At 40.9% G+C, this 284575-nt stretch overlaps 20 protein-coding genes and 1 non-coding gene across 24 annotated transcripts in view; 12 read left to right on the top strand and 9 right to left on the bottom strand.

Moving 5' to 3' along the window:
- Nucleotides 1-772: 772 nt before the first annotated feature.
- On the top strand, nt 773-6134 carry cacng5b (calcium channel, voltage-dependent, gamma subunit 5b). Of its 2 annotated transcripts, XM_085352399.1 has the most exons (6): nt 782-977; nt 1464-1472; nt 2822-2941; nt 3622-3762; nt 3846-3991; nt 5874-6134. In XM_085352399.1, exons 1-6 carry the CDS (start codon nt 782-784, stop codon nt 6132-6134), a joined length of 873 nt encoding a protein of 290 aa, XP_085208525.1. The 2 variants fall into 2 exon arrangements, with proteins under 2 accessions (XP_085208526.1, XP_085208525.1); XM_085352400.1 differs by lacking the exon at nt 1464-1472 and having other exon boundaries at nt 773-977; nt 2855-2941.
- Nucleotides 6135-10358: 4224 nt separating this feature from the next.
- Nucleotides 10359-52191, bottom strand: cyth3b (cytohesin 3b). The gene is made up of 13 exons (XM_085351600.1): nt 51876-52191; nt 27464-27546; nt 27012-27076; nt 25462-25528; nt 25243-25361; nt 24734-24814; nt 23132-23244; nt 22166-22314; nt 21538-21649; nt 18094-18170; nt 15367-15438; nt 15062-15216; nt 10359-12593 (listed from the first exon to the last, which is right to left on the bottom strand). Exons 1-13 carry the CDS (start codon nt 51892-51894, stop codon nt 12521-12523), a joined length of 1185 nt encoding a protein of 394 aa, XP_085207726.1. The 5' UTR covers nt 51895-52191; the 3' UTR covers nt 10359-12520.
- Nucleotides 52192-65708: 13517 nt separating this feature from the next.
- On the bottom strand, nt 65709-68892 carry smim10l3 (small integral membrane protein 10 like 3). The gene is made up of 2 exons (XM_085352401.1): nt 68551-68892; nt 65709-66213 (listed from the first exon to the last, which is right to left on the bottom strand). The coding sequence occupies exons 1-2, from the start codon at nt 68728-68730 to the stop codon at nt 66193-66195; spliced, it is 201 nt and encodes a 66-aa protein (XP_085208527.1). The 5' UTR covers nt 68731-68892; the 3' UTR covers nt 65709-66192.
- A 1446-nt stretch (nt 68893-70338) lies between these two features.
- LOC146633662 (ras-related C3 botulinum toxin substrate 1-like) lies at nt 70339-80156 on the top strand. The gene is made up of 6 exons (XM_085351601.1): nt 70339-70651; nt 71669-71740; nt 72261-72378; nt 72619-72681; nt 78192-78351; nt 78448-80156. The coding sequence occupies exons 1-6, from the start codon at nt 70617-70619 to the stop codon at nt 78576-78578; spliced, it is 579 nt and encodes a 192-aa protein (XP_085207727.1). The 5' UTR covers nt 70339-70616; the 3' UTR covers nt 78579-80156.
- A 10024-nt stretch (nt 80157-90180) lies between these two features.
- On the top strand, nt 90181-93537 carry LOC146633663 (ras-related C3 botulinum toxin substrate 1-like). The gene is made up of 6 exons (XM_085352402.1): nt 90181-90215; nt 91053-91124; nt 91380-91497; nt 91991-92053; nt 93140-93299; nt 93407-93537. The coding sequence occupies exons 1-6, from the start codon at nt 90181-90183 to the stop codon at nt 93535-93537; spliced, it is 579 nt and encodes a 192-aa protein (XP_085208528.1).
- Nucleotides 93538-95371: 1834 nt separating this feature from the next.
- On the top strand, nt 95372-99574 carry LOC146633664 (ras-related C3 botulinum toxin substrate 1-like). Of its 2 annotated transcripts, none has more exons than XM_085352403.1 (6): nt 95372-95406; nt 96661-96732; nt 97155-97272; nt 97547-97609; nt 99170-99350; nt 99444-99574. In XM_085352403.1, exons 1-6 carry the CDS (start codon nt 95372-95374, stop codon nt 99572-99574), a joined length of 600 nt encoding a protein of 199 aa, XP_085208529.1. The 2 variants fall into 2 exon arrangements, with proteins under 2 accessions (XP_085208529.1, XP_085208530.1); XM_085352404.1 differs by having other exon boundaries at nt 99170-99338.
- Nucleotides 99575-103965: 4391 nt separating this feature from the next.
- Nucleotides 103966-106959, bottom strand: LOC146633665 (winged helix repair factor 1-like). The gene is made up of 7 exons (XM_085352405.1): nt 106849-106959; nt 106431-106526; nt 106201-106343; nt 105874-106109; nt 105463-105560; nt 105224-105371; nt 103966-104408 (listed from the first exon to the last, which is right to left on the bottom strand). Exons 2-7 carry the CDS (start codon nt 106522-106524, stop codon nt 104363-104365), a joined length of 765 nt encoding a protein of 254 aa, XP_085208531.1. The 5' UTR covers nt 106525-106526; nt 106849-106959; the 3' UTR covers nt 103966-104362.
- A 113-nt stretch (nt 106960-107072) lies between these two features.
- Nucleotides 107073-111202, top strand: dxo (decapping exoribonuclease). The gene is made up of 7 exons (XM_085352406.1): nt 107073-107269; nt 108046-108505; nt 108663-108889; nt 109997-110216; nt 110298-110433; nt 110522-110616; nt 110693-111202. Exons 2-7 carry the CDS (start codon nt 108048-108050, stop codon nt 110832-110834), a joined length of 1278 nt encoding a protein of 425 aa, XP_085208532.1. The 5' UTR covers nt 107073-107269; nt 108046-108047; the 3' UTR covers nt 110835-111202.
- A 1975-nt stretch (nt 111203-113177) lies between these two features.
- Nucleotides 113178-117065, bottom strand: slc25a17l (solute carrier family 25 member 17-like). Its single transcript, XM_085352407.1, has 9 exons — nt 116794-117065; nt 116561-116621; nt 116117-116183; nt 115705-115859; nt 115332-115448; nt 115094-115239; nt 114830-114925; nt 114087-114172; nt 113178-113979 (listed from the first exon to the last, which is right to left on the bottom strand). Exons 1-9 carry the CDS (start codon nt 116866-116868, stop codon nt 113832-113834), a joined length of 951 nt encoding a protein of 316 aa, XP_085208533.1. The 5' UTR covers nt 116869-117065; the 3' UTR covers nt 113178-113831.
- A 1562-nt stretch (nt 117066-118627) lies between these two features.
- anks4b (ankyrin repeat and sterile alpha motif domain containing 4B) lies at nt 118628-120892 on the top strand. Its single transcript, XM_085352409.1, has 2 exons — nt 118628-118788; nt 119788-120892. The coding sequence occupies exons 1-2, from the start codon at nt 118628-118630 to the stop codon at nt 120890-120892; spliced, it is 1266 nt and encodes a 421-aa protein (XP_085208535.1).
- Nucleotides 120893-122485: 1593 nt separating this feature from the next.
- LOC146633669 (kelch-like protein 24) lies at nt 122486-127088 on the top strand. The gene is made up of 12 exons (XM_085352408.1): nt 122486-122534; nt 122858-123160; nt 123245-123379; nt 123457-123648; nt 123776-123919; nt 124110-124296; nt 124725-124871; nt 124997-125125; nt 126018-126194; nt 126296-126442; nt 126530-126695; nt 126863-127088. Exons 2-12 carry the CDS (start codon nt 122870-122872, stop codon nt 127017-127019), a joined length of 1872 nt encoding a protein of 623 aa, XP_085208534.1. The 5' UTR covers nt 122486-122534; nt 122858-122869; the 3' UTR covers nt 127020-127088.
- Nucleotides 127089-129590: 2502 nt separating this feature from the next.
- On the top strand, nt 129591-140289 carry uqcrc2a (ubiquinol-cytochrome c reductase core protein 2a). Its single transcript, XM_085352410.1, has 14 exons — nt 129591-129681; nt 130651-130752; nt 130971-131120; nt 131278-131342; nt 131450-131506; nt 131609-131733; nt 132254-132351; nt 132477-132534; nt 132756-132851; nt 132940-133139; nt 133495-133575; nt 133651-133727; nt 133810-133963; nt 139987-140289. The coding sequence occupies exons 1-14, from the start codon at nt 129649-129651 to the stop codon at nt 140068-140070; spliced, it is 1380 nt and encodes a 459-aa protein (XP_085208536.1). The 5' UTR covers nt 129591-129648; the 3' UTR covers nt 140071-140289.
- Nucleotides 140290-141883: 1594 nt separating this feature from the next.
- On the top strand, nt 141884-171372 carry mosmoa (modulator of smoothened a). Its single transcript, XM_085352411.1, has 3 exons — nt 141884-142802; nt 158116-158328; nt 168458-171372. The coding sequence occupies exons 1-3, from the start codon at nt 142697-142699 to the stop codon at nt 168640-168642; spliced, it is 504 nt and encodes a 167-aa protein (XP_085208537.1). The 5' UTR covers nt 141884-142696; the 3' UTR covers nt 168643-171372.
- A 21932-nt stretch (nt 171373-193304) lies between these two features.
- Nucleotides 193305-203053, top strand: sdr42e2 (short chain dehydrogenase/reductase family 42E, member 2). Its single transcript, XM_085351876.1, has 11 exons — nt 193305-193736; nt 194376-194471; nt 196034-196091; nt 197225-197343; nt 197525-197600; nt 199080-199162; nt 199751-199888; nt 199994-200059; nt 200185-200248; nt 200350-200423; nt 202805-203053. Exons 1-11 carry the CDS (start codon nt 193305-193307, stop codon nt 203051-203053), a joined length of 1455 nt encoding a protein of 484 aa, XP_085208002.1.
- A 1429-nt stretch (nt 203054-204482) lies between these two features.
- On the bottom strand, nt 204483-204564 carry trnal-uag (transfer RNA leucine (anticodon UAG)). Its single transcript has one exon. It is a non-coding gene; the product is annotated as a tRNA-Leu (tRNA).
- A 2969-nt stretch (nt 204565-207533) lies between these two features.
- Nucleotides 207534-214236, bottom strand: cdr2a (cerebellar degeneration-related protein 2a). Its single transcript, XM_085352412.1, has 7 exons — nt 214015-214236; nt 211822-211934; nt 210372-210520; nt 210047-210223; nt 208500-208814; nt 208066-208342; nt 207534-207928 (listed from the first exon to the last, which is right to left on the bottom strand). Exons 1-7 carry the CDS (start codon nt 214091-214093, stop codon nt 207653-207655), a joined length of 1386 nt encoding a protein of 461 aa, XP_085208538.1. The 5' UTR covers nt 214094-214236; the 3' UTR covers nt 207534-207652.
- A 322-nt stretch (nt 214237-214558) lies between these two features.
- Nucleotides 214559-220134, top strand: mfsd13al (major facilitator superfamily domain containing 13a-like). Its single transcript, XM_085352413.1, has 7 exons — nt 214559-215058; nt 216410-216724; nt 216808-217236; nt 217759-217913; nt 218016-218099; nt 218590-218733; nt 219985-220134. The coding sequence occupies exons 1-7, from the start codon at nt 214891-214893 to the stop codon at nt 220124-220126; spliced, it is 1437 nt and encodes a 478-aa protein (XP_085208539.1). The 5' UTR covers nt 214559-214890; the 3' UTR covers nt 220127-220134.
- Nucleotides 220135-223601: 3467 nt separating this feature from the next.
- Nucleotides 223602-224955, bottom strand: LOC146633676 (uncharacterized). Its single transcript, XM_085352414.1, has 6 exons — nt 224850-224955; nt 224446-224742; nt 224268-224365; nt 224119-224166; nt 223785-223895; nt 223602-223655 (listed from the first exon to the last, which is right to left on the bottom strand). The coding sequence occupies exons 1-6, from the start codon at nt 224932-224934 to the stop codon at nt 223602-223604; spliced, it is 693 nt and encodes a 230-aa protein (XP_085208540.1). The 5' UTR covers nt 224935-224955.
- Nucleotides 224956-226608: 1653 nt separating this feature from the next.
- kdelr2a (KDEL endoplasmic reticulum protein retention receptor 2a) lies at nt 226609-231645 on the top strand. Its single transcript, XM_085352416.1, has 5 exons — nt 226609-226850; nt 228891-228991; nt 229089-229247; nt 229364-229616; nt 231295-231645. Exons 1-5 carry the CDS (start codon nt 226760-226762, stop codon nt 231327-231329), a joined length of 639 nt encoding a protein of 212 aa, XP_085208542.1. The 5' UTR covers nt 226609-226759; the 3' UTR covers nt 231330-231645.
- Nucleotides 231646-238767: 7122 nt separating this feature from the next.
- LOC146633678 (lipid droplet assembly factor 1-like) lies at nt 238768-240534 on the bottom strand. The gene is made up of 5 exons (XM_085352417.1): nt 240438-240534; nt 240069-240182; nt 239788-239956; nt 239554-239699; nt 238768-238958 (listed from the first exon to the last, which is right to left on the bottom strand). Exons 2-5 carry the CDS (start codon nt 240159-240161, stop codon nt 238890-238892), a joined length of 477 nt encoding a protein of 158 aa, XP_085208543.1. The 5' UTR covers nt 240162-240182; nt 240438-240534; the 3' UTR covers nt 238768-238889.
- A 28194-nt stretch (nt 240535-268728) lies between these two features.
- gpr139 (G protein-coupled receptor 139) overlaps nt 268729-284575 on the bottom strand; it is a 19211-nt gene continuing 3364 nt past the window's right edge. The window contains exons 2-3 of one of the 2 annotated variants that reach the window (XM_085352419.1): nt 269334-269741; nt 268729-269303 (exon numbers count right to left, since the gene is read on the bottom strand). In XM_085352419.1, the coding sequence (XP_085208545.1) occupies nt 268729-269303; nt 269334-269741 (983 nt within the window). Of the gene's footprint in view, nt 269742-284575 lie in introns of both variants that reach the window. The other variant, XM_085352418.1, reaches the window with a different exon arrangement.

Below are 284575 nucleotides of genomic sequence, written 5' to 3' on the forward strand. Positions count from 1 at the left end.
CAGTCTGTTTATCAAGAAGTTGAGATAAATAGTCTGGAACAAGCTAATTTTCATAAACAGATACATGAATTACAAAATAGTGGAAGGCAGATTTTGTTGCTTGTAGCCAGTCACAGGAGCTGATTTCCCAGTTTCTTTATGCTAAGCTAATTAGGTTCATGCTAATAATAGTATTCTCAACCTTTAACCCTGTAAGAGTTTTTGAGACCTCTACATTATTAAAAAAAACAAACAAACAAAAACAAAACCCACAAACAGAACCCTAAATAAATTGCACAATATATATATTTTAAGCAGTAGATTACAAAAGAAAAAAAATGCTAGTTAAAATATAACTCAAATTAAAACTCATATATGCAAATTAATAATTATAATTAATGACCACTTGTTTTTATTTGTCAGAAGGTTCAATAAATAGAATTTTCTGGAAATTATTTTGTGGTTCAGGCTTTTTAGGGTTTTTTTGTCATAATTGTGTAAATAACATTTTGAATTTTGTTAAAAATAAATAAAAATTCACATTTTATATGTCACAGGATTTTTTTTAAACTTTTGTTTGGTCGTAGCTTTTAGAGGTTATAGTTTGTTTTTTTCTTAGTGTTTCTTTTCTTAACGTTTTTTTTATTTTTTATTATTATTTTTATTTTAAGCATCTTTTTTGGTGGTTTCTGTTTCCAGCTTCTTTTAAAGTGCCACATCCATCTCCCTTTTTCTCCTCCAGCTTGCTGCTTGGATTATTCTGTATTTTACACCGGCTGCTGGAGCTCACCCTGCTGTGGCCATGAGTGCATGCAGCAGGAAGGCCTTGACTTTGCTGAGCAGTGTCTTTGCAATCAGTGGCCTGGGGCTGCTGGGAGTGGCAGTGAGCACCGACTACTGGCTCTACCTGGAGGAGGGAGTCATTATGCCTCTGAACCAGAGCACTGACATCAAGACCTCGTTGCACTCTGGCCTCTGGAGAGTCTGCTTTCTGGCTGGTTAGTGACTAGATTTTAAAAATTAAGGAAATATGTGGGTACGGCTATCTCTGTGCTCCTGAAATTTGTCAGTTAGTCATGGATGAATCAAAAGTGTAGAACAGATAACGCCACTGGATTTTACTCTCTCACATTCAAGATCTTCATCATCTCTACAGTAAAGGTGGCGACAGCAGCAAGCTGTCACAGTGATGTATCATCATGTAAACCACCAGCATTCATATTCACACACATTCACAATTACTTCATCACTGTGTGTGTGAGTGGAAAAGAGAGCTTGTGAGTAAGTGTCGAGTACAAGTAAAAGTGATAAAAAGAGCAATGAGGAGACAGAGGATGAGTCCTCGTGTCTGTGTGACGTTGTCCTGCACAACGTCATGACTGTGTAGCATTTTAAAGCATTATCAAGCTAAAAAAGGCCATTAGGGAATATCACTGCAGTGAAGTAGTGGATATGTTCTACTTATGCGTGACTATCAAGGTCAGAGCTGCAGTGTACTGTGTGTTCTGCACTGTGATCAATTTTCATCAGGTTATGCTACTGTCGCTCCTCTTTGGGAATCAGAACATGCAAAAACTGACAATTTTGGACAAAGTCACTCCAATCTTGACGCTAGTGAAGGTTTGAATCTTGTTATCTTGTTACAGCTGTCACTGTAACAAGATAACAAGATAGCCATGTTGTTCAAAAACATCAGATAATCTTTTGTACCATCAGCTGTAGCTGTCCAACCTTCTCGTGTCCTCTTTTGGTCCCTCTCTATGTTAGTAACACTGCTTTTACTCTTCGTGACAGACATGTGAAATTATAGTACAGGGTTACATAATGTGTAAAAGTACCCTAACCTCTGCTGATGCAGTACCTACAGCATTCCAGGTCTCCTCTGGCATTAACATCAGCACAAAAGCTGTGCACCGGGAGCTTCACGGCATGGGTTTCCATGGCTGAGCAGCTTCTGTATTTGGGATGGCTCAGTACTTTTGTCCATATATTTTGTCTAGAATCATCTGGGTAGTTTGTGTATTCACAGCATTTTGTAAATGTCCGTATTACCCTATGTGAGTCCCAAGACTCCACAGTGAGAAGGTCTAAGTGAGTACAGTGGAAAATAAGTAGCACAATAAGACAAAACAACACATTCCCACATACAGACACTCGGTCATCACAGGAACGACTAGAGGAACTAGTTCCTGTCTCAAAACTACCTTTGGTTACAATGGATAAGTGTCCCACGACCAAGCTATTATTTTAAAGCTTGTTTTCATTTAAATGGTCACATTCACATAAAGAAAGCATGCACAGAATCACCAAACAAATCTGCTCAAAAACAAACAAACAAACAAAAAATATTTCACAAGTTTGACAATTTTGCCCCAAAATATGTTTTAAAAGGGTTTTTCCCCCTTATGAGGTAGACTTCTACTACACAACATTATAAGTTCATTTACAGCTCATTTATGAAATTTCTGATCATCCAAGAGCAGCTGAGCAAACATCATTCAGCAAAAATAATGAGTAGAGATCCCTGCCACCACATCTAAAACGGTTGTGAGCCTGTGTCAGTATGTGTCATATGATTGTCACTAAGTCAGTTATATGGGGCAGGAATTCTCCCACAGATTTCTATTTAGGACTCTTTGGCTGCCATGTGTCTCTCAAAATGCCTCTGCCCACATGCCGACCTCTTCTCTGGCTGTTTCAGCCTTTTGCTTCTGTTCTCACTGATTGTTAAACCTTCTTTAAGCTCCACTTTAATTCTAGTCATTTAAATAACTGACTTTTAATCCTCAAAGAGTTCTGCACATCTGTTTGTCCGATGTTTGCGAGGGTAAATTCGAATGAGTCTCACCCTCACTTCTGTCTCGTTCCTTTGCAGGTGACGAGTCAGGTCGCTGCTTCACCATCGAGTACATCATGCCAATGAATGTCCAGCTGACGTCAGAGTCCACAGTGAACGTGCTCAGTAAGTACCAGCAGGACACACCGCCTCCAGCTGCAGCTTTAGGCAAAAAAAAGTAATCACAACTAGCACTTGTTTATATTAAAGGCTGGGGGCATTTTTCAGTCTGAGAACTTGTTTTCCAATAAGCTCATGTTCAGAAGTCTGAATGCAGTGAGACCACATACGTCTGACTCATCTGAACCCTCACGTCGCCGCCTGCTCCTCCCTGGAATACTTATTGCCTCTTCACAGACAGTCCTTCAGTAAAACTCAATGTCAAAACTTAACTGAAGGATAAATCACTCCATTTAGTCGATATAATGAGCTCCAGTGCAGCGCTCCATTTGGGGGAATTTTATTCTAGTTTTTTTATTTCAAGACTCATTGTTCTCCATCCTCTTTCTTCTGTGGTTCTCTAGTTTGAATGTAAAACTATTTTCTATCAAAGACGACAAATTAAAAAACTGCTGTATAATTAAAATAGATCAAAACAGGTCCTAATTTCCCTTTGTGATATTAAGATAATCTAAATGTAATTTTTTCCAATTTCCACATTAAAAGACTTTTATTCTGCTTTTTTTCTTATTTATAAGTATTTAGTATTTTTTTTCATATCTCAGCTTCTTTGGCTCGATCATTTGTTTAGTGTTTTTGTGGTTAAACAGCAGGCTCCTTCATCTGCTCTTTATCCTCCTCTTCAGAGATGATCCGTTCAGCCACTCCGTTCCCTCTGGTCAGCCTCTTCTTCATGTTCATCGGTTTTGTCCTCAACAACATCGGCCACGTCCGCCCTCACCGCACCATCCTGGCATTTGTCTCTGGAATCTTCTTTATCCTCTCAGGTAAGGCAACTCCTCCTTTCTCTGGATCATCTCCTGTCGTGTCTCCCTTTTACTTTTTTAACATCCAGTTTCTCTGTCCTCAGGTCTGGCTTTAGTGGTGGGCCTGGTGCTGTACATTTCCAGTATAAATGATGAAATGCTGAACAGGACGAAGAGCAGTGAGGCCTATTTTTCCTATAAGTACGGCTGGTCCTTTGCCTTTGCTGCCCTCTCCTTCCTGCTCACTGAGGTGAGAAGCTGAACATAAAAAAAGAAATGACTTTTACTGCTGTTTGGCACGGCTGTGGATGCAGCATCCGTCAGTTCACACGCTAAAAAACATTCAAGAAGAAACATGTTTATATGTTCATATGAATAAATCTAGATAACATAAAAACATTGAGCTCTCATTGCCACTGTGCACTTGTTGGCATGTGTGGTAGTAACAGGAAGGTAAATAGGAAGGATTTTATTTTGAAATCTCCTCCTTAAAATGACTGTGCTCATAGTATTGAGTGTTTACTGCCCTCCAGGGTTCACATTGAGGAAATACAGGATTACCTCAGGTAAACAGTTATTATGATATTATTATTAACATGCATGAATACAGATGTTTACAGTATTCATATACTAGTTATTCTAATGTACTACTGAATTGATAAAAAATGTAACTTTCAGTTATCCTGTATTCATTACTTATGTTTTTGTGTTTGTGTGTCATTCTGTCTGTAAACACAATGGCTCCAAAGTTTTAAATGAATTCATAGAGATGTAGATTGACTGATTTATTGGTCGAAAATTGACAAAAAGCCTTTTAACTTAAGTGTGGAATATGTTGTCAACATATAGAAAGTGCCATTTAAAGATTTAAAATATCACGTTACATTTGACCTCTGACCTCTCCTTCAATGTCAATCAATTGATCTGAAGGTCAAAGTAATGAAAATGCTTTATAGAGCTTATTGAGGAGACAACAGGTTTTCAGACTGATGACAACATGTTAGCATTTTTGAGTACATGTTGTGTAATGTACATTACATTAATGTGTTACAAATGTTTAAATACATTCAACAAGTCAGCAATTTGAATACATGAACAATTTTATAATTGTTGGGTTTTTCATTTTTTGTGTTTGTATTAAAAAAGCACTACTCAAAATTGTGTCAAGTATATTAAAATAGGTTTCAGAAGGGAAAATAACAGCTTCTTAAACTATGTTTAAAAAGAACAAAGAAAACAAACTGAATATATACAAAATACAATGGCATTCCCTTCAAAGTAAAAGCTGCCCAGAGAGTGAGCTGCCTTGTTGGAGGTTTGGTTTCACTCTTGTTTTTGTTTGTTTAGTTTCTTTTTTGTGTTTATAGCTCATGAGCTCATCAGAGGTGAATCACAAATCATTAGAACATTTCATTTCCAGTTTGAGTGAATTTCTGTTCAAACAGTGTAAATATCATCTTATGAACAGCACCCTCAACAAGGTCACTGCTGAAAAGGCTGGCTGTTTGCACAGCGCTGTATCGAAGTGTGGTAATGCAAAGTCAACTGATTCGACACAAAATTCAAGCTGTTTGAAGTCCACTGTGAACTTTCTGCAGTCTGAGATGATTTGGGGTGTCGTGTAATCTGCTGGTCCGAAGTCCGAAGTCAATGTGGCCTTCTACCAGGAGGTTTTACCACGCTTCATGCTTCCATCTCCTGACAAGCTTTCAGGAGATGCCAATTTCCCTTTCCACCTGCTCACAGTGCCAAAACTACTACCAAATGATTTTCTGACCATATTATTACTGCGCTTGATTGGCCAGCCAGCTCACCTGACCTGAACCCCACAGAGCATCTTTCAAGAGGAAGATGAGAAATACCCGACCCCAAAATACAGACAAGCTGAGAGCTGCTATCAAAGAAACCTGGGCTCCAATAACACCTTAGCATAGCCACCAGACACCTCCACCTCCATGGCACGATGCACTGATGCAGTAATTCATGGTCCCAACCAAGTACTGAGTGTATAAATGGACATACTTCTCTCTGTCTTCTAATAATTTCAGATTGCTAATTACTGAATGTCTTAAGCTATAAGCCATAATGATCATATTGTTATTTATGAATAAACTGACTCTTCCTCACTGCAGAGCGCCGGCGTCATGTCAGTCTACCTGTTCATGAAGCGCTACGAAGCAGAGGAGCTCTACCAGCCCCGCCATCCCAGCTTCTACCGTCCTCGCCTCAGCAACTGCTCCGACCACTCTGGTCAGTTCCTCCACCCGGAGGCCTGGTCACGTGGACGGAGCCCCTCAGACATCTCGAGTGAAGCTTCCCTTCAGATGAGTACCAGCTACCCTGCTCTCCTCAAATGTCCTGACTATGATCAGGTGTCCTCTTCGCCCTGCTGAAGGGCGGTTAGTAACCTACCAGTTACTAAAGAGTCACCGAGGCATTGACAAAAGGCCAGAGTTTAAGATACAAGGTTGATATTTAAGTGTGAGTTTGCACCATTACGACCGTGGTCAAGTGATTTGGAAACCAGTTATTTTCAGCAAGTTGTTGTTTGTTTTTACGTTTTTTTTTATCAGGTCAGAAAAGATTTTGGGGAGTTTGTTGTTGTAGCAGACACGACTGCAAAATCTGCAGATTTTAGAAGAAAATGGTCATTGTGCCACTGCTTCTGCAAAGATCTCAAAAACATTTAAATATTTTTTTTTATTTTCATGTTCAGAAGGTCAAGTATAGATTACTTTGAACTGTATTTTTACTGTACCTGTGCTTTTTACTTTCCAGTGCCTCACAGCTGTTTCTTTGCTTCCTTTTGTGATTTAAATGAGTGTGCCATGTTTTAGGACCTTCTATATGTGCTAGTATAGATCACATCAGTGCAATAACAATAATATCAGAAGGCACAATAATATCTGTGGTTGATGTTTCATTGGATGTGCAGTTTCAAAAGCACACATTTCGCTCAGAAGTTGCTCATGATCACAATCAGCAATACCTCTGCACTCAGAGCCAAACGTAAAAAAGAGTAGAATGTAAAATGTGTCCGGTCATTTGCAGTTTGTATTTCTACAGAGTTTCATTTACCTCACATTTGTGTTAAACTATGAGCATGTTATTGGTTACTGTTTGCTGCAAAAAACACTTGGCTGCCTTTATTTTCCCTTAAAACTGATCGAAAACAAGCCAGTAAAACTGCCTACCCAACTACTACACGTGAGGCTCCATCTCACAAAACCCTACAGACAAACGCTGTTGTGCAGTTGAAGGGCAGTTCATTCAGATGTGGTTCTAATTTTCAGTAATGTTGTCATTTGACACCTTCAAAGGCAGCAGGAAAACCGGATTGTCATCAAACTAAAGGCAACATATTCAAGACATTATGTTGAAATGCCTTTGACTCTTTATTTAGCCATACATTGACCCAGAATCTAACATGAAATCATAGATACTTGTTTTATATACACTGGTTTTTGTTTATATTTTTAGATATATATATATATATATAATATGTCCAGATTACATGAATTCATGATGTTGTTCCTGGTGGAGCTGCTAGAGATCTTTGTTAAAAGGGCGTTGCATCTGTAAAATAAATGTCTGCCATACAGTTTTCTTTTTCCTTTTTTACATTTTACCCTGTGATTCCATATTTATCCACTGGGAGGCAGTGTTTGTCCTTTTCTTTCCTCAGCTCATTTTTTTTTATCAGTGTGCAAATCTGCAAAAACAAAACCTGAAGTAACCTTTGTTATTTATGCAAACTTCAAATCCAAATACAAACACTGACTACCTAAGCTTACGCAGTGACTAACTGAGTCAGTCTTTGTCATTTACAGTACTGTGCAAAAGTCTTGAGCCATCCCTGAATTCTTTAAAAATAGTTTGCTCCTAATTTTCTGAACGTCTTTCAGCATTTTCTTTGGACGTCGGCTGCTTTTTCACTCATTGTCAGTTCATTTCCTGATCGTTTCCTGATGATTTAATTTTGTTAAGTCGCTTAACTCTGACCCATCAATCATTCCAGCATAAAAAAGGCACCTAACTCAACGGATGACCTTGAGTTAGGGGCACTTTATTACTAACAGCCTGTAATAAAAACACACACTTTATCCATTTCTATAGTGAATGCAGTTATGCACCAACAAAGTGACTCCCAAAATGACTGTTAGCTGGAAACGGGGCATATTTCATTAACAGTATCTGAAAGGCATGTTCTATGAAATAGGAAATCAAAATTGGTCCCAGTGGATGGATGACTGTCAAGAAGCCATTCTTAAGGAAGGGAAACAGGGTTTTCTCCCTGAGGTACGAAATTAGAGTAACATTATTGAAGCAGTGTGGGATCATCGTGATGGAGGACAAAACAAGAACCATCCAACATCCAAAGAAGAGCTTTGAATGTCCTGCAAGAAGCCTGGAGAACTATTCCTGAAGACTACATATAGAAATGACAAGAAAGTTTGCGTAACAGACTTCAGGCTGGTTGGAAAATAAAGGTCGTTGTACCAAGTATTAACTTTTAGGCTTGTTAGAATTGTACACAATCTGTCTTTGCCTTATAGACTGTATATACACGTGTGATGGTGCATCTTTCAATAAATCACTGCACCTATTTCACATTTTCCTTACAAAATATAGAGAAATGAGGGGCAGCTCAAGCCTGCTGCACAGTACTGTAACTGTGATGCCTCGCTCTGCTTTTCTAATAAACTGTGTTAAACCAAGTGTGTCCATCATTATGCTACCTGCTCAAATACAAGTTATAGCCACAGTTTTCCAAACCTGTCTTATAGTACAAAAGCACAATAACAACAATATAGCATTAACTATTTTTGACTGTCCGATTACTTTTGAGACTGTGAAAATAGGGAACTGTGTATAAAATGGACTGTAATTCCCAACCAGTTAATGCTCCACAAACACACAGTATTGCTTATGTGATTTAAGTATCACGGACATTTTCAGCATTAGCTCTCATTTCCATTAAGTCGTTTTTAGCATAATAACATTACGCTGCAATGAATGGAGTCACAAGCTGCACACTTTGTGTAGAATTTTTTTTCCCCCATGGATGATAATCAGCTGAGCACTGGGCCCATAATACTTTAATATACTATTTTAGTGACCTATTTATTAGGTACACAATCATTTATTAAGTATATACAGACTGCTTTTGAACTGGACTGTTTGTTTTGCACATTAACACAATTTGCACACACAATTTTACCTCCATAAAACATACCCGCATACAAAGTTGTCATTGTTACAGGCACTAGAAGTGCACAGGTGGGTCAAATTTGATTATGAAAGCTCCAAAATGCAGGAATAAAAGCTATCAACTTAAATGATGAGATGTGCTGTTACATAAGGAGAGCTATACAGGGCCATAGAAATACATCAACCCAGCAGCAGGACCAGCATCTGCTCTGCTAGAAGATTATCCTTGGGCTACTGAGGGGCATCTTTCTGACTAAACTATCAGAATCAGACTCCATGAGGGTGGCATGGGGGCCTGCTATACTTCAGTGGGACTTGTACTCGCAGCTTGACAGGCGGCACACCAGAACAGACACATCTGCCACTGATGGTCCACTCGTTTCATAAATTCAGTGGCAAGAGTGTGCAGGCATTTCCTGGATAAAGGAGGTACTAATGCCTCAGGAACCTCTGGGATGATATGTATCTGGGTATCCAAGGCGACCAAATAGAGCTAAAGCTCATCAATGCTTTCATCCAGGACAGGACGTCCCTACAGGACAACATGTTCAAACTTTGTCTAATCCTACCAGTTGTGACAAGAACACTAGCAAAAAGCAAAATTGGAAAATAATCAGTCAGGAGGGATAAGAAGAGAGTAATGATCTGTGACCACCACCTGTGAAACCTTTCCCTAGAGCTGAACACATCTGTATCCCAGAAGTTTATCTGGCTTTGTCTTACCGTGCTGACTAAATATTCCCTTATTTTATTTATTTGTCTTATGAATCTACTAAAGCTGTTATTATTTAATAGGGATGTTTTCCTTAGGTTTATTATGTAATGAGCCGCTTATATTCACATCATTGACATAAATGGTGTGTACAAAATAAGAGAAACCCAGTGAGCACTGTAATAATCATAAACACTGAATCTACTACATTTATTTAAAGGTAAATGTACCTAAAAACGTAAATCTCTGCACATAATAAAGCATAAAAATTTATATCAGTATCTGTTTTACCACAGAAAACACTGAAGCGTATGACTTTTCATTTTGGTTGATGATTTTTTTTCTTTGAGAGAACAGCAGAAAAATAGTAAAATTAAAGATTCAGGTTTTTGTGCATATTTCTCTGAACAGCCTGTAGAGGGTGTTATTGCTTCACTTATTGTGCACGTTAACACACAAATCCAATAGGTCATCCTTCACCTTTCCCTACTTCCTGTTAATTTACCACGTGTTCGCCAGGATGCAGGTATACATCACTGCTCCCCATCATGGAGGATGACCTCCGCATTCACAAAAACAAAAACAGCTCATCGTGCTCTAAGCAGCCTGAGTGCTTCATTAATAACAGCTCATTATTTATGTGAACAAGTAGGTCAGGGCCGGCATTAATAATGAACACACCACAAATCTGCTTTAGGTATACTTTATGTAGATACACGTAATGTACAACGTGACCAATAGCTTTTACAGAGAATATAAAAGTTAATGTAACTATAAGCCCACACAGGGCAGTAGAAGATAATATCATGCCCTGACCACAAGGCTTTCACTGTATTTTACAATTATATAGAAAACTACTGGTGTTTTTGACATCATCATCATCAATTATATAATCACCATCACCGATATTACTTTAGTATAATCATCATCATATTCACCATAATCTTCATCATCATCATCATCATAAATACAACCACCTTTCTCACTCAGTCATGGCTTTTTAACGGCGTTGTCAGTTATTTATCCAATATTCATCATCCCCATATATTTTATAATGATTATGTTTAAGGCTTTTGCAAAGAAGACCTCAAACTTCAGCTGATGCAAACTGCCAGTCGGCTCAAACATGGTTACACACAGAGTTTGTGCATACTACAACAAAGAGACCAGAAAGCTATACATTGTATATACAAACATAACTTAGGCATACACTGCTGAACATTTACAGGTAGTATTAAACCATTTCACAAATGAAAATAAATACAAAAATGATAGCTGGTTATTAGATATAGAAATGTTCAAAGAGAAGAAACACAAAGGCAAGCAAGGATCTTTAGGAGTACGAACCAAATGCAAACAGGATCACGACAACACACCGACCTTCACTCACATAGGCCATAGATAAGGGAAAGGAAAAAAAGAAGCTTAATTGGACTGGTACCTAACTGGGCTTCTGCACAGCCAAAAATAAAACCCACTCAGTAGATAGACTTTCTCAAATGAAAGCGCTCTGAAAGTTCTAATCCTTAAGATGTCAATGAAATGAGATCCTGGTTTGACAGCTGCCAACAAATGTTATCCTGCTACTGTTTCATGTTAAAAGCATTTAAAAAGAGGGCTTTTATTGTGAAGCAGTCATAGGTACATAATATATTTCTCACTAAGATTAAGGCTGATGGAAATGGGTTACCCCATATTACATATGTAAATTATTTAAATAGTATATTTGCTATTTTTAAAAAATAATTCGATTAAAGGTGAGGAAAGGTGTGAAAAAGTCTAGTTGTAATCAAAGTCAAAACACTGTAAACAGCAGACAGTGCTGTAGTTCAAACATTCACTTCTCGAGCTGAAGATGCTTGGGTCGATCTGCAGAGGAGGTGCAAACGTGTGGGAGCTACCTGCTCTGGCGACCCCTCGTAAGGGAGCAGATGTTCAAAATGTGTGACAGGATACCGTCAAACCAGAGGTGCTGAAATCTTAAGGATTGCAACTTTAAGTCCACAAAGAGAGTTGAATTTGAAACTTTAGCAAAAGCACCACTGCTACTCAACTAAAGTAAGAAAGGATGCACGTTACAAAATTCTCTGCTCCACACAGATAAATGAAATCAGTCCAGCTGACTGTAAAGAACCTAAATCTAAGCCATCTTTTTGTTGTTGTTGTTGATGTCCTCTGAGGTTACTCTTCAGCCGTGGCACCTTGAGAGAAGAATTCAGCACCAGAGTGAGATGACGACGTGGTCCAGGTGAGGTTGCACTGCGGTCATAACCACGTCCCAAACGTGTCCGTCCATCCCCTCATCCCACCTCCCCCCTTCTCCAGCAGTCACCCTTACATTTTGCGCACCGTGTCAATGACCACACATCTGAACTGATTCTGAATAACAACTTTTTTCATAAAGCACAATGGAGGGAACACTTGCATCACTTATGCACCCATACTGTAGATGCGGTATGCACCGATAGCATGCACACTGCTGCATACACACAAATACAAACATATTGGTCTACAATAACCCACATGCATGCATGTGCACCTGAAACATGGCAGTTGGGCTTTAGGGAAACCTATAAACATCTTATAAGCATGACTGGGGAGGTAGGGGGGTGTATATGAGATGGAGGAGAAACAAACTGGCTGGAGCGCTGCTTTCTCCCCAGCAAGTGTGTGATGTCTCCCCAGCAAGTGCATACAACTTGTGGAGAGTCCAGGAAAGAAACCAAAGTCTGCCTTCGGGGTTGAAGTCAGCTCTGTGCTCTTCAGTCCAGCTTTGCAGTGTGTGTGGTTTATGAATGCATGAACTTAAGGAGATAAAGATGGAGGGGGTTTGGAGGTTCACCTGATTGTCCCTCTTCATTTCTTGTTGGCGATGCGTCTCTTCCTGGTGGCCAGCATGTCGTAGAAAGGATCTCTGCTAATGCTTGCCCTAGAGAAGCCAATCAGAGGACAGCGATGAAATAAATAAGAAGGCCACATGAGAGGAGGGTCTCAAACATCTTTGATATGGAAATGCAGGCACATTTATACAAACGCATGCTTTAACTAGATCAGAAAAAGAAAAAAAAAAAAGTTAGTGGAGTGACCTAGTTAGGTTTCCATGGTTTCTGAAGAGGGACCCCCTCTCCTATTTTTTGTTTGTTGTCTTTTTTTTTGGATAGTCTGGTTTGCTGGAACCTTGCACTGATTCCCTCCTCCAGAACCCGGCCAAGAACGTAGCGAACCATGCAGTCGCACACGCTCTCTTCCTCTTGCTGCAGGTTTATAGGTCTGAAGGAGGGCAAACAACAGTCCTGCTTATAGACTCTTCTGCTTAGTTTGGGGGGGGGGGGGGGGGGGGGGGGGGGAGGAGGGAGTAAAGGCAGCCTACAAAGGCAGCAAGTGAGTCAGGAAGCCATTTGGGCTCTACCAAAAAGCTCAGTTTCACGGCTGCTAAATCCTGTTAGCACCAGCACAAAGCAAGAAGGCTCAACCCCCCACTGCGGATATCTCTGATTCCCTTTATAACGCCACACGCTAAAGAATGAGTGTGTGTAAGATGACTATCCTCTTTCATACTCCTCATTGTTGTGTTCTACAACCCAATTTTGTGAAACAATAACTCCCCTGTGGAGAAATCAAATCAGAGCGCGGCTGCCACAGCTAAAAACCTTCTCCACCATTTTTCAGTCCTGGAAATGCTTCTTAAAAACTGATACATTGACTGGAATTATTTAATGTTTTTTTTTCTAAAACACACTTTTCACTTCAAACGTGTCACACTAATTCATACAACAGCAGCTCACTTCCTTAATTGACCTACTTGGTCCAACTTCACTTCCTGACACTCAAGATGAGCAGATAAGGCCTTGCCTCTATAATCATCTCTACTTTAAAAAAAAGGGGCAAATCATAATTTCCATAAAAAGCCTTTTATCTCCACAGAACCCCGAGTCCTCTCGGACCCCTCTGGTGAAGTGCAAGCTGTGACTTGTTAGCTTTGGTAGATGTGAGTGCGTCACCCCTAGTTTGGAGCTGCCTGTGTTGGATAGGTTTGCTGGCTCAACCCTGGTGCGTTATACGCAATGTCTAATCCCCCATCATGTCTCCTGTGAATACTCTGATAGTATAGAGAGGGGAGGTGGATGATTGCACTACATTATGGTATATAAGCACTCTGTTCTGCTGAGCCAACTCTCTTTGACATTGCACCACCGTTTATGCAGGCGATTACAAAACATCCAGCATTTAGGTCATTAAAAGCAAGGTTATCACAGCTGCCAAAGCGATGGTATACTCACTGCCAGCGTGAATGTATACGATCTGATGGAAATAAAACATGTTGTTATTCGTTTCACTGTTTAATTTAAACACTGTAGTAAAATACAGTCACGTGAAAAAGAAAGTTTTTGCAGTCGTCATTTGAAGCAGTTGTTTTCTGTAGGACTCTATTATCTCACATCACTGCGGAGGAACTCTGGCCCACTCTTCTCTGCAACGTTTCTTGAGATCATTGAGGTTTGTGGACATTTTATTTAATGCACAGCTCTCTTAAGGTCCTGCCACATTGTAGCACCTTGGTTCTACAAAAACAGGTAAAAATGCTGCTATGCTTTGGACTATTGCCTGGTTACATGACCTAATTTGCACCAAGCTGTCAGACAGATGCTCTCTCTTGTGACTGCAGAAAACTTCGGTATACAGAGCATGTAATGATGGACTCAATGACTGTGAGGTTGCCAGGTCCTGTGGCTGCAAGACAAGCCCAAATCATCACGCCTCTACCACCATGCTGCAGAGCTGGTATGAGGCGTTTGTGCTAATATGCTGCGTTTGGTTTTTGCCAAATATGGCACGAAGCAATGTGCTTCTGTCTGAAGAACATTGTACCAGAAGTCTTGTTGTTTCTTAAGATGAAACTTTGCAAACCCAAACTATGCTGTCATGTCCTTTCAAGAGAGAAAGAGCTTTCTAATGAAAACCTCTGCCTTTGAAAATAGCAGAAAAATAGCAGACAACAGAAAACAGCAAACAGCCGGAGCTGGTGTTTGATGTTTGTGCAAGTTTGAACGTGGTGAAATCACAGAAGTATAAGGGTCAGAACAGGACTTCGAGAGAGATATAACAAGGTGCTCAAGAAGATGACCTTGAATGAGATCACCTAAACTGAAATCAAGTCAGGTTTTTGATCTCGTAAGACTTTAAGACTGCACCTCATATATTCAAGTTGTCTAGATTTAATTGAAATTAAAAAAGAACAGGTTAAAACTGGTTTCTGCCTTAAATGAATCCAACATCAAGGAAATCACATTCACGGATTTTTTAAAAATTTTTATTTGTTTATTCTGACGTAACAACAACCATTACTGGTTTAACACTGGATCTTTGTGCCGTCATTACTATTACGAGGAATCTTACTTGATGGATTTAATCCACTCCTCCTTCTCCTCAGGCGTGGGTGCTGATATCCTGTATACTACATGGTTTCCCTCCACTACACGCCCATCTGCCTCTGTCTTACAGGCTTTGATCACCTGGCCCTTGTGATTCGGGTTGTAGAGCTCAAAACAGTTCTGAAGGAGGGACAGAGAGGGGTCAAAGGTCATCAAAAACAGGTGCCAGATAATTATCTTTGGCGAAGAAATATTTTAACAAAAAGAAGATTTAGTGAACACAGTAACCAAGGGGAGAAAGGCTGAGGTCTCTAATCAGGCAACACTCACAGGTTTCCTGGGCTCCTCCACCTCCCTGATGCTGAGATTCTCCAGTGGGATGATCCCACGAGGCTCCTTGTCCTAAAGGAGAGAGCGATCAAAAGCAGGAACATGAGAGGAGGGGAAAAAACAACCAGAGTTAGACAGAGATAGATAGAAAGAGCAATTTAGAACAAAGTCAAAAAGCAAGTATTAAAGAAAGAACAGAAACCAGAAAAGGAGCAAGGGGAAGAAAGGGGAGATCAAAAATAAAAAAAAAAATCATAAAAAAAGGGCATAAAATGAGATTTCTATAAGAAAGAAACACTGGAACAGCCTTACACAGAAAAGAAAAATCCACTGTGATTGTAGCTTGTTGCCCCCCCCCCTCCCCTCCCCTCTACTTGTGCATGCTGCAGTCTGACCAGAGGACGGGACATAATGATAGTGTCCTGAAGGATAATACTACAGCAAAGAGAGGACAGTGCTGATGTGGCAGCAAAGAAACAAAGGCCCTGGTGGAAATCTTCAAGCACTATTGGCTAATTTTTATAGTAAGGGACAATGATTTAATAGTAACCCATGCCAACCTGAGCACATATGACAATTAAAACAGTCTGCAACATTTCATCCACTGTGGCCACAAGACAAGTATGCGATAATTACACGCTAGAGTTTTCTTTCTTTTCTATGACCCAGTAACTTTAGTAGCTTATTGCCGTTTTGTGCAGAAACTAATACAGAAAGGTGACAAACCATGTTAAAACTACATTAGTTGTGCACAAGGACAAAGTCAAAAAATGAATCCCAATGCAGAATTGCCAGAACTTCAGTTCCTAGAAGGGCAACTTCAGGGTCTTAAAATGCTTAAACGACACATTTCATAGCAGAAACAAGCATGTTCATAGTTTGGTGGTTTGATTCTGTACAGCACTGCATTTCCTCTTCATTGTAACTGTAGTGTGACACATTGCTGGGGGTATGGCCACTTTTAGTGACATATGCTAGACTCCATAGGCTTCTTTTTAAGCGGGATCTTTAGACCATGTTTCTGGTGCTGGTGCCTTTTTTATTTTTAATTAAATTATTTGATAAATAAATGTGGCTTGCTATGCACATAACATTGTGTCCAAGAAGTCTTTTATTCTATGTTATAGCGCTGATTAGCAGAACTAATCTGTGCTAACTGTATGCATATCTGTGCCATACATGCATACAGTCTATGGCTGAAAAATCGTGTACATATGCTGATTAGTCATCCACACTCTTGTCCAAATATGGTCACTTCTGGCTCCTAAGAAAGATGGAGGTATTTTTTCCTGGTCTTGTGTAGTAGGCGGGTCCAGCGAGGTGGCGTACCACTAATCCCTTCTTTGACTGCTATCTAAGAGCTTTGAAGTGGTAACATTTTCTCTTTTCTCCCCTTTTTGCTTGCTTTGTTTATGACTACCTACATAGCTGTTCTTGTTTTACCATAAGTTTAGTTCAATTAAACAGATTTTGAATTAAAAAAATAAAAATAAAAAAATAAAAAATAAAAAAATAAAAAATCACAATTTTCACATTGTGACGTGGTCTGTGGTGCCACTGCAGGGGGGTGGACGCACCGGCACGGAATCTGCAATCACGCCTCGCCGGCTTAAAAGCTGAACTAGGTCCTATTACTTTGAGACCTGTACTATGAAGCAGAATTTGGTCTCTTCCGGTTAACTTCAGAGTTAACCCTGGGTTTTTAGCACCGCAAAGGTGGTTCAGTTCTTGTTCTTTGGAATCGGAGATTAGCAACAGGTGTGAAATTGCCACCAACTGACCAATAAATTCTCAGAAAATAGCATCACCCTTCATGGAAGATAGTTCCAAGGATTTGGATAGTAGGAGGGTTTTTAGAGGCCCCTAAAGTCTCTGTTTCCTCAGTGAGAATCAATAATAAATATAGATTCTTAGACACAACCAGATGACTTGATTTTCTTTCCCGAACCAAAAAACTTTTCAGCCTGTGGTCCAAATCAGTTCATGAGTTTGTAAACTTGTGGCCTTTTCCTGTGGTTTGATGTCCTTTGACACAGAGACGTGAACTCCCAGGTGGACTGAAATGTAGGAACCTTCAGTCCATTAATGGCCAAATAAGACTGGGCCAAGAGTATACTTACACTCTGTGTACTCTGCACATCTCTCACAATGCAAAGCATACCTGGCTACAGGAAAGTGTTCAGCTCAAAATTGCAGTGTGTAGCTTTTAGTTGGGTCGGATCTCTCCATAAACAAACCACTCAGAAGTCCATTTGGAAGGCGACACCTTTTCCAAAGAGTCTCTGTGTTTTCTTTTTTGTTCATTTTAAATGGACTGAAAGGGAGAGAAAACACCCTTAAACTGAGACGTAAGAACAGGTGGTCACAAACCAAATGTTCAGAGGCCGCTTTTTATATCAAACTACCAATAAACGGTGTGAAGACAGTGCAACATATTCAGTTATGTTTGGTTTGTAGAGTTTACATGAAGAGCTCCCTGCTGAAATCCATAACCGTAACAGCAGTGTAGCAAACTTGAATTGTTAATCCTCGTCGTTTTTCTGGTGCTATGGAATAAACTGCTTGTTATAATTAACAAGGAGGCTGTAGACTCAGGGTGGATTTCATACAGACTTCTGAGGATAAAAATGAAATGCTCGGCTCTGCGATGACACAAGCATACACACACAGCGGCAGAGATGCCTTTAGTTAATAAAAAAAACAAAAACATGTTGGTGTGAGACTCACAGTTGTGTATTCAAAGTAGTAGAGGCAGTTGTCCGTCAGGATGAACCACCTTCTCTTCCAGGTTTTCACTCTGCCCCCTGACAGGAAAAAAAAAGAGGAGACAGGAAGTGACACAAAGGCCGCAGTGACAGACTGGCTGTCTGCCCTCAGGAAAAAGAGCAGGGAAGTGATGGTCATTAATGAAGCCAACCAGCATCCGCTGTGTTTCCTTATGCGCTTTAAAATGACAAAAGCAAACATAGGTAGATATGGTTGGACTACTTGCCTGCAAGCAAGAGAGAGAGATTACTCTTGTAAATGTAAGAAATCAAAGCGGCCCAAACCAGTTATTGACTTTAAGCATTAACTCATTAGTAAATGTAATTCAATTTCCTGTGGCTGATCATTTCCAAAATGTCATTATTAAACACATACAATATTTCACATGCCTTTGAAAATTCACTTAGTGGGTTTCCTGTGATTTCCATTCAGTTTTCTGTGACGCTGCAGCCTGAGCTAACAGACAAACGGACGTCTTTTTAGTTTCTTGAAGATGTTTCAGCAGAATGAAGATAAGCTTCTTCATTCTAAAAGCTAAAGGTGAGTCGAAAATACTGGAGGTGGTCCTGACACTACACTGTCATGTGAGTCATGACTGGTAGACACATGGTGACAGAGGTAGAGCAGGTCATCTACCAGTCCATGTCCCATTGCCAGAGGTTAAATATCCGTTACTCCCTATCAGCGTTACCAGCTGATGGACCAGAGTGACGAGTTGATACCCTTTATCTTTTAGAACTGAAGAAGCCTTTTGCATGTGAGGTGAAACATCTTCAAGAACCTAAAAGGAAGTCCAGTTCCCTTGAAGAACCTAAGACTACCATGAACTGGTGAACCCGCGAGACCCAACACAGACATTTCACTGTATGTGCACTTTGTGTATGCTCAGGGCTGTTGTAGATTTCTGTACCTGGGCTGTTTGTAGAAATCGATTCTCGTAACGACAGACTATACAGAGTTTCAGCCTTATCCCAATATTCATTTTTAAATAGAAGACCCTGTTTGGCTGCATATGCAAGATATTTCGGGCTGTGCCTCTTCAAATGCTCTGTGCTGCTACAGCTGTGCCACAGGAAGCTTAAATGTAAATCACTGACAACTGAAAACTGTTGGCTTTGACTTTTGAGACATGCAGGCAAGCTGCCTTGTGTGAGATTGCAGGCTACCAGCACAATCTCGCCCAACTTCAGGCTTAGTTAACTGATGACTCGAGCAACTGATAAATTATTACTGCCGTTGCCCATTCATTTTTTAAGGCAACAGGATAAAACCTCATTGGCTCTCAGGAGAGGAGAGCAAACTTGATGTGAACCTAACTTGGCACGTAAAGCCAAGGAGGTGAAAACGCTCACGCAAATACACGCACGTATCGTACACGACACCCCAGAGCAAGTTCGCCACCTCACGTGTTCATTTGTGCAAACTACATCCAAAACTATGTGTGTTATTAATTCCTAAGCTTGACTTTTACTGCAGCATTTCCTTCCTGTTTTCATGGTCCCCTCACAGAAGCCTACATGGGTCACAGACAGCTATAAAAAGCTCTGTGTTTCCTTACATTTCAATAGACCCTGGCTATTGAATTAGCACGGCCAAATTTCCGCTGAGCGCAGAGAGACATTTGCTAAAAAAAGGCCTTATTCCTCCGTATCCTCCAGGGTTTATCTTTAGAGAGTTAAATTAGAAATATTACAGTGAGAACTGGTTGCGGGGGAAACTGCTCCAGGGAGGAACCGTGCAAGAATGTAATCATGTTAGGTCTGTGAGCCACAATGGGGCTATTTACATTCATACGCACTAGCTTGATGAGGCTACAGAGACGTTACACAGAGTTTAAAGAATGTGCAGGTCAAAGCCAGGTGTGTGTGCATGTGTGTAAACACTGTAGTAAAAACCAACCACCTGCAGTGACTTTGCTCTTTAAACCAACAATATGTGGGCTAATAAACAGGTATTATGTCCAATAATAAATCACCGCCATACAGTAAATTATAAGCTGTTATGTATGTGAGGACTGCTGGAGTACCTGGCAAGTGATGGAGCGAGGTTCAAATCAGAAACACATGGGATCAGAGGGGAGCCAACTTCAAGCAGAGTAAAAGCAAGATTTATAAATGCATGACCTCATTGGAGACGAACACACACACACACACACACACACACACACACACACACACACACACACACACACACAGGCATTTTGTCCCCACACAGCTGTTGGTCCCCACACAGCTGTTGGTCCCCACACAGCTGTTGGTCCCCACACAGCTGTTGGTCCCCACAAGTATGGTAAACTTCCAATTTTTAGTCCCCACAAAGATATGTAAACATACATATGTACACACACACACACACTTCAAATGACTGAGATGTTTTTTTCTTCCTCACACAATAAGAGGAGTCCACGTCCAGGCTAATAAACAATGTACGTATCATTTCTAAACTATGTTTATACAGAGCTAATTGAGAATCTGCATCTGCATAGCTGTACTTGTGGGTTTTATTATTTTTCTTTTAAGCGGGCTATAATTTGTCATACATCTTTTTTTGTAGTTTTAATAAACAACAACATGACGGGGTTTTCATTAGAAAGTCCCTCACACCATAAAGTATTTAAATATATTAAAATTAGTTTTACTTTGCTTGTAAAACACCTTGTGAAGCCCATTTAAAATTTCCTGTGTATGCGGTTCACATAAAATCAACTACTGCCCTTTTTTTTTTATGTTTGAGATATAACTCACAGTTCATAATTTCAAATCATGTGGCTTTTAAATAACCACAGCCTGGCTTTTAGAAAGAGAGGAATTCACTGATACATCACAAACAGTTGGTTACATTTATAATTATATCTGAAGCTTTGTGAGTGACAGAACTCAAAGTTACTGCTCGTAAGAATCATAGTTTCTAGGTTAAAAGGCTTTTTGTCAATCGTTAAGTTGACCTTGAAGACCTCGGTGGATGACTCTGCTCTACACCCCTACACTTTTATCTGAATTCATTCAAAGCTTTTCGAGCTTTCATGTTTACAGACAGAATGACATGCATGCATATTTTATATGCACTGTTTGCTCCGTTCACAAACGCGACCAGACCTTCAATGAAATGGATCATGAATACACTCCCATGTATAAACTGTAAGATACACGACTTGTATATAAAAGTTGAATGTTTGCTGTTCTATTTTTATCATATGGGTGTGTTTGCAAGGTTTTATCTATCTTTCAGTTAATGTTTTATGATCAAAGGAGAGTGCACGAGCAACAGTTACCACGCAGTTTAAGTTCTCATGAGTCTAATTCTATAGTTGCAGACCAAAAAGAAAGAAAGCAGGAGTTCCTAAATAAAGTCAAGCTGGATGTTTTGCATTCCCCCAGAACCTGAGCGCGTGAGACTCAGACTAACCTAATTTAAGCAGCCAGCCTTCTCTGTCTGGGTTGAAGAAGGTGTGCGTCAGGTCGTTCCCGTCGTCCTCGGGGATCTTAAAGGGTTCGCTCTTGATGCTGTCGTATAGATTCTGCACAGAGAAAGAAAAAGCAGAAAAACGTTTACGCTTAGATGAAAACACACACACACACACTTCTAACTCACGTGCAAAAACATTCAAGCCTTCAACTACCGGTGCATTAAACGTGACACTGAGAAATCAATTTTCAGACAAAGACAAAGATTCATACATCAGTGACTCTGGGACCTCGAAGATTTTTTAACAAGGTTCCTTTTTGTACTGAAGGAGCACTTTGGCAGACACGACAGCCTCTCGCATGCGAGTCGATCGACTTGTTTTTCGTCTTTTTCTTATTAAAGTTCATCATTATCCTGAGCTGCAATGTCTCAATTAGGGAGGCATGACTCTGCTTTTCACAGAGGAGACCTATAAGAGAACCTATAAGTTTCCTTTTTGTCTGCCACATTGAGAAAACCCCAAACATTTAATTTAATCCCTCCACTTTTACCTCCATAGTGTTTCAAATGCATACCACATAGGATAAATTCATCAAACCTGACGAAGTAATCAAGTCAAAGCTCTCACCCTGAGTAGCTCCTCTGGGAGATCTCCCCCTTCATTGATTCCTCTGTTCATGGAGATGAAGCGCTCCACTGGGGGCTTGTCTCTGACGTTGGGATTATGCAGGCTGGTGTTCAGCATGATAATGGCAAAAGATAGAACGTAGCATGTGTCTGTGGAGGTAATTACACACAGTGTCACAGGGAAACAACCAAATACAGCACATGCACACTCCACATGTGTGTGTGGAGGTTATAGATTAGTGTGGATGTGATAAAAATAGTAGGCCATTCAACTTATTTGCCATAAAAGGGAATTAGAAACATCTTGTAGCACATTTTCACACCACAGATTGAAGGAAAACCTGATAAAATGGAGAATTTAATCAACAGAAAAGCCCATCTTCTGACACAGTGTGTTCCTGCTCTTACGACTCGGTTTCATCCATCCACACACTAAGAGCCCCAGACAACATCCTCTGCATGTAATTTATAACCCAGTGTGCACCACTCTTGAGGGATGACCAATAACCAAGTCTGGGTGTGTCACCACTGCACCACATCAATATTCACAACCCGAGCCGTCACCTGCATCCTCCTTAACACTAACACGTGAGCAGGAAGGCTATGTGCAACAAGCCAAGACGGCGCTAATGACCGCTATTGACCGGTGATCAATTTCATTATCACTGCTGGAGACACGAATGCTGATCACACAGGTAATGAGCAACTTGCCAACTTCAGTGGAAAACTGTAATTGGACTTCAGGTCCACTCAAGTTCACAGAGAGGCTGAAATAATGAACAAATATTCTGAAGCTGCACCCCTACGCAGTCGTGAAATCTCCGCATGTAGCCACAGAGGCATTGATTTGAATCCGGGTGGTCTGGTGGGCAGAGCACGTTATCCGTCCTGGACTGTCTGGCTGAGTCTGACTCATATATCTGCTGCGGTGCAAACGTGTGTGTATGTGTGTACGTGTGTGTGGTACCTGTGGACTGGAAGACGCCGGGATTGCATTGGCAGTACCTGGAGGCAAAAGCCTCCATCATACGATCAATCTTCTGGGCTTCGCCGGGAAGTCTGAAGCTCCACAGAAACTGCCTGCAACAGCAGAGAGCGAGAGGAAAAATGTAATGATGTGTCATGAAATATTGATGTGAATGTTCGTAACAGTATCTGTGTTTTTCCCTGTGAATTACAAAACAGTATTACACGGCACAGACATTTCTTTATATTAGGAGGGTGTGTTTATGGCATAAATGAAGACGTCTTTGCCAAGAGGCAGTTTTGTTTTTCTAGTGTTAGATTAGATTTTGATATTTCTGCAAAAAAAAAAAAAAAAAAAAAAAAAAAAAAACAGCACAAAGAACACTCTTGTCTTTCATGGGACACCCGACAAACCAAACAACTAGAAGTTAGAGCAAACTTTTAAAGCTGTGCATTGGAAAATACTCTATTTTTTAGCACTTTGAACACAGCTTTAGGCAGGAATCTGATACACTGATCACCTAACTTGATGCGCAGGTTTGCATGACACATTGTTGACATATAAGAGGTGTGCACACCGGCTCCTCTGTTATCAGTCGCATGAAAAAATATTTATTTAATGGTGACAACACATGTTAATGTAAATCAGCATAAAAATATAACGTGTAAAATACGTTTTGTCCCAGAATTTGCCAATTAGTTAATTATATGTAATTCCAAAGTAGGTAACAATGAATATACGTGTGACAGTGCCCGCACATAACAAGAGATCAAAAGTAGCATCGTTGTGCCTCCACTTGATCTCGTCACGGCCACAGTGCTAGTGCAACAAGTGTGACAAAGCAGAGGCCTCATCTGAGCTTAAACCTGGATCAGTTTTTGCTTGGATGTGCAGAGCAGCGGTCTCCTTGTGGACCGCTTTGCATGGTTGGTCGTTATGCTCTCCTCCAACTTGATTCTTATTGGCAATTTAGAGAAAAGCACTACATCAATAACATCTCAGCAATATCCAATCCCATATGAAAAGTGTTTTGCGAATTCAACAACAACCTGACCAACTTACAAATTTGCAAATCACATCACAAACGACAACATGACCAAACCATCTAAAAAAGAAATTATCAGCTAGCCTAATTGTTCTAATATTATTTTTATAATGCCAATTGGTGCATCCCGGGAAAGGTCTCTGACAGATACACCGCTCCCCCCACCCCCACCTTCCCTGCAAACAGTCGGTTGGCTCAAGTGTGGGAACAATTTCAGTCAGGCCAAGATTTTTTACAGCCGTGATATAATGTCATATTTCAACAGTTTACAATGGGAAAACCAAATATGTGAAGTGAAGCCAAGGCGGATTTCTTTCAGTTTGGTCTGTAAAACTCGGTGCACGTCTGGTGTTTACTTTGCAAAAGAAAAGTACCAAAGCAACAATAAAACTTGTAAAACACCATCTTATCGTGCTGCAAACTCCCGTATGTTGTTTTGGCTGGTTTTTTATACTTGAAAACAAGCCTGCCCTTCACAAACTTTACAATCTGCACTGTAGTACCCACTCACCGTCGCCTGCTTTAATTCTTTCTTCCTAATATGAGTTGTTAAGTACCTCAAGGCTTGAACGAGGTTGAGGTCTGCAAACTCGTGAAGCTCCACAAACGCCTGGAGGACCTTAATGTTGAAGTCATCCCTGGGGTGGTGGGGAGAAAAAAAAACACATGTGATGAGTAGTTCAGCTTAAACAAAAGCAGAAGAAGTGATGAACTCCTATGCTCAGTGACTGAAGGTGGAAAGCAAAGTCCTGCAGCCACGTCACAGTGCCACTCTCAGACAGAGAGCCACTGTGCCGGCTGAGACAGGCAGCGTGATGTCCCCTGTTGTTTTGACATCCTATCCCCATTGACTTCCCTTCGATAAGAACCACATGTCCCCTACACTTTTTTCCCCCTCTTTCAGCGGCACGGTCTCCTGGCACTATTGTGCTCCATAAATCCAGACCACCAATTTCCCAGGGCTCTATCACTGATGTCTGAGCACGTGCAGTGCACATCTCACAAGGATGTGGGGAGAGGAAAAAGAAAGGTGGAAGGAAAACAGAGAGAAAACTGGAGAGCTCACCGTTCCCCTAAATAGTCCCCGATGACTGTTTTGTTGAGCCCTTCTCCTTTGTAGAGGAACTGTGCAATGTCCTCTGGGGTGTTCTGGAGAAGATCATTCTCCAAAAGAAACTGGATTCCCTGTTTTTAAAGAGAGAGCAAGCGCAGTACAAATAGGTATTTTACTCAGTTTCAATGAATGATTTAAATTTAAACTCCAGAGCTGTGGATCTCCTCTGACCTTCTTTGGGTCCATGTTGAACTTTTTCCTTCCCATGGCGATCTGCTTGTTTCTTTGTGTGGTTTTGCTGTGACAAAAACCAAAAGAATAAAAAACCCAGAAAACATCCTTCACATGACAGCCGAGTCCAATTTTGCTCCCCGGCTGCTGCGTGTGTTTAGTAGGTCACTTTGTGTCGAGTTTATTCAGGGCCTGTCACAACTGTGTTTACCAACCACTCAGTCAAGTAAAGGCTGAGTTTACATTTGGATTAAATTGAGAAAACTTGAATTTCGTTCACAACATGTGATTGTGCATCAGCTGTTACTGCTCACTTGAGTGTATCTTGTCCCTTTTCTTTAATTCATCTTAGCTAACTGGACGTACATTGTCCCTATTAATGCTGGAAACCCTTTTTGCTCTCACTCCTCGGGGAAATCTCCACCTTTGCGTGTCTTTGAACGCTCCCTAAGCCTTACGTATGCCCAAAAATAGCTGGAGCCCCTTTGCCAGCTGCGCCTGAGACACACAACAGCCTGACACGACCTCGCCCCACCTCAGCAACCAATCAAATGCAGACTGTTTGGTTAATGTTAAGTCGAGGGACTGTCCTGCTTTTCTCCTCAAACAATGGGGTATTAACATGTTAACACACACACACAAACTGACAGGTGTGAGTCTCACTGCAAAGGTAACTGTTAAAAGAGTAGCAGAGCCAAAGCAAACAAAAACTAATGAGCTGATCTCTTGGCGGTTCATTGAAGCCATCCAAACATGCAACACTACTACTTTTTGACTTGACTTCATTTAAATCTCCAACACTATTAGCTATCCTGCTAATTAAGGCCTAGAGACCAATTAGTGACCATCTAGGGACCACTGGTCACTGGGGAAAAGAGTGCATTCTGCTACTGGTTGATGAAATACATTGGTTAACTTGGTTAACTAAGGCACAACTTTGAAGGTGAATGTTTCAGTTTTTCCAGTTTCACAGCTTCACAATCGCTCGGAGAGTAAACTGAGTGTTTGCAGACAAGTTGGCGATTTCCATGTAAACTACAGAGGGACGCGGCAATCTGCTCATAAACAAAGCAATCACAAAGAGGTTTTTGGTGGAGCACCACCCTCTTTGCAACAGATTTCACCTAGCATCAGCTAGCAACCACTCAACAACTATTCAGGATATACACATTTCCTTAGCAATCGGGGGCACCGACCACTTTCTATGACTGTGTGACTGAAGCTTAATTTAGCATTTGAGGAACTGCTGGTACCAGCTATTTAAATGTTCGCTTTTTACTTCTTTAGTCCATTTGATATAATTTAAAATTAATACTTTTTACATGAATTTATGTAAAGAAAAAAAAAAGATAAAACTTCATGTTATCTTGGTCCTATAAAAACACCAATGAGCATTATTATTATTTACTTTTAGATTTTATTGCCTATTCAACGACAGCTTACAGACAAAACTAAGAGCCAAGAAAATGCTATCATAAGCACACAATTCATAATGAAAATAATCACACAACATGTAAAAAAAAAAGAAAAGAAAAACCATCAAAACTCACCTCTCCCCCACACAGGTTAGCTGCTCGATCTCAGTCATTACCTCTGCAATCTCAAACTTCAGCCGCTGAAATCGAAGGACAGAGTCGCTTGTTTCATAAAGTCAAGTTTATAGCTCCTGAGACGACACAGTGCAGCTCTTGAATGATCTGCAAACACAGTCTATGATTTTATTAGTTAAATATATATAATAATGAAAGGCTTGCTTAATATGACGAAGACATATGTCATTTCATGACAAAAGGCAACAGCAAACTAATATAAGTAAATGTAACAATATAAGATCTGAAAACAAATGAAATAAGGTTCATTGTTCTGCACTGCACCAGAGGACTTTTCAGACATGCAACGCACATCAACAACCGTGTTTATTAGTTTGAGGCTTGCTCCGAATCATTCATTTAGAAGTGTTTGATCAGATTACTCAAATAACATTGATTCCACTGTTACTCACTTCAATATCATCCAGAAGCTCTTTTTTCCTACGCCGTATGTTTGACAGCTCATCTCTTTCCTCTAAAGACAGGTCCTCGGGCACTGGAAAACACAGCGTGCAGGGAAAATGAAATAGCATGTGAGTGATAGAGAGGGGCAGGGTTATGACGGTGGATTAATTTAATTCAGCTTCCGACCAGCCAGACAGAGTCACGGGGATTAAGCTTTGACAGCGCATACCTGTTCGATGAATCCATCCCAGAGACATTACTCATGACCCAAATTAATACACTAACTGACTGAATTGCCACTTCATTTTGAAAGCAGGGATTAAATGCAGCAAAGAGACTGGGAAGGAGTGTGCCGGGAAGTTCCACAGATATTTTTTTTTGTGGCCTTTTCTACTCTTGCATATTTTATGTTATCCTGCAGGTGGGTGTGCTGTTGAACCTTGGATTATTCACAAATTCCCTTCCTAAATATGAAGATTAAATTTGGTCCAATTCTGATCCCCGATTACAGATTTATTAACTGGTGAAAAGTCTTTGCTGGAGCTCACACAACGTCACATGGTCAGATTAGTTTTTAACAGGTGATTTCCACGCATTTCAAAACGTCCCAGAGGTCTCTCAATAAAGTGAATGCCCTGCCAACATTCATGCTTGCTTTGCTTTCATTTCTGTCTCTCCAACCTCTCATAACAAATGGAGCAGGGTAAAGTTTCCAGTTTCTTCAGGCGTTCCACAGTCCATCATTTCAGCTTCCAAAAGCCTTTTTGGGAAAACAAAAACCACTTGGTCTTGCAATCAAGCTTTCATTTTTTGTACTCAGGATGTCATAGTGAAATACTATAGACTCTTAAAGACTACCAATCTAAATATCAGCGGTGTCATTACTTTATAGCAATACTGAGGAGTGAAGATTCAACGCACAGCTCTGAAATCTCTTATGCAAACTTTCTTGGACTGTCTTTAAGTAGTCTACAGGAATAGTTCTCCAGGCCTCTTGAAGGACCTTCAAAGCTCTTCTTTGGACGTTTTCTCTGCTCTCTCTCAAAATGGTCCCACACTGCTTCAGTAATGTAGAGGTCTGGACTCTGAGGAGGCTGTGGACACTTATTTTGTATCTCTCTTCTGAGCTCCTCCAAATATTTTGCTGACCATTTGAAACACAAACTTTAAATTTAGATTCATCACTCCATCAGATGTACCAGTAATTTTTAGTCTGGTTCTCGTGTAATTTGGCATACCTCAGCCTTTCGTCCCTGTTTCTTTTCCTTCTGAATGGTTTCTTGCCAGCCGCCCTTCCACTGAGACCATTGCTGATTAGGCTCCGTTGAACAGTAGATGGATGAACTCACGGGGCCAGATGCATCTCTCAGGTTCTATGTCAGGTCTTTGGTGGATTTGCTCTGGTTTCTTAAGGACATCAATCTTGGGTACTGTTCATCTACTCTACATAGCTTTTCTGCCAGTTCTTCATTTGTTTCCCACTTGTCTAGTTTCCTCAAACTTTTTAAGGACACACTGCACACCATTCCAACATATGTAAAGTTATCAGCTGGTCTTTTTAATCACCTTGTTGGAACAAAAACTACATTTGTTCTGTAAAACTGTGTTACCTTTGATTTTTTTCATAGAAAAAAGAAAAGCTAAAGATCTAAAGGTACAATTTAAAATAGTTTCTTTGCTAAGTGATAAGTGTAGACACAACACTGATTCATCCCTTGAGTTAGGCCCCTTTTTCATGCTTGAATTAAGGTACAGCAGGCCTTAATTCAGTGCAAAAAACAGACAAACAAAAAAACATTCCTCTGAAAATTGTCAGGTACAAGGACTGGATTGAAAATGAGTGAACAAGTGGCCAATGTCCAAAGAAAATGTTTTGAAAAACCTTCAGAAAGACTGTTGCTCAAGACAACTTATTTAATATTTAGAAGAAAGTCAGGCTCCTTGGAAGCAAAATACGAAGTAATGCGGGGTGGCTTGAGACTTGTGCACTACGTTTTAAAATAAAATATTATTAGAAACTGCTTAAGTATATAAAAAAGTATGAAATGTAGGTTCTTTATCTATATTATCATGTGAATCCTGTTAGTGTGTTATATAGTTTGTGATTTTATACATTAATTACTAAAGTATAGATGTATCTAAATCAAAGAGCAGGTTTAGACGATATGAGGCTTTCGTGGTTCTCATGAGAATTTCCTTTAAAACCAAATTAAAACCACAGAAACTTTCCTGCTGAAAAGCAGATGACGTCCATAAACAACCCTCTGTGTGTGTGTCGGATATGCGGGATGGCACACAGACACACACACGACCACTGAGCATCTGGCGAGGCCTGCCCCCTCAAATATTGGCTTTTTGATAGTCAACTCTCATCGAGCCGTCTTTGGGGGTAATTAACACAGCAGAGAGAGAGCAGCACATCACATGTTTTATAGCATGAGCCAACAGACAATGTATGCACAGGTGAGCACACACTATGCTCGCCATGCATGCATGCATGCATGCATGCAGAATTTCACTAACATGACATTTATTTTATCCTACCCTTAAGGTCCCAAGAGCCACCTACTTATTTACTTCATTTAACCGTTCCATGCCAAACTCTTCCACCCCCTTACCCCCCTCAGACCCCACAGAGAAAAATCTCCCCCACTCTTCCACACATCAGAAAACAGCAATCCATTTGAGAGCGAGCTGACAGGAAGTAGGTCATTTTCACATGGAGCTGTACCAGATTGAGCGTCTCCTACGCCGTTCCTCGCTCTCGCGCACATGCACACACTCCCCCTCTATCTCACCCTTTGTCCGCCTCCACTCTAGTGCTTGAAGTGGGGGTGAGAGCAGATTCAAATCCCCAAACTGAATCATACCACTAAGCAGCTTTGCAATCCAGGCACACACACCCACCCCTCCACAACTGTAAATAACGGAGAGGAAAAAGGGAAAGTTATTTCCTCTAGTCTTTATCTATCTACTGTATCGCTCTCTCACACCGTCTGAATCAGTCCCTCTCCCCGGTCCTGCTCTGTAAGACAAAGTGACAGAAGCAGCATGGACTATTAGGTTATTATGTTCGGAGGGCATGGAGCTCATGTTATCACAGATGAGCAGTCGGTCGAGAGAGTAGGGATCCAGATGGGTGTAGATAGACATTTTTCTCACACTGTCTACCAAGACAAAGCAGAAGGGGAAAAAAGAAAGAAGCAGGGTGCAGTGCTTCAAAAAAGAAGAAAAAGAAAAGTAAAAAGATATAAGAAATTTATAAACGCAATTATTACACATAAGTGGGTCAAATGTTAATGGAGTATAAAAACTGTGTCGACCAAGCAGTGCAAGACTGAATGATGACGCACTCGTAATGTGCCAAGATGTAAACTTTGACACATGGTATAATGGTGCTCTCTTCTCACTCTTTTACTTCTCAAAGCGTCAATTAAGCCTGTAAATGTTCCAAATGACAAGGAAACTGTCGCTATTAACACAGCTGCTATTACATTTAGACAATACAATACAAGATATTTTTTGTAAAAGATTTGCAAAGTGGGAACATCGGAGGGAGAAGACGATTGGGGCTGTGTGGGTTGTACGGGATCTTTTTATTATTATATATTTTCAGTCTTTTTTTCTTTATGGTATCTTCAGATAGATGACTTTTGCTGTAGTTACATGTGAGGAAACAGAGGTTTTAAACCACTGCATGACCAAACCAACTGAGATGATGTGCTGTGCACGTGATTTACCTTTGAAATTGATGCATTCAAGACCAGGACCAGCTCTCCAACTATCGCAGTCAGATGCCGTCTTCAAAGTGACTTTGGTGCATCAGGACTTTTATCAGTTTGCGACTGAATGCATGGAACTGCCAACTTTACCTCTATTTGTGATAATTTGTCAGTTGTTCTGTTTTCCACAGAAATCAGCCAGAACCTCGCGGATCTGAAATTAAAATTTAGAAATTCCTCCAAAAACAGCAATGCAGTTACTGCACGATGGAGATTTATCTGCAAAATTACATAGTTGATCGGAATATGACCAGAATGCAACCAGTTGGCAACCAGTTGAGGAAAGTCCTCTATTGGAAAGACTTGTTCAAAAAGAGATGTTATGGACTGACTCAGACAGATTGCCAACATGTTGGAACCTACAGATTTAGGGTGTTGCACGCTCAACCAGTGGGCGATCAACTAGCTGCCTCAGCTACAGTTGATGAATATGAGAAAAGTGAATGCAACCACCAAGCAATCACCAATTTAACACAGCCATAAGAAGGTTGCAGTTCTGTTTTTAACTCTGGAGTGACTGAACGATTAGGAAAATTGATGTATCGGAAATGTTTAAATATATTTGATTCAGTCTTAATGTATTCTTACTTGGCAGAAAGACTGATACATACTCAGCCATCTAATAAAAATGAGTATACTGTACTTTGCTCATTTTTGGGATCCTTTAATCACATTACTAGATTCTGTGATCAAATCTCTAAATCTAATACTTTACTCCTGCAGCAACTACTGAACTCCAGACACGGCACAGCAACTAGACTCCAGAAAATAAGTGCAACCACTTAAAAAAGTCTTCTTCTTTTACACTTTGGTTTTCCACACAGATTAAACAAAAAATAAAAACAAAAAAAGCAGTACATCATGTTAATTAGTAAATATTAGACTGTTTCCTTTGTTTCTAGCCTACGATAGAAGTGGTTTCATATTGCCTAGACAGACAAAGTTGTATCAGCCCTCTTATCCAAGTCTTTGCAAGATAGCAAACAAGCCTAAAAATGTCAAGCCACTTCTGTGAAATCAGACTAAAAGTTCATTGTTGACCCTATTAAAAAAAAAAACAACAACTCTACAACTTTAAAGGTTTGTCATGCCTGGAGAGCACAGAAAAATTGTATCCATGACAAACTCCATCCCGTGATAGCCCCAAAACAGCCACTACAAGGACTGCTTTGTTGACTTAAATGTGTGACATTTTTCATTGAGTGTAATGCTGAACCCGTGGAAAAGGGTCTGTGGAGGGTTAAAGGAGCGCAAAGAAAGTTGTGACGAGTCTGCTTCTAAGAGAAACAAAGACACAAACGGGAGTGTTTAGTGGCAAACGGCAAAGAAAAGTAAAGGCACAAGAGTGAACAGATAGCAGCCCACCAGACATCTTCACACTCTCTGCCTCTGTTGTTCTCGATTCTTGGCTGCAGTTAAGTATCCTCATAAAGTGGTAATTGTGGAGCAAAGAGACCCCGCGGACAACCTACGTCTGAAATGCGCAAAACACTCCTCCATCCCTCCTACTCTGGCTGAAAGAGCTCGACTGGACCGGAGAATGGGACAAATTGTCTGAGAAGATCAAATCTGTTTTGGTTAACAATCCCCCTGCTGTGTGTGTTTTGTAGCATGTGGAAAACTCAGAGTAATGTGATATGATTATAAGGCCAAATATCACTGTGCAGCCGGCCCTGGGAATCAGATGCACTATACATCTAGAAGTTTGTGAGTGTGTATTTCCATTTTTTCAAAAAATCAAATTAGGTTATATACAAACGCTCCACGCTCAACCCTAGGCTCAGCCACACAGATTACCAAAGCAACACCACTCAGCCATTTTATATTATGACTCAGGGGGCTGCTGCTCCAGTTATAATCAATACATCATCATAACAGTTCAAACTTGCGTGCTTAGCCTTTTTTCCCTGCATTAGTAGCCAAGAATGTACGGATGAGTAACTGCCCCTGTGCTGAAGTTTTCACAGACATCACGTGATCCCGAACATTTCCAACAGAAAGGTCACCGAGTCTGAATCTTCCCCTTCTCGGGCTCACACGCATCGTTTTCCAGTCTTCAAGCCCTGTAACCAGACGGGTCATCACCGGCTCTATGGGTCAGCAAAAAGGTCACAAGCCATGTGCTGTTACTGGTTGTATGAGAGACATACTTAACTTATCATGATTAGCACTTTATATTAAGATGCATATGTTTACTGTTAACAGGTAAAGCTGCTTATTTCCCAAGGGAGCATCAATATCGATGAATGGATCCATGTTTGATTTTTTCCCTCCTGTTCATCCAGCACTGGGGGGATCGCACTAGTTTGTGACACCCTGCTCCACTACACTATGGAACCACTACTTACTCACTGTTAACCAACAGACTTATTAACGCTTTGTCATGCAATTCATATACGTATGGGTGACCCTACTTTCACAGGTAAAGGTCCTGTCTACTTGGACCTTCCTGCTCTTTTTGTTGTATTTTTTTACCAACTAAGATGGTGTGAAAAGACCTTTGAATGGTTAAAGTCTCTCATGTTGAGTTAGATTTTCTAAAGCCTGAAAAACAGAGCCCAGGGAGCATGAAGAGCCCCAGTCAATCATGTCACAAAAGGCAAATTTATAATCAGAATCAGATTCTGATTAGATATATTTAATTTAAAGTATATAAGCACTATAATCACTTGCTATTTTTGTGTTTTTAACATAAAAATACACCGTATGAGTTGAGTGTCGACTACTCTTGTGGTACAGTCACTTTATAAGACCCATACTGACCAAAGTGTGTAAGACAAATTAATTCCATGCTATTCTTAAACAGCCGTCAGAAGATTGAGGGAAAATTCTTGGTTTTACCGAGTTACCAGAAACAATGACACAATCAATGAAAAAACCACGATCCCTCTGTTAGAATAACACATCATATGATTGTGACATGGTTGCTCAAATCATCATGAAAAGATAATTATTGACAATGGAAAGATATCCACAGCCTTGCAGTGTGTCAAAAAAGTCCTATGTGCAAAACAATACATCTGTGATGAGCTCAGCTGGCATGGGTCAGGGCAAAATGGCCAATTTCAGTGTGTACTTTGTTAAGATTAAGTTTTACTTCATGGATAGTGTTCCTTAGAGCTGTTTAGCTTTTAGCTTTATTTCTTAATATCTTAATAAAATGGAAAAGAAGAACCCAGGTCAAAAAGAAGCCAAACAGGAAGCATGTTTGCAGATCACTCTCCTTCCTTGCAGTATTTAGGTCAGTGAGTTAAAAGAAAATCAGCTATGATTAATGGCAAAGTCTTATGACCGGATATAAATGTGTCTTGTCTGCTCCAGATTTTCATAGTGGTCATAAAAAGAGATCACATGCAAATTATTCATGCCACAGATAACTGAGGCTGTTTTTCAAGTCCACTCGTGATCCACACTTACATAATCTCAATGTAATTCTTTATTGAACTCAGTGATCACATTCTATATAAAAAAAGAAATTTCAAAAAGCACAACAATTAATACTTGTGGATGTATACAGCAGTGCTAAAGGGCACATTAGAGCTATAAAATATATTTACGAATGCACCTAATGAAGCTGAAAACTGCCCGGGGCCTTGAATAATACACGACAGACAGAAGGACCCCAGTTACTGTCTGACGCGAAACCCTACTGCAAAAGAGATTAGAGCTGAATCATGTGGCTTTCATTGGAAAATATAAAAAAATATATATTTAAAAGTATAACTAGTTTCTGGAATATGAGTGTGAGTTCACTGTGCTCAAATGGCCTCCACATTCACCAGATCTCAATCCAACAGAGCACCTTTGGGATGTGGTGTAGCGGGGGATTAGCTCCATGGATGTCCAGCTGACAAATCTGCATCGATCATGTGATCCTATCATGTCAATACCAAAATCTCTGAGGAATGTTTCCAGCACCTTGTTGAATCTATGCCACAAAGAATTAAGGCCTCAGTTCACTGTATGAAACTTCTGGACGCTACTGGAGAAGAAATGAGGAGCTTATTGAAACCAAAAGAGGGTCCAAGCTGGTACTAGCAAGATGCATCCAATAAAGTGGCCGCTGAGTGAACATGACAGTGGGCCAGGGGCCAATTAATTAACAAACTATACCAATGTTCTCTCTTTGAAATTATTTTCACATCAGTTATCTTGACACAGAATTTGTAACAGAGCTTCTCTATTGAAAAAGAAAGTGGCTGGTAGGTCAGTCCTGTGGTTATCCTGATTTTTCGCTGGTTATAGGTTCATGAGCTTGAGAGTTGAGAGTAACACTCTTGAACAGAACCATGATAGAGAACAACAGCAAACAGAGACAGTGAAACATTTCCTGATTTTCACCAAGTTTTCAGTGAGACAATGGAGGGGATGTCTACAGCAGTTCAGTGCACTAGGTTGGGCTCCATGTAACAATAGCAACCACATAAACATGAGGATGCCAGAACCCATTCCCACAACAGGCTACTTAAGGAGAACTAACACAAGTTGACAGCACAGCCCATGCTGGACTGTGGAGAATGATGTAAGGGAGAGTTGATGTTTCAAAATTAGGTGACACACAGGAAAAAAATGACCTCCAAATGGTTTATATTCAAATTCAAAATTCTCATGTTTAGCAAATCTCTATGTCACTGCTATAGTTAAAATACAAGATACCAACATGTGACTCAACAAGATCCCTATTCTCACCGGAGTTTTACAATAAAACACACAAACCACATTCGCTTTTCTTCTCCTCGGTTCTCATGATGATTGACATGCGTTCAGAAGAGGAGCGTGTCCTTATGGTGGTCTGCCCTGTAACAGGCAGCACTGTGGCTGACTGCAATAAGAGCATCTACACTGTTTTTAGCAGCTTGTTCCGCACTCATGTAAGCTGCAATTGTGGCTGGTAGGTGTGTAGTAATTGTTCTTCCCCTCGGCGTTACTCCTACTCACTGCTCTCAAGCATGCACAGGCACAGAGAAACACACACACATACAGACAGGCGCGCGCACCGACAGCCTCTTTGACAGTTTCTGCCTCTTGACAGATGACAGCAGCGGTGTGGAAATAGCACACATTCCTCTTATTGCAACTGTCCAGTCGGGCCCAACCAGGTCTCCATACACCGCCTAATCTTATTCTTTAAATCAGATTCTGTGCATTGTCTTTTATCTTCAACTCATCCTTCTTTTCTCTTAAGATGCATCAGCCACTTTCCACATGAGAACACTCAGCTCCCACATCAGCACTAACAGAGAAATCAAAATGCCCATCTTCGCTTAATAAAAGCTTCCAAATACATCTGCCGTGCACTCCATATTAGATCAGCAGCACTGATGGTGCAGCAGAGTGAGATAAGGCAGCAAACCCTAACAGCAGCAGCAGAGTGCATTTGTTTTTGCAGCTGGGGTTCAATATCATTTTATTGAATCTGAATCGCTTAAAAAAAGATCTCATCAGTAATGGCTTCCATTATTTGTACTTCATGTTTGCAGTAAAAGCTTAATAAACCAGCTACTGGAGAAAAGTTTTCCTTGGTTCTGACTTTAAGTTTAATATGAACGTGACGGAAATGAACTAAGTGAGAATAAGTGAGACTGAGCCTTTGCACACCGGACTTGTAAAATCTGTAACTATTTCGTTAAATACATTTTTCAGACTCACCCATTCTTTATGGAGCTGCTTATAACCATGGTGTAATTTCACTCAAAAATCTGTGACATTTATTTTTTCACACCAAGCTCGATTTTTCTATCTTATAGCATGCAAATAAGCAGATCTGACCAATGAGATCACTGCATTGCACTTGTAGTTTCAAACATGCACCAGTACTGAATATACAAATAGTAAAATAATACTTTTTTTTTTTTTTTTTTTTACCTCAGACACACAGCCAGACATTGCTCCAGGTCTGAAATCATTTCTCTGCCTGATTTGGACCCAACTCTGCCAACAAGACTTCAAACTGACCCACATGCATGGAAGAGTTTGTTTCACGAGTATAAAACAAAAGGAACAAGAAAGAGCACCTCCAAACTCAAGATCATGGTCCTCAGCCTGAAAATAGTAGAGTGCCCACTCAGGGTTAGGGATGAGTTGTTGCCCAAGTGGAGGAGTTAAAGTATCTTGGGATCTTGTTCACAAATGAGGGACAGTCGAATGAAAGACTCACGGACTGACTCCATAGTGATGTGTTGTGGTGAAAACAGAGCTGAGCCTGAAAGTGACCTACATTCCTAGCCTCACCTACGGTCAAGAGCTTTAAGTTGTGACCAAAACAGCCTGTATTTACAAGTGGAAGAAGTTAGCTTCCTCTGAAGAATCTCTGGGCACTGCATTAGATATAGGATGAGGAGCGCAGATCAAAAGGAGCCAGTTGAGGTGATTCAGCCATCTGACCAGCACATTCTAGGCAAGGTGCTGGGAGAAGACACTTGTTTAGTTTTGTCTCATAAGAGCTGGAAGAATTGTTAGAGAGACAGAGGTCTGCGCATGTCGGCTTTGACTGCTCCTGCAACTCAAACCTGGGTAAATGGTAGAGAGTGGATGGATGGATGGATCAGATGAAAGTTTTCTGCCTATCAAAATAAAAATGCATGTCTATGACAAACAAGGGAGGTGAACACACCATAATCAAGAGAAATATAAGAAGAACCTAAACAAACCATAATACGTGTAGTTATCAAGGTCAGTAGTGCAGGATAAGTGGAGTGAATGCAATAGAATGAACGGTGAAGACATACCAAAAGGCAAAACGAATGGATGTCTCGGACATGAGAGCGCACCAGCAACTGAGCTCTGAGGGAGTGTTTTTAAAAAGCACTCTCACACCAAGCCAAGTCTTACCAGCCGCCCCCTCTCCACTAACTGCAAGAAAAGGTGCAAGACAAGCACGACGGAGCGGCTCGTCACGCCATCACCAATGCTTTCACTTTCCACACTGCTGCTAAAGGTTTTTCACACGCCTGCACCTACAAGAAATTAAAAAACTGACCCTATGAATCCACAAGATTCAAAAGTTCAGCGGTCACTAAAGTGATCGCACTTCATCCTACAAGGAATGTGAACCGCCAGATCAACATATGAACCTGGCTAAAATAAAAGACGTAGCAAATTTTTATCTTTGTGTGAAAGATAAAAACAACTTCTGCCTGTTAAAAAATACTCAAACTGCCCAGTTTGAGCACTGAAAAACACATCTGATGTGGGAAACTGCATTTGGTTCTTGGACCTGACACATTTAGACATAATACTTTCTCTTTGAGTATGAAAACCTGTTTAATGTTTTAATTTTGTATTTAGTTAGTACATGCAACCACCACGAAACTCCATCAATATCAAGGAAAAGAAAAATCTCTCTTTGCACTGTTCGTTCGCCTCAAAGAGATGACTGACTTCCAAATCTACAGCAGTCACTTGTTGTTGGTGCTCATCTCAGAGACAACCAAAGCATTCCCCTTTATGAAAATTAGATTAGAAAGGAAAATCAAAGGTTACATCAAACACAACATGGCTGTTTGATTCTTCAAAGCCTCAAAGACCATATAACACAATCCCTTGAAGCAAGACAGTCTCTTCACACAACCCACTAGTCACAGTCAAGTATTCATGAAGTGCATTTGCCAAATTTCACTCTAAAGCTTCCTTTTCCCTTTGGACTCGAAAGGCATTCTCTCATTGGTTTATTTTTGGGTCATCATATGCAATTATTCTCAGACAAATTGCTCGAGCGGCTGCTGTGATACGATCCCTGGTTGCCTGCCACGTCACAGAGGCTGGTATTGTTTTCACCTTCTGTAAATTTCGAGTCACTGAGCGCATAGATGGCCTTTCATCATGACTGTTAATGAATTCTTTCACGAAGTGCTGAATTATTGCTGCTGGATATACGTTTTGACTGAAACAGTTTACAAAGTTTTGCAAGTATTGCAACTGATAAACGATCACACCGTCAGTCTGCGGAAAGTCTGTCAACAGCAGAAAGACGGAGACCTTTTCTTATCACACAGACTACATCCTACTTGCCTTTTTACCAGAGGGCAAAGAAATTTGAAGGGAAGAAAGTGATCTTGACAGCCTGCTGCCTCACCAATCACCAGCTGACAGTGATAGCATAGGTATGTTTGAGATTAACCCAATTGCAGTTTTGTTTTTTCTTTTCCGCTCTTTGTAATCTCACACCCTGTCTAGACAAGACCTTTCCTAATTGACGGAGGAATCAACTGTTACGCAAACACCACCAACTCCCAAGTCAAGAAGCCTGGATGCGTGGGGGCTACAATAAGCCCTGAAGAATTTTTCTGTTGAGTCAAATGTGTCGAGATGACGGCTCCCTCGTTTAATCATCAGCAATCTCCACATAATGTCTCCTTTCCCAGCCAGCCTACACAGCTAATTACAGGATAGCCTGAGCACGAGAAACTCAAAAACTCAAAAAAGTTGCTGTTTACAACAATGGATCCCGAAGTTGGGGCTTGTGGATCACCCAAGGGGTTGAAAGATGCTTGCAAAAATAAGAAAAGACAGAAAACATTTCTGCTATGAAAAAAATACTTCTTTTTTTTTCACCCCTTGTTTATGAAATGTTTGGTTAAGCTGCTCAGAGCTAACCAGAACTAAGAGGCAGAGATGGAAAATTGTCTCAAACTGTGTAAAACTTTCCTAACAAGACAGAGTATTCCCAGAACTCCTCCCTGAACCACCAACTGTCAGCCTAATTTTACCAAATGTAGTGGGCTAGGCACGGCAGGGCTTGTTTAAGTCAGAATGCTACTGCTGTACTGGGAAAACCTATAACCCAACTTCTCATGTGACACAGCACACTGTTGCCATCTCTATACAATATTTCTTATTTCTTTCATATATTTCTAGATCTTCAGTTTCTGTGCTCAGTATTAAGCGGTATTGCCTTCAAACGTAAGAAGAGTGATCAAAGAAAATAAGTTGAAATGTATATTTATTCTATAGATGTACATTTAGTCTCTCTAGAATTTGCTTTCAAGGAGCCAGATGTTTTTAAAGTAGTCCTGAGCAATAGTTCTCCAGGCTTTGTGAAGCTCTTTCAAAGCTTTTCTTTGTCATTGGCTACTTTGTCATTCATTTTTAGTCCAGACCACTGAACAATATCAGTCATGAATTGACCTCCCCAGAGCTCAGACATTACCATTGTTGAAGCAGTGTGGGATCATCTTGACAGAGAATGGAACAAAAGGCACAAATACATCCAAAGAAGAGCTTTGAGTGTCCTTCGAGAAGCCTGAAGAACTATTCCTGAAGACTACTTAAAGAAATCGCAAGAAAGCTGTCTCAGAGAGTTCAGGCTGTGTTGAAAAATAAAGGTGGTCACACCAGATACTCACCTTCAAGCTCATTAGAATTGTGCAAACTACAGAGTAAACTTGGGGTGGCTGAGGACTGCATAATGAAAAATAAATGGAAGTTGACAGCATTTTTACACATGTACAAACTAATCAATCTACTCAACCAAAGCTCCAACTTCCCCGTGCACAATCACTAGAAAAGCGGCGGTTTCAAAATGGTGAATAAATGTTCCCTGAGCATCACCAACCACGTGAAGAGGATCTGTTTATCAGAATTTGACCCCTCAGTTCGGCCATGCGTTGCTGTTGACTTTACAGCTCCTGCCTAATATAAGGCAAACTGCTCGTCACCCATCGCTTTGAAGCTGAAAGTTTATTACTCGTGGACAATGGAGGCTGAGGTCGTGTGGGTAGTCCATTAATACATTTCACATCCCATCACATCAGACAAAGGTGTCCTTTGTTTGCACGGATAGTCACTTCAATTGCTCACCAAAAAGTTGACATTAGTCCAGTGCATTAGTTTCACCTGTCAGTGCTGTAACGCTCAGAATTCCACTGCCACAATGGTCTGTGGTCACAACACCGCTGCTAGTCTGTTCCTGTCTGTACTTTAATGTCAGATATTTGTAAGCTCCCACATGTGGCCTTCCTCAGTAAAGGAACTCAAATCTGCTACTGACAGCCACCAGGATCGATGTCTGTGGTGTAAAAATCTGAATCCTAATTGCTTCTGCTACCCACAGTCTGAAATCAGTGGTCCATAATGTCAAGAATGATCAAAGAGATTACAATAATAATGACAGCTTAACAGGCATGAAACTAGCCAAGGAGACGGGGCTGAGCAAGCCTATTTTAGCCATTAAAAGTCAGAGGTATAGGCCTGATTAGAAGAAGAAACACAGTAAACCATGCAGGTCCATCTTCTCTGAGGTTGTCACGACACGCAAGTCCTCTAGACACTCTTAGCTGCACCTCTGTCCCCTCACCCCAGGAAGTGACTGCAATGTGACACAGCACACACTGTCTGATATGCAAGCCTTGACCAGATGAGCAGCAACAGAGAGACAGAAATGGAGGAGGCAGCAGTACAGGCTGTTTATATTGGGTTCAGGTCTAAAACTCGTGAAAAAAGTATACACGATATACAGGGATACAGAGAGGGAGAGGCAGTCAGTAGAGCAAAGAGACACTCCAGCTGACGAGTTGGACTTTATTTCCACTTTTCTTCTTGCAAAAGAGCAGGAAGGACAAGGGGCATGTGAAGAGGTGGAGAGGGGGGAAAAGAAGTTCATAACAGAGTTAAAACCTGAGCTTTTTTCCTCCTTTATTACACAAAATATGTGGGTGGTTCAGGTTCAGACGATCGCTCCTTCCCAGGTTCTGGGTAAAAGGGTTTTTCCAGAATCTGAGCTTCTGCAAACAAGAGCCCTTTATTTAACCTCTCATTTTAAATCCCACTAGCTGAGCGCTGATTAGAAGAAAACGCTTCTGATTCTTGCATCATTACCACAGAGTAGCACACGCTTGTTTTTCCATACAGAGTCAGATGAAAGTCGCATTAAAACACTCGGGATGACCGTGTTGGCTCATGTGGCCTCCGCATTGCATTAGCGGTAAAATGAATTAAACCCTGTTTCTTTTCTATGTACTGCTGTAATGTGTTTTTGCTGGAAGCATAATTGTTGTTATAACTGGATGATGTTTGCTTTTATAATATTTTCCAGAGCATGTTATGCTTTTGTGCTGTGCAGAAGGTGCACAAAATGGTAAAAATGGAAGATCTGACACCAAGAAGTACTTCATATAATGATAATGTTTAGACACACCGAGGTGTCTCAGCATAACACTTGGCAATGATCTTGAGCGTAGCATCTTGGAGAGCTCGCCACAGTTTTATGTGGATTTAGAGTGTCTCGGTGTCGACTGTCTCTTCTTGTAATACTGCGAGAAGAGATCAGTTCTCTGTTTGATGCACATCATCTGTTGCAGGATGTTCTCTTTGCCTTTTTGCTGAAGATATCTCTTTAGGACTGGCTGGTATGTTTGGCCTCGCTTGTCCCACTGCAAACTGGGCCCAATCGGACGCCTCTCTAACGGTGGCGCATGATGGATGAGAGTCCAGACAAGTGCCTAGAACTGCGTGCTGTATATAAACACAATTTTTGGTTGTCAGGGTCGATTAATTTGTAACATGTGGAGCCCAAATCAACAAGACCAATTGTGAGCTCATGAAGCTTGCCTGTGGAAATGATGATGCACTTACCTTTAATGTAATGCAATCAATGTACAGAAAAAACAGCATTACCGAAGTGCGCCCGGGGAACTTGATTTTTGCGTTTAACTTCTTTGTAAGTGCATGAAAGATTAGCCACACATGCTTCCTTGTATGTGTCCTGTACATATAAGATGTGGCTAATGAGGGTCATACAGGGAAAGTGCATGAGGAAAATGATTTGGAAGATGTGAAAATAGCAACTGGGGAGACAGGACACATTTGAATATCAGCTGTTCTAATCTAACTGAAAGCCAGCAGATTGGTTTCCCACTTCCTTTTATACAGATCAGTGCTGAAAATCCCATGTTTTACTACATAGCTACACACATGTATTGCCTCCTGATGGCTTGCAGGCATTTATGACAGCAACATATCCCCTGGGAGTGTCAGCGTCGGAGAGCTGGTGATTTTACCACGAGGAAAATAACAATAATTACTCATTATTGCTTCAGTTTGTGTATCAGCTGAGTCCATTTATGATGAGGAAATTAATCACAGAGCATTTGCATCATGCTCCTCTGGCTGCATTATATAATTAAGACAAAAAACACCCCGTTGAACTCTACTAGAGCGGCTTTGCACAATTTAAAGTTCAAAACAATCCTTATTTATTTTATATTCATTTCATATTCAGTTCATCAGCACCTCACACTTTCAGCTGACTTTCTTTTGATTGGCTGCCCTAAACAAATAAATTATTTGAACACCAGGTGGGTGGAGCTTCTGTGCCTTCAGTCAGAGCCATGTGCCTGTAGTGAAAGAGCTTCTGCTCTTTTTGACATAATACAGATGCTAAAATAAATAAACTGCCTGAAATGGAGCATTTAAAGCAGTCTGAACTTCAGCTTCTGTCTCACAGGGATTACTTGTACATGCACTGACAGAAACTAAGAAAAAGCACAATAGTTTCCCTTTGATGATGACAGATATTTAATGTGGCAAAGGCCAACAAGTAGAGTGAATGAACCTGTGCCTGAGAGTGACTGTAAATTACTCAACCCCTGAGATAACCCTGAGGGCCACTCTCTATCGGTGTGTGTGTGGATTTTAGTAGTGAGTATGCTGGTTGATCAAGCGTGCCCAACCATTAGCAGTGGTTGCTGTGCCATTAATGTGCCATGAGTTACATGCTGTGGATGCAAGATTGTGGACAAGGACAAGAAGTGTGAGTTTTTATCCGTAGGGGTCGTGTGAATGTGTATTTAAGTGCGGCCACGAGTCGAGCTACCATTGTCCACATAGATGCTCCTGCTTATCAGTGCACTTGCGGACTATTCTGCAGCCTGTCAGCCTGACCTGCTCTGTCAGGGCGACTCGCAGTCCTCACTACAGCAACAAAAGACATCCTGTCTTGGAAAACAATTTAACAATTCAAGGGTCAGGGCAAAGGAAAAGAACCTTAAACCGTGGCATGAAGTGCAGAAAATCCTGGTGACACATCACACTACAATTCACATGACAGACTTGGAGGAAAACACCACTTTTTCCATTCAGGGTTGCCATCTTTCTTGAATCCTGTTTATATAGATATGTGCATTTGTAAGTTTTCCAGCACTCAAGTAGGAAAGTGGCAGCAAGTGACTCGAACCCATGACCTATAATTCACTAAATGTCATGTTATCTCTGCCTGATTGATCTCCATTTGTCTAAGCGTGGAGAGGACTTACAGGACTCACTAAACTTCTGCGTGAGAATGTCTACACAGATGCATACATTCACAGTCATTTAAACACGTTTCTGTAGAAATATGAGATATACACAGCTGGGCTGTGCCTTGCACCACTAACCTAGTTTGAGTATCTGACTGCAGCATCAGCTTCCCTATCAGACTCTCTTTGAAACTGTGCCACAGCTGCATGTCTCCATCTCCCTTGCCTAAACATATACAAACTGACTCCCTGTACAAATACACCATCATGCACACACCAATACACACACTGACAGGTTGCTCAAGAGTCCGTGTGCCGTGTGTCACACGGTCATCCTGCTGCACTTTTTCTAGCCTCTGTCTGAGCCAAACGGAGCACTGCTGCTAGTCTGAATTGCACAGGGCTGATGATGGGGGACGTGAGAGCCAAGACTACATGACTGCAACAACCTCAGCCTCCTCCACCGCACCAGCGGCGCAGTCACAGCTCGTTTTCTCTCACGATGAAAGAAGAATGAATTTTGCATGATGCAGCAGCATCTTACAGCAAAAAAGGCAGTGGGGGTAGGAGGTGGAAACATGCACATTTTGCAAAAAAAAAGAAAAGAAAAGAAAAAAGCAAAGACCGGGGGTTCGCTGTAGCAGTTTACTGACACGTTGACCTCGTGAGTAAAGGCACTGACTGTTACAAATCCCTTCCTAAAAGCTGGGCTGGCAGTGCCACAAACCCTTAGGGAAAGACAAGAGGTCTGTAAGAGGCTGTGGGCTAGCCAGATGTTCCACACTCACACAGACACGTGCATGCAGACACACACGCACACACACTGGGTGTTCAAGAGTGGACAACAGAGCTAAAAAGAAAGGTGTTCTGGACTTTCATAGTTCTCCTTTGTCTGTTCAGCAGCTATGCTGGGAAGAAGCATTAGGACAAGAGAAACGACAATATGCTTTGAATTTTCATAAAACTAAAGTCTCTCCGTAACACGTCCAACCGTAGTATGATATCACATTATAGCATTTTCTACTTCAAACCAAGCCGAGACTTCAGTTCGATATAAATGTTGGCTGCTGTCAGCATAAAGGAGCACTTCCCCCAAGGACAAAGTCCAGCTCACAAGTTCTAATATTGTTTAGAAAGTGACCTGGCTCTGAGTCACAACTCAATGGATTTTTCTACTGGCTGGGTTTCCAGGGGGTCACAGAGTGGTCTCCAATCCAGTGTGACTGAAGCCTGAAGCTTAAAATGAACCAAGATTTCAAACAAGTACTACAGTCTTATATGTTGCGGGGTGTATGCATGTAAATGAGGACTACATTTTAACATTTGTTTCATTATCAATATTTTGTTATATTTTGATGCTTGTAGAAAAAAATATATATATATATATATATATATGTACAAAAGAATGAAGAATACAGTTCTGCCTGATGGTTAAAAAGATGGATAGAAAAGTAAGAATCAGTGGAACAAAGGGACAGAGAGGACTTTAGTGAGGACCTTGTGAGTTCAGGGAAGTAAAACAGAGTCGTTAAGTGCAAAGACAGAGGGAGCGTTGGGGGATGGTAATCAGGTTAAAGCCTTCACCAAGAAATATGCAGCATCTGTTTTAATAAAACAAAATTAGTACGTCTGCCTGACAAATCATAGTTGCAGATTGTAACTGAAGAGTAAAGTACACAGTGTTTGCAGACTGTGAAGAATTGCAGTCACGGGGGGATACACCTTTTTCCTGCATCTTCAGCAGGTCAAACAATCTTTCTGTGCTTACATAATTGTTCCAAACCTCCCTTTTCCTGTCCACTTTGGTCAGCTTTCTCTTCCCTTTCCTACAGACCTGAAACCCCCCCCCCCCAGCAATGAGCCATGAACCCAGACTCCCAAAAGGCCCAAGTAGAGCAGGACATCCTTTGGCTAAAACTCACTTCAGCACATGACTTCCGAGTCCTGGGACCCCTAGCATGCATGCTGTGATTTCTCTTTCCAAAGAGTTTTTTTTTTTTTTTTTTTGGGGGGGGGGGGGGCACACTACAAGCCCCTTGATGGTTTTAATGCTACAAAGACAGATTCCAATCTGTGGCTAGGCTTGGCGGTAGGGCTTTATTGCACACTACTGCATGGGTGATGAAGGGGAAACTGGATACTCCTTTAAAAAGCCCTTTGCTATACTTTCCTCCACTTCTCCTGACAAAAATTAAGTCTGCCATCAGCGTCACGGCCTCTTATAAAAGAACCTCAAACCTGTTTTTAAAGGCAGAGCGGCGGTCCAAGAGGATTTACGCAAATGACTCGCGTTCACTTGAAACTTAGCGCTTATTGTTACGGTAGCTGAGGCACTGGAACGGACTAAATCCAAAAAGTCAATTTCCATATATGTCAGTCTTTCTTAAAGTGTACCGAGTCCAACTTAAACCACTGAGGGGACACCAAGGTTAAACATAACGTGCTATCTGATATTTTGGGAGGCCAAAGTTGACAAGAGACCTCTGTGTTCACCATCCTCTCAAAGATGAAACATACACACTTCAGTCTATACAGTAATGGCCAGCATAGTGTAGAACCCAGATGTCCATCTCCCCACTGATTTCTCAAGGAAGTTACTGAGCCAATGCAAGTGTGACTGCTTGCGCACGGCCAATAGTGTTTGACAGCAATGAGAGCACTCGGCAGCCACAACAGAGGAAGAAACACAATCCTTAACAGAGGTGAGTCACACTGGTGGGAGCAAAACAGTCTAAGAGACTGAGCAGAAATGCTGAAACAATATCAGAAAATGTGAGCTTATGATACCAAAACACACAAGAAACAAAAAACAAAAGTACACATGCCACTGCGCTTTCATGCCTTCAGAAATTCATGAGAACATCAAATATAAAGAAGTAGCTGGGATATAAACATAACTGCCAAGAGTTAGAAAAGAAGATTGAGATTGAGTCTCATTTGTCTTATTTTTAAGCATCTTGGAGGTTAGCTGTGGCAGTTCTTAGTTGAGCCTTCACCGCCTGACAATGCAGCTTTATTCACTCCGAAAGACCAACTTTTTAAAAGCATCACTGGTTTTGTGACAGACGGCCAATTGAATCGTAATATATACAAGAGCGAGCTTGCTCCATTTAAGGGAGGAAAAAAGAAATCCACCACAATGAAGCAGGTTATTGCACATCCACTTCTGGCAATTTCAGGGGGAATCAGGTCAGGATATTTACCAAAGTTGTCCTTTTTCACATGAAGCACAAAGCAGAAATATTTCGCACAACTAGAAAAAGCTCTGTGTGGTTTAGAAGGAGCTACCTGAATTGAGCGTGCAGACATACAAGACAGCCACTGCAAAATTATATAGATTTTGGGCAAACTAGCGTATATATAGAAACATAACCAGAATACAACCATTGAGCTGAGTCAAGTCTATTGCAAACAGGCACGTCACAGACTGACTCAGATAAATTGCAAAGTATTGGCAATCTGTCTGCTTTTATAGGTTAGAGAGCAGTTACTTGCAAACCTTTGCCAATCTGTCTGAGAGTGATTACAACCAGTCTGGAGATTGGTTGCCTCCCATCACGTGACCTGTGCAATAATCTTGTGATCAAAAGTAGTGACCCACAGATTAAAGGTGTTGCGTATTCAGCCTCTGGGCAACAACAGCAACTTTTTTTAATGATACAATCACCAAGCAACCACCAATTTCTTCTAGTTGGAGATTGTCACACTATTTTTACTCTAGTGTGACTGAGTCATAAAGCACATGACAAACGAGGGGCCTGGTGAGAGCGGCGTCAACTCCACAGAGCCAGCCCGAGGTGGTGTATCTGAAAATCCTTACTGGTGACAGAACTCATCAATACTACACTCTATATACTTTCTTTGTGTGCACAAAGATAAAACCTGAAAAAAGGCATAAAGTCTTTATACTTAAGAAATTGTTAACAGCCAATTCTTAGTATGTGTTAAATTTACAGTAATAAGAATGAATCGATTATTGATTTTTCTTCAATTAACTGCTGGACTCAACCACAGTACAAATGTAGCTTTGCAGCTTTGGGTTTTAAATTAAGAATATTTTAAATGAGCCGGAGCTGATGGTACGCGGAGGAAAACAGACTAAAAACCCAATCTGCAAGGGCCCCACGTGTCTTCTGCAGAACTCCATCAAACATTGCAGAGATCCAAGCCTCTTCATCACACCCCACTGCTGCTCCCTGACGTCCTGCAGGGGCCCTGAGGGCCTCAGGTTCTCCACCGTCACACAGGCAGCGTACAAACGCTAACTGCCAGCCTGCCTGCCGGAGCCTCCTCAGACTTGACATCAAAAGCCATGACCTATCAATTTCCCCAGAGCCATTTCTCTATAGCCACCCATCACACAGGTGAACCAGGCGAGCCCCTTCCAAAGGGTTAAAATACAAACAGGGAAGATTTAGCTTAATAACAGGTGGGCACAATTAAGCCGTAATTTGTTCCTGTGTTTTTTTGAAGGCCACTTCTCAGTGTGTGGGCTGCAGGGAAGAAGACAGCAGCTGCGAAACTACTCCCACCATCCAAATCGCAAATCCTGAACACAGCTGCGGGCGCCGTCCTGCAGCAGCCAGATGAATGGCTCTACGATCTTAAAACCCACCTCGCTGTGTGCGCCTGTTGTTGCCTCAGTTGAGCGCCAGCGTGCCGCAACCCCACAGACCACACGCTGCAACACACACTCACGTACTCCCTTGCCAAGTTTAAATGGCTGGTTTCACAGTGTGTAAATAGAGAGGATCTGCAGCCAAAATCATGAGGTACGCTGCAAAGCCAAAGTCTATCTCTAATGCTCTGATTATTACCACATGGGCATCACTTGATTGAAAGCGCAGTAAAACAGCTCATTGACTAACAAAAACCTGCAGAGCGAAAGCAGGGAAAGCGGAGATGATGCAGGTGTACATTTGACAGCCTGACAAAGTCGGTCGTGCAAAATGGGAATGTTTGACAGCGAGCTACAGTGTGTCAGTGCGGTCAGGCAGGCTTCACTGTAGCAGAGCTTTGTGGCCCTCTTGTTGGCCCATTGTCCATTGAGGGGAGTACTGCGGCAGTAGGCATTGTACTGCTGAATGTCATGTGTGTCAGCTGGATTACGATACACCCATTCTCGCTAAGCCTTTTACAGCATGTCCAAGCGGGCAATGACGAATCTCCACATACTCTAATTTTAAAAATAAAAAGTAAAAAAATAAAAAAGTGCACACAATCTCACCACAATGCATTAAATAGCTGAGCATTTCACTCAAAACAAAAACTCAGAACCTTATCATGGTGCATAGGCTCCCAGAAAAAGTAAGAAAATATCTGGAAAGGATGCAAGCATGGCTAAAAGCATGTGCTAAGAGGTTTTAGCAGAGCAAAGAGAATATGTCAACATAAGGGGAAGAAAAGATGGGGAAAAAAATGAAAAGTGAGTCCCCATCAAGAGGGCGACCTGGTTTAATAGATAATCACAGAGAGGCTGAGACCACCTGCTGTTAAGTGAGTTAATAATGACAGAAAAGAAGAACTTTCTGCTGAGAGAAACTCCACTGACACGCCGGAGAATTGATTCAGAAAGAATATCCAGTCCACCGCCACTCTCCCTCGTCGTCTTTCACTGGCGACGTTCCACACTTCTCTGGCCACTCTCCAAGTTTGTCCTGGCACTTCATCCAGCCCGTCCACACGCTCTTTCTCACACACAAACACACATACACTGCTCCTGTCTTGCTCTCTCATTCCCTTTCAGACATCTCACCATCGTCGCTACTACGACTGCTTCTCGCTCTCTTTGTGGTCACACGTGCTTTCCCTCCTCGCGCATTTCTCGGTCATTACACCCGCCACTTTCCAGTCTTCCCTCCTGCTTAACTTGTGGCCTGGCAAAGTCTCTGCATGTGTGTCACATTGTGAGGAGCGATAGTCGCACAGTGGACCTCGTTGACTAACTTGCTGCTGCTCATTCTCTACTTTAGTCTGTCGCCTTGCATTGGGCCTGTGTGTACAGCTGTGTAGGCACTCATTTGTTCAGACAATAAGCAGCAAACTGTTGATGTTTTTACTCCCTGTGTCCAGCCATCTATCCATCTTCACAGCAAAAAGTGCCATAAGGGGAAAAGGAGACATTAAATTTGTGAGGCTGCTGACAGCTACCTCTGTTTGGTGTCACAGCACCATATGTCTGTCTGTGTGGCTATGCTGACGTCTCCCAACGCTGGAGGCCCGGCTGCCTGAACCCAGCACAATGGCTGCTTTATACCCAGGTGCCATGCATGCGTGCGTGCATGCATTCGTGCATGCAGTACGCAAGCCATTAGTCACATCCTGCAGTTCCGTAAGCGGTGAGCCAGTGGGACTGAATACCACCGACCTGAAACAACAAGAGTGAGCATTTTAACCTGGAGGGGTCTTGGCCAATTTAAAGTGTTATTTTGTACAGTGTATGATTAACAGGGGGTGGTCCCTCTGGAATCTGATTGGCCTTCTCTGCCTGAGTCAGCCGGTGACAGGTATCATGGATTAACCCCAGGTTACCAGAACCCTAAATTAAACAACCAGGAAGATAGAAACTACAGTGTGTAGCTGCTTTGTGTTGCTTTAAGTGTATCTTATATGCAGGAAGGGTGGAGGAGCCTTTACATGACTCTGTTAATGGCTCCAGGCTACTTAGAGTTACCTTGCAAGTATTTATTTACATAGTTTCATTGCACAGTAATAAAGTAAGAACGAAAAGAGCTTGCAATATTGTAAACGCGTTTCTACTCAACTCCCTGTGCCAACTCCCAAATAACCCTGCCAAAGTCTGCCCTGCCATTCAAAAGTTTCTAAACCCACCCGTGTGCTGAACGATGAGCAGGCTCCTGTTGGAGAGATGCATCCGTGCCAACAAATTCTTGCAACAGCCTCAGTCAATAAACGACTCGGTGGCCATGCATGGCTGACCATGACAGGACCTGTTGGGCCACAGTGGCACCAGCCCACAGCTGACAAAGGCACAGGAAAAACACAATACTCACAGCATCTCATACCGACACTGATGCGCTGACTCTCATCTACGCTTCGAGCCCTATAATCTGTTTGAGTGTCGATCATCACCCTCCTCAGTGTAGACATTAAACTGCTCTTGAAAGCAGCAACATTAGTGAGGGGCTTTCTGCACATTTAGAAGCCAACTTCTTGTTAGTGTCACAAAATACTGTTTGTGGCATGTCTTTGGTGTCAAACCAACTCTGTTTAGAGTCCTAGATTACTAAAATTGAGGGCAAATAGGTCCAAATGTATTATTATTATAGCATTGGTATTGTTATTGTTGTTATTATCATCATCAAACTGAGGAGGCAGAGGCGCATGTCTTCTGATTAGGGAAATGGCAACAAATCACGGGAATGAAACGATTCAATGAATCATACCTTGGTTGTCCTCGTCCATGACTGCAGCCAATAAACGAAGATCTCCCCCCAAAAAATCGATCGCAGAAACTTCCGCCGTGCGAGCCCACGTCTAATTTACGGCAAACGCGCGTCCTATTTTCTAGGACGCATTTGGCATACAGGTTGTCTCATGGGCAGGGTTTTCTTTTAGGAAATGTTGTTGCCATTCACGCCTCTCCGAATCCCCCCGGGCCTCCGTCAGTCCGCCGGTCACTGAGCGGTGTGTCCGTGATGCAGCGGCGGCGGCAGCTGCTCGTCTTTTAGCCCACACCGCCGGCCGAGCGTGTTATCGCTATCCCTCCAAATACGCCTTCACTCCAGTAGTATCAGGAGAGCCTTTCACACGGCTGGGTCAAGTTGGTCGGCTCGCGAATGCAAGCACCGGAAGTACTGTTATTTTGACTTCAAAATAAACGAACCATGCTCGAGCACAGGTGAGACACGGGGTAAATTGAAGAGTGAGTTTTATTTTTGGAACTCACAACCGGAAGTAGTTCTCGTATAATAGCGCAGACGGAAAGATCCAAGGTGTTAATCGCATCCCGGCTGTGCTGCGAGTCAGCATTCATCGCCGAGCAGTACTCACGTGACTACAGAGCGCACCGGTTACCAGATATACAGACACTTTTTTTTTAAAATTAAGTTATGCGGAAAATATGCGGATCATCTGGAAAAAATGGGAATTCGCGGTGCTTTTTTGTTGTTTTCATTTTAGGCATAAAATTATTGCTGGAAATTTACTGGTACTACAGTTTTAAGTTACTTTTATTCCACGATTATAACCTGGGTTTGTAGTAAATATTATTCTGCACAGAGGAAAATGGGAAATAGCTGTAGCATGTATGTAAGCATACATGGAAATACAGTATACAAGGCAAACACATACAAGCAGACAAACAGTTTGTATAGTTCTAATGAGCTTGGAAGTTCATGTTTGGTATGACCACCTTTATTTTCCAATACTGCCTGAAACCTCTTAGGCTGTTTAGACACTCTCCAGGTGAAATGCTGCCCCAAACCATAATAGATAGTCTCCGTGTTTTACACTCACGGTTCCCCCTCTCCCCTGACCTCCTCTGTACACATTGATAATGATTTGAACCTAAAAGTCATCAATCCATAAGCCATACCTCAGTCTTTTCCCCTTGTTTCCCTTCCTGGACTGAAAATTACATCTAAAAGATCTTCAGGAAGCGCTCAAGAACAGAAGAAAATCTGTCTCGCTGGAAGCAAAATATTTAAAATATTTACATTTAATTTAAATATTTAGTGTATTTTTAAATACTATTTACACATTGGGAAAAAATCTTAATACTTTATTGTAGTTTCTTAATTTTATGTAATTGCATTTACTTTAAATTGTGACCAAGATTGAAACTATTCCATGATCTATTTTTTAATCATCTAATGGCAGTGAAATGAAAATGAGTAAAAAAGCAGCCCATGTCCAAGGAACTACTTTTTAAAAATTCAAAAAAAGGGGTGGTAAAAAGTGTTGATCCAATCATTACACAGACAGAAAATCGTCAACCAATAATAGAAAAGCTCATGGAGAGTGCTGCTGTGTGCCGGAAATGCCCACCTTTCCAATGTGCCCAAAATTGGGATTCATCTATCTATCCAGTGAGCTCTGTGGCCTCACAAAACACTTAGAGACAGCATTTTGTTCTCTCTGAGCAGTTCAGATCATTTTAACTTTTGGATGAGAGCATAAGAAAGAAGAGCCATCAGGTTAGGAAACAGGGGGGTGAAGAATACAGAAAGAGATATATTGGCAGACTCTGTTTCTACGACACACGTGGTTTCAATTATAGCATTCCTGCCTCCACAGAGAAGGAGGAGGTCCCGCTTCCTGTGTGCATTGCTCCAGTGGTCAAGCACGAACAGATGTTTTAATGTATTCATTCATTTGTTTATTCATAGGTGTCTCTTTTAGACAAATGTTTCAGTCTCGGTGATCTGTCCTAAACAAAGTGCCATTTTCCAGCCATAACACAGTCAATTTTCCTAATGCTGCTTCATGTCGCCGTGAGGTTAAAGGCCCAAATTCCCTCCTGTTTCATATGGAATGAGGCTCAGTTTGACTAATAATCATTACCACAAATGCATACAAAACATCATCATTGTTGTGACTCTGCAGCTCTGTGTCTTTGCTCTTCTTTTTCACTCTAATGGTGCTTTTCCATCTTCCAACAAAGTAATGGTTAAAAAGTCCTGAGCGGACATTGAGAAACTCAAAAAAGAGTCCTTTTCTGCTCATCAGCAGGGCCAGCAGATTACACAACCCGCTGAAGGCCTTCAATCCAGCAAAGTCCAGTTTAGTGCAGTGAGATGTGGGGTAGACAGGACTTTTGGGCACATGCATCCAGACAGTGTTTGTTTTCTCTGCACTCTGACACAAAGTGTTTTAATGACCTAACCATGTGTTTTAAAGCTTAACTCCTGGACATGTGTGCCAGTTTCAGCTTTTGCAGTAGAAAAGAAAGTGAAAAACTTTCTTTGGATTGGATTTTTTTTTTTTGGAACATTTTTGTCTGGTGGTGATTGAGAAATAGCAAACAGGAAATAGGGAATGTTTAGTAAGGGGGAATCTGGGTGAAGCCCCTCCAATAATCAAACCAGAAAGAGTCTTTGTTATTCAGCTCCAATTGCTATGAAGTTTTTGCATATGTGGTAGACTGATGTGAAATAGCATGCACAAAACAAACACACACACACACACATACATGCACAAAAAGGCTCTGATTTGAATATTCTCTGCGCTACAACTGGAAAATGGGTCATATACATAATGTTGGTGATAGCTTAGGGAATATGGTTTGACAAATATAGTTTTACTGTCCATTTATGCCATCACTGGACCCGTCAAGCAGAGCATCCTCATTGAAAGTCAGAGTAGTTGCATTAAAAGCATTTAGATTCTTGAGTCTGTCTCTCTGGCACACAAACTCCCTCAGTACGCTCTAGTCTACATAAATGTCAGGATAATGTGTTTATGAGTCATTAGAGGAAACGCGGTGTGTCCCAGATAGCTTCAGTAAAGAGCCAACTGAACACCCAGACTCAGAATGTATTTACTTGTTTTATTCAATAATAAAATAAAAGCCATAAAGTATCCCCCCCCCCCCCCCAAAGAAAACAAAAAACATGATGCCTTGAAGTGAGCATGTGTGGAGTTGTGTCTCGTGCTGCAAAGGGTGCATGCCCCCAGGGAGGACCACGTCTGGTAGATTAGGCCAACCATCATGGGAAACGTCTGTGGTACTCCTGACTGACTTCACGTGACCTGATTGAGCAGTCAGACCACTTTATATGCTCCAGTCACCATGGCGATGCCTAGAAGGCATTCACGTCCTCCCTTAAAAACTCCTGACCCCGCCGTATGTAATTACATAAATAAGCAACCCCCTTCACATCCCTAACCTTGCTCAGTCTCCATCTCCCCAAAACTCCAATCCTTCACAGTGCAATCAAGTGGAATCACTTTACACGGCAAACCCAACCCCCTGAAATGTCTGGATCCATCATTTCACCCACCATTTCCAGGGATTTCACTTCCCTTCTGTGAGTAATCTGAGTAATATTTTGATATATGGGAGTTGCGCTACCCTTTAGTCCATACCCAAATATTTCTGCAACCACCACAAGCCCTGCCATCAAATATCCATCCATCCATTTTCTTCCACCTATCCATTTCAGGGTCACGGGGGCACTGGAACCTGTCCCTGCTATAAAAGGACATGAGGTGGGGTACACCCTGGATAGGTTAACATCTCTCTCAGGGCTGACACAGAGAGACAGATGACCATTTTCTAATTTCTATGGTCAATTTAGCTTCATCTAGCATTGCATGTTTTGAGACAGTGGGAGGAACCCCGGGAGAACCAACCCAGAAGCAAGGAGAAGATATAAACTGCACACAAAAAGACCCCAGCTGGACGGTGGATTAGACTCCGCTGCCGTTTGTAAAACACAGTGGAGGGTCTTGTTTGATGTTGCATTTAAGCCAGTGGTGTTGGGGACCTTGTCAAAAATGTTGGAAATATGAACACAGAAAAGTACCATCGGCCTTTAACTCACAGTGGAAAACTATCAGTCATGGATTGGCCTCCCCAGTACTTGAACCTTAACATTACAGGAGCATTTTGGGATCATCTTGACGGAGAATCCAGAACATATAGAAGAGATTTACATCTCCTTAAAGAATCCTGAAGAACTGCATGTTTCCGCATATGCTTACATGTTTCAATAAATCACTGAACTCATTTTTCATGTTTCAAGCACATAAAGAAAACAAGAGAAACATTTAGAAACTTTTAGAAAGTACAATAGCTTGGGGGTGTTAAAGGGGAGCCTAACATGGCAGTGCCTTAGATCTACATTCTTTTGATTGGTCAGCAGGGAGCCTGTGGTCCAACCAACCTGTGGTTGGAAAAAGATTTCTGGTCCTAAATGAGAAAACGTTCCCTTGTTCTAACCTTCATAAAACACTTTTCTGATGCGTTTATGGACACGGTTAGAAACATTATGTATATTTTAGATTTTTTTTTTTTTGGTCATTCTAAGTGATAAAAAGGATCTACACTAATTAGCTAGTGATTAGTGATTGACTGGTCATACAGTTGTACAGTGAAGTCCATCCATTACTTATCACACCTGCTTTCAATATGTGAAGAAATGATGTGTCACAGTGGTGAAACGCTCATCTCCAGGCTTTGTAATTGGACTTTAGACCAATATGGGATGTCACGGTAGTAATACCCATTTTCTATTCTGTCTGTAGTTAAAAGTTCAAATTTAGAGCAGAAAAAAACATGTTTACTACCTAAGAAAAATGTTGAGCTCTAATTTCTAATTTAGGTAAAATTCCCTCATATGAATTTCATCTGATTTAGTCTTATGAAGTTTAAAACTTGCATTATTAGTGGCATTATTCTTGTTGTTACTGCTATTGTCTGACAAATAGCATAGCTTGCTGTATAGATAAATGTATTAACAGACTTACTGAGGAGTACTATGTGTTCTGGTATCTAGTATCAGTGAGTGACAGTGACAATTTTATTCGTATCCTTATTTTGATGGATTTTGTCCTTATGGGAGGTTATTATTCTACTGATGAATGGAAGTTCCTGATCCATCTTCCTCTGTGTGTTTATATCCAAAATGCTGGACCAAACTTAAACCTGGGGGATATGACGGGGGTTTGCATGTCCTTCCTGTTGTGTAGGGTGACGAGGTTGACCGTGGTGTGATGTGGCGTGTGTGACAGAGGTCACAGGAAGCAGAGGGCAGCAGGATTTCCTCCTTTCATGCTCTTTGGTTTAATATCCAGCCCTGCATCTCGGCCACTTCTTTCCTGCCACCATCTGATTGAAGGGCAAAGTTGAGTTGATATTCTGGATCCAAGGACACATATGAGTAGAGTCTTTATTTGGGCTCACAAAGACGACAGTGTGTTTCAGAGAACTTGAACATAAAGCTGTAAGTGAGTCCCTACATCTAAAGCAAAAATCCTGCAAGACCTGTTGCAGTTAAATACCCAGTGGCAAAGGTTACTTCACTTAAGAGTTTAGCAATGAGTGTATCGTTCAAAACACACTGAAGAAAGCCCAGCTCTTCTGTTAATCAAGAAACAATTTCAGTGATTATAAATAAGAGATTATTGATGCAGGATACAGCACACAAGCCTGTTGAAGAGTGCAACATCAAAGACAAAAGGATCACAGATAAAAGCATGACGATCCCAGCAAGGATTCACAGCTAAACTGTGATCCTTTAATACCACTATGAAAATAAGCTTTTGAGTCCAATACAGCTGACAGTTTACCCCAAAAATATTACAGTGTCCTTCTATTAAACAAAATGATGCAAATCATTGGTAAAATCTGCATTTTTTTTTGTCACATTCCTGCATGAACCTGTTTTTTCCCTAACAATAAAAACAAAACAAAGAAATTATATAAATTGACAGCTTTTTGAGGCTCTGCACAACACGAAACTGTCCTATTTCAATAAATTAATGCAAAAGAAAAAAAAAACTGATGCAGAAAAATGTCACAATCACACCTGCCAAAAATAGGCATGCATTTGAACACTGGTTTGCTTGCATTACCTGCTTCAGTCCTGCGATGTGACTACAGCAAATGCACCACCCAACATCATCCGCTGCTTCCCCCTGCACCTCTCCTCCCCCTGCACCTCTCCTCCCCCCTTCATTCAATTTTCAGGTCAGCTCGGAGCTCATCTCAGCACTTGATCTCATCTTTTTTAACGCTTTGCATATGTCTCCCCTCCCTGGTCAACAGCGTTTAAAATTGTAAAAGAAACTCAGAATTAACCAGGAAGAGGATATTTCACACAGTAATGCTCTCCGGTGCCAAAATACTAAGCATAAATCACAATTTAGTGTTTAATGCATCTCAGGTAAAATCATGCGGATTATTGTTTGACTACACATGGAGGTGTGCATTAATGCGTGTCATATAAAATATTCACAGCTCTCAGCCAAGCTATTGGAAAGTCCATCACATGTTAAGCAAAGTAAGAATTGTGACACTGAGTCACGCTGTAGACTCAGTTTGGAAAGTGCAGGTCTGTCAGCAGCTGAGACTTAACATTTAGTTGCTACAGTTTGGGTCCCATTTCCTGTTTGGTTGCAAAACACAAAGTTTGGCAATCGGCATAAACAGTTTGACACATAAACAGTTTGGATTTTCAAATGAGGTGTATCAGAGCTATGAGCTAGAGGTTCAAATACAGTGGGGCAAAAAAGTATTTAGTCAGCCACCGATTGTGCAAGTTCCCCCACTTAAAATGATGACAGAGGTCAGTAATTTGCACCAGAGGTACACGTCAACTGTGAGAGACAGAATGTGAAAAAAAAAAAAAAAAAAATCCATGAATTCACATGGTAGGATTTGTAAAGAATTTATTCGTAAATCAGGGTGGAAAATAAGTATTTGGTCAATAACAAAAATACAACTCAATACTTTGTAACATAACCTTTGTTGGCAATAACAGAGGTCAAACGTTTACTATAGGTCTTTACCAGGTTTGCACACACAGTAGCTGGTATTTTGGCCCATTCCTCCATGCAGATCTTCTCGAGAGCAGTGATGTTTTGGGGCTGTCGCCGAGCAACACGGACTTTCAACTCCCGCCACAGATTTTCTATGGGGTTGAGGTCTGGAGACTGGCTAGGCCACTCCAGGACTTTCAAATGCTTCTTACGGAGCCACTCCTTTGTTGCCCGGGCGGTGTGTTTTGGATCATTGTCATGTTGGAAGACCCAGCCTCGTTTCATCTTCAAAGTTCTCACTGATGGAAGGAGGTTTTGGCTCAAAATCTCACGATACATGGCCCCATTCATTCTGTCCTTAACACGGATCAGTCGTCCTGTCCCCTTGGCAGAAAAACAGCCCCATAGCATGATGTTTCCACCCCCATGCTTCACAGTAGGTATGGTGTTCTTGGGATGCAACTCAGTATTCTTCTTCCTCCAAACACGACGAGTTGAGTTTATACCAAAAAGTTCTACTTTGGTTTCATCTGACCACATGACATTCTCCCAATCCTCTGCTGTATCATCCATGTGCTCTCTGGCAAACTTCAGACGGGCCTGGACGTGCACTGGCTTCAGCAGCGGAACACGTCTGGCACTGCGGGATTTGATTCCCTGCCGTTGTAGTGTGTTACTGATGGTGACCTTTGTTACTTTGGTCCCAGCTCTCTGCAGGTCATTCACCAGGTCCCCCCGTGTGGTTCTGGGATCTTTGCTCACCGTTCTCATGATCATTTTGACCCCACGGGATGAGATCTTGCGTGGAGCCCCAGATCGAGGGAGATTATCAGCGGTCTTGTATGTCTTCCATTTTCTGATGATTGCTCCCACAGTTGATTTTTTCACACCAAGCTGCTTGCCTATTGTAGATTCACTCTTCCCAGTCTGGTGCAGGTCTACAATACTTTTCCTGGTGTCCTTCGAAAGCTCTTTGGTCTTGGCCATGGCGGAGTTTGGAGTCTGACTGTTTGAGGCTGTGGACAGGTGTCTTTTATACAGATGATGAGTTCAAACAGGTGCCATTCATACAGGTAACAAGTGGGGGACAGAAAAGCTTCTTACAGAAGACGTTACAGGTCTGTGAGAGCCAGAGATTTTCCTTGTTTGAGGTGACCAAATACTTATTTTCCACCCTAATTTACGAATAAATTCTTTACAAATCCTACCATGTGGATTCATGGATTTTTTTTTTTCACATTCTGTCTCTCACAGTTGAAGTGTACCTCTGGTGCAAATTACTGACCTCTGTCATCATTTTAAGTGGGGGAACTTGCACAATCGGTGGCTGACTAAATACTTTTTTGTCCCACTGTATGTAGTGTGGGTAGTTGCACTGGGATTGGTTCTTTATACAGGGGATTTTCATAAGGACAAAACAAAGTAGATTTGTTGAGCACAGGAAATTGTGGAGGGTTTTTAGGACTTATAGTATGTGACTTCCAGACAGACTGTTTACAAGTAACTGACTGACCAACAGCACCAAGCAAAAGACTTTGAACAGCTATCTTCTGTGTACTGAAACAAATTCTACCAGGAATAAAGATACGCTTGACAGCAAAACTGTGAAACACTTCTTTTACGCTGTTATTTTAGTTGCTGACAGTAGCTTCTTACCTGCCGCCCACCCACAAGAGGAGTATCAATCTTCTCATTTAGCTTGTGGAAAGACAATTACAAAATACTCTCACCGACCACTTTATTAGGTACAGTTGAACTGTTTGTTGACACAAATATCTACTCTGCAGCAACTCAATGCATTTAGGCATGTAGACATGAATGAGATGATCTGCTGAAGCTCAAACTGGGCATCAGAATGGAAAAGAAAGTTGATCTAAGTGACTTTGAATGTGGTGTGGTTGTTGGTGCCAGATGGGCTGCTGATCTACTGGGATTTTCCACACAACCATCACCTTTTTAGAGTTTATAGAGAATGGTCTGAAAAAGGGAAAATATCAGTGAGCAGCAGTGAAAACGTGTTGTTGATGCCTGAGGTCAGAAGATAACAGTTAGACTGCTTTGAGCTGAAAGGAAGGCAACCACACATCAAAACCAAGGTATGCAGAAGAGCATCTCAGCTACAGCAGCAGAAGACCACACCAGGTGCTACTCCTGTCAGCTAAGAACAGAATAATTAGGCTACAGTTCACACAAGATCATTAGAATTGGACAACAGAAGATTGGAATAAACTTGCCCGGTCTGGTGAGTCTTGATTTATGCTGCAACTTTTAGACATAGAGTCAGAATTTGGCATAAAGAACATGAAACCATGGATCTATCCCTATATGGTGACAGTGTACCCATTTTCTGATAGTTAATACCAGCTACAAGCTCAGCTAATCTCAAACTTTATTTCTTGAACATAATATGAGGTCACTGTACTCAGATGACCTCCACAGTACCCAGATCTCAATCCAGTAGAGGATCTTTGGGATGTGGTGGAAGAGAAGACTCACATCATGGATGTGAAGCCCAGAAATCTGCAGCAACTGTGTGATGCTAGCATTTCAAGATGGAGCGAAATCTGTGTGGAAGGTTTCCAGAACATGCAGTATTAGTACGGTGTAACTGATAAAGTGATAATGGATATTTCCTAAAATTAAAGCCTTCCTCCATGAAGAAAGAAAAAAGTGAGAATGAAATGAACACACCTTCTGACTGAAACAAACAAACATACAATTAAAGACAACATAGTGCTCAGTAATGTGCATCTCAAAGTGGGTTATGAGGTCAAACACAACAGTCTGGCAAGTCTTGGAGAAGAAGATTTTAGGAGGTTCGGGATATTTTGTTTAATAGTGTTTGTGCAGAATAATAGATTCTGCTGATTAATTGAGCAAAAAGGACAATGGAAAAAATGATCTTGACTTGGACATAGAGACTCCAATCTTACAAAATCATAGTTAAACCAAGGTTGAAGTAACCTCAGTTCTGAATTCAAGTCAAGAAATCTCAAGTTTCCACACCAATAAATTCTTAAAATTAATGAGTAAGTGTAAAGATGTGCGCTGTGCATTAAAATACTGCATTGCAGCTGTAATTGAACCTCTGCCATTTGCAGTGTTATCACTCTTTAACATTCAGTCAAACAACACATGCGAGCTGCTGCACATGCCAAGGGCTAAAACTCTGTAATCCTTACACCACTACCCCCTCTTTTTTAAGGGTACAAATGGTAAAATCAGGGTAAAGATAACCCGACTTATCCACCATCTATAGATCTCTCCCTCTCTCTGCCAGTTCTCTATGATAACCCTATTAAAATATTTCCTCTGGCAAATCCCTGAAAAATAAATCCTCTTTTTTTTTTTTAAGAAAAGGGGGGCAGGAGGGATGGTTTGTCTGTCACATGGAGAAATACAGTTGCCTTGGCAACCCCTTATGGTTTTACACTGCAGCCTGGCATTGCAGAGCGACTGGCTAGGATAAGTTTACTGGGAACATTTTGCTCTGAAGGAGGGTGTCAGCAGTTTGGAAACTGACTTGAAGGAAGTGCACACTGAAGGGACGTGTCAAATGGATCTGGTGGCTAAGATTGATCCAATGCAAAGACCCACTCCCACTTCAAAAACAGACATTAGTCACACAGGATTTTTTAAATTGATTTAGATCAGAGAACGAGGGAACGGATACATCGTACAAGGGAAACTAAACATTTCCTTCACAGGTGCACTAAATCTGAATAACAGATTTTTATAAAAGATCACAGTGTGGGACTAAATAATCGTGAGCTATATTTATAGTTTTATTAGCCTGTGTCAGCTTCAAAGAGATTGACAGCTCTCAGTGGCCGTTTCCAACAGATAGGAAAGGAATTCAGTAAGCTGCTTCCCCCCTGTGGACAGTGGGCACCACAACACAACACAATCATCACACTTACCCAGCAGAGGAAGCAGGTGTCAAGTATCCAAACAGGCTGGTGGCTTCATGTATGAAATTCAAGGAACCTTTCAACTTCTTGCATGGATTTACGGTGAGATTAAAATGCTATAAAGAGAACAGTTATTAAGCCTTAAACCTTCTTTACTTTCTTGCCCACATGAAAAGCAAACAGCTGTCTGATCACAGCTTTTTATGATGCTTTACAGCAGGGGTGTCAGATTAATTTGATATCTTCTTTATTTCCTCTTACGTGGGCTGAACCAGTAAATACATGGTGTATAAACTATAAACCAGTCACCTCCAACTGAACCTTTATGTTCAGTGCAAAGAAGTCTAACTTTAAAAACTGTCCAGTTCCTTTAAAATTCACATTTTGACCATCCAGTTAAAGTGGCCGTGAACAGACGATCAAATGTTCCACGTGATAAGCTTGGGCTTACATTCTAAGAAATAAAGGAATTTATTCTAAAAACAAAAACTATCAGTGAATTTACAGCAAATTTTCTCTTTATTACTGTGTAAAAAATTGTACTATAGAATTAATTATTGATACTGTTATTCATTTGAAAACTAACAATTAAAAAAACAATTTTCTTTCTTACTTACCTTTGATATATGATGGATCATCAGTTTACTAATAAAGGACACTTTATCAGTTACACTTTTCTGGTTCTGTCTGGTCTATGTTGACATGATAGCGTCATCGGCTGCTGTAGATTTGTCGGCTACACATCCACGATGACACTCAATCTTCATCATTTTCAACTCAATTCATTGTCATTGTTTCAAATTCATTTTGATCATCAAAACACTTTTTCCTTCATTGTATTTTAAGATTTTCATGTTCTGTTTTAAAATTGTCCACGTAACCAGAAACATAGCAACAGAAAATAAGTGGTTTTGCCACACATGTCGCTGTTTCTATGTGGTTCAAGAACATGCTATAGAAGATGACCTGTTTCTAAAGGACAGTTTAATAAACCCAAACGAGACAACTGTTACCTTTTACTCATAGAAATGGCTCAGAGTCGTGGTGTAATTCGTTTATTTCTCACAGAGTTCATTCATTCTCAGCATTTGCTCTGTAACTTCAAACCCCACTCACACACATTTCACAGAAATAAAAACTTAAAACAGTAATAAATAATTTTGAATGTAACACCTTTCACTAGCATCGATTTGCTGATCCCACTGGTAAGCAGAAACACAATAGAAACGGTGACCACCTGAGCATGAGAGTGAGAACCATTACTGCACTTACTGACTTCTCCTACAACAAACCTGCTGATATCTGATGTATATCCAGTTAAACCCAGCCACAAATGATTAGTCCAGATCATAGAGGACAAACGAAACATTGTGCGTCATGCAGGGAAAAGAACCTCTTCAAATAAAAATGAGATGTTTACTTTATACCTCACACTGAATGTCTATACATGTACGATGCTTGACAAATTCATTAGATGGCCTAAAACCCAATTTTTTTTAGAAATTTTTAAGAAATTGTTTAAAACTAAAAAAAATTGTTATTTGTAAGGCAAATAACAAACTGAAACTACTAAATAGTCCTTATTCACCAATAATAACCAAACAAACAGAAAAACGTAATAATTTGTATGGCCTCCGTTGGCCTTGCATTGTTACTGGCATTGTTTTTATGTACGTTTCCACAGTCTCCTTTGTTACTGAGCTCCAAATAGTTTCCAGCTGTTCCCAGAGACTTGCTGTGGATGAAACTTTTGTGCAATCTATCTTCAAATCCACCAAATCCCAAATTTGTTCAATAGGATTCAAGTCTGGACTCTGATTTGTCCAGTCCATCAGTTCCAGTACTCCAGATTCCTTCTCCTTGGTCAAATACTCTCTGCACAGCTATGAAGTATGTTTGGGGTCACTGTGTTGTTGGTATATGAACTCACGACCAATCAGTTTCAGTCCAGAAGGGATTCCATGACCCACCAAGATGTTGTGGTAGATCTTTATGTTCACGATACTGTCAATTTTCACGAATTTTCCCACGCCGTTTCCAGAAATGGAACCCCAAACCATAATGGAACCTCCACCGTGCTCTACTGTGGGTGCAGTGCATCAAGCATCAAAACCTTCTCCAGATTTTCGGTGATTATTCTGACCAAAGACTTCAAACTCAGACTCATCAGTCCAAAGTACCTTATTCCAGACATCTACAGTCCAGTGTTTGCGCTCCCTGGGTAATCTGAGACGTTTCTGGATGTTTGTGGGCCTCAATAACTGCTTCTTAGCAGCGACTCTCCCCTTTAAGCCCTGTTTATTCAGTCGTCTGCTTATGGTCATTCTGGAGACCTTTTCAGACTCTGCTCTAGAAGCATTTAGCTCTACTTGAAGATCAGCAGTGGTCTTCCTTCTGTCACTGGTACTTAAAATCTTGAGGTGCCGGACATCTGCGTCAGTCAGCTTTTGTTTTCTGCCTCTTCCTTGGCGCATTCTGTAAGTACCGGTCCCTGCAACTGACTCCAAAGCGTACTTGACCACACTGTGAGAACATCTTATGTCTTGTCCTATTTGTCTGAAAGACCATCCGGCATCGTGAAGTACTTTAATGCGGACTCTGTCCTTTTCGGTGAGTTCTCGATCTTTGACCATTTTGAGTCTTCAAACCGAATTCATGTTTTTACACCCAGATTTGAACCGCACACTGGACTTAACGACTCAAACTGAATATTCTGTTTAGTAATGCAAGTAAATAACTGTAATTTGGCACCTTCTATTAAATAAAAATGCTTTGATGTTTTTTCTTTGATGAAACAGAAAAACTGAAGGGCATAAATTTGAAAATTCATGGATAACAATAATTATGTTTTAGCATTAAAATATAATTTTAATTATAGAACGTGCACATACTGGTGGATTAACCATTACAGAAACATAAAAAAGGATTTGGGTGATTACTAATACTGTTAATTTAGGTCAGCTGTACATGTAAGACATAAAGAGAAACTATAAGCTTTCACAGCAACAATCATTCATGCTACAGTCCTCGATATCAGAGAGAAAAGGCGGGGGAAATATCTTCATGCACATGACGAGCTTCTCCTGAATCGGTGACTGCTGGGCTCTTTCCCCGCTCCATCTGCTCCATCTATCGCCGCTCACCCTGTCTCATATCTGCAGACATCACCGCTTCCCTTCACCTGCAAAGGCGCCGGGCCGTGTAACTGGCGGCAAAAACGAACAGCCACGTTATTGTGTTGGACTGAAGTGTCTTGAAGTGTCTTCTTTCTTCACATCGCTGTGTGTGGTCAGCCGGTGTTTTCTGATGGCTGGAACGTGGCAGTGCACACTATCCATTGTTAAGTGTTAATGCAGCCATTGAAGACTCAGTGGATTTCGATGTGAACCTATAAAGATATGAGAACTCTGTTAGGTAGTGCTAAATAAATAAAAAAAAGAGAAGTAGGATAGGATTTTTGACCAACTTAGATATTTGGTGATTTTTTTTTAAATAGGCTTCCCTAACATTTCCAAAATTTGTCTTGAGTAGTTACTTATATACTTGTTTATGCTCTGCCTGACTCTACTCATATCAGCAGGTTCTTGCTCCAAACACCGTGTTGCTGACAGTGAAGTTGCAGAGTGCCCTCTGGTGGACAAACAATGCAAAGTGTGTTTATCCAATCTCTTCTTAGTATTTTCATCTTCATTTATTATTTTGATATCTACTTTTGAACTGCAGTTATATGAAAAATAAAGTTTTCACAGGACTTTATCCCCTTCAGTGAGAAACTAGGTCACCCTTATCGCTTCCACAGGATATAAGTGTGTAAGTAGCAGCTAGGAGCTGACGATCAGCTGCCCTTGATTAACTGATCATCAGCAAGTTTGACCACTGCATGAAAGCACAGCTTAGATTTGCCAAAGACTTCTGAAACAATGTTGTTTGGACAGACGAAACCAAAGTAAAAACCAACCACAGGATATTAGCACAAACACCTCACACCTGCTGTCAAGCAAGGTGGTGGAGGGATGATGATTTGGGCTTGTTTTGCAGCCACAGGACGTGGATGCCTTTAAGTTATTGAGTCGGTTATGAACTCCTCTCTATAAATCTTCTTGAGTCAAATGTGACAGCTGTAGCTTGGCCAAAATTGGGTCACGCAACAGGACCCAAAAAGGGTAGCAAATTAGAAGCAATATTTTTAATCTGGAGACAGATGAAACCTCAAGTCCCCGACCAGGATATCTGTTGCCTGCTTCAGATATATCAGTTACTGGTCAGCCAAGATGTGTGTATCTTGGAAATAATTTAAAATAAATAAAATAAGGAACAAATAATTATTATTTTTTTACAGTTTCTCAATGTATCGCTAACAAAAGGCAGTTGTTTTGTTTGCATAATATTAACACATTTGGCAGAGTTGCCCAAAAATAATCAACATAATCCATTAAAGCCATTAATAAGCTAATAGATCTTCATTGAAAGTTTAAGGCACTAAAAATGGAAGCCAATAAAATGCTGGTAATAATAAATCGGCACCTCCTTAACCCTTTAGAGCCGATCGGAGCGGGAACGCTCTGTTATGCGTAACTATTTTTAAATCCCAGTAGCACTGCAACCACGTAAGCTAGCGCAAAAATTTTTTTTGCATATGAAACCGGAGGAGTTGTACTTACATCTGATGCCATCAGCTTGTCCTAGGACACGGTTTCCTTCCACATAAAGCTTTGCAAAAACTGCATAAAAAGCGCTTGCAGGAACAAAAACATAATATTCCAGAAACACGCTTTACCGATCTGATCAGCTGTTCAAAACACTTCCTACGTTGGAATAGACGTCAGCGCGAACTTTTGCATTTCCGACATTACCTGCCCGAAACCGGAAGTGACGTCATTTTCGCGGAAATGTAGTCTTTTTTGCGATCAGGGCCTCAGGGCCTATACTGCTCTTTTTAAAAGTTATCTTTGACTTTATGACTTTCTGTGTCGTTTCTGGGATTCTTAGGACTCATATTGCACTGCTGGAAATAGTTTATTTTGATGCATATGCTGTTATTTTGCAAATTTGCACTATAATATTTATTTTCGTTTTTCCTGCAGTGTATAAAAATTGGTGTATTTCAAAAATAAAACTATGAAGACACTCAAAATAAATTTCCTGTGGTGGGAAACTAGTTTGTGCAACTTTTTTGTATTTACAGTTTTGAGGGATGAGCCTCTTAAATTTCTCTAACTAGAAATATATGTTAAAAAAACAAAAACGATTTTCAATTTTTTTGTAGTTTATTGCACTTTTTTGCAATTTATGTAATTACTATGCACTTAATGAATACATATTATTAAAATCTGGGCTATAATGGTTGTATTGATGTATAGCAACTTGAAATGCTCCCAAAAATGGCTCCACAGCATGTAAAAATATAATATAAGCTCTGGCGGACTTGGTTCTATGGTAGGTCTTAAAGGGTTAATTGAGAAAAGTGAGCATTAAAGACAAGATAAAGGGAGAATTTTCCTTGTATTAAGCAGCTTTAGTTTTAAGTACCTGTAACCCTTAAGCTTTAAATGTAGTTAAAATTGATCGTTTATCCGTCCATTAAGGATAAATCTTTTACAACGTGTCGCTCATTCAGGTAAAAGCAAAGGCAGTAATGAATCCAACATGAGGGGCCTTTGCAATCAGCAGCTGTCTCTGTGCCGTTTAGAGGGTTGATGACCGATTACAGCGGCTGAATGATTACCTGTAATCTCACATTAAACATCATAGAGGCGACGAGGTAGACATAGGGGAATCTGATTCGCAGCCGCCATGCGAGATCAAAAAATATCAACAAAGTCCTCGTCAAGCCTTTCGAAAATATTCCGTACGTCCGACCAGCAGAGCCCGAAAACCGGAGCACCAAATATGACAGACCCGCCATACAGCCCAGTCCGTTGGCTGGTTTCCAGGGTTAGTTTGTCATCTGGTAAGGCGAAGCGATGGCAAAGGTGTCACACTTCATATTTATATCACTCGTCGACACCGAGCCCCATTTTTGTCCTTTTTTTACATCGATTGTGTTGGAAAATCTGCTCCACCCCGATAGCTGTTTACCGGGGACTCATTACTGTGTGACACACGGAAGTAAGAGTCAATAAAGGGCAACTGGAACCCCGAGGCTAAACTCTCAGGTATATGGTTCTTCATTTTTTTTAAAAACAAAAAAACAAATCACAGCTGAAGTACACATAAAGTGTCATAACTTCATATTCATATTTATCCAGACAGTAGGTAAAAAAAAATACAAGACAACACACAAATGCTGTAGTTGCAATGGTTTGTTTTACATTAATAGATTAATATACACAAAGTTTAAATATATAAGATTAAAATTGATTGCAAGTGTGGAAATTATATTTTAGGTCTAATTTTTATTTATGTGAAATTAAGTGAAATGGTCGGACAAAATCATTTAGTTTTTAATTATTTGTATTTGTCCAAAGGCAATAGGTATAGTGCTGATGAGGAAGGAAACCTGACTTCGAAAAGAAACGTCCTTCATCTGAAGAATAATAACACATATATTACTAAGTAAAAATTGAAGTAAAACAAGCAAACAAAAGTGACAAGTGCATGTAAGAAACAAGCCAAATAAATAAACAAATGTGCCACAATCTGAAGCAAGGGTTGGCATTTGTATACTGCCTTTTTTTCATTAGTCTAGCACTCAGAGCACTTTCTTGTTGTGGCTCAAAAATGAGAGTTCCACACTAAATTGATCAGGGCCCAGGTTAACAATGTCTGCCTCCATAGATATCGACCAACAGGGTACAAATGGAAATGATCCTACTGCTGACCAAAGACAAAGGAAGAAGACAGACAAGAGGTATTTTTGGAGCCAGTGAGAGAGAAGAAAATGTGGAGGTGAGAATGGGGAGTGTAAAAGTTCCTGCTCTAATAACAAAACTCTTAGTGAATTACAAACAAAAGCAAAAACAAAGAAGCAATTTATGTTTACTGAGAGATCAGTGGGTCTTGTCTACTACATCCAAATACGATTTTGTCATGATAAAAAAAAAGTTGGGGTAATCACGACATAAGAATGATCTTTAGGGTATGGACAGATGTCTGGTATGCTTTGTACCACAGAAAAACATGAAGCTGGAGCAGAGAAACCTTTCAAATCCTCTTTTAAAGCTTAGCCTGAAAGACACAATTGAGGGCAAAAATTCCAATCGCCGTAGTCCATAGAAATTGCAGGGATCGTGTAGCTGACGTCAGTTCCTCGTTTAGTGTCATTCCATAAATAGTCCCTCCACTTTTTTTGTATTATTTGTTTTCCCACACTAAATTAAACAATAAACTTTAAATCTGTTATATTATAATACATGTCATTCAATCCTCTGAAATTCGGCTACTTCCGGTTGATTTTTAGGACGAAAGTCTGTGTGGGCGTATGGACCAGTGCACCGGATGTGCCATCTACTGGTGGTGTTGTAGACTAATTTTTTTTTTTTTTTTTTTTTTTTAACTCAGGGGTGGTGGCCGCTGTTTTGCTTCATAGCTTCCAGATCAGCCTACGAAAGCATGGGAATGTAGGAAGGGAAATTCACGAGTAAACTCGCCGTAAACTGCTCGATAAAGTTAGTGTAAGTCCCCCCTAAGTTGTTTCGCGTCCCAGGAGCTCGGTTGTAGCAGCACAGGTCGGCGGAGAAAGACGCTCGTTGGGACTTTTCACCAGCGAGCAATCCCGGACAAAGGAAAAGAGACTCTAGCTAACGTTAGCTGGCTCCCGGGCTAACTTAGCATTCCTCTAGCCGCGTAGCAATGCAGGCCATAAAGTGTGTTGTGGTCGGAGACGGGTAAGTTCACCAAACCCAGCCGGGTATTCGTTTATATTAAACACCTGTTTATTTTTCTTTACCTTTTAAAAATGTAATTGTAGCTAAAAGACTGTCATCCGAGTAGCTGACGTTAAAACCCTTTGCAACAGATTTCCGAGCGGGTAAAGTTAGCTGCTAATCTTTTACTACCTGTTAATTTTGCCGACATGGGTACTCGCATTTGACTATTATATTTTTATCTATTTATTTAGACTATAGTTTTCATACATTAGGGTTGGTGGTATGAGTAAGTATTGGTAATACAGGCTGGCCAGTGTGCAAGTGGTTGACTAATCTTTCACTCTTAGGTGAGTCAGACATCACAGGGCAGGTCGTACATCCACAGCTTAAATTCAAGTTTCGCTATTATTACTTAGGAATTTAGCTTTTGTGTGTGTCTGTGTGTCCATCATCTCGCTGCTGTATTCCAGCAAGTCACTGTTAAAGCTACAAACACAGCGCTTTTTCAGCTTCCCAAAATTTAAGGGCTTCCTCAGCAGCAGGGGATTAACACACAAGCTAAGACAGTGACATTAAGATGTGCTAACAATATGTGGGAGGTAAATGCACTCATAACCGCTTGCTCTGGGTGTGGTAGATACTGCAGCAGCAAGACCCATTCAGAGCCCGTGGCTGTGTTGAATCTCTTTATTTTGCTTTGAGTGTAAGGGGAACTGTGCAGTAGACATGAGGGTAGCATGCTGAAGGGAACCAAGAAAGTTTCATATTTGGCAAATGTGCCTCTACCACTGCTCTCATGTGCTTTATCTTGCAAAAAGAAGAACTTAGAAAATAACACAATTCCGTTTTCCCAGAGTATTACACCAGGGATTTTTTTTGTTGTAAGCAGTGCCGTTTACTGATCTTAACACCATTTGTAGAAATGAAATTGTAATGATTGTTGCTTATGTCAGTATTTGTAAGATCTGAGCCCAGTCACACTTTTTTTTTTGCCTTCTCTCAATAAATGCTAATCCAACATCTTCTCTCCTACAGAGCTGTGGGTAAGACCTGTCTGCTCATCAGCTACACCACCAATGCCTTTCCTGGAGAGTACATCCCCACAGTGTGAGTATCTGAGACTGCAGCTCAGTGAGTATTTATTTATTTATGTGAGAATAACAGTCAGTAATTGGTCTCCACCCTCCTTACACAATCAATGCATGAGCAAGCATGGCATCTTGTTTTTTAAATATAGTCTTGCAGAGGAGGTTACAATCACAGCATTTAACTGTAACTACACCAGGAATACATGTTACAGGAAGTCAAGAAGAATCCCTGCACCTAATCTGATCGTAGACCAGCTGTGGAAAGTGTTGATCTTTATCGACCTTAACTGTGGCACGAACTGGCTCTGCAGGCAGTTGACAAACAGGCTTTTGGTTCAGCCAGACTTTAAAAATGAGCAGTTGTTTTTAAGAGAGAGCAGAAATTGCAAAAGGGCACGATTAATCAGGGGATAGGTTGATCACCGCGTATTTCTTGTCCTTTTTTTTTTTTTTTTCTTTTTTTTCTTAGTAGTTATATTTCAACAATTTATATTAAGCCTGAAGGGCTTGGCTCATTTGCACTTCATCACTTCTGTCAGGTTCGACAACTACTCCGCCAATGTTATGGTGGATGGGAAGCCGGTGAACCTGGGTCTTTGGGATACAGCAGGACAAGAAGACTACGACAGACTCCGCCCACTTTCCTACCCACAGACGGTACAACAACCACAACAAAAACATAATCAGACAGTGTTGTGCTACAGTTCATGTATTATCCTCCATGCATAAACCAGAGTCTGATTTCTGAGAATGAATGAGGAAGTTAAAAGGAAAAAAAACAAAACAGAAAGAAACGCGCACACCTTTGTGAACACAGGATTCCCCTCCATCCCTTCCAGTATTCTTAACAGGAAGTGATTGTTACAGGCTCTGATTGCTTTTTCCGTGTCTTACCAGGATGTGTTTCTTATCTGCTTTTCGCTTGTGAGTCCTGCCTCGTTTGAAAACGTCCGTGCCAAGGTGAGTAATTGCTGTATGTCAGAACGAGTGAAGGCTGGAAAGGTGTCAGCTTATTTATGTTTCATCCGTCCAGTTTGTGCTCTTGTAGTCTCTAAGTTTGCTTATTTTTTGCCTGTGCTGGACAAGCCACTGTAGATAGAAAATTAATCAGTAAATTTAAATGAAAAAATGAAGGAAAAAATCTGGAAAGTAGAGATGAAATTAAGAGTTTCAGCTTAATAAAACTTTGTTCATTGTGAAACTTTTGTCCTTGCTTGGCATTATACCCTTCAAGGACATAATTGGTTATTTTTAACTCATTTAACTCATTTTGAACTGCTGGGGGGGAAAAAAAGACACAATCCCCCATGTCTAGCAGTTATTTCATTTTGACACACTGTATTAACATGGACCCAAAACCACACAACAAACATAAAGTGGAGTAGGAAAAAGTTTGATTTGTTTTGTTATTTTGTTGTGAAACCCACAAACAACACATTTCTAAAACTACAAACATACAAATTTAGCAAACAACAGCGTAACATATCACACACAAAATGCCACACAAATTATTCGTACCGCCCCCAAAAATAGCTCCTGTTCACCACAAGACGGAGGGGCACATCACAGGCATTACACTTGGAGAGTGTATCACTCCTCCTGTTGTTCAGCTGGAGATGGGGCTGAGTGATATTAGGAAAATCTAATGTCACAATATTTTTTTGGCTATATCACAATACATGATGTATGTGACAATACAGTGGAACCCCGACTTACAAAATTAATTCGTTCCTGAGGGTCTTTCGTAAACCGAAAATTTTGGTAAGTCGAAGCACCCATTGCGGGTTTTGAGTGAGGCGATGCTGAACGATAGGCTATAGGCTAATTGCTAACTAGAACAACAATACGTCGTTCAAGTGGAACAGCGAAGCGCAAGTACAGAAGCCAAGGGGTTGTCACATGATTCGGAAGGCATTGTAGGCTCAGCCAATCAGAGCCAGCGGATTTCGTTACTCGGGCGTTTTGCTGTAACACGGACAGACATATTGCCGTTCAGTGCCTTCGTAACTTGAATTTCGTGAAACGGGGTATTCGTAAGTCGGGGTTCCACTGTATGTTTAAATAACCTTCAGAAACAGATGTGCAATTTTAGGCATTATACGGTTGAAAATAACAAGTATGCTCATTCAAATCAACAATTCAATATTTTGTTTTCTTTTAATGCAAAAAAATCTGAATGAATTGAAATGTTTTATTTTAATGTTTTGGTTTTTTTTTTTTTTTTTTTTTTTTTTTTGTAAACATCAGTTGCACAGACTTTTTTCATAAATGACAATATTGCGACAGTAAGTCTTTTTGTCATCAACACTCGGCTTTTACAAACGAAAGATCATAGCTACAAAAAAGCAATAGTTAAGAAAAAATAAAACAATTAAAACTAAATAGGTGCTGTTTTGTGCTCGTAACGTATAGAAATTGTAAAATAAAAAATGTAGTCACCTCAAATTACAGAACAAATAGTGACTATGAAAACGACTGACCAAGAACAGTCACAGGTATCACAGCTGGTTTATTTAACACTTTCTTTGGTGTGTGAAGAGATGCTGACATGCCGAATTTAAAACATTTTTAGTTTTGCAGTGGATGATTTGGAATAAATTCTTGGTCCTGTTACCTTTCATGGCAATAGTTTTACAGCATGTTTTGCAAATAACTGCATTTTGTTCGACATCCTCCTTGTGAAATCCAAACCCTCGCTCGTCTGAAACTTCTGCTGTCACCATATTGTTCCCTATCTGGTAGTATATGAAGTGCAGTGTGCCTGGTAGAAATGTTTCCTGTTGGAAGAGGGGGAATTAATGATGCATTCACAGCATGTGGGAGAATAAAAACTGACACTGAATTACATGCAGACAGCTTAATTTTGCCACGGCAATCTATACTCGATGGTTACGATAAAGCAATTTTAACCATTGTATGAGGAAAAACTTTCGATAAGTCCACCCCTTAGTGGAGTTAGCGTTTACATTGCAATCTGCCTTTGGTGGCTTTTTAGCTAGCATCTGTGACATTTAGCAGTTGTTTCTGATGCACAAAACAAGAAAAGGGTGTAGACTACACAGCAACTTTCAACTCCAAATGGAAATATTTCACAAACAGCTCAAATTTGCCCGCTTCTTAGTGCCACGTGTTGTCATATATATATATATATATATATATATATATATATATAAAAAAATAAATAAAATCCTGTTTTACCATTTCTTCTTGGATCAAATGTGCCGACAGCGTTCAGGAAAAACATGCCTTACATTATTTCATTATAAGTTTGCTTTTACTCAGTCTGTCAACAGAATTTAAAAACTGCTATATAGTTTCAAGTCCACACTTTGGAAAGGCTCAGTGAGGCTGGATCTTGTTGCTTTGTTGCTTGTTGCTACCCCCCCCCCCCCCCCCCCCCCCCCCCCCCAACAAGGGTGTAGCAGTTCTTCAAAATCACAGCTGGGGCACTACCTCATGTTTTTTCCTTTGGATGAGCTGAATAACAAAAAACATTGAAAATTTTTGTGTTTTTTTAAATGATTCATTTCATATTTAGATGTTAATAATCACTGTATGTGGTGATGATTGTGCACTTTTGTTCAGATTGGCCCATTCAGTTGAGGAGGAGAAAACAGTTATTTTGCTCTGTTTCCTGTTTACCTTTTACCCAGGTTATCTTTAAATTGTTCAGCCTTTACCAGATTAGCGTGCCTTGGTTATTGGTTATTGGCATTACCCGCTTTGTGTGTGTTTCGCAGTACGGGAAGGTGGAACGCGGTGCAATGTTCTCGGTTTCAGAAGTACATCCCTATTATTCATGTGAGACACACAAGGAAAGTTTGCTACAGTTTGTCTACATCAGCTTAAAGTTAACACAGATAAACTAGAATCATTTCCTTTTGTGAGCAAATTAAACTAAATCAGTTTATTTTCTGAGAAGACCTTGATCTGAGCTTGAGCTTACCATTTAGGGTAATGTGCAAGAACTTTGTGAATATGAAGCTTTTTTTTTTCCTTTTCTTTTTTAAATTTTTGATGAAGTCAGTGCAATGGTATGTATGTCAACTAAGCATAACTGTCAATTAGAGCAGGGCGATATGACCAAAAATATTTATCACAATATACATTTGAAAATTTACGATAACGATATAACTGATGGTATAATTGACACTAGACAAAAGACTTTACAACTCCTCAACTTTATTAGTGCAAAAAAAAAAAGAAAGTCAATGTATTTTCACTTAAACAAGCAGCTTTTTTAAGTGCATTAAAGTTATATAAAAAAAATTAACCGTGCAAATGCAATTCCTTGCTGACAGTTAAACCAAAATTTCCAGTGGAAATTGGCCGACACATCCTCAGCATAATCATGTATAATATCCACAAAACTTAAAAAGAGGTTATACACAAACAATACGGTAATATTATGTTGAAGCACAGTTCGTATCACTCCGCGAGGCTCCTGCCTACGATAGCCGTAATGCTCCGACAATCCATCAAGCGGTGCGGGTTCGTAGCTTAGCAAAGTCGTACTGAAACATTTGACAGATTTTCGAGCGCCGTGTACCACATAAAATCGTTTCGAGGTCAGTAAACGCAACCAGAATTCATACATAAGGCACACGGGATTATAAGGGGCACTGTCGATTTTCAGAAAAATCGAAGGATTGATTTTAAGTGTGCCGTATTTTCCAAACAACACGGAAATAACGACGGCCCGCTAGCATGCGCTACCAAAAATAGAGCTTTGTTGTGTATCTGACGGACGAAAACCAAACCAGTTCCACACCACTGAAGTTGCAGCATTTTTACAAACCAATTCTGGTTCATCCGTTTCATTTAACGATCCACTTTCGCTCTTCTCATTCTGCGTCGCTGCCATGTGCGTATGTAAACAAAGGCACTGCGCAAGCGCGTTTTATCCATATTCATCGCGATATTTAATTTTCCTATCGTTGCCCAACATTACACTGGTATTACCGTGAACGGTATGATATAGCCCAGCCCTACTGTCAATATGTTGTGCTGTTTGTCCATCTTTAGGGTCTGTTTTTCAGCAGTGTGTTTATTGTGAGACGAAGGAGCAGATTGACGTTAATCTGTTGATTTTGATTAAAATAATTTATAAATGTTATCAGTTAACCTTTACCTTTGAGAATTTGCTCCTTGCATTAAACCACTGTATGAAAGTCAACGATCTTTGTGCTCCTTGCTGGTCTAAAAATAGTTAACGGACCAATAACATGGAGGCTGGACTACAGATACATTTGCTCAACATTGTGGATATTTTTACACAAACAAGCTGAAGCAGTGTGACAAACCTCACTATATATGCCATGAGTCATATGATTACTTTAGTGCAAAGGGAATGATAAACCACAGGAAATTACTATCTGACTCTGCAGTTCCCCTCAGCTTCACACAGCAACATTGTGTTGCTTTTCTTGCCCACAGCTTTACTGTCTTGGTTCACTTTCAATTCTCTTGCAGTATATGGTAAATGTGGATGCTGTGGGTAGCTGTAAACCCACTTTACACTGCCCGCTCCACACTAAACAACATAGACACGCTGGTTGCAACAAGCTGATGAAAATATCTGAGTATTTATGAGCTGAAGAGACAGTTTTTCAGGAGTTGGTGAAAAAAGAAAATGATACACTTAAATTAAAGAATTGGAAATAAGCATAAGTCCACATAATGAATGTACTGCTGGTGATTTTACAACCTATTTATCTCTAGGCTTGTCATGGGATTAGGCCTTACTCTAAACACATTTATCAACTTGTCACCCGTTTTACCATCTTAAGTTCGCACCAGGTCCACACTAGCCGGTTTCCATTGGGAAGGGGTCTAAGCGACCAACACATTTGCTTTAATCCAAAGTCATTTTAGCTTAGCAATGCTAACCTACTGCTTTGTCCAGAGTTTTCAGAGTGGACGGGAGCAAAGTAAACGGTTTAGAAAGCAAACATTAAGCCTCATTTGTGCTGATAAGAAGCAAGCCTTGGCTGTTTCACACTTCCTCTTGGTGACACACAGCTTGACAGTTGTGTTAATTCTGCCTTCCCCCTTAAATTGCACCTTTTGTTTTTTTGTGGTAATATGTATTTGTTTATTCAAGATGTCATAAAGTCACTCTGAGTATTCTGTCATTATCTGTAGAGTGGGCTGAGTTTAACGTCTGGACACAGGCGCAGTGACAGGGCTTAAAGTTAACTATTCAAACTCACATCATCTACAGACAGTTGGGAATCACCACTTATGCCAACGTATGTGCCTTTTAAGTGTGGGAGGAAACCCTCGTAGGCATGATGAGACCATGCAGATGCCACACAGAAAGGCCCTATATGAGTTTGGATGAGCAGAGAAAACTTTCACTTGATTAAAAATGGTAATAAGTCAGAGCTCTGATAACATAAAGTGTTAAAGATGACACTGACTGATCTGAATATTTACACCACTAACTTGTAACTCCTGTGTCTGTGCAGTGGTATCCTGAGGTGAGACACCATTGTCCCAACACTCCAATAATCCTCGTGGGCACCAAACTGGATCTGAGAGATGACAAGGATACCATGGAGAAGCTTAAGGAGAAGAAACTCTCTCCCATTACCTATCCCCAAGGACTGGCCATGGCCAAAGAGATTGGTAATGGCTTCAGTTGTCACTGATCCTTTTCTTGTAAATGGTCATGGAAGACAGATTCAAATAATAAACCAATGCCTTTCTGTTTCCTGTCTTCAGGCTCTGTAAAGTACCTGGAGTGTTCAGCCCTGACTCAGCGTGGCCTTAAAACTGTGTTCGATGAGGCCATCCGGGCCGTCCTGTGCCCTCCACCTATGAAAAAGAAGGGGAAGAAGTGCTCTCTCCTCTAAGACTTCCTTCACTGGAACAGTTACAGGGGAGCATGACCGCTAGTGGTGAGGGTGGCTAACGACACAGGAGAAACACACCAGTATACACACACACACACAGACACACAAAAACAATGTATTTCAGATTCTGTCCTTCTATATGTGTAGCTGCAACAGTTATACCAACCGTTTCCATGAAAACTCCAACATAGGGTCAGGTTTAGGGTAAAAGAGTGTGGACTATTTTAGACCCTAGTTATTTCCTAACAATGTATACTGTATAGACGAGACTGAATTTCTTGAGGCCTTCTAAAACGGATTGGATGTTTTGTAGAACGGACCGTGGAATGTCTTCAACTTTTTCTTCCACTGGTTGTCCAGTTTTTTGGTTTGTTTTTTGTTTACAGTCCTGGTAGTTTGTTTGAAGTGGAAGAAATTTTGCCAAATACACTCTGCACACATGCTGTATTTTAGCCGAAAAGAAATCCTTTGTTCTGTCGTCTCAAACCTTTAAAACACAGCTGACAGTCTGCTGCTGTTTCCCTGCTGTTCATATCAACCATTTAAAAGTCAAAAACTTCACTTTCTCTTTATGAAGGCAGTCGTCACTCCTTGCTATCAACAAACACCTTGAAGTAACAATCTGTGAAATTTAATTGCCTCCATTTTTTTATGTACCATAACCTTTTTGCCAGTAATTAAATTTTGGCCCTAACATGATTCATGTTAATTCATTCTTATGGATTGAATGAAGCCTGAAGCACAGAGAAAAAATTGAGTCTGGGGGAAAAGGTCTGCTGACACCAACAGTGCTACGAATCCCTGAAAAATCTCCAGTATTTTGTGCATTTGGCTCCAATTGGACCCGTTGTGTTTGTGGTATCTTTTTTTCTTTCCTCTTTGCAATATTCCCCCTAGAAGTGTCTCGACTGTATGGCTGCCCAGGAGTGCGAAGCTGAAAACTTGATTTTTGTATTTGGAAGAGAAATATTCAGGTGTTTTGGTGATGGGGAACAAGAGAGCCTTTAATGCTCTGTGGGCATTTATCCGAAACCTTTTTGTGGCGCACATTTGATTTATATGTTATTTTTATTTTTAGCATCACTACTGGCTAAGCAATGTCACTAAAAGAGCATTTATGCCTGCTAATAACAGTAACAAAGCTACTGTCGGTTATGGTGTAGTATACAGTGTACTCATCTTTTTGTTATAATCATGTGATTTGACTATTTTGTATCTTTCTTCACAGAAGTTAGACTCACTCACTGTATTGTTAAACTAACACTATGAATATCTTTTGTTTATTACCTCTGCAGTTAATGCTACTTTAATCTCCCCACAATCCTAGCTTTTTGTAATTAATGCTGATAGCATGTACATGTATCATATACTGAAAACTAAGATTAGAATTTGCTACAGTTATATTTTTTGCCTATTTACAAAATGTATTTGAACTACTAGATCAGGGGTTAAGTACATGTTGCTCATCGGTATTGTATTCAGACTCCAAGCTGTGCTTTAATTCAAGCCAATGTTGTGACTCTTTAGTTTTATGGACAAAAGCTATTGTCACTTTTTGAAAAAGCCAATAAATTCCTGTAAAACAGACTCTGCTCTGCTCGTTTTCCTTTGATCCGAAACAAAAGGGATCCAAGTGCAGTTTACTCAATGGAAGATTATTGCCATACTCAACTGGCAAAATACTTCAGTTAAAACAGCCCAACAGTCCAGCATGTTTAATGTTATATTAAAAAAAGTTCTTTAGGGTTTCTATTGGTCTTTAAATATTTGCCTTTGGATATTTGCTTATTTTCATTCCAGTCCTTTCACCAGACCATTTTTACAGGACATTTTAGTAGATACTGGGATACTTGAGATTTTTAAATCTCAATTAAAATGTTGATGTGGTGTCTTTTAATGGATTAAATCACTTTTAATGCCTGGCCAGGGCACTTTGTTGACTGCCTGTCTAGAAATTACAATAGTCGCAAACAGAGTCACCATTCGTGAAGGTTTGATTGTATTACGGTAGATTGCTTTAGTTTTAGGTAGCTGTACGTATTAAGCTGTTAGTTCCTTTAAACTGAGTTAAAATTCATCTTGTTTCTAACAGATAACAACAAATCTTTTAATATAAATAAATAAATATGAATGCAAGTAAATAAAGAAATAACTAATTAATGTTGTAGTTACTGTGTTGTATTTTAGATCTTTCATTTGAAAAAGTTTCCCATTGGGAAAGTTTAGTTTTTAATTATTTGTGTTTATTAAATGATAAAAGATATTAAAAAAAAATTATATAAAGTTGTAAATGTAGAGTACAGATGAGCAAAGCCAGAAAACCCTATTAATAGACCACCTGTATCAAAAGAATAATGACCAAAAATTACTTGGTTAAAACCAGGCAACAAGCAAACTGGCAAGGGATGCATGAGAAGGAAGCTCTGACTAGAGTAAACAAATACAAGACGCAAACATCAGGTCATAAAGTAAGAAATTAGCTATTTTGAACATTAATAAAACCTTCACAGTCATACCGATTAAATTCAGCAACAACTGATGTAATTACTTTGCTTGGATGAGCCTGAATCTTTTGATTATTTGACAAAAATGCCACCCATTAAGTTTATGTTGCGTGTGTAAAAACTCACATGGATTCAAACCGATTAAACCACAATATTGTTTTACTGCATCAATAAACGTATTCGAATTTTAGAGTAAATTACCAAGAAAAAGCCCGAGAGATCTTTCAAATCCTATTTTGCCTGACGCGAAAGTCCAAAGAAATGAATAGGAATGCACAAATTACGTCATTTCCTCATTCAGCGTGTTATTTCTTTTAAAGAACCAAGATAAACATGTATTACATTATAATACATTGTTTCAGCTGCATATATGGTTTGTTTTTAGGATGTTTCACATGCCCAGAGTTTGTCTGGGCGTCTGGCCCCAGGGCACCGGATGCACCATCTGCTGGTGGTGCAGGCTAACTTCATTTTTATTTTGTTTTATTTTTTTTATTTTCCCTTAGGAGTGGTGACAGCTGTTTTGCTTCATAGCTTCCAGAACAACCCACGAAGGCGTGGGAATGTAGGGAGGGATCTTCTGAATAACATCGGGTTAAACTGCTAAATAAAGTGATCCAGTTAAAGTTAAGAAATTATCCCGAATCGCGAGTCGGAATTTTAATCTGGAATTCTCCTTCAAGTCGGACTCCCCACTCGGAAAGTCGGAAAAGCAAAAAATTTGAACTGGTTTGGAGGGTTGGGTTGACAGAGGGAGATACAGAAGAGGTGCAGAGCGACGGCGACCCCTAAAGGGAAAGAAGAAAAAGAAAGTCGGACGCTTCCCAACAATCCCGGCTTCAGAATCCACACCAGTGTTTTTAAGTGTTTTTGTTTTGTTCTTTTGTCGTCTAAGAAGTTGCCGTGAAGTTCGGTATATACGAGTACCGATTGATCCAGATACTCTGAGAAAGAACAGCACGAAGTCTTTATCCTGCAACTTTTAAATTGTTTTTTCATTTTATTTGTGGAAGTAACAGGTTCTGTTACATAAATACAATAAATTATACATACGCAATAAATAAATAAATACGCAATAAATTATAAAGCGATTTTAATGCTTTTTTTTTAAACTACTCCTATTTTTTCAGCGATGCGTTTGGAAATTATTTTATCTTTTTCTTTCTCTGCTCTATTTTGAATTAAAAAGTGTTTTTAAAAGCCTGCGGGTAATTGCATTCTTTTTAATTGCGTTTCAGAGCTTCTCATAGTTTTTGGAATTGGGGTTGTATTTGATGATATTGATAAAAACCCAATCAAAACAATAATTCCTGCAGTTCCTTACATTGTGACACAAAGCTTTCACTCTATTCCCATGAAAGCTGACACTAACTCTAACCAGCACAGGTAACTATAGTTAAGATATATCTTCTCATACTGTATAACTTTTCATTTAATCAAATGTTTTTATTTAAAGTAATCTAAAATGAAAAATCATGGAGATTCTGGGGAAAAGTAAAAAGTCCAGTGAGGACGTCAAAAAAAATGCAAAATTATGAATGTGGAAAGGTAATTTTTTTGCAGAATTGGTCCAGTGCATCATCATCATCATTATTATTATTATTCTTGTAGGTATCTGTTGAAATTATTCTTTTATAAAGAAAACTACTGTAATTACAGTTCACAACTGGTAGTATTACACATATTACTATGTAATTTGAGTGGACTTTTCCTGTTTTTAGTTATTTATTTTATCAAGCCATATACAGTTCTCTGAGGTGCCATTAACTGGAATAGTGGATTTGTTCAATCATCTCTAAAAGTAATAAATTTGAGAGTATTATACATATGATAATGTAATATGAGTGAACTTTGCTTTTTTTAATTTTTTTAATTTTTTCTAAAACTGTACAGATATGAGGTAAGACTCGCCACATGTAGAGTCATGGTAAACCAATGACTGTACAGTACTCTAGAGTCATTGGGGTAAACCTGAATAGCAGTCCAGTGAAACTAATACATCACCAGAACTATTCAATTCAATTCCATATATATAGATCCAATCCACACCAACTGTTGTCTCAACGTGTAAGACCCTAGAATATAAATTACAAATGTTTAATTAGAATTATTGATTATGGAAAATTATATAACATTATAACAAATTATATGCAACACTACAATGTTTCTAAATGTGCAATATTATGGAAGCAATACAATAATACTGTATATAAATGGATTAGATGGAGTATTTACGGACTTTTATTTTTGTGTTGTTTTATTTTAGTTATATGACACTTAACTGTGAGCTGGGAGACGTGAATGAAAATTTACTGAAATATTTCTTCAATGTCGCAATATTAAATATCCTGTTAAAACAGCTTTATAATTTGTCATGTATGTCTAATACGTTATTATAATAACTTGTATTACTTATTAATCACAAGGTAAAGGTTTATTTTTGCAAATAAAATGAAAACTGATTCAAAGCTACAGGATAAAGACGTCTTTCAGTGGGTTTCTGGATTTCTGGACGGCACCAGTACCGTAATATTAAGAATAGAGGAGCAGGAAAATTCAAGGTGCGTCTGGCTTGACCTCGACTTGATGAGTGCTGATCGCTCCGACCATCCGGTTAAAAGGAAAGCAGCATGATGAGCATCGATCTGGGATTAGCTGGCTCTCGGGCTACCGTTAAATGCGTTGTCGTACGTTTATTTAATCGGTATTAGTTCATGTTTTAAACCTGATTTTTACCTTTAAATATAACATTAGCTAAAGGTTTGGTGTTTTCATGATATCATAATTTCAAACTTGATAGGGGGGAGGCTACAATTTTGGATGCTATATCTTTTATTTATTTTATTTTATTTTTATTTTTTGGAACAAAAAAAATAATAAATATGCTAAACAATTTCTGATCCACCATTTTTATTTTCAGCATCCCAGCCTCTGATTTTTAGCACTGCATCTCCAAACAGTGTGCTCAAACGTTAAATCCACAAACTGACTTTCACTTTCAAAAGTGCTTCACTCAGTACTGAAAGGGAAAGCGATAGACGACAGTGCTGGGAACACCTGATCCCGTTCCATCTCAGCTTTCATGAAGCCACTAAGCAGCGCTGTTTCAGGGGAAAAACTACAGTTTAACTTAATAAAGGAGGAGAAGCATCAGCAGAAAAATAATCAAAGCAGGAAGTTTTCTTGAGAATATAGAGGAATATTTATTTATTTATTAGTTTTTAAATCGACAGCATTTTATGCTGTTGTGGTTTTTACATTATTTTCTAGGTTGTCTCATGTAGTAACACTTTGTAGACACAAACACAGCAACGTGTAGTACTATGTCTGATGGATTCCTTTGTTTTGGTGATGGTGTTTTCAGAATGGAAAATTCTATTATGACACATTGTATGTTAGATTAAGATATTTTTAAATGTACAATATTATGTAGAATACTATGAAAGCAATTTCGCACTACTTTTTGCTGGTATATCACATAAAATCCCTTTCATTTTGTCATTGTAACATGGCAAATTGTGGAAAAGTTCAGGGTGTACAAATACTGTTTCAAGGCATTGCACATTCCAAATGATTAGATCGATCAGGGATTTAGAAAAGTAACACAACTGGTACTGACCTGACCCCAGCCATGCAAAAGGTGCAGTCTCCTCAGTTCATACCTATGATTGGTTTTTTTTTTTCCTTTCCCCAATAAATGCTAATCCAGCCTCTTCTCCCTTACAGAGGAGTGGGTAAGACCTGTCTGCTCACCAGCTACACCACCAATGCCTTTCCGGGAGAGGAAATCCCCTCGGTGTGAGTATCCAAAAGTGCAGTGCAGTGAACATTTATTTATTTATGCAAAAATAGCAGTCAGTAATCAATCATCCTCTTCACTTCATGATCAAGCTGGGATCATGTTGCAGAATCATATAATGTGAGAGCTTGGCTTGTGGAAGAGGCAACAATCACAGCAGTTCACTCTAACTATCCATCCATCCACTTCTGTTTATCCTTATTAGGGCTGGAGCCAATCCCAGCTGTCATAGGTCAAGAGGTGGGGTACATCCTGGACAGGTCGAGAGTGTAACTAGCCAAGAAAAATATGTGTTACAGAAAGTTATGAGGAAACTCCACCTAATCTGATTCTGTTCCAGCTGTGGAAAGTGCATCCTCATTACTGTAACTGTGGGATGATACACAGGCTTTTGGTTCAGTTAGATTTAAAAAATGAGTGAATATTTCTTTAGAGAGAGCAGAAGCCGCTAAAGGGCAAAATAAATAAGAGGAAAGGTTGATTTCCATTTAGGTTCTGTGTCTCTTTTGTTTTTTAAATTTTAGTAGAGGTAATGTTTTAACAGTTTATATTAAACTAAGTTTAGCTCATTCACACTTCATCACTTCTGTCAGGTTCGACCACTACTCTTCCAATGTTATGGTGGATGGGAACCCAGTGACCCTGGCTCTCTGGGATACGGCAGGACAAGCAGACTATGACAAACTTCGCCCACTTTCTTACTCACAGACGGTACAAAAAAAAGATCACATACAAAAAAAAGATCACAATGCTGTGTTAAAGTTCACTTACAGTAAAACTGGTCTGTATTTATATAGCGCTTTACTAGTCCCTAAGGACCCCAAAGCGCTTTACATATCCAGTCATCCACCTATTCACACACACATTCACACACTGGTGATGCCAAGCTACATTGTAGCCACAGCCACCCTGACAGAGGCGAGGCTGCCAGACACTGGCGCCACCGGGCCCTCTGACCACCACCAGTAGGCAACAGGTGAAGTGTCTTGCCCAAGGACACAACGACCGAGACTGTCCAAGCCGGGGCTCGAACCGTACTTGAGCCTTGCCTCATTTCTTTAGAGAAATGTTTCTTTTTTTGTAGTTTGGCTATATCTTAAGCCATTTAACACTGACTCGTGAATCATTCAGGAATAAAAAAAGGCACCTAACTCAAGGGATGATCCATCGGCCATTCACCAATGCCTCATCAGAAATTACCTCAGTTAAAGGGCGATTGTCAAGAAACCTTTCCTGACAGAACATTATTAAAGCAGTGTGGGATCCCCTTGATGGGGAATATAAGAAAAGACAGCCAGTATCCAAAGACGTATGCTGTACAGTCATTCCACTTTGGAAAATAACAGTTCCAAGAAATACTAAAAGCCCCAAATTACCATGACAGTCATGTTCATAATCAGAGTATGTAAACTCCACAAGTGTATGCATGCACATTTAAATAAATTGCTGCACCAATTTTTTTGCAAAATACAAAGAGATTAGGTTCTGACTGCTTTGTTTCTTTGTCTTACCAGGACATTTTTCTTATCTGCTTTTCGCTTGTGTGTTGTACCTCGTATGAAAACGTCCGTCATAAGGTGAGCAGTGGCTGTATTATGGAAAGATTTTTTTATGGGGTTAGCTTGTTTAGGTTTTACTAGTCCAGCTCTCAGTGTCAGTACCATGATGTTTACTCATTTTATGCCTGTTCTGTAGATGGAAACCTGATAAATAATAGAAAAATACAGTAATATTGCCTGAAGGATCCTGACATGTTAAAGAGTGGAAATTTTGGAAATGTCACATAATGGGTGAAGCGTCTGCAGATATGGACACTGTACCTGTCTGTTGTAGTGAAGAGAGCTGAGCATGAAAGCAAAGCTGCTGATTTACTATTCTGTGTCCCTGCCTTCACCTATCGTCACAAGCTTGCGTAGTGACTGAAAGAATGAGATTTCAGATTTTAGCAGCAGAAATGAGCTTTCTTTGAAGGCTAGCCTCACCCTTAGAGATAGTGTGCAGAGTTTAGTCGTTTGGGAGTGACTCAGAGTAAAGCTGCCACTCCTCTACATCAAAAGGAGTCAACTGAGGTAGTTAAGGCAACCTGACTAAGATGCCTCCAGGGTGCCTCGTGGACAAAGTCTTCCAGGGATGTACTTCCTTGGAGTAGATCCAGGACACACTGAAGAGATTGCATTTCTTGGCCGGCTTGAAAATGCCTAGGTGTTCCCCACAGATAAGCCTGAGGAGGTAGCTTTGGGGTGGGAGGTCTGGACAAGTGACAGAAAATATATGGAAGGAACTTTATCTAACTTGGAGGCAACCATTCAAATCCACACCAAGAGTCTACAGGGAGTGCAGAATTATTAGGCAAGTTGTATTTTTGAGGAATAATTTTATTATTGAACAACAACCATGTTCTCAATGAACCCAAAAAACTCATTAATATCAAAGCTGAATGTTTTGGAAGTAGTTTTTAGTTTGTTTTTAGTTTTAGCTATTTTAGGGGGATATCTGTGTGTGCAGGTGACTATTACTGTGCATAATTATTAGGCAACTTAACAAAAAACAAATATATACCCATTTCAATTATTTATTTTTACCAGTGAAACCAATATAACATCTCCACATTCACAAATATACATTTCTGACATTCAAAAACAAAACAAAAACAAATCAGCGACCAATATAGCCACCTTTCTTTGCAAGGACACTCAAAAGCCTGCCATCCATGGATTCTGTCAGTGTTTTGATCTGTTCACCATCAACATTGCGTGCAGCAGCAACCACAGCCTCCCAGACACTGTTCAGAGAGGTGTACTGTTGTCCCTCCTTGTAAATCTCACATTTGATGATGGACCACAGGTTCTCAATGGGGTTCAGATCAGGTGAACAAGGAGGCCATGTCATTAGTTTTTGTTCTTTTATACCCTTTCTTGCCAGCCACGCTGTGGAGTACTTGGACGCGTGTGATGGAGCATTGTCCTGCATGAAAATCATGTTTTTCTTGAAGGATGCAGACTTCTTCCTGTACCACTGCTTGAAGAAGGTGTCTTCCAGAAACTGGCAGTAGGACTGGGAGTTGAGCTTGACTCCATCCTCAACCCGAAAAGGCCCCACAAGCTCATCTTTGATGATACCAGCCCAAACCAGTACTCCACCTCCACCTTGCTGGCGTCTGAGTCGGACTGGAGCTCTCTGCCCTTTACCAATCCAGCCACGGGCCCATCCATCTGGCCCATCAAGACTCACTCTCATTTCATCAGTCCATAAAACCTTAGAAAAACCAGTCTTGAGATATTTCTTGGCCCAGTCTTGACGTTTCAGCTTGTGTGTCTTGTTCAGTGGTGGTCGTCTTTCAGCCTTTCTTACCTTGGCCATGTCTCTGAGTATTGCACACCTTGTGCTTTTGGGCACTCCAGTGATGTTGCAGCTCTGAAATATGGCCAAACTGGTGGCAAGTGGCATCTTGGCAGCTGCACGCTTGACTTTTCTCAGTTCATGGGCAGTTATTTTGCACCTTGGTTTTTCCACACGCTTCTTGCGACCCTGTTGACTATTTTGAATGAAACGCTTGATTGTTCGATGATCACGCTTCAGAAGCTTTGCAATTTTGAGACTGCTGCATCCCTCTGCAAGATATCTCACTATTTTTGACTTTTCTGAGCCTGTCAAGTCCTTCTTTTGACCCATTTTGCTAAAGGAAAGGACGTTGCCTAATAATTATGCACACCTGATATAGGGTGTTGATGTCATTAGACCACACCCCTTCTCATTACAGAGATGCACATCACCTAATATGCTTAATTGGTAGTAGGCTTTGGAGCCTATACAGCTTGGAGTAAGACAACATGCATGAAGAGGATGATGTGGACAAAATACTCATTTGCCTAATAATTCTGCACTCCCTGTATATGCAAAAGAAAGTATATGATACAATGTAGTTTGTTGAGATTTTATTTAATAAAGGTACACACTTTTTTAAGTTGGAACTGACCAAAGAATCGTTTGTATTCTTCTGAAAATTTTTTGAAAGTTTTGACTATATGTGTGTGTGTATTTCAAGCTTTTACAAGTAAAAAAACTTCAAAACCTTTGCTCTGTCATCTCAAAGGTTTAACACACACCTGACCGCCTGCTGCTGTTCATTCAGCTCCACCATATTTAGCACCTAACAAACTTCAGTTTGTCTTTATGAAGGCAGTCGTGTCACCTTGCTGTCAACAAAGAGCTTGAAGTAACCATCTGTGAAGTTTTGTTGCCTCCACTTTTCATGTGCCATAACCTGTTTACACAGAAGTTAGACTGACTCACTTTGTTAATCTGACACCAGGAATATCCGTTTTCAATTACCTCACTTAAAAAAAAAGCCAATAAAATCTTGTATGAGCATATGACTGTAAGTGTGGAGTTAATCTTTTAGGTGCACTTTTCCTTCATGTTCTTCATTACATAAAGTTAAAATAATAATAACTACATCACGGTTGAGGACGAAAGCCCGAAAGGTTCATTAAGAGACTTGCCTTATCGGAGGAATAATAACACTGTTACACAGTTGAAACAAAAACAATACAAGCGCGGCAAATTTTTTAAACCTCAGAAGCGGTTGCTGCTGCTACTTCCGGAGCAGCCCGTGAAATATGGGAATATATCCAGGAAGTTTATGAGTCAACTCGCATTAAAAGTTATGACGTTATCTGGAGCTCCTCCAAAAGGGAGTTTCAACTGGAATTCTCTTTAAATTCGGATTTTCCACTTGGAAAGTCCGAGAAGTCAAAGGATGCTGAATATGGAGCTGTCTGGCAGGAGGAAAAGAGGAAGACCACAGAGAAGATCCGTAGATGTAGCGAAGCAGGACATGCAGACGGTTGGGGTGACAGGAGAGGATGCAAGGTGTGGGGACAGATGGAGACCTTTAAAGGAAACAGACGAAGGAAGAAAGTGGGAGAAGTCCCACCAATCCCGACTTGTGACTCGAGGTGACAACAGTGCGTGCAAACAGTATATAACAAAACTGTAATACTTGAAGTCTCTAGTACCACCTGATGTGTACTTATGATCGAGCGGGCTCTATCCAGGAATATGTTACAACAGCAACAACAACGAAAAACATGCTTTGCTTTGTCGTAGCTCCTGATAGGCGGAGGCCTCCACCATGGTGCAAAAAAAAAACCTGTTTTCCGAGCACTGGAACGCGGACGACATTCCCAGCGCAGCACCAGCATCCAACTTTCAAGGTTAAAGCAAGGCAGCATGATGAGAATGAGCTGTTGTTGGCTGGCTCCCGGGCTAACAGCATTTCTCCAGCTGCTACAGCACAATGCAACCCATTAAGTGTGTTGTCGTTGGAGACGGGTGAGTTCATTTCATATAAGTAGTTAATATCGATATTTTACAGGTGGTTAGCGATGCTGCAATTTCAAACTCGATGCTGACACATTAAAGGCAATTAATCACCACGGAATGTCGCATAAAATGAGATGAATATAAGGCAAACCCGTGTGAAGTGGTGAAGTCGGGAGCCGAAGTTTTTTGCTTTTTAATGTCCGTTAGTTACTTCAGCATCTAACTAGCCCTACAGAAGACGAGAGAGCATAAAGGGAGTAATATTTTTCTTATTTAGCAGATCATTTCAAATGCAACGTTTCTATCAGCTCAGCAAACATCAGCAAACACACAAACTTTTTATGTGCAGTTTGACTCAAAGTGTGTTGCTAGTTAAAGGTCCAGCTGTTGTATTTCACAGGAAGAAAAGAAAGAGCTAACTTCACTCAGCGAAAGATTAGAAAGACATACATCGATAATATCGATACCTACTCTGTTATTGGTATTGGACTGATACTAGCGCAATAGGATCAATACTTTTCTTTCCTCTAAGTTCAGTGTGGAACCCACTGAATTGTGGTTAATTATTTGTTTTATTTATTTATTTATTTATTTTATTTAACTAATTATTGTGGAAATAATTAGTTAACACATAATCCTAACTAACTACATGATCATTGATCAGTGGCCATTCACAGAGTGTTTATAAGCTTGGGGAAAACGTATAAAAGACTGAAGAAGTCACTTGGATGAGTGACGAAACGTTTCTCCCGCTGAAAACGCTACGTCCAGATGAACAGTAACAACTTTTGGTGAGTTTTTTGCCTTCTTTCAATAAATGCTAATCCAGCCTCTTCTTCATTCCAGAGCAGTGGGTAAGACCTGTCTGCTCATCGGCTACACCACCAATGCCTTTCCCGGAGAGGAAATCCCCTCTGTGTAAGTCAGTAATTGGTTTTTCATCCTCCTGCACAATCCTTACACAATCATGCTTGGCATCGCTTGACATCGTGTGAATTTTTTATATTAAAATTAGCCTTGCAGAGGATTTTAGAATCATAGGAGTGGAATAATGAAACAATAAATCAATCGATTTCCCTTGTTCTCCTGTTTTTTTATTTTAGTAGAGGTAATGTTTTACCAGTTTATATTAAGCCTGAAGGTTTAGCTTCTACGCACTTCATTTTCTATCAGGTTCGACAACTACTCCACCAATGTTATGGTGGATGGGAAGTCAGTGAACCTGGGCCTTTGGGATACAGCAGGACAAGAAGACTACGACAGACTCCGCCCCCTTTCCTACCCAGAGACGGTACAACAACCACAACAAAAACATGATTACGTTCTGATTGTCAGCAATCACTCAATGTTGTGCTATAGTTCACTTACATTATTGTGCAAAAGTCTCCCCTCATTTCCTGATATCTCACTTCTAAGTCTTCTTGAGCAATAGTTCTACAGTGTTTATTTACTTATTTAATTAACCCATTTAAAAATCATGTATAAAAACGAACTTAAGCTGAGGGATGAACCACTGTTATGTCGACAGATTTTTAATTGTGTTTTCCAGCACTTTGTTACTATAAACCTGTTGCAAAAACATTATTTATTCCCATTTCTTTAGTTGAATTGACTAAAAATCTCAAACGTAACAATTTAACAGACATTTAAAAAAGTATTTCTGCACAAACAAGGTGATTTCCAAAGAGCTATTAGCTAAAGATTTGGCATAAAACTCAAAAACCCTTCTTAACAGGAAGTGGTTGTTACAGGCAGTGATTACTTCGGTATTTCTGTCTTACCAGAATGTGTTTCTCATCTGCTTTTCACTCGTGATGCCTGCCTCGTATGAAAACGTTCGTCATAAGGTGAGTAGTCGACATCATGTTGTTCATTCATTTCATGCCTGTGCTGCCAAACAGGCACAAGCAATTGTAGATGGAAAACTAATCAATAAGCTCATTGGGAAAATGCAGCTACAGTTCCTGAAAGATCCTAATATGATGGAAAGTAAAGTTGTAACTAACAGGAAGTTGTGTAGGTAATTATAGTACAGATTCCAACTTGTCATAAAATGAAAGGAACACAGGAAAGTGGAGACAGCTGACAAATGTTTATCTTAAGATAAACTTAAGCAAATTCTTATGCTTAAGAATTTGTCATCAAATTCTTACCCAATGTGTGAGGGTGTGTTGGGAGATCTGGCAGAGGACCTGGTCTACATATTATTTAGCTTGATATTAGACACATTTGTCAGTGTGTCACACTTGTTTCCCACTTAAGTTTAACACCATGTGCGGTATAACCACTTTCCATTGGAAAGGGTGTAAGAGACCAACACCAAACAAGACCAAGTTTTGTTTGTTTTCTATAAATTTTGAACTTGAAGATGTCAAACTTTGCCTATTCTTTGAATTATTGTAGCGTAGTAATGAACCAAATAGATAAATATTTACCCCCCCCAAAAAAGGACTTCCACTAGGTTTACAAGAAACCGTCAATTAGTCACAATCCAAACAGCAGACAGAAAAGTCACTCATATCACCAAGTGGGCAAATGTCACTGGCTGATGGCACAAGTCACACCCCTACTCTAGGTGTGTTTGGCTGCGCAGAGGTTTCCCCCTTATAGCCAAGAGTTTTACTGGATCAGGATTTGGGGCAAAATGGTGCATTGTTTATTTGCAGTTCCATCAAAAAGTGTTTACTGAATTACATTTTCAGAGATAGTTTTGAGAGATCTTTACAGAAGTTATAAGATAACAAAGACTGGAAATATTGGAAAATCTGGTTATTCTAGTTTTTGTGCACAGCTGGGATTCTTGGTTTGCATCTTTAGCAGGCTTCTCATGCAAATGGCAATTAGTTGCAGCACTGATAAAATAAAGTGTTCAAGATAACACTGAACGATCTAAAACATTATATCCCTAAATTGTAAATGTTATCTCTGTGTAGTGGTGCCATGAGGTGAGACACCATTGTCCCAACACTCCCATAATCCTCGTAGGCACCAAACTGGACCTGAGAGATGACAAGGACACCCTGGAGAAGCTGAAGAAGAATAAAATCTCTCCAATTACTTATTCTCAAGGAGTGGCCCTGTCCAAAGAGATTGGTAATGGCTTCAGTTATCTCTGATACTTTTTTAAATGGTTAATTATAATTCATGGAAGACAGCAGATTCCAGTAATAAACCAGCTGCCTTCTTTTTCCCGTCCTTAGGTTCTGTCCAGTACCTGGAGTGCTCAGCCCTGACGCAACGTGGCGTTAAAACTGTGTTTGATGAAGTCGTTCGGGCTGTCCTGTGCCCTTCACCCATCAAAAAGAAGGCAAATAAATGCTCTGTCCTCTAAGACTTCCTTCACTGGAACTGTTACAGGGGAACGTGACTGCTACTGGTGAGGGTGGCTGAAGAAATACAAGAAAAACACCAGTACACATGCACAAAAACAATGTATTTCTGTCCTTCCATAACAGTTTCCATGTTTCCATGTAACAGTTATACCAATACACTGTCACTAATACTTGGTTGCTTGATGGGAACACTTGTTGGCTGCCCCACCCCACAAGTTACTCAGCTACCCAGTACTCACCCCTAGACCGTGGTTGCCCTTCTAGTTATTTATATTAGATAGCTATTATTCAAAAAGTTATTTGAATTCATCTTTATTATGTCTTCCTCTTTACTTGTACAGTCAGTCTGAGCACTTCACTGTACGATATACTTCTATAACTGTGTATGTGACAAATAAAATTGAAACATTCTTGAAGACCTGGAATTTAAATGTGCTTACCTGGAAAGTGTGCTTGTGTTGATGAAACATCATTTTCACTACTAGCCATAGAATATCTCCATTTCTCATGCACTGCAGCAAGCTTGTGTCTGCTTGAGGCAGCTTAGTCACGTGACAACAACAAAACAGCAGAGCAGGGAGGAGGATGAGGAGTGATGTGTGCGTGTGTGTGTGTGTGTGTGTGTGTGTGTGTGTGTGTGTGTGAGGGCGAGATGAGTATGTCTGCACTGGCATGGTTACTGTTTGATGAAACAGCAGCAAAATGTTGAATTTAGAGTAGAAAAACACATTTAAGTTTCAATCCTGTCACACTATCGACCCGTCCACTCATATTGGCTTTTTTAAATATCTCAGATGTGGTGGCTGCTGTTGTGCTTCATAATTTATGAGTAAGCTCATGTTAAATGCTAGATAATATTATCTCAAGTTATAGTTATGAAGATATCTGGAGCTCCGAGTTGGAATTTCAACAGGAATTTCCCCCTTAAGTCAGATTTGCTACTCGGAAAGTCCAAGAAGTCAAAGGATGTCAAATATGGAGCTGTCTGGCAGGAAAAAAGAGAAAGACTACAGAGAAGATCCACGGATGTAGTGAAGGAGGAAGTGGAGAGGATTGGGGTGACAGGTGAGGATGGCAGCTCCTGCAGCGCAATGCAGAGCATTAAAAGTGTTGCTGTCTGAGGCGGGTGAGTTCACTTAATGTTAGTTTGTTTCACGCCTTTTTTTTCGTGACTCTAGCGAAATATCTAGGTCTCGATAACAAACATAATTTATAGTAGTGTAAATAAAATAAAAAATGACACCTATAGTTTTAGGTTGCTGGGCTTTTGGTGAGTTGGGATTAAACATTTGATTATACTAGTCAAATGTATTAATTAAAGTAAGCTGTCAGTATTTGTGTCTAGCTGCTCGCTGTACTGTCTTTAAGTGTAAAATTCATAAACTATATTCAAGTCAATTCAATTTTATTTATACGGCACCAAATCAGAACAACAACTATTATTATATGAGTATTGGTTTACACACATACACATTTGTATTAACTGCTAAAAAAATAAAAAATAAAGGAACACTTTAAAAACAAATCAGATCTCAATGGGCAAAATCATTAAAGATATTGAGTTATATATATATATATATATATATATATATATATATATATATATATATATATATATATATATATATATATATATATATATATATATATATATGGATGGATGGAGGGCTCCACCTTACCATGGAGCAAAAAACCTGTTTTCCTAGCTTTGACTGTAACACTGACGACACGCCCAGCCCCAGCGCCAGCATCCGACTTTCAAGGTAAACGCAAAGAAGCATGATAAGAAATAAGCTCCTGGGCTGACAGCATTCCTCCAGTTGCTGCAGCGCAATGCAGACCATTAAGTGTGTCGTCGTCGGAGATGGGTGAGTTCACTTACTCAATATAACTTTATTTTATTTTTTACACCTAGTTTTTACCTGTAAAATGTGATGGCTGTGGCTCAGAGCAGGTAGAGCAGGTCACCGACTGATTGGGAGGTTGCTGGGTTAACCCCGGGTGCTCCAGTTTGTGTGCAAATGCCCTTAGGCCAGATATAAAATCCAAGTTGCTCTCCGATGTGTCCACCTGAGTGTAAATGTTACACTGAAAGCACAGAAAAAGGTGTTTGTATGAATGAGTGAACAAGGCTTTGAGTGCTCAGAGGCAGTGAAGAGTCAGTCCATTTTCATTACATTAGCTAGATATTTAGGATTGTCATGCTACTACTAAAGTTTTCTGTTGTAGTGCAAGAAAGACAAAAAAACATCACTACTTTTTGGCTGCCATGCTTCTGGTGACAAGTTTTTATTTATATTCTTCATATCTGGCTTTCAAGGCAATTCAGAAAAGAAAGATTTTTCTTATCCTGAGACAGGTGGGAAACTGGAAAAGGGGAGAACAAATAAAGGCAAAAAACCACACTGTCTACAACAGATGAAAAATATCTGAAAGTCATGGCCTTAAGACAGAAAAAACAAATCCAGCAAGGAGATGGGTCTGGCCCTTCAGCTGATCAGTTACTGTTTGTCAAAGCCGCATCAGACATAATCTTTTTCGCATGGTGGCTGTCAGTAATTTACACAAGAACTGGACTTTAAATCAGTCGCAACAGGTTCAGGTCATCAAATATTGGCTTTTGGGCTTGTACATTTGTGCATGTTTCAGTAAACTGTTGCTACATCCCATATTCATTTCAAACTATAAAGAAATGATTACTCAGGACTTTTGCACATTACTATAACTGTGTTATGTTGTTATATTAACACTGTTTATTAAAATAACTGTATAACACAACTGATAACATCTGCTCCCACATTAAAGTTACTGTGTTATGATTAGCTATAGCTGCTACTTTAATGCTAACATTTACTGATAGTTAAACAGCTAGCATTCACATGTGTACCAGATACTTCTGATAACTGTCGTGTTGTGATAAGTGTTGTTCAGTAATGTGGATGTCAGCTACTGTTCATATGTTCAGCTGCCAGTGAGGGGAGGGGCTGTGTGCCTGCCTAAATAGTTTTGGCAACCTGAGTCCAGTGTAACAAAGTTGATTGTCCATCAGTTCAGACACAGCATTGTTGTTGTTTTTTTGCCTTCTCTCAGTAAATGCTAATCCAGCTTCTTCTCACCTACAGAGAAGTAGGTAAGACCTGTCTGCTCATCAACTACACCACCAAAGCCTTTCCTGGAGAGTACATCCCCACAGTGTGAGTATCTCACTTTGCAGTGCAGTGAGTATTTATTTATTTATTAAAGCAAGATTAGCAAACAGTGATCAGGCTCCACCCTCCTTTAAAATCAGTGCATATGAAAATTTGGCTTGCAGAGGAGCTTACAATCACAGCAGTGGACTGTAACTAGACCAGAAATACATGTTACAGGATGTTATGAGGAAACCCTTCAGCCTATCTCATTCTGATCTTAGCTGTTACTGTAACTGTGGCATGAAGTCATTGATAAACAAGCTTCCCAGTGAGTGAAATTTAAGAGAGCAGACGCCATAAAAGTCTACAATAAGGCAGATAAGATATCAACTTCCACTTCAGTTGTTTTTTTCAGTAGTTATATTTTGACAGTCTATATAAAGCCAGAAGGGTTTGGTTTATTTGTGCTTCATCACTTCTGTCAGGTTCGACAACTACTCCGCCAATGTTTTGTTCGATGGGAAGCCGGTGAGCCTGAACCTTTGGGATACAGCAGGACAAGAAGACTATGACAGACTCCGCCCCCTTTCCTACCCACAGACGGTACAACGACCACAAAAAGAAAGATTACACAATGTTGTGCTATACTTCACTTACATTACTGTGCAAAAGATTTGAGTCACTCCTTAGTTCTTTATATTTCACTTCCAGTGAAGTAAGATGTTCCTATGATTTTTTTAAAAGTGGTCTTCAGCAGTAGTTCTCCATGCTTTCTGAAGGTCTTTAAGTTTTCCGTTGGACATTGGCAGCTTTTTCACTGATTTTCAAAATATAAAGAATTGAGGCTCTGACTGTTTTGCTTTCTTTGTCTTACCAGGACATTTTTCTCATCTGCTTTTCCCTCGTGTCTCCTGCGTCATTTGAAAATGTCCGTAATAAGGTGAGTAGTCGCTATATTATGGAAAGGTGGCTGCACAATGTCATCCTATTAAGGTTTTACTAATGAAGTACTGACAGTGTCAGTACTGTCATATCAATATCATGACATTTACTTATATTGTGCCTGTGCTGCAAAGCAAGCACAAGCTGCTGTGGATCAAGACCTAACCATAAATTCAAAGGAAAAATGTAACTATATGTCCCAAAGGATTCTATCATGATGGAAAGTAGAAACCGCAACTACAAATTAATTTTATTAGTGAATAATGTCTCAGTTAATTTCTATTAAGTAGTGAGTTTTCATAAAACCAGAAAACGACAAGAAAGTGGAAAAGGGCGACAAAATATTTAGCATTTTTTTACTTTTAAAATGTGCCATCAAAATTAGGTTAGGCATATTTTCTCTTAATAAAAAAGTTTTTTTTACTAAGTGTGAGTACTCTGAAGTGTGACATATGCCAACTAAGCAGCCCACTGCAAGCAGCCAGGAGTAGCAGACTGGATCTCCAAGGTGGAAATCACTGCTGAGAACACAAATGGTCGTCTCACATTTGCCAAAAAGCATCTGGACCCACAGCATTTCATAAGAACACCATCATACCAACAGTCAAACATGGTGGTGCTAGTATGAGGGTCTGGGCTGCTTTGCTGCTTCAGGACCTGAACAACTTGTTGCAATTGATGGAACCATGAATTCTGCTTTCTACCAGAAAATCCTGAAGAATTTTTGGCCATCAGTTCATGCCCTGAGACTCAAGAGGTCTTGGATTATACAGAAGGGCGATGATCCAAAAAACACCAGCATGTCCACCTCTGTATGGCTCAAAGAAACAAAATTAAGATTTTGGAGTCAAAGTCTGGATTTCAACCTGACTGAGATGATTAGGTAACCTTAAACAGGGCTTTCATGCTTGCAAACCCTCCAGTGGGGCTGAATGAAAACAATTCGGCAGAGAAGAGTGGGTCAAAATTCCTCCACAGTGATGTGAAGTACTCATTGGCAGTTATTACAAATGCTTGATTGCAGTTCTTGCTGCCAAGGATGGCACTACCAGTTATTAGGTTTAGGGGCAATTGCTTTATCACAGTTATTTTAGATAATCTAATGTGTACCAATGCTGACCTATTGCTCTGGCTTTGGATTTCAAAGGTGTCTTACTCCCGTCTTCCCCCTTTAAAAGAAACTTCTTTTGTTTTTTATTTTTTAAATAATGTATCAACTGTATGGCATTGTATGTTTGTAGCCAGGTAATAAGCATTATTTTGTAACATTTAGAGTTAAAGCCTTCAAATAACCAGTCGAACTCACATCCACACCTACAGCCAAATTAGATTCACCACTTAATCCAACATAAATGTCTTTGAGTTGTAGGAGGAAACCCTCAAAAGCACAGGGAGAACATACAAGCTCCATTTAGGAATGCTCCACATGATTCATTCACCAAAAATCAAAAGAATGACAGTGCAAATAGGAAGTAGCTGCAGCTTCAATAAAATAAAGTGTTCAAGGTGGTGCAGGCCGAGCTGGGAAGTTAAACTCATAAACATTGTCTCTTTGCAGTGGATTCATGAGGTGAGACACCATTGTCAGAACACTCCCATAATCCTCGTGGGGACCAAAATGGATCTGAGAGATGACAAAGACGCTTTAGAGAAGCACAAGAAGGAGAAGAAGACTAATATCTCTCCCATTAACTACCCTGATGGACTGGCCCTGTCCAAAGAGATTGGTAATGGCTTCAGTTATCTCTAATACTTTTTCTTTTAAATCATCACGGAAGACGGCAGATTCCAGTAATAAACCTGGAATCTGGCTCTCTGTTTCCTGTCTTCAGGTTCTGTCAAGTACCTGGAGTGCTCAGCTTTTACTCAACGTGGTGTTAAAACTCTGTTTGATGAGGCCATCAGGATTGCCGTGTCCCCTCCACCTATCACCAAGAAGACAAAGAAGTGCCTTCTCCTCTAAGACTTCACTGAAACAGTGTATTTCAGATTCTGTCCTTCAATGTGTGCATCAGTTATACAGTTGTAAGGTCAATTTTAGGAGACATTGCTTCCTAAAAGTGTATACTGATTTTTGGTAGTAGAAATGTTTTCAAATAGACTGTACACATGCTGTATTTTAGCCGAAAAGAAATTCTTTGATCTGTTGTCTCTTTAAAACACAGCTGACAGTCGGCTGCTGTTTCCTGCTCAACCACATCAAGCATTTATAAGTTAAAAACGCCACTTTCTCTCTATGGAAGCAGGCGTGTCAACAAAGAGCTTGAACTTGAACTAACCACCTGTGAAGTTTGGAGTAACGTCTTTACTGGTAATTAATTATTTGCCTTAATGGTTCATGTTAATTCACTCCCATGAAGTAAATGAAGTCTGAAGCAGAGAGAAATGAATGTTGTATACGCTTAGCTTTATGAAGAAAAGCTATTGTGCTCTTTTGTTTTGTTTTTTAAAGCCAAGAAATTCCCCTAAAACAGGTTCTGTTTGTTTTCCTTTGAGCCAAAATGGCAAAAATGGCTGAAGTGTTGCTGACTCACTTATTCTTGTGAATTTATACCATACTGAAAAAATAAAGATTCACCATTATTCGAACATATTTTAATGTAAATAAAAATGTACATTTTTCTCCCGATCACTGATGTAATTAGTTAGAGCAATAAAATAAGATTAGATGTACGTTTTGGGCAACATATTAAACCACAAGAATAACACTTAAAAATATATTTTGCATTATGCTTTTAGAAAAAATCAATTAATGACACTGTCTCAGAAATATCTTCATTAATATACACTCAACTGCTCATCAACACAAAATCTATCCAGACAGTCCTTACAGACAAATAAGCTCAAGACGACTTCCCTGAAGCTCAACCGGAGAATCAGAATAAGCAAGAAAACTGATTTACGTTACTTGTTTGAACCAGATTACTCTGCTTAAACTTCTTCCCTTGCAACCTGAAACCAGATAAGCAGTACATATCAAATGGATGGATGGATCCTGATGCTGCTGGTGGTGTGGGGGCAATTTTCTTCACACACCCGAGTACCAACACCACAGTCTACCTGAGTATTGTTGCTGACCAAGTCCACTTCTTTATGACCACAGCATACCCATCTTCCGACTGCTTCCAGCAGGATAACACACCTCGTCACAAAGCTCAAATCATCTCAAAGTAGTTTCTCAAACATGTCAGTGAGTTCACTGCACTTCAGTGCCCTCCACAGATCTCAGTTGAGTAGAGCACTTTTGGAATGTGGTAGAATGAGAGTCTGTTGGGAGAAAACTCTGTAAAAAACCCAGGAGAAATAAAGCCACAATGAGACAAGGTTACTTTTTATGCTTTAACGTGCGCACGGGTGAGCTGCAAAGAACAACTCACGACCATGAACAGAGGCTTGGCATTTTTATAGGCACAAATCACAGAGACAGTGAGAACAGGATAAGAAAATAATAAACAGATAAAATAAACAACTCCATATGTGGCGCTAGTCTCGTCAGCAGAGAGCTGGGAGAAAGCTGTGAGAGATAAAACAATCTAAAACAATATGTCCCAAAACAATATGTCTTTGCTGGGAAAGTCTAAAAGGATAATTCTAAACTAATCTAACCATAGACAAAGGGCATCTTTGTACATTTAAAAGAAGGTAAAGAAACATAGAATCATTTTTCCTGTAACAGAGTCTCATCGTGGATCTGCAGCAACTGTGTGAAAGTATCATATCAATATGGCTGAAATTCTCTGAGGAATGTTTGCAGTGCCTTGGTGAATCTGTGCAATGAAGAATTAAAGCAGTTCTACTCTGTAGATGGGCCAGTGATCATCAGTTTTTGACCATCAGAGATATAAAGAAATTTTGTAAACCTTTTGACTGACCCTAATGTTTTTTTGAGGGTTAAAGTTTGAGTTAGATTCGGGTTAAGGTAAGGGCTCGTCACCAATTTGTAACTGTTACAGTTGAGAATGAAAGTGGAGCACTAAATGTATTGAGCCCCACTCTTAAAAGAAACTCAAAGTCTTGACACTTTCTGTAAAATTATATTTAAGTTTTGTTTTTTAGAGCATGTTTTATGCCAACTTGTCCAAGTATAGAATAGGCTTGGTTGGTGCTAACAGACATCGTTTTATCTACACTCAACAAAAATATAAACGCAACACCTTTGTTACTGCTCCCATTCCCCATGGGATGGACGTAGAGACCTAAAATTCATTCCAGATACACAATATAACCATCCCTCCCAAACAGTGGTCACAAATCAGTCCAAATGTGTGGTAGTGGGCACATCTGCCATATTGAGATAATCCATCCCACCTCACAGGTGTGCCACATCAGGATGCTGATCTGACATCATGAGTAGTGCACAGGTGTACCTCAGACTGCCCACAACAAAAGGCCACCCTGGAATGTGCAGTTTTTTGCGCTATTGGGGGTCTGGGGACCCAGAACCGGTCAGTATCTGGTGTGACCACCATTTGCCTCATGCAGTGCAACACATCGTCGCATGGAGTCTATCAGATTGTCAATTGTGGCCTGTGGAATGTTGGTCCACTCCACTTCAATGGCTGTGCGAGGTTGTTGGATATTCGTGGGAACTGGTACACGCTGTCGTATACGCCGGTCAAGCACATCCCGAACATGCTCAATGGGTGACATGTCCGGTGAGTATGCTGGCCATGCAAGAACTGGGACATTCTCAGCTGCCATCTGCCCTGAACAATGTGAACCATGATTCATCCGTGAAGCGCACACCTCTCCAACGTGCCAGACGCCATCGAATGTGAGCATTTGCCCACACAAGTCTGTTACGGCGGCGAGCTGGAGTCAGGTCAAGACCCCGATGAGGACGACGGGCATGCAGTTGAGCGTCCCTGAGACGGTTTCTGACAGTTTGTGCAGAAATTGTTTGGTTGTGCAAACCAATTGTTCCAGCAGCTGTCTGGGTGGCTGGTCTCAGACGATCTTGGAGGTGAACCTGCTGGATGTGGAGGTCCTGGGCTGGTGTGGTTACACGAGGTCTGCGGTTGTGAGGCCGGTTGGATGTGCTGCCATATTCTCTGAAACGCCTGTGGTGACGGCTTATGGTTGAGAAATGAACATTCAATGCACGGGCGACAGATCTGGTTGACATTCCTGCTGTCAGCATGCCAATTGCACGCTCCCTCATTGCTTGTGGCATCTGTGGCATTTTGCTGTGAGACAAAACTGCACATTCCAGGGTGGCCTTTTGTTGTGGGCAGTCTGAGGTACACCTGTGCACTACTCATGATGTCAGATCAGCATCCTGATGTGGCACACCTGTGAGGTGGGATGGATTATCTCAATATAGCAGATGTGCCCACTACCACACATTTGGACTGATTTGTTTGGGAGGGATGGTTATATTGTGTATCTGGAATGAATTTTAGGTCTCTACGTCCATCCCATGGGGAATGGGAGCAGTAACAAAGGTGTTGCGTTTATATTTTTGTTGAGTGTAACTAGTCACAGAACTGATAACTCTGAAGAAAAGAAGGATACTAAAACTACAAAAGCAATCTAGGGAGTTACCCTTGTACTGCATATGACAGCAACAACTGGTTTTATCCATTGTTGGCTAGCTGCACTGAAACAGGAGAATCCACCTGTCAGTGGGAGTTTTGTAGAACTATAAATGAGGACTGTGTTGGGGAAAGCCTCTTTGGTGCATTTGTGGCTCACTGGAGTCAGACACTGTCCCCTTTGTGTTTGATATTTTCTTGTGGGGATGGGTTGACAGACATAGCGGTGCAATCAGCTGGTAGAGCAGAGCTCCACAAAATATGATCACAACTATTTTGTGCAATTTTACAGTGTAATTTAACCCCCAGTTTTCACTGTTCAGTTATTCTTTTAACAAACACTTCCAAACTGTTTACAAAAGGTTACAAGGAAGTTTCCAAATAAAGTGGACTCAATGTAACTATAATATCTATGACATCAATGTAGTCAAAAGATCAAATCTGCACACACGCACACAGAGTGGAGCAGTCACGTTGGGGAAAACCTAGAAGGAAAAAAACAACTTTTAGCTTAAAAATAGAACTTCTAATCTCAAGCTCAGTCCTGCACTTGTATTCCATACATACACTGTGAGGTTTTGGACGAGATGAGTGAAAAACAATTCCTGGGAATTATTAGTGGGACATGAAAAATCCTGTCTGAAGCTCTCAGGAAAAGGGGCCTGTTCAAAACAATTAATGAGCTTGACCCTTCTAAGGGTTTGAAATACAGTTAAGTACGGGCAAAGGATGAATGCTGCACACAAGTGATGCTGACTGAGCACAAAAACAGAAGAGACAACATGAGAGAAGCAGCGAACAAAAAATGATGTAATCCGTTTTACTTAAAGGTGACACAGTTTCAAGCTTTGACAGGCGGGACATTATTTGGTTTTGGAAAACTGACCTTCAAGTTTCAAACAGGATGTTGGGAAATCTCATTTATTTGTAACAAAGCATTTTGTTTCCTGAAAACACTCAGCACAGAGGCAATGATTGCCATTAGGTTGTAAACTCCATGTAGACAAGGAATCTCATATGTGATGCAAAGAAATGTAAATAAATCTTATTACAAGATAAACCAAAACTTGACAACGTCTCGTCATCATAGGTCATTAGTAGCACATTTGGCACAGAATCTGCACTTGAATACTTAAATTAGTCCATTCAGTCTTTTTATAAACACTTTTCATTCCGTTCATAAATTTCTCATCGTCCGTCAGCGCCTGACGTCAGCCTCACGAATCCACAGATCGCAACAGGGTCCCTGAAGTTGTCGGTATGCTGGAAAGAAAGAAAGCATTCATTAAAATCAGTGGGATCAGACGAAAACATGACTCGAGTTAGGCGGAAAACAAGTCAGATTGTTTTGGACGTTAAAGAAAAGGAACCACACTTCAAGACAGACGTAATTTTAAAGATCAAGAGTTGTTAAAACTGTTTGACAGTAACACGCACACATTAGTGACCATAAAGACTAATAATCCTGTAAATAGACCAAATGGGAAAAAGGAAACCTTTGGGAAAGGCAGAACACCATCATACATTTTGGATCTGTTACCACCAAACACCAAATCTTTCTAGAAAAGTGAAATTGGAAATGTCAGATGATGCCATTTGTTGGTACATCACAAAGAACTTCATCTGATTAGAGTAGTTTCGTGATAATAAAACTACACATTAAATGTAATATGAGGTGATCCATTTATAAGAGGTTAACACATGAAAGTGTTATAAACTTAAACTCCTGTCTTTGAATTGTTTTTTCTACAGCCCTTTAAATTTGGCCTGTATAAGCTATACTAGCAAATTTTTAAGCTAATTATCGCTCAACTGAATGTGAGATTATTTTGAAATTCCACATTGCTGAAGTCATAGTACCAGATACTTGACCTAAAAAAGTTTTGAAAGACACAGGTCTAGTCTCCCTGGACTTTTTTCAGAGAAATCAAAGATGGTCGGATTGGGAGTTTCTTAAATTTAGTCCAGTTACTGAAATACGATTGAGAGCAGCTGTATTTAATGCCTTAACAGGTGGTTAAACTGACCTACTAAGATAAAGGTAAGGAAAGGAGGTAAAAAGCATCCAGTCGTATTACCTCTCTACCAGCTCTGCGCCAACAATGTCATAAATGTGGTATTTCATATGGAATTTCACTTGTGAATTCGTCCGCCGCTCCTCGATTTCTGCCTTTAAGACTTCGCCGTATTTGGACTTCTTAACCATGCTGAGCACTGCTTTACGGCCTAACGGCAAAATGAGAACAAAGACATTAATGGGTGTCGTAACTAAAGGAAATCGCTGTTACGATTCAATCAAGTGAGATTCAACACCAACCTTTTATGAAGTACTTTGTGAATTTGCCAGAGTTGGGAATGGAAAGCCACCAGCTGCCTGCATCCCTCACAGTCAGGACCCCAGACTTAACCAGCTGCCTGTGTGTGGGGAGAAAACAGATTCTGAGTTGATCTTTATCTTTCAGAATGGCCAAGTCAGAGGTTACACATTCATTCAATAATGCCAAGCACAAAGTTATGGAAATCGGTATAAACAGCTTTAATGCCACAGAAAATGTTATTCTCTGCTACCCCTTTAAATAAATGTCAAACTCTTTCAGTCATTGTCAGCAGTGTTGCTTTACTTTTTATTTATCTAGGAAGTTAAATGTTAAACTATGTCCAAGATAGAAGGTTTGGGAATGATAAAGCTAAATAATAAACGCATGCAATATATGGGTGTCTTTCATACGTTATCTCAGAGTCTGTGAAGAGAAACTCCTTCAGCATTTTGTCTTTCGTGAAGCTCAGATCTGTGCAAGCGGACACCACTTTCTCCAAGAACCTCTCCACGGTGGCTCTTGTGGTTTTGCCCTCCTCTCCCGCCAGCACTTTGGCCTTGTAGTCAGAAGTAAAAACCAGCCCAAAGGCTTCTGCGTCGAACCCGAGCTGGAACATCAGCAGATCTCCTCGTTCACGCATCTTATTCTGTTACCGATGACAGCAACGAGTTGTATTTCACATCTGAATCTGCAGAAATGATTACACATACATTTCTAGCACTTAAAATCCACCTTACCACCTCCTTGTCCACCAAAGTCTTGTCACTGTGTAAGCTGTAGAGCTGGTGCTTCAGCACAATTTGAGGCAGTGCATCATTGAAGAGCTTTCTGGGAAATAGGGTCATGAGGTACTCCAGACTGGATTTAATGTCAGCTGGTCCTTTTAAAGTGAAGAAATGACAGTGTGAACTTCAAATGAAGAGTTTTTTGATCACGTTATTGTAGATTTTTTAGGAGTCACACCCACCATCTTCAGCAGCAGTAGCTCCAAATTGTTCTGTGCCATTTCTTCTCTTCTTCAGATTGAAAGCGTCTGAAATCAGAGCCCGTTTCCTGCTCATACCTGAAGGAGAAATTTGCACCTGTTCACTCCAAGATGCTGCTTTTCTCGCTACACAACGCAGAGCCTATTAAAAGACCTTTAAATGGTCAATCATATCATTATTTCCTACTAATTAAGAATAATGCCCCACAGTCAAGATCCACTCCTTTGCCAATTTCTGATGAATGAATTATAAGACATAATCTCATATTTTCCATAAAGGTACGCTCAGAAAACAAGTTTTGTTAGGTTAAAAACACTACACCGTTAGCCATGCTAACGGTAGCTCGTTTATCAACATTAGACCGAGCTATTTGAACTCGAAAATAATTTTCGTCCTTACCTGATGAATAAACCCAATAATAATGTTTTTTTTTTTTCTTTTACATCACTTTATTCTCTGCCAGAGCCACAAACCAGCCCAACAGCTACAGGGAACTGCTACAACTCTTCTTTTCACGGATATTTACAGTGTTTTTAGAGGAAGTGTCGCCGCTAACACCGAGCAGCGGATTGGATGGAAAACTGCACACGGAAGTGGCGTTAGCTTGTTGTTAGCGTGTGAGACTAGTTAGCTGTCTCGCTACAAAAACAAGGCAGCGTTTTTCTAACTCAGCTACTTCTTGGTTTTAGTCGGTAAAGATGCAACAAACGTATGTTTGTTGTTCCTGTGCCAAGTCTGTTATTTTATTTCCTCTGACATAATATAAACAGGGAACTTCTAACGTTAGCTTAGCAACCTCTGCTCGCTGTGCTGTAAAGAGGTAGGTTATCACTTACTTACGTCTTATTTATTCATGAAAGTACTCTTTAGTTTTCGTAGTGGGGTTAGTAACAGCGGTATTAGGAAACCTTTGTTAATTTTAAACATGCATTTAATTGAGAAACAGTGCAGACACACGCCAGACATTACCTGCCTCTTTTCCATTCAACATTCAACACATAAACTGTTATAAGCACATCAGGCGGTTCTAGGTCCAGATATGCTGCATTTAAACTTAAACTAATTCATTGTTTGTGTACAATTTGTTACAGAGAGGAAAGAACACATTTCTAATTTTAAATATGCAGCACTGTGCAAAAGTCTTCAGCCACCCCATCATGTCTTTATATTTTGGTAGGAAAATGTGGAACCGGTGCAGCGATTTATCAAAACATGTTCAAGCATACAAGAGTATAAAGTATATAAGGCAAAAACAACTTTGTACAGTTCTAACGATCTTGAAAGCCAATATTTGGTTTGACCACATTTATTCTTCAACGCAGCCTGAACTCTGTTAGCAAAGCTTTCCTGTCATTTCTTTAAGCAGTCTTCAGGAATAGTTTTCCAGGCTTCTTGAAGGACATCCAAAGCTCTTCTTTGGATGTTTGATGCAAACCGATTATAAGGACACAGCTTATAATCGGTTCTTTGCAAAGTTGCCTGTTATATTTTTAAAAGTTAGCTAAAGAATATGCACATATGCATTAACCCTAACCTAACTTATCCCTGAAAAAATTGCACTTAAAGAACAAAAACTCATAAATTCTTTCTGTCCAGCTATGGACCCCCACAGATCCAGCATCAGCTGTCACAGCCATCAGTCCTCGTACAAAAGACAAAGAGACGACAGTGGCAGAAGTCCTCGTGAGAATAAACACTTCAGAACGAACACACAGCACCAGTATCGGTCTGAGTCGGCTCTGGGTCAAAACCCTTTGAGCTGCAGGACTTTAAGCACGAGAAGAGAGCTTTATGAAAGAGACTTTCCTGTTTACAAACAGCCTGTGGAAGTGGGATGTTTTTCCCTCGACTCTGAGCGTAGATTCTTCAACGACAGCAGGCAGATGAGGTACTACGTGGAGCCTGACAGGAATCCAAATTTCAACCTGAGGGATGGATACAGGGATCGCTTTATAAAAAGAGACGACAGTGTGAAGGAGAGGCTGGACCATGTTCTCCGGTGGATTGTAGCCAATAAATCAAAGATTAACCCAACAGGGGCAGCAGCCTCACCTCGGTAAGTGTAGCTGTGAGGTTCCTGTTTTTATTGTATTTCTCTTCAGGTGATCAAGTAGGTCCCACACAGAGAGAGAGAGATAAACATTATTGATCTCTAACCACAACAACAGTTCCTACTGGACATGTATTCTTTGATCAACCTCTACTCTTTCCAGCGCTTTAGATGTCGACTTTGTGACATGGCGGGGCCACCTAACTAAGCTGCTGACCACTCCTTATGAGACAAGGGAAGGCTGGTTGTTAGCAGTCACCAGGTTCAGGGGCACATTTTACATCAGTGAGGTGGAAACGGAAGCTGCTCGCAGGGAACGGGAGAACCGCACCGAGAGGCATGAAGAGATGATGTACTGGGGATACAAGTTTGAGCAATACACATGTGCAGGTAGGTGGGTTTATGTAGTACCTTATTTTTCCTTTTTTTTTTTTGAAACTTTGGGTACTGATTTAAACTGCCTTACCCACAGCTGATGATTCACAGGCATACCTCATAATCAACTGGTTTTATATTCAGTCCATTTGTGCCTGGGAAGCACAACATGTGAGATTTCCACTATGGGGAAAAATGCTAATGGTATAATAAAAAACCCCAAACAAAAACAGTACTTTTGCCTCACAAAAAGAAGGTGCAGGTTTGATTTCACCGGCTGTTTTCGTGTGAGCTTTGCTGCCTGTGTGGGTTCTCTCCAGGCACGCTAATTTACTGGGATTTTCCCACATAACCATCTCTAGGGTTTACAGAGACTGGTTTGAAAAGAGGAAACATCCAGTCAGTGGCAGTTCTCAGGGTGAAAATTCCTCATTGGTACCAAAGATCAAAGAGAGACTGCTTGGAACTGATAGGAAGGCAAGAGTAACTCAAACAACCACTTAGTACAATCGAGGTAATCAGAAGACCACACCAGGTGCAACTCCTGTCAGCTAAGAAAAGGAAACTGAAGCTATAATTCATCCAAGCTCAACAAAACTGGACAATAGAAGACTAGAAAAATGTTGCCTGGCTGATGATTCTTGGTTTGTGCTGCACTGGTAATGGCAGAATTGGGGATAAACAACAGGAAAACACAGATCCATGCTGCTTTGTGTCAGCAGTCCAGGCTGCTGGGTCCCTTAGTACCAGTTGAGCATCATTTACATGACACAGCCTGAGTATTGTTGCTGATTATGTTCATCCCTTTATGACCACAGTGCCTATCTTTTGATGGCCGCTTCCAGCAGCTGTCCTTTTAAAAAGTTATCTTCATGTCTTTATGTAATTGAAGAACTCGAGTAACAGCAAAGACTCGTAAATGCAGTATGATTGTTGATCTTACCACGATTAATTAAAATTACTACACTCTATAAAAATGTAATGTGATTATTATAATGCCCAACACTGACTTCAAATCATTATTTTTTCTGTACATATCCGTGTGTCCATTATATTAGATATGAAAACTAAACCTAGCACAGTGCTTTCAGTGGTAAAGTTTCACCTTTGTCTCTCCTGTAGACAATACCCACAGTCTACCTGACCCTGGTGGAGTGGTTAACACCAACGAGGCCTTCTGCACTGTGGTGCAAACTCGGCTCGCGGATCACAGACTGCTGTTCTCCGGCGAGGTGGACTGTCGAGATAAAGATCCCAAAGCTCCGGCTGCTCCTGCCTGTTACGTGGAGCTGAAGACCTCTGCAGAGATCTGCACCCCCAAACAGCGCAGCAACTTCCACAGGTACAGGATAAAGTAAAGCCTCATAATTTTCACGTTGTGTGGTTGGCTGGATGGTAACGCTTTTATTTTGGCGCTCCTCAGGTTCAAACTGCTTAAGTGGTGGGCCCAGTCTTTTCTCCCGGGAGTCCCTAGAGTGGTGGCAGGTTTCCGAGATCAGGAAGGTGTCGTTGTTTCCGTGGAGACCTTTCACATTTCTAAGATCTCCCATCTCATCAAGGTAAAGCAATAAATAACTCGTGATTTAAAAACATCTGGCAGCACACCATGAGCACACTTCATGAGCCTTCTGTACATCTTTTAAACAGAACGAGTATAACTGCTGGAAGCCGACAGTATGCATGAACTTTTGCTGCGATTTCCTGTCTTTTGTGAAGCGTGTAGTTACCGAAGACAGTCCTAGGTGAGCTATAATAACACTTTTAAAATATTCTGGTTTGGGGTAAATACATGTTAATCTCTTTCTGTTGTCATTTCAGAGTGGTGTACCTGTTCTCCTGGGATCCCTACAAAGATGTCACCTACTCTGCCCACAGAGACTCTCAGTATTGCTTCCTGCCACACTGGTATGTTGAGGAGATGACGAGAAGTGAAGACTCCCAATATGAGCCTAAAGCATAATTTATACTTCTGCACTGAAGTCTGAAAGCCTGGAGTTGATTCATTCCCTTCCAGTCAATTAGAAGAGGAGGAAACAGGCCAATCACAGTTGTTTTGAGGAAGGGAGGTGCATGTCAGCATAGGATATTGTGACGTAAGATTTAACCCTACGTATGGCTCTGATAAACTGAATTGCAGAAGTATAAATTCCACCTGAGGCATGGTCACGAATGCATCATTATCCTGTGGACCTCCAGTGGAGGACATTTAACGTGGTAAACATTTGCATGAGCTCACCAATCACTACTCAGTCTTCTGGGGGGATTCTTTTATTTTATTTTTTTAAAGCAGTGATGAACTACATTTTATCTGGCATGTAATGATCTAAACAAAACACAATTAAAGAAATCAGTATTGTTTCTCAATCTTTTTTTATTCCCTGGTTATAACAATAATTTACAACCCACAAACAGTGTTATATTTATTTAAACAAAATTAGAAAATCTGTGTTGTGTTTTTTTTGTTGTTGTAAATGAGTCAAGATGATATCAAATAAGAACTGGATGTAAACAAAGTTCATTTTGTAAAATATAAAAAGCAAAATTGTAAAGCTTTAATCAAAAAAAAAAAAAAAACAAACAGTTGGAGCTGTTTTTCCTAACTGCTACCAAATATAAGTGACAACTGGCAGAGGAGCTGAAATCTGGTAAATGTGTCACTTGGCTAGAGTATTGATAGAACAACAAAAGGTCTAAAGGCTGCGGTGTTAAAGGGAAGCGCCTCTCTTGGTTATAACCAAGACGTAAAGAGAGAAAAACCAGTTTAACAACAACAGCAGCAGGAGGAGTGGATCAACTGTCAACCGGCATCAAGTTGAAAGGCAGCATTAACTGTCATTTACCACATCAGAGAGAGAGAAAGTACTGTGACAAATACTGTGAATCACTGCGATCCCCGACAAGTTTACACTACTCGCAGGGAACTGATAGACATAATGGAAGACATCTGTGTGAAAGAAAAAGAGCGCACGTCGAACACTGCGATATTGAAAACAGTAGAAAAAACTCAGTGCATCAAGTGTTTGTGTAGATCAACAGTCACTGAATAACTTACAAACGAGTGACAAAAAAAAAGAATTAAACCATCGACAAGCATCAAAATGAAAAAGTGCCAAAACCTGCAGCTCTTTAGAGTGAGACTGGCTTCAAAAGAGTCAAAACCCTATAACCTTTGATGTTAAAATGCCCAGCTTTACAACAAAAATAAATGTGTTTGCAACCTGATACAGTTTCTTTTTGTCTTTATAACCTGTTAGCCCCAGTCCACATGGTTGCTTTCTTATCTAAACTTTACAAAAGCTCAAAAGTAAAAGGTGTGGCTACGCTGACTTACAGGTACATGCCGACACAGATGTCTGCTCAGCTTAACCAGTTTTTGTAGCATTGGTGTCTTTTGTCGTGTAATAATCTCACCAGTAGTAAACTATCAAAGAAGCTTGTGTTCCAGTCTTGCCACAGAGTCATCCATAAATAGTCACTTCTGGCTCATAAACCCTCCAAAACTTGATAACAACAACATTTTAGCAGCCAAAACCTTAAAATGCAGAGTACAAAGCTAATCAGTAGTTGATAGTGGATCCATCCACGTTTTATATTCAGTCTATGGGGGAAACAAACCTCTAATTCCTGCAGTGAGGAAATATTATACTCTGACTGGTTTCATGAATCAGAAGCTACAGCTTTTGCAGTCACAAGACCACAAAACAAGCTAATTTGAGAGAAATTTGTGTGTAGGTGTTAGTTGGTGTACTCCACCACCAGCAACATAATGAGGGTGTGTCTTTTGGAAGAATACTGTTTATCTTTGTAGGTCCAAAGACTTTAAGAATACATGCTGAGGTGCACTGATGCTGTGGACGCACAACTAAGATTTTAGCTTGTTTTTTTCCTTTAATTTGTCACTCGTCTGTATGTCAGTTCATACAGTTTCTTTTTCATAATGCATTACAATCAGAGGCACTTGCTACCTACAACTACTGCAGCATGTGCAGACACATACACTGTGCTTTTCCCTCAATTTATATTAAATTAATTTAATGAGGTTTCCATCTTGCAGGATTTCACAACTGGATAAATTCACAGTTAAAAGCTTAAGTGTATGTAAAGAATGGCCCAGTGGTTTAGATTAAGGCAGCAGTAAACTTATCATCACGTGCAATAAAGCTCAAATGTTAAGACAAAAGTCTTAAATTGAAATACACTTTTTCAAATTCATATGAAAATGTAAATGTAAAGACAAATATCATTCATCTCCTATAGTGAAATATGAAACTACAGCAGACTCATGACAAAAACTCGGACCAGGGGAAAGCAGCTAGTCTGGCCCATTGATTTGAACCAGTAATTTCTTAAAGAGCATGTATATTTCCACGAGAGCTGTATCAGTCTTTCAGTGCAGCCAACATCTCTCAGAAAGAGGCCAAACAGGTGTATTTGTGTTCTTTTGCCTAAACGGGTTTTTTTTTGTTGGTTTTTTTTAAATCATCACCTGACAGAGTTTTATTTTTTAACAGTAGAAAGTTCAGCTCTTTGAAAGGTGTTCTTTTCAAACAGTTACTCAATACAGGACCTGTTTAACTCACCTCACACTAGAAGATATTATACAGCAAACCAAACTAATAAATAATGTCTGTATGTTTTTCTTTGTCACATAAACTCAGTTAACTTTAGTCCCTGCAGGACCATGCTTAACCAAGAGAAATGCACCAGTGGAGAGGATGTGTATGCACAGATGTTCACAGTTAGAGGTTAACAATAGCAATAATTAAACCCCCCTCTGGTTTTGTTATATAATTTGGGAATGGAATAGGAATGTGGGGCTCCCAAAGCACCATTGCGGGCTCATATTATCGTGCCTATGCGACAGAAACAATTCATAATGTTAGTAATAGCATCAGCAGGCTTTAAAACCTACTGAGGATGAGTGCACTGACGGTTTGCTGTGTTCAGGTAGCAGTCTTCAGTGCTTCAGTTTCTTGTTCATCCCCATGAGTCTGAAGGTCACTGCAGCGATCTTCTCATACACAACAAACATGAGTGCAGCCGTCAGTACCGTCTGTAGCAGCTTGGCCTCCAGGCCTTTGTACAAACCGAGAGCACCGTGCTTCCTGCGATAAACACGGGTATACAACTGTGACCACTGCTACATATTCACACATGTGCTTGTTGTGAGTCGAGTGACTAGATAGTGTAATTTTAGAGATGCTGCACTCACTTTATCCGGTCCATGAGCAGGAACAAAATGTTAGAAAGGCTCCCCATCACACCACCACCCTCGGCGTCACTTGTATACTGGCCAAACTGATGAAAAAGCATAAAACAAGTGATGCATGTGTAGTAAAGATTAAATATCATTTACCAGTCATGCATATTTGCATCGAGTGTTTGATGGTATTAACCATATAAAGATGCTCTGGTTTCTCTAAATTTTTCTATTAATACACACTCACCGGCCACTTTGTTTAAACCGGTTCATCTGCTGATCAATAGAAATATCTAATCATCCAATCACATTGCAGCAACTCAGCTAATTTAGTGATATAGTGAAGTTGCTGCTGAGCATCAGAATGGGAAAGAAATGTGATATAAGTGAATGTAGCTTGGTTTTTGGTAGCAGGCGTTCTTATCTACTGGGACCGGATCAGAATTTTTTTTTCCCCTAATAAAGTTTCTGAGGAGTGTACACAAAATTAAGTCAAATTTACACAATGTTGTGTCCCAGACTCAGCCAGGAGTTCCACTTTAGTTTTTAGTTTTTGAGGAAACATCATTTTGCCCGTGTAAGAGTAATAGACTGCTTTTGGCACACATAAAATTACACAGATACAATTTGTAGTTGTTTTTGTCTGTTTACTGAATTTTCTGTTTCTGTTTACATTGCAAAAATGTTGAACTTCATCAGCCTAATCTTTGAAAAACAGAATACAGGAATAACATTTTCTGTATTAGAGTATTTACCCTCAGTATGGCCTGAACTGTCTGCAGAGGATACGTGGCAGTGGTAGCGATGGCCTTGGCAATGGCTCCAATGAGAAAAATCTTTGCTGAGGATATCTGTGGTAAAAGACGAAAGTTCACAGGTCAGGTGACTGATCGCTAGATTGGTCTAAACAGGGTCCCTCCTGATCGCAGCCCTTCAGCTATGGAACGACAGGATGCTGACTGATTAGCTTCAATAAGGCAATATTGCATACATCACTGGTTCCCTTTAAGTCTTCTTACCTTCCTCCCTCCTCTGCCTGCCTTCCTCTTCATGGCCTCATAAATCATGAACTGCACAGCAGGGTTGAGTACGAGGACGAGAGAGGGCAAAGTGCCGTTCCACAGAGTTCCCACCCCCTCGTTGGCTATGATCTGTGAGAAAGCATCTGAAAGAGAAGCAGTGAGGTTTGACAATCACACAGACACAAGACAAGCACGTCAGAAGTTTTGACCTGTTTAACAGATATGAAGCGCTCACCAAATATGCCTCTGTAGTGAGTCTGGTGGAGGTCTTCGTTTCTGAACTTTACCCCCTGCATCTTCAGTCGAGTGTTGACCACCCACATGGGAGTGGTCAGGATCACATTCACCACTCCTACATGAACAAGAGATATTCAAGTTTCTTGAATCCACAAACCAGAGGATAATATCACCATCTTTTGCATACAGTCTATGGGATACATGCATGCAAACGTTTCACACACAAATCCAGGATTCATCCATTCAATCCAGACATCTGTCACACAGTCACTCCCTCCACTTTTGAAAAGTTTGCCTTTTGTGCTACTATTAATTGGACACCTTGCATCCATTTAAGTCTTTCAGACAATTTCCATCAGGTCAGTACTTACCTGACACAATTCCAATGAGCAAGTCTTTCCCAGGTCTGGACTGGCCTGGACCAGATGCCATCAGCTTCTTCAGTGAGTTAAACGTGTAGAAGTAGACAAAATTGGAGCAGCAAAGGCTGGAGATAACTGGGAACCAGCCTCTGTACAGTGACAGACTGGGAGAGGTAGTGATGAGGCATTTGAGTACTGTGTTTTTAGTCATGTGGTCAAAACATCATCCTAAACCATGGATTAGATTACAGCTGCAGCTACCAATTATTTTCATTAACTGTTTATATCTGTGATTACCTTGTTTTGGTTCATAACATTTGGTTAAATTATAAATATGGTCAAATAAGAGTAAAACAAGACTTAACTTGTGTAATTTCTAACCAGAAGCCTCAGTGATTTTAAATTCCAACACTATACGTACAAGCCTTCTTCCTTTGCTATCTCAGCCAGAATGACTGGAGTTGAGTTCGACTTTCTCTTCTCATCCACTGAAAAATAAACACAAATATGCCAGAAATCAGGCAATGAGTCTCTGGACAATGACTTGACACACAAAGATCAGTTTAACTGCATTATCTCAGCTTGTGGAATATAAAAGAGTGGAAGCAGAAAGGCATAACACACCTTTTTATGTCTCATATAGAGCTGAACATGAGCGTGCTTTGCAATAAAAAAAAAAAAAGACACATGAAACAACAAACAGAAATTGATTGTTTATGAGGTAAAATAAAAACTACATTTATCAGTGCGCTACTCTTTGGGACGCAGTTACGGTTGCTCTATAATGACCCCAGCGTTAAACCTCTTTCAACTCTGCAGCTTATCAGGTGACCTCTGTCCAAGATGATAAAGCCCCCCAGCTCACCCTGGAGTCTGCTTTTGGCCGTGTCCAGAGGAAAGAAGACGGTCATAGCTGTCACACTCCCCTAAAAAGACAATGCACTGCAACATTAACATCCATACTGACACCTGAAAACACAACATCTAACACCATTGTTCAGCTTAAAGTGGTTTCTTCAACACCATGCTATCTGCTATTAGAAGGATAATACCCCAACCCCCATAAAAAACAAATAAATAAGAAACAAAGCTACTCACCATTGCACCTGCCACAGCATGAACCAGCGTCTCATAGGATAGGAGGCCGACGGCCGAGCCACCGTTGTCGGACATCTCTGCAGGTTCTCCCCGGTCCAACCACACAAGCTAAACACCGGGAAGTAACTGCCGTGAACCCAATGGAAGATGTCCGGGTTTTCCGAACAGTGGAAACGTTTTAAACAACAATTATTCACAACTTCATGTTATAGGAAGCTGAAAAGCGACAAGAAACAGAAACCAAAGAAGAGAGTGAAAAACTGTCAGATTGGGTTCACTCTCTTCTGGTCGGGGGATAGTTCCTCCCAAGATGCCGCTGATTGGACAGGTTCTTCTTCTTCTTTTGTTGACTCTTCTGCCGGTTCTTTCTTCTTCTTCTGGTTTTGGTAAATCATTAACTGTAGCATAGAATTTATTAGCCACCTACTGGACTGGAAGGAGAAGTGGTGGAAAAACTATATGGGATTTTACAGCACTTATTTGCGGCAGTTCACCACAGCATGTGTGATTTTCCAGATTTTTTCTGACACACCCCCAAAGGGACAGACTTAGATATCATAATCATCTAGATATGACAACACACGGTCTAAGAGACTGACACTAATGCTTTTTTAGTACACTTATGTAAAATACACATGCTGGACTGTATCTGGGCTTGTACGCATACACTTCTGTTTCATGTTACTTCACATCAACAGTTTCTCCAATTCATTTCATGGAGACATTTCTCTTTTTAACGCTAAGCTCTAAGGACGAGCTCCCATGATGAATATAATATCTTGTAAAAAGAAAACTATCCTGCAATATTATTTTGAACCTAAACAAGTAGCAAAATTAGAACATGTGACTAATCAGCCGTTTTTTAAAAAGTAAAGAAAACAACTGAATTGCATGTTTAAAAAAATGAACGTGTACCTTGATTAAATATATCCATCTTGCTAAAACTGTTTACAAACAAAACAATAAATGAATTTATCAAGAAAATAGATTAACACATGATTTAAATAATCACAAGCTGTTTGCAATAATTAATAATAAAAAATACTTTATTTTTCCTGTTTTTTAGTACAGTTGATACTTTAAGTATAGTGTGTTATTTTTACTTTTCCTGTAATTAATGACCCAATCAAGCATGTCTGTCAAGATTTTAACAATATCTAATTAGATTAGATGGATAAATAGATATATAAATAGAATAGAGCAATAATTTGTTAATAAAAGCTTTAATCATGTATTATACTTAAGACAGTTTTTAGGTATAAACGCTTTAAGTTAAAAAGTTGAATGTTCCAAGTTTTAAGTTGATTCAAGGTAACAGAGGGAGTTGATGTCGCCTTTTACTCTTTTAAATACTTTTCTACAAATTACAGAATAAAAATGCATCATAAAAACATCAGTTTACAAATGTTGATGAAGAATTTAGAGTTCTAACGAGCTAAAACCTGAAAACTAGAAATAACAGATAATGTTCCATTTTCATTTTACTGGTCATTCTAATTCACAACAATATATTATTCTTTCATAAAGATTGCTTTTGCCTTCAAACCTGTGAAGAAACAGTGATTACAGCAGAAACTCCTGCTGTGTGTGAACACGTTTTCTGGGTGAAATCGCAGTAAGGGATTTTTTATAGTGTTGAGGAAATGGGGCAGCTCACAGCAGTGAAGCGAACTTTGCTTTTGTTTTATGGCCCCGAGCTGCTGGTGCGTTGACGCCCAGTCATCGCTTTGTTTGCTTGGGTCTGCAGTCGCTTCTGCTCATCTGACGTTAGCCGGGGGGGCGCAGAGAAACTTGGATTTTTATTTTTCTCCAAGCTTTTCCCTTCTTACCAGAGATGTCTAGGTACCACAAAGCAGCGATTGATGGATACGTGGAACTCTTGAAGGAGGCCACGGTGAAGGACCTGAACACGCCAGATGAGGATGGCATGACTCCCACCATACTGGCTGCTTTTCATGGACATATCAGTGCTCTTCAGCTCATATGCAGCAGAAAGTAAGTTTTCTATCGCCTGTCCTTCATCTCACATCTTACACTGAGACAAAAACGACCTGAACATATGAGTTCTCGTCAAGTGTTTTCTTCAGGCTGTGTAATTTTTCTGTCATTTCTAAAGAAAACATAAAGTTAGACATAAAATATTTTCATTTAAATACATTATATTTTATAAAACCAAATAAGATTAAGATCTACAGCGGAACCAGGAACAGTGCTCACAGAGCAAAGGTTGACCAGCATGAAATAAAGTGTGTTTTATGCTTTCTCATATGTACTTTATTTGTTTTTGGCACTTCATCTGGATTTTTTCCACAGCTATTGTTCACTCCATTTTAATGAGCTAAGACTTTATTTCCCATTAGCTGAGCCAAAAGTTTAACCAGCCCAATCCATCCCACAAAAACAAAAGAGCTGTTCATCCAGGCCGTGCCACCACCACCACCACCGCCACCGCTACTCCACATGTACCTCCGTCCCTCTTTCACTACAACCAAGACCATACAAAATCAAGACCATACAGACTTTTGAGATTCAGAGAAGTTTAGTTTTATTTTATTTATATTTCAATGGGCATAAAGCGTGTCTTGGCTACGTGGCCAGGATTATCTAAACCATTTCCTCTTTGGTCATTACGCAGCATGAACTGGGATTTATGACAAGGTGTAGCAGTCACACAGCAATCAAAACTTGACAGGGGGCAGCAGTAAAAGGACTTTAAGTCTTAATAGCTCACTAGTTAACTTCACCCATCTTTAATTTGTCATATGCTAGATTTGGATGTGGATCTATTCTCTGTTTTAATTTAATTTCCTGGACTGATCCTGGACTGACATTTTTTTAAATGTCATTTTTTATCATTTAATCATTTTCTCTAAACTCATGAAAAACTACTGTGCATGGAGTTTGGTATAAATCAGGAATACAGAATAGCCAAATAATGAAAATATCATCACTAATGATAAAAAAAAATCTTTTGTGTGTGTTCGTGTTGTACAGAGGAGATCCCAACAGGAGTGACATCTGGGGAAACACACCCCTGCACCATGCAGCAGGTAACGGCCACATGCACATCCTCAGCTTCCTGGTCAACTTCGGCGCCAACCTTTTTGCTCTGGACAATGAATTCCACACGCCAATGGATGTCGCCGCTTCACGCGACCACATGGAGTGTGTGCGCTTCCTCGACGCTGCTGCTGCAAAGCAGACCAACCAAAATCCGAAAAAGGTCGCCAATCTGAAGAAAGAGGCAGAAAAAGAGGCAGAGAAACGCGTGAAACTCTGTGAGAAGGTGAAGAAAAAACACAAAAGCAAAATGGATAGAATGCAGCGTGGGAGCAACTCCGGCTCCTTTTCAGATGCAGGAACAGCATCGTCACTGTCAAATGATGGCACCATCACGGGCGTCAACGAACACTTCTCCAAGCTCATCACTGACGATAAAGTTGGCTCTATTAAAGGCACACTCCTGAAGAAGTTTGGGAAGAAGGACAAAGGCACGCTGCAGAGGTCAGAAGGAAGTGGGAACGTTATCTTCCTCAAACCAGAGAGCGGATCTGAGAACCCAGACTTTGTGGACGTCTTCAACGAGCAGGAAGAGAACATGCTAGAAGAAATGGACAGCTTCGGAGATGACGACGACGATGGAGGCCAAGTGAAACAATCCATCTTCAATCGGCCCGGCCTTGGAGGTCTGATGTTCAGGAAGAAGATGGGGCTAGACTCTGACGACATCCCCAGCAGTGCCAATGAAAGCCTTGGTTACCTCGTTCAAAGCGAGACGTTTGAGGCAGACGAAGACACCTCTGGCTTGATGACGGGCGACAATGCACTGCCGTGGGAACAGGAAGATCTGGGACTGGATGACGATGAAGATGAGGAAACCTCTCCTTTGGATGTGTTCCTGTCCTCTATCTCCTTGCCAGATTTTACGCCCGCATTCAACAGAGAGCACCTTGACTTGGAGGCACTCTTGCTTTGCTCTGATGAAGACCTCAAAGGGATCCGCATCCAGCTCGGACCCAGGAAGAAGATCTTAGAAGCTGTTGCTCGCAGAAGAAAGGTGCTGGAAAATGCAGGCGTCATGAAGGACAGCTCCTTGTGATCTGAAACAAAACAGTTATTTATCCTCCAAATTTAAAATAAGCCTTTTGTCAGTTCAATTTCTGTATAAAACAAACATGATTCAGCAAACTAGTGAAAAATTCCAACATTTCTACAGATTGAACTTTATTGATCATATTATGACAATATGTTCCGTGTATACCTGTTATATCAAGTTAAAAGTGGCATGGCAGCATCAACCAACAATATCAACAATATCTTATACATCTGGTTTTAAAACAAGAGAAGAAAAGAATAATTATGGGAAGAAAAATAAAGAATAATAAATAATAAAGTGTTGGTATTGACCTGCTGGCTGACTTTCTCCACATATGAGGTGATATGGCACACAGATGATTTGCTTGTGCAGCTGAATGTTTTATTGTAATCATGTCGACCTCAGATAACACACCTGTTAAATAAACAAAACGTACATGATAGTCTCTCCAGTTTAATATTTCCCAATGGGTTTTAAAATTTCCCTGACAGGAACAACAGCTGCTACGAACACAACAAAAAAGAGAGGAAAACAAGCACAGGAGCCACTAAATGACTCACAGCAAATACAAGCAGGCAGGCTAAAACTGGTGAACTAGTAAACACAATGGAGTGACCTGAATAGAATAGAATAGAATAGAATAGAATAGTCCTTTAATTGTCCCACAAGGGGAAATTTGGTTGTAACAGCAACACACACATACACAAAAACAAAAAAAACAACAACAAAAAAACAAACAGAACAGGACACAGGACATTGAACAGAAACACAAACATTTTTTTTTTACATATTTACATCATGGATAATAGTTACCAAATCAGGGTACTGTACAGTTATTAAAATTAAAGTACAGATAAGTGGCAAACCCAGGTTGTAGCGTGCAAACAGAGCAGGATACTGCAAGATGTTTAAATAGTTAAGAATATTTAGAATAATTAGAAAAGTACAGATTGTGTATTGCACCTGTGCATTAAAAAGTAGACATGTAACTTACAATAAGTTAGTATATATAAATTGAGAAAAAGTAATGTGCAAGTTATAAAAGTAGTATTTGTTTGGTTGATTGGTGCAAGTTACAGCGCTGATGTAAACATCTATGTTTGTTGAGAGCAGTTTTGATTGCACAGTCTGACAGCTGCAGGGAGGAAGGACCACTGGAAACGCTCCTTCTTGCATCTAAGATGCAGCAGTCTGTCACTGCTCACCAGTGAGTGTATATACAAAGAGCACCGATTAAAGTACATGAAATATTTAGGAGGAGGTGAAAAAAGGGACACACACACACACACACACGAAAATGACGTGACATTATTCACGAGAGATGATTTTGACATGTTTCACAGATTGTAGGCCAATAAGTCATTTGCAACAGTTTGCATACACTTTTTAGAAAATACCGGAAATCATATTTTTTGGCAAACGATCAGATTTTGCAAAAAAGTAGGGAAAAATTTGTGTGTCACTCTTTGATGAACAAACAAAGCAGGAACTACATGGGGGTGAACACTCTTACGTTTGCCGGGTGTGTGTGGGCGTGGCTTGCAGCGAGAGGCGTTTAATGTTGCTCAGGACTGTCGGAAGCTGGTTTGGTTGGTATGTGGGAGAGCGAGTAGTCCTCCGCAGCAGTCACGACTATGTGTAACAGGTGAGTTGTTTTGGTCCCTCCGCTGCTGAGTGATTAATCTCACCTGTGTGTGGATCGCATATCTGTTCTTGAGCTGTCTGAGTAGTCTGGCTCGGCACAAAGCCGCTTCTTTTGGCCGCTGCCTCACAGCTAAGCCTCATTAGTGAGACAATCTCGGGTCCTCTCTCCCCGCCTTGCTTTGCAGCCTTCTGCGACTTACACGCATTTCACTTTCAAATGAGTGCTTTGCGAGGCTGATTTGCGTTGCCAGCTATGTCTCAACCCGTTTTCTGATTGTCTTAGTTTGCGTTCAAGAGTGCTAACTGTGATATTTTGCCTCCCAGGCTTGGGTTGCAATGGCAGACATGGCTGAAATAATCTCCGTCAGCGCCGGTTTGCTCCTGCCTTCCTCTATCAACGCCACCGTTAAGGTCCAGGAGGAAGCCAGCCCGACTCCTGCCGTTGTCCCTGCTCCCCAGAACAGCGAGGACTACCTGTTTGTGGAGACCAGGCACCCCAACACAGTCCTGCAGGGCCTCAACAGCCTGCGGCTCAACAACGCCTTCTGCGATGTGACTCTGTGCTGCGGAGGACAGGAGTTCCCCTGCCACCGCATAGTGCTGGCATCTTTCAGCTCCTACTTCCAGGTAAACGCACTTTTCCTCACATGTATGTCCATACTGAAAACGACTCCACCTTTAGAATCATGTGTTTTCCTTCTCCATCCTTAGGCGATGTTTTCCGCTGACCTCATAGAGTCCAAGCAGGAGCGTGTTGCCATCAATGGTGTTGAGCCTCAGATGATTGGCATGCTGGTGAGCTACGCCTACACATCAGAGGTCTACATTTCCAAAGCCAACGTGCAGGTAGTGAATCTTCTCATGCCTCTTCATTGCCGTCATTCGTGAAGCGCGTGCGTGCTTAGAAAGTGATCTGTATCCAGGCGCTGCTGGCAGCAGCCAACCTGCTGGATGTGATGGCGGTCCGAGAGGCCTGCTGTCGCTTCATGGAGCGTCAGATGGACGAGATGAACTGTGTGGGTATTCACTGCTTTGCTGAGGCGCATTCCTGTAAGGTGCTGGAGAAACGCAGCATGGACTACATCCTTGAGCACTTCAGCACGGTCTGTCAGCAGGTGAGGGTGTGATGGAAACCCAGAGTAGGGAGTCGTGAAGGAGGTAATCTTGTATCACCTACTGTTAATGCAAAGCTGTGCCCTCACATAAATAATCAAACTCTCGGCGCTTCCTGTCTTCCTCCAGGAGGAGTTTCTGTCTCTGTGTGTGGACAAGCTGACGGAAATCCTTGCCAGCGATCTCCTCAACGTGCCCAAAGAGGAGACCGTGTTTGAGGCCGCCATGCTGTGGTTGAATAAATGTTCCTCTCGCAAACAGAGCTTTGAAAAGGTGAGAGGAGAGTTATTAGCAGGTAATTTCAGGCTTATCTTTAAAAATAAAAGGGGGGGTTCATACATTTTTGTTGTTTGGTGCTATCCTGTTATCAGGGGCGCCATACTCCATGAATGAAAATCCATGACCACAGCAGCTGCTCATGAGTACCACCCATCAGATCCCCTTCCATTTTTGTTCCTCAAAGGTCCTGGAGCACATCCGCCTGCCTCTCATCAGCCCCTATTACCTCCATGATGTGATTGAGTCTCTGGACGTGGTGAAGGAGAGCCAGGTCTGCCAGAGGCTCATCTCTGAGGCCAAGGACTATCTGCTGCTTAAGGACCGGCGTGGAGAGCTCTACTGCCCGAGAGCGAGGCCTCGCAGGTCCACTGGTAAAAATAAAAAAACACTCACGTCTGAATCAAAGAGCTAATTTTTAGCTTTGCACTATTTTCTGTCAGCCTGGTGATTTGTTAGTGTGTATCTGTCTCCCCGTCCTCATACTCCGCAAGGGTTTAAGAATGCTCGGCTATTCAATGGAGAGACGATTATTTGGGTCTATCTTCTTCTATTAGAAGAAAGATTTTGGATTCCAGATTTTTAGATGTTTGCTGGTTTTCCCGGTTTGTGTTATCAAACTGTGGACCAAACAGTTTTAGCCTAATCCAGATGCAAATCAAGAGAATAGTGGAAGTTGAATATTAAATGGCTGGCAGCTCCACGCACTCTTATGTTGTACCATACAGGCTGCTTTTTTTCTTTTACATTAACATATGTGGCTCACTCCTCTCTTCCTCTACTCCTGTTGCCACGGAAACAGGAACCGCTGAAGTGATAGTCACAGTTGGCGGGGAGGACGACAAGGTGGTGCTGCGCAGCGTCGAGAGCTTGGATCCTGTGACGAGCCAGTGGAAGAACCTGGCATGCCTGCCCTTCGCCGTGAGCAAACACGGGCTGGTGGTCTCAGGTGAGGGGGTCAGTAAAACTCAGCCTGATGGGTTAAGACACTCTGAAATGCACAGATAAACTTAAGTGCTGAAAATGTATACTTCTGCTTATCCAATCACCTTTCTTCCTTGTCCCCGCCTGTAGATTCGACCCTGTATTTGGCAGGTGGAGAGTTTCCCGATGGCTCAGCCAGCAGAGAGATGTGGCGCTACGACCCCTGCTTTGACTCCTGGATGGAAATGGCACCCATGAATGTAGCTCGCTCAGAGTTAGGTGAGGGAGTCTTGGTAATTACAGCTTCTGTCTTTCAGCCACGTTACCCTATTTTGCTTCTCAAGAACTCTATAAACTATCCTAACTTTGTTTGATTCTAGTAGCTCCAAAAGGAGTCTTTTGATTGTTATAATCCTACTTTAAAAAATTAAAAAAGAGAATCCAGACATTTCCATAGCAGATAATAGAAAAATGGGTCCCTTTCTGCCATTTAATTGTTTTTTTTGCTGTTTGGTGCTGAGGAGGAGGAAAGTGCTTTTATATAAGTGCCTTTGTGTAGTATGAATGGCAATAGTAGACGTCTTAAACAATAGAAAAAGCTGTAAAACTTATGACAACACAGCTATAAGTTCAAAATCGACACACTCATTCACATTTTTTTTTTTTTTTTTTTTTTTCAAAGCCTTCCAGTGGCCCCCAGTGCAGTCTTTGCTGGGCCACTTCTGTCCTTTGGACCTCATGTTTGGCACCACTACCATACATGATGCACAGTTCAAAATCTTTATCTCAAACTGACCCTTAATGAGCTGTCTTACCTCCTTTCCTCTCCCTCTAACCCAGCTTTTATCTGATTGGCTGCCCCTCCCAAACAGAAGGATTGAGGTGGCCATAGCTGTGCCCTTATGATCTATGCGCCTCCATAAGTGGAAAATAAGTGTAAAACTGAGCATTAAATGTACTTTAATATTGCTAATAGTGATGTCTTCTACATATACTGACTTTATTAACTCAAATGTTGACCTACATTAATGAGCATCTGTCGTTGTAATGGTTAATGAATAGGACAGAAAACATGAAAATTAGACCGGGGCATGAGATGTCCAACTGTAAACTGAAGGACTGTTTTTAATTGCAACAATGTTTATTTATCCGCTGTGCCTTCTCCCCACAGGCCTGGTGATGCTTGATGGCTTTGTGTACGCAGTGGGAGGGTGGGAGGGACGCTCACGTCTGGACTCGGTGGAGTGCTACAACCCCCACACCAACTCCTGGCAGTTTACAGAGTCTGTGAAGATGGCCGTCACAAGTCCAGCAGTGGTGGCTCTGGACGGCCTGCTCTATGTTACTGGTAGAAAACGCAGGTTTTTACACGTGCAGGGTTTTTTTTTTTTTTGTTGTTCATTTTGATTCTATGTGGTGTATTTATTCACTCGGGATGTGTCACGGCAGGTGGTGCGGTCCTAGAGGATGGTGACGGCACAGATCTGGCACAGGTGTACAACCCTAAAACGGCAGTATGGACAGAGGTCGCCCCCATGCAGATTGCCCGCTCTGGATCAGCTGCTTGTACTCTTAAAGGAAAGATTTACGTCATAGGTAACAAACTTATCATCCAGCCCATTAACTGTGCTTTGTTCTGGTTCCTAAAAGTGCAGTCATGTCTGTTAAATCCTTTTTTTGTAGGCGGATGGCATGCCTCGACAGAGAACACAGATAAAGTGGAGTGTTACAATCCAAAGACCAACCAGTGGACGATGTGTGCCCCCATGAAGGAACGACGCTATCGGCCCGGCGCTGCTGTCGTGGATGGCAAAATCTACGTCTTGGGAGGAGAAGAGGGCTGGGACAGGTGAGGAGCTTTCTAGAAAAGACGTTGCCTGTAAATTTCGTGTTTTCCAGGCGATTGCAGAGCTCACATTTATTTGAAATATTAAGAAAATGAGGGTTAAATTCCTGTGGATTAAACACAGGAGAGGTGAATGAGGTTGTCTAAAGCTGATCCCGCTCTGCATGCAGATATCACGACACTATCGAGAGGTATTGTGACGAGACGGACACGTGGGAGATTGTTGGGGAGATGCCTACCAGCCGCAGCTGGCTCAGCTGCGTCTCTCTCCGGCTTAGAAAGGACATCCAAGTGAGCAGCAGTCCCGGGACGCCCAGTGAAAATTGAGGACAACAAATGGGAAATCTCCTGTGGTTTTGTTTGTTTTTATTTTTTTTAAATTGCACTCTCCTTGGAGATTATGCGCTACAAGACTCAGAGCTGCGAAGACTGGCGTGCTGGGGAGTGATGCCTGGAACTGGCACTGAGCTGCTTGAGCTGTTTCTGGGACCTGTTTGGTGACAGCCTGTGGAATAAGTCTTAATCACTTTGGGGTCCTTTCTTTTGTGGCTTGGCAGCAGAGGTGCAGTGATTTAACATAAATGATCTGATGTCCGCAGTCTAAACTCGCTCTGTATGATGTGAACATTCTTTAGTTGTTGTTTTATTGTCCGAGCGCCACAATCTGGATGTTTTCCCAGCCGATGGGGTTATTTTTGTATTATGTGACTGTATTTATTGGAGGTTGATAAGATTAGAATGGTCCTCTTAAAAAGCTCTGTGGGCCAAAGAGTCAGTTATGAATGTTTTTGAAGGTTACCTGTGTGGGCGGGGCAAAGGTGTACATGTGAGTGTTTTTTGTAATTACACATTGAACTTCTTAGTGATTGTCTTGACTACCTGTTATATGTTGAGTATATTTTTGTAATGTGCGTCATGCATACTGGTGAATTAAAGTGAAAATGACTTGTAATAAAGATGTTTACTTCTTTACTGTGAATGTGGGTGGGTCAGTTTTGTTTTTGTTTTTTCTTTTTACAAATGAAGCCTGAAAACAATCGAAAGTATTGATGAATGCACTCCTGCTACATTGACATTTTTAAAGAGTATCAAATACCCAAGATCAGAATCAGCTTTATTAAGTACATGTAGAAAGCAGATGATACTGTCAGCATGATGCAGACAATAACATGTATTTCATATTTATGGCTCAGTGTGAAGATGTTGGAATAAATAAGGGATGGATGACAATCTCATAGCAGCAGTAGGTACAGTCAGCATGTTTAATGCTGTTTTGTTTTTAAAATTAAGATTTGTTTGTTTAATATTACAATCTTGAAATCTTTCAGTTGCACAGAAGACTTTGGGGCTCTTGATGTGTTTCTTGTCTCTAGAATTGATTTTTTCCAGTCAAATTTCTTTTTGGTTTTCTTCTTTCTTTTCTGGTTCACGCTTCTTGTCACCGCTTGCTCCGCTTCACCTGGACACAAACGTGTTTCCTTCTTTAGAGAAATGGGGGCGTGGCTGCATGCAGACTGAACATTCTTGGTTCAAAATCAGTCTGCCTTCCTAACATACGCACGGCGGTGTGCACGTTTTATAATCATATAATTAATTTTGCGCACATTTTGCTTGTTTTTTTTGCGCAAGGCGAAAAAAGTTTCCACGAACATTTAAAGACGGGCTCGTGCTGCCTACGTGCGATCTCCACACAGCCACACCCACATTTATTTAAGGAAACACGTTCACCTCCAGGTGAAGCGGAGAAACACCGACCGCAAGAAAAAGAAGGAAATGGGTGAAGGACAAGAAGCGCGTGACCTTTTAGCACGAGATGATAAAAACAACAAAATAATAAAAATCCAGATACCTCATAAAATCTGGGGGATAATGCGAAGAAATTTAGAATAAAAGTTTTTAATTAACATTGTTTGGAGGGCTGATATCAAAGGCAAGATTTAGGAAAAGCAGCATTACAGTAAAAATGCATCAAGCTGGCAAAGACTAAGTATTTTTCCTCTGCATTTTAAATACATTTTCTTAGGTGGCCAAGTTCACAAAATCATTTCAGTTAGTTTAATAGTTTTTTAAATTGTCTAGTGTTCTTTTTTCTTCTTCTTGTTTTTGTTTTAAATCGAAGTTTAGTTTTTAGCTTAGTTTTAGTTTTCTGTAGTAGACTTTGTGTAGTTGACTTTGTGACATCCACACCACCTTTCTGGTACAATAACTTTAGTGCCATGTCAAATTGTATCTATGCTTTTCCAAGTTACAGGCTTTCCCTGATTTCCTGGGGTTGAGAAGTTTTTCCAGCATTTCTCATGTTTCTCATGTTTACATAAAAGACCAACAAATTTTATTGTGCGTGGTGAAACCGATGCTTCATTAGCTAAATTTATCTCATTAAAATGCCTGGAGGCTGTCTGCATCTGAAAAACATTTTAAAGAGGCAAATGAAGTTGAAATGTGTGGGTCCACTATCCAGAGTGATGGACAATGCAAAAAAAAAAAAAGAGAGATGTAGGCAGGATGGAGTGGGACAGAAGGATAGCAGCAAACCTGAAATGAAAGGTTTACAGGATGGTAGTGAGACCTGCTATTATGTCACAAAAAGATAGAAGGTGAGTGACTGTAATTAACAGGTTTAGAAGTCAGTACATCTGAGGGACAGCTCAGGTTGAGCACTTTGGAAATAAATCGTCCAGAGGGGGGTGAGTGGATATACTGGACAAAGGATGTTGAAGAACGAGCTGCCAAGCAGGAGGAGAAAGGGGAGGAATGATGTTTATTATTATTTGCTGATGTTGTTAATGAGCCACAAGCCGAACAGTTTTCACTAGCTCAAGGAAACTTGAAACACGCTGTGATACTTTTATTTTGAAAGGTTTAGCGACTACACGGCGCAGTGAGTTGTGGGTAAGACGTCAGTCTGCCGCCATATCTGTCTTTCTGTACCGGCTGAAGGAGAGAGTGAGGAGTCATGAGAGGAATACAGTCTCTGAACACTATCTCCGTGAGTCCTGTGTTGTGTTGGTGCGGTCTGAGTGGTGTCATCCGCCGGATCTGCTCCCTGCTCGTCCCGGTCTAAAAAAACCGACCATTCGCTGTAGCAGTTAGCCTGCTAGCCGGTTAGCTCTCCAAGTTTACCTACCGTAAAACGGTTTCTGTCTCGAGTTAGGGGCAACGTTCTAATTTCATCATTCACACGTACTGAAAACAATAAAATAAACATCAAGTGTGCAGTAAAAAATATAAATACAATTTGAAAAGCGTGTGGGCTCGACTTAGCTGTTTTATGTCGCCTTTTGCATTGCTGTGGTAAGCTGGGTGTAACCTGAAGGTCATCCCTGAATTCCAGTCCACCAGCGTCCGTTTTGACCGAACCAGGCCCCCTATTTGGTCATAAATTCGGTGTTATCCAATTATGATGCTAGTGCATTCCCACATTAGTCCCAGACTTTGCTGCCGGGACATAAATGTGCACAGGTCACGTCAGGTCAAGCTGCTCTCAGCCTGCACACACAGGTGCTGTTTTGATTTTGTGGTCCTATTAAGACGGCCTGGTTTTAGGGGGCCTAGATCATACTTTTGGGCATTTCTGCAAGAAAAATTACTATTATCAGTTATGCAAACCCAATTAAAAGTAAAAATAATATTAGATGATTGCAGTATTAGATTATATTAGGTTGTTGTCTCAAGACCTTCCTAAAGCAGCTCCATGTGACATAGAAAGGCGGTGACTTCCCTAGCTGGTGATATTTGTGTAATCTGCGTGTTACTTGTATGTGTTAGTAGCTATTATGTAACATTAGAGGTCATGTTACTCTTTGTTGGATTAAGATTCTGCCAATTTAGTGTTTACACACAGTTTAAAGCAGCACGATATATACGGGATTGTGGCTATAATTCAGTAATAACTTCCTGTTCTTATTTTAGCTGCTAATGAATCATTGTCTTTAATTACGGTGTCACCTTCCTGCAGAAACGTTGCTACGCAGCTGCCAGGAGGAGCGGTAGTCTGGCTGAACCCCTCTCAGGTCTGAAACCGTCCAAAGGCGCACCTCTTCCTCCCCAGGATGCCCAGGTAGGTGCTGCTCTCGAATCGAACAAAACACAATGGAAATCTAACTCACAGCTGGTTGTCATGATATTTTCTTCCGAAAAAACACTTCTGCTGTGTTTTGTGAGCTTTTGCAGTATTTTTCTAATTGCTGGTGTCATCTTAAGTTGCAGTGTACCACTAGTTTTGTTTCTGTGTGAAAGTTGTGTGTTTTGTGTAACATTTTTTCTTTCCTCCTTCAGGTGTCCAAGCTCCCAAACGGCCTGGTGATAGCTTCGCTGGAAAACTACTCCCCCGTGTCAAGTGTTGGTGTGTTTGTGAAAGCTGGGAGTCGCTATGAGACTGTGGAGAACCAGGGTGTCTCCCATGTGTTACGACTGGCAGCGAACCTGGTAAACTGTGAATGAGCTTGTAAGCGTGTGATAGCTAACTTAATTATTCCTGAGGTTATTCTTACCACAATAAGAAGGACATGACTGCACTTGTTTTTATCAGCACCTCTAGCCTGACAGCCTACGCTGCTTACTTATCTTATTTTTATTTTTGTAGACTACAAAGGGAGCGTCTGCCTTCAAGATCTGTCGCAGTGTGGAAGCAATCGGGGGCAGCCTGAGGTCAGTGAGCACACTTCATGCACACACTGACCGTCGCTGCTTTTGTTGCTCAAAATTATGCAGCGGATCACACTGAATCAGCTGTGTTGTCATCTCTATCCATGCAGCGCGACATCATCAAGAGAGACAATGGTCTACACTGCCGACTGTTTGAGAGATGACATGTAAGTGCTCCCATATTAACGTCAAGTTATTTTTTTCTCTTCTCTATTTTCATTAAAACTCGTCAGGCTGTGTTGACACTTCGCTGTCCTATTTGTGTCCAGAGATTCATTAATGGAGTTTCTGGTCAATGTGACTACAGCTCAGGAGTTTCGGCCATGGGAGGTGGACGAACTGACGCCCAGAGTGAAGGTTGACAAGGCTCTGGCTCAGCAGTGTCCTCAGATAGGTGTGTAACAGAAGCAACAGTTCATCTCCTGATTGCCTGTATTTTTACTGAGGAAATAGTTTTATCAGATGTGAAAGTGATTTTTAATTTCTAAAGAAGATCCTTGATGATTTTATTTGGCTATAATTATGTAAAACATCAAAAATCTTCTCGCTAAGCTGCGGTAGACCTCAAGGCTATATAATGTTTTTGCTCTGAGTTTTGTGGCCACTTCAGAAATGCTTAACGTGAGCTGTTGGGATTGAGGCATTTTTTGGTTTTTTTGTGCCATTTCAGTCAGATCTGTAGCCTCATTGAGCAGTAAGCATTCCAGTCCCTCTCATATTACTGTAGATATATTATATTCTGCATGGTTTCTGACATACGTTAATACTTGTGCAAAAGTTGTTTAATTAACTTGATTTCTGAAAAAAGTCCTGTGCATTATTGCTGTTTTTGTTTGTTTGTTTTTTAGATGCAGCAGTTTTTGATTATCCATATTTAAAGTTTTCATTGTGTCCTGTTCAATTTTCTCCTGCAGGTGTAATTGAGAAGTTGCATGAAGCAGCATACAAAAACACCCTGTCCAACTCTCTGTACTGCCCTGACTACATGGTCGGCCATGTCTCCTCTCAACAGGTAAGGATATGCGTTACATCTTTTTTTTTTTTTCTTAAGGGTCTTAAAGGGTCTATTCAATTAGCAAAATAGTACTTTTTGTGATGCACTTAAACACCTGTCCTCCTCCTTATCCTTCCCTGTAGCTTAAGTCATTTGTTGAGGACCATTTCACCACTGGCAGAATGGCTCTAGTAGGACTAGGTGAGTGTTGTCCAGCCTTGATTGCTTCATCACAGCTGCCCCCCCCCTTCTTCATTTGGCTTTCCTAATAGGTAGTTAGCAATCTCCAGCCTAAGCAGTCTTGCTTACGTGTGAGCTTACGCTTGTCTTAAATCTCAATGAGATAGTGAGTCACTGCTGACATGTCAGAACTCTGTTCCACTTCACTCATTTATGGATGTTAATCTCATTTACCCATTCAGGTGTAAACCACTCGGTCCTGAGGCAAGTGGGTGAGGGGCTCTTGAGTGCCCGCAGTGGGGTTGGGGCCCCTGTGGCTAAATCTGTGTACCGTGGAGGTAGGAGCTTGTGTTTTAAAATAGCAACTTTAAATTATTTCTGCAATCCGCCGCTGCCTTGTTCTCATGAGGAAATATTGTGTGTTAGGTGAGCTGCGAGTGCAGAACAAGGATGAGCTTGTCCACGCTCTGATTGCCAGTGAAGGTGCTGTGACAGGTAGTGCCGAGGCTAATGCTTTCAGTGTGCTGCAAAGGATCCTGGGAGCTGGTCCGCATGTAAAGAGGGGCTCCAGCATCACCAGCAAACTGAGCCAGGGGATCGCCAAAGCTACCACACAGCCCTTTGATGTGAGTTGAAACAGGACAGCGACACTGGTTTTTGTAGCCGTAACAGTTCAAGTCCATTTTTAATGAGTCTTTCTGAGATGTGTTCCCCCGATTTAACGCAGAAATCTGTCAAAAAAGCCAAAAACTGGCGCACGATGCTTTCCGTCAGTCTGGAACTGACAGACAAAGAAAAGGCTTCAGTGGTCTTTTCCTTTGATGAAGTCTCTTGGGGAAACTTCTCCAGAAATCTGCTGAAAGAATGATTTGCCTCAATTGGAGTATTTAGAATAGTTTTATTTTTTAGGATGCTTGGCTGTTCTTGTTATAAATGCACAGTTTCTCACTCTACATCAGATAACCTCTGGTTGTCTTTCAGGCCACTGCCTTCAACGTCTCGTACTCCGACTCCGGCCTGTTTGGGGTCTATACCATTGCACAAGCTGCCTCTGCAGGAGAGGTAGTTGCCAAGTTTTCTGTGTCTAACTTGATTTAAAAAATTTGCCGAAATGCCAGAATTATTCTCTCTGTGCAGGTGATCAAAGCCGCCATTGCACAGGTGAGGGGTGTGGCCGAGGGAGGCGTGTCTGAGGCTGACATCACCAGAGCAAAGTAAGTTCATACAAAGATGACGCAGGTGGAGTTCTAACTGGTCTGTTGCTCACTCCTGTCTGTGTTTGACACCTCTGTGCAGGAACCAGCTGAAAGCGGAGTACTTGATGTCGATGGAGAGCTCAGAGGGGCTGCTTGAGGAGATTGGTGCTCAGGCTCTCACCGCTGGAGTGTACCAGGCCCCTGACGCTGTCCTCAAGGCTATAGATGCCATCACCCAGAATGATGTGGTTAAGGTGTGTGCTTTCAGTGAGATTTTAATAGCATGACTTAACAAACAGCTGCAGAAGAACAAGCTAGCTGTTAGAAGTGATTATTGCAGTCTAGAGTACAGTTGTGGTCAGACGTTTACATCAACTCATTAAGGGAATGAATGTCATGTAATTTGGGGATTTTAATGATTTCTTTGAACTGGGTGGAATGTTTGTAAAGCATACATCTTTACATACATTGAATCTACAGTGGGGCAAAAAAGTATTTGGTCAGCCACTGATTGTGCAAGTTCCCCCACTTAAAATGATGACAGAGGTCAGTAATTTGCACCAGAGGTACACTTCAACTGTGAGAGACAGAATGTGAAAAAAAAATCCATGAATCCACATGGTAGGATTTGTAAAGAATTTATTCGTAAATTAGGGTGGAAAATAAGTATTTGGTCACCTCAAACAAGGAAAATCTCTGGCTCTCACAGACCTGTAACGTCTTCTGTAAGAAGCTTTTCTGTCCCCCACTCGTTACCTGTATGAATGGCACCTGTTTGAACTCATCATCTGTATAAAAGACACCTGTCCACAGCCTCAAACAGTCAGACTCCAAACTCCGCCATGGCCAAGACCAAAGAGCTTTCGAAGGACACCAGGAAAAGTATTGTAGACCTGCACCAGACTGGGAAGAGTGAATCTACAATAGGCAAGCAGCTTGGTGTGAAAAAATCAACTGTGGGAGCAATCATCAGAAAATGGAAGACATACAAGACCACTGATAATCTCCCTCGATCTGGGGCTCCACGCAAGATCTCATCCCGTGGGGTCAAAATGATCATGAGAACGGTGAGCAAAGATCCCAGAACCACACGGGGGGACCTGGTGAATGACCTGCAGAGAGCTGGGACCAAAGTAACAAAGGTCACCATCAGTAACACACTACAACGGCAGGGAATCAAATCCCGCAGTGCCAGACGTGTTCCGCTGCTGAAGCCAGTGCATGTCCAGGCCCGTCTGAAGTTTGCCAGAGAGCACATGGATGATACAGCAGAGGATTGGGAGAATGTCATGTGGTCAGATGAAACCAAAGTAGAACTTTTTGGTATAAACTCAACTCGTCGTGTTTGGAGGAAGAAGAATACTGAGTTGCATCCCAAGAACACCATACCTACTGTGAAGCATGGGGGTGGAAACATCATGCTATGGGGCTGTTTTTCTGCCAAGGGGACAGGACGACTGATCCGTGTTAAGGACAGAATGAATGGGGCCATGTATCGTGAGATTTTGAGCCAAAACCTCCTTCCATCAGTGAGAACTTTGAAGATGAAACGAGGCTGGGTCTTCCAACATGACAATGATCCAAAACACACCGCCCGGGCAACAAAGGAGTGGCTCCGTAAGAAGCATTTGAAAGTCCTGGAGTGGCCTAGCCAGTCTCCAGACCTCAACCCCATAGAAAATCTGTGGCGGGAGTTGAAAGTCCGTGTTGCTCGGCGACAGCCCCAAAACATCACTGCTCTCGAGAAGATCTGCATGGAGGAATGGGCCAAAATACCAGCTACTGTGTGTGCAAACCTGGTAAAGACCTATAGTAAACGTTTGACCTCTGTTATTGCCAACAAAGGTTATGTTACAAAGTATTGAGTTGTATTTTTGTTATTGACCAAATACTTATTTTCCACCCTGATTTACGAATAAATTCTTTACAAATCCTACCATGTGGAACTAGAAACAGTGACCTTAAAAGATTCTCCAATTCAGGCAATTCTAGGGGATGTGACACTTATTAAAAAACAAATTCATCAAGGAAACCAATGGATTAACCTACCTTTAAAACTCTGGTTACAATTTCTTAATAAGAATGATTGGATTGAAGAGGTTAGGATTTTAAGATGGTGCGCTTTTGACAGTGATTTTTTACCTAATGAATTAGACGTAAGATATAAAAAATGGTCTGGACAAGGTTTAACGGCATATTGTATGTTTTACGATAAGGGAATTCTTAGGGACTTCCAATCAATAAAAGATCAATACCAGTTAAGTAAAACGGACTTTTTTAGGTTCTTACAAATTAGGCATCATCTATATAATTTTATACCTAAGAGAACAGATCTTTTTTCTTTACCTGTTCTGAGTATATTTGTCAAGGCTTATCAGGCTGACACAGGCCTTAAGGTGATTTCAAGATTGTACAAGGGTATACAAGAGGTTAAGAAGTGGAATACTACCTACATCAAAAAAAAATGGGAAAATGAAACAAATATAGCAATATCAGATAACATTTGGTATGAGCAGTGCGCTTTTCAGTGGAGAATTTCTAGTTCTAATACATGGAGATGTTACGGTTGGAAGAGTATCTGTAGGTTTTTTATTACCCCTGCACAAAGTAAACATTATTTTAATCACTCTAATTGCTGGAGAAATTGTGGGGCCCAAGGAGTAAAACATTTTCATCTGTTCTGGTCTTGCCCAAGGATCAACATTTTTTGGGTATTGATCCACTCTGAGTTGCAGATTATTTTTGGTATGCAGCTTCCCTTTAATTGGGACGAACTTTTGTTTGGATATTTATACTCAGTAAATGTAGATAAAATGTCTAAGCAGTTGTATGGTATCCTGAGTTTGGCTGCCCGTAAAATTATTACCAAGAAATGGCTTAGTGTGAAAATTCCATCACTGGGTGATTGGCATGAGACTGTACATGGGATGTTTAAAATGGAAAGAATTACCTTCATTAAAAGACTCCAGTTTGATATATTTAGTGAAATTTGGGGTAAATGGAAACACTACATCCGGTTAAGGAGACCCGATCTTGTTTGAATCTCTGTAACTATATATGCCACATTTCTGAATCGTTATGTGTTTATATGTATATGTTAGTATGTATGAGACTACAAGTGAACACATATGTAAGTAGGTATGTGTATGTATGCTTAAGAATATGGGTGTGTGAGTGAATATGTGTGTGCGAGTACATACACACTAGAGGGTACACCCGTCTGTTTTTCTTATTTTTATTTATTTATTTATTTTTTATTATTTACGTCTGTTCTTGATTATATGTTTATTTTGGATTATTTGTGTTTATATAGGTTGTTTAATAAAAAGAGAATAACAAAAAAAAAACAAATCCTACCATGTGGATTCATGGATTTTTTTTTCACATTCTGTCTCTCACAGTTGAAGTGTACCTCTGGTGCAAATTACTGACCTCTGTCATCATTTTAGGTGGGGGAACTTGCACAATCGGTGGCTGACTAAATACTTTTTTGCCCCACTGTATATATCATCCTAAAGACTTTAAAAATACTTATACAGGGCTCTAGAGTGCGACCAAATTTTTCAGTGGTGCGACTAAAAAAATAAACAACTGTTCAGGTAACAACAACAAAAAAAAAAAAATCTCTGCAACTCTCCGTGTGGTGAACAACAGACACACATTATGCCCCTATCGTGGACTAAACCAATCAGAGATAGTCAGGAGCGGGACCTCTCTGATTGGCCGTGGTCCAGTTGAAAGTGCAGGTGGATAGAGGGAGGTGAGTAGCTTGAATAAAGCGATATCGATTCATTAAATCCTGAATTGACTTTAAAATATAACTGTGTTTTGCCAGAAACGCCAGATTCTCAGATTAAAGCTCATAAAACTATTTCAACAACTATTTCAACTATTTCAACAACCACCAAACAGCAAATGAGAGCAGGTACACGCACTCCACACAAAGACGTAAACACAGAACGGACTCGACGCATCAGAATCAGCTTTGTCTTTCTCGGCTTTCTCGCCCGACGGCCCGTAGACGGACACTTAGCTTAGCGATTCTGATGCGTCGGTCCGCTTTGTGTTTACGTCTTTTTGCGCTGATTCTGAGCTACAGGTTTTGTGTCTCTCCAACCAAAATTCACCGAGCCAGCTGCAAAAGAAGCAGCAAACTACGCTTCACATTTGATAAATGTCGTCATGAATTCCCTCTGACTTTTGCTGTTTTGCTTCCACCACAATAAAAATCACACTTCATGCACAGCTCTCTCTCTCTGTGTACTTCAAGAACAGTTTCCTGTCTCAAATCTGTTTTCTGCATTATTCATTCGCTTATTAACCACCAGTCCACCGTTGTTTACAGCGCTGTCGGCCACTGTCTTTTTCTTTTCTTTTTCTTTTCTTTCACTTAAATGACCTTGGACAAGAAAGCCTAATTTCTGCTGTTCAATACTGAAGAAATTTCAACTTTTTAAAATTATGCAAAATTGCAGAATATTGCAGAATATTTTTAAGGTTATCTGCTATAAAAAGCCAGACCAGAAAAATCTCCTTCATGTTTTTCTGTGTTTTATTCTCAGTTACTTTCACACAAAGGCATCTGCTGTGATGTTCACAATTCTGATGAAGTCTCATGTGTATCAGTACTGATAAATGATCAGAGTTATAATATTTCTGACTGTCTGAGGCTAAATTGAATCGAATCAGGACTTTGAGAACCGGAATCGAATGGATTTTAGAAATCAGTGATGATACCCAGCCCTAGTGAGCAGCCTTGGCCCGACAGAAGTGGATGTAGCTGTGGGTAATAAGAAAAAATGAAAAGAACGATTGATAACTTTTTTGTTAAGTTAAGGCCTGATCCGTCTGAAATTCATAGCCAGTGCTCTGACACGGTGCCATCAATCTTTGAATGCTGAAAAAGCACAGTGTATCCAGAAAACACATTATATGCTGCAATAAATGCACTGCCCAAGTGTCCCCTCTCCCCACTGCCTGTCAGCAGCATGCAACAGCAAACAGGTCGTCAGAGGAGGCCAAGATGATGATTAAGTTTAACATTTTCTACAATATTGACAAAGCACTTTAAGCACAAGATTGTTAGTTAATAATTTAGAAAATTATGGCCCATGGCACTAACTTTTTGCCATGGGCGCACCGGTGCGCCCATGGCAAAAAGTTAGTCTAGAGCCCTGCTTTATATATACAAATACTTGCATACACCCCTATTAATATTTGGTAAATGTCCATTAGCAAGTTGCACCTCAACAAGTTGCTTTTCATCATTAACAAGCTTCTGGTATGATTCTGTGGGGACCACTCTTCCTTGGTTCCTTAGACTTTTCCATTATTCTGAGTAGTGGTCAGTCCAGTGAGTGCTGTTAAACAAATCCTTTCTATGTTGGCAAAGAGAAACTACCAGCTGTAGTCAGTCTCTCTCATTAGTTCACTAACGAGACGTTAATAGGCGTTATCAAATGAAAAGGCATTGTAGAACCTTCAGCACCACTTATTAAAAGTTATTTTTAAGTAAGTATTTGAGGTTATATGCATACTTTTGACCCTGTGTGGATTAGAGAAAATCCAGAATAACTTGAAATAGTCATTAAAGTATACTGTACAATCATTCAACCCTGAAAAAGTTTTAAAAAGTCATTAAAAATGACCATGACATCCATGTCCCTGTAAATTTCCAACCACACTTATATACATGTGGTTTTTAGATTCAATGCATGTCAAATTTAAACCCATTTGATGGATTTTATATCTGATGTCGTGTCATTGTTACATTACTGGGTTGCAGTGGCAGCAGTCTTACCTTTATGTACCCCATCTGTAGTAGAGCGTGGGTTGGAGTCATAAATCATCCAGTAAAGGCTCACTAGTTTGTTCATGTCCAAATAAAACAACAGTTCATTAAGAAGCGATGCAATAGATCATGTTGACAGTGCGTTTTACTGAAGGGCTTTTGGGATTATACAGATCATTACAGAGTAAATATTGTTTTAGTTTCACATTTGAACCTCATTTCAAATAGAAACACTGTAGTTCCTCTGAGCACTGGTGGCAGCCTCAGTTTGAAAATATATCCCTGAAGACTATACTAACAAAAACAAAAGTTATTAAATTATGCGTGCAGGCTATTTATTCATATGTTTAAACTTGCATTTGTGTTTAGTCGCTGCGTGGGGTTCTGTGTAGTGTCGGAGCTGTGGCAGGGTTTCGGTGGACTATAAATACTGGGATATATTTGGAAATATTGCCCGTCAGTGAATTTGCTCTGTTTTCTTTACAGGCTGCAAAGAAATTTGTGGATGGCAAGAAGACCATGTCAGCTAGTGGACACCTCATTAATACACCATTTGTGGATGAAGTATGAAAATGCACATAAGAATAATAAGAACAGTTGATTTTTCTTTCTGCTTGGGCATGCTGTGCCTGGATGTTGCCTCCTGCAGCAGTTCATTGGATGTCACCTGTCATTTGTAGTTTGTCCTGCAATATGTGTGAGCACCAACAGAGAGATGCAGAATTGTAATGTCTGTTGTGGGGGAGAGGGTGGATTCATCAGTGTAACTGTACATCAGTGTAAATTAAAACAATTACAGTAAAACACTTGGGTTGTTGCTTGATTTTGCATTTTTGAATGACAAGTTTCTGGCATGTGTGCCGTGCACAAGTGCGGTCTTCTGCATGAGATTGATGATTCCACACCATCATCTTGAAGAGTGCTTGGTTTTGGATGACGTTAGCACTATGTGCCAACACTGGCAGCAAAAAGCTGTTATTTTAGGTAATGAGCACTTTAGCACCAAGAGGTTTTGTTTCATTCATCAGCCAGTGGGGGGACCCAAAAGCGCACAAACATAAGTTGACGTTTGAGGGTTGTCTTGTAGATCGTCAGTAAAAGAGCTAATACCATACTGGCAATAAACTGGGTTTCATTTAAAACATAGAAGCCCTCTACAGTAAAGGCCTAAGCCATCTCTACTTCCTGAGATGACTGAGGTTGTTTAACATCTGCCAGCTCTCATCATGCGCTCAACATTTTTCTGTAATTTAACAAATGCATTATTTTATGCCCCCCGTGTATTCTGTAAGGTGCCTATTAATGTGCAGGCTGACTTGTGTCTGTAAGATGAATAGTTGCACACAAGAGGTGGAGTTTGTGCAAAAAAGTAGCAGAAAGTTGTAATTATTTAGTGGAATATGTGATATTTAAATGAGAAACTTCCCTCTGGGCATGTTGTCCCTGCACACTCTAAGATAACTTGTACTTTCCATTCAGTAAATGGCTATGAAATCAAAAAGGAGAAAAAAAAAAGATGAATCCTTTCTGCATCTAAATATTAAACATTTACAAAAGGGAGTCTAAGTCAACAGCAGTTATATAGTATTAATACCAATGCTGGTATTGGATTGATATTAGCGTGACAGGATCGATATAAGTTCACAAGGTCTTTTAGGCCAATTAAAATGTGAAAAATTAGCAGATGTTGTGTGCAGTTATAACTATTAAAACACTGAAATTTCTCAAATGAAAACCAGTGAGCAGTTTATTATGAAAGATCGTGTTTTTTCTCTTATTATTGGTCATTATTTAGACAAAAGTGTTTTTATAGGATTACTCGATTTGTGTTAAATATGTTATTTTTAGAAATGAAAAAAAAAGTTCTTTTGTGTTGACTGTCAGGCATATTTTATTTATAGCCTTTGGGGCAATTAAGAGAAGTTGAGCCGCTTTGGAGACCTGCACAATTATATTCCAGGTCTCCAAAAAACAAAAAAAAAAAACAGTTTCAAAATAAATGATAAGCTGAAAGGTGTTAACTAATTATTCTGGAAAATAAAAATCAGTGATTTAGTAATTACTAAAATATGTTCACAGTTTGCAAACAAACGATTCCTCTCATACATCATAAGCTGCCTATTATAGGCTAAAAGTATCAGTATCGGTATCGGCAGTACTCGCTCTGTGTTTACTTGGTATCGGTTCCATGCCAGCATTTGCAGGATCGCACAGCACTATTTTCAGGACAAAAGACCCCCAGTCTTCACACAGTATCGCGAGATACCTCCCCACCGAACGTGAAGACACCGAGGTGTGTGTGTATGTATGTGTGTTTGTGACGCTGCGTGGGGGTGTCCGCCTGATGTCATTAAGCAGGAGGGGAGGTTGAGCTAGCGGTGGGCATACGGGTGGAAAGCATAACAATAACGTCCAGGCTAGGACTCACAGCGTTGCTTTTGCATTGAAATACGCAGTGTTTTAAACTCCGGGCTTCCCATCACCGTGGTCCGGAGCAGGAGAACACAGGAGTCGGGTAGAGGCTGGCAGGCTAACGGACCGAAAGCACCAGATGCTATTCCAGCGGAGAAGGAGAACGGGGTCCCAGCAGCAGCAGAGGGTGATGGGTTCTCGTTTCCCTGACGGGTAACAACAAACCTGAGCTAAAGACAGAAATAAACGCGGATATTGCCAAGTGAGGGGAGCTTTCTTCTGTTCTCCGGCACCTCCGTTTGTGTGACATTGTTCCTGAAATGCTAGCGCAGTTGCGGTCTCGGCCGTCGAGCAGCCTCTGGGCCGCAGCTCGGCACACCGAGCCCGAATCTGGGAAATAGCTAGCTAGCTGCCTGCTAGCCGCAGCTGTACCCCGATGCCGCTGCTGCTGCGGCTGCAGCTGTTAAAACGGATCCAAAAAACAACTCAAGCTGTTTGGGGGCTCGGTGCTGATTAAATTATCGTTTTACATTAGCGAGCTACAGCAAGCACTTGAGATGTGATGCTTTTGTGCCTCGTATTTGAGCCTTTTGTAGCTGGAGGCTTTCGCTTGGCTGACGCGAAGGAGCTAATGTTGCTGCAAAATGCACAGCAGAACCACAACAGCAGGCTCCTGTTGAAGGGGGCGAGGTTGGACTGATAACGGCCACGGTGTCTCTCAGCACCCCCGGAGTCACATTTTGGACATTTTCCCACGTCATTCACAGCTTTCTCGGCTGGCGACATGGATAAACTAACGATCATTTCGGGGTGTCTGTTTCTGGCAGCAGATATCTTTGCAATAGCCAGCATTGCAAACCCGGACTGGATCAACACCGGTGAATCAGCAGGTAAACAAGGCTGGCCATTTAAAGCACTTTTGTGGGAGTGTGTGCGTGTTCTGTCTTTACATTGCAGCAGTGTGTGCCATGAGGTGAGCTAAAGAAAGAAATATCCCATTGTGTGTGCAAGGGTTTCATCTGCAGCAGCATCTTTTGTCTTTCACAGCAGCAGCAGCATTGTTTGTAAAGCTGATCGGTTTCATAATTGATTAATCAGCACTTTGGACCTCCGACATAGACTTGTCACTACTTGTTCTTTTCAATCAATCATTGAGCCTATATAGTGTCATAAATATGTCCATCATGAGATTGAGGGATGCTCCTGTGTACATCAATATCTACCTTGTTGACAGACAGCTGATGTTTGCATAGCAGTGGTTTATATTTAGTCATTTTTGTAGTGAATGTTTCCCTTTTTTATGACAAAAAGGAGAAATAAATAACAGAAAAACGTTTTTTAACAATAGTGTGTCACATTGTTTTCCAAGCATAAAACCCACCTGCAAACAATTACATGAAATTCACAAAGAAAGTGCAAGATATTTGAAAAGCTAGAGCTGGAGACTGTTTCTTTAGGAAAGCTGTAGAACAGCTGGCTGATGAAATGGTGAGCTGAGTGTGTTTTTAAAAGTAATTTATCAAGGAAGAAAAGACAAATTATTGCTTGGACCACCTTGTAAAATCAGCCATGGATTCCTTTTTTTGATTTCAGCATCTATAAACTCAGCATCTTTAGATTAAAAAAAATCCAGTCATGTTATTGCTTACATATTACTTTCAGACATTAAGAAGATTCATGAAGCACTAAAAGTAATCCTGAGTTAATGCACTTGACTTGACTTTTGAAGCGACCTCCGTGTGATCAGTCCCATAGCCAGCATGTTTATTTGTGGCGCTCTGGCTGATTTGGGATGGAAGCACGTGCTGTTCGGGCCGTTGACAGACAGCTGCTACTCTTTGTTCCCTCTGCAGGATGACAGCTTAGTAACTGGGTCATGGAGGGTTCATCATCCACCAGTACACATGCACACTGCGTTTGCTTGGTGGAATAACTAATCTGCAAAAAAAAAAGTCTTAATAGGATGCTGATGAAATGAGGACGTTGTCTACAGTGACTTCAGTTTGATTGAGCTGCGTAATTGGTCTCCAGTGCAGTTTAGTTCTGGACACTTTGTCTCAGTTCATCTATACTTAGCACACTGCAGCCACAAGAAGTGTGCATGGTGACTGCACGCTGAGATCTTCACTTCTGTACCTGCATGTGATGAAAGTTGAGCCATTGCTATATTTGAAGTGGAGGATTGTGATGAGTGTGGGCGTTGTTATTGGGGTGGATGTTGTACAGTGATCAGGTTCCCTGTTGCTGTCACTCTTCTCACTTCCCTTCACAGGTATCACATTTCTCTTTGATGACTGAGATGTGGCCACTCTTCGATGGTTTTATGTGGCATGTGGGTGATAAACCACTCGTGTTCATCTTTTTCACATCTTTTAAATTGTTTTTTTTCTTGTCATTTTAATAATATATGAAGCATTTGAAATGCATAATAGGAGCTTGACGTAGGTTTACAATGAGTGTTAGTCAACGTTATGTAATGTCTTTTCAGTAGTTTCCCACAGATTTGAATTCTCTTTGTGAGGGTAGCACAGTTTTGTGAGTGTTTCAATGGAGGAGGGACAAGCACACTAAACAGTTCTGTTTATTAGGGCTCCTTGATTATGGTAAAAGTATGGTAATCATAATCTGAAGTATTTTGTTCAGTGTTGGGATTGCAGTTATTTACCATCATATAGGCGTTGGAAAAATGTAGCTTTAATCTGTTTGTCCACTTCGGGGTTGTGAGTGGGCTGGATTCTGTCTCAGCTGTCCGTAGGATGACAGGCAGGAATGCACCCTGGACAGGTCGCCAGTCTGTTGCAGGGCATTCATGCTCACATTTAATTCAGAATCCTCAATTAACCTAACCCATGCATGTCTTTGGACTGGGAGGAAGTCAGAGTGGCTGGAGAGAACCACCAACCAGACTGGATTCAGTACCAGGAACTTCTGGCTGTGATGTAACCTTGCTAACCACTACACCGTTGTGCTTCCTGCAATTTCTTTAGTCTTTTAATTATATTTCAACAAAACTAAAAATTCTACTTAAAGGCAAAATGAGCACATGATTGCAAAACAGTGTCATTTTCATTAGAATTTAATTTGATTAAATACACAGCCTTACAGTGGATTTATGTCTCTGTTCCCAAATCTGTAAAGACCACTTGCATAGGCTATTTTGTAGGTTCTATATAGATTCATTTCAGATGTGTGTATTAAGCTTTACTTGGATTGGATTGGTTGGATTTAGCAGCTTTAACAACTTAAGGAGTTATACTCCTTAAGTTTAGAATTTGTTTCTAACAAACCAAAATGTGGTTCTGTTTCTTAATATACTTTTCAACACCTTAAGGATGCTTATAACCAATATGTAGTTCAGTTTTATTTTTATGCATACATATAATTGAAGGCACTTTATATGGTAAGGTAACCTTGTAAGATATTAGAGATGGGACAATCAGGTGATCCTCTATGACTAGTAATTTGGCAACAGTGGGGTGGAAGAACCCCCTTTTAACAGGGAGACACATTCAGCAGAACCAGGCTCAGGAAGGGGGGACAATTTGCTGTTATCTATTGGGGTACAGAGAATAATACCAATAGAACCAATTGCAGTAGTCATGTAAATCCTGATATTATGGTTTAGAATGAGACAGTTATTCATTACCACAATGGTGTTATAATTAACTGCACATCACTATATCAAAGTGCATTATTCCTACTCTTTCACTATACCAACTACAAAAATGAACACACATGCACGCCGGCACTTTCAGTGTATGTGGGAAAACTGAACATGCTTGTCATCATAGACACAAATCAAACCCCTTTTAGCCCAGTGGTTCTCTGACTTCTTCTGCAGGCCCTCCCCTCTCAAAGATTAAAAAAAAATGTTCAAACTACTCTTTCCCATCCTTACAGTGAACCAATATAAACACACGCTTGCATTGCACATATAAAATTTCAGTGTGTGAAATTACTGGAAAAGGGAATGCAGAACAAATTGTATTGTAAAAGTGGTGTTTTACCTAGTTTGGCTTCATTCTTGCCCACACTAGGGATCATCATTTTTCATTGATTTTTCTCTGGGAACTATTTGACTATCCATCATTAACATCCTTCCAGGCACCAGTTAAAAATATTTTAGGCAGAAAATGGTCTCATGAAGAATTTTTTATTGTTATGTATAACTTGAGTGTTTGAAAGGCTCTGTGGTCTTTCAGCGTGTATGAGATATGCAGCATTACTTTTTGTGGTTTTTCTATTTCTATCTGACTTTTGGTGTTTGTTAATTTGCCTTAGGGCTACTTGTCATGCCTTAAGCAAACTTGTCCATGCCTTGCTAGCAGTGCAGAGCTTTCTTTAACATCAGTGCCTCACACTGATCCCTATACAGTGGGGCAAAAAAGTATTTGGTCAGCCACCGATTGTGCAAGTTCCCCCACTTAAAATGATGATAGAGGTCAGTAATTTGCACCAGAGGTACACTTCAACTGTGAGAGACAGAATGTGAAAAAAAAAAAATCCATGAATCCACATGGTAGGATTTGTAAAGAATTTATTCGTAAATTAGGGTGGAAAATAAGTATTTGGTCACCTCAAACAAGGAAGATCTCTGGCTCTCACAGACCTGTAACGTCTTCTGTAAGAAGCTTTTCTGTCCCCCACTCGTTACCTGTATGAATGGCACCTGTTTGAACTCATCATCTGTATAAAAGACACCTGTCCACAGCCTCAAACAGTCAGACTCCAAACGCCGCCATGGCCAAGACCAAAGAGCTTTGGAAGGACACCAGGAAAATTATTGTAGACCTGCACCAGACTGGGAAGAGTGAATCTGCAATAGGCAAGCAGCTTGGTGTGAAAAAATCAACTGTGGGAGCAATCATCAGAAAATGGAAGACATACAAGACCACTGATAATCTCCCTCGATCTGGGGCTCCACGCAAGATCTCATCCCGTGGGGTCAAAATGATCATGAGAACGGTGAGCAAAGATCCCAGAACCACACGGGGGGACCTGGTGAATGACCTGCAGAGAGCTGGGACCAAAGTAACAAAGGTCACCATCAGTAACACACTACAACGGCAGGGAATCAAATCCCGCAGTGCCAGACGTGTTCCGCTGCTGAAGCCAGTGCATGTCCAGGCCCGTCTGAAGTTTGCCAGAGAGCACATGGATGATACAGCAGAGGATTGGGAGAATGTCATGTGGTCAGATGAAACCAAAGTAGAACTTTTTGGTATAAACTCAACTCGTCGTGTTTGGAGGAAGAAGAATACTGAGTTGCATCCCAAGAACACCATACCTACTGTGAAGCATGGGGGTGGAAACATCATGCTATGGGGCTGTTTTTCTGCCAAGGGGACAGGACGACTGATCAGTGTTAAGGACAGAATGAATGGGGCCATGTATCGTGAGATTTTGAGCCAAAACCTCCTTCCATCAGTGAGAACTTTGAAGATGAGACGAGGCTGGGTCTTCCAACATGACAACGATCCAAAACACACCATCCAAAACGCAACAAAGGAGTGGCTCCGTAAGAAGCATTTGAAAGTCCTGGAGTGGCCTAGCCAGTCTCCAGACCTCAACCCCATAGAAAATCTGTGGCGGGAGTTGAAAGTCCATGTTGCTCGGCGACAGCCCCAAAACATCACTGCTCTCGAGAAGATCTGCATGGAGGAATGGGCCAAAATACCAGCTACTGTGTGTGCAAACCTGGTAAAGACCTATAGTAAACGTTTGACCTCTGTTATTGCCAACAAAGGTTATGTTACAAAGTATTGAGTTGTATTTTTGTTATTGACCAAATACTTATTTTCCACCCTGATTTACGAATAAATTCTTTACAAATCCTACCATGTGGATTCATGGATTTTTTTTTTTTCACATTCTGTCTCTCACAGTTGAAGTGTACCTCTGGTGCAAATTACTGACCTCTGTCATCATTTTAGGTGGGGGAACTTGCACAATCGGTGGCTGACTAAATACTTTTTTGCCCCACTGTATATAACTACAGGACCTCCCAGGAGTCTAAACCATTGCCTTCCTATTTTCAAAAAAAACCTGGACAAACTAAATATTTTTGGACAGCACTACTATGCAAATGAGACAAAAATGTAAGATCTTCTAGTAGCTTCACACAGCCATAACCTTTCATTTATGTATTTAAAAAAAACAAAAAGAGAGAAAGAAAGACCTGAGTTTATCAGTGTATTGTGAGCTGTTGCCATTAATTGGTCTACCTCGTACAATACCTTGTGGCATTATTTGAATCTAAGGAGTGAGAATCCCTGATAACTCCTCATATTCCAGGCAGCTGTGTCCTTCAGCTTTGTTGTTGTCTTATCCGAAAGCTCAGTGCTTCCCTTAAAGGACCTCGGCTTGCCATCTTTAGTGTATTTGTACTCGGAGCACTGAGAAACGGTCGCATTGACCTTTCTCAAGACATATGGAAGTTTTGCTTCCGTCTGTCGTGTGAAGGCATGATGAATAAGCGACTTAACATGTCCTCAGAAAATCATTTGGCACAGATTGCCTCTTCTTGTTATTGCCTGCAGTGATTGCAGTTGGGTTTGGTTCACGTAAAGACAACCCCCCTGTAAAAGTGCCCAGTACGAGGGTGACCACTGTTCTCCCTCAGCACTGCAGACAGAGAGAGTGGATCCTTGACTTTGTCCTCATCTCAGTGTGATATTCTCAGGCCGTAACAGCAGAGGCTGATTTCCTGCAACGAGCTTGAAGACAAAGCCATTGTTACAGCAATGTCAGACACAAACTGTGACTCTCAAGAGCTCCGCCAACGACTGCCCTCCTGCAGATACTCGTCACTACAGTGGATGTCTTTCTCTTGAGCCTGAGTAACCTCTGAAAGAGTGTGTGCAACTCGCACTTAAAAATGCATAACACCTCTGTGGTTCAGGATGCCGGATCCAAAGCCGTTGATGACATACGTACCATCGTTTTTAACTTTAATTTCAGTCTCAAACCTTAAAGGCAACAACTTCACAAAATCAATTTTGTACAAGTGCTCTTGTCAGTAGAGCGCACCAACACTTACCGTTCCAACAAAACTCTTTCCTGAGATTACTTTGGATGTGTTTTATTGCATGCAGTTAGCTACTGAATGAGCTGAAATAAACAAAAAGTCCTGTTGATGTGCTCAGAAGGCGGTAGTAATGACTTATCAAGACTCTTCAAGTAAGTTCCTGACACATGCATTTACGTTTTTATCATCATCACTTATTGTAAATAACCTACCCACTACAGGAATTTTCCATTTAAGCATGAGATGTTTATATTACCCCTAAGTGCCTGCTAGTCAGTATCACTTATGTAATAATAAACAGACAAATTTATTTTCGACTGCATCAGCTCTAATATGCTTCTGTGGGTTTTGATTGTGCTCGAAAATCTAAATGGACTATGTTTAGAGGAGTTAATGATGGTTTAAAGTGGACTGATTTCAGCAACTTGCAAAAAAAATCACGAAAAAAAGATTGTAAAACCACAAACAATTACATAACACTGAAAGGCTACAGCAATGCTTGGCAAAATTACAGTATAGTGAGTCAAGTGCCGAAGAACTGCTGCTGTAATTCTGACAATACCTAAAATAGATGAAATGAGAGACTATTAAATCCTGTTATTTTAGGTGTCTCTTTTCAAAGCACAAGGGCACACAGTGTCATTGATACAGAGCAACTGAAACCGGTCTGTCCCATTCTCCAGTTACAGGGCTGCAGTGCCAGCAGATTTGACCTGCAGTTTACCTGAAATGTTGGAAGGACACAAACACAGCTGCAGAGGTGGGAGATGTGACCATGTTCACCACCTTCAGGCACCGAATGTGTAGTCTTGAGGCATATAACTGAAGGCGATACATTTTTTGTAAACAAGGATCTACATGGCTACTTATTCTTTTATAATTTAATGACCTGCTTCCTGGAGAAATTGACGTGGTAACTCATTAACAATTAAAGTGTATATATAGGATGTGGCAGCTTCAGTTCTTGTTCAAGTGACTTGTTTCACAAAACTTTACATAAACTTTTTTTGATGATGACAGCTGAGGTGTGCTGCAAAGCAGCAGCACCCTATAAATTACATCACAGCCCTGATCAGTTCACGGCCTTTAAGCTATGTCCATACAGGAAGTGATTCACAGTAGCGTGGAGGACCATTAGACATCTTTAAGAGACTACATGCAACTGCAAAAAAACCCCAAAACGTTAGCAATATGAAGTGAGCAATTAAAGTGACTACTAGTGACAGTGCAGAATACTGGTGATTGACATATGACCTTGTACTAAATACATTAGAGGGTTACCTTGGCAACCAGAGTCTGCAGTATCCAACTGTCACCTTGGCATCGCTCCCTTTGTGCACACAGCTTTTCTTTCTCCCCCCAAAAAACTATGTCGTCTCTTACGCCATAACCTTATACTTAATCTGACATGCACCTAACTCATTTAACTACACACTGGGTTGCCGCAGCCCACAACGACTGAATGATGTGGAAGGTTAAAAAGGGGTTTCCAGTTGAGTGATGACGTACATTTCCTGCAGAAAAATACGCCAAATTAAAAGTAAAAGGTGCCTCTTTTGAGATGTGGTGGTTGCAGCAGTAAGACGCAACTTTTACTTTTGCTCTTTTCAGCTTTGCTACAGCTTGGAGAGTGTCTGGGGACAAGTCACCGTAATTGCAAGCTATGGGCGGCAGCGGCCAAAGCAATCCAAAGAGGTTTTTGGTGCAGCACTGTATACTTTTTTGCAACCAGTTTGACCTGACAACTACAACAACCAGCAGGTGTTTTCCTAGCAACTGGTAGTTATCAGGGAGTCAGTGATTGGTCTCTGGGGCCTTGGGTCCTTCTGGTTAAAAGTCAAAATGATTCCAAATAATAAAAACACACTAGCAATCACTTATTGGTGGGCTGATGGTGTCCTTTTTATATTACTGAGCGTTTAGTAAATGTTTTATTTTTTTAATTATTTAAATTCTTTTAAATTTACTTTGGATGGTAAGGTTTGTCCATTTAACATACAGTCATTGTTGACTGTGGTAGTGAGGAAGGTCTTCATGAAAACTGCTTTGTCAGGCTGGTGTTTAAGTTTGGGGATTTATGTAATTTACTCTAATTTCTCTCTCTCTCTTTTGTTTTTTTTTGTTTAGTTTTTTTGCAGCTACGAGCATCGTTTTATATTTTGAGAAGTGTTTTTCTCTTTGTTTACGCTTTGGGTCATACGTTTTCATTCATGTCAGTGTTTGTATCCCATTTGTCGTTGGTTTGCCTTGGTTTACATGTGCGTTTGGGCCGCACACAGCTGTGCTCCACTGCCCCTGCATGTAAGTGGGCACTGGAAAAGCCTCCAGCAGCAGCAGCAGCTGTTGACTGCCTTGACTTGCCTATTTGACGCCCACCACAGTTCAGAGGCCTGTTTGACTCATCCCTCCAGAGCTTACAAACATCAGCTCCCCCTGTGCTCTACTAATGACAGCATCATCATGCTGAAGATAAGCAGACACAGCGCTCATTTCCTCTCATTTGGCCCGAGACATGGTGAGAGGAGTGTTTTGATCATAGCGAGCACAGAGCTGACTGCGGGGTAACAGGGCGTGATGGGAGCGTGAATGTAAGCAGGGCATCAAATGGAGAATTGGCCCATTATTTTCCTCTAATGAAAGAGGGCAAAAGCCACGTGAGAATTGTTGGCGTTTGATTTATGCCTGTTTCTAGCAGGGCGAGGATGTGTTCACGTTACAGCTTGTGAATGTTTGCTCCATCTTGTATTCACTTTTAATTGAAGTATGTAGTGTGACTCATGAATTCGAGCCTCTGTTTCCTGTCTGGGTGTAATCATCTTCTAGTTCCGGTGGGCTCTGACTTGAGAGCCCACCAGGCTGTCTTGCTGTGATGTGCTTAATCAGCCGAAAGAAACGCACATGCACTCGCTATGTGGCACAAAAACTACAGCTGCTCAGGCTTCGTTCTTAGACTGCGATCTCTCTGCTCAGCATTATTTATGACCCCCCCAGCAGAACTGTGACTTTTTGGCACCGGTTTTAAAGAAAGTTTAATGTGACTTTACCTTCCTATAGCACCTTCAAGTTGTTTAATCCTCACTCTGACCTGTTCTTATCTTGGCTTTGCAGCTATCTACTTACTTAGGTAGATAGCTGCTTCTTTTTTTTGTAATTATTACTATGTCATCTTTTAGTATTAGTAGTGGACGATCCCCTTTGCTCTTATTTTGAAAGTTTAGCCTCTGCTAGCCAGTCCTGGCCATTATAGCTAATATATTCAGAATATGTGAGACACTCAAATCTCCTGTTCCACCATCTTGGACTCCATCTGTAGACAGTAGTCCTTGTTCTGTACAGGAGAATTATTGGGAACTAACAAGAACCTTGAGCAAGTGGAGAACAGTTCATGTGCTGCTCCACAGAGGAGAACAAGGACTCTTTAAATGCATTTATTTATTTTTTGACTTGCTGTCTAGGTCATGTGGAAACATTGCTTTGGATGAAAAGAGCCTTAGGTCTGATTAGTGGTTTCCACAGCTGCCAAAGCTGAACTACTGTGTCACATTTCTTTTAACATCAAACGCACACAAAAAAACCACAAAACCTTCGAGTTGAAGTTGCAGATATGCTGGCTGTAACAGCCAAGAACCGTTGTTTGCAGAACTTTTTGACATGGACTAAATCAACTAGTTTTTCAACCACAAGATTGATTGAAGTTGATGTACTCAGCATCACAATATAGGGCACGTAGACCCACGCTGCAGCAGGTTAGTTTTTTGCTGAACCCAGATCAGCTCTTGACTTCAAAAGGAGGCCTAGTGTACTTAATTCCAGCTCCATTTTCCATAAGCTCTGTTAGCAAAGCTTTGCATTGTTCGCAACTCACAGCGATCCTTATTTGTGTTGGTGCCGCTCGTCAGTTGATCCACCTGAAATTTGCAGCGGTTTCTTGTTGGTGTGTTTGGACAAAGTTTGAGGTAGAACATCATGTGGTATCTTCAGAAAAAAGCTGCGCAACACGTTGTTGCTTTATAACCGTTAAAGTTTAAACTAGAACAGTTTGTGCGCCTGTTTGTTGAATTGTTTACCTGTGTCCATGTACCATTGCGTGCCTGCCTGCTGTAGGGCAGAAATTCCACAGAGAGCTTGTGAAACAGCAGGAGGCCAGAGGATCCTGGGGAAATGGTCGTAAACCGGTGCCATTAAGATGTGCTATCAAACGTTGGCCTAATGCTCTGCTGTTCACAGCACCAGTCCTCACTCACCTTCTGTTCTTTAATTTGTTCAAGGTTACTCTATAATAGTGAACTGACTTGAGGAATAGACTGTTGAGTAAGCTGTGAGCCATTCAGGTGCCAGTTTTGTCATAAACCCCGACCTCCTGCTTTTCTTCTTCTTCTTCTTTTTGCTGTTATTACGTAAGTGTTCTGCACAGTGAGAACTAAATTGCCAAAGCAATAAGGCAGACTGCGGGGTAAAATTGAAGGCAGAAAACAACATTTTTACTTGGTGGAATGAGGCATATGTTTCATCGGTGGTGTTCCAGTGTGGATACCTCTCTCTCTGGAGCTGTGAGTTTTATAATGCAACACTTAAAGACTCCAGAGGCGTTTCTTTTGAGCCACTGGCATTGTTTGTGTGGGCTGGGTTGTGTTTGGTTGTTGGCGTAAAAGCTATGCTTTCGTTTGCTGTTAAAAAGGGTACAGGATTTCCTCTGGACAGCCTGCAGAGCTTACTACGCCCCCAGGGTCAACAAGAGCACTTCCCTCACACAGGCTGTTTGGATTCAAGCACTTAAGCATCATATATTTAATATATACCAAGGTTATAAAATGTCTAGATTTGGGTGCCAGACGAACAAAGTGCCACACTTGACCTTCTGAAATTCCAGCTTGCATACTTGTCTCACGCTCGCGTCCACCCACCTGCCGAGCCACAGTTGAACTTTTATGATGTCGCCCACACAGCCTTGCCTTTTCACTGAATGGGGTTATTTTGTGGTCAGTGTTTACCACTGCTTTATTTTTCTTTTCTCAGATTATGTCCTAAAACAGCAGAGAAAATTATCGTAGTATTATTCTGAGCATACTTTTCACCACCAGAGCTTCAGCTAACAATTACTTAACTTTCTTTTAGCAGTTTTACATATACAAATGGTGTTTTTATTTACTCTCTAGAGATTTGGCCTACAGTGGTGCTCTGAAGTTCACGGTTACTTTTTGGAGGAAGTTTTACAAAGACATGAACGAGAGACACGGCACACAAATAATCCTGAAGAAAAATCTGTGGCAGAACTCTGAGCCAGGCAACCACCGAACTGGCAAACCCATACTGAGGCTTTTGTATTTATTTTAGTAAAGATGTAACTGTGATTATTGTATTGTTGGCTTACTGTAGCCATAATGAGCTAGGAACACTGATCAGGGCTTGGGAGGTAGAATGTGCCATCTACTAAACGGAAGGCCAGTTGTTTGATTTCAGGCACCTCCAGTCGACACGTGAAAGTGTCCTTGGGCAAAAACATGAAGTGTGAGTGTGTGCATGATTGTTATAAATCCCTTTAAGGCACTGATTAAAGTGCTTTATCAGTTTATTTGTTAAAAAGCAAAAAAAAGTAAACTACACAATTATTTTGTCCATGTTGCAGAAAGTTAAATCTCAGTGTTTGCTGTTTTATGCGGGGGGGGAAATCATTATTTTCACCAAAACAGTCATTTTTTCCAGAAACCCAACTCGCAGAAAAACCCACCCAAAGCTGTTTGGATGACTTAAATCGAAAGAAGTCTCAGTGTTGTCTGTTATTTGTAAAGGTGTTGGCGGACAAAGAGTGCTCACAGGGAAGAACAAATATTATTTCACTTCCTTTTGAAGTACTTTTTCCTGGCTCATAATTGGTCTTTAGGGGGGGTGACTACACATGAAAGCATGATTGGTCCACATAGTTGCAGGAACCGTGCTGCCTTATTTTGTAAAATTCCTGTTATTTCTGGCCATTTAATAAATAAATATGTATTTTATGCTTGAGTAAATGAAACCCTTCTGATTTTTTTTCTTAGTGCAAAGCCAAAACCTCTCTCGGAGGTTTCTTTGGGTATTTTTTTTTTTCTTTTTCTTTTTTGCTGGATGCTGGCAAAACCCTGCTTGTCTGATTTCTGATGAGCTGTCAGCTTTCTAAACACATCCCCGTTCAGTTATTTACACATGGAAGAAATTACACGACAGCTCATCACGTTATGCCAGTGTGCACTATCCTCTGATGAAACCCCACCCTGAATCCCCCTCCACCCCACAAGTCTTTCCAGATAGACACTACTTAGCCCTGCAGTCTGTCGTCTGCCCTGAACCTGTGATCAGCAAAGACCTGAGCAGTGTGACGCTGTTCTGCTTACTCAGGTAGAAAATCCCCTCGAGGATGTGCTTTTAATTGAATGGTGTCTCCAAAGTGGCTGTACTGCTGGAGCATGATCCCGCTCTGAGTACTGGCCTTCACACTCTGGCAGAGGTTTGCTAATGACTCAGCCTGAGGAGCTAATCCATTTGTCTCCCATGCCTGATCAAAGATGGATAGGTACTGTGGAACATTAGGCGATGTCATGTTTCTGATAGCAGATGTGCACTACTTAAAGTCTCTGGGCTCTAATTGTGTGTAGAAGACGAAAGATGGAGAGGGTGGATTTAAAGAGTAGGTATATTTTCTAGTCTTTAAATAAACTTATTCATATTCGACACAGTGGGTAGCTCTGTATGTTTGATATTTTTTTTCCTCATATTTTTGCACTGAATGCCCTTCCAATGCAATCCCAAAGGGATTTCTGGGGATCTTTTGCTTGTTTGCCGATTGTGTGATATTGAGTGTTTTAAAGCGGCTCAAAATTTGTCTGATATTATTCCAGTTTCTTACAGCGTGTCTGCGATTAGCAACAAACCTGTGTGGGATACATCCAGTAATTGGCTGGATTGATTTAGTCTTCACCCTCTCTGATTGAGTGTGAAAATGCAAGAAAAAAAACGTTGGCCACTTAAATAATTGGGCCCACCAGTGTGAAGAAAGTTAGTCCTTGTTTCATTTTCGTGGGTGAATTAGTGACATTTTAAGGATTTATGTTTTTTTCCTCTCATCGTCCCTCCACCTGTTCCTTGTTCACTGTGTTCTCAGTTTACCTGCGTCACATTTTCCTCTGCAGTCAGTGATGGAGGCACTTACAGTATTTGTTACTTCTTTACTGATTACTGTCTTTACTTTCTTTTTTCTCAACTTTTTTACCTGTGGTTTCGGTCCTTCTTCTTACTGGGACTTCTAGAGGCACAGTTACTGGAGATCTATGCTTCAGCATTAAATTTACACCCTAACTGCCAGTGCTGTGCAATACTACAAATTTTGGTGTTGATCCATTACCAGCACGGCCAACATTGCCGATACAGATACAAATACTGATACTCCTATATAGGGATGGGTATCGTTTAGGTTTTATCCGATACCGGTGCCAAATCGGTACTTTTGAAATGGTGCCGGTGCTCAAACGGTGCTCAAACCGGTGCTTAAAGAATGGAGAACACAAAATTAGTCCAAAAACCTCTCATGTTCAGCTGGTTTTTTGTAAAAAGATAACAATGTTAGGCTTTTCTGCAGCTATGGGGCATATATGGTATCACTCTTGGCTGGAAGCGGTGCTTAAACAATGGAAAAAAACACAAACTTTGTCCAAAAACCTCTCATGTTTAACTGTTTTCCACTTTTTCTTTGGTCATTTTAGCCTTTTTGGCCAGGGTGCAGGGAGTATCTGCCATCAAACAAGAGGACAGCCGCATGTAGCTATGATGATGTTTGCTAGTTCACCTTACCTGCATTAATGTAATAACGTGGTTAGCCCTACTCAATTACAATTAAATTACACACGAATAACATTAAGCTACTCACCCAGAGAAGAACGGCTGCTGCTGCATCATCATCCGTCATCATTTCTGCTACACTGGCAGGGCTAGGGGCCAGGACTCTACTCTTCGGGTTTTTGGGGGATGTTGCACACTCCGGGTCCAATAACAAGCACCACACCCGCAGTAGATGTGCTCAGTGTGAGGTCTCGCAGCAAGCTATCAAATACGGCGCATTTCTCGGCTTTTAAAAAAAACGCTAAGCGTTGCCAGGTGTTTCATCGGATTCGAGGTGTTACCTCCTTTGACAGTATCACAGTATCAGCTTAAAGCACTTGTTGCAGGCTGCTGAGTTTGCATATTTTGCTGTGAAGTACAGCCAGACTTTTGACCGCTTTGCCTTGGGCACTTTTAATCTGTAGCTCTGCTCTAAAAGAACGTACGTACCTGGCCCCGCTTACTATCCTTGGAAACGTAAAATGATTGGCTAGAAGTGTATCACAGCTCAGGAAAAAAAAGCACCGAAATGTGCACTGCTTTTCGGTCTGGTTACTACCGTTTATGTCAGAACCGGTACCCATCCCTACTCCTATATGTAGGGGGGAGAAGTGTCTTGATTAATGAGATGAATTGTCATCAATTTGCAAATTCTGAGCATATTTTAATGATTACTAAATCAAAATAATTTTTGCTTTCCACAATAATTAGTTAATACAACAAAACACCTTTTCAGCTTTTTGTGTATTTTGAAACAGATCCTCTTGCACTAGTATCGATCCAATACAGATACCAGCATTGGCACTATCGATATTTGTCAATCCACCCACCTCTACTAACTGCAAACCTCTCTGAAACCCTGTGCTGTCAATGTAACTAAATGCCAGTTTGATGTATCATCCACTTCTATAGCTTATACCATAGCCTCTATGAAGATTCACCACAGAAGTCTGAATCAGGACTTAGTGGGTCTGTGAGGTCAGGTTTCCACATCATTTATCATTTATTGCTGTATGTGAATGACAGTAGCTGTAATTTCCTGTTGGCTTATTTACAGATTACATCCTCTTTATGCTGGAAGTGGGAAATGAAGTCTGCAGTGTGTCTCTGTCTCCCTCCTAACTGCAACCCTGCTGTGCGAGTGATTAGCAGTGGAGCTGAAACCTTTCCCCCTCCCATAGCTTTGTAATATATTTTTGGATTCGTTAAGAGTCCTGATGCAGATCATCTGAAAACGGCAAATACTTTTGTTTCATTTTATTTATTTATTTGTGTGAGGAGGGCGACTTAAAATGTCTGCTTCACTGACCCTCGTCGTCTTTCTGCAGGAGCCCTCACGGTCGGACTGGTCCGGCAATGTCAAACGATCCACGGACGAGACCGGACTTGTATCCCACCAAGGCTGCCCCCAGAGTGGGTCACCACACTGTTCTTCATCATCATGGGCATCATCTCCCTCACAGTCACCTGTGGACTGCTGGTGGCATCACACTGGCGCAGAGAAGCCACCAAATATGCCCGCTGGATCGCCTTCACTGGCAGTAAGTGAACATTTTCCCTGAAACTGATGAGACGACCTTTAGAAATTCCCCTTCACCACACCACGTCAGTATATTTATGCATCTATGCAGAGCAGTGAATAATAAAATGGGAGGAGGTTAGGTTGAATCGATGTAGAAATTTGGTTTTAGCCGAGTCTTGCACATCCTCATTTACATGTGTGATAATGTGCACGGCAACAGAAACATCCGAGGCTACGCACAGGATATCAGTCAGTTTGTGTTTTTCAGAGTGATGCGAGGACCTGCGTGTGGGCGTGTGTGTGTGTGTGTTTTGTTGCATTTGCACATTTATGAGAATTATTTTATTTTTTATTTTGTTGCATTCTTGTCGATTATGCTTTCTCCCTGAAGCCGATATTGAGTTATGCAGTTTGTCTGGTACTTGAGTGGGTGGCCTATGTGCCACGGCAATTTTTTTATTTTTTTTTATTTTTTTTTAAATCTCCCTCTTTGCCTTGAAATCGCAGCTCCTCTGCCCCCCCCCCCCCCCCCCCCCCCCCCCCCGACATGATTTTTGTAAAGGTACGCTTCCACCATTCGATAAGAACTTCCATCTCGCGTACTGACTGTGTCTGGGCTGGTTTCGTAAGGCTGTGTAGGAGGGTGGCATTTGATTGGTCAGACAAAGACAAACCTGAACGTACTCGTACAGATGCAGCAGTGGTATGTGAAGTCACAATGCCCTGCAAAAATTGTTTGAAAGCCTGTGTATTTCTTTTTCTCTCTCCATAAACATTGAAGTTTCTTTTGCCTGCCTGGCCGATTGCGGATTCATATTTTTTATTTTTTACTTTTTTTTCCCTGATCATGTGATGAATCACTGCTTTTCAGAATCCCGATTTTTTTTTTATTTATTTATTTTTTTTAATTAATTTATTTTTTCCCCCGCTACACAAACTGCCTGTCCACTAATCACAAAACAGTGTTACATGCTAAAATGAAAGCAGTCGAGTCATTGTTTAACGACTGTACTCAAAGGAAAGTAAGAGCGTTGCCATGGCAATTGTGAGCAGTTGTTACCCCCCTCCACACCACCCTCCTCCCTTCCCATGTACAGCTTCTGCTGGGCATATTAGACAAGAGGTATATTTTTAGTTCAGCTTTAAAGCATGAAAACGTTTACCAGCAAGGAAATAAATGAGGGGAAAAAAGGTTGGAGGAGGAAAAGACTTGTGATCTATTTGAGAGATGAAGCTACGCCTGTGGCAACAGAGGGAAAAGTGATAGAAAAGCATCACTTTTTCTATTTTTAGTACCCCCATTAGTTGGCACTTTAGAGACTGATGGTCTACCTGGGATTCTCTTGTAACTCTTGAGCGGGTAAGGTGGATGAAAAGGGGAGAAAAGTGCTTGATGTTGCTGAATTTTTGCTGTGACGTCTAAAATATTTCATGTGGCTGAGAGAAGGGGGGGAGGGGGGTTAAGTGAGAAAAAAACTGGTGTGATGGTAAAGAGGGCAAGCTGAGCGAGTAATCTTGTTTTTAGACATAAAGTGAGAGGTTGTTGCCCATGTAAGGATGCAAATCGAAAGAGAGGAATAAAGTGAAGCTGGTAGCAAGAAGGCAGGGCTGGTTCATTTTGGGCAAAACAGGTGATGAAGGTTGAGAGGAGGTGGGCAGTGTGTAGTGTTACTGGCTCCAGGCCATCGGGACTTGAATGGACAGCTTTGTGTAACTGGCACAAGCCCGCCTCTGTGTATCGCTGTGTGCACACCAGCAGCGTTTTCCCCCAAAATATGAAGGTCATCTGTGGGGGTGGAGTGGATGCAGAGTTATAGAAAATGTCATTGTGAAGATTCGTTAACAGTAACTGCAAACCATTCGCTAATTAATGAAGTTAGAAAATGAACAAAGCAGCCTTTTCTCTCTCTTTGGATACTATTTACAGCTTCTTCTCTTTTTTTTTTACCACTTTAAACAGAATCATTCTTCTAGATTTAACACTGAACTGGTTTCCATGGATGCCAACTTTATTAAATAGCCTATTGATCCTTTTTTTTTATTGTGTTTGTTTTGCAAGAGAAGCCACCCAGATCCTGCAAATTTTGAATTAAAAATCTGTGATCCATCCTGAGAAAAGTGAGTCAAGGCATCAATGTCGTGTTTCAAATATGTGAGTTGAGGGGAAAAAAAGAGGAAATCTTGTGTTCTTTCTTAAAGGGGGTTAAACTGCTGCTTATGGTCCTTCTCTGGGTAGTTGCACATTTATGTGATTCAGGTTTATGAGTTGCAATGTCAGAGCTGAATTGTGTTGTGTCTAACTGATTAAAACGTAATCTGTGACTACTGCTGGTGCACAATAAGAGATACTGTTTAAAGACCTGAATTTTTTAAAAAACCCCAAAAACATCAGCACTCAGGAGAGTCAGAGACTACCAGCAACATAAAGCAGTAGTGCTCACACTGGTGGTATGCCTGCTGGTGGAGCACTGAAGCATTTCTGATGTGGACACATGTTTCCAGGGGTAAAACTGCAGAGCACAAGAAGTTATTAGAATCTGATTGCTGAAGGAAGAACCACCAAACAAGCTTAATGGAATCAAAATTCAGGTTTGATTTATTCAGGCAGTCCTATCTGAAAAACTAGCATGTGCTTATACTCCCTATACAACAGTTCAACTGAAACATTTCACAGAAAGAGCTACTAAATTATCCTTTTAGAGCCCAAAAGATGATGCACTATATTGCCAAAATTATTCTCTCATCTGTCTTCACACACATATGAACTTGAGAGACCAAGTCTTGTTATGCCGAAACATTACGAGTTCCTTTCACTGGAAGTAAGGGGCTGAGCCCAACTCCTGGAAAGACAACCACACAAAATCCCCCCTCCACCAAAGTTTACACGAGCAGTGAGACTCGTCCATCAGGCGGCATCCTATCATGGTACCACGCTGGAAAATAAGAGACACTCATTCTCTCAGGAATGTTTGTTGAAGCAGTCTGCGTGCTTAGCTTCTTGATTTTATAGACATGTGGTCATGGAACTGATTTGAACACCTGAATTCAATGATTTTAATGAGTGAGTGAATACTTATGGAAATATAGAGTATATGCTGTGCATGAAATCTTCGTTATCTGCTGTTTGGTTGGCTCAACTCGTGCTGCCTGCTTCTAAATGACCTCTAACTTATCTTTGCAGTATCTTGTTATTTAAATCTGTCACATTTCTGATGCAAAGAGTCATCTGTTAATGAGCAGCATCGGTCTCTTTAGTGATACACTAACAAGCAAGTGCAGCTCTCATAGTTGCTGTTAGTGGTTACTGCTGCAGATTAGACTTGTATATTAGATCGTCTGGATTTATTAACACTTCAGTCTACAGCATGAAAACCGTGACACTTCTCCCCAGATGTAGGGAAAACGCTGCACCGGTGAATTCACAGAAATAATATAAATATGTTAAAATAATATTCTGAATAGTATTTTAAAAAATTAAATCAGCATGCTATAGAAAAGAAAATGTATGCTTAAGCAAGTTGAACAAGGGAGCAGAATAACTACTTGTAGCATGAGTAATGTGGTAACTGTTACTCTTTACAAGTATTTGTATTAATGATTAAATTATTTTTCTAAATCTCTGTTGCCATAAGAAAGAAAAACTGCATATTTGTCATTTGAGCAGGTTTCTGCTAATTGGAAGCGTGGTGGTTCGATCTCTCTCATTCAGTCTTATGTGTTGAAGTATCCTTGTGGAAGCTTCTAGGATGCATCCATTAACGTGTGTGTGTGTGTGTGTGTGTGTGTGTGTGTGTGAGAAGTTAAAAGGATTTAGGCATAGAAAGGGGTTTATGTATGAGTGAGTATGTGTAAATGGGTGAATGAGCCTTGTGGAAAGAAAGTGCTTTGAAAGCTCAAGTATTGTGCATTTACTATTTTAGAAAAGGTCCTTAAATGATTAAGTAGCTGATGGTTGTTTTTAGATATTTTCTGTCAATCAACTAAAGAATTAATCGGATAATTGCTGCAGCTCTCTTGTTTGAGTGCAAAGAATGACTGCTTCTCTGAAGGCTCCATATGTCACTGGTTGAAACACTTAAGAGAAGCGTCTGACTGAAGTGCACTTTGCTCAAGTTTTCAGGTATAACGCTGAGTCGTGTATTTTTGGCTGCCTTTTAGCTCGCCTCACGAATAAACACATGTCCGGACTAATGAGCGGGCATGAATCTAAACTCGAATTGTGATGCAAGTTTACTCTGCTGGGATCTTTTGTGCTCGCTAACAGACAGGAGGAAAGCAAACCGGTAGGTTTATGAGTAAAACCTCATCAGATGACGCAGGAATTTTTATTCGTGATGAAAAACGGCTAATAGGAGCACAACACTGTAAAACCGGTTTATTAGTTAGTAAAATACCTGCGTGAATGTCACACTCGGTTAATCTTGTTTAGATTAAATGCAGGCGCAGTTACAGCTTGGTTGCCAACCCATAAATATTCCTAGTTTTATTATATTTTTGGGGTAATGTGGCAAACAGATAGGCACGACTCACTTATTGGATTTCTATATCTTTGCCTTAAGAGAATAAAGTGTATAAAACTTTAAACTGTCTGAAATTTAAATTGCAGGAGAATCTAAAAACAGACTCTTTGCTTCATTTTAACAGTTTATAGTCAGTCTGTTATTTTATGCATATTCTACATCCTAGTAAAACCTTTAATCTGTGAATTGCAGGAATTAAGTCTCAGATTTTTCTTTTTCGGGAAACTGTATAGCGAAACATTAAAATTTGTTAATCAGTTTGTCCCAAAAAAATTGAGACTCAGATACTAAAATTAACATTAAGAAACTCATTTGCAACAATATCGATACTATCTTTGCTGTCGTGCCTCCTCCACTTGACGCAAAGCACACAGCTCCTTCCTTTGCTAACAGCTGAAGTAGTTGATGTCATTAACACTGAACAATACTTCAGGAGGAATTTAAAGAGGCCAGTAAAGCTCATGTTAACATTAGCCATTTAACTATTCGCAGTTACCCGATAGCCACATTAGCCAAATGTTATAAGCATTCGGCTAGTGGACTGCAGCTCATGGATGGAAGAGTCCTGGTGGTGTAGTCTTGTTGGTGTCACAGACACATGGGGAAGCGGCCAGGACTGTGCAGATCTGCGCCGAAGCCGTAGATGAACTGAGGAGAGAGTCCAGAGTGTGGAGAACAACTTTACCGTAATACGTTTTGTGCAATAATTTAATGATTTAGATGCGTTAGGTACGTATTTGTTTATTAGTAAGTTCTAAAATATACTTTACCTCCACCATCTGAAATGAAATTATGTAAATCATTTTAATTAGTTACTTTAAAACTAAATCTTCTATACTTCTGTACCCCGTGATATAGAAAATGACATTGAATATTTTTCTGGGTATTGGTATAAAGTATGAAATTCTCGTTCTGTGACAACGCTGCTTGTAACCCAGTCATTAAAAGCAAGCGTTGCTGGGCAGCTATCTTGGTGTTGCCTCCAGGCAGTTATTTTAAACCCTTCTAAACTTTAATTTTTAAAGCTCACAAGGATGAAACTGTACGTATTATAATTTGTATTTAAAACGTGATGTTTTGGGGCATTTTTCCCTTTTATTTATTTATTTGGACAGTGAAGCTTTTTTTAAATAGGAAAGTGCGGCTAGAGCTTTGGGGAAGACACACATCAGATCCCTGGGTCAGAATCGAACCCAAACCGCTGCATCGTACCTCCGTGACACATGGTCACCCGCTTTTTCAGGTGAGCCAAACTGCCACCGCTTATCTGCATCTTTGTGACAGTAATGAGTTGATACGCCTGTCACCACACAATTAATGCTGTTTTGAACTTGTATTCACACATCAGTGCAAGAGCAGGACCGGCTCATATATTTCACAGTTCGGATTTCTTATTGGCTCTTCGGGGTAAACTGCCATCTTCGCCGTCTGGCATTGATTTCTATTCAGGGTGCTTTGAGCATTGCATTTCTCTCCTATGTCTGTCTAATCTGAAAATGGCTCTTTATGCTTTCACAACATGTCACATAACCTCAATAAGTCAACAGGGCTTCTAGAGTACGGACACACAACTTTTTCTAAACAACAAGGAAGTCACTCTGAACTGATGTAGGAAAGGATATCTAATGCAGTTTCCGTTTGCGGTGTTGCTGCTTCAGGCAGTGCAGAAAGAAGTGTTGATCTAAAGAAAAAAAAATGCACAAAAATGGTGAAAAGCTCTTTGATAGATCAGTTATTTTTAATTACTTGAAGCTATTCCACAAATTCTGCACAGCCATTGATTTGGATTCAAAAACCACAGTTTGCTTTGCTGCTTAACGTCACTGTGAGTTACATAAGTTGTCTCAACTGGACCTCGAGCTTCAGTTACAACACTTTCAAAGGAAGGAAGAGAAAAGGGAACCTTTGCTATTGGCAACAGCTTTGTTATTCCATTTTTCACCTACTTCCTGGACATTTGAGTAAAACCACACGATGGCTTCATCCCTGATCTCTGCTGTGCTTGCTCTGCAGCCGCTGACTTGACCACTGTGTGTTGAGCAGAACATCACACTGTTTATTGAGAATGGTGCCTGTTGCAAAAGCAGCGATTCCCAGCATGCGGTCAACGCGCCGAGCTAATTGATCCCGCAGGGCTTGATGGTGATTGTCAGAGCTCACCAATCAGCGGAATTGGATTTGCAGAAGGAAACCAGGTTAACACAGAAAAAAAAAAAAAACATGTCCCATGGTAGCTGAGCTCCTGTAGGGGCCTGACCTCTACATCATGTACTTGGAAGACACACTGAGACATTAAATTCAGAGTTCTCCGATATGTAGCCGTTTAATAATATAAAAAGGAAAATTATCTGGTCCTTAGCAGGTCTTAGATGAAATACAGTATATGTAATATTACACTCTCGCCATTTAACAAGAAATAAATGCAGTTGATTAACTGATCATTAGCAAGTGAGAGCTTTGGCTGTTTGCAGATCTGTAGCATTGAGGTGCCAACAGAAAGCCGTCATTGCTGCTGATGCTGGGAGGAGTTATGAGGCCGTTTTGAAGCAATTTGAAGTTTATCGTTGTGCATCGAGAGATGATTCACAAGTGAAAAATATTCAAGACAGTCAACAATCTTCCCAGAAATCCCTGTCCCAGCAAGTGTCACCCCAAGGTCATACTGTGCTTCAAGTGGCTCTGTAATTATTATTTTTTAACCTTAGTGCTACAGCTCTACTTCATCATCATCCATTTCATAGCTGCTCAGAGAAACTGCAAAAAAAAGGGGGGAAAGGGAAAAAAACCCAAGAGCTATATCTCGCTCTACAGGCCAATTAGATGTCAAAATTCATGGCAGCACAATTGGGTTACCAGAAGAAATCCTTTTTCTCTAAAGAGAAGAGGGCAACACAGGTCATACAGCAGCACAATGATCCCAAATATCAAAGCAAATATACAACCGAATTGCCTGAAAAGAAAAGAAACAAGGTGTTGCAGTGACTCAGTCAAAGTCCAGACTTTAACCTGATTGTTATGCTGCAGAGGGACCTGAAGAGAGCCGTGCATCAACAAATGCCTGTAGAGTTCAATGAACCGAAGCATCGTTGTAAAAGGAGTGGGCCAGAATTTCTCCACAATGATGTGAGATACCAATAAAGTCATTTAGAAAAGTTTTTCTTTTTCTTTTTCAAGCTATTGCTGCTAAATGTGGTTTTACAAGCTCCTGAATGCTTTTAGTTTTTGACAACTAAGTGTAAACTTTGTTGTGTTTTACCAGGGAAAGTTGCTCCACACAGTTTAGAAAGCATCTTATTTTCCTTGCCATCAAATGTGAAATGCATCTACTCATCTCTTCCTCCTAAATGTTGACATTTTGTCGCATTTTCATTCAACTGGGAGGAAAAGAGTCAGCTGAACTAATCGGATCACCTCCAAACTTGTCCTGCCTTTCTACACTTCTGATTGGATCTAGTCTCCCCAGAACAAATTTAATCTCGGTTTTTATTCAGTGACGAAAGTGTCAATATTTGTATGAAATCCAATTAATGTATTTGCTGTCGCACATTTTGGGGGGTTTATTTTGGGTCTATATTACGGTTGAGTTGCATTGTGGGTAAAGTAGTTGATGGGCTTTGATAAGAAAGAACACATGGAGTGGAGTTTACTGTCCTATACCTCAGCCTTGGAAAACTTTGTGTATTTGTTCTGTTCTGGTTAGTCTTCGACGGCGTTTCCTTCAGCATTGCTTTTGCTTTTCTAACTTAAAATCTTAGGACTATCTTTTCTACTTTGATGAACACGTTTTTTGTGCCTAACTAAAGGTTCAATTAGTAAATCACACCTCTCATGTAACATCTAGTGGCAGTCTCAGGAAACTACAACATCTGCAAACGTGTCATTTCCACCACAGCTTCTAACATTTGTAAATTTGGTAAATCCCTTTTCTGGATTTGACTTGACTTGCAGCGTATAAACGGAGCTGCAATGTGCTTGTTTAGAAAGCTTAAAATGTGATTACTGATCTGCACCTTTTAAGCTTGTAGAGAAATGTACTGTGTTAATCAGCCTGAGGTGGCATAAAGAGCTTGTTTATGGTTCTTGGAGGAGCATTTACTGAAACTAATGGTACATTCTGCTAGTCTGGGAAATGGTGTCAATTCATTTTGAGCTCAAGGGAAGAAGTTAATGATTTACCAACAAATAATTCACACACAAACTTTACAAACTTGAAAGCTTAAATCAAGCCCATTACTGCTGGCTGGCTTTCTTTTAGAGATTTGCTAAAACATTTAACTGTGGAAAAATGCTGCCTTCAGGTGCTGTAAGAAATATTATTTAAATATAAACGATGTCAGAATGCAAGCATAACTGGCAAAGAGGACGATTTCTGGGATTTTTGAGACACAGGTTTGGACGAGGACGTTGACATGGTTCCTTAGAAAATGTTGCACATTTATTAAGAACATCACTCAAAGTCCAAACAAAGTTAATCAGTATTTTATCAAGATTTTGATGCTGAGCTGCACATCTGTGAACAACAAACCTCTACTGTGTGTGTGCGTGCGTGCAGCTACTCTGTATAAATGCACAGCACATTAGTGGTTTCCAGCCTTTCCGTACTGTCAGTCCCCCAAACGCTCTTCGGTAATCTCATGACCTCACAGGTTTATTGAAGATGAAGGAAAAAAATCCTTTTGTCACCTGAACTTATACTTTTTATATAAGTAAGCACTGAATCAGGGTTTTTGCTTCCTCGCTGGACAGACGGACATCTCTGAGGTTTGCTGAGGATCAGGTGTCTCCTTAAATTTTTTTGAGCAGTGTATTAAAATGTGACCGAAAAGTTATAAGTTATGGCTTTTTCACTTTCTTGGTTAAGTTTCACTCTAATGATTGTAGTGCTGCGTTTACCTTGTAGTCATATATGATGTGCTTTTAAGTGTTTTCAGTGCCTGCTTCAATCTTCTGTCTATAGAAAGTTCCAGCTGCTGCTTTCATGAACATGTCTCTCTCTGAGTGTTTCATTTCTCCGATTTTCTGCAGTCAGCTGCTGTTCATCAACTGAATGTTGAAGTTTTCGGGGTATTTTCAGCGATGTCTGCGCAGCTGCCCTTTTTGTTTCCTCTTCGGAGGAAGATTTAACTAAAAATAGAAATGTCTCATTTCTACAGGAGACTAAATTTGGTTTGGGCGAGCTTGGACTCAGGCTAGTGTATGCTTGTCAGACTAATGTATAATCTATGACGCACATTAACATTACATAATTGAGTGCCTCTGCCTCTCATCTTTGTGAAAATGCAAGGCAGAATTATCTGCATGCCATGGGTCTGTTTGCTTCTGAAGGGACAATTACACCATTTGAAAGGCGGTGTTGTATCTCACTAATGAACTCCCGAAAATTGAAGTCAGTTTGAGGCTATGCTTTCTGCTCAAGCTGATGAGGTTAGGCTTAATTTTCTGAATCCATTGTGGAGAACAAAGACTAGAATAAGAGCTGACACTCCTTTAGTGTCATTTATCAGTTCAGTCTGTCCCCAGAGCTTATTTTACACACAAGATTTCAGTGCATTGAGGAAAAGCTACAGATTAATTCGAGTCATCTTTTAAGGAACTAATATTTTTCCTCTCTCCCTCCCTTGCTTCCAGTGATCCTGTTCTGCATGGCGGCGCTCATCTTCCCAATAGGCTTCTATATCAACGAGGTGGGAGGCCAGCCGTACAAGCTTCCCAACAACACGGTGGTCGGCTCCTCATACGTGCTGTTCGTCCTCTCCATCTTCTTCACCATAGTGGGACTGCTGTTTGCAGGCAAAGTTTGCCTCCCGGGCTGAGGATTCCAACGCTGTCGCCTCTGGACTGACACGAGAGGCTCTGAAAATGTCATGGGATTTAAAAAACAAACAAACACACATGCAAAAATGACTGAAAATCAAAAACGACTAACTCTGGCCAGAAGCCTGAAACGGGGGAAGTTTCTGCTTATGTGTCGAGGGACCGCAGCACCGTGGAGTACCCAGCGACTAAAAAGACGAATAAATGAACAAAACACTTAAAGGGGACATGGACGCAAAAGGTTGGGGGAGTGCGAGGGCAGCCGAGGCTGCTGCAGCACCCTGCCACTGTTGATTTAAAAGAAGAAAAAAAAAGAAGGAAAAAAAAAAAAGAAAAATGGTGTCTCTCTGTTGTTGTTCTGTTGGAAAGGGTGCTCAATGTGCTGCTGTCATGGCAACCGCGACCACAACGCTGGCGCACATTTCTTGAGGACCACTAAAGTCACTCCTCGACATGATTTCCAGCCACCCGCCCCACCTCGCCGCTCTCAGCATCATCTGCGCCGTCACGACCGCTCCTGTTGCTGTTTTTGGCTTCTCTTAGCTATTTTTAGTTTTGTGTTTTTTCTGTTGTTGTACAATTTGTGTTCTTTTTTTCTACTTCTTCTTCTTCCTCCCCCACCACCTTTGTCCACTGAAGTTGTTTGAGTGTTACTGAGGTTCACTGAGCTGAACCCTTGAAGGAAACCCTTCGGGGGAGGTGGGAGATTGCAAAAGCTTGGCTCTAGAGTGGGGTTTATTCTCTCCTGTCACATTTGCACAGCCCCAGGTGTGTGGGAGAGGTGAGCAGCTGAGGTCACAGCTGTCAGGGGGCCACACACGGGCTGCTGTGGATGAGAGGAAGATGCAGGTGTGCTTCCTCTTTTGTCTCCAGCCGGCTACTGCTCAGGAACAGGTAGCTCCAAAGGGGAGGCTGACCTCCCTGGGCAGCAGAATACAAGGTCAAGCACCATTAAGGAGAATGCCACTTACTGTAAGACCTTGCATAGTGTTATTAATAGCAGCAAAGTATTAGCGAGTGTAGACAGCTCTGCTAAGCCATCAGCTAACGCCATCATGCTGATACACTCCCACAGCCTGTAACTAGAAGACTGTGAATTTAGAGAATCATCATAAACGCACCTCGTATTTATAGTAATACACTTAATTGCGTTAAGCACAGCCACATGCCTAGTGGCCTTTTCAAAGTATTTTGTAGGGATCACTGCAGTTTTGCATTTTTCTGCAGGTTGGGAGCTTCCCTGAGTGGAAGCTGGAAGTTACAAGTGGTGTGAAAATAACATGCGAATGCTAAAAAATCAGTGGTATTCTCCTTTAATGTTGGACAGGAAGTAAGTGAGCCAGGAGCAGTTTGTTCTTTCTTTCTTTCTTTCTTTCTGCATAAGTGAACGGACTGCAGGTCAGGTCCATGCATAGGGGGGGCTGTGCCTCGGTTTGCTGCTCGTGATGTCTGTGAATGCAACACACACATACATAAACGCACACAAATACAAAAATATATTTACCCTTGCAGGGTTTTTCCTGGCCTGCAGTGAACCTTCAGTGAGTTATTTTCCTGTAGGTTTGAACACTTCACATTAAAATTAAACCTTTAATTAAAAAAACAATTTGGTGATTCTGGCATAAGGTCTTTTAAAGGATCCCAAAAAGTCCTCTGTGAGGGGGAAAGCCCTGCACACAGTCTGCACTGTGTGCAAGCTAACATGGTTTTATTGTAGTAATTACTTTATCAGTGTCCAGATTAATTTGCACCACTCTTTGCTCACCACAAGTTCTTAGCTGTCTTGCCTTCATCAGGGTGATGTCTGAGGTTGTTTCTGGTCTCTTCCTACAAATAGAAACTGCATAAAATACAACAAAAAGAGTGCTCCTTTAACAAATATAATCAATTAGGTTTGAACCATGTAAATGGGACAATATTGCAGTGCTCTGTACCATTTATACTAACAGTGAGGGTGCGACTACAGTAGTTGCCACTCAGACACATCCTCCTCATCAGCACTGGTATAAGAGTAAAGGTAATAATCTGTGAATTTCTGAACTTTTATACTGATATATCTTTAAAGGAAGTAAAAACCAACACAATGGTGTCTTCAGCCCAGCTGGGCAGTGGTAGCACCAGTGTAAAGTTACAATGATCCTCAGGCAAGTTTTGAATTTACTAGAAGGCTCTTAGTTAGGATTTAGAAGTGGACTTATCAAGGTTGATTTGTTATGGATAACATCCTTGGGACGTGCGAGTCTCTCGAAAGTTAAAAAATAAAAATAAAAAATCAGTGAATGTTGAGATTGAACTGATAAGTCTGACTTCTGTCCATCGACACAACCTCGTAGCTCACACACTTCTGGATTAAACACGGCACCAAATTCAAACAGATACAATGTATCCATCCTATCTTCCATTGGCCTTCACAGAGCCTTTCCTTAACTAAACAAATAAAATAAAATAAAAAGTCACAAGAGGCAGAAATGATTCGTTTTCCACCAGCACTGGGGTGTCGGCACAGGATCGTTGGAACTACTGTTCTCACTGGGCGCGTTTGGAGCTACTGCAAGAAATTCAGCAGTGATTGGCAAATGCAGCCCACCGATTTGTCCAATGTGATTTTTATCTTCTTCCCACGGAAATTACCCCATCAAACCTGTCAAAATGTGAGCCAGTTCTTCAAAAATACACCACGGCAGAGCTGGCCCAGCATCAGTGCTGTGCTGGTGGGAAAAGAGGTGTCACTGCTGAAGCTGGAACCAGCAGAAGATTAGCATTTCTGATTTATTATCGAAATAGCTGCTGATTCATTCTCCTTCAGTCATTGCAGCTCTTTCACACATTCATACCATACTGTAAATGTAGGGAGCATGCAAGCTGCTGACCCTAGGACTTGTCCTGGAAAGTGTGTGTGTGTGTTGAACCGATCGCAGTCGCTCACTCGCCAAGTCTTAGACTTTTTGTTTTGTATTTTCTGTTTCCTGCTCAACTTTTCTTACTCTCAGTCTGATGATGTATACGGCTATTCTGTACACTTTGCAGTGCCCTGTCTTGGTTGGTTCAGTATTGTGCCATGACCTACTTCTTTTTTTTTTCTTTTTCTTTTTTTTAAAATAATGTACAGACACAAGAGGCAGGATTTCTGTATTAGAAAGCACTGTGCATTCAACAGTATAGGTAACAGACATAGAAGCACCACAAATGTATAAAAAAGAGAACTTCTTACCTCATTGTTTTTTGGTTTGTTTGTTTTTTTTGTTGGGTTTTTTTTGTTTCAGCTATTATTTTCTAATGGTGGCAACATGTGTGCCCTCTAATTTGTCTCTTGCCTTGATCGGATGTCTACACGTAAAGCCTATGATCATAGGAAATTATTTATCACTGAATAAAAAGAGAAAAGTGGGTGTGTGTGACTCTGACACGGTCTCTGTGTTGTGCTTATTTAAAATGGGTGAATCTAATCGAGAGGAGGATGACGGGCGAAGCGGAGCAGAGCTTAATCTAATTATGTTTTTGTAGGATGTGGCCCAAATGTACTTCGCCTCTTCCTACTTCATTAAATCGAAAAAGCTTGTTCTCAGACACAAACCTGCTGTGATTTGAGAGCAGCTACCCATGATGCATCAGTGAAGTGCTTTCTGAGTGCATTTTGTTAAATACTCAATGGTTTCTCGCTCTCACGCCGAGCCAGACCTCCAGCACCGCAGTGTCATAAACAAGAGGCGCACATTTCCTCTGGACCTGTGAAGATCGTGTCTCACTTTTTCTGCTCGCCCCTCAGTGACCTGGAAATCTATTTTTATAATTATCTGAGCTTAGTCACTTTTACTCCTTCTAATTTATTAGTCCCCCTCAAAGTACTCGCACCCAGATCAAAGCAGTGGGATAAATTTTAATCGGCCAATCGCATCACAGCAACTCGAGTACACATAGGCATGTATACCTGGTCAAGATGACCTGCTGAAGTTCAACTTGACATAAAGGGACTCTGAATGTGGCATGGCTGTTGGTGCCAGACGTGTTGGACGTGTTTCGGGATCTGCTGATCTACTGATATTTTCCCCACACAGCCACCTCAGGGTTTACAGAGACTACTCAGGCAAAGAAAAAATTTCTAGTGAGCAACGGTCCTCTGGATTGAAATGCCGGAGGTTCTGGGAGAATGGCCAGACTGGTTTGAGATGAAAGGTAATAGTTACAATACATTGAACCTTAATGCAGCAGAAGACCAAACTAAGTGCTACTGCTGTGATCTAAGAAGAGGAAACGGGATATAACTGGCAGAGGCTCAGCAAGAATGGAAATGTTTGGTCTGATAAGTCTAGGATTTCTGGCAGAGTCGTTGGCATAAACAGCAGAAAGCATGCATCCATCCTGGTCTGCTAGTGTGGGAATATTTTCTCTGCACACTTTGTGCACCACAGTCTACCTAAGTATCATTACTGACCAGGTCCAACTCTTTATGACCCATCCAACTCCAGTCCTCAAGGGCCGGTGTCCTGAAACAGGCAACTGGCAATTCAGCCATTTGATTTATGTTGCTGCAGCTCATGAGGGCATGAACATGGTGCAATAAAAGTCAATTTTTCCAAATGCTTACATTTATTTACATTTACTTGAGTAGGATTAGGGGTTGCCACCTTGGGGTGCAGTCAAGTCCTATCCGGTTGTTCAGTCTGACGTCACTAGCCGTGTCTGGGTCTAAACTCCGCTGCAGGTCCATATATCAAACGATCACTATGGCATTACTGAGAGTTGAAAAACTGTCTAAAGTCTTTCATCTTTAATAAAATGATCAGCGTTCTGCTCTACCAGGTGTAAGAATTGAGTTTAACATCCAGGCATCCATGAAAACGGAATTTATGACATTTAACGGAGTTAGAAGTTAGCAGGGAGTTAGCTCGCTAGCTTCTATCTAAATACAATATAGCATGTCAAGACTGCGGGGTTTTGGAAACAAATTAAAACGTACAGCTCTGCTATCACTTCCAGCATAAATGAAGACAGAAAACTAAACAGCAGGGACGTTTGTAGGGTTACTGAAGTTGGGCTAGCTGGTATATAATGATGTGCTAGGTGACCGCTAGCGACACAGCTATGTTAGCATAATATAAACAAGCTAACTTTTTTTCCACTCGATAAAAGTTACCGTGAGTGTTCTCGGTGGTCAGGAACAAATGTAATCGCATGGCAGGATGCTGTAAAAGGACCAAACTTCAGCCAGGAGAACAACTGAGATAATCCATCCACAATACGAGGTTAGTCATTCATATACTGCTGCATAGGCTGGGCTGTAGTTACATCCTAAGGTTTTAAAGACTGAGCTTAAATAAATGATTAGTGGTAATAAAAGCCGAGGGAGGTCAACAGGGATCACTGACTGTTTTAGGAGCTTTTTGAGATCAAATAGAAGAAAATACATAACATTAAACATGTTAACAACACAAAAGCCATATTAAACGCAGACTACTTTAGACCCGGAAGTAGGATTCGTCGCGTCATCACTGAACAACCGGATAGTGTCTTGCTAATGACCTACTAATTTTATTCATGTGTGTTGCAGCGGGGACACATTTAAAAGTTTCAGGACATCAGGCCTGGAGGTCTGGAGTTTGACACACCTGCTCTAAAGGGTGCTTCTGAGAGGATACCACACCATGTCACAAGCTCTAATCCTCTACAACTGATGTGTTGAAGATGTCAATCTCACTGTACACAGATCCATTAGAGCACCTTTGGGACTTGATGGAACGGGAGAGTCACATCATGGATGTCCAGCTGACAAATCTGCATCAACTGTGTGATGCTATCATGTAAATATGGCGCAAAATCTCCATAGAGGAACAGTCCAGCAGCTTGTTGAATCTATGCCATGAAGAATTAAATCAGTAGCAACCCAGTACTAGCAATGAGTAGCTAATAAAGTGGCCCTTGAGTGTATATACATAAGTAGCAGATAGATTTCTGCCTTTGATTTAGATATATCTGTTTAAATGAATATCCAGCACCTGCTACAAAAGATTAGAGCTGATGGGAAAACACGAGCAGCATTGACATTCATTGGTTTTCCTAAATAGAATTTCCTTTTCATTCACTAATAATGGCACTTACTTGGCAAAATCAATCTCAGGACTATTCACAAAAATCTACAAATAAGCACACAACCCAGGCCCATTAAAGCAGGCCTTTCTATTCATGTTTCTCATTCATTCAGCAGGAAGAGTCTACTTCATTCATTTCTCACTTTCTCCTTGTCGGTGCACAGCTGAAGATGAAAAAGCACTGCTCCTCCCAGGACTGCACTCCCCATTAGCTTCTCTGTGACCTGCAGCGCCCAGTTCAGCTCCAGTGGTCTTTCCATTTAGGATTTCAGAAGGTCACAGCAATTCAGCTCAGTGCATCACATCAGGCCACTTTGCTCTGCTTTCTGATGACAACTTAGGGATGTTTGTAGAAAAACAAAAAATAAAAATATTTTCTGGAAATTTGATCTCAAGTATCACGAAAATCAGTGGTGGGCAGCATGTTTGTTTTTTCCCCAGAGGGCCGTGCTGACTCCTATAAAGTAAGAAAAGGGCCGCAGTTTGGATAATGACATTGAAACCGAATTCAAAGGAAGGAAAATAAACAGATATTTAACAAAATTTTAATTAGCCTGGATTTTTCCACTTGTCTGATGGGACAGTTCACTGATGAAACACAGCACTGGAATCCAGTTAAATACCAGCATAGACTAACTGCCGTCATCTGCCATAAGATTCGTTTATTAATGAAGTCTGCGTGCCTTTCCCCACTTGTTTCACTTGCAAAGCTTCTCTAGTACAGTGATCGTAATGATGGAAACCATTTAACTCTTTCAGTGGCTGAAAGAACCAGCAGCTGATGCTTTTTTTGGAAATATTAAATTTATGTCAAGAACCAACAGCAGAAATCTATGAGTGCTGTCTGCTACTGCAGTGGTTTCCTACCTGGCTTCAAGATCCTTTCAGGAGGGACCTGGAATGAATCTAAGTTAATTACAGATGCATAAACAATAAATAAAACTTGAGCGTTTGCAGTCACGTTAGCAGGTCTGTGAGGTTGTTCTCGATCACAGCTGAGCTAACATCAGCTTAAATACCGATGTTTAGTTATGATTTTGATCATTTTAGGATGTTAGCATTCTGATTATGCTAACGATTTTGCTAATTCAGTTTATAGCTCAGTTTCTGAACTCAATTTTCTTAATTTCTTTCGTTTTATTGAATCGTTTCATATCATGTCATGTTAAATTGAATGCTTTCACTGTGGAGTCTCCAAATGTGAATAAACTAAGCACACGCTGTGATTTATTAGCTTGTAGGTCCACCTTTAGCAGCAACAGCTTGAATCATTTTCTGCCTGACTTTATCAGTCTCCCACATCATCGTGGAGGATTTTGGCCCACTCATCATTAAATGTTGCCTCCGTTCACTGAAGTTTGTCGGCATTGATTTTTGCACAGATCTCTTAATGTCACAGCACGGCATTTCAGTCAAGTTGGACTTTCTCTGGGTCTTTGCAAGACCTTAATTATTTTTCTTTTTCACCCTTTCTGTTGGAGATTTGCTGCTTTGCTTGGGATCATTAACCTTTTGTGTTACCAAATTTTAGGTAAGCTTTAGACAACTGAAGACTCTAGAATACTTTGGTGCACAAAGGACTTCCTGGTAGACTCAGTGACTGCAAAGTGCCCAAAACAAATCCTAATCGTCTCCCATCTTCCACCACGCCGAACAGTCGGTATGTGGCATTTTCTTTTCACCAGATGAGCTTATATTTCCTCCGTGGCATCGTGTTAAAACACACCTGAATGCTCAAGACCAGCAAACTGCCCAAACTTCTGCTTTTATAGAGGTGCTCCCATTTTGCTGATCATCAATCTGATGATCATGATGAACACCTGGCTTGGAAGCAGAAAGGGTGTGTTCTTTTTTCACATCACCTTATGTATAAAAAATGGAAAGAAAGAAAGGTTGGAAACCTGTTATGGAAAAAGTAACGTGTATTTAAAAATGACTGAAGAAATATTCTCATTAATCTAATCTATACAACTGAAATAAACAAAGTCAGGCTATGCTTCAGGTAGGTGCTTTTTTCTTTGTTTTTGCCTTCCCTCACTGCACGCGTGGATAGATCACCCTGTATTTACAGAGCCAAAGTGAGGGGGGTGAGAGTAAAGCAAGCCAAGAGGACTCACAGATGAAGCTGCTTGACTCGATTTGCTCTGGACCTCCTGATCGGCAGCAGATGCTTAATAGTGAGTTATTAGAGTAGAGATCAGCACTGACAGATCCAACGGCAGCGCTCTCAGCCCAGATGGAGGTGAGTCCTCAGCGCTTCGTATAACTCACCAGCTAATCCACTGAAATACAATATGCACTGCTTCGCCTTTAAAGGTTAAGCACATCATTAGCTGTATCTATAAAGAATTTGTGAACAGAGCATCAGTACACGCAGTATGTGACCCAGGCTGGATTTCATCTTACTATCCAGACCTCGCTGAAGTTTAATTAAGAAAGTTTTCAGTTTCAGAGGATTGTTAAACAGCTCAGAAGAAGCCCTTAGCCCTGTAGTACATGGTGATGGATTGTTCCCATACGACTGATATGATTAGTTGATTAGTTTTTCCTGTGAAAATATTAAACTTCCTGTTGAGAGCTCAGTGTGGTTAATTGGACATTATAACGCACTTTGTAATTTTGTGTAAATGTGCGTCATTTAACAGCCATCTGCTGAACCGAGGCCACACGAGTGTCACATTTTGTGCTGTAGCTGTAGTTTTATTACGTATGAAACTGCATTTTTATTGTAATGGCAGACTTTTTACTTCCTGATTCAGTATTTGGAAATGAAAATCATCTATCAGGAAGCTTGAAATGCTCCAGTCTGCTTTCAAACATGGCTAACAAGAGCTTTTCAGTCCGTGAAGCAGGTTTACCTCACCGAATCCTTGAATCCTGATTCCTGTTCACTGCAGCACACACAGTGATAAGTGCATTATCATGACATAAGTTGTGTGGGTGGAGGAAGCGGTGAGAGAAGTCTCAGCGGATATTTTGCTGCTGCACGTACTCCTTTATTTTATATCCCCTATTTGCAAATGTGTGCTTGCGTGCTCCTTTCATGGATGTCCGTGCGCTCATGGGTGTGTGTGACAGATTACAGTGACAGCACGATGCCAAGTGCACTTAGATGGAAATATGGTCACCATCTGCTCAGAGAGACTGTTCCAGCTCCACCTGTGGAGAAGAGTTGCCTTATGATGAAAATGTCATGTGTTTGTCTGGCTGCTGTAAGTTTTTTGATTATGTAAGGTGCATTTTTGCTTTTTTAAAAAGCAGGAAATACAAAAAAAAAAAAACTTTACGAAGCAACTACTTGAATATTACTGCTAAACATACCCATCCCTTTATGATCGCAGTGCACCCACTCATTGGAGAAATTCCCTGAACCTTTCTCAGTCAGATTCATGTATTTTGTCTGTGAGAATGACAACTATCTACTTTATGAGTCTGCAGTGTCCCTGTTTTCTCAGTCAGATCCAGCACATGCTCGTAGTTGGTTTGGGTGATATTTGGGTAGTTGGTTTGGGTGATATTTTCTCTGCACACTTTGCAACAATGTGCAGCCGACAAATCTCCAGCAACTGTGTGATGCCATCATGTCAATATGAATCAAAATCAAAAGGTGATCCAACCCAGTGTTATCGGCGCACACTTAATTAAGTGCCGGCTGAATCTACACAGGATGCTTCCTGCATATGAAAGTCTTGTGGGTGTAATGTAAACCTCAAGGTTTCAGGTTTCATACTGCACCCGGATCCCACCTACTGATGCTACAAAAAAAAAAAGAAAAAAAAAAAAGGTTGAGCATGAATCTAAAACTGTAAAGTATAATGACTTCTGACACCTATCTCGAAGACAACACCAGGCTCCCACAAACATGAATTTTACACTATAAAACGATCCCCCTGTCTCACACTATATCGTGAGTGAGAAATTCAATTTAGTGGCTTTGTTAACGTTAATGTGCGCATTTCCTAAAAGGCTATTTATAAGCAGTAACAGTGCAGCATACACATCGCTTTCACAGAGACACGCTTCTCTGAAGCCTCGGGGATGCTTTGCTGGTGCCAACCTTAGCTGCCTTCAGTACTGATTGATCTTTAAGTGGGCGATAGAGCCCAGCAGAGGATGCAGTGCTGTTTCCTCCCAGATGGATGTCTGCCTGCTGCTCGTCAGCATCCGTCATACAGCAGACCTGCTGCTGAGCCAAGAAAAACAAACAAGACAAGAAAGGCTGTGAGTGGAGGGCAGGAGAAGCATCCCAGCATCGCAGCAACAGTACCTGTTCTATAATGTGAACGATTGTGTTTTAACCTGTGTTATAATGAGGCAAAGAGGCTAATGAAGGCTAAAGTTAGAGTGAACTCTTTTAATTTGTGTGAGTGTATTTGAATGATTCATTCTGATCGGCTTTTCACTTCAGTTTAGGAAACATCGGTTATGTGATGTTGGTGACACATCCTGAAGATTTCCCATGATGCACTAAACATTTATTTATCCACGCCTCTTCTTTTCTCCCCATGCATTTACACGCCACTACTGCATGTCATTAACTTTTATCTTTTGTCTCCAGTGGGTTGTGTTTGTCCTTGATCACAGGAGATGTTCAGGTTCAGAGTAACATGTATTGGTGCTTCTTCACTCTGCAATACAAAACGCCTCGATGCAGCTGTTGTTAGTCGATTCAAATACCCATTTTTTAACAGGTTTTCCAGACTCACAGTGTTGATTTGTTTCCATCTTAATTATGAAGCCATTTTTGAAGTTTTTACTTACTTACAATCGATCGAATAACTGTGGGTAATGTGAAAAATGTTGCTGATATCGATGTCGTTCGTTCTTAGGTTTATTTGGCATATTTCAGCTCATTATTTTGTTTTTGTCCCATATTTTACAGTTTTGCTTCCCTTTCATTCTTCCCATCAGATCCATCCAAAGCCAGACAGACACTTTATTAGGTACAACTTCATTCATTCATGCATTCATATATGCTCTTCTGCATACATTGGCTGTTGAAAGTGTTCCTTTCCTGATTAGATATTTTTGTTAGTGAGCAGTTGAATAAGTGTATCTAACAAACTGAATTAAAACTTACCTAAAGAACCATCCATACATCCATCCATTCGCTCCCGCTTATCCTTTTCAGGGTCGCCACACTTACATGTTTCAGAGCAAATTAATTGTGATAACCTTGTAAATACTAAAGGAGAAAAATTGTGTGAAAAAGTAATTAAGTAATAAACCTAAACGCTGGTTGTGCCACCCTTGACAACAAAAACTGCAACCAAGCATTTGCGATAACTGGCAATGAGTCTTTCACATCACTGTGGAGGAACTTTTAAGTCTCTTTATTTTCTGGTGGTTCCATCAATTACAAAGCATCCCCAGATCATCACACAACCATCACCATGCTTGACTGTTAGCACGAAGTTCTTTTTATGAAATGCTGTGTTAGTTTCACGCCAGATCTAACGGGACTCAAACCTTCCAAAAAGTTCATCTTTGATCACGTAATAATTTCCCAAAGGTTTCAAGGTTTCATTGAGATGTTTTTTGGCAAATGTGAGATCAGCCTTTGTGTTATTTTTGGTCAGCAGTGGTTTTCTCCTTGGAACTCTCCCAGTGGATGCCACTTTTGCTCAGGTTGGTTCTTACTGTTGAATCATGAACTCTAACCTTAACTGAGGCAAGTGAGGCTTGTAGGTCTTTAGATGTTGTTCTGGGTTCCTTTGTGATCTGGATGAGTCACTCAAACATGCTTGGAGTAATTTGATAGGGTTGCCACTCCTCTGAAGTTGGGCATTGTTCTAAGTTTTCTCCGTTTGTGGATAATGGCTCTCATTGGAGTCCCAAAGCCTAGAAATGGCTTTGTTACCATTTAAAAACTGATAAATAAACGTTTGGCAATACTCATCACTTCCGACGCTGGTCTTCTTGGTAATCAAAGTCACAGCCCAAGCTCTGTTGGAAATCTGTTTCACCTGCCTGCCTCCCTGGCACAATTAAAGGATTCACGGAAAACACTCCCTCTGGACTCCCAGCTTCTGGACACTCACCCGGACTGCTTTGGTCCTGTAAAACCTGTAAGGCGCTCTAAGTTTGCTTACTCTGACTTACTTGACCAATCGCCCCACTCACTGACATTTATCTCTCTGTGTTCCAGTGCCACTGACCGATCATAGTTCATGTTTTTGTTCTTTAGGTTTATAGCTCATGTTGCCATCTCACAGGTCATAGCTCATGTTTTCAACCTTATTGTTCTCATCGTCAGTTCCTAGCTGCTACTTGGACTCTTAATTCCCATGTAAACAGTAAGGGTGGACTTAGTTTTTCACACTATTTTTCCTTTTTGGCTTATATTTGTGACATATAAAACGGCACTGTGTAATATATCATGTTGTTGTTCATCTGAAGTTGTATTAACTAACTTTAAGACCTGCCAATTACCAGATGATTTTTTTTATTAGGTCTGAAACCACTCTGCACACTTTCTGTGAATTTCTGTGAGGTGTTTGGATGTTCTCCTCATGCCTGGGTGAGTTTTCTCGGGTACACTAAGTTCGAAAGTTGGTGAGATATTCACTAAAACCTAAATATGAATCAAGTGGCAAAGGGGAGATTACCCTGTCAGTGCATCATGGCTGAATTGCAACCCCCTCCCTCCCCCGTTTCTTCTAATAATGTTTGAGATTTCCTCTTCCTTTCTCACCTTTTTTCCTTCTACTCCTTTTCTCCCTCCCTCAACTTCCCTCTAATTATTTTCTCTCCCTCCAGCAGAACACCACATACTGATGTAGACTGGCTCGTGCTGTGACTCTAGAGGCAGGCTACATGATTAGACCTGTGATTTGTGTCACAAACAATACTCACTAAATACACATACAGAAAATATTGCTTGCAGCAAGTGGATATAATTGATTAATGTACCCCTGATTTCAACAGAGCTGAGGGAAAAAGACTTTAGCATCTCTTCAGATTCATTTGAGACTACAGAAGAACTCCAGCGCACGAGATCTTTGGGCTCTTGTTGTTTTTCAGTGAGTCTGTGTGTGCACTAGATAACTCTGCAGATGCCAGTGTGTTATGGAGCGGAGATCAGAGCCGAGGCAGACTGATGGGCTCTGTCAGGGACGACTGGAGGACGCTGCAGTCACTGCGATAGCACAAGAGATGATGCTAATCCTTTTTGCTCCCTTCCTTGTCTTGTCTTTCCTTCCATTGAAATGCACGTGCATTCTTGTTCCTCTCATCTTTATTTATGTTTATGTCCCCTTCCTAAGCAGAAGACAGATATGGAGTTTCTGCAGGAGAGGCCCTTTGCTTCTATCCTCTCACTGTCCTGGAGCCATTAGGTGCATCAGGACAGCTGCTCGGCTGATTGGGCTCTGAAGCGGTGGACCGAAAGGTAACTTGCCAAATATCGATTCCCTTCAAGCGTCTGACCTCTAAAAGAACGGCCTTAGAGTAAAATCTGCTTGTCAGATTATGCTGTGATATGGTCTGTGCTGCTGTTCAGCCTTTCTGTGTGGGGGTTTAAAAAAAAAAAATACGAGCTTTGAATACTAGAAATAGGCTGAAGATACATTTATCCTTAAATACAGCATTTCTGTTTAACCTTTCCCAGTCATTATATTCTCTGTTGATTTTTAGTATTTGCTCTTTTTGGAGTGACCTGAAGCGTTTCCTGAAAAAACAAAACAAAAAACACAGATATTTGCTCCTCCCTCTCATTTTATCTGTCCTTGAAGTAGCAGCACTGCCCTCATCTCTGTTCCGAGCCTCCAGCTTCATCCTCTAAAGAATTACGTGTGTCTGTCACTTTCTCATTTTCCTTCTCCTTTATCTCTACGTCTGAAAGGCTCCGAAATCCATCAGCTATATAATTGTACCTACATTGTTGTTAACATTTTCGTTAGCTGTGATACACACTAAAAAACCCATATATATAAATTCCAATACAAATACAAAAAAAAATGAAATGAAATAAAATGCATATGTACATATAACAGTAAAAACTTTATTTGTTCATAAACTTTAGTTTTTTTGCAGTTTTATGGTTAAATATGTTTTTTTTGTTTTTGTTTTACTGGATTGTATTTCTAGCCACAATCTGCTTTATGCTCCATTTGCTGTATATTCAGCACACCCGTATTGGCCACTTTATTAAATACAGCTGCCAACTGCTTGTTAACGCAAATATCTGATGTAGAGGCATGCGTGGTCAAGAAACCTGCTGAAGATAGTCAGTCAGTTGTTGCAACTAAGATGTGCAGAAGAGCATCTCTGAATGCACAACATGTCAAATCTTGAGTAGCAGAACGCCACACTCGGTGCATCTCCTTTCAGCTAAGAAAAGAAAACTACATGATGCTACAATTCACACATGCTCACCAAAATTGGACAGAAGAAGGTTGGAAGATGTTGATCGGCTTGATTAGTCTTGATTTCTTTCTTAGAGAAAGACAGAAAACACATCCTCACTCCTTACAGCACAGACAGTGTGGAGGTTTAGAAAGTTCACCAGCTAGGTAATCAAAAGAGCAAATGGATCAGCAAGAACATACCTTACTGATTATATGCTACTGTGTGATCAATAGACCTTTTCCAGAATTGAGGATTATTAGCATGCTGACCCTGCCAAGCTGTTACAGAGTCTTCTGTCTTTGTGCAACAAAACAAAACAAAAACAGTCTGTGGAAAAGAGGAAAATGAAACATGGGCAACAACATGGGAAAGAAAATCAATTTTAAAAAGTTTAATAAAAAGAAGTATGCAGAAGATGCTAAACATAAGCCAGGCTCCACATTTCAGGATCTCATGCTAACATTAGAAGAAGAGTAGAGTAATACAGTACTGTGCAAAAATCAAAGCCACCCCCCATTTCTTTATATTTTGCTTCCAAGGAGCCACACTTTCTTGTGAGCTTTCAAAGCGTTCTTGAGTAATATTTCTCCAGTTTTTCTGAAGGTCTTTCAGAGGTTTTCTCTGGGCATTGGTTACTTAATCACTCATTCTTTAGTCCAGTCCTTGCACCTGAACATTTTCACAGGAATTTTTTCTTTAACCCTGATCTATGAATCCCACGAGACTAAAAAGGGACCCTGCTCGAAACTTACTCACCTTAGCAAAGAACCCCCCCCCCCCCCCCCCCCCCCCCTTTCAACCTTCTATGCTAGATATGGTCTATGCTACTGTAGAGAAAGTCAGAAAAGAACATGAAAGCATGGATCTATCCTGCCTTGCATCAACAGTTTAGACGGCCTGTAGTGTGTGGGGGATAGCTTCTTGGCATGCTTTGAGCCCCATACTATCAAATGAGCATGGTCTAAAACCCTAGAGCCTGAACACCTGAGTGTTGTTGCTGATCTCCATCCCTTCATGACCACAGTGTGCCAATCTTCTGATGTCTGCTTCCTGCAGGGTAATTTCAAACTGCTTTCTCGAACATGACAACGAGTTTGTTACACCCCTCTGCAGCCCCTAATCTCCTCAATGTGTTCAGTTGGTGCTAATTGGCCACACCTAGTCATTTGTGGATAAAAGCGTACCTGAGACAGGCTTTCCAGAAGGTCACTAGTCTTTGCCTTGGTGGCACCAGCCATTTTAGCTAACCTGCTATGCTATTTTAAGATAAAACCTCTTCGCACTTACACTCTGGTTAGTGAGAAGAGATTTTGAGCCAGGTCGTGACAGAGTTGACTGTACTCAAATGTCCTCTACAGTTACCAGATCTCAATCACCTTATATGGTGACACAAGAAATTCCCATCATGAATGTACAGCTGACAAATCTGCAGCAACTGTGTGAGCGTGTACACATAAAGTTTGATATCTGAGTTTGGCTTGTTTGTCATTTTAAATGAGTATACTAGACCTGTTTGGTAATTTAACCACCCAGGTGTCTTCTTATTAAGAACAAATGATTTCACTTGATTGTTTTCCTCCTGATTTTGAGTCTCTGATGATTTACAAATAAGTACTAAATCCCTTAGAGTAACCTATTTAACTCAATGTTCCCCCAAAACCCAAAACATCCTCATCATCATCCTCATGAAAAATTCCAGCTTTCTCAGGTGAATGGATTTTGACTCAGGTTTCACGTGATCATGTGATCCAAGTACAAACCCATGCAGCCCATCTGGGTAGAAGCAGTCAGTGCTCCTGGAAAAACTCACAATTAGACCTCAGCGGCGTTCTTCTTCTCGAGAAGTATTTTAAAAGTTACAAATGAATTTTAGTCATCACAGCAAAAGAAAAAATAGCGCACAGGTCTGAACAGCCACATGATTGCTCTCGCTCTTTTCTTACAGTATAACTGCAGTGGTTTCAGTTAAATGCAGTGCTAAGAAAAACATTAAAACTATTCTTGTATTCTGAGTATGCTTTAGAAAATGTGTCGTGATTTCTGACCCCACTGACAAGAATTTGTCTGGTGGTTGATGGTAATTTTCTTCCTATATGTTGAAGGCTGCGCGGGGGTCACCGAGGCACACTCCCCTCACCCTCTCTGTCCTCTCTCTCCTCCTGTGCCAGTGCAATCAGCCATTACTCTGCACTCTACCTCTCTTTATTAAACTTGGAGGCCACGTAAGGAAAACGCCAAAACTTTTTTTTATTGATTGATTTTTATTGGTGACTTCTATAGCATTTCTGCATTCTGTCTCCTGGTGATCAGTATGTGTGTGGGTGTGTGTGTGTGTGTGTGTGTGTTTAAGTTAATGACCACAGTAGATAAAAATAACCAGACTCCCACACTTTCTACCACCCACCGGTGTTGGGATGCTAATTGCAGCAGAGAAACACAGATTTCCTCTTTTAGCCCAGCTTGCAGCTTGAATCTCGATCCACCACTTTGATCCAGATTCAAATATTCCAACACCCATTCGACTCTTATGAGCTCCGGTACGCTAAAATGAGACACAGCCACTGTGAAGTCACCCACAACTCTTCTAAAGCCTGGGATGTGGCTTTTTTGGCCAGCATCATCTCAGTGTATCTATTAGCAACTGTGACATTAATTGGAGCATGTACTTTATGTGGTTATCAGAAAAAGGGGACTAGAAACTCAGATGAATGATGAACGAGCATGCGTGGCATCTGACTGAGAAAACAGGGACACTCATAAAGTAGATATTTGTCATTCTCACAGACAAAATAAATGAATCTGACTGAGAAACAGGAACACCAAAACCGAATACGGTGGCGGCTCACAGAGCAGGGCTGCCCTAAAGCACATCATGCTTTATTGTGCTTTTGTGACTCTATTCATCTACAAAATGTCCATAATGTGTGTTCAATAAGACCTGAAATTAGCCATTGAAATCAGTGTTTAATGATGTCATAGATCAAGGGCGACTAAAGATGTGATTGGACTTCTTTGTACTTCTTCTTTCTACTGCCAAGATCTAAAAATATACAACTAAATGTGATTTCCAAAATTTTTGCTTTTCTATATATTATTTTACATAGTTTAGCAGCACCATTATTACATCAATAAATATCTAAAAAGCTTATTTAAAGTAAGATGTGCCCACAATATAGACAACATAAGGATAGTTATTTTGTTGGCTTTGTTTTTAAGGTTTAGGTTAAACTGTCTTTAAAATGAACACAATTCCACTGTTGGGATTAGAAAACTCTGCAGATGGTTGTGCAGGAAAATCCCGATAGATGAGCAGTTTCTTAAATATTCAGCCTAACAAGCACCGTAATTGTCTGATTATATAATTGTATTAACAAGCATTTGAACAGGTGTAGCTAAAATAGGCTGGTGAGTGTGTATCCATCTTTTATCTGCCGACTCTTCTTCGTCTTTTCTCCATTACGTTTTTGGTCTTCACAGGATTATTGCTTAATAAGTCTAGCTGCAAAACTAATCTAATCTGTATTGACTGTAGTTGTACTTTGCTTTAATGCAGATTTGTAAATGTTACCAGCCTAACACTGAGCTGTAAACACACTGAAGTAATGTGATAATGTTTGCATTTAGCTATAAAGTGCAGTGTCTTAGTTCAGCTCCACAGAGTGACCGCATGTGCCTAGACTCCTGCTTTCTTCTGCTTCCGTGATCCTCCGGTTCACGATCCCAAACGCTGCTTCACGATAATCGCCCGACTCTCTAACCTCTCCACCGTGCACAGCTTCCTTTCTCCCAGCGCCCCACTTTCCATCACACAAGTCATTGAGGGAGGTTACGCATAAAGTCACGCTAATTGATTTGGCTTAAAATCCTCTCGGTGCACTCTCCGTTCAAACAGCTTTTTCTCCCATGTGACCTCGCAGCTCCTGTTTTCTAAAATGAGCATGAAATGAAAGGATTATAAAGGCTTTTTTGAAATAACAACCTTCACTTAAGGCTTTTAGCAAGGATATTAAATCGCTGCTCTATTGTCTAGTAGATTGTGGGCATCATTAAATGGTGGTGTGTTATTGTCTCTCACATTGTAAAAGTGCAAACGTTTTCTGCATTTCTTTGGAAAGAGAAAATGCTCTGATTTTGCCTTTGATATTTATCTCTTTAGTATTTTAGCTGTCACTCGCGAGCTCCTGCAATATATACTCCTGTGCAGCTTGACAGGTTGGGTTTCAGAAAACCTTCCACCCACATGACACAGTGGCTCCATCATCCAGCGGTCATCTTCCTAAAGAGCTCAGAGCTGTCAGAGAGCTGCTTCACGTGCTTCTTGCTCTAAATTCATCACTTCAGCTATTTGAATCTCATTCATTATAAATCACTGCTGATGTTTTCACTGAAGTCCTGTTGAACAAGAACGTCGTTGTTTTTTTTGTTTTGTTTTTTGTTTTTTTGTTTTTCTTAAATCAATACCCAAGAAGTAAACACATCACCCATACACCGACCTCTGCCCACGTGGTCACTTCTTTTTCTACAGCAAACAGGAGAAACTGGTTTGGCATCAGATCGTCTTCTCACAGAGTGACTTTAAGTCGTATCATTCAGTATCAAGTGAACTTAAAAAGAACAAGAAACCTTTTTGGCCTTTAAGGCTCTGGGTGTATTTATAAGCTGTTGTCTAGCGCCCCCTGCTGTTTGAGAAAACCTGTACGCCTGTTGGTGTTTTCTGGTGGATCGGTAGAGCCATCCTTTCCAAAACAAGTGCATTTGAGTAATATGTGCAAGCACTTTAACTAACAGCTGTTTCAGCTTCCCCCAAACCACCTAGAGCATCACCAGCACACATTTACTTTTCATTCATTTTAATCTCTTCTTGGTGTCACAGGAGAACTCCGCACAGGCTTTGCTGCATAATTTCACTCATGTTGAATCCGGAGTTTAACCAGCAGCCTCCTTTATAAATGGACAAACATCCAGTCACATCTGTAAAGAATCACATTCACACACTCTCCAGTGTGTTGTTGTGTGAGAAAAAGCAGAGATTGGCACGCTGCTGGTTGTCTTTGCTCAGTTTCTAATCTAATTTATGCTGGCTAGCCTTTAGCTTTATTACATATTCATGAAGGTGTCTTGTTCACTTCTTACAAAGTGTCCAATCTACAAACATCCCAGCTTCACCAGCCATGATTTCACCTCATGACTGATGACATAACTAGCATGCCACTCGTTTGTCTTTTACTGTTTGCCTGTTTTGATGTCATCAAAGTTAAAGTGGAGTTATGTGTATATATATGTGTATATATATGTGTGTGTATATATATGTGTATATATATGTGTATCTATCTATCTATCTATCTATCTAAAAAATATTTTTATTAGTAGCTGTCCAAGAGGGAATTTGTCTAATCGTTATGCACACACAAACACAGACGAACCTTTTGTCCATGCATACACACTTTCTCAAACGCACCTTTAACAGTCCACTGTGGACAAGCTTTATTATGACGTTTTGAACTCTTAAATCTTAAGATTACAGTTGATTTACATTTGAATTACACTGTCACTTGCAGATTTGACATATCTCCTTCTACTTTACATCCTACCGCTGTCCCTCTGCTCGCTGCACTGGAACTTTAATGAGCTCCTCATCCTATTTCCAGTCCTCGCCGTGAACTTCACCTCAGCGGAGAGCTCGGCAAGGTTGCAGACATGAGAGGTCTGTCTGTACCACGGCGCTCCTTCCCCTCACTGCGGCAGCAGGTCAGACAAGGTGAAGGCTCCCTGCCGACTGTGATTCATGGCTGTGCTGGACAGACTTTAATGAGAGTAACTCAAGCCTTTTTATATCACAGAGAGTGCTGAAATAGCAAATGAGCAGCTGGGGAAAGACGTGTTCGTGTTGTATGGCTCGCTTTATGGTACTGGTTAAATTTCTTTTCTTTTGTTTAAAAAAAAAAAGTAATTCTGAGCAAATGCACACCGACACAGACAATAAATCAAAGATTTATGTAACTGCAACTGGACTTCTTTGGTTCACGAAGAGCAGGTAAGAAGTGAATGACCGTATGCAATGCTCCCCACCTTTATTCACCCCTTTGGCTCAGAGCGACAGGCGCGACACCATTAGGGATAAAATATCTGGGAGTCCTCATCAGATTGTTCCTGAGCGTCACAATGCTGAGGTCAAGGTTTCGAAAACAGAACTTTTATATTACGCAGTTTTTTTCCCTAATGCAGCTTATTCACTAGTCTTTAATGGATGATATATGTATAATAAAAATATTAAAAGCCACAACAAACTCCTTCACTCACTTCAACCACTAACAACTGTAGATACCTGCTACCCTCAGGCACAGGCCGCTGTAGCTGGTACCTCACCTACACCTGGGGGTAGCAGTCGCCTTCATTTGAACTGTTGTTGGATGACATGCGTTGTGGATGTGCTAAAAAAGAATCATTACCAGGTCTGGTTTGCTGATGACACGACATTACTCACTGTTACCTGGATGGCAAACAAAAGGTATGGCCTCTGTCCAGCGGTCTGTTTTTTTAATGGCTTTTGTTACGCATCTATACTTGCATGTAAATAAATAAATAAATGAATAAATAAGTAAATTTTAAAAATGGGTCCATGCTTCTACAAAATCATACAAAAAGCACCACAATCCTTTTAGTTTGTCTCCAAATTGCCCCGACACCAGACAGCTCCGGTCGTCTCGGCAGCTGCTTGAGACTTAAATAAATGAATAACTTAGTTAACTTTAGAAAATGTGTGCATGCTTCTACAAAAAGATACAAAAAGCACAGTCGAAACTTCAGTTGAACAAAATGAGGTCTGAATTAAATCAGCACATAATGCGCTCTTCTTTAAAAGACAAAGTAAGTGCACCACAATGCTTTTTACTGCAGCTTGTCTCCAAATGGCTCTGATATGAGACAGCTTCAGTCATTCGGCAGCTGCTTAAGACTCCTCCTCCCCACCTCTTTAATTACGTTCAGTGTATTCAATGTCTGCTAAATAAGAAATGAGCCCTCTATTTCTGTCCTCTCCAAAAGCCCAGGGCGAGGAGTGAGTGTTTTACCTGACCGGTTATCAAGTTAGAGATGTCATTCGATGCCTGACCCCACATTTTCTCTTTCCCTTTTTCAATGAAAATATTTTCTGTTATTTTCTCGTAGCGATCTGACTCACATAGGTAAACTCAAAGTGTTTGAATGCTTTACTCTCACTGTAATTACATTTTTATGGTTTTTGTGAGTTGTACCTGTCATTTTACACACTTAAAACACATTTATTCACTAACACTCAAAAATGTATTTGTTCAGACGTTATTGTGCAGCAGAAACTGAGGAACTAATGAACATTCGTCCACTGATGAATATTCATTCATAATAAAATTGCTGCCAAATGTCAGCTTGAGGAATTTCTTTAAAAAAACATAGGCGTTTACTACTTGTATGTATGTATGTATGTATGTATGTATGTATGTATTTATTTATTTATTTATTCATTCATTCATTCATTCATGTACCTTGTTCTAAATCCTTCCAAGTCTCTTTAATCTTGTCTTATGAAAAACCATAAGTTTACTACCAGCCAGTGAGTCTAAAACATGTACAAATAAATTCACAGTGCCTTTTATGACTCCTAGTCTTTACAATTAAGGAAATTTCTGATTGTGGGGATACAATACTAAATAATGGTTTAACCTTCCAAGTAAAGAATTGTTGGCAAAGGTCATTTGCTGATATGTAAAGCAGGTGCCCCTACTCACCGTGTACTAGAAACAACTCCTTGCATTTATCAAGAGATAAGACTTTCCCTTTTCTTTTTGTCCTTGATATTTATGCAGACTGCTGACTTACCGCTGCAATGACGGCAGGATGAGCAAACGCTCACCAGAAAATACACTTCCTGGCCACTTTCTTAGGTACACCTTGATAGGATGGATCACTTCTGCCTTCCTTACTCTCTTAATTCTGCATGGCACAAATTAAAAGGTGCTGGAAACATCATCAAAGGTTTTGATCCATGTTGACATGATAGCATCGCACAGTTGCTGTAGACTTATCCATGCTGTGAATCTCCTGTTCCATCACATCCCAAATGTTATCCTGCTGGAAGCAGGCATCAAAAGATGGGCGTAGGGAAATCTGATGTAAATTACCCAAAGAATTTTCTGGCTTACTTTCTATGAGTGCCATCGCTCTATTTTATAATGTCTCTTTTTTGGGAAAACACTGTGTAGGATGTGTCACGTCAAGCGGGTAAAAAGATACAAATTAAACTTCCTTCTGTGGCACTGAGTTAAAAAGCCTGTGCAACTTGACATCACCAGTCCACACCATTGTCACAGAAGGCAAAACAGGACAGCCTGGTTCATCTTGTGCTCTATCAGATGTTATTTCTTTTACTTTACTCGAGCTGCTCACAGATGCCCTGCAGAGTGTTTGCAAGTAAAGGAGGCAGCAAGAACACAGTTAGCAGTTACTTTTTTGGTTAAGTATTTGTTGATCCTTATTGCCTCTACTATCAGTTAGCCCTCAGAGCTGTATGGACAAAGTGCAGGTAAGTGGCTGTAGCTCAGGAGGTAGAACAGGGCATCTACTAATTGGAAGCTTGGTAGTTCAATCTTTGGCTGCTGAAATCTGCATGTCAAATATCCTGGAACCCAAGTTGCTCTTCCATGTGCCCATTGGAGGGTGTCTGTTAGACAGAAAGCACTTAGGCATAAAAAAGTGCATGTGTGAATGGAATATGTTGTAGAAAGAGCTTTGTGTACTCAAGTAGAGTAGAAAAGCACGATAGAAAGAACCAGTCTATTTACCACAAGACAGAAGGTGACCCTGGAGCTTTTAGATCATGAGGGAGGAATTAATTTTCCCAAGGGCCACATTAGAAACTACAATTTTTTTAGTTTTTGTTTTGGAGGACTTGCCAAGAAGACTGACTAATTTCAGCTCAACAGTAACATTTAATTTTATCTCTCTCTGACTGAAGACCTACTTATGGTTCATTTAAAAGTAGAGTGGGGGCAGAGCCTTCAGCTCCCACTTTGGATTCGGGAGACAGACGCCTCTTTTTATGATAAAGCTTTAAAGGGCTTCCCATGATGCACTTTGTATTTCTTCATCATTCACTTCATTTCACTCTCCTTGTGTGTATAGCCACTCTGCATTTAATCATTAGTTATTATTAAGCTCTGCATCCAAATTCCCACCAGAGGTGTTCCTCACAATTAATTATAATGTTTAAAATAATAAAAATTATGTTTTTGCAATCTGTAAGTGAAAATGTTGGGTTATTATATTAAAACTTTCTATTTGTAACAAATTTAAGTGTCACGTTTTTTCGCGTGTGTGTGTGGCAACCCCCCCCAACAACTTCCGTACATAAAAAACTGAAATGAGGTGCTTGCTCGTCCATCCGGCGCTTCTAGAAATGTGATCCTCGCTGCCGCGGGCCTGCGCACTGCCTGCGCACTGCCTGCAGACATTACGGTAGCAGATGTAAAGTGCAGGTGTGTGACAGGTGAGAAAGGTGACGCATCGAGAGGGCCCGACGGCGAGGTATAGACTGTATTATTGCATGAATCCACCAGCACGGGTACGGATGTGCGAGGAGGACAGGAGCAATCGGGTGAGTAGATGTGACATATAGAGATGACTATCAGGAAGGTATTTTTATTTAATTAAAGAGTGCACGTCATCGCTGTCGGACCTGCGTTTATTCATAGATTAGGCTCGTTTATTTTAGCGAAAAACACGTGATATTCTGCCTAATTTGGCGAAACATGAAGGGGTTATTAACTACAGGCCAAAAGCAAATAAAAAATACATATACACACATACAGTAAAAATATGTATCAGAAATTCTTCTTTCAGAATACCTCCCTCCCCACCCCCTTAAATATCCGTGTGTTATATGCAGTCTATAAAACATAACGTTATTATTTATGAGTGAAATGTCTGACCAGTTGTCATCTCTGACATCTTCTTTATCAAAACTCAACAAAGAGAAAAAAGTGGTGTTCAGGAGCACTGAGCTCTATTTTAAATAATGAAAGACTCTGAAGTGGTACAGCTGTCGGAACTTGAATGATGTGAAAACAAAGGGATTATAAATGACAGGACACTTTCAGAAAGTTAAGATAAATACTCATTACCGGTCAGTTTTTAATGATTCCGAAACAGTGAATATGCATTTTATTCCTCTTTAAAATCCCATCAGAGCATCCATGGAGCTGTGCAGTCCCAGCATGACTGAAAGCGGAGGCTCTCTGTGCCAGGTGAAGCAGTTTCCCTGCCAAAGCGTCCCCATTTGTCGCCTGCAGACCAACGGGCACCACGGGCACAACATCGCCCACCTCGCTCAGCAGCCGTGGATCATCCATCCAGCCCCAGCAGTCGCCTCCGGCCCCTCTGTGGCTGTGAGAAACAGAGTAAACACCGCCACCGCTGCTACCTGCAGCAGCCCCGACTGTGTGGCCTCCAGACTGGGAGAGGAAAAGCACCGAGGTGTCCCAAAGGGGAAAGTGGTAGTGACGGGAGGAGGGGGATACTTTGGTTTCAGGCTTGGGAGACAACTGGCAAATGAAGGGTTTTCAGTAATCCTTCTGGACTTGAATAAGCCTCCCTGTGATATTCCCGATGGAGCGACATTCTATCAGGTATGGCTTTACTCTGTTTACCCCTCTTCTCCACACATTCCTTATAGCTTTGCCCTGGAGAACACTTAATACTATACTGCAGTGTAACAGCACAGGACACCTATTGTTTGATAACATCTTATAACACATGTCAGGTCTCTACATGGTGATGAAAAGCCATTTGAAGTCCAGGTCTGAAGCCTGTTGTGTCACTCATAGCACAGGTTTGGGTTATAAAGGTATGGTTTGTTTCCACCTAACTGACACAACTTCATGTGGAGACGAGGAAATGAATTCTAGTATTTCCTCGTGTTAGCGTGCCTCTTCGGTCCGTATGTGTCTTGGCTGGAAACAGACACGGGTGATTGATCTGTCTCGGCGCACCAGCTGCTGCCTGGGTCAAAGAGGGTGGAAGCATGATTCGGGTTTCACCTGTACTCCTCTTGGCACACTTACCTTAATTATAACTGTCCTTTCAGGGGTTAGATATTGACCATTTTACATGAAAAGCACTGGGTGTTAATGTTTTGCTGTTGTACATTTCAAGCAAATCAACAGTACAAGCCTACCTTCATCCTCCCAGAAGAATCTGATTAGGCATCTTTTGTGTCCTCAGAGTTATAACTAATTATCTGATTGTCTTGTTCTACTTTCTTACAGAGTGACATTCGAGATTATTCTTCCCTGTATAAAGTGTGTGAAGGGGTTGACTGCATGTTCCACACGGCGTCTTATGGCATGTCTGGCCCAGAGCAGGTGACTTCATGCCTTCCTCTGCTTTTTTTCCCCAACAGCCAGTCATTCAAACAAGCCATGTTTCACTTATTAAACCTCCTGTGGAGGAACAGCCTTGTTTGGTATGTCACGCTTTCTGTTCAAACCGTGAACACATGACAGGCTGACCTGCACGACTGGTTGTTTTTCCATGCTCTCTTGATGCAAATCATAGGAGCTGCTTAAGGCTACTAGCAGCAGGAAAAATAGCACCTCAAGGTTCATCCTCAGACTAAAGACAGAAAGTCAATATTTTAAAAACACATGTAACACCTGTTGTAAGTTTTAGCTGTGTAAGTCAAAAAGTGTTAAAAAGTATGAATTAAGTATGTACAAATAAATGTGCCCAGTGTTGCATATTAAACACAAGCTATGTAATTTTTATTTTCTATTTTTCTTTTACATTATCTAATATCATGCATCATATTTTTGGTGTGTACCCCGCCTTTCAGGAGTGGGTGTCAGTGACAGGCTCCAGCCTCCTGCCGCCCAAAAGCTGGACAAGTGCTTAAAAAATGTGTGGATATCCTCAATAGTTCATACGCTTATAAAGGATTCCAGCTGTGTGCCATAGCTATGAAATGAAGTGTCTGTTACGCATAAGATAACTACCAAGTCCTCAAAAGAAATGAGACTATATTTTGCTTTCCATAAGTTAAAATGTTGTTTTATTTTCTCAAATAATAACCTAATAACACAGAATTTCAAAGGATATTATGGGGGTTAATCTTGAGTTATTTTCTTGGCATTTCAAGTCAGTAAGTAACGCTAATCCTAATTTCAAGTTATTCACTTGAAATTTTAATAACAACCCCAAATTCGGACTTATGGATGTCTTTTTTTCAGTGAGGGAACCAAGTTTCCATAAAAAAACAGCAAAGCTCATAAACAAAGAACATTTATAAATGAGTACTCCTCCCGTTTAGCCATTCGGCTTCTGCTTTAGAGCTCATAAACACAAAACAACATATGACCACAAATTTCTTTTTTTAAATACTGCATTGCCCACCAAACAGTTTGACTGCAAACAGTTCAGTCTGACAGCCAGATAGCTCAGCTCTTTAATGTCAGCTGATGTAGCTTCTGACTTTTTCTGAGGCTGCTCTTTATATTGCTTATGCCTTGTTTTCTTCATCTACAGTGGCTAGCATTGATGTATACAAATACGTAGTTCATCTTTAGTCTCCATAGCCTTGAATTCCAAATCCAAATATAAAAAAGTCAGTGAGGAAAAAAAAATTGCCATCACATGGACACATTTGTTTGCTGCAGACTTGTATACTTGTATTCTTGCTCTTCTGTTGTACATCACTCAAAATCCAATCAAATTTTTCCTATTTTTGTGTCTATTTTTACTATATTTAATGCTATTTGGCTTCTATCTGCTCTCAAAGTTGATTTTCTTTCAAATCTAATATGAGAGCCTAAGTGAGATGGATGTAAAGTCATTATTGTGCAGAGGTGGAAACAAGGGCTGTATTATCTATAGAAGAGAAAATATGCAGTCAGGAGTAACAGCCTTCCTCTTTGTCTCTGGCTTTTAGTTGAGGAAAGAGCAGGTGGAGTCCGTCAACATTGGTGGAACCAATAACGTCATAAATGGTAAGAAAATTTTCTGTTTTTGCTGGTGTGCCCCAGGGTTCGGTACTGGGGCCTCTTTTATTCCTTATTTACATGCTTCCACTTGATCACATATATAAAAAATATAATATTAACCATCACTGTTACGCAGATGAGACTGAGCTGTATATTTCTTCCAAACCCAATTTCACCCTTCCACTCATCTCCCTTTGTGACTGCCTCATGAAGGTCAAATCTGGTTCACCTCCAATGTTTTCAAACTCAAGAGTAATAAAACTGAAGTTCTACTTGCCTGCACAGCTTCCACATTAACCAAATCCCACAAGTTTCCCATTAATATTGACAACTCCTCCATCCTTCCCTCCCATCAGGTTAAGAGTCTGGGTGTCATCCCCGACAGCACTTTGCCGTTTCAGTCTCATATTAATCACATCACCCAGTTCGCCTGCTTCCACTTACGCAACATCAATCGCCTCCGTCCTTTCCTCACCTCCCATGCTGTTGCTATCCTTGTCCCTGCTTTGATTGATTATTGTAATTCTCTTCTCTTTGATCTTCCCAACAAGTCCCTTTACAAATTACAAATTCTTCAGAATTCTGCAGCCCAGATCACAACTCGCACACCCTCCAGAGAGCACATCACCTCTGTTCTTCAACAGTTTCACTGGCTGCCCATAGATTGTAGAATCACTTTCAAAATATTGCTTTTCACATTCAAATGTATCCATATCCTGACTCCTCCCTTCTTGTATTATTTACTTAGGTCTTCATCCACCACTCACCTTATTATTCCCTCTCCCCATCTCACTACTATGGAGAACAGAGGTTTCAGCTGCTCTGGAATTCACTTCCTCCTGATAGCAGGAATACTGGCTTGCTTCCCTTATTCAAGTCAAAACTCTAACCCCATTTTTTAATACTGCCTTATTCTCTTTAAACATTAAATCCAATTATTTTCTAATACTGCTTTTTTATTATCCTTTTTACTGTTTGTCTTTTATGCTTTGTTCGTTGACCTTGGGTTTTAGAAAGGTGCCTAGAGAGTGACATTTTATAAATGGATGCACACCTGCATAATACATTGTGGCATATTGAGCATTATGTCAGCATTCATAGATTTGACTCTCTTTGTTGTGATCCTCTGTCTCATACAGTGTGTAAGGAGAGGAGCATCCCCAGACTGGTGTACACCAGCACCATCAACGTGGTGTTTGCAGGGAAACCGATTGTGGATGGTGATGAGGCTTCGGTGCCATATGTGCCCCTTGATGCTGTGAGTACTTAAAATAACTGCATTCTCACCACCCTAACGATAACAAACCACATCACTAATGTTCCAGCAAAACCTTTGTCACACCAATAAAAGCTCTGCAATTCTACTAAATACACGTTTGCCAGCAATTTTCTGCACTTTAGGGGGAAATAATAAGGCGGTATTTATGTTTCTGTTGCAGCATATTGACCACTACTCCAGAACTAAAGCGATTGCGGAGCAGATGGTCATCGCAGCCAACGGGGGCTCCCTCAAAGGTTGTGAAATTGATAGCTGTGCCTCATCGCTGAATTACATGGGAAAGGACACATTGAGAGAAAATTGCTTTCTGTGTTTAAAAAAACCAAAAAGCAACAAAAATGTGTGTTTGAAAGAGTGAGAGAAAATAGACAGAGGCAACAGTTTCCATGGAGACTCGGTGTGCAACTCGATCATACAACAGTGATTGTGTTTTAAACTCGGCGCTTGCCAGAACAGTCTCATTAGTGCAGCAGTCACTTGACATTGATGTCTTAAACACACATGTAAAGTATATATTTGAGTGTATATAATGGCTCATTTTCTCATACAGTATTGTTGCTTTTTACACTGTGATTTATAAAGCCTTTCCTTCAGTGAAACCTGCACGCCAACAGTGAGCACCAACATGCAATTAAGCTTAAAAGCATGCATGTCTCATTATCTACTGCAGCTGGTCATGTGTTTGTGTGCGTAATAATAATAATAATAATAATAATAATAATAATAATAATAACAGGATGTCTGTACTGATGTCAGGAACAACCTAAAAGTCACTGAGATTCTAAGACTGGGTCTGCAAACTTTTGTTTTGATTCAGTTGATTCGCTGAGATTGCAAAATAAGTTTCGAATCCTTATTAATGAGAAGAGAGAGAGAAAAACCCCTCTGCCCTCCAGCTGACTCCATCCCTAATATTGGCAATCAGGTCCAATCATGAGACCAACCACAAAAAATGAACGTAATCAAACACAAACACCATTTAAACATCTAATGAACAGCATACACATCTTTGTCTTCTTAAATTCATACGTGACTCCTACAAAGCCATTTTTAAGTAAATCTGCTCCACTGCACCTGCTCCACCTGATTGAGTCTATATGTAAGGTTTACTTAAGAACACTTCACAGGCTTATTTAATGTTCAGCCATAGTTGTTGTTTCTCCATGCTCTCCTTTTAATCGTTTTCTTTCCATTCACCTGCCACAGCTTCTCACTGGTTCTGCTGGAGGTTTATTCTTGTTAAATGGGAGTTTTTAATCCCACTCTTACCATGTCCTGGCTAAAAATTCTTTATATTGCAAAATTCCTTTAATTGGCATGATATAAATACAGTGAATGATATAAACATAAAAGACATTCAAATTTATCTTGCAGAAGTTTTCTCCTTCTTTGCTTCTTCCTTATTATTATTATTATTGTTGTTGTTATTGTTGTTGTTGTTGTTGTTATTTGCCTTAAATCTGTGTTAATTAATCACACAACATATAAAACTATCTTGATACATTATAAGTATCATATAAATACATATAAATAAGCACAAGTCTTAATGCAGCCCTTTTCCTTGTTTCTGAGTATTTTAGTACTTGTAACATTGGTATTTTAATGCATGTACTTAGTCCACTACTTCTAGAGGAGAAAAAAAATCCCAATTAGATTTTAATAAAGAAAAGCTTTAAAATATTTATGAAATGACATTTTGATCTTCCTTTGTGAAGGTGGAGGCCTGCTGCGCACTTGCATCCTGCGGCCCTGTGGCATCTACGGACCAGAGGAGAGAAGACACCTACACAGAGTGATGGTAAGGGACTAAAGCGAGCGTGTCTTATAGTGATGATGAATTACTTCTGTGCTGCCACTGGAAAAAAATGTTCATCTCGCGGTGTCTGAAGCCTCGCTGGCAGAATTATTCCTGTCTGAAGAGTTTGCATTATTGATGGAGCTCTTCTGGCATCCAGTTACGGATGCCTTTTCTTCCAGTGTCTCCTCTGCGAGGCGGCTGTCGGCACAGTCTGGTGAAGGGCTGCAAGGATTACATTATGTTCTGGGTTTACTACCGGCCAAGAGGCCAGAAGCGTTGACTTTTAATGTTCTGTCGGTTGCTTGTCTCTGTAACCACTAGTCTGGAATTGATGTGAAATAAAATGTATAATTAATCTGTATACATGTGGACTTAAATATTAGCAAACCCAGAGTTAGTAAAACTGACAGTAAAACACTGGGTTGAACATAAGGTTTTGAATTAGACCCATCACCTTTGTTGCAACTCTTCTCCCAGCTTTTGTGCAGATATCACCATCCAAAATGTTAGTTTGACACATTTTTGGGTTTAGTGTCCATGTTTAAATCAAGAAAACGATGCAAGACGAGCTTTTTGTCCCTTGCTCAGATGAACGTGGAGCGTCGGTTGTTCAGTTTCCGGTTTGGTGACCCCCGGGCTCAAATGAACTGGGTGCACGTAGATAACCTGGTACTGGCCCACAGGCAGGCAGCTGAGGCCCTCACGCTGAAGAGGAGCTGTGTCGCTGTGAGTCCACCTCAGAAAATTTAAACAGTAAACACGATGAGTTCCACTGCTCCGGCCTCACAGCTGCTTCGGTCATTTTTAACATGTTAACTGTTCTTTTTGCAGAGTGGACAGGCCTATTTTATTAACGATGGCGTTTCGGTCAATCTGTTTGAATGGTTGATGCCTTTGGTGAGTTGATGCCTCCGTCTGTCAGCAGACTTAAGGAAAAAGCTAAAACCAGCGATTACCTGAAGAGTAACTCTGATTCTGAAAGCTGCTCTTACCTCTGTTTTGAATTCAACTTTCTGTTGCAGTTTGAGAAGCTGGGCTACAGCCAGCCGTTGATAAATCTGCCGGTTTCACTCGTCTATTCAGCAGGTAGCTCTTCTCTCTTTCACTTTCACTATAGTTGAGTGAAACTTTGGTGAGCTGCTGCTAAATCTGTGTGTGTGTGTGTGTGTGTTTCTTCCTATTTCAAGCCATCCTGGTGGAATATCTGCACGTGGTCCTGAGACCGGTGATAACAGTGCCGCTCCTTTTCACCAGAAGTGAGGTAATTATGCAGCTTTCTTCTTCTATAAAGGTTAAGTCTGATTCTGAAAGCTATTTTTAACTCAAGATGTCACTCTATACTGCAGAACGTTACAGCACCGGCAAGCTCGGTACATATATCTACCTTGGAGATGAAGTTACCCGCTGTCTGATGAGAACATTCATGTTTAAGTCTCTCCAACGACAGAGACTGACTCCATTAGTATTTTCCGATCAGCCCCCCCAGCCCCCCCCCCCCCCCCCCCCCTCATCTGATGCTATCTCTTGCACATGAATTATGAAAAACTAAAGTGAGCCCTTTTTTAAATTCAGCAGATAAACGAACACTTAACTTTTAATTCTGTCTTTGTATCTGTGATGGTTTTGCGTACATTTACTTGACTCAAAAAACTATAAAATTAAAGGAGCAGCTTGGAGTACGACACGTCTTAAGGCGCCTCCATCACATGGTAAATGGCCTGTATTTATATAGCGCTTTTCTAGTCCCTAAGGACCCCAAAGCGCTTTACATATCCAGTCATCCACCCATTCACACACACGTGATGGTAAGCTACATTGTAGCCACAGCCACCCTGGGGCGCACTGACAGAGGCGAGGCTGCCGGACACTGGCGCCACCAGGCCCTCTGACCACCACCAGTAGGCAACAGGTGAAGTGTCTTGCCCAAGGACACAACGACCGAGACTGTCCAAGCTGGGGCTCGAACCGGCAACCTTCCGATTACAAGGCGAACTCCCAACTCTTGAGCCACGATCGCCTGTGAGGTCCTCATGAATGTGTGATGAGACAGAAACCAAAGCTGAGCACCATGGGCCTGCATGCGCAGCTCTCTCTCTCAGGCAGCTGCTGGCCGTGGGGATCAGTGGTTGCCCTGTAAATAAAACATAAACTGCTGTGGGTCAGACCAGGAAGTTTGAGGTGAAGTTTACAGGAAGTGACATCACTGCAGAGGCGGTTGGGCTGTGCCACCTCTCGGCCGGTCTCAAATGATCCCGGCAACCCTCAGGTTGAGGCACGGTGTGATGTGCAGAGATTTTCCTCTTCCTGGTCTGTGAAGGCACATAGGAAGACAGTTTCAAAATTTGAATCAATCTGTTGTAAGGAGCAACTAAGCATCTGGTTTTATTCTTATATCTTATATAGAATTTCAAATGAAGTACCTTGAAGTGAATATTTTAAAATGTTGCCAACAGAAATGAACTGTTTGGTAAAGAAAAAAAGACAATGCATGAGACAGAGAAGTTTTACTGCTCAATAAATAAATAAATAAATAAATAAAATACAAAGTCTAAAAAGTTACACAAATACAAAGAGCACAAGAAACTGAGAGAAAAGCAGGCAGATGGGCAAAAAAAGATTCTGGTGCAGGATGTGAGGGACAACTGAAATTTTAAATAAAACAGGAAATAATCAAAAGACAAAACATGGTGACACAAAAACTCACATTAAACATGTATGAAGAATTTTAAACTAACACCACAGCAGGAAACCATCTTAACAAAAACTAAACAGGAACCACAGCCGAAATCACACTTAAAATCTAAAGCTCAACATCACCACAGCTGTAAGAGATCAAAGCAGGAATCCAAAACTCAGTCTGCAGAATGTTAAAATCAGAAAAAGAATTGAAAAGATTAACTAGGAATTCAAAACCCCAAAACATCACAAAACTACAAAACCATGATGAAGCACTAGTAAGAAGCCGAGCAGCTGCAGAAGGATATGTGTACTTTGTAAGATGTGTACTTTAGCCCAGAGAATACAAATGCATGGGTCACATTTCAGCTACATTTGATTATAGTCTCTGTCCTGGAGTGGTGCCTGTGGCAGTGAGTTACTCCTGGAAGACAAGATGTACTCCATGTGAGACAATCAAGGAAAAATTGAAGGCTTTTCGAAATGCACGGAGAAAAATACTGTATATAGTCAGGATAACTGTCAGGTTTGGCAGGATAATCAGGATTCAGCAGTTTGGTCTTAATGTGTGGATACACAACAGATTTGAATGAGTCATGCAGGAAAACTCCAAAGACCTAAAAGGTGTGTACCGACTGAAATCATTAAAGAAAATGTGACTCATGGATGGAAAAAAGAAAAGGGACAGTAGGAACTCTTTTTTTGTCTCACCGGTGTCTGTTTGACCTCTTCTGTCAGTCTGTGTTCACATGCCGAAACCTTAGACTCAGAGGAAAGAAGACACAGTAACTGGAGGCATCCGTCAGTCACAGGTTATCACAATGTAAAACTAAGTTTGCCAAACTGAGGCTAATGTGAGCCGTTAACCTGACAGAATGACCTTTAACTTGGACGACTCTGATCGTATTAAGAAATACAAAAAACAACAAAAAAGAAGCTATAAATGCCTCATCTCTTCCGCTGCAGGTCAGGAACATCGCAGTGAGCCACACTTTTAAAATTGACAAGGCCCGCCGAGATCTGGGCTACAGCCCGAAGCCTTACTCCCTTGCAGACTCCGTGGAGCAATACCTGAAGTCTCGACCGCCTCGCAACACCTCGTCGCTTTTCAGCCTGTCCCAGACCTCCCGGCAGCCCCGGCGGCTTTTTCTGCTGCTTCTGATGGGTTTCAGCGTGGTGATACTCATGCTATGTTGCGTAATTTGTCAGAACTAAACATTCCTTCACTGATGCTCCGCTGCACTGCATTCATCTCAGGCATTGCAGTTTCAGATGAGAGACTCTGCTTTTACACAGCTTCTGTTAACTGATTACAGTGTGACAATGTAAGTGGTGACTGACTGATAATAACAAATCACCAGACCCAGCTAAACGTGCTCCAAAAATACGTCTCCAGAATACCAGGCTATGCAAGTTCTGTGTTTCCCCTTTTCAAAGACAGCCGCTGTTTTTATGTTTAGACCTCAGTGTGTGTCTGAGTTTAACGTGAGTCTAGCAGGCAGCTGAAAACTATTATGTATTATGTGAATGTTATTGACTTCTCTGGAATTTGACTTTATTGTGGTTTATTTTAAAGCAAACATTTAACTTTATATCACAAAAAGAAAATTATCTGAACTGTAAGTCGTTGTATTTAAAGCATGCTTCCAATTTGTAACATAAAGACTTGTGATTTCATAGAGTTCAGTTATTATTGTAGCTGCAAATTTTGTACACTTTTAGAAATAAAAGCATCTAGAAAACTCCAGAGACCATATTTACATATACTGTATTTGTGCAAAAGAATTGAGTCACCCTTAATTTCTTTGGTTCAAAGACATTATTATAGTCTTTTGCTGTAGCTATGCACAATTTATTTTTTCAGGCTTTCTGAAGGTTTTTCAAACTTTTTACTTGCACGTTGGCTTCCAGTCCTTGTACCTGACCACATTCACTGGCTTATGAATCATTCAAGCATAAAAAAGGCAGCTAACTCAAGAGACGAACGAGTGTTGTGTGAACACATAACAGACAGTATTAAATTGTATCGTCAGGACTTTGTTACTAGTAGCCTGTCATACAAAAACACATCATTTGTTCACATATCTTTTGCTGAATCTATTTAAATGGCCGAGATAACACTATCTGACCGACATAAAATAGTATTTGTGGACGAACAAGTTGATTCGTGAAGAGGTATTAGGGGAAAAACTGCCATATCTCAGCATGGAGTGCGGTCAGTTTTTAAGGAAATATGAGTAAACTGGTCAAGTCCAGAACGAAAGAAGTGGGAGGCCTAAAAAAATATGTTCAGCAGATGAACTGTATCTCAAAGTCTGCAAAGATCTGACAAAGGACCCGAGAGATACAACAGCTGCTATCAACTGTTCACTGAAGCCTCATCGAAAGTGGTCTTAGTGGAAGGATGGCTGTCCTTCCACTATCGGGATCAGTGTTGGTTGAAAGCTCAACATTGTCATGTTTGAAGCTGCCACATGGGGGAGCACTTGCACTGCATAAGAATGCCAAGGGTTACCTGCAGCGTTAAAATTCACATCGTCGCTTGGACATTTAATGTTATTGATGACATCGGGTCCAATCTACCTGTCTACGGCCTTCCACATACTCAACTGAGTCATGGCTAATCCAGAAAATAATACATTCTTGGCAGCGGTGGGATTCGAACCCACGCCATCGAAATGACTGGAGCCTAAATCCAGCGCCTTAGACCACTCGGCCACGCTACCACACCTTTAGTTCTCGGATACTTAGATTTAAATAACACGTCGTAAGGTCGTGTAACCTGTGATGCGTTCGCGTCGTTTCGTCACGTCTTTCAGAAACGTCCGCCTTTCTATGCCGCAGAGAAAAATAAGGTGACAAAATAAAGGAAAATGCATAAACCCACGACACACTGAAGCCCTCTGGGGGCTCTGATATGCAGCACAGGTCATTTTGCTTTCATGATTTATGTTCAGTTCATCACTGCAAATGATCACAGTGGTCTGATGGAAATTAAAATGATAAGAATCATATGATAGGGAAGTTGCAGTCAACCGATCATACAGACAACTTTGATGGACAATGTTTACCACTGTATTGCTCATTAATTTACAGACCCCTGGGCCCACATGTTTGATGGGCTCCAGCCTCTGATATTGAACAGAAAATGCAGCAGCCAGAGATAGTTCATTAGTTTGCCATATGACTACAGGTGTACTGAGCTATCTACACCTGTAGTCCTTCTCATATCTTTAGGGGGTTCTTGGCATCTGCCTGACGAGCTCCTATTCTTCTACATATCCTCTCATAAATATCATCTACCAAACACACTTGGATGGGTCCCCATGTGACGAGCTCCTATTCTTCTACATATCCTCTCATAAATATCATCTACCAAACACACTTGGATGGGTCCCCATGTGACACTGACTCCCTACCCATTCAATATCTGTCTTATTCCATTCCAGATGAAGGAATAGTGTGAGGAGAGACCCAGATCCAGAGACTAATTACTGCCCCGATGGCTCTTTGGTAGCTCATGGTGGTCCATAAACCTTAACAATGCACTTTATGTTGCTTTCATCTGTCTGTATTTTATACACTGTTGGATGTTTCAATATTAAATTTGTTTTAATCTACTTTATCTTAATCGACCAGGTAACTGCAGCTGCCAGCTGCAACTCCTTTCTTTTTTATTTTTAATATGGAAGTTTTCAAGTAAAGTGTGAATGTTATATGCACTCAATCAAATCAATTATATCATCTGGTGCAGATCAAATGAACTTTTGTTGCTCAAAACAACACTGGATTATGTTCTTGTGAAACTGGCTGACCACCCCCAAAATGATGGAAACTACTTTGCTAATGGTGCCAATACAGTAAAAGGTCATTGTTCAAACAGTGTAAATCATTTCAGGAAAAAAAAGATGATGCTTCCTCCACACACACAGTTCATTGTTAGCCAGCCATTTCTCTCTGTACCATTTCATTTTCACTTGGTCTAGTTTTTCCACACAGCCGTCTGCTGCCTGCTTATCTGATGGCTTTGTGAGGTTACCACGTGCATGTCTTGCTAAGACCTGTCCCTTAGGGCGAGCATGGTATGCAAACCTCTTGTTTGGAGGTTTAAAGGATTGGGAACTAGTGGCAAGTAGGGTAATTATGAAGAGAGACAAAAGGTTGTTTAATTGTTTGCTGTGCCAGCGTACACAAGGTCTCAGTGACCTTTAAGAATGAGGGCAACTCTGAGCTTTGCAGAAAATATGCTTCACTACTGTTGTGTGTGTTGATTCGATTTTCTCTCCCACAAAAACAGCAGCATTACAGATAACGGAGTTTATTTTTTACGGTTGCTTTTATAGCAGTGTTCACTTTATTAGGTAACAGAAGTTTAAGAGAGGAAAGAAATAAGAGTCCATATGGTACATACTCCTAAGGTTGTTTTTCATCTGCTGATAGCTCACAATTATGCACTGAAATGAAGAACAGGTTGAAACATATCTGCTCAAAAGCAATGCAGTGATGCCATCTCTTAGATGTATGAAGAAAAAAAAAGAAAAAAAAAAAAAAAAAAAAAAAGCATGCTGCAAAACAGTCTGAACCTTTTTAAAAAAAAGAAAAAAAATATAATATAAATATTATATAATATAATATAATATAATTTTTTTTTCTGCACAGAAAAAAATATATATAATTTTTTTTTTCTGTGCACCTCCTAACAAGAGGTTTGCATACCATGCTTGCCCTAAGGGACAGGTCTTAGCAAGACATACACGTGGTAACCTCACTAAGCCATCAGATAGCAGGCAGCAGACGTCTGTGTGGAAAAACTAGACCAAGTGAAAATGAAATGGTACAGAGAAAAATGGCTGGATTGCTGTAGGTAACAATGAACTCTGTGTGTGGAGGAAGCATCATCTTTTTTCCTGAAATGATTTACTTTGCTAATTGACACCATTAGCAAAGACACACACACACACACACACGCGCGCGAGCACACACACACACAAAAATAGTAAAAACAGCCACATAGGAAGAAATGGTCCAAAGGGAGAAAAAAAAAAAAAAAAAACTAAAGACAACATTGATTTTATTTTTTTTATGCTTTGTTTAATTTTGTGTTTCCACCATAGAAGAAGCACCGCATTGTACATGAAGTTTCACTTTGATTAAATTTTCTCAGAAAAATAAATAAACATTTAATCATCTCTAATCTTTTGTTATTAAATAAATAAAACTGAACTCAGTCATGAAAAGTGCAGAGCCTTTCTGTGTCTTTCTGGTGTTAACACACTCGTTTTCCAGTGTCCACTTACTGTACGTTTTGCTCTTAGTGTGCCACCGAACCACCACTGGTGAGCCAACTAATGCCAACTTCAAAAAACCTACTTACACTAACAATTAAACTCCTTAGACTTCCAATATTACAACAGTCCAACTTCTCAGTTTACACAACTCTGACTCAACCGCCATCTTATCAAACACTGTAACACAGCGTAACACCCTTACATGTGCCTCTCTCTTCCAAACACCAAAGGGCCCAGTGGTCACGGGGCAGCCATTACAAAAAAGAAAAAACTGAATACTATTGCAGGCGGACGTAATACTTTTGGATTTAAGTCAGTCTGCATGTGAAAATGTGCTTTTTGTTCATTGATCCAACTATAAATATTTCTCACAACAAATATAATACATCTAGCTACTTTTTGCCACTTAATTTTTGATAAGGACGCAACAGGCATGTCTAAGACTTTGAGGGCCTGAAAGCATTTACAGCACCTGCACCCTCTGAACAGTGTAACAGAGAGCAAGTCATATTGAGATGAATAACATTCAGTTGGAGGATTCATCGTCCCTGACCGGTTGTTCGTTTCCGCTGAGGTCCTCTTTGGTCTTTTGGATGCAGGTGAAGATCTCCTTGAAGAGAGCCTTGTACTCCGGCTGCTGGCCGTCTTCAAGAAGCACGGACAGATCAGACAGAGCTGCAGAGCTGGACAGGCGGCGGCGGGAGCGGCCGCTGGCAAAGGGACTGCTGGATGTCTGGACAGCTTTGTGGCTGAGCTCGTCTGAGGCTTGCTGGCATCGCTGTAACAGCTCATCGTATTTCACCTGGAAAACAAACATATTTTAGGGAAATCTTTCTTCAGCTTTCAAACAGAACAAAAAAAAAAACAAAAACTTTTGCATCAAACATTCTGACATAGAAGATATTTTTTTAGGAATGCTCTGTGCCACAGATACACCACCTGCAGTGCGCTGTACTGTGCATCCACCTCATTGAGCAGAGAGATGCCCCTCTTTTTCACAGCCTCGGCTCGACGTATACATAGCTGCTCGTGACTACGGAGAATTTCATCTGGGTTTGTTGCCTTCAACACGCTGTCACTGTTGCACCTCTGTCGGCCGTATCTGCTCTGCTCCTCGACAGTTTCAGTCTTCTCCTCTGGCTTGCTTTGCTCTGGGCAGGGCTTGTCCTCCGAGGCAAAGAATACGGTGTCAGGCACCAGCAGCTCGTCAGGTTTCCTGACAAGGGTGAGAGTGAAGGGGAACACGCGCATTTAAAAAATATAAAATAATAAAATTACACACTTTGGCTGAATGTCAACAGCAATATCAGAAATAGAGCTAAAATAATTTCACAGTTTGAATCTTCTCCATGCATAACATCATCATCATCAACCTTTTGGTGCAGTCGGCGCGCCACAGAAGCTGCAGCTGTTCTACTTCGGCCTCCAGCTCCTTTTGTCTGGCCTGGTAGCCTGACAGCTGGACCAGCTGCTGTTCCAGGGTGCTGTTTTCCCTTGCTGTCAACTCCATCTCCAGCTCTGCAGCCTCCCTGCAGCTCCGCTCAGCAGCTATCTGGCTTTGAAGCGTTTGGATGGAGCGCTGGAGAGCAGCGTTCTCCTCCTCTGGGTCTGGTTGCTTTTTTCGGTCTTGAAACGAGCCATAAGGTGACCAGAGTCCATCCACAAGGTGACTGCCATTGGCTTGATACCTTAGGCAGTGATTAAAGAGCTTATTAGAGCATCACTTTGAGAGAACAAGTAACAAAAGCGATACTGAGGTGAGTTGTTGAGAATATCCTGAAGTGATAAGTGCTGCCAGCGTTACTGAAATATTCTTTGAACTGGATCTAACATGGTTGGACTCAGACACTAACAAACTCTCTTACAATGTGAGAATGAAATGTTTATCATGGTGAAAGTGATTTTTCATTCTTCTTAAAAGGTCCAATTTGATAGTGTAGGAAATTATAAAATATTGAAAAGACAATAATAAAAAAAAAAACTTCATAATGCAAAGTAGATATTGTCATATTAATTTAATTAAACATTAGGACAGGTCTGAGTCATTTTTGCTTCTAAGGTTTTTAATTTAACGTCCTTTTACAACAAAGACATTTTATGACCTTACATTTCTCAACAAAATTTAATACCCAAAGACTAAGAATCTGCAGAACTCCCGTTACTATTTTGACTTTTTCAATAAAACTGTCCTCAAAATCTAGTTCAGAGAAGCTCTGAGTTGAATTACTACCATACACTTCGAGCACTTAAGCTTTATTAGCAGCAGAGAGTAAATTTCCCTGTCCTCTTGGCAGAGGTTACTTGGGTCTCTAAGCAGTCTGAGAAGAATCTTTATTGTAATTTTTAATGCATTAATATTACATAATTCTTTTCAATGTCATTTAAAGTCCACTACACCTAAACCATTAAATAAATTTCTAGACAGATCGTTCAAAATTTTTAAAGGCGACAGTTCTACAAAATACACCAAATAAGTGACGTGAGATGCAGCAGCCGCATAAGTAAACAGTGACAATGGGGGAGGATTAGCTTCCCTCCCTCATGGATTATAGCTAAAGTAAGCTCTCTGGGTGACCTGAAGATGTCAAGTCAGCATACGTGACATGAGACAGCAGCGTACTGAAGGTACCACAGCATGAGAAAACGGACCCCAGCTCTCAGTGTTGAGATGCTTTCAGCTTCCCTTTTCTTCTTTGCTTTCATGTCAAGGAAGAAAGACGCTGAATCATATTTCTTGGTGTTGCCAGATAATTTGAGGCCATGTTTCATTGATGCTTTTTCCAAGAGTACCGAGACAACTCACTGTCTTTAATCCACAATGCTAGGTACAGTTTACCACACCATTTCCTCTGTGAAAACAGTTCCTCTAAAGATGAGCTATTAGCATTGTGTTGCTAAATGTGGATGATGAAAATAGTACCTGTCATGGTGCAAGTCATACAGCTCTTTAAGACAGGACACGCTCTGTGCTCCAAGGCTGCGCCTCTGCTCTGCCAGCTCTCTCTTATTTCGCTCTGCTTCTGCAGTCTTTAGTTCCCCGACTTGGGCCTGCAGGTCCTCCATGAGGGTCTGAAGCGCTTCGATGGTCTCAGTTAAACTGAAGGAAAACAAAAAAAACAAACAAAAAAAAAACAAACACCCGACAACATGTTAATGTGGTATATTTTTTATTGGAAGCTGACTGGGTGGATAATTATTTAAAACACAATTTGAAAGGGTAATTCACAAATAACTGGTAGACTGACTTTTGGATCTTGTGTTGGGCCATGCGGTTGTCCTGCACCAGCCTCTGATTGCCTTGCTCCAGATCCCTGGCGGCCGTGTCTAGCTGCTCATACACTTTGGCATGCTGGTCATTCATCTGACGCAGCAGCTCCACTTGCTTGGTTAAGTACTGGTATAGAAGAGAGGGAAAATAATAATAATAATAATTTCAAGTTGGAGTAGCACCACTCCTTAAATTTTTCCATGTCCCAACTTAAAATCAAGGAAGAATTTAATGTTCCAAGTTCCTACTCATACCACTCAACGAGTTTCTTTACATTCTACTAGGAAAATGGGAAATACAGCAAACTAAGACAGTTAAGACCTGTTGCCACTGATTTCCCATTCAGTTCTCCCTGTTTCTCTTCTGTATTAATGGCCTTTAGACAGCCACCTTTCCACTGAGACAATTTATAATAGAGCTTTATTAAACAGCACATGGATCAACTGAAGGGTCAGATGCATCTCTCGAGGTCTGTGTGAGGTTCTTGCTTCCCCCCCTCTCATTTCTTAAGGACATGACTTTCAGATCATGTTTATCTGCTGTTAGTGCTTCTTTTAAGGCTGCCACTTCTTCTTTTGCCAAGTTTTCTCAATTTCTTTTAAGGACATATTGCACACCATGCTGAGTGTGCAATACAGGCCTGTAACCTGTATTTGTCTGCCGACCAGCTTCATCAATAGGTCAACCGATGACATCAGCATCAGCACTTGGCTTTTCAAAATGCTAGACTGGACTCATGACAGTTTTCTTTGGCAAGCATTTCTCCAGACCTTTTGTAGTTTCGTGAAACAAAAGCACACCTCTGAGACTGGAAAGGCGGGTAGCCAGTACAATGTGGGTCAAAGAGATGTATTGGGATTACCAAAACAACCTCTAGAAATCCTTACACCGAAGACGTAAACAAATTAAGGCTCTTATGTGTGCTGACCTTCTAAGTGCCGTGTCCTCCAACTCAGATCATCAGCAGTTTACGCATGCGCTGTCTTAGAACTAAAATATGAGTCTCTCTGCTATTGGATGTTTATTATTTTTAGAATACAAAAACAAAATTTTATTGACTCTAACACAAAATCAAAACCAGGAACAGTGTCCAAGTAAAACAGTGGTATTCTGTTACTGGAAAACCAGTGAAAGTCTTCAAATAATTAGGTAGACAAATGATCTGCTCCTTGCCAAAGGCTTATTAGATCAGACTGGGTAGGATTAGCTTTTACTCCAACCTATTTTCAGCTGTGCCAATTTCACAATGACTTTCCAGTCGGACAGCTTTTCACATGTCTCAGCATGGACTTTTCTCAATGAGCGACCTCTAATCATGGACTCATTCACGTAAAAATCAACCAGAATCTGCATACACTGACAGACAAATTCTGGAGCACATATTGAGCCTTAAAAACTCAGATTAGTTCCTTCCTAAAATTTATCACCTCGATTTCCTGCAGCTGCTCCTGGTTGGTGGAGTACATCTGCTGCAGGGCCTGCTCCAAGTCATGGTTTCTGTCGAGGAGGGTTTTCCCCAGCTCTGCTGCCAAATGAAGATCTGTACAAAAAAAAAAAAAAAGAAAGAAAAAAAGAAGAAAAAAAAAAGGAGTCAAGTAAAACACGCAAACACAAGTTTCGGGATGGACTCAGTGCCCGAATACAGACAGTTGAAAGAATTAGGCAAGTGTGTAAGTGTAGCCTTGCGCCAGTGCCACCCACAACAACAACTCATTGTCCCTCACCGAGGAATCTAAGGCATGCCTTGTGACCCCTTTCCCCTACTAAATTCTCATGAGTACTGGATCTTGGCCAGCCATGTGAAGCTGGTCTTTTGTGGGACTACTAAGTGCAGGGAATAAAAATGCAATTAAACCAAGCCAAGATAAACTTTAAATGTCACTAACAGAGATGGCAAAATTAACACATTTTTCATTCAAGAAGGACAGGAAATTGTGTTTGAAAAGGGCCTGGCAGAAGCTGAAGTACTGATGCAACCTCTTTACTTACGTAAAAGCAAAAAAAGCACAGAGGCTGAAGTGTACTCAAAGTATAAATTTAAAAAGTAGCTACTCAAAGGACATTTATCCTTTCCATTTTTGTGCAACGCTCATGTACTTTTGACACGTTTTTGTGTTCACTGCACACGTTTTACATACATACTTTTATTTCTACATCTTCTAGGTTAAGCGTGTGCAATCAGAACTAACAGTGCGTACACCAGCAGGATTATAAAGTAACGTTTTGTGGGGAACAAACGTAAAATAAACAAGTGAACTACCTAATAATCTTAAATCCTACTCTGAAGCCCATAAAGTTAGTGGAGGAGATGAAGTGGCATACATTTCTTCCTAAATCTCTTCGTGTAAATGCTAAGCATTTTTGTTGTTATCCATGCCCACTGAGGAATGCTACAGGAAGTCATTCTTCCCGCCTGCTGCCAGTGAAGGCAGCAAATTTTTCCTACAAGTTCATCTATTCAATCATGATACTAAATGATTAACAATTCTCAGTTAGTAGTTGTTGTTTTTTTTTAGCCCTGGGATAGACTGGAGACCTGTCCAGGGTGTGCCTCTGCCCTGTGCAACCCCTGAAATTGAACAAGCATAAGAGACTGGACAGATGGATGGATGTGATAAAATATACTTGTAAGATGGGCAGCATGATTTTCCTCATCCCAAAAGGAAAATCTACTTTATTTTAGGATATAAATTACAAATAAACTTTAATTGGTTGGTCAGTCATCTATTTTCAACTATCTGGCCATTTCACATCACTAAATTATAACCTAACTCTGGTTGCATTCATATAACAATGCAAACAATGTAAACAACACATTCACAGATCAGCCACACCACACACATAATTATGTTCAGTGTCACAGCTTCCTCTTCCTTACTCCTTCTTATTCACAGTGATATTGGTTAGATGATCTGTGTGGCTCGCTTAGAAGCACAGACAGGGGTCATGTTAGTCTGAAAACAATAAACACAGAGGTGACAGCCTCAGGAAATCCTGGCTGTGTAGGAGACCTCATGTGGATTGCATGCCTATTGTGGGTCTGTGCCACAAGGACTTCAATTTCAATTTAATCTGTGAGCTCTTATTTAGGGGCTTTTCTCACTGTTTTTCCTAAGGCTCTTACAACTAACATTAGTGATAACACTTCAGCTAATAGTAAAATTATTTCAAGTATATTTTTGAACAAACCTAAAACTAGTGTTTTAGGTTTTAGGTTTAGTGTTAGTGTTGGTCAATTTGAAGTGATCAACAAGCATGAGGAGGCCCTGATGCAGAAGTTTATTGAGACATCCTCATGGCTGTGAGTCAGTTTTACAATGAGTTGTGTTTACATTACTAATACCTATTCTGGATGTGTTAAATATTACCTCTACCAACTAATTTAACACTTAACCTAGCATAAAAATAGCATAACTAAATAAAAACTCAACTTTAATAAGCAAACTCACTCTGGAGACTAACTGAAACTTAACTAAAAAAATAGCTACAATAGGCAGACAGTAGCAGTAACGCTCATTAATTTACTCATTTAAAATAAAACATAAAACTGGAGTAACACAACCTGCCCACACAGACACAGTCAGAGTTAGGGTGCGACCTCAGGGCTGAGCGGCTCTTACCGTGTTCGAGCTCTTGCTGGTTGTACCAAGACTCTCCATTCTTCTCAAATTCTTCCTCCAAAATCATGTCGGTTAGCATTTTCAAACCGAGGGGTGACCCAAAACTCCACCCGACAGAAGCCCCACACACTCGAGTTTGACGGCTAGAAGCTGACCGCAGTCCACCGCCTCGAGTGGTCAAACGTAACTCACATCGTCCCCGGTGTGTGAGAGGCTTTAAAGTCTGTTGTCTACAGCAACGTGGCAAATCACCCCAGCATCCGGCAGGAGGCAGAAAGAGCATATACGAAATTTAATCGATTAATTAAAAAACGCACTGAACACATTTTACTTGTTTTTTTATCCTTATGCACAGTTAAATAAAGTTACAATAAGGAATGACAGTTAAATATTTTAAAATCAGGTTTCACTGTCGTAACGTCCCACGTTGCCTGACGGAGATTTGTATTGACGAATTACGAAGCAGTAAATATAAGGAAGGAACTTTTTATGCCCAATCAGATCGTGTTTCTTATCCTGAAGTCCCGCCCGTTGGTGACTCTAAAACAGCTTCGTTGGGGTAGATTTTATGTTTTTTACAATGCTTGGGTAAATATTTAGCAAGTGTTACTTCCTAACAAGTGTACATTCATGGGAATTAGTGAACAGGAACAATATCCGTCTCATTACCAGACTCTTTTTTTTTTTTTTTTGCCCTGTGGAATTTTGCTATTCTTACAGCAGTATCGTTAGCAATGCTAAACAGCAGTAGCGTTGTAAAACCGGTGCTGCAGGTGACAACAACTTCTCCTCGCTCGTTTAAAGACACATTTAACTTGGTTAAGCTCTCGTGGGCGTGAAGGTGAAACCTGTCTCGAGCGTTTCCAGACCGGAACAATGAATGTCTTCCGACACCTGATAAACTTTGGGGTGAACCCTGCAGCGCTGGCTTATGCCATGACCACTCTGGGGTCTAGCATGATAAACAATATGTTCAGCTTCTACTATGTGAAACTCTTCCTGAATAGGTACAAGATATCCGAAGGAGCGTTTCACCAATCACAAGTGAGTATGTTGACCTGTCCTTCTTGACCAATACTCTGTGAGTTGCACAGTTGTAGAGTACAATTTAAAGAGCCGGTTGCTTAAAATAAAAAAACAACTGGCTTCTGAATTCTTCAAAGCATCAAAAAGAAAAGATTACCCATAAGAATTTCTATGGAATTTCTATCTTCATAAAATCACTTCAGTATCTGTGAAGTGATTCAGTTGCAGTCAAGAGGGCTAATATAAGCCGATGTTGATGTTGATGTCGATGTCTAACATGCATGCCCAGGAATGACTTCTTTTAGTAACCTAACGATTACTGATTATGATTGAATAGTAATTGTAGTTTCTCTCTACCACTATAAAAAGGATTTGCTTGATGGCACTCAGTGGAATAACAAATACCTAGAACAATGGGAAAGTCCAGAGAGCTGAGTGAATATTTAAGCAGGAAAACTGCTGATTTACACAGGATGGGAAGGTCTCTTGGAAACATTTCTAAACAAATGCAAATTCCAAGATCATCAGTTTAAACAAGTTATTCAAATGCAATTTGCAGAGGTCTAGAAGAACACCCCAACTGTCACTCTCAGATGATAGGAAATGGGTTATGATGTTCAGGAAAAGCTCGAAAACCACCAAAGCTGAAGGCTACTGTGAACTGGAAACTGCTGGAGCACCAGCGTCACCGTCCAGAGTGAAGTGAGTTTTACATCGCCATGGACTGCAAGTGTGTCAACCGAGATAGAAAGCCCCTCCCCCAAAGTCTGCATCTTCAAGTTAGACTGAAATCTGCAGCTGCTCACATGGACAAGCCAAAAAAAAAGATTTAATCCTAACCTGGTCAAACAAGGCAAAAAAAATGGAGTTATTTGGACACAGTGGCAAGGAATTTTTGAGAAGTAAAGTTGAGGCTTTCAATCTTAAGAATGCTCCATCAGCTTTGGACATGGTGGTGGTAGCATTATGCTGTGAGGCAGTTTTGCGCCCAGTGGTACTGATATGTTGCACAAAATGGGTGGAATAATGAAAAAGGAGGACTAGCAGGAGTCACAAAGACAAGGATCGGCTTGGTAAAGACTTTGATATGGACCAAGGGATAGATGTGGAAAATGCAAAGAACGGCATAGGTTTTGGGCTTAACTCTTTTTTTCATAAGTTTTACAGCTTTTCCTGATGATAAAAACTTCCAACATTGTCATACATAATACAAGTTCATAAGTGATTAACCAATGGATAAACAATTAAATGGCAGTAAAGTTCCTGTGTTATTTATTTATTTTAAAGTTTACTTCTTCTTTTTTTAAATTTCTGACAGATTTCCTTGTTGTTGTTTTTATTAACACTTTTACATGCTTCCTATCCACAGGTGGTGTACATGGTGTGGAATGCAGTTAATGACCCTCTCTTTGGTTACCTGCAAGATAACTCCAGGGTACCCTGCTGCTCTCAGCGACGTCTCTCCATCCTGTACGGCGCTCCCCTCTACTCGCTAGCTTTTCTTTTAGCCTGGTTCCCATGGCGTTCCTACGCCCCTGGCGACTGGTTGAGTGGTTTACACTTGACAGTAGCGCTGTGTGCTTTCGATGGCATGCTAACTTTTGTGCTGTTGGCACAATGTGCCTTGTTTGCAGAGATTTCCAGCCATCATCAGAACAGACTTAGACTCATAAAGTACAACCAGGTAGGCCCTTCATCCTGACGTCTATTCTCTCTATGTACCTAAGCACGTCATTCTTTTCATATCCCTTCTTATTTATTTCCCAGGTGGCTTCTCTCATTGGCTCATCCAGTGTCCTCTTCTGTGGTGTGGTTTCCAACAACATGGAAGACTTCTTGGCCTTTCAGGCATTCGCTGTGCTGATTGCTATCCTGAGCTGTGGCTGCATGCTCTACACAGGCTTCCACAGCGAGAGCCGCTTTGACAATAAAGCATCTCAATCAGATGCTCCCGCGTCTGTTGATCAGACTTCGCATCCATTGGCATGCTCCTTCTCCACGTTGAAAACGTTGACATGGCAAATCCTGACCAACAGGGACTTTCAGCTATTTGTACTAATGAACTTCTTCCAGGTGTTCATGCTGGCCTTCTTTAATAATTTTACCATGATATTTACTGAGCACCTGATTCCTCCAGATGTGCTTCCATCATTGGCAAAGAGCATCATGTATGGAGCAGCATTCATCTGTCCACAGGTATCGTCCCACAGTGTTAGTGTTTTAGTTTTTTTCCCCATAAAGATTAGAATAAATGCTTTAAAATACCACACTGATTGCTTTAGTCCATTACAGTCACAGGTCCTGAACAGTGAGGTACAAAGATCATTTTCAGTTGATATTTACTGCTGACTGCACTGATAAAGGAATTGGTAAGCTTGGAAAATTTGAAATCCGTACTCAGGTGGTGCCAGTTTTCAGTTCTCAATTTGGAACAAGGTTGAAATACAGGGGCTATAGACAATGTTAAATGGACAGTTTTTGTAGTATTTTGGGCAGAAATATTTGCAATAACTACTTAAAACCATTTATTTATATTCGTTTACCACATAGTTCATAAATAGAGCTATTCGGCTGCCAACTCTCCACCTTGCTCAAATGTCAGAGGTCTAAATAAACACCTGAAAGCACCGAAAAGGAAAGGGTTTTAAAATACTTGCAGCTTTTTAATCATCTGCTTTGCCTAACCCAATGTCTTGTTCCTGACTGTCCTCATTTTAGCTTTTAGTGCTGAGCTCTCAGAGTGTGCTGCATAGGCATGGCTACTACAGGATCATCCTCTTCATCTTCTATGTGGAGGCTGGAATGGCAGCTGTCATGCTAGCAATTGGTCCTCAGCACTACTATTTCATGGCATTTTTCCTCACCATTAACATGTAAGAAGTTACTGCTGGGCTTGTCTTGATATGTAAAAAGATTTTTTTCTTTTACTATACTGCATTGATTTTATTTCTTTTCGGTTTCTATGTTTTATACAGGGTTATAATTCAGGCCTCCTTCAGTCTTTTTGGGTTGCCTTTGGCTGACATTATTGACACTGACCTGCAGAAATACAAGCGCAGGTAAGAAACACAGTCGACAGTTTGGACACCACTGTCCTTTATGTCATACCGACAAAGCCAAAATTTTAATCAGCCGAGACATTTACCTTGTGCACTATTTCTGTCAGTTATATGTAAGAAAGAACAGCTGAGTTTGATGGGAATATTATTAGTATTTATTTAGTATTTATTCAGAGATGGACCAAACTGGTGGGCCTGCAGACCAACCCTGCCATCCCCTTGACTTGTGTCACTATCATCATGACTATAAATATGAACGTCAGCACAAATGACTAATTCAGTCATTCCTCAGATTCAAATATAAACCACTTCATTAACTCTGGCTGCTACAGCATTGTTTTAAAACCTCCTGATTTTACTACATAAACTAGGAAAATATGCAACATTATTTCATTTAAGCACTCACAAATCTGTGTACTAACACGCAATGAAACAAGTTTATGATTTAATGTGTGATGATGCGTTTTCTTCTCTTCCTCGCCTCCTGTAGTTCCCCTCTCTCTTCCATGGTGTTTGGAACAAATGCACTGTTCACAAAGCCAGCTCAGTCTCTGGCTCCTATGATAGTGTTAAATATCCTGAACCACTTTGGGTATGAACAGCTGAAGGATGTCACAAAGGATTCAGATCCGAGGTACAGAGAGTTTCTTGCTACTTGTTGACTTAATGGGCCCAAATGTTTTTGGAGCTGGTTTTAAGATTATACCCATAAATCTATGACATGTGTCCTAAGTCTGTCTGTTAATACTTTATGTCATAACTTGCTGTACAGTAAGCACTAAAAACCTGAGGAAAAAATAAGAGGGCCTTAGTTGCTGCAGCTGCTGATACCCATGTTTAATGTAGTACGTTTTCCAAAGCGTTCAGTTACTATTCAGCTTTAAGCCTGGGGCCGTTTATCCCATTATAGTATAAATAACCCGTTTTTCTATTGAAATGTAGATAATCCATCCTGTATAAAACAATAGCACCATGTAACAAGAATCTAACTTTGACCAATAAACTGTAATGACACTGATGGATTTAAAGTGTGTTTTAGATTTTAAACAAATGCAGAATAAGAAGCTAATCTAAAAAGTTAAAACTGTAAAGTAGTAAAATAAACCACCAAAAATCCACCACTGTGATCCCTTATCATTTCAGATAATCTAAATAGAGGCACATTTAATTTGAAGGAGAACAACATTTTTTTTCTATGGTTGCTATTTAGTTTTATTATGCAGAAAATCGACTTTATAGTCAACTGAATAAACACCAGTTTCAAGAGACAGCCTCTCTGATTTGGCCTTTTTTTTTTCTAAGGTCACTGTTTATATAATTTTCTAAAATCTGAACCACTGAAACATTTGTTTTCCATCTACAATGTTTTTTTTTTTCTTGGGCTCTCCTACAGTGGATTTGTATGTGTCACAGTTTCAATTAATTGTTATATCTTATCGCAGGCCCTCACTTGATCCACTGCGTGAAAATAAAAATAAGCTCCCTTTAGACCACCTTTCTTCTAAGTGGCAACCCTCGTAAACATAACATTTAACCAGTGGGTGGTTAAATTGTGCTCATAGCCATGAGCATGATTGGCCATATTAGGGATAGTGTTTCTCATTGACATCGTTCAGAGCCAAGACCTTGTCATAAACTGTTTAGAGGAATCTGAAGAGTGCTTTTGGCTCACAGCGATTCCTTGCACATAAACTGACTCTTGAAATATCTTAGATCTTTATGGTTTTGTACGTCCACTGATTCCTCTTTACACCATTTAAACGAGTCACAGTCAACATGCACAGGCATGCTTTTGCAGTTTCCGTAATTAGCATTGTGACAGTCAGGATGATTCAGCTGTAAATAAATGTAACTACACCAACACTTTGTTTGTCCTTGTTTTTAGTGCCTTGGAGAGCCTCCACAGAGCCATGTTCTACTTGGTTTGCTTGATGCCCATGTGTGTCGCTGCTCTGCAAGTCCTGGCTTGGAGGCCGTTTTCCATTCGCAACAGTCACACAGTTGACACAAAGTATATTGATGGCTAATATCAGTATTCTCGGTATTCAAAGAACCTGGCTTAATTGCCTGTAGTTGGGATCTGTAAATGAATAATTTAAAATGAGTATTTTTGTATATTTAAATGAGTGAATATATTGAAATTTTAACAGGGAACAACTGTAAATCATCAAGTACCTTAAAATCAAACAAATCAAGGGGCTTTAAATATTTGAAGTGGAAAAACGTAAATGTTTTAAATGGCAATTTTCATCTGGGTGCAAATATATCTAGACTTTATCTAGAGCTGGGCGATATGAGATTTTTTCATATCACGATATGTTTTTTTCATTTCAGGCGATAACGATATCTATCACGATATAAGCCAAATAACTATATTTGTAAGATTTAAATGTGCCGTTGCTCACAAGTAAAATGTGAAATAATCAGCAGCTTGTTTTTATTTAAATATTTATTTCCCATAATAAGTTCAACAGGGTAGATGTACTTAAGGAACATGAGACTTTTTCAGATAGATAAAGGCAAATATTGCAAACTACACAAAAGGCAGCCGCTAAAGTGTTTAAGTTTCAAAATAGAACAAACGAAACAGACTAAATTGTCAATTCCACTTAGAAACAAAATATTAATTCTAAAAATAAATCTTAGTTTGTTTTACAGAAGAACAGACAAAACTGACTAACTTTTGTCAATATCAAATAAACTGAGCACTAAAAGGAAATTCTCAATCTCTCCTTGTTGTATAGCTTAGCTTTTCAAACAGTTTTAACAGTTACTTTAGTCTGACAAAAGCCGAATGACGAATTAGCGCTTCCAGTCAGAGACTGAGGCTACGTCCACACGTACACGGGTATTTTTGAAAACGGAGATTTTCCGTTTTCGTTTTAAAAATAATCCCGTCCACACATAAAGGCAGAAATGAAGGAAAACGCTGCTATGAACATGCCAAAGCAGCAGGTGGCGCTAGATTCCTAACCGTGCAGAAATGTTGGCCAATCAGAAGTCTAGAAGCCTCGGTGGGAAAAAGTAAACAAAGCTGGGGCATAGAAGCAGAACCAGTCGTATGTGTGGAGGGACAGTAACTGTGTGTATATGTAAGCATTTAAACACTGCAGAGAGTAGAATTAACAGTAACAGTATTGTAGAAATTCATTTCACCGAAACAATAACGTGGCGCACAGTGTGACGCATGCACCAGTTTATTGTATTTCCAGACTTGCTTTCGGCACAATTTACAGTGCACGCTACTCTGTTTTTTGTCAGACTTGAAATAGCCGAAATACCTTCACACTACGGAACTTCTTTGGCTCTTCCGTTCGACAATCTCTCCGGCATTGCAACCATCATCTGTTTTCTCTTCGGTCACGCTCGGTTGATTTTTCTAGTCGGCACACTAATTTCCTCCATTACCCGCTGGCTGCTTCCCAAACAAACACACGTGCGGCTTGGCACTTGTGCTGTACGTAACAAGCCACGCGACGTGACGCTGCGGCTGTGATTGGTTCGGCTCTGCGTTACTTAATTTGGATTGGCTGACCTTTTTTTTTTTTTTTTTTTTTTTTTTTTTTAAAGAGGACAAGAGCGGCGAGGTCTATCGCGATATCTTAATTTCTCTATCGAGTAAAAGTTATATCGCGATACATATCGTTATCGTTCTATCGCCCAGCTCTAACTTTATCCCACTTACTTTGATTTAAAAGTGGTATTTTACTTCCCATTCTTAAACATTTACTGGTTGTTGGGTTGGGTGGGGCACAAATTCAGCATTATAATAGTTTGTTAGTTTATAATTAGTTTGTGAGATATATTTTTATGACAGAATCCCACCAACTGTTCAGCTACACTTATCAGGATCCTACATTATAAGGTGGATGTTCGGAAGGCCAAAAGGTTCTGAGTAAACAATGAACTTAACTAAAGGAACTTTACTCATGCAAACATTGAAGTTGGATGTTAAATCGCTGCTTTAGCAATGAGAACAAATAGTCGAGACATTCTCGATCCTTAAAGAGTCAACTGAAACACAAACTCAAGCATCTACTTGAAGAGAAGTATTTAGTTAACAGCTTCGCATCTCTGGAACAAAAAACTTGTCATGTGGTTATTTCTTGAAGACTATCATTTAAGTGTCGACTTTGATTTTTTTGATCATTTTGTACACAAAAAATATTTTGTTTCATTTTTTTTGTCTGTTTATGATGCTTTTATATATCATCTATATAATGGAGAGGGAGAGAAAGGTAAAAACACTCCATTTAGCTTTTCACAGATGCAGACGCATAAAGTGGCCACATAACATCAGAAATTATTGTCACTTAAACTCAGGTCTCACAAGCTCTGGCATCAACAGTGATGATCAATGAAAGGTATTCATCAAGAACAAAAAATTTCATTTTGCCAGTTAATGAAATGCCTTATTTTACCCGATGAAAAAGACAGTTAGTGTCACAAACCTGATGGTTAATAACCTCCATGCAGATTAAAAAAACAAAACATGATTCAAGTGGCTCGCATCACCTGTATTTGATAGTTTACAGTAGAGAGAAGCCCAAACGGGGCAGTTTATGCAGACTTTGAATAAAGGCTGTAAATGGTGAAAACTAATCTAAGGATTATAATCCAGTGTATGAATGGACATTATAATGTAAAATGTATTGAGATTTAGGGGATGGGATATGCTTCACAACTGGCTCAGAATGCTAAACACTGCCTTAATGTGAATTTCTAATAAGTTTACTGTGATTTCTCTAAAGAGAAACAAGGCCCTCTCTTTTCCTATGATAACATAAGCTGTATTTGACATACAGACATGTGCTGTATCTTGTTCTATGTTTTGGTATCAGATTCTATAAATGTGTTGTTTCTAATTAAAAATGGTAAAAAAAATCTATCCGTGGTACATTTATGTTTTTGATTAGATTTTAAGAATGTTTTAAAGAAATTCTTGGTCAATAATGTAACAAACATTAAGCGCTATCAAAAAAGTGCCATGACCCCTTTAATGAGAAATGGCTTTATCATTTCATGTCAGTTCACTGCCAGTAATCGTCGTGATTAATGATTCGTGCAATAAAAGGTGTAACATTTTGCTTTTTGTAGAAGTGAAATTCAGATGTAATTCCTCTAATGTGGATCGTCTAATTATCCCCCTTTTGTGTTGCAGAATGTCCTGAAAATAAAATCCTTGGAAAAAGTTGTTATGAGCAACAAGGAAGCTGTGGAAGCGCGGTGGAGACCAACACAACTTCGAATGCTTTGTGAGAGGCGGGTTGTGTAAGAGCCTTGACGTTTAGAGAGGAAATAGTCGCCTGGTCCACGCTGGTTTTGTAGTTTTTATGTCTCATTTCATGAGAAAAGATTAGAAGCACAAATGACTTGCATCCTTTGCAGACTTGCTTGTTTCCTCAGACTCAACAGCATCATCCAGCTGGTGTTTAATGGCTTTACAATTTCCTTTCCGTCAAGATGATGGAGGTCTGAATTCATCAATTCCTTGAATGAAGCTTAGACATTTTGATAGATGTCATCAGAAGAATGCTGCAGGTCGTTGCTCGAGGGCTGAAACGATATTAAAACTTGGTCAAAAACAGTTAAATTGAATTTTGTACAGACATCCTGCGGCAGAAGTTACACAATCTGTCTATTTGACTAAATCTAACCTCAACATGCTGCAACAACAACATTTACCTCAACTTCAGAAGAGCTTCTGCTTGCTGTTTGATTGTTTTTCTCCATGTTTCTCTTCTTGTGCATTTCTTTCAGCACGTCCTGGAACTGTACTTTTTTATTTGCGTTTTTCTATAAGGGAAAAGATGAGTAAAAATTTATTATAAAGCCCTTTTTTTGGAGGGGGGGTTAGGATTTTTTTTCTGCCTTGGTATTTACAGAGGGTTTAGTTCGTTCCTGTTCCTCTTTTTTTTTTTTTTTTTTTTTTTTTTTTTTTTTTTTTGCATCTGTGGGCTTTTCCCTATTTTGAAAACAATGGATTCATCAAACATGAGTTAAAACAGAAGAGAGAGACCTTGTCGTTTTTGGATGTCTTTCTGCAGATGTTCATATTGCAGCCATACTAGAACAGAAAGAGAAAGGTTAATTTCACGTGAGCACAAACTGACTTTCAGTCCGGCTTGCACAATAGATCACATTAAAATAAATGTGTCTGTGATTCACCTTCTTTAGAATGATGAGCGTCACTATAGTCAAGCTGTAGACGGCCAAGAGGACAAATGATACCAACACGATTTTTCCCATCACTGTTTTAGTATTTTCTAAAAAAAAGAAAGAAAGTGAAGGCGTCGTCTTCATTTTAATGACTGTAAAATGAGTTTTCTCTCTAAACAGTCCTTACCTCTCACTACAAGAGTTGCTCCCTCCCCTACAAACGGTGTGCAGCACCCATTCTGAGTTGCTGCGGCACAGAAGTACATCCCGCTGTCACTCGCTTTAAGTGAATTAATTTGAAAAGACGCTTCTCCTTGGTACTTTTTACTCATATGAAGCGGTAGAGAGACATTCTCTTTGAACCAGTAAAATTCTACTGAACACTTGGAAATAACTGTACAATTGAAAACAGCTTCTTCCCCTATTTTCTTCCAGATTATGTTGTTTGACTGTGATATGTTGACATGACATGTATCCTCGCCAGCTGCAATAAACAGGCAAAAGAGAATCAATATGAATCACACCCAGCCTTTTACATATATTTCCTAGAGGAATTATTTACAGACGGCAAAGATATGAAAATGATCTTACCTGTGACCAACAGGTGGGCGAGCAGGAGAGACAGCCAAAACAACCGGTCCATGTCTGCGGCTTGAAAGACACTGAATGATCTCATGATTCCTTGTATCAGCCGTTTTTTTTTAAATGGCTGACAACATGGGAAGTGGTAGACTGAACTTCCTCAAGTCTACTAGTTCCTTCTTATTTTCCTGTATTGTGCAGCTCTACAGTACAATTAATGGATTTGTATATATTCAAAGCGTTTATTGTGTTTATGGTAACATGATATTATGAACTACTGTACTACTAGTATTTACTGTTTAAAATGTAAGTACATTTAATTGATTTCACGCTCTTAAATGAAGGATTGCGAGGTTTGGTGTCACTGGCGATGGGGAATCACAAATAGCCCCATCACCCCTTATTACCCAACATGGGCAACATTTTTGCGTGTAGACACAAATGTCAACTCATGCTGTGCACACATGATGGCGCAATCTAGGAACGGTAGAACAATAACTTTGAATTATTGAGAATGTGTAGAGATTTGGTGACAGGACTCCGGCAGTAATAATATCATGCAAGGTTATGCGGAAAGTAAATAACTCAGTGCAAGTCAATAAAGCTGAATGTGTAGTTTTGGAGAAATATGTATGAAGCAATCGTGCTCACACAAGAGAGTAAATTCTATGAATTTTGTTTTCGCTGATTTTATTTTCCCCACATTTTGTTATTTATGCATCTACACTGCCTTGAAAGAGGATTTACCACATTCCTGACTTCTTAGCTTTTTTGCATATTTGTCACATTTCACGTTTCATAATAATCAAACACAACCTCAGTAAAAACAGAATTACGTTTTTAAATGATTCTTTTCATTTATCTATTATCCAAACCTACTCAGCCCTGCCTAAAAAATTGCCCCGCTAACCTAATTATGAGGTTGTGACCAATTTGACAGCAAGTACTGCCAGACACTCATGCCACTTCCCTTCACCCTCTTGTAAATCATTACTTAACTGTGATTAACCATATTTTTGGCCTGACAATTGCCAGACCTGCTGACTCAAGAAATACATATCTGGCACAGTAAAGTGGGGTAGAAATATCCGAAAAAGCCAGCACATCATGCCCCAATCTAAAGAAATTTAAGAACAGGTGAGGAACAGTCATAGACATCTATCAGTCTGGAAAGAGTTAAAAAATAAAAACACGTTTCTGAGGCTTTGGGGCTCCAGTGAACCACCCGGTGAGGACCGTTATTAACAAATGGAGAAAACTTGGAACACTGGTGAGCTTACCAGGAGTGCCCTGTGAGCCAAACTTACTCCAAAAGAGCATTGAGGACTAATTCACAAGGTTACAGAAGAATCCGGAATGACATCTAAGGAACCGAAGGCTTCATTTGGCTCAGTTAAGGTCAGAGTTCATGCTTCAACAATAGGAAAGAGACCAGGCAAAAATGGCCTCCATGGGAGGAGAAAACCACTGATGACTAAAAAGATCACAAAGCCTGGTCTTACATATGCCAGAAAAAACATTTTGATGAGAGCATTTCATAAAAAGAAAATCATATCAACAGCCAGTTCTTGCTGCCAAGGATGGCACAGCCAGTTATTAGGTTTATGGGGTTTACAAGTCTGTGATGACCCTCCTCATTCAACCAGGGCTCATGTTCTCAGCGTCGTGCTTGTTGTGGGCGGGTCCTCTCCTGCTGTCACTCATTCTCTGGTCCAATGCAAATCTGTCTATGTGTTTTGTCCCGCCCCCTTCCACGTCGACCTGCACTCTCGCCATATTTTCAAGCCCGTGAATCCCGGTGTGTTGTGCCTCCAAGTTGAGCAGAAGAATCTTTCACACCAGGCAGGATCAAGCGTGACCCGTTTCAAAGTCCACGTTAGCTTCTCAGCTGTGTCTCTGTTATTTTTCTTTTTACAGCTATGAACATCTTCAGGCTCACAGGAGATCTTTCTCATCTGGCTGCTATCATCATCCTGCTACTCAAAATATGGAAAAGCAGGTCGTGTGCAGGTGAGCACTGGATATAGCTTTAATATAAATGCTACAGTGAGGTTTTCTAATGTCACTAGTTCCGTTTCACTTGTGTTAATCGATAAAAAAAAATCTGATCTTTTAAGGCAGCAACCTCTAAGCTACCTACCTAGCAATGCTAACGTTTCCTCTTCATTCATTTGAAGCAGCGGCTAATAGCTGCTGAATGGGCTAACTGATGATGGCAGCTAAAAAGTGCTGCCTGCATCTCCATCACAAGCTACTACTAAGTTTGCTGCAGTTAGACAGTGAAATATTAAAGTTGGTGGAAAATATAACTCAGACACATCAAAGTAACGGTTGACTTTGAAGGAATTCCTTTTGTACGTTAATCGTTCTCCGATCTGTGGATTGAGTGCGGTCAGTTGGGTTCCTACTGCTTACTGGACAATTAAGCACATTAATGGAACCTTTAACAAATATATTTAGAATAACTTTTTGCGGTTTCTGCTTCTACGTTTCAGCACCACCCCCTCCACCTCACATCCATTTACTCCTGCTCGGATAGTTTGACTGTTTAAGTGTGAGGGGCTCGATTTTTTGGGTCTGGCTTCTGACGTGGCGTTCTAGAAAGCGCTACGGAAGTAGATACCTGCTAAAAAGAGTTTGTACAAAGTTTTACTTATTTAAAAATGCATTTTATGCTTATAGACTCACATAAAAATTTAGGCATTAATAATAATAACTAACAACATAGGCAGCAGTGATGCAGTCTATGATTATCTAAAGTCCTAGATAAGTCATAGAAGGGGGCGGTTTTGTGTCCCACTTTCGATAAAGATTTGTGATTGATTAAAAAAGTTGACGCATGCGTTTTGGGTGAAAAGCTAAAACCTGAAGAATATGTAGCTTTGTGTTAAATCTGGAGGTACTGGAAGTTTAAAATATTGATTGATTTATTAAAACGTATAGGTCTTAACAGTCACTTACACGACTCCTTATGGAGATCCCCAATAAAACGAAACCAAGGGAAAATCTAACTTGTGTTGAGGAAGAGATTACTCAAAGTGAATCTGAGAGGCTGTTAATTGAACTGGTCTGTCATTAAAATTGAAAGACAATGAATATGCACTCAGCCTGACATCAACATACAATGAACATACAAAAAATTAGCTTTTTTTCTGAATATACACTCTTAACATATAACATCCTCTGATCTGAGGTCATTGATTTTAATGACCAATAATTTTGAATATTGTCTGCTTGGTAGAAACTGGTTGAAAAAACACGTCTGTTTATAAAGAGTGTCTCCTATTATTTATTTATTTTTATTTATTTCCCCACGTTGCCTGTCTCTTACCACTGCCACCAGTAAATCAGGGCACACGATGACCGACCCAAAATACCCTTAAAAAGTGTGATATCAGTTAAGAATATAAAGAACATGGATCAAAACATTTGACGTTGTTCAGGAAAGATTGTTATCGATTCCAAAAAGACACACCAAACACGCCAAACTCAAACATGCCACAGAGAGTGAAGATGGCACTTGCTGAAAACCCCCGATGTTTATCAGGAAGAATGTCGAGCAAACACTAGTTGAGATTCCTGGAGAATTAGGACCTGATTGTGGTTTTGAGGTGGTGCATCATGTTCTTGCATCATGTGTACCATGTATCATGGGAAGATGCAGGGTACACTTTGGACAAGACATGAAGTCTGATAACAGTTTTACTCATGCTCACAGATATGAACAATTCACAGCCACTTAAAAAAATAAATAAATCTAATCTCCATGTATTTGGAATACGTGGGGAAAAACTGTCCTATGGGCAAATCAGGACAGGCTGACATCACTCATTATTCCATTAACCCTTTAAAATGAATCCAAACGAAAAGAAACGGTCTTGTTTTTTGAACTCTTGAGACTTCGGAGTTTCATCTTTTTTCCAGCAGATGTCACTGTTCAATAAAGAAGAAACATGATTTGTTTTGCCCAGGCTGTTTGTGAAGCTTTGTGTGAACTGCTGAGGTATATGTCAGCCTAAACTGTGTTTCTGCTTGATATTTTTCTTAAAGGCATCTCTGGAAAGAGCCAAATTCTGTTTGCTCTTGTGTTCACCACACGTTACTTGGATCTGTTCACCTCTTTCATCTCCCTGTATAACACATGCATGAAGGTAAGACACCGCCAACCACACAGCCCTGACCCTCACATAGGTTTCACCATTTCTCCCAGAACACTCCAGTGACAGGCTGTTCTTTGCTGTTTACCAGCTGATCTACATCGGTTGCGCATATGCCACCGTATACCTAATCTACGCGAAGTTCAGGGCCACCTACGATGGAAACCACGACAGTTTCAGAGTGGAGTTCCTGGTGGTTCCTGTCGGGGGTCTTTCTGTTCTCATTAACCATGACTTCTCTCCCCTGGAGGTGAGTTCAAACTGCTGTATCGCAGTCAAATTGTGAGGCACATGATCTATTCCAAACCAGACATTTTGGGAGTAAATGTAAAATTGTGTTCCTGAATATGTAAATGTCTTCTGCAGATCCTGTGGACGTTCTCCATCTACCTGGAGTCTGTGGCAATTCTGCCTCAGCTCTTCATGATCAGCAAGACCGGGGAGGCTGAGACGATCACCACCCACTACCTGTTCTGCCTAGGGCTGTATCGGGCCCTTTACCTCTTCAACTGGATCTGGCGTTTCTACTTTGAGGGCTTCTTTGACATGATTGCCATAGTGGCTGGTGTGGTCCAGACTGTCCTCTACTGTGACTTCTTCTATCTTTATGTCACCAAAGGTGGGTTTAAGCATCGATATTATTCAGATATTGGCTAATTTGTTATTATTTATATAGACGTGAAATATGTGGGGACACTTTAGTTGATGTAGTTGCTCTTCGTGCCCTCGCTGGCCCTGAAATCATTCCTTAAATTTGATGAAAGGGATGAGTGTAAACATCCAGTGTCTTGTTCCCTGGAAAACCCTCATCCTAGAGTTCAGGCTACGCTAATCTGACGTTTCAGCAGCGCAAGTTTCCTGAAAGAAAATTCTCCAAAGTTATGGCTGTTTAAGACAAAATTCCCTCCTTATCTTACTGTAAATCGAGTGTCCCGGGAAAGGCATAAAGGAGATGTTGTGCAATGATTTGGAAATTCCCAGCTGGTTTGATGGTTGTTAGCGTCAACTGAACTTGTATTTTATTATTATTTAATATTCTTTCTATTTTACAAAGCCAAATTATAGTGCTTTGAAAACCCACCCATGCATTTCCTTCGGCTTATCTAATTCAGGGTCATGGGGGTGGCTGGAGCAAATCCCAGCTGGCACAAATCAAAAGGCAGGATACAGCCCGAGCAGCTCGCCAGTCTGTCAAAGGGCTTTCAGAGCCATTAACACCAATTCACTGTTTAAACAGCGTTATTAGAGAAAACTGCTGCATCTGTGGAGACACTCGTTTGTCACTACAGAGATCTTTAAAACTCAAATTTGATGTTTTTTGTAAGTTTGTTACATTTTAACTCAACTCAGTTGATATTTTTTAAGTTCCTTTTTTAAATGGATCTCATTTTGTTGGTTGTTAGTTGTAGCTTGTTGATTGGGGCAACTTTGGATGATTTTTTTATCATCCTCATCTGGAACTTTCAGTTGCTCCCTTATTTTTGACCTTTTTAAAAGGTCATCACAGCTGATGGATCCGCATGTTTGATTTGGCACATTGGATGCCTTTCCTGACGCAATCCCAATCTCATTTAATCAGGCTCGTCCCATAGCTTGTGACCCCCTGGGTTTGTGTCCTTTCCCAGAAATAAACCAGGGCTCTCATTTAAGGCATCCATATAAAAAATGATTAGCAAGTGGATTGAACATGAGAAATATGTGTTTTTCATTCATCAACACGTCAGAGGAACTTTTATTCTCTGCTCGGGGGACATAGTTCCTGGAACAGTTTAACTCAAAAGAGCCAGAGGGCGTTCTTAACTGCTGTGAACAAGCTTGACGTCACCCAGAAAATCTCTGGCTTTTCCTGAAAACTCACGCTTGTATTCATCAAATGTGACGGCTGCGCAAAACTACACACTTGGATGTACTTGTCCTTTTGCTCCCGCACAATGGGGGCTCACACATCTTTCTGTTTGCTGTTTAAAGGATTTTTCTAATGATCAATTAACCTTTTTAACATGAAAGCTTGTATCAGGTAACGTCACACTGTTTGAATGCAAAAGAGAGAGTTGCTGGAAATGAAAATGATTCCTTTTAAAATTAATGTTTAATTTGTAGCATTAGTGATCGGTTCATCTTTAAAAGACAGCTTTCCCAAAGCCTTTGAGCCACAAAGAGGGAACACAGACTGAGGAATGGTCCACTTTTAAGTGATCTTACATGTGTAGTGTCAGTGCATAGTGGAATAAATAACGTGTGGCTGCAGGAATAAAGATGGCTCTCACCTGATGACTGTCTAACTTTATATCCCTCAGTGTTGAAAGGCAAGAAGCTGAGCCTGCCAGCGTAAAAAAGCATGGAAGGAGACGGCGACTCCGAGCAGACTCAGGAGGTGTGGAGAGGAAGTCATGGATTCTCATGACCTGTAGTAAAAGACGCCTGAGACAGAGAGCCAACTATCGGGGGGAAAAAACACTAGTCTTCTTGATGATTACTGATGGAACTGGTAAATGCCAACAAACACCAGAGCTGAACAAAGATCAGTCCAGATCAACTATTGGATTTTTGTGTTCAGCATCTTGCCTTAAGCTTTTTTTCATTGCTGTTCAAATAGGAGAAAAGGATTTGGTTTTTTGTTTTTGTGCGTTTTTCCGCTACATGTGAGGTGTATGCGCTTTTTTTTTTTTCTTTTTTTTTTTTAAAGTTTTTTATTTTAAATTTTCTTTTTTTTCCTTCTTTTTTTTAAATTTTTTATTTTTTATTTTTATTTTTAAAAGAAAAACATCATCCATGGTGGTCGACTTTGATAAGTACCTTGTTTGACTTGGTAATGAAATGCACAAAATGTACAGTCTTATTAAAGCGTGAGATAAAGAGTGATGTATCAGAGTGCCTGATAAAGTTCTCACAGTTTCTCACAGTATTTTTTTTTTTTTTTAATTCTTTTTACTTTTGCATTTTTTTAAGGTATGCATATCCTCTAATACATGTATCAAGTTTTTTTTTTTTCTGTAATGTTTAAAGAGGTCAACATAATTTCGCACCAGCATGCTCATTATTTTGTAAAACATGGCTTTCTAAGTGAACATTTTAACAGAATTAATGGTTTGATCTTAAATTCAAGAAGTAACCCATGAAATGAATGACTTTAATGCCAGCAATCATTTCATGGCAGGTATCAGTATTTTCCCAATGGTGGCTGTCTCGAATAAGGATGCTTGGTAACGGTTTTTCTTCTGCTCACTGTTCTTTGTTATGTAGCTTCACACAGTCTTGAATAAATGCTGCATCACATTTCTAGATGCCGACAGAGCACAAACTCTCACTGCACCCCGGCAACAAACTCATGAATGCCTTCCGGTGGCGACGCGCCAGTTACATGGATCCTGAAATGTTGGGAATGGGGACAAAACTAACAGCCACTTTTCCCACACTGGGGATGCTTCCCTGTTTATCCTCCAGCACATTGTCACATCTCAGTTGTTACCTGTATGGCTCAGTTATTAAGAAGGTGCGATGGTCACCAACGGGTGCATTGCTAAAAAGGCCTCTCGTTTCTTTTTATAGTAGCGTTCCTAAATAATTCATTTTATTCTTCTTTTTTTTTTTTTTTTTTTTTTTTTGCATGTTATCACCTCCATTAAAGATTTTATGAGAATCATATCTAGTGTGTGTGAGTGACTTTTATTTTTCCTTTTTCCAATCAGAATTGTAATGTCTTTTGTTAAATATATAATCTGCAAAGGTACGAATGATGACCAGAGAAAGAAAAAAAAAAAATAGGTCCCGAAGGAGGCAAGAGGAAAGAAATGAAGGAAGAAAGGTAGATGAACTGCCAGAGATTCAATTCAATTTTATTTATATAGCGCCAAATCACAACATAAGTCGCCTCAAGGCACTTCATAGATACAGAGAAAAACCCAACAATCATATGACCCCCTATGAGCAAGCACTTTGGCGACAGTGGGAAGGAAAAACTCCCTTTTAACAGGAAGAAACCTCCGGCAGAACCAGGCTCAGGGAGGGGCGGCCATCTGCTGCGACCGGTTTGGGTGAGAGAAGGAAGACAGGATAAAAGACATGCTGTGGAAGAGAGACAGAGGTTAATAACAGATATGATTCAATGCAGGGAGGTCTATTAACACATAGTGAGTGAGAAAGGTGACTGGAAAGGAAAAACTCAATGCATCATGGGAATCCCCCGGCAGCCTATGTCTATTGCAGCATAACTAAGGGAGGATTCAGGGTCACCTGGTCCAGCCCTAACTATATGCTTTAGCAAAAAGGAAAGTTTTAAGCCTAATCTTAAAAGTAGAGAATAGTGTCTGTCTCCCGAATCCAAACTGGAAGCTGGTTCCACAGAAGAGGGGCCTGAAAACTGAAGGCTTTCCCTCCCATTCTACTTTTAAAAACTCTAGGAACAACAAGTAGGCCTGCAGAGCGAGAGCGAAGTGCTCTAATAGGGTGATATGGTACTACAAGGTCATTAAGATAAGATGGGGCCTGATTATTTAAGACCTTGTATGTGAGCAGCAGGATTTTGAATTCAATTCTGGATTTAACAGGAAGCCAATGAAGGGAAGCCAAAACAGGAGAAATATGCTCTCTCTTTCTAGTCCCTGTCAGTACTCTTGCTGCAGCATTTTGGATTAGCTGAAGGCTTTTCAGTGAGTTTTTTGGACATCCTGATAATAATGAATTACAGTCGTCCAGCCTGGAAGGAATAAATGCATGAACTAGTTTTTCAGCGTCACTCTGAGACAGGATATTTCTAATTTTAGAGATGTTGCACAAATGGAAGAAAGCAGTCTTACATATTTGTTTAATATGTGCGTTGAAGGACATATCCTGGTCAAAAATGACTCCAAGGTTCCTCACAGCGTTACTGGAGGCCAAGGTAATGCCATCCAGAGTAAGAATCTGGTTAGATACCATATTTCTAGGCTTTTCAGGGCCGAGTACAATAACCTCAGTTTGATCTGAATTAAGAAGCAGAAAGTTAGCGGCCATCCAGGTCTTTATGTCTTTAAGACATTCCTGCAGTTTAACTAATTGGTGTGTGTTATCTGGCTTCATGGACAGATAGAGCTGGGTGTCATCTTCATAGCAGTGAAAATGTATGCTATGTCTTCTAATGATGCTGCCTAAGGGAAGCATGTATAATGTAAACAGAATTGGTCCTAGCACTGAACCCTGTGGAACTCCATAATTAACCTCAGTGTGTGAAGAGGACTCTCCATTTACATGCACAAACTGGAGTCTATTATATAGATATGATACAAACCACTGCAGTGCAGTACCTGTAATACCTACAGCATGTTCTAATCGCTCTAATAGGATATTATGGTCGACAGTATCGAATGCTGCACTGAGGTCTAGCAGGACAAGCACAAAGATGAGTCCACTGTCAGAGGCCATAAGAAGATCATTTGTAACCTTCACTAAAGCTGTTTCTGTGCTGTGATGAGCCTTGAAACCTGACTGAAACTCGTAAAATAAACCATTCCTCTGCAGATGATCTGTTAGCTGTTTGACAACTACTCTTTCAAGGATTTTTGATATGAAAGGAAGGTTGGAGATTGGCCTATAATTAGCTAAGACTGCTGGGTCTAGAGATGGCTTTTTGAGTAAAGGTTTAACTACAGCCAGCTTGAAGGCCTGTGGTACATAGCCGATCATTAGAGATAGGTTGATCATATTTAAGATCGAAGAATTAATTAATGGCAGGACTTCTTTGAGCAGTTTTGTAGGAATGGGGTCTAAAAGACACGTTGATGGTTTGGAGGAAGTAATTATTGAAGTTAACTCAGAAAGATCAATTAGAGAAAAAGAGTCTAACTTAACATCAATGGTACTAAGAGTAGCTGTAGATAATGTTACATCTGTGGGATGATTATTGGTAATTTTTTCTCTAATGATAAAAATTTTATTTGTGAAGAAGTTCATGAAGTCATTACTAGTTAACGTTAAAGGGATGGTTGGGTCAAAAGAGGTCTGACTTTTTGTCACCCTGGCTACAGAGCTGAAGAGAAACCTGGGGTTGTTCTTATTTTCTTCAATCAGTGATGAATAGTAAGATGTTCTGGCTTTGCGGAGGGCTTTCTTATAAAGCAGCAAACTATTTCTCCAGGCTAAATGATGATCCTCTAAATTTGTGACACGCCATTTCCTCTCCAGCTTACGAGTCATCTGCTTTAGGGTATGTGTTTGAGAATTATACCACAGAGTCAGGTACTTCTGATTAGAGACCTTAGTTTTCACAGGAGCTACAGTATCCAGAGTCGTACGTAGTGAGGAGGTGAAATTATTAACAAGATAATCGACCTCTGTTGGGGTAGCGTTCAGATAGCTGCTCTGCTCTATGTTGGTACAGGGCATTGAAGATGATAACAGTGGGTGGATTATATTCTTAAACTTAGTTACAGCGCTTTCAGAAAGACATCTACTGTGATAAAGTCTACTCTCCACCGCTGTGTAATCAATTATTGTAAATGTAAATGTTATCAGGAAATGATCAGACAGCAGAGGGTTTTCAGGAAACACTGTTAAATGTTCAGTTTCTATGCCATATGTTAAAACAAGATCTAGAGTGTGATTACAGTGGTGGGTGGGTTCTTTTACATTTTGAGAGAAACCAATTGAGTCTAATAACAGATTAAATGCCATGTTGAGGCTGTCATTTTTAGCATCTACATGGATGTTAAAATCACCCACAATAATTATTTTATCTGAGCTCAGAACTAAATTAGATATAAAGTCTGAGAAATCAGACAGAAACTCTGTGTAAGGCCCAGGTGGACGATAGATGATAACAAGTAAGACTGGTTTCTGAGTTTCACAGCTGGGGTGGACAATGCTAAGCATCAGGCTTTCAAATGAATTAAAAGTCTGTCTTGGTCTTTCATTAATTAATAGGCTGGTGTGAAAAATTGCTGCCACACCGCCCCCTCGGCCTGTGCTTCGAGATTTCTGGTAGTTAGAATGACTCGGGGGTGTTGATTCATTTAAACTAACATAATCATCCTGCTGCAACCAGGTTTCTGTAAGGCAGAGTAAATCGATTTGTTGATCAATTATTAAGTCATGTACTAACAGAGACTTGGAGGAGAGAGACTAATATTTAATAATCCACATTTCACTGTTTTACTCTTTGGTTCAGATGTGGATACTGTATTGTTCTTTCTTTGTAATTGTTTATGTTTAAGTTGTTTGTTGCTGGTTTTTAGTTTGTTTTTTGTCTGTTTGGGAGCTGACACAGTCTCTATGGAGATGGGTTTTTGGGGTGGTAGCAGGAGGAGAGAAGCTGCAGAGAGGCGTGTAAGACTGCAACTCTGCTTCCTGGTCCCAACTCTGGATAGTCATATTTTGGGGGGTTTAATAAATTTGTCCATATTTCTAGAAATGAGAGCTGCTCCATCCAAAGTGGGATGGATGCCGTCTCTCCTAACAAGTCCAGGTTTCCTCCAGAAGGTTTGCCAATTAGCTATGAAGCCCACATCGTTTCTGGGACACCACTCAGACAGCCAGCAATTTAAGCAATTTAAGGAGAACATGCGATAAATGAGATAAAAATAAAGACTTAAGATCCTCCACACCTTTGGCTGTGGACAGTTCAAGATGAGCAACAGAAGTTTCTGGCTTGTGACTGTCAACCATCAAGTGTTTCTGAGCCTCATGTAGTTTTAATTTATTAATTTTTTAATTTATTAAGTCATTTAAAAAAGAAACAGGGACACTCCAGGAATCTAAGATGCAAAGGGTACAATTTGGGCCAGCTTTAAGTCTTTGTGGAGTCACATATGTCCTGTGTATAAAAATGAAGGTAGTTGATGATTGTTTAGCCATGTTCCAAACACCAACCCAGTCAAAATTAGGGCTACTACACAAAGTAATTCATATACTTGCTACAGAGTGAATAGAATTGCTTAAAAAACAACCAACCAAAATAGAGCATGTGAGGGAAAGTAAAGCAGCATTTACTTGCAATAAAATTCCAGCATATACAGTTTAAACAAAATGGGATTTGTCAGGATTTCCGTATCACTCACTCTTACTTTTCATATATTCGAATTGAAGATACTGTCGAGTACACGTGGTGTGTTCAGCCTCAGCCTGGACTTTCTCATCCTTGTCCCAGTAACTCTTCCAAGAACAACTCGGGAGCAGGTTTTCCAGGTTTTGGAGATGGTACTGGAAGCATGGTTGCAATGTACCAGAGCCCTTTCTATGCTGTTTGTACTGAAAGAAGGTTGGTGTGGGAGCTTGTTTCTGCCACTGGAAAAAATTTTTTTTTTGCCGCCAATAATTCAAAATCTTCAGTTTATTGTATTGAAAGTAAGATATTTTGAGAATTTTTTTCGGTGGTTGAAGCATCCATAGAGTTGGTGTAAACCATGCTGCTTCCCTCCTTTTAATTTCTACTTCTGTCTATAACATAGCCTTTGCAAGTAGCAGACACCATTTCCAGCAGTTATACCTGAGTGGCTGTATCATCAAATGTGATACAGCCCAGGGAGGAATGGTCCAAAACGCCTCTATCACTTCAGCTTTCATAGAAAACACTGGAGAAACACTAACATAGTTTGAGCTACTCCCTTGCCCTGAGGGCGGACAAAATGAATCCACACTTGATTTGGCACAGATTTTACACAAGATGCCCTTCCTGACGCAAACCTCCCATTTACGCAGGCTCGTGACCCCTCCCGAGGCTGCATTCATGTCTTTTCCCAGAAACAAACCAGGGATCAAACAACTAATGAACATCATTATCGCTAAATTCGACAAGAGTTCACTTACTCCAGCTAAAGCCAGATAAACCCCAGATGTGACTTGGATGAAGCGAAGACCAGATGGTTTTTGATAATAAGAGAAATAAAGTACAGAAATGTTGATAGAATAGTGAAACATACCATACAGCGTGCACTGGGTTCAGTTTACCCCAACAATGTTTAATCTGTGTTCAGTCATGATGCAGTCTGATGCACAATATGCAGTATGGCTAAACATCTTCTCAGTACATGGAGTTTGGCCTCATTATGATTGATATCACACCAATAAACAGCTGTGTACAGTAAATAACTACAACTGCATGTTCTACACAACATTTGTCACCATTCTTTATTTTTTGGAGCGACCCATCAGAATATTTTCACCCCTGTTTGGACAGAAGACAGCGTTCCTCTTCACACGTAACAGCAAACATAAACACATGACAGTCATTTTGGTGCATTTCACTTAACATCAAGTAGCTGTACACTGTAGTCGAACACACAAACATATCGGCATTTCCATTCTAACAAAATGTTCATCTGTAATGAAGTAGTGCATGACCTTTTTCTTTGGAGGGGAGGGGAGAAATAAAGTAACACTGCAAGTGCATGAGTTCCCCCTTTTCTCTAGTTCTTGAAATGAGCCTCACATAAAGCCTCCCTCACTGGTCAATGAGCCCTCACACTGAATGTTTTTTGAGAGCTTTTAAAACTGGACGCTACAAATAAGGGATGGATAAATAACACAGGCACACTACTACACAGCTGTAAGTCTTCACACAATCAAAGGAGTGGCCATTAAAAGAGTGCACGTTTAAAACACCTCGTCATCGGCTTCACTCTGCAGATCGGAACGCTGCCTGCGTCTTTGGCATTTGATTAAAACAAGGCTGCTTGACTTAGCAAATGAGGTAGGTTCAATATTAGCTATTCCATGGGTCTCTCTCTTTCTCCACTACAGTGAGACTATTGAAATAATAACAATATTAGGCTTAAGACATACAATAACAATGAGATCTGTTACAACAGCAGATTTCAAACAAAACACCATAGTGCACGTTCAGGAGTCTGTATCACTGCATCGCAACCTCCTGGATTCAGCAGGGCTGACTCAAAACTTCAGGCAGGCAGAAGAAGAAAAACTAGTTGGCCTTCGAATCCTTCTCTGTTGAAGTTTCACACTCTGTCTTCTCGCCCTCGATTACACCTTTCTGTTATCGAAGAGAAAAACTGATTACATCCACTAAGAAAACAAACGTTTCCAATGCAAGCTACAAACTTTTTAACATTACCCGATGATATGAAAATGTATGCCTGTTTATGTCTAAAAAGGACCTGCCATGTTCCTTATGCTCCTTATTTTCTGTTACATATTACTAGCGCAGGGTTGGACCCCTGCTTGCCTTCAGAGCTGCCTTAATTCTTCATGGCACAGATTCAACGAGGTGGTGGAAATATTCCTCAGATTTTGGTCCATTATCAAGAAGCTGAAGAAATGTACCTAATAAAGTGACGACTGAATGTATACAGTTCATATTTAATAAGTCAAAAGTTATCTGCAAGCAACACCTGTGAGCCAGTAGCTCATCTCTCAGGCAGCCAATCAGAAGAGAGATGTCTTTAAGGGAGCTAAAAGGTTGTTTCAGACAGTGAATGAAGGTCTGATGAATGTCAGAGCTACTTTAGTAGAGCTCATGAATAATAACATTGAACTTAAAATGAGTATAATAGATCCACTTTAATTTACAACACAAACTTTGTTCCAAACAAGGCAACTAAACTCATGCTTAATTGTCAGTACGTTACCTTTGTCAGATGTGGGTAATAACGGTTCAACAGGCTGAAAGTGGTGACATGCAAAACACTGACGACGGCCGAGGCCACGATGGCGAAGAGGGCGATACCAGAGAGCACCCAGAGCAGAGCCAACCCTCCGACAAACAACAGGAATGCTGAGAGAGCAAACACAGGTGACAGGTTTGTGACTACCAGGTGGTGCGGTGTCATAAAATGCTACAGCGCAAGGGTGAGCACACCTACCCTCACAGAAAACAAAACCCACTGCAGATATCATCATGGTCACAACAGCAAAAGTGACAAAGAGTCCAACAGGCACTGCAGCCATAGCGCAGAACATCAGAGCTGTGAGAGCTACAAACGAGTGGCTGCTGAGGTACCGCCCAAGTCTCGTATTCAGCAACCGTGCTACCTGTAAGAGATCAGGTTTCATTGCAGCTGCAAGACAAACCATCAGCTGATGCACACAAATTAGTGAAAACATAAAAGACTTTGACAAGTGGAGGTGTGAAGTTTTGGCTTACCCTGGGGTCATCTTTAAAGTGTTTCACCAAGGCCGTCCATCTTTTCTTCAGCTGCTCAAAGTCAGCCCCACTCTCACTGCTGCTGCTCTGCATCTTCACACAGGTCTGAAGTGACTGAGAAGGAGGAAAAACACACACAGTCAATCTGGCTGCTTAAATCCCAACACTTAGCTTCCTATTTAAAAGTTACTCCAACGGCTCAACACATCCTCAGTTCAGCCCCAGTAACAATAAAAACTAGCTCAGAAACAAAATCTGGGATAAAGCTAACAACTGTTGTGAACTTCTGTTGCCGTTCACTGGACGAAAGTAACTTTCATTACACACTTTTTAAAACATATAACACAAGTTCTGCTGTGAGGTACAAACCTTAAACGGAGTCTCGGCAGCTCACAACATGAGAGAGAAATCACGAATGTCTCGTGGCTGCTTAAAACACGTTCACGGAAACAACACACCCATTTAAAAACGCACATCTCCTTTCTTCTCGTCCCTCCTCCTCCTTCTTCCTCTTCACAGAAACTCAGAAAGGGTTCTCGATGTTAACGCTGCTACCTAGTGGTGGCCTCAGGTATTGCAGCTCTAGGTGGCTAGCAAGAGCAACGGAGCAAAGAAAATTAAAAACAGTATAATCTACAATAAAGGTAACCTAGTCCCATACTGAAGGCTTTGTCGTGTGAGGGAGTGCATTAAAAATAAAATATTAATAATTATAACAGTGACAAAATAATACAAAATGAATTTAATTTTTTTTTTTTAAATACACTCCTTACTCTGTAAAATGAAACTTTAGCTCTTCCCCACCCTGCACTTTCATTTGTTTTGGAGAAAAGAAATGACTGATGGCCCCAAAAAGTGGATTCTGTTCATCGTTTTCAGTGGGAGAAACGTTGCAGCGTCACTCATCCAAGGGTCTTCTTCACTTGGATTCCTTTTTGGGATTTCCCTACCTGAAGACTGCACATGAATCAAGACACTTTGTGACTGATGATATCACTCTGTGACTCTACCGCAGAATAAAATCTGGATGCAAGGATGCAGGAATCAAACATCTGGAGTGACCAAATATTTGCATTGCCCTCTAAAACCGTTTTTAAAAGATTTAAATCAAGTTAAATAAATGAGAAAATAAATGTGAACAATAGATTTCACTTCCAAAATAATAAACCAGCAGCAACTCCAAAATAAGCATGGCTAGTCATGTGTACTTATTTATTTCCTAATATTAGGGAAATATATTTTTCCCACAAGGAAACATATACAGATAGGTAACCATAAGGCAGTAGAATTAAGTATATAGTAATAAAAACACATATCGTTTGTACCTGACCCTAGACAGACTCATGTATATTTACTGTCCTCTAGTGGCAAAAATGATACTTTGCACACCATAACATCACTGATACAGTCATTTATGTTTAAATGTAAAAACAAATAATAACTTGATAATAACATGTAATACTTTCATTGCTAATGCATTAATAATGATGTGGCGCTTACGATCACTGCTTCACGTTATATTGATGCTACCTCTTATTTTGCCATTAACTGATTATTGGAACAGTGAAGTTTCTTCCCAGGTTGTTCTCCTGTTCCTTTTCAGCGGTGACATTTCTATACCCTCAAATGTATTTCCACCTGCACAGCTGCGTGTCTTCCCTTCCTCCTCAGACATATTATTCACTGTCATTAAATGATGCAGTTAGTAATTATGATGGATGCCGGTGCCAGCCTTCTCTGCTTCGGCTTAATTGTGCCATAAAACACAAATGGACTTAATTGAGTTGGTCACGAGGTCACGAACGATCAAATGATTTGTTCTTGCCGTTTTGTTTTTATTGTCACGGGAGCAAAACGGAAATCAGCGAAGAATAAACGTGCATTTCTGGAAGTGTGCTTCAGTAGAAAGCAAACACAAGCAGGTGACATCATTATCTGAGGTTACTCAGCACCTCTGATGTGGAGTAACCTCAGCAAACGGTACCTTTTGAATATGCCCTCATATTGACTTGGCTTTGTAGCAGGTGCTTTATTATCAGCAGTTCCCCTGAGATCCTGCAGGGGGAGTTCCTATTTCACTTAGAGTCTGTCGGGCTGAAATGGCCCTTTAAAAATAATGACCACACTGTTTAGCTCTCAGCTCTGTGCTGCTATTAGATGGCAACAGTAAGATTTCTCTCTGAAGACTGATCGGAATATCAAATGACTGAGCTTCACCCCGCCGCTGATTACTTCCTCGGTAAAAGATAGCAGATATTACCACAGGTGCCCACAAATTACGTTAAGTCCCTCGAGTTTTGGACGGCATTAAATTTTTGTGAGCACATAACTGCCAGGCATGGGCGAGCGAAACGGCAGGGCGATCTGTTCTGAATTACACCAAAGAGAGACACCCCTGGGACCAGTGATGACAACTTATTTGGAGCCTTTATAGCTGCTGGCCATACTAATTAATCACGCTGTTTGGTATTGTGTACAGGGGGAAGGTTCGGTGGGAGAGAGAAAAACCCCGCATCCACCTCTCCAGACTGCTAAACACCGTGAACTCAGTGAACCAAGGCTTTTCAGGAGGCACACAGGAGTTACACAAAAGGAGATTGTGTATGCAGTTAGTGCATCTGCACCCAAACAACAAGGGATTCATAACTCAGCCCTGCACCCTTCACCCCACCCTCTGCAATCTCCTTGAATTTCAGGCTTTCATCTTTATGGCTCTTTCCCATCAGATTACACATTTCATAGTGGGAAACTCTGCAGGCTGGCTGCTGCACTGCATTCCACATAACTTCTGGCTGCCAACCAATGCATGCTTCATTAACACGACCCTGCCTGTCTGCTTGTTGTTCATCAGCACGCCCCTGTTGAACTGCATTAAGCTTCATCTCCTGCCAAAGCTGTGAAACATCTCGCAGGGAGACCAGCCTCAAATCTCAGTCATCTGTCAAACACTCAGTAATCAATAAATCATTAAGAAACAAATGACACCTTTGAAGCAATTGACAGCCTATTTTTTGCAAATCTTTAATATTGTTTTGTAGTTGAAGTCAGTTTAAGCAAAGCACCCCCCTTAAATTACAATTATTCAGTAACAAACAACAGGTGAGAACTCAAACAATATTATTCTAATTACTTTTCTCTTTGGATTATCTCCTCCAATGCGTTTTGTCCCCGAGCCTGAAATTGTGCACTGCTGCGCTGCATGCCATCATACAGTGTTTTGTAGTAATGCATTATTTAGGAGGAAACATGTTGAAATCAATCAAATCACCACGGCAGTGCAGCATTCATTTTTCATCACTTAGAGCTGCAGTGGGCAACAAACCTTCAAGCAGCTGCCACCTCTCTGTTTTATGTCCCCTTTCACCAGTACATTATGCTACTCACCTGACCTGCTCGGATCAGTCCTCGCTTACCATCTGGATTAAAAAAAAGAAAAAAATCTAGTCTTAAATTGGAGCTAGAGGAGGTGTAGAGGTTTAATCACCTTCAAAGTACATGGTCATTACACAATGCTAGAAGGTAATTATGGGCTTTTTTGCTCATTAGGCCAAAAACATGTGGTTTAAGTCTGCAAAATTAAAGGCACTTTGTTCAGCAGTGGTTTTTTAAAAATATATTACACTTGGTTCAAGCAGTGTGTCTTTTCAGTTTCTTATAAAACCCGTGTACTGATTTTTTATAAGGCTGAAACTACTACTGATGCTGAAATAATAAATGTCAAGCAGAACTAATAAGGGGGTTTCCCTTCTGTGACCAATGTGACTGAAGTGAATTGCCATGCATTTCTAAAACAAACCCTCTTTCACATCTCATTTAAGATCTTTAAGTAAAATATACAACTAAAATGGGATTTAAATGAGGTGAAATCATATTATCACTTTGGTTGTGCGCTAGGTTTAATTCATATATGCTTTGCGCTGGTCAAAATAAGACATCTCGATGCAACAGAGCTGTTCTGTGGCTCTGGAGAAACAGTGAATGACATGTGTGACGAGCAGCCTGCTCTCCCTTGAGCGTAGTTGAAAACGGAATGTTGTTAATATGTCTCATATACATGTGGCACGGAGATATATTTGACTGTCTAAGAGCAAATTGACTGCACGATATGTCTCCTGGCATGTGTCAGGCTGCTCAACAGATTGCAACCAAAATGTGATTGATGGGCTGTCAGCAAATTCCAATTTGCATTCGCTGATTGTAAAAACTAATCACTGCGAGAGGAGGAGCGATGAAGAACCATGAAATAGTTGGAAATCTCCAGTGGTGCCCTGTTAACTGGTGCATGTCCAGCATTTTTTTTATATCATTTGTTTGCTGATGTCTATCCCTTCGCTGACACACTGCAGTCAGTGCCTTCTGTGCATTATGAGAAAACGCGAGGGACCTGCTGCTTTTACTCGTCTGTGTTCGGCTTGTTCCATTCAATACCCACACCGCTCTCTCACATTTCCTCACTTTGTTCGCCTCTCTTTGAAGTTGCACAGGCGTGTTCGTCCAACAGCTGGCCGCAGGAGAACAAAATGTCTTTGGAGTCTGCCCTGTGTCAAATACGATAGCCCTCATTGTCAGTGGTTGTCATTTTGCCAGATGAAGGGGGTTGTTTGTGCTTCCTGTCCTCCGACTGGGCTGAGTGAGAGGCTCAAAGGGAGCTCCCTGGAGGGTGGTAAAGGGCGCTGCAGAGGATGAAGTCAGAGCCCTCATCAGCCTCTTAAAGCTGACCAACAGCAGCAGCAGCACCACTGCACCCTCCCTCAAGAGGGGACACACGAGGAGATAATGTGTACTTGGTTAAAGCTCTCCATTCGTGGCAATAAAGGTGGTATTTTTAAAAGAAAAATGACCGCAGCAGCCCCGAAGCTCACCAGTTATGCTGAATCCGTAGCCTGAATAATGGACGAAGATTTCCTAACCTACTGGTTTCTCGTATTGCCATTGTGGGTTGTTTTTTTTGTCAGCCAGTGCTAGTAGGTTTGATTAGAGAGCTGAATCTGTCTGGATGTGCTGCACAGATGCATATACCTGGAGCGCAGATGTCTTGGACAAAACACCAGTGTTCTCTCATTGTCAGTGGTTGTCAACAAACTGATTGGCAAGGCTGGAAGCATCACTGGCCAGAATCTGGAGGTGTTTCAGTCAGCGAGGCACAGGAGACCCCTCAGAACAGGAACCTGAAATAACAGTTTGCACAGGCTCGCTAAAAATCGCCAGATATCAATCCAGTAAGATACGCTTGGATGTGATGGAATGGGAGCTTCACATCATGGATGTGCTGCTGAAAGATTTGCAGCAACTGTGTGATATTTAATGTCAATATGGAAAATTTTTCATTATCGTGGTGACTCTATGCCACAAAGAATTAAGGCAGTTCTGAAGAAAAAAATAGGGCCTCCAACCTCGCACCAGCAAGGTGTACTTGATGAAGTGTACATATGAACATTTTTTGGTGCTCTGTATCCAGAGAGACTTTATTGCATCCTTATAACAGAGAACTGTCTGATCCTCAACCACGGTAGTCATTTATTCAAGCATACGGTGGGAGAAGATTAATTTCATGCAGGCGAACTTTTCTCTGATCAAACCGTTGAGTTGCTTAGTACCCAGTTGCATCTGCAGTTAATCCTTACTGTGAGAAAATCAACCTAGAACAAAAACAGTGAGCTTCTTCAGAGCAGAAATTAATGAATGCCCTGACACGCATGTGGAATCAATCTTTTCATGTACCTTCTGGCAATTAAATGCCTTCCCAGACGAGTTAGATTTTAGGAGTCACATGTTGCCTGTTTTCTTCTGTCCTCAGCAAGTGCGTCTCTTTTGATAAACCCTAGCATCAGGCTTTTGATTTATCATCAAATACATCATAGACGGTAATTTAATTTGCGATACTTAATCAGTGTTTTCCCCACTTTCAATTACAATGAATCAACACTGTCACCGCAGTCTGTCACTAAACAAACTTTGCCATCAATTCCATGCAAAATCTATGAGGCGTCACTGAATAACAAAGTAGAGTGAATATTATCCAAAGTCGGGTCAGTGGGTTTATGCAAGAAAAAAAACAAAAAAACGAAAAAAAAAACCTGTGCTGCAAAATGTTGCAATGTGTTGTTTCTGCTCCTCATCACATATTCAGGTTCTTATTCAATGTCAGTATTTTGATGGATGGCTCTCGGTGCCTTTTGCTCCTGCATTTTGATACACTGTTTGAATTATGATTAAAGAGGGAGTTGGCTAAAAGCAGCAAGAGGATTAGTGACAGCTCTCGAGACAGGAGAGACTATATAAGAGAAGGAAGATGGGCTTGAGAGGTCACCATTAAAGAAAGGTGATGGTAGAGTATATTACCCTCATGCATTATTTGCTTCACTTTTGTGCCAGTCTGACCTGGAGAAGAGAAGAGGAGCGGGAAGGGGGAAAGTAAAGATGGGGGACGAATAAGGATGGCAATAAGGGACTGTTAAACTTGTAGACGTCCTTTTGTATTCCCCATCACTTCACAATGTGCCCCTCAGGAAGGCAGGGAGAGTCTTCTGGCCATATATTACAGCTTTACTGTCAGTGACTGGACTCGCTCATTAAACCTAACTTGATTGTTTTGAAGCAAAGGGAGGGATTTGTGCATCAGTGAAGGATTTGGACAGGAAAAAGAGATGATTTTCTCCTGTGTTTTTTTTGGAGGTTATAGCAGTGCTCCACATGGTGGAACATCCTCTAATCAAACTGCAGGGCAGTGGTCTGTCAGTGTTTAAACAGATCCTTTATGATGCAAACAAATTTGTCAGGTGCATGTGCATAATATCTCGCTTGCACAAACGCGCAGTGAAAAAAACGACAACGCGCGTCTGCTGTAAGTGTCAACTTCACAGGTGACCTTTTGTTTCTGTTAGCTGTTTGGACTTGCAGGTTGTTTGATGCTCTAAACCACCCTGAATTAAGCACTACTCCAACATCAAGGTGGCGTGGTTAGCTAGATGAAAGCAAAGGGCTTACACGGCGGGTAATACATTCAACAGGCGCATATTCACAGCTAGAAGTGAAGCAGCTGGGGAGAAGGAGTAGGCACGATGAAAGTGGATTAGCATGGATTCATCATTCTCTATCACAGAAAAGGCATGAGTGCTTCATGAATCTACTCTGTATTTCCTCGCAGAAGGGCTCAGCAGTTTATTGGTTGCTATAAACACAAAGGAGCATAAAAGTGTCCAATTACTTGTCTTAGCATTTAATGGTAAACATTTTTATACCGCCTTGAAATTTAAATGCATTAAATGCATTGGTTTAAATGCATTTAATTGATTATTTATTCTGACTCACTTCATTAAAAAAAACAGAAGCTGGTTGGCATGTGTGGAACTGATCTGTAAGTCTTTGGTGAACCCCACCTCCCATTTTTCTGGTTTAAGTAAGTAGATTAAAACCACTGAGAGCTTTATGTGTCATGGCCTGGGTCTACGGACCCAGGACTCATGTATTTTAGTTATGTTCGTGTGGTGTTTTGGCTTTCTCTCCTTTTTTCCTCCTGGTGTCTCCGTGTGAGCTTCCAGACGTTTTGGTTCGCTGTGGAGACTGCAAACCCGGAAGTGTTCCTGCACTAGAGACAGCCACACCTGCCGCTCGTCCTCCTCTGCCAGCTACAACGGATTACGCCCGTCAAGGGAGCAGTATTTAAGACTGTAGCTGAGCTGAGGCTGACGCTGGATCCTTGAGTCAGAACTCGTCAGTACAGCCGTGGACTTGATATAAACCTTCGAGAAAGTAGATTCCCTGCTAACCTGTTTGTGTTACCAGGAATCTGGAGCGGTGCGTGTTTTGGAAGTCACGGTATGGGTGTTTTTGGAGTCGCCACTGTTTCACCTTTCACGAACATCTGCACTGTGTGGGATTCAGGGAGAATCGCCACGGGACCACAGTGCCGGGATTTTGTATATAGTTGTGTGTTTTCCACCCCTGTCAATAAATCCACTGTCCTTCACTAAGAGTCTCGCGTTTGGGCCCTAATTTCTCTGCAACTCCACGGTCTGCCATCGCAGCCCGTGACAGAATGTGGCTTTAGGGCACATTTCTCTAAAGAATTAAATATTCATGACTAAATTAACAACAGTGAAAGTTAACTTTAGGGAAACAAAACTTCTTTAAAGGCCCCCTGTGGAGTTTTTTTTAATAGCAGTAACTCTATAGACTGGTGATGTTCTGCTGACTTGGTCTCATTAAAAAAAGGCAGCATTTTAAAATCTCTAAATAGTGAAGAACTCCCACGGCCACTATTTTCTGATTCATAGGACACACAAAAAGAAATCACAACATTTTGCTGCAAAAGAGCGTCAAATTTCATTTAAAAAAAAACCCCCCACTGAACTGGCTTTAGATATGATTTTGAAAATAAAACATTTAATCCAGTGAATTCACTGAAAAGTCTTTTTTCATAACTACAGGCATAACTGACAATAACTTTGGAGAAGTCTTACTGTCCCACCTACTACTGTTTGTTACCGTGTCTTCTAAAGTCTCTCTCAACTGTGTCTCCATGCTCACGAAGTGTAAAGTATTGAAGCCACAATAGCACTACAACATTATACATCTATAGAGTCTATGTGAGCATCATGTTCTGTATGCCTGTGCAGAGATTAGCTGCCCACACACCCAGTGTTGTGTGTTGCCAGGTTGTGTCATAGATGGTTCTAAATTATATAGTGTTGATTGCGCTTCATAGTCATAGTTCAAGCACAAAGAACAAGGATTTATTTATATTTGTCAGGCTGCTGGAAACTTGATCCAACATTTAGAGTTTAGTTTGCATTCATGATTCCTTTTGCTGCATTTTGAAGATGCTTAAAGTTCAAGTTTTTATTCCTGTTTATGTCTGAGTTTATTTGTAATTTCTGGTTTATGTTCTCTTGTTTATTGGGTTCCCTTTGTGCCTTTGCCTTCGTCTATCTGTCCCTCGCTCCTTCTCTGTTCGCTCGCTCCCTCGCTCTCCGGGTCCTAGTCACGTCCTTGTGTTTTGTCTCCCTATTCTGTTCCTCTCCTTGTCTTTCATTCCATGTCTCCCCTGTCTGTCATATGCATCCATGTCGGTTTCTTCCCCGAACCCCAGTGTGAAGCCCGTTTGTCTCTGTCTGCATCTCATTGTGTTTCCTGTTTTATTTTGACAGTCTCTTGTCCTGTGTTCAGTTTTGCTTCCCCTGTCTCGTTATATCTATTCGTCTCAGCTGTGTCTCTATTTTGACCCTTGTGTACGTATATATTGTGTCAGTTATCCATTATGCCTTGTCAGGTCGTCTGTTAATCCTCCTTTGTGTCTTCAAGTTGTTCCAGGTTACTGTTCAAGAGTTAGTTTTCCCAGTTTATGATTCATGATTAGTGTCACGGCTGCCGAGGCGAGCCGTGTGGAGTTGGAAAAAGGACCCAAGAGCAAGCAGTGTATGAAAAGATTAGTGGAGTTTATTTACAAGGTGTCAGTGGCAGGAACAGAAAACGAATAATGAGACAAACTAACGGAAACCTAAACTGGGAAAACTAAAGAGCAACTAGAAATCCACAGGACACGGGGTGAAAGGCAGAGAGACGCAGACTGACGGAGGATACAAAAACGCAGAGAGACACAGATGAATGCAGAAAAGCACGGACTTACATGGAGTAATACAGACGAACCGGCAACAGGCAGGAGAACACACAGGGCTTAAATACACACACCAGTAATCAGGGGATAAGAGACAGGAGGGCAACACAGCTGGGAGAAATCAGAGCTGACGGGACAGGGGAAATGTAAACTGAACACACTCACATCAGACATGAACCTTCAGAATAAAACAGGAAATTAACAGACAGAGAACCAGACAGGCAGACTCATGAGCAGACACAATAACACCATGGACAGACAGAGGGAACACAGAGAAGTGGGAGCAGGCAGGCAAAGAACAGAAACCTAACAAATGGCAAAATAACAACAGGATACACACTCGGAATGAACAAAAGCATAAGGAAACACAAAACACTGAGTCCTCAGACTCAGGACCATGACAGTACCCCCCCCCCCCCCTCAAGGGCTGGCACCAGACAGCCCAACAGAAACACAAAAACGGACCAAAACCAAAAAACCCCCCCACGAACCAAAAAACAGAAAACGACCCGACCAGGGCGGGCGGTGGGGGTCCAGGACGGAGGGACACAGTCCGAAAAGGCCCAGACGGACAAGGTCAGGGGGCCGACCCGGAGGCCAAAACAGTTCAGTTCCGGGGGCCGACCGTGTGAAAGGCAGCGGCAGTGGGGACAGCTCTGGGGGCCGACCGTGCGGACGGCAACAGCGGCGTGGAAACAGCTCTGGGGGCTGACCACGTGGAAGGTAGTGGCGGCGTTCAGGAGGGCGTTCAGGAGGGCGTCCACGGTGGCGGAGATGCCCAACAAGCGGCCTGGCAGATGACCGACGATGTAGAGGTGGTAGTAGGGGACCTGAAGGCTGCGTGGCCCCTGCAGCCCCAGACGAGGCGGAGGCTGGACCAGACGAAGCTGATGAGGACGCGGAAGCCGGACCAGACGAAGCTGATGAGGACGCGGAAGCCGGACCAGACGAAGCTGATGAGGACGCGGAAGCCGGACCAGACGAAGCTGATGAGGACGCGGAAGCCGGACCAGACGAAGCTGATGAGGACGCGGAGGCCGGACCAGACGAAGCTGATGAGGACGCGGAGGCCGGACCAGACGAGGACGCGGAGGCCGGACCAGACGAGGATGCGGAGGCCGGACCGGATGAAGCCAAAGCAGATGCTGGACCAGGCGACGAGGATGAAGCCAAAGCAGATGCTGAAACCGGACCAGGCACACGGGCCTCTGGCAGGAACGCAACAGGACCAGCAGGCACACGGGCCTCTGGCAGGGACAGAACAGGACCAGCAGGCACACGGGCCTCTGGCAGGGACAGAACAGGACCAGCAGGCACACGGGCCTCTGGCAGGGACAGAACAGGACCAGCAGGCACACGGGCCTCTGGCAGGGACAGAACAGGACCAGCAGGTGCGGAGACCTCTGGCAGAGACAGAACAGAACCAGCAGGCGCGGGGACCTCTGGCAGAAACAGAACAGAACCAGCAGGCACAGTGGCCCCTGGCAAACACATAGCAGACTTCAGCTGCCCAGAGCGTTGACTCTGCTCAGGCAGTGACAGCTGGGTGCAGTCCTCAGCTGGCTTCTTGACCTCCAGGGATCCAGAGTCAGCTGGGGGCTGAACCCCGGCCTCTGGGGAGGCCCTGGAGTGTGTCGCAGTCTCAGAACTGGCCAGCTTTTGAGGACTGTTGACAGTATTGTTAGATTTGTCTCTCTGCTTGGAGTGGATGGGCGAGGAGCAGTGTCTTTCGGGTAGAATTGACTTGTATGGTTTTACAGGTGGAACAACTGACACAGGATGCAGGGCTGGTGGCTGCTGAACAGGAGGCTGAACTGAGGGTGACTGACATAGTGGTTGTGATGACAACGGTGGTGGAATTAGAGACTGAGCTTGAGGCCGTGCGGCTAACTGAGCTTGAGGCCGTGCGGCTAACTGAGCTTGAGGCCGTGCGGCTAACTGAGCTTGAGGCCGTGCGGCTAACTGAGCTTGAGGCCGTGCGGCTAACTGAGCTTGAGGCCGTGCGGCTAACTGAGCTTGAGGCCGTGCGGCTAACTGAGCTTGAGGCCGCGGTTCAAATGAATAAACAGTCCTAGTATTATCAGAGCTGGTGTTAATGGTCTCTGGGTTATATGTCACAGTTTTAGCAGACCCTGGGTTGGCTGACACGGGTTTAACAGTTTCAGAAGAACAACAGCCCTTTGCTTTCACTGAAGTCTTAAAAATGCCAACCTGGGAGAGATCGGTTACCACGAAGGTAGGTAGGCTTAGCGAATTAGCTCCCACTGACACACCCCGAACAATCCCGGAAGAAAAAGTCTTAAGGTCCGAATTGGAACTGTTATCCTTCCTACTCACCTCAGTCGGCCGCTCTGATATCCTGGGGTCCGACTGTGGTGAGGGGCGTCGACGGCGTGAGTGCTGATCCCCATTTGAAGGCTGGACCGACGGGCCGGGCAGGACACTCTCCGTCGGGTCGGGGAGTGAAGCATGAGTTGCAGGGTGGGTGGTAGCAAGGGGGAGAAGATGAAGCTCGTTCAGAACAAAATTCTGTGTGAGCGGGTGAAGTGAGCTGAGCAACCAGGGGAGACCAGAAAGTAAGCGCTGTAGCCGAACAGCTATGCTTTGGCGGAATTCTCTCCCCTCATGCTCCAGCCATAGGTTAATTAATTTGTCCACTGAGTACATAATGTCCTCCCGGAGCTCCTCGGGCGGGTTGACTGCTGCTGGGTCCATAGTGGCCGGTTCGTACTGTCACGGCTGCCGAGGCGAGCCGTGTGGAGTTGGAAAAAGGACCCAAGAGCAAGCAGTGTATGAAAAGATTAGTGGAGTTTATTTACAAGGTGTCAGTGGCAGGAACAGAAAATGAATAATGAGACAAACTAACGGAAACCTAAACTGGGAAAACTAAAGAGCAACTAGAAATCCACAGGACACGGGGTGAAAGGCAGAGAGACGCAGACTGATGGAGGATACAAAAACGCAGAGAGACACAGATGAATGCAGAAAAGCACGGACTTACATGGAGTAATACAGACGAACCGGCAACAGGCAGGAGAACACACAGGGCTTAAATACACACACCAGTAATCAGGGGATAAGAGACAGGAGGGCAACACAGCTGGGAGAAATCAGAGCTGACGGGACAGGGGAAATGTAAACTGAACACACTCACATCAGACATGAACCTTCAGAATAAAACAGGAAATTAACAGACAGAGAACCAGACAGGACACTGAACTTGACAGGCAGACTCATGAGCAGACACAATAACACCATGGACAGACAGAGGGAACACAGAGAAGTGGGAGCAGGCAGGCAAAGAACAGAAACCTAACAAATGGCAAAATAACAACAGAATACACACTCGGAATGAACAAAAGCATAAGGAAACACAAAACACTGAGTCCTCAGACTCAGGACCATGACAATTAGTTTTTGGTCTAGTTGGTTTTCTCATTCGTTTACATTTTTGTAAAATTATTTTTCTTTGTCAGCTAATGGTAAATATTTGGACGATAATACTGATTATGATAACGTTTTGAATTCTTCAACCAGGAGGGAGTAGAGAAAAGGATATGAAAGAATAAAAGCCAGCACACAGTCATGAAAAGGTTTGTTTTAATCGGGTCCAGTTTGTCTCGTTAAACGCTCTTTTTATTTTTGTTCCTGGTCTCTGCTTGCCTTTCTATAAAAGTTCCCACTAGTACAGAGCACACCTTATCGTGACTGTGTGGGTGTGTTTTGATCAGATTTGTTTGACCTGGAAGTGTATTTGTCAAAACACGGAGATTCAAATGCTGCAAAATCCAGATTACCAGATGAGCACAGCTGGATCGGCACAAACGTGCATAAATCTCTCACGTGAAACAGCTACAGCTGATAAGTTTTGCGTTCAGGCGTCTCATAAGATGACTGATGCAAAAAAAATGTTTTTTAGGGCCTTTCAGGTTGGAAAAATTACCTTATTTCCTCCAGTCTGTACCATATATTCTGTAACACCTTCTTCAATACATTTCCCGGAACAATTCAGCTGATTTGCTCCAGTCACTTTGTTCTCTGAATACAAACCTTTTTAAAGCTTCATCATCCCACTATATAATTTTACCACAATCAAGACATGATTTGCCACCTCCTGCAGTCAAAAAGACTCACAGGTGTGTGACACTCCTGTGACTGTAAACTACTACTGATGTCCCTAATCGTGCTCATCTGTGTGATGAACCTCGTCAGATGAGTCACAAGACGGAGTGCTGTTGTTTGTCTTTGTGTTTCATTTAACTCTGTGCGAAGGCAGGTCCAAACACACACTTACAGCAGTTATTGCTCAGTAAGGAGGATGAGTTGAGTATTTTAGAGAGCGCCTGGAGCAGTGACAGACGCCTACATCACAGACAGATATAATAACAATATAATGCAATCCAATTTGATGTCCCTCTGAAGAAAATATCAGAAACACCCACGTTTGTGCTGTAACACCTGTGTGTTAGGAGGAAATGCAATGCAGCCCTGTACAACGTTATTAAAACCTCAACACTGAGTTTGTTTAGTACTGGTTTTTGCAAGGATGACTGTGCTGAACTGTTACTGCTGTTATGCAGACTCCTCCGCTGACCTCTCTAAATACACCTTATATTACCATAAAGGTTTGATTTAAACCTTTAAAAAGCTTTTCATGGTGCGTACTGCCTAAGTGGTCATGCTTAGAGCGTTAATAGGCACTGAAAAGCTTATCTGAAGAAGCACAAACTGAAGAGGGCTTCATCAGGGTGATATGGAAAAGTACAATGTGGCACGAACTCAAAAATATTTTGCTCAGCAAATAAATGATATTCGCAAATTTTATTTGTATTATTAAATTAGGTTAGAGAGCTTATTAGTGATTGCTTTCTGCTCTGAATTTACATTGTAAAAGTTCCCTTTAAATGTTGTAGTGTGTAGATTTTTCACTCTAATGTGAAACGATTTCTCTAACTCTGGAGGGTTTGAGGCCATTTAGAAAATTTAAGCAGGTAAAATGCTGACTGCACTCACCGGCCAACTGCTTGTTAATGTAGATATCTAATGAGCCAATCAGAAGGCAGCAACTCATGGCATTTAGGCATGTAGATGCGGTCAAGATGACCGGCAAAAGGTCAAACTGAGCATTAGAATGGGGAAGAAAAGGGATTCAACTGACTTTGAATGTGGTGCCAGAAATTAATGCCAGTGGAGCTGGTTGGAGTATTGTTTGAAACTGCTGATCTACTGAGATTTTCGGTTTACAGAGAACGGTCCAGAAAAGAGAAGATATCCAGTGAGCAGCATTCTCTGGATGAAAATGCCTTGGTGATGCCAGAGGTCAAACTTTTTTGATAGGAAGGCAACAGTAACTCAAATGGCCACTTGTTACATCAAAGCTGTGCAGAAGAACATCTCTGAATACACAGGACACCAGATCTTGAAGCAAATGAGCTTCAGCAGCAGAAGACCACATCGGGTGCCGCTCCTGTCACCTAAGAACAAGAAACCGTGACTAGAATACACACAAAAGCAACAAAACTGGAAAATACAAGATTGGAAAAACATCGTCTGGTTTGATAAATCTTGATTTTTGCTGCAACATTCGGATGGTAGCATCAGAATTTGGCGTCAGAGTGGTATGTAGCAGCTTTTCTGCGTCTTGCTTAGTACAAACTGAGCATTGCTGAGACACCACAGCCTACCTGAGTATTGTTGCTGACCATGTCATAGAGCTGAAAACACCCCAAACTGCTTTCTTAAACATGGCAGTGAGTTCACTGTACTTGAATGGCCTCCACAGTCACCACATGTGAATCTAGGAGAACCCGTTTGGGCTGTTTTGGAACAGGAGATTCACATCATAGATGTGAAGCTGACAAATCTGCAGCAACTGTGATGCTGTCATTTCATTATGGAGCAAAATCTTAGAGGAATGTTTCCAGGACCTTCTTTAATCTGTGCAATGAAGAATTAAGGCAACCCTGAAAGCAAAAGAAGGGGTAACCCAGTGTACCTACTGTAGCACAGTGTAGCTGTTAACCAGATAGGTGTATTATATATATAGCACAGTGTGTAATGGACACAGTATACCAAATTAAAATAAATAAATTAAAAAGGTAATTAATTACAAGTGAGATTTTATTCTAATTTAAAAACAAAACAAATCTATGACTATAAACACTTTTACTGCCGTGACATTCATGGTCTATTTCCTTATACTGTTTAGAGGCATTTGCAATAGATTTTCCACATATGTAAAATACAGTAAAAGTAGAATTTCCCGAAAAGCAAGTTTCAAGTGAAATAATCATGAACACAGTTGAAGATTTGCCCACCATTACTCTGCTTTGAAGTACACTTGAGTGCACTAAGATTTTAATATGGGATATATTTTCACTGGGTTAAAAGTCAAGCCTCTGAAGCATCAGTGCAGCATTTACTTTTTAAATGCTGCAAAAACATAACCTATGATCAACAGCATATATGGTTTTCCATCAAACATTTGAACAGGCGCTTTAAATTATGTTTTTACAGCTGCCGGCTTGGGTCTGCACTCCATCTTCATCCTCCTTGATCTCAGAGCTTCGTGTGGCACCATCAATCACATCCAATTACATTTAAAGTCTCACAGATTTTCAGGAAGCCTCGCTCCTAAGTGGTCCTATGTCTCACATCTATGCCGTGAGCTTTACGTCAATGTGGGCGGCTTAAGAAAAACAATTGGATTTCTTGAAATCTCAAACCTCTGTAAATCAAAGTTCCCCCTAACTACAGCCCAGAAACATCGTCTCTGTAAAATCAAAACAGATCAAAGAATTTTCATCCTATATTTACAAGATATTTCTTTTAATGACTGAAATGTTTCTTTGAAGCCTGAACTTTTCATTGCTGACTAATATCATTAACACTGCTCTACTCTGTTCACATGTCCCAGAGAGCCAGCACGCACAAAACCCGTTGACTGACTGAAGCAGCTAAGTGGAATTTAGCCATCAAACTGTAAATGATAAAATTAGAAGTTTGACAGCCCCTGATTACAAGGATTTGCTGCTTGAAATGAGAAGAAATTGCATGAAAGTTTTCACAGTATTATGTGAACTTGAATGACAGACAGACAAGGAAATTGGATAAAATAATGTGCCAGGGTTTGATTTAATTTTTCTCAATTTGTCTTCACTCAGGCTGAAATTTTGAATGAAATCCCTTCAATGTATGTGAGATGCATTCTCTGAAACAACCACAGAAACTGTTGTAATGTTAAAATCAGCCTTTCGTGTGGTTTTTGGATGATGTCTAATCTCTGTCTTGGATATATAGATGAACATATACACTTGATTAGATACAGATTGCTAATCTGGGTTGCACCAGTACTGCATTACTTTTAACAAAAGTAATGAGATTTCTTCTTTGACTGAGAATTCAATTCAATTCAATTTTATTTATATAGCGCCAAATCACAACAAAAGTCGCCTCAAGGCGCTTCATAGATACAGAGAAAAACCCAACAATCATATGACCCCCTATGAGCAAGCACTTTGGCGACAGTGGGAAAGACAAACTCCCTTTTAACAGGAAGAAACCTCCGGCAGAACCAGGCTCAGGGAGGGGCGGCCATCTGCTGCGACCGGTTGGGGTGAGAGAAGGAAGACAGGATGAAAGACATGCTGTGGAAGAGAGACAGAGGTTAATAACAGATATGATTCAATGCAGAGAGGTCTGTTAATACATAGTGAGCGAGAAAGGTGACTGGAAAGGAAAAACTCAATGCATCATGGAAATCCCCCGGCAGTCTACGTCTATTGCAGCATAACTAAGGGAGGATTCAGGGTCACCTGGTCCAGCCCTAACTATATGCTTTAGCAAAAAGGAAAGTTTTAAGCCTAATCTTAAAAGTAGAGATAGTGTCTGTCTCCCGAATCCAAACTGGAAGCTGGTTCCACAGAAGAGAGGCCTGAAAACTGAAGGCTCTCTCTCCCATTCTACTTTTAAATACTCTACTGTAGGAACAACAAGTAGGCCTGCAGAGCGAGAGCGAAGTGCTCTAATAGGGTGATATGGTACTACAAGGTCATTAAGATAAGATGGGGCCTGATTATTTAAGACCTTGTATGTGAGGAGCAGGATTTTGAATTCAATTCTGGATTTAACAGGAAGCCTGTGGCCCCCCCACACTCCCTAGCAGATCATTACATGGAGAAACCTTTGGAATGCAAGCATGCTGATCCACACAGGTATGCACACATGGGTATTCACAGACGCGGACTAAAGCTTTCTTGGCTGCTACCTCAAAGCACACTGTGCGCTGTCTATCTTGCGTGCTGCACAATATCGTTTATTATTTAGTAAATATTGATATCTATGGCTAGCTAGTTTATTGTGATGGTGCTTTGTTTTCTCTATTATTATGTTGCTCTTTGTTGTTTGCTGTCTCCTCTGTTTGTTTTTTTTGTTTGTTTTTTTTTTTTTCTCCATACAGGTGACCCAGGAGTTCTTTTTTTTTTTTTCTCTCTCTCTTCCCCCCCCTTCTCACCGTCTCTTCTCCCCTTTGGTTTTCTTTCTTTCTCTCCCCCTCTTTCTCTCATTCATTCCCCCTGTCCTATTTATTTAAAAAAAAAAAAAAAAAAAAAAAAAAAAAAAAATGACAAAGGATGAACTGAAGCTCTGCCATCACGTAATGTCGCATACTGCTGTTTCTGATGTCATTTAAAAAAGAAAAAAAAAAAAAAGAAAAAAAAAAAGGATTTAACAGGAAGCCAATGAAGGGAAGCCAAAACAGGAGAAATATGCTCTCTCTTTCTAGTCTCTGTCAGGACTCTTGCTGCAGCATTTTGGATTAACTGAAGACTTTTCGGCGAGTTTTTAGGACATCCTGATAATAATGAATTACAGTAGTCCAGCCTGGAAGTAATGAATGCATGAACTAGTTTTTCAGCGTCACTCTGAGACAGGATATTTCTAATTTTAGAGATGTTGCACAAATGGAAGAAAGCAGTCTTACATATTTGTTTAATATGTGCATTGAAAGACATGTCCTGGTCAAAAATGACTCCAAGGTTCCTCACAGTGTTACTGGAGGCCAAGGTAATGCCATCCAGAGTAAGAATCTGGTTAGATACCATATTTCTAGGCTTTTCAGGGCCGAGTACAATAACCTCAGTTTGATCTGAATTAAGAAGCAGAAAGTTAGCGGCCATCCAGGTCTTTATGTCTTTAAGACATTCCTGCAGTTTAACTAATTGGTGTGTGTTATCTGGCTTCATGGACAGATAGAGCTGGGTGTCATCTTCATAGCAGTGAAAATGTATGCTATGTCTTCTAATGATGCTGCCTAAGGGAAGCATGTATAATGTAAACAGAATTGGTCCTAGCACTGAACCCTGTGGAACTCCATAATTAACCTCAGTGTGTGAAGAGGACTCTCCATTTACATGCACAAACTGGAGTCTATTATATAGATATGATACAAACCACTGCAGTGCAGTACCTGTAATACCTACAGCATGTTCTAATCGCTCTAATAGGATATTATGGTCGACAGTATCGAACGCTGCACTAAGGTCTAGCAGGACAAGCACAGAGATGAGTCCACTGTCAGAGGCCATAAGAAGATCATTTGTAACCTTCACTAAAGCTGTTTCTGTGCTGTGATGAGCTCTGAAACCTGACTGAAACTCTTCAAATAAACCATTCCTCTGCAGATGATCTGTTAGCTGTTTGACAACTACTCTTTCAAGGATTTTTGATATGAAAGGAAGGTTGGAGATTGGCCTATAATTAGCTAAGACTGCTGGGTCTAGAGATTGGCTTTTTGAGTAAAGGTTTAACTACAGCTAGCTTGAAGGCCTGTGGTACATAGCCGATCATTAGAGATAGGTTGATCATATTTAAGATCGAAGAATTAATTAATGGCAGGACTTCTTTGAGCAGTTTTGTAGGAATGGGGTCTAAAAGACACGTTGATGGCTTGGAGGAAGTAATTATTGAAGTTAACTCAGAAAGATCAATTGGACAAAAAGAGTCTAACTTAACATCGATGGTACTAAGAGTAGCTGTAGATAATGTTACATCTGTGGGATGATTGCTGGTAATTTTTTCTCTAATGATAAAAATTTTATTTGTGAAGAAGTTCATGACGTCATTACTAGTTAACGTTAAAGGGATTGTTGGCTTAAAAGAGCTCTGACTTTTTGTCAGCCTGGCTACAGAGCTGAAGAGAAACCTGGGGTTGTTCTTATTTTCTTCAATCAGTGATGAATAGTAAGATGTTCTGGCTTTGCGGAGGGCTTTCTTATAAAGCAGCAAACTATTTCTCCAGGCTAAATGATGATCCTCTAAATTTGTGACACGCCATTTCCTCTCCAGATTACGAGTCATCTGCTTTAGGGTACGTGTTTAAAAATTATACCACGGAGTCAATGTGTGCACAAATACAAGCTTCAAATAAATAGGGACAAGATGTCGTTCATTTCTAATGATTGTTGCTTACAGCGTTCACAAAATGCGATTTGATGCACTGGACATGATTTTAATTCATTATCAAGGAAAATGAGAAAGAGCAAAAATAGCAACTTCATAATTATTTGTCATTCAATGGATATTAGCCTCATATTAATGTATTCTTTTTTAATATTATTGTTGTTGTTAATACCAAGGATACAACTGAATGCCCACGTGAGCACACGCAGCCACAATCGGCAGCATCCGACAGGCTCATCCATCTTTATTACTGCAGCAACAGCCTGCTCACACTTGCCATGTGAATACACAGACTCTGTGTTTTTTCCTCGTCCTTCCATGTTTCCCTCCTTATTTCCTCATTTTTGAAGCATAAGCTTCACATGGGTAAGAGTGGACAGCACATTTATCAAAAAGACAGACTTTATCTTAGTGTGCAGATGAAAAGCGCAGTCCCCTCAGATCGTAAAATTCAATCCCGTGGGGATTTATTGAGAGACCACTCGCAGGTTGTTTCCATGAAACAAACGGGCCGTTTCTTTTGTGCAGCTGCTTTTAATGTGACTGTTATGCAGGGAATGTGAAATGTGAGCATTATTTTTCTAATTGGCTTTTCGTGAGCTCTGTGAATTGATGATTGGTAGACTGTGAATATGAGCAAGTCAGAGATTGGTTTACTGCCTGTGGATCGAACCAGGGGGAGTTTGGAAGATGACACAATTGTGTTGCTTTGTCTTCAGTCAGAGGTGATTATGGTCTGATAAAATAACATCTTCTCCTGCTCCGTTTCTCACTTATACTGACGCTGACAGGAACAAAGTGTTGGATGACTCAGGGCAGCTGTCAGAAGACTTTAATTGGGCATGCACACACTCACACTCACTCACACAGCATCATCATCACTCCAGAGGGCATGACACTGACTCACAATCACTGTCTAGAGGTTTACACCCTTAGAATGTACTGATTTACATTATGAGGACTGGCTTTCCATTCCATCAATAACATATATCTGCACACGCACACACACACGCACACACACACAAATCCCTCCTCTCGCTGTATGAGCTTGTGAGCAACCCCCTGGACTGCTTCCGATGAGCTTCTGCTTTGTTAGTGCAGTGTAAGTAGCAACATGATAACATCTACCCAGCTCTGCAGTATTTTCTAAATGCTTTAAACCACACTGATTGTAGTTCCCATAATTTTAATGGTACACAGCTGGATTTGAAACTCTAGATTTATGCACCGTTGCACAAACCGGGGAGAAATGCTGTCCTGAATCAGTGTTACACGCTGGCTCTACCACCACAGTAAGTGATAAATGGGCTAAAATAAGCAGTGCAAAGTGTTTCATATGGAAATGGGAAAAATGTGAACCGCTGTTTTAAACGTCAGTAACTTCTGTTCATCTGTTGCAGCAGAAATCGAGACTCATCAGCCCAGACAACTTTTTTGTAGCCTCAGTTTCTTCAGCACCATGGACCTCATCTGCTTCAAGGTTTGACATGTTGTGTGACCACCTCTGCCATCAACAAGGCATTTTCACCTCTGCCTCCGGCCATTCTTTGTAAGCCCTAGAGATGGTTCTGTGGGAAAATCCCATTAGAGCAGCAATTTCTGGTACTCAGTGCAGCCCACCTGGTACCAACCAATTGAACAGCTGTACCTAATAAAGTAATAAGTAAGTAATAAACCAATGGGTGTACATTCTAGCAACTATTTAAAAAGAATAGCTCTACTTAAAAGGTACTTATTTTGCTTTCCTTATTTCCTCATATATTCTCTTACACTGGCCTCAGCAACCCAGTAGGCAACAAAATGGCCAAAATCTGAAATATTAACCTCAAAATTTGTATTACTAGTTGCTGTGCAGTAAGTCAGACTCTAGAGTGCTCTAAAGGCTTCAGACAGTTTTTATAGTCTGGATCTTTATGATGCCTATTAGTTTAAAACATTTCCCTAGTTTTGCATGTTCAGCTAGAACGACTAAAAAGTCTATTAGAAAGTCAGCGTTAGTCATATTAGAAATTTTGTTCTGATAAATCACTAAAAAGACTAAAAACACATATCCAGAAGAAGTATTTTATTAACACAGTTTCTTAACTGTATTTATTTTGAGTATCTTAATTTAGAGTTTTAATTTGAATAGTAATGATAGTAATGGATCCTTTTTGGGTTTCAGCTTAAAATTAGTAAAAAATAACATGATTATGTGATTACCTAAAAAAATAATAATGTGCATTTATCAATAAAAAAAACATCTGATCTTTCAAGACTTCTACAGTTTCTGCATTAGTGCAGTTAAGCCTTTTGTGTTTCTGTTATGGATGTACATCTGTGTAGTAACATCCTTGGTGTTAACTAATGTATGATTTTATTAGTAGACAAAAAAAAAGACACACTTCACCTTCAGCTCTGTGTCTCAACACTTAGACATACTGCTCTTTATTTATTTAATCAAAAATATGTGCCAATACTTTTCTGCATACTTTCTCACAGCACAGTAATACATAGTCCTTATACAGTCAATACATTCATTAAGAGGAGGAAAAAAGTGGATTTATGCAAGCCTATAATCACTCCAATACAATCAAAAAACACTGATTTGAAATACTGCCACGGAGGAGGGTAAAAGACTGCTCGAAAAAGTCATTGTGTAGAAAATCGCTATCAGAAAAATACCAACAAAAAATGCCAGAAGCGTCATGAGTACATTAATACATCATTAGAATAGTGTGCTGCATTTAATGACTGAGTATAAATACATATTCGATCTTATACATTACAAGTCCTATGGCACAAACACTTTTAAAGCTCCTTTCTGTCTAATATAAACTTTATTTACACACACATTTGTGCACACACAATTGTGCAAACACACACGCGCGCACACGCACACACACACACACGCTGCAGAGCTGAGCAGGTAGAGAGAGACAGAGAGGAAATGGAGCAGAGAAAGATGCGTGAAAGAGAAAATACAATTTTCCCCTCTGATTGATTTATGTTTAGTTATCTTTTTAATATCTGGCTGCAGAAAATATAGATCCCGGGCACTTTCTTTTTTCTCCCCCTCATAATAGGGAATATTTCTTGGCACTGACCACCCTCACACACCAACACCTTCTCCCAGCAGCCTCACGTGGGGGAATATGGGACACCTGCATGTGACGCCCCCCCCCCCCAAACAAACACACACACACATCCATCCCTCCGTTTTGATTTCGCAGCATGTCTGCCTCTCTCCCTGGAGGCCGTGACAATGAGCCGCTGGTTGTCACATAAAATGTCACATTAACATTGGCGAAACACTGAATGGGGTTAACACGCCAAATGAATGTCATGGCAACACTGATCTGGGTTGAGCTCCGTACACTGATGCTGAGGCAAATTTTTTGAAATTGCACTTTCCTAGTGATCGCATGTTGGCCATTAGGCAACGCTGATTAGAACCGAGGCACATATTTCATGGCGTTTACATTCGATCAAGTCTGACATCCTGCTGCTGAGCGTGGCTTTCAGTATCCACTGGTTTCGGCTCAAGGCCCCTAAATTTCCTGGTGAAAAAGATGGAGCGATACGCTGTGCACGAGGCATAAAAGGCTCCAAGGTAATCAGTTAACAATTAATGAGGACACCTGAGAAATTAACTTTGAGCAAGTCCTTTTGCAAGCAAAGAGGGATGAGTAGGAGGAGTAAAGGAGGTGAGGAGCAGATGGCTACTCGCTCATTTGTTTGTTTTTCTGTTTGTTTGCATTCAGGGGGAAAAAAATCAATTTGTGTGGGAAAAAAAGAAATTGGAAACGAGAATGGACGGGCAATGTACCGAGAAGGCGGGAGGGTTGGAAGTTGGGAAATTGGGTTTACTCTGGTAAAAGAAATCTTTGATGGCAAAAGAAATTGGAAAGACTTGTATTGTATAAGCCCATAGCTGGAATTTGTACAACTGCAGCACTTGAAAATGTTTTTAGCACAAAAGAAATGGAGGTTTTGGACACAGTTTTATCTCTCTGTGAGGAGTTCAGCCAGTTCACTGGTGGAATGAGGATTTCTTAATAAATGAGTTGGACTAAACTCATTATCTCTCATTTCCTCATCACCTATAGACACTCCAGGGCCCTATGATAACTATGGAATACACATTTTTCCCTAGTAACTCACTGACTCATCCCTAGGGCTGTCTGACAGGGGTTTAGCTATTGATTTCACAGACTTTTTTCTGGCGACTAGTAGTTGCTGGGGGGAGGGGGTCACAGATTAGTCTCAAACTCTTCTTCTGCATCATTCAAAATACCAGCAGAGCAAATTTGCCTGCTGTCTCTCTGTGTCAGTTTCAGTCATTTAGGAGCCTATTGACGATCATAAGACATCCCAGCACGTATGCAAATCATGACACCTAGGAGTCTGGGCAAAACATTTGTATGTAATGAGTTGGGAATGAAAACAGGCTGTTTAAACATTTGCCTTATTTATGTCAATTATCAGGGTACAAAGAAGAAGGGAAAATGATCTGCAATACATATATATATATATATATATATATATATATATATATATATATATATATATATATATATATAACATATATATATTAGGGGTGCAACGATACTCGTATCAATATTGAACCGTTCGATACAGTGCTTTCGGTTCGGTACGCATATGTATCGAACAATACAAAATTTTTAATTTATTTTATCAACTTTTCTTCTGACGATGCTGTCTGTGTTGAGAGCTCACTGGATCTGCGTTCGACTACTCCGCCTAGGCTGCACTGTCAAGCGCAGATCCACTGAGCGCAGCGCAAGCTAGCAAGACAGAAGCTAAGCTCGTTGCAACATGGCAAATTGAACCTCCCCCATCCTCATTCAGATCTGGCCTTTGGAACTATTTTGGTCTTCATGTGACGTATGACCCTGAAGGTAAGCTCGTCATGGACAAAAGTAAAACAGTATGTCGGATGTGCCACGCAATGCTCAATTACATTGGTGGGAACTAGTGCGTTAGCGCAGTTTGCTCGTTAACGTGTTGACGCCGTCCAGCCCCACGCAAGGGGCGATCCGCGGTAGCTCGTTAACGGAGATTTGCCGTGTTGTGGCGTTAATGTCAATGTCAGCTTGCGTGTTTGTTGTTTTTGTCTGCTTCCACTTGTCTTTGCACTAGGGTGATGTTGGTGTAAATGTGCAGTCATATTTGTTGTGTTCCCACTAGTGCTGTAAGCGTTAATCTGAAATGACATTAACGCCATAACGCGGCAAATCTCCGTTAATGAGTTACCGTGGATCGCCCCGTGCGTGGGGCTGGACGGCGTCAACACGTTAACGAGCAAACTGCGCTGACGCACTAGTTCCCACCAATGTAATTGAGCATTGCTTAGCACATCCGACATACTGTTTTACTTTTGTCCATGGCGCTAACCATCAGGGTCATGCTTCACATGAAAACCAAGATAGTTCCAAACGCCAGATCTGAATGAGGGCAGGGGAGGTTCAATTTCGGGTAGCGTTGAGGCAGCTGCCATGTTGCAACGAGCTTAGCTTCTGTCTTGCGCTGCGCTCAGTGGATCTGCACTCGACAGTGCAGCCTAGGCGGAGTAGTCGAACGCAGATTCACTGAGCGCTCAACACAGACAGCATCATCAGAAGAAAAGTTGATAAAATAAATAAAAAATTTTGTATTGTTCGATACATATGCATACCGAACCGAAAGCACTGTATCGTACGGTTCAATATCGATACGAGTATTGTTGCACTCCTAATATGTGTGTGTATATATATATATATATCCATAGGTCCCTCATCCTATTCATGTAGCCCCTTCCGCCGGGGTTACTTGCGTAGTAGCATTCCAACAACGCCCTGTTTTCGTCCCTTGCCCACCGATGCCTTCTTGTTCCAGTAGCCCACTTTTCGTCAGGGTGCCCTGGTTCCTCAACACCTGACGCGGACCTTGTTGATCCGGGCGACGTCCGAGCCGGCATGCCTTCATATTTATCTGTCTCGCTCATGTCTGCGGTAGGCTTGCTTAGCATAGGGGGTCTAGCCTTAGGACCCTTACTGGATACAGACGCCCCAGGCAGGAATCGAACTTGCGATTCTCTGTTCCAAAGGCGTGTAGTTTAACCACTACGCTATCCAGCTGCTTAAAGCTGCTTAGAGGCTGGGGTCTATCACACCAGGCAAGACCCCAGGTGCAGGCTGTGTAAAGATGCCCCAGAGACAATCCAGCACATAACAGCAGGGTGCAAGATGCTAGCAGGCAAGGCATACATGGAACGCCATAACCAAGTGGCTGGCATAGTGTACAGGAACATCTGTGCCGAGTATAACCTAGAAGTCCCGAGGTCAAAATGGGAGATGCCCCCAAGGGTGGTGGAGAATGACCGAGCTAAGATCCTGTGGGACTTCCAGATACAGACGGACAAAATGGTGGTGGCTAACCAACCGGACATAGTGGTGGTAGACAAACAGAAGAAGACGGCCGTAGTGATCGATGTAGCGGTTCCGAATGACAGCAATATCAGGAAGAAGGAACACGAGAAGCTGGAGAAATACCAAGGGCTCAGAGAAGAGCTCGAGAGGATGTGGAGGGTGAAGGTAACGGTGGTCCCCGTGGTAATCGGAGCACTAGGTGCGGTGACTCCCAAGCTAGGCGAGTGGCTCCAGCAGATCCCGGGAATAACATCGGAGATCTCTGTCCAGAAGAGCGCAGTCCTGGGAACAGCTAAGATACTGCGCAGGACCCTCAAGCTCCCAGGCCTCTGGTAGAGGACCCGAGCTTGAAGGATAAACCGCCCGCAGGGGCGTGCTGGGTGTTTTTTTTTTTTTTTTTTTTATATATATATACACTTAATCACTGTGTTTTAGGATTGTTAGTCAGTTTTTGCTCTCATGGCTTCTAAAGTGCAAGCAAAGAAACGACATGCAGGCAGTCACGCCCTCAAGTGTCTCAGACAGTGTCGAACAAGAGTTTGGAGGGCACGACTTTATCAGCTATGACAGACACACCTCACATTCATCAGATTTAAAGCCTTACAGAAAGAAAGACGTGAGGTGTGTCATCCCAGGTATTAACAGAAATCTGCCCTTTGGCACAGCTCCATTCTCACTAGATTGATGAACACTTCTAATGCCCCAAGGTGTCTGCAGAATGGATGTGCATTGATCTCAGTGCACTCTGTCTGTGGGCAATACAGTACAGGGTTTGTGTGTGTGTGTGTATATGTGTGTGTGTTCTCATTTATGGTTTGTTACCAGGCAATACTGAGACAGAGTTGATGTACGTGACTATATTTCTGTATAAAATGTTACAGAAGTGCCATTGCCCAGCAGCAGAAAGAGCAGAGCAGAGCTGTGTCACCTTGGGCTTGAGACCAAATTCACTGATGCATCATGGGAGCAAAAAAACAAAAAAACTTTGGACGGAGGGCAAAACCCCCCCAAACAAACAAATGGAGCAGCTTTTTCTGTCCTCTCTATCTTTCTCTCTTTCTCAGTCTCTTACAAAGATAAAGGGTTAAAGAGATGTTCAGCTACATTCATTATATTCTTCCGGTTAATGGCTAACAGTAAGTCACCAAGGACCATTAATAGTTAAAGAGGACTATCTACTTACAGCAGAAATTTCCTCATCCTAATACTGGAGAAGGGATTACTACATAAAATGACACCTTGGCACCACACCAACTCCAAGTCATATTTTTTTTAATCTTTTTTTTTGTTTTTTTTGCAAAGCTACAATAACAGTCATATCTACCATCACATAAATAGTTTACCAACAATAAGCAGAGTGCCTATTCAGCCTACAGCAGTCTGCAAGCTTGGACGTTGGATGACTCGATCTTCCACAGCGAGTGTCGACTTGGAGGTGACCTGCACTGCTAGGGTGAACTCAGCACACGCAAGGAAAAGTCTGGGAGGGCTGCTCGTTTTATGAAAGCCCTACTTAACATGCCGTGGAGACTCTTCTGCGTGTTAAACTGGAAATGACAGCGCTGTTTTACATTGCTTGAGAAAGAGCGTGAGGATCATGTGGCAGTGGGCACACTGTCAGTGGCTCTGCCTGAGTGAATCACCCCTTGAGGTGAGATGTTTAGTGCCCACACTCTTACTGAAACTTTGCCTTTTGGAAATGACTCCCAGCAGCAAAAGACACAGCTGTTCGAAGCTCTTCATCGGCAGCGTGCAGCACGGCCCGCAGTAACTTTGACGCCCCACAGAGGACTTGTTTTTATAGTTTTGTCAGTTTATATGTTACAAATGGTGGCTCATACTGAGTGCTAGATGGTCGTGATGTCTTTTTATCAGTCTACAGCCATCAGTTACTTACAGTAGATTTATTTTTTTTGCATGAAGGAAACCATCAACACCTATTCAGTGCTGGTCGCTGCTTTGTGAATACTTTTTTGAACATCAGAAGCCTTGCTGGTTGTTTTTCCACCTTGCTTTGCTCAAAGGTAGTTGAACCATTTGCTCAATAGGTGTTTTGACATTTTCAAGCCTTAAAAGATACAGGCAAAGCTGGTCACCATCGAGACAAGCCTGAATACACCCGCTGCCCCACCCCTCCAGTGATTGAGGGTAGGGGAAGCAACTCGTGGCTAAGAGCTCAAGAGGAAATGCAGATGGGCTTCCCATTTTTGTCATACTGGTACACCAGCATCTTGATGCAGTGGGAGTTGGCTGGTGAGATCCAGGGACTGCTTGTGATGGAGAAGTTGTGGCTGGCGTAGAATGGCGGCGGCTGCTTCCGGCAGTGGACCAAGGCTCGCAGCACATTGGCCGCCATGCTCCGGAAACGCTTGCTGATGAAGCAGTAGAGGAAGAAGTTGATCCCGGTGTTGAGCAGTGCTAGCATGTTTGCCAGATCCGTGAGTACATGGAGCAGACGGCTGGCAGTTTGTGATGCCGGGGGAGACGAGTAGAAGTGGTAGAGGATCACGAGGGTGCGCGGTGCCCACAGAACAGCAAAAATGGAGGTGATGGCGAGGAGGATGGCGGTGGTCTTGCCGGTTGAATAACCACGCAGACGGAAACAGCTACGGCGTCTGCGCAGCTTACGCACAATGATGGCATTAAGGGAAAAGAAGACCGTGCAGGGTAGGAGGTACACGGTGGCACAGTGGGCCCACACAAGGACGTGCTGGGCCACCGTTCTTTTGTCGCCCTCTTCTCCTCCTCCTTCTCCTTCTCTTCCGCCCCCTCCTCGATCACTACTACCCAGTCCAGGAAGGCTGTGCCAAAACTCAGGCCACCAGTAGTAGGGAGCTGCAGAGACCAAGCATCCAACGTAGACGGCGAATATCACTCTGCGTGTGCGGGCTGGGTAGGAGACCGTGTGGTAGCGCAGAGGGTGACAAACAGCGATGTAACGATCAATGGTAAGAGGCACGGTGATCCAGATGGAGGTGTGGATGGAGGAAAACTCCAGCACCTGAACTGCGTTATTTAATGACGGAGGCAGCGGCGCTGCCAAAATAAAATCCTCCAATATAAAGTCAACAAAAACAATGAGGAACAGAACGAGGATGTCGGCGGCTGCCAGAGCCAGGAGATAATTGTAGGAGGACTTCTGACGACGCAGCACCAGCTGGGACAGGATTACCACAGTCAGGATGTTAGCTAGGAGGAGGTGGGAGGGGGATGCGGACAGGTGATTAAAAGAAGATAGAGGAAATAGGGAAATGATGAGGAAGGAAAAAGTATGATGAGATCGGGAAAAGGTATGGGCATGGATTAGGGCAGGGAGAAAACAGAGAAATTGAGTGTTAGTGAGCAGATAATTGAAAGCGCTAGCAATAAACAAGACAGCAACAGAGAGGGAGTTGATAGTGATATGTCGGTCGCGAATGAAATGGCTCTTAGAGCCAGATCTTTGACGTGAACAACGCGAGACCTGGCTCCTTATCGCGAGCCGTGGTTTTTTTTTTTCTTTCTCGCACCCTCTCTCGCACTTTTTTCCGCTTTGTGCTTTGCACTGGGAAGAGGGGGGAGGGGCGATAGTTACACTCGCAGTAGCACAGGAACAGAGCGGGAGGGAGAGACAGAGAAAGAGAGCCAGGGACAACATCACATTAGAATGGTATAGTAATCATCCACAACTATTTTCAGTTGCAGATGACAAAGGATTCAGAAAGTTTATTCATGCAGGTCCATATGACAGAGATTATGCATGTTCTTTTTGTTTTCATATTTTAATTTATTTAATTGTGTTGTGGTTTGCAGTGTTTTGTGTGGTTTCACTTTAAATTGGTTTAAAAGGAAAAAGCTGAAAATTTAAATAGTTAAAAGTTAAAATGTGAATAATTGGGTTTGTATTATATGATTTATTTATTACATTTTATGTGGAGTGAATAAATAAAAGTATATTTACGGTGACCCCTAGAGACAAAGCACGTACAAACTTCAAATCACGTAAAAACTCCAAAACACGTACAAAAGACAACAGAAGTGCTCCAGGATGCTAGGCGCAGTGTTGAGCTTTTGTTACCTAGTGGTTACCTAGTGAATATATATATGAGTGCTTGTGTATAAATACACAAACAATACACATATGCTTTCAGTTGTGTAATTTAAGTGATCTAGGTAGCTCTGTTTTGGAAGTTCAGTTAAAGCTAGAAATGTGTTTTGGAGTTTGTACGTGCTTTGTCTCTAGGGGCCACCGCATATATTTACATATAAACATATATAAATAAAACCACTTTTCGGAGCCGAAAGAGCCGGCTCTTTTTAGTGAGCCGAGCCGAAAGAGTCGGTTCTCTAAAAAGAGCTGGAAATCCCATCACTAGGAGTTGATAGCAATAGAGATACTGCAGACAGGTAGGTGCTAACACAAGCTCAACACAAAAAGCAGACACCAAAATTAGGAGGCTAGAAAATTTAAACTGAGCAAAAAAGAAAGCACATCAACAGCACCACCTAAAAGCAGGTGTAAAAGCATGCCGAGTGAACTCTGTGCCCTGTGACATTTTCTTGCAGTTTCAGTCCACAGTATACAAAAATATTCAATTCTGTCATTATTCCCAGACAGTGTTTTCCATGTTCAAACAGCTCCTATTCTGTAAACCTTCTCTAGTTTATTGATCCCCTTCATCTACACCTGCTGTGTGATTCCAGCAGCACCTGCCTGTGCCTTTGGCCAAATTGTTATCTGCAATAAAGAGCGAACCCACAACAAAAACAGGAGGGCAGCGTGCAGCATCGCAGCCTTGGCAATTTGCTGAGTTCACTACTATGTGCCATCCTGCTGCCGGCAATTTCGGTCCTAAAACAAAGCACAAGGGCACCCCATCTCTCCATTTGCCTCTGTTTTCGATTTTTATTCCATGTGCCCAGCAAGCTCCATAATAACTTCTCATCCAGCCTGCCAAGTTTCTCTCCCAGCTGATTTATTACGCATTTGTTTTACAGGTAAATACCCAAGATGGAGTGCAAAAAGGCCTGAATGTGATTTAGCTCACGACTGCATTTAGTCTGACTGCTGTGCATCTGAGAGGCACCAGCACAGCTTTCTGGCTCTCACGTGGACCTGCACATCCCATTTCTCCAATCAGTGCAAATTGCACATTGCTCCCAAGATAGTCCCATCACGTCAGCAAGGTTTATAGGCCTCACTCAAACCCTTCCCAAACTTCGAGGGCACAGCACACAAAATGCATGCTTGGCTTACTCTGTAATATGAATGGAAGTAAAGACTGAGACAAAGACTAAAATCAGTGAAATGAATCATCAGCATTGCTGGTACATTTTAAAATTGAAAACATTTCATCACCGCGAGTGCGAGGAAGGAGGGTACTTAATTTGACAGTTCAGTACACATCGTTTAATTGATTAACTGCTCATTCCTGTTTGTCTAATAAAATCTAATTGGGGACCTATGCTTCCACTTATTTTTTGTTACTTCTGTGAGGTGGCCTCCATGTGCTGGTGTAGCGGGTGCAGTGCCTAGCCTCAAAGGTATTGATCAAAGCTGAATTCAAATGAGACCTTCTGGGATGCTACGTGTCTGTAGATCTGACATGGTCCCTGGGTCTTGGAGGAGTATTCTTGGATCCTTTTGTTTTGAGCATAATTCATACTCAGATTTTATCCTGTGTTACTTTTGAAAATTAGGCTTTCTGTGTTGTTTATATCTGTATTTTATGTCTTACTAACAAAAAACCTGCCCTACGGATGGTTTTTGCCAAGTCTGTGGAACTTTTTCACGTCATTTATATATGAAAAGACATGTTGTTCTTGAATGAATAATCTTTGCAAGCTATATCTTCACTGTATAAGAAAAAGCAATTACAATTACAGGCCCTATTAGCATTACTGTTTGATAAACATTTACAGATATGAATGAGAACACATGATACTTGACTAAAAATTGCTTAGCAAATTGTACAACATGCATGTAATGTAGATGTAATGGCACAGCTCATTTTGAGATCAGCTACTACACGTAATCATACGTCTATAATTAATCTCTTCATCCTGGTATTCTATGGCAAATGCCAATGGGGCTCCATGGCAGTGAGTACAGGGCCCTCAGCCCACTCATGTAGTCGGTTTCTGATTGCTTGGTTAGCCTACTGGTGTGGTGGGAGACACAGCAAACCTGGCAACGGAATTTATTGATGTGCCGTCCTGGTGGAGTTGGACTACCTGCATAAGCTCTGTAGGGACCAGGTATCGCCTCATGCAACCAGCAGTGACACTAACCCTAGCCAAATGCAAAACTATTGAAAGAACAGTCAGAAAAGATGACAAGGGAGAAAAAATGGGAGCAGCCTCCGCTTATTTGTGTTTTTTCATTCCTGTTGTTTCATTGTTGCCCCTCTACTGCACCCGTTGGTAATTTAATTAGCACCAACGCATCTGAAACGAATCCACTCTGCTAGTTGACTGACTAGGCAGATATTACAGAAGGTTAACAGAATTGATGCTATACTGTGATTTAAGTGTCCCTTAATTTTTTTGTGCAGTGTATTTCACCATCAACACAGCCTATTATGACACTGATCAATAGTGCCACAGATTAGATACAGGACTGGGAGGAGATCCCCCTAAGACCCAACCCAGCATCACCTCAGAGACATGCCCAGATGTTGTGCATATAGATAGATGGGTGGCTAATCCAACCCTCAAAGGGATGAGGATTATGACTTTCACTGTTACGCCTACACAATGTATGTCAGTAAAAAGTTTTAGCTTGAATACTTTGTTCATCACGATACAATGTGAGCTTTAGGTTTTCTCTTGCTTTTTCTTTTAGGCATCAAATAGTGTAATTTTTTGTGATCTGTAGACTTACTTCAACAAATCTGACTTAAACTCAATGCAAAACAAATTTGTGATATTCTTGAGGTCTTCTCAACCGGCTCAATGCATTTCTCTTGAAATATTTACTGTTTATTTCTACACATTTTTCAGTATTAGTTTGCTAACAGTTATCTTCTGCTTGCTTAATTGGTGCATTGCTACCTGTTGTTGTTGTTGTTTTTAAATACACCAGTGCCACCAACTACACACTAGAAGAATAGATTGCAAGCATCAGTAGGGCTGCTTATCAACTAAATGGGTTTCTAAGTGAAAAATGGACTTTCTCCTAAAAACTGTGCTGCATAATGCTCAGGATACCTTTAATGGACTCTGGCTATCAACTTTCATAACCAAGGTTATCTATCTTCCTGAAACGCTGATGCTGACATTTTGAAAATAAACGTTATTTTTCCCTGAAAGCGATGATCCGTGAATTCTGTTTGCTACCACTTTATTTGAAGGTGTGTCACCCTGAGCCATAGGATGAGTCTTTTTTGATGTTTATGGTCGATGTCAGTGAGTGTTTTTAGGTCATTTATGTTATTTTAAACTAATACCAAAATGGTTTGAGACATCAATGTTATGATAACATGACATTACCAAAGATTAGGTTACTGTACAACCGGGGTTTCATGCCTTGTTCAACCTGCACCGCTGTAGCTGAGGTCAAAGAAAACATTCAAGGCACTTCAAGTAAAGTCTTACCTTCTGTTCTGATAATATTCAGTGAAGGCAGCCATTTATTTAATGCATTTGAACCTTTTTTTGTCCTCACAGGAACGTAAGTGCAGTGTGAAATTCAGAGACACGTTTTGAGTCACTTGTTTCCAGTTTATCCAGAGATTTCTATTTCATGCTCTATTAGTTCAATAACCTAACTAACGATAAAATATACACAACATTGCATGTGTGCTTTGCTGTTGCTGCATAACCCTCTTTAAGTCAAACCTGCCGGAGACACGTAAACATTACACTTTACACAACAGCTTCACAGACATCAAAGCACTCAGTGGCAGTCACAGTCCACACAGTGTGTCTGTGTGTGTGTATGTTCTGTGATCCTTGTGCCTCCCTCTGCAGTAAAAGATCTGGGATTGGATTAAATATGGCAGCTTGAAGTCTGGTACATCACACTTCACAGCCTCTGCCACTGTCAACTGATTAGAAATTACAAAGCCAGCTCTGGATAACGACTAAAGTTGTGCGGAGGATGTGCAGCAGACGACACAAACGCACATAGAAATGCATGTGCGGCTCCACAAATGTGCATAAAAAACACACAGATCGTTAGGGAAGCACCAATTCATTAACGATCTATCAATAACCACAAATGAGACGTCAAAGCTGCTCACAACACCCAACAACTTAACAAATATCAGTCACATCACAATTGCACAGCTCACTATCCTCTCCATAGCTGAGTTGCTTTCGTCTTAAATCTTGTCTGACTGTGTCATCGATTCTTTGAGTTTAAAGCTGCTTGTTGTTGTTTTTGATTTTAATTTTGGTAGATTACAGATTACACAACTCAAATCAAACAGTAAGAGATGTGGTACTTAATCGTTTGTGCTATGAGGTGTATATTAACCCCAAATGAGAGACAGTATAGCGATTTTGTGTCATGTGAAGGTGTTTTAATCTTTTCCCTTTGATTTGACAAAACTTTAATAACAAAAAAACCCTTGATTTTCTTTTTATTTGACTGTTGGCAGTTGATTTGGGTAACAGGGGTCAAGTTTGGTTGGTTGCTCCCAGTTACTGAGCACAGTGTCGTTGCTGTTTGCAGGACATTAAGTCAAAGTCAGCGCATTGATTTTTAGACCAAAAAAACATTTGGATCTTGGTAATCGGCTAACTGAGTTACTGTCTGAAGGAAAAATGTCATGTCCTTCTTCTGGCTTCTTAAACGTATGGCTTTGCTATATTTTTTTGTCATTCATAGCATTTTGAATACATGTGGGTTGGGATTATTGATCAGATAAATTTTACTTTAGGTTAACAAGCCAACAATGCTCAGGGTCTAGGAGATGTCACTGGGGTCATACTGACATAAAAGTATACTTAGTGACACCATGATTTTATTTATATGTAGGCTAATTGCTTTTTGTTTTGCTTCCTTACTCAGTGTATCATTGTCTTTTGTACTTGTCTAGTCACATGACTCTTAAGTACTTTTACTTTATTATTACGGTCATCACATCATCTTTTTTCCAACTCAGAAATGGCTTTATTTGGATGAGAGGACATTAGTAATCTGCATCCATAACTGTATGAGGACTCAAAATTTCACTCACTGGGCTGTACTATACAGCAAGCTATACCTCAACTGACAACAGCTAACGGCTTAAGATGACCGCATTGGTAGCACTGTTAACCATCGCTGTGAGTCCATCGCCATTACAGTGGTTCTGAGGGCTTGCCAGACAGTATTTTCCTTAGTGATAAGCCTCATGACTCAGACAAAACCTCCATATCTGAGCTGATATAGGAATTGAAAACATGGGAATTGGAAGCAAAGAAATCATTGAGTTGTTTTCAAAGTTTTCACCAGAAATTAATTATTTTTCAAGCTATATAATCTGGTAATTTCTGAGCTTTTGCGCTAATACAGTATAATAATGGATTGGATTTATATAGCGCTTTTCAAGGCACCCAAAGCGCTTTACAATACCACTATTCATTCACTCTCACATTCATACACTGGTGGAGGCAGCTACAGTTGTAGCCACAGCTGCCCTGGGGCAGACTGACAGAAGGGAGGCTGCCATATCGCGCCATCGGCCCCTCTGGCCAACACCAGTAGGCAAGTAGGGTAAAGTGTCTTGCCCAGGGACACAACGACCAGGACAGAGAGCCCAGGGATCGAACCGGCGACCTTCCGGTTACAGATGCGATTCCCAACCCCCTGAGCCACGGTCGCCCAGGGGGCAGAAAAAATCCACTCCTGTCTTCAACCTACCACTACTGCAAGGTTACAAAAATTGAGAGTTGCATGACCCTGAAAAAACAACACTGAAGTCTGGCTTGTGCTCTTGTGCTGCCATTCGTGAAGGTGACAACAGTGTGAATAATGAACTCTTTAGTCACAGCCCCCTGTCACTCCAAACAGCCACACCTGTAGTAATGTATAATGTTAATCCTGCAATTTAACCAGACAGCAGCTGGTGAGTGTTTTTAATCAGTGTGTTCCATGCAAACTATGGGGAACATCAGGAATCTGCTACCGAGCAAAGCAATCACAAGGATGTTTTCATGAAGCAGTCAAGGAATGCACGATTTTTCCTTAGCGACTGGTGGTTGCCAGGGAGTCACTGACCAATCTGTAGACCTGTGTAACTGGGGCTTAAGCAATCCATTTCCTGGGTACTGTCATCAGTCACTGGGAAATGATTGGTCTTTTTTTCCCACTTGATGCTATCAGACCTAGGGGAAATGTGGACCAGCAGCAAGTGGCACACAGGCTAGAGAGCACTGCGTAGCTAATTATAAAAAACTGGATTAATAGAGAGGACACCAAAGTTAGCGTCTTGCTCATTTATTTCTGGGCTACCATTCATTCACTCAACCTATACACACAGTACAAGTCACATTAAACCAAGCATTCTTCAAATAGTTACAGAATGCAAACTTTAAAAAGCAAAAAACGCAATAATTCAAAATAATTTTACTTATTCAAATACTCATAACTAAAAAAAAACACAAAACCCGGCTGAAGGATAACTTACAGCATAACTCAAATAGCTCATTTAATGTTCACACAACATTCCCACAACATTCGCGCCATATACGCTATTACTCTTGAACGTATTGTTACCAGAGCGTAAATACAACATGGCGGCAGACGACTGCGAATGCCATGCTCATCAAATCACAGGCTTTCCCCTTAACTCATGTACTCCCTACTGTCTGGTTAACACTAGAACAAACTCTACAACACATTTTCTGAATTTGCAGATTGCTTCTATCACAACGCACACCTGTATGACTGGGGCCTTATCTACCTGACCATATACCGTCACCATGATTGTCATGCAATCAAATAAATGAATGAGATAGCATGATGTGGTTAGCGATCATGTGTCTGTAAAACCTCTATAGACACCAAAACAGTTTTTTTCTTTTACTGTGAAACCTTGGAGTCATTTTTGACCAGGACATGTCCTTCAACGCACATATTAAACAAATATGTAAGACTGCTTTCTTCCATTTGTGCAACATCTCTAAAATTAGAAATATCCTGTCTCAGAGTGACGCTGAAAAACTAGTTCATGCATTCATTACTTCCAGGCTGGACTACTGTAATTCATTATTATCAGGATGTCCTAAAAACTCGCTGAAAAGTCTTCAGCTAATCCAAAATGCTGCAGCAAGAGTCCTGACAGGGACTAGAAAGAGAGAGCATATTTCTCCTGTTTTGGCTTCCCTTCATTGGCTTCCTGTTAAATCCAGAATTGAATTCAAAATCCTGCTCCTCACATACAAGGTCTTAAATAATCAGGCCCCATCTTATCTTAATGACCTTGTAGTACCATATCACCCTATTAGAGCACTTCGCTCTCCCACTGCAGGCCTACTTGTTGTTCCTAGAGTATTTAAAAGTAGAATGGGAGGGAGAGCCTTCAGTTTTCAGGCCCCTCTTCTGTGGAACCAGCTTCCAGTTTGGATTCGGGAGACAGACACTATCTCTACTTTCAAGATTAGGCTTAAAACTTTCCTTTTTGCTAAAGCATATAGTTAGGGCTGGACCAGGTGACCCTGAATCCTCCCTTAGTTATGCTGCAATAGACGTAGGCTGCCGGGGATTCCCATGATCAATCAATCAATCAAAGCTTTATTCGTCACATGCAGGTTGCCCTGCAGTGAAATGGGACCCCCCCCCCCCGACCTTACACATATAGCACAAACATTACATGGGGATACAGGTCGGAGATTGGTAGAATCAGAGAAAAAAAACATTGAAATGTACACTACAGTGGGGAAAGTACAAGAGGAAAAAAAGAGACCCCTACTCATGCTGTGCTTCCATGGTAGGACAGCATGAGAACAGGAAACACAAAAAACTCCTCTGCACAAAGAGCACATAAATGTCCACAGCACAACATTATGAAGACATGACAAGCTACAGGGGTGGGTGGGGGGTGAGGAGTAATCCGAAGCGAACACAGCATTGATGCTGGTTGTACTGATGCATTGAGTTTTTCCTTTCCAGTCACCTTTCTCACTCACTATGTGTTAATAGAGCTCTCTGCATTGAATCATATCTGTTATTAACCTCTGTCTCTCTTCCACAGCATGTCTTTTATCCTGTTTTCCTTCTCTCACCCCAACCGGTCGCAGGAGATGGCCCCGCCCCTCCCTGAGCCTGGTTCTGCCGGAGGTTTCTTCCTGTTAAAAGGGAGTTTTTCCTTCCCACTGTCGCCAAAGTGCTTGCTCATAGGGGGTCATATGATTGTTGGGTTTTTCTCTGTATCTACTGTACTATATAAAGCGCCTTGAGGCGACTTTTGTTGTGATTTGGCGCTATATAAATAAAATTGAATTGAAATTGAATTGAAATATAAATACTCTATTTTCACTTCGGTGAAGCTGGACATTTTGATTGGTGTTTATGGGGACTGGTTCGCTCTTAGAGCCTCAAGCGGTGATTTAAGGAACTGCAGTTTTTGGTACGTGCAGCTTTCTTCATTTTTCAACACTATAGCCTCTTTTCTACTACTCGACTTGACTTGATGGGTATTTTAGGGTATTATACAGGTATTTTGGTAAACATAGCTTCTATTCTACGTGTTTGGGGAACATGAACAGCATTTTGGATCACTGAAAACTAAGTTTTTGAAAGAATTCCAGCCATGGTAATAATTTACATGCGTTTATATGTGAACAGGGAAAACCGAGATTTTGTTCTGCAACGTCTAAAGTGTCACACTGTGTGCCATACTATTGTTTGCGGCTTTCGATTGGCCGATATTTCTTCACAGTTTGGGTTCTATGTTTCTGTTGACAGCACCAGAGATATTGTAAATAAATTTTAAAAATCCCTATTTGAAAAATATATGCTCCTTTCACATTATTTTTTTTAAACTAATTTGGGATTTTCTTTTATTATTGTAGGGTCTCACAAAATAAAGCACCTTAAGGCAACTGTTGTGATTTGGCCCTATATAAATGGACAGTGTTGGGGGAGTAACAGAATATATGTATTTAAAAAACTAAATATGAGTAACTGTATCCATCACAGTTACTGTTTAAATAGGTGATAATTAGAATACAGTTACTTTGTTGAAATAAATGGATTACACGGCGGTCTTTTCCTGTTTCATATGTCTCTCTCTAATTTTGGTAATTCCACGCTGGTGGAAACCCAAACAAAACACACAATAAGAGGCTTTAATGTAAGCGTCCTGTTGGTGGCGTCAGTTACACAATAGACCTGAAGCCACCACAACAGAGCCAGCAGTGCACGGGCAGGAATGCATTTCTTACTTGGAAATTCTGACACCACTTCACATTTAAAGAAGAAAAGGATGGGCGAAATCTGACTGTGCAATGCAAACTCTGTTGCCGCAACTAAGCTGCTCTCAGCATCAAAAGACTCCACCTCCAACCTAAAGAAGCATCTGCTTGTAAGTTCTTTAAAAAAACCCAAAAAAAACTAACGTTAGCCTACTGCAACTAACTTGTTTTAGTTGTGGTAGCTACCTGGGTTATGTGCCACTTCAGTATCTCGATGTACTATTGCTGTGTGATTTATTACTATTACTGAAGGCTACTCGCCACCAACCTAACATTGTTAGCTGGTGCTAGCTGGGGTTAGTTCATAGACAGCAGACTGTTAGACTTGATGGATAGCATTAACAACGTGCTAGCTGCAGATAATCATGTGCACTTCTGAAAGCAGACAGAAAGAAAACATATTACTGATACAGAATTAGTTTTCTATACGAGATCACTGCAAAAAGTGCAGCCTTACCGAATGTCCACCCTACTCTTACTCATTTTATATTGAGATTTAAAAATCTAGTTGGTATTGGTATGGCGAGTAAGCTTCAGTCATAGTAATAAATCACACAGCAATTGTACATTCATGTAGTTGTAAAAAGCGTGACAATATATTAAGTAATCCAAAGTATTCAGAATACTTTGCTCACATTAAGTAACTTAACAGAATACGTTACAAGTATTCTGTACTCTGTAGTGGAATAGATTTTAAAAGTAACCTTCCCAACACTGTAAATAGATTTGAGTAGAATAGTGGGGTTAGTTTAAGTGTGAATATGAGTGTCATTGGTTGTCTGTCTGTGATAAGGAAAAGCAGAAGAGGATGGATGAATTAGTTTGTCTTGTCACTGCATTTTTATGGGAAAAGTTTATTGCTAACTTTGTGCTGTCTTCCAGATGGAGATCCATTACAAATCAAACACATAATAGACGTCACCTTCAATCCATTGCCTCACGTTCTCTATTGTACCTCTGCCCATCCGTTTTCCTCTCTGTGTACATACTGCTGAACAGAGGGGGAGTGACATAAAATGGAAACAGTGAGGTGTTGACTGTCACAGGCTGGGTATTATTCTGTTTGGGCTCCCCAGCGAGGCAGGGCACTCTACAAACAAACAAAGGGGATCTGTTGAGAGCTTGACATTTCCATTTAGCCTGAGCCACCCTGCACTGGGTTGCCTATTCATTTCAATTGACTCCTGCTCTTTCCGTCGTCTCTGGAGCGGGGGTAGATCTGCTCGGCATTCAGGTGGTATGGGGTGGCACATGCGGGGCTCGTCTCAGCAGGAACAGGGGAAGCCGAGGTGCAGAGAGGTACACCGTGCGCGCACAGAAAGGCACATGCGACAGAAAAACATTCACCATCCTTTCCTTTTTTTTTCTTTGTGGGAGAAAAAAATAAGCATCTCCATCCAAGAGGAAATTAGAATAACCTGTTGGACGGATAATCGGCTGTTCTGTGTCTGTCTACTTTTGATTGTGTGTGTTTGCACGGGTGATTACTTTGGTGATCTGTGTGCCTTTATGCATGTCTCAGCTCCCCCCGCTGTGCCCCTAATATAACGAGGGACAGGGCCATTGACGTTATTTAGCGGGAAAAGGGAAGGCAGAGTGTGCTCCCTGAGGTGTGTAACGAGGCTGACTCATCCCACCACTAAAGGGACGTGTTCAGCCGGGCTGTCGACAAATGACACAGCACAGTTTAACCCCTCACAACAGCAAGTATAACATAGAGACAGAGAGACTGACACGTTCTTATACAACTGTCATCAAGTTTTCTCACGGGCCCCATGTAAAGCAGAAACAATATTGTAAAACGGAAATTATGATCTAAAAAAAGAGAAGCATTGCATCATTGCAATTAGGGAATTTTTCTCCCCTTTATAATCTTGGAGGAAATCGAGGTCAAGCTTTAATGGCTTTTCCGGAGGCTAATAAGAATAGGTTGGGTTACTGCTGTGCTGGTGGGGCCACAAGGAGAGACTGGTGTGGAGGGGGGAGTTAGTGGCTTGAACCCGGGAGTGGGCTTCCTGTCGCAGGCACTGTAGCTATAAAGGCACTTCTCTTGAAGTGTGATCTGAGGAAGGTGGCAGGTGAGTGAGCAGGGACAGAGACAGACAGACAGAGAGGTATCGAGGACGGGCGGCAGGAGGAAAGGAAGCGAGGCGAGAGACGGAGAGTGGGTGAATATCAAAAGCTTGCTTCAAAGGTCACAGCACTTTGTTCCTGATGACCAGCATTTCCCTTTTGTCTATCTCTAAGTGTCAGACTGGACATGAAGGGTGGCGATTCCTTAATTTCTCCAAACCAAAAAACAGGGGTGCGTCCCCACTACAAAGCAGTGAAAAGCAAACAGGGAAGATAAAAAATGATGGTTTTCTTTTTTACAAAGCATTCATTTGCATTCAGTATGGGATTTAAATGCAGTGACAGTCAACCTGATTCCTGATGTGTGAGGTGAGTGCTAACAGAGGATTTCAGAAGAAGCCCAAAGGAGAAATAAATTCAATAACATAAAGCTAACAATGAGAAAAATCAGAGAAGGGGAGACGGAGATGCGTACGGAAACTGAATATTTAAGTTTAATGGGCATATTAAGAGAAAATAAGCCCTCTCCCTATGTGCTGCTAATGGTATTGATGTGACTGCAGTGCTTTGCTGCCTGCTCACCTTAACAGCCATTCATTTTACAGACAGGCCACAGTGAGTCAAGGTTTGGGCACGACTGTCCTCACATCAAAGCTAAGGCTGCCGCCGGTGATAAGGTGCAGGTATTGTGCACTGAATGACAAAGACCTGCTATTAATTTTTTAAGGATTAGTCAACTAAATCAGCAATTGTAATGTTCACCTAAGGAAAATGTAGCACGTGTAATTGAGTGTGATGTGTGAAAAGAAAGAAAAGGAGCACATTTGATAATAGATGTGAGGAGGGAAGAAGGGGAAACAGATAGAAGATCAGGAATGTTAATCATTAAAAGTCATCTAATTAGCCATAGATTTATATGTTACTGCTGTCCAAAGAATCCAAACGACTTACACATACCGAGTTTGCTGTATTCTCTGCAGCCGTGACAGCATTTTGCTGCCTACTGGTCAAATAAAGTCAGTTCTTGTCACAGCACATCTCTGATTTATTGCCTCAAGCAACACCTCCCTCCTCTCTAGCCTCCTCTGTTCTCCCGTGCCATCTCTGGCCCATCTCTCCCATAACAAGCTCTCACTCTCCCCCTATCTTTCTCTGCTTTCGTAAATCAGTACTTGAAATCTGCTCATGCTTCAGGATATACCCTCACATCCATTTCCTTTGCATGCCCCACCTATTTTAAAAAAACATCTTTAGAGTGATTGGATTTTTATCAACAAGTTACCAACCCACTACAGACGTCCCGCTGCTGGTGCATATTGACAGATCAATAGCTCAAACTGAAAATCGATGGGGGTCCGTCTCTTCATTATCCTAAACAGCGGCTGACACTGGCCCCTTACACTGCAACATGGAGGCAGGGGTTGTTAGTGCTGAACCTTCCCAACCTTTCCCCCCCTGCGTGGATGCAAGAGTGTGAGTGGGAGGAGACACCTGAACACAGTCACACTTGTGAGGAGCTTTGAGGAGCGGCGAGGTACCATGCAGAAATGTGAGCACACATATGTTTGTGCACAGGGAGTCAGGGAGGAATCCCATGGGAGCTTTACAGCAAGCGACTGAAAACAACACATGTGATTCTCTTTTCCCACAATGTTGAAAGTAAAGCATCAAAAAGAGCATCATTTTCTGGTCTCCCACTGAAACGGCTGAAGTGCTTTTTCTTTTTACTGAGATAACAGTCTCAGTCTTCCCAAGGTCAAAAATGTGCTACATTCTTTGACAGTGTGCAGACTTGGAGTTGAATTGCTCTACCAGAACATTTATTCAGCTACTGAACATCACAACCATTTTAAGATGCTTTACTCAAGCGTGCAAAGGAGACCTGCTGTGCTAATTTCCAACTCTATATTTTTAAGTGGCATGGTGCAAGTCGCAATTCAGAATAATCTTTACATGTCTTGTGCAGACACTTTGTTCTTATCCTGACTTTCTTCTAATTCCTTCTTACTGTAGGATTCATGCTTCAGCAGGAAATCTATGGCATAGCTCCATGGTGACTGCAAACCTCTCTGAAACCTTATGCTGTAACCTATGGCATAACCTTATGACCACCTCCTGTGCATTTACTTTTTCACTGCAGTTTTTTAAAATGTATCCGTTAGAGAATAACAATCACCATCTCCATATAAGGAATAATAATCTAATATAATGAGCATAAGGGCTCAAAAATGTCAGCACATACCTGGAGAGAGATTTCTGTCAAAACCCAAGACGAAAAAAAAAAAAGCCTCAGTAATTTATTTGCTTCTGTCGGCGATGACCACACAGTAATAAATACATAATGCACCAGAACAAACATAAATGCTGGCAACGATATCGGCCACTTTGGTTTTGTTTTCTAATTTCAGTATTCAGCCCGATGAACTTAAATAAAAATATATTGTAAATGAAAATGGGGGGGGGATATGATTTTTGCGTCATGTCTATTTCTTTTATAGCTTAAAGCACATTTAAATAACAGAAGTTGGCCTAGAGTGCTTTATAGACAGGCACGTTTATATTCTGAC

Source organism: Diplotaxodon limnothrissa, linkage group LG4 (assembly GCF_057381915.1).
Source record: "Diplotaxodon limnothrissa isolate DT_005_m linkage group LG4, D_limnothrissa_male_GT1.1, whole genome shotgun sequence".
NCBI lineage: Eukaryota > Metazoa > Chordata > Actinopteri > Cichliformes > Cichlidae > Diplotaxodon > Diplotaxodon limnothrissa.

Excerpts from the sequence above, each read along its gene's own strand:
- mosmoa (XM_085352411.1), top strand. The coding sequence starts at position 142,697 with ATGGATAAACTAACGATCATTTCGGGGTGTCTGTTTCTGGCAGCAGAT. Across the intron at positions 142,803-158,115 it reads CAACACCGGTGAATCAGCAG|GAGCCCTCACGGTCGGACTG; the intron begins GTAAACAAGGCT and ends GTCTTTCTGCAG. Across the intron at positions 158,329-168,457 it reads CTGGATCGCCTTCACTGGCA|TGATCCTGTTCTGCATGGCG; the intron begins GTAAGTGAACAT and ends CCTTGCTTCCAG.
- LOC146633669 (XM_085352408.1), top strand. The coding sequence starts at position 122,870 with ATGGCAGACATGGCTGAAATAATCTCCGTCAGCGCCGGTTTGCTCCTG. Across the intron at positions 124,297-124,724 it reads GAGGCCTCGCAGGTCCACTG|GAACCGCTGAAGTGATAGTC; the intron begins GTAAAAATAAAA and ends CCACGGAAACAG. Across the intron at positions 124,872-124,996 it reads ACACGGGCTGGTGGTCTCAG|ATTCGACCCTGTATTTGGCA; the intron begins GTGAGGGGGTCA and ends CCCCGCCTGTAG.
- mfsd13al (XM_085352413.1), top strand. The coding sequence starts at position 214,891 with ATGAATGTCTTCCGACACCTGATAAACTTTGGGGTGAACCCTGCAGCG. Across the intron at positions 217,237-217,758 it reads CAGCATTCATCTGTCCACAG|CTTTTAGTGCTGAGCTCTCA; the intron begins GTATCGTCCCAC and ends TCCTCATTTTAG. Across the intron at positions 218,734-219,984 it reads ACAAAGGATTCAGATCCGAG|TGCCTTGGAGAGCCTCCACA; the intron begins GTACAGAGAGTT and ends CCTTGTTTTTAG.
- sdr42e2 (XM_085351876.1), top strand. The coding sequence starts at position 193,305 with ATGGAGCTGTGCAGTCCCAGCATGACTGAAAGCGGAGGCTCTCTGTGC. Across the intron at positions 193,737-194,375 it reads ATGGAGCGACATTCTATCAG|AGTGACATTCGAGATTATTC; the intron begins GTATGGCTTTAC and ends ACTTTCTTACAG. Across the intron at positions 196,092-197,224 it reads AACCAATAACGTCATAAATG|TGTGTAAGGAGAGGAGCATC; the intron begins GTAAGAAAATTT and ends TGTCTCATACAG.
- LOC146633663 (XM_085352402.1), top strand. The coding sequence starts at position 90,181 with ATGCAACCCATTAAGTGTGTTGTCGTTGGAGACGG. Across the intron at positions 91,125-91,379 it reads GGAGAGGAAATCCCCTCTGT|GTTCGACAACTACTCCACCA; the intron begins GTAAGTCAGTAA and ends ATTTTCTATCAG. Across the intron at positions 91,498-91,990 it reads CCCTTTCCTACCCAGAGACG|AATGTGTTTCTCATCTGCTT; the intron begins GTACAACAACCA and ends CTGTCTTACCAG.
- LOC146633662 (XM_085351601.1), top strand. The coding sequence starts at position 70,617 with ATGCAGGCCATAAAGTGTGTTGTGGTCGGAGACGG. Across the intron at positions 70,652-71,668 it reads TGTGTTGTGGTCGGAGACGG|AGCTGTGGGTAAGACCTGTC; the intron begins GTAAGTTCACCA and ends TCTCTCCTACAG. Across the intron at positions 71,741-72,260 it reads GGAGAGTACATCCCCACAGT|GTTCGACAACTACTCCGCCA; the intron begins GTGAGTATCTGA and ends CACTTCTGTCAG.
- LOC146633664 (XM_085352403.1), top strand. The coding sequence starts at position 95,372 with ATGCAGACCATTAAGTGTGTCGTCGTCGGAGATGG. Across the intron at positions 96,733-97,154 it reads GGAGAGTACATCCCCACAGT|GTTCGACAACTACTCCGCCA; the intron begins GTGAGTATCTCA and ends CACTTCTGTCAG. Across the intron at positions 97,610-99,169 it reads TTGAAAATGTCCGTAATAAG|TGGATTCATGAGGTGAGACA; the intron begins GTGAGTAGTCGC and ends GTCTCTTTGCAG.
- smim10l3 (XM_085352401.1), bottom strand. The coding sequence starts at position 68,730 with ATGGCGGGTCTGTCATATTTGGTGCTCCGGTTTTCGGGCTCTGCTGGT. Across the intron at positions 66,214-68,550 it reads TGTTTAATGTGAGATTACAG|GTTCACATCGAAATCCACTG; the intron begins GTAATCATTCAG and ends ATATCTTTATAG.
- cacng5b (XM_085352399.1), top strand. The coding sequence starts at position 782 with ATGAGTGCATGCAGCAGGAAGGCCTTGACTTTGCTGAGCAGTGTCTTT. Across the intron at positions 2,942-3,621 it reads GTCCACAGTGAACGTGCTCA|AGATGATCCGTTCAGCCACT; the intron begins GTAAGTACCAGC and ends CCTCCTCTTCAG. Across the intron at positions 3,992-5,873 it reads TCTCCTTCCTGCTCACTGAG|AGCGCCGGCGTCATGTCAGT; the intron begins GTGAGAAGCTGA and ends TCCTCACTGCAG.
- LOC146633665 (XM_085352405.1), bottom strand. The coding sequence starts at position 106,524 with ATGAGCAGGAAACGGGCTCTGATTTCAGACGCTTTCAATCTGAAGAAG. Across the intron at positions 106,110-106,200 it reads CTTTGGTGGACAAGGAGGTG|AATAAGATGCGTGAACGAGG; the intron begins GTAAGGTGGATT and ends CATCGGTAACAG. Across the intron at positions 105,561-105,873 it reads TTCACAGACTCTGAGATAAC|GCAGCTGGTTAAGTCTGGGG; the intron begins GTATGAAAGACA and ends CCCCACACACAG.
- uqcrc2a (XM_085352410.1), top strand. The coding sequence starts at position 129,649 with ATGAGAGGAATACAGTCTCTGAACACTATCTCC. Across the intron at positions 132,352-132,476 it reads GCCATGTCTCCTCTCAACAG|CTTAAGTCATTTGTTGAGGA; the intron begins GTAAGGATATGC and ends CCTTCCCTGTAG. Across the intron at positions 132,535-132,755 it reads AATGGCTCTAGTAGGACTAG|GTGTAAACCACTCGGTCCTG; the intron begins GTGAGTGTTGTC and ends TTACCCATTCAG.
- LOC146633676 (XM_085352414.1), bottom strand. The coding sequence starts at position 224,934 with ATGAGATCATTCAGTGTCTTTCAAGCCGCAGACATGGACCGGTTGTTT. Across the intron at positions 224,743-224,849 it reads CGCCCACCTGTTGGTCACAG|CTGGCGAGGATACATGTCAT; the intron begins GTAAGATCATTT and ends TGTTTATTGCAG. Across the intron at positions 224,167-224,267 it reads CGCTCATCATTCTAAAGAAG|TATGGCTGCAATATGAACAT; the intron begins GTGAATCACAGA and ends TTTCTGTTCTAG.
- cdr2a (XM_085352412.1), bottom strand. The coding sequence starts at position 214,093 with ATGCTAACCGACATGATTTTGGAGGAAGAATTTGAGAAGAATGGAGAG. Across the intron at positions 211,935-214,014 it reads CCAGCAAGAGCTCGAACACG|ATCTTCATTTGGCAGCAGAG; the intron begins GTAAGAGCCGCT and ends TTTTTTGTACAG. Across the intron at positions 208,815-210,046 it reads TATGACTTGCACCATGACAG|GTATCAAGCCAATGGCAGTC; the intron begins GTACTATTTTCA and ends TCACTGCCTAAG.
- kdelr2a (XM_085352416.1), top strand. The coding sequence starts at position 226,760 with ATGAACATCTTCAGGCTCACAGGAGATCTTTCTCATCTGGCTGCTATC. Across the intron at positions 226,851-228,890 it reads GAAAAGCAGGTCGTGTGCAG|GCATCTCTGGAAAGAGCCAA; the intron begins GTGAGCACTGGA and ends TTTTTCTTAAAG. Across the intron at positions 228,992-229,088 it reads TGTATAACACATGCATGAAG|CTGATCTACATCGGTTGCGC; the intron begins GTAAGACACCGC and ends GCTGTTTACCAG.
- slc25a17l (XM_085352407.1), bottom strand. The coding sequence starts at position 116,868 with ATGTCCGACAACGGTGGCTCGGCCGTCGGCCTCCTATCCTATGAGACG. Across the intron at positions 114,926-115,093 it reads CAGGCAGAGGAGGGAGGAAG|ATATCCTCAGCAAAGATTTT; the intron begins GTAAGAAGACTT and ends CTTTTACCACAG. Across the intron at positions 113,980-114,086 it reads CTGCTCATGGACCGGATAAA|GAAGCACGGTGCTCTCGGTT; the intron begins GTGAGTGCAGCA and ends TGTTTATCGCAG.
- cyth3b (XM_085351600.1), bottom strand. Across the intron at positions 23,245-24,733 it reads AACCTCGTTCAAGCCTTGAG|GCAGTTTCTGTGGAGCTTCA; the intron begins GTACTTAACAAC and ends CTGCTGTTGCAG. Across the intron at positions 21,650-22,165 it reads TCCCAGAGGAGCTACTCAGG|AATCTATACGACAGCATCAA; the intron begins GTGAGAGCTTTG and ends TTCTCTGTGCAG.
- anks4b (XM_085352409.1), top strand. The coding sequence starts at position 118,628 with ATGTCTAGGTACCACAAAGCAGCGATTGATGGATACGTGGAACTCTTG. Across the intron at positions 118,789-119,787 it reads CAGCTCATATGCAGCAGAAA|AGGAGATCCCAACAGGAGTG; the intron begins GTAAGTTTTCTA and ends CGTGTTGTACAG.
- dxo (XM_085352406.1), top strand. The coding sequence starts at position 108,048 with ATGGACCCCCACAGATCCAGCATCAGCTGTCACAGCCATCAGTCCTCG. Across the intron at positions 110,434-110,521 it reads AGATCTCCCATCTCATCAAG|AACGAGTATAACTGCTGGAA; the intron begins GTAAAGCAATAA and ends TCTTTTAAACAG. Across the intron at positions 110,617-110,692 it reads GTTACCGAAGACAGTCCTAG|AGTGGTGTACCTGTTCTCCT; the intron begins GTGAGCTATAAT and ends TTGTCATTTCAG.
- LOC146633678 (XM_085352417.1), bottom strand. The coding sequence starts at position 240,161 with ATGCAGAGCAGCAGCAGTGAGAGTGGGGCTGACTTTGAGCAGCTGAAG. Across the intron at positions 239,700-239,787 it reads GGGTTTTGTTTTCTGTGAGG|CATTCCTGTTGTTTGTCGGA; the intron begins GTAGGTGTGCTC and ends TTGCTCTCTCAG. Across the intron at positions 238,959-239,553 it reads ATTACCCACATCTGACAAAG|AAAGGTGTAATCGAGGGCGA; the intron begins GTAACGTACTGA and ends CTTCGATAACAG.